Consider the following 288,358-nt stretch of genomic DNA (forward strand, 5'->3'; position numbering starts at 1 on the left):
ACGGTTACTCTTAACAATATTTCGTCTCATACATAGCAAGCAACGATACCAAGCCTAGAAAGAATTGTCTCCCTATCGGCGTTCTGAGCCAAAAACAGTTCGTCACATATAGTAGCAACAAAAAGGTATGCGCTTTTAATTTCTTCAACGTTTAACTTTCGTAGCTCTCATATTCTCATGTCGCAAGATATCGCGTAATCGTAAACTGAAAGACCTCGTAAAAGTTTGAACTTATTTACTGCCCAACGAGTGGAGCGGCACATTTCGACCTCCAGCGGTCACAGCACACTGCTTGATCTCGGGGCCACTATTTTCGAAGTTTTTTTCTTAGGTTAACTGCGTTCGTTTTCAGTAAGCGCATCATTTGCACTAAGAAGCGTTGGTACAATTCCATTAGAGAGTGTCTTGATGATGATGGTGATTATGATTATGATATATGTTTTGTGGCGCAAGGGCCAGTTGTAGCCAAAGACAGCCAAGACGTGGTGTACTGAGTCTGCACTAGTGTAATCAATGACAGTGAGTAGGTGTAGGGTGGCTGTAAAGGTGCCAAATCCTGCGTACTAGAGGTGCGCAAACGGAAAAATTAAATCCTGAGAATAACGGGATGTGTGCGGAACGATTATAATTATGTAACAAGAAGGCTAGCACCTCCCACGACCTGTGGGAACCGATTTTATGCGAAGCTGGGTGCGGGGAGGCGACTAAGTTAACGAAACGACCAAGAGAGCACCAAGACGTAGGCGGCTCTTTCACGACGTGCATGATACGCATGTCCCGACATACATGCCATGACCTATCATTTATGTTCTTCGTGCACTCATGTCATACTATAGCATTTTCAGTTCATACAAAGTTAACAGAACGACCATGATAGCGCCAAGACGTAGGTGGCTCTTTCGAGAACTTCATGACATGCATGTCACGACCTATCATTTATGTTCGTCATACGCTCTTGTCATATTATGCTAATTTTGGCATATACCACGTTAACAAAACCACCATGAGAGCACCAAGACATAAGCGGTTGTTTATTAACCCACATGAAACATATGACGGTATTCATATCATGGCCCATGATGTGTGTTCGTCATACACACTTGTCATTTTGGGTACATACCAAGTTAACGAAAGACCATGAAAGCACCAAGACATAGGCGGCACTTTAATGACCTACCTGAACCATATGATATTCACATCATGGGCCAAGATTCATGTTTGTCTTGTGATACTATGCTCTTGTCATACTATGCCAATTGTGGTACATACCAAGTTAACGAAGCAACCATGAAAGCACCAGGGCGTAGGCGCTTGTTTTAAGGCCTACATGACACACACGTCATGATATCTATGTCATGACCAATGGTTTATGTTCGTGATACACTTTGGTCATATGGTCATATGTGCTTGGGGAGTACACGGTATATCTTCCGAAACGCGCAATATTTCTTTTTGCTAATTTATTGCTCATTGTACGTGAAAAATATAGCAAAGTGAACAGAAGGACGAAACATTATATGGCCAGCTAGGGCGATGCAACAACGAATCATTTTATTATATAATAAATATGCAACAGTATAATAAAAATTAATCCCCAAAATACCCCGTGTCTTGCTGCTTCAGGCAAGAGCTGCATGTTTTCACTTCTCAGAGCAGAAACCGCAACTACCTCGGTGGGGGGTCAAGTAATATTCAACGTCCTCTTCACCACTCGGATACGCCAAAACGGGTCGGCCCTCAGCGGGTCGTCATTGCCGCATGCGTTCACGGAGTAGTCGCCGAGGTGAACGTTCAACAGGAGTATCGCCATGTTTGGCCGCAGGTAGGTAGACAGTCTTGCTAAGTCATTGCACTGCGCAGGCAGACGCAAACGCAATTTTTAAAACAATTTCATGCACCCTACAAGCCATTACGTCGTGCGTGCAGTACGGGATCCCTTGATTGTGGTTATTATTGTTGATTTTCAAGAAAAGATGCGCACATTAATAAGATATACTTCGCATGACGTCGACCATCACAGAGTGGAATGGCTCGTGAATTTTTTCGCTTCCCTTTTATGTTTGCAGCATTGGGACGATGGTTTTTAAGAGGGCGCCATTAACACGAATACTTCTTTATGTTTATCGGGTGACCACTTTTCAACGGCTAACAAATGTGAAGCTTTATCGCTCGACGCGATAAACGCCTGTATCATTTGGAACTTACGCGTATGTTACCAATCCTTCGCATTTTCGCGTATGCATGCACGACACGGAATGAAAAGTGGTTTCTCTAAACCATACGGGCACCAGTGATTACACTTGAAGCTTGGACGGTTGATGTATAACAACCAACGCGCTTGACCCGCTCACACATCCCGACGATTCTCGACCCTGCTACTGTGTTCCTCCGCTTCACTACTACGTGAAAGTATTTGAAACATGCATGGCAAGCGCCAGGCATTTCTTTTATTATCGCATCTATGTGAACAGACCAATCTAGTTCAGACGTGAAACACAATAACAAATACTTTAAACTATAAAATTTTGTTGCTGATTTACCGCTTACATAGCATTATTCTTGAAGTATTTGCTTCTTTTTTTGTGAACAGAATGTAGTAACATTTAGCGGTGCCTAAATACTATGCGTACGTGTGACATCAGCTGCAAGTATGAATTATTCTCCATTTTATCAAATCTCCTAATTCAGAAAGTACAGATGTCATTTCATTAGCAGGTAGTTGGCGTGAAAACATATTAGGCACGTGTTTTATCAACAGCATTTATAGCTGTTGTCACAGCTAAACACTCTGCATAGGTAACGCAAACACTAAAGGCGAAGAGCGACCGTTAATGCACAGTAAAAGATAAAGGGATGGGGACGCAAATTGATATACGGGTACGTAACGATACATCCTACTTTCTGTCAGCGATCCGTCTTTGTGCCGAATCATCCACTGTGTCGACAAACAAGCTTTTATGCGGGAAGCTTGCACAAAAAATATTTAAATAGCGCTGTATGAACGCGTCTTACATGCTTACGCCAAGCGAATAACGAACCGTAATCGGCCATACGCATGCACTTGTTGAGCTATCTCTGGATGGCAACAAACTCTGTAGCTCTGACCCCTGCCATCAGTGTTCAACATCACGTCTGATACCCCTTCTGATAGGAAAGAAAACAAACCCTGATAAACGATCTCAGAACTTATCAGACAGACAAAGTGAATGTAAATTAGGTGCGCTTCAAAAAACACAATACTTCAGCAAATCAAGCAAAAGAAAAGAAAGCAACAGAAAAAAGTCACTTCGCGGCAAGGGCGTACTCTTCCAATCGGCCTGGTGGCTTTCTCTCGCGCCTAGACCTGCGAAGAAGTACTGCCATGTCCGTCTCATAATTTCCAGGCTATGGCTCCCTTCGCTCTTGCATTGAAGCATGGTCAAGTTAAAGAAGTGGTTAGGTGTTGCCAACAAAAACTAGTTGTTTTTATTCGCCAGAAGGCAACTCTGTAGTCACACCACAGGCTGCTGCGAGGCCGTCTTACCATGCCTCACTTCGAACAGCAGAGAGTTTAGAGGCATTCAATATTCGCCAATATTCCAAGCAACGCGACGATGATCTTCAGAGGCTGGCCAAGGGTATGTGTACCTTCGGACTTGGATTAGGTTTGTTCACTCTTGCGGAGCGTCCGACTTGAAATTTTGTCCCTCGGATGCTCTGCGGCAGTCGTTTTTCAAAGTGTTTTTTTTTCTTCGCTCTTTTGTACACGAATCCTAGTCGCTGCGTTTGAGTTAACAGATCAATCCAGCCGCTTGTTAGTTCCTTTACTACTCCGATCCTGGAGAGAACACTACCAAACAATGGTCATGAGGGGTGCTGGCAAACCAATTCGAGACGAATCGTAAGGAGGCTTTATGTTGGTAGAAGGCTGTGTCGACGAACAACACGTCATCATAGAACGCGCGAGTCAGTTTACTTCAGCGTACGCATGCAAGTAACGTTTCATCCCTTGATTTGCACTCGCAGAGCTCTCAACGCGTCCAAACCAAATCTTGGGGTAGCATAGCTGGTCGCCCCATGCTGTGCATGGGTCGTAAATCACTGCAGCACAGAATGAGCCAATCGCTCGAATATTGTGCCTAGAAAAATTAAGTAGCGTGATATGTGCATTGCTGAGCTGCGCTCTGCCAGGCAAAATGTTTCGGGGGAGTATTTTGAGCCCGAAGGCCACCCGTTCTGTCGTCTTGCGTTCAGTTTCGACGTCTTACGTTTCTGAGGAGCGTTCGAAATATGCAAGAACGACCTTAAAGTCTCGAAGCTCCGCATGCTCTGGCACCCAAAAGTACAGCAAACATGTCACCGATCCATTGTGCCCGTGAGTTCTTCTCCCCTGACTGCAGCAACGGAAATCGGAGAATGCCTGCGTTCTCGAGCATCTAGGGTTGGATATCGGGCTGACTACCGAGGTGCACTTGCGGGGAGAAAAAGAAAACACGCATAGCGTGGGCCTTGGCCACGACGAACACCGTCCATTTTTTCACTGTTTAGCGTTGACAGGCGTAACTATCGTTAACTGCAATGCAAAATGGAAATGCAAATTTTCCGTCCCGCCGAACGCGCCTAGGTTCAGCGAGCTTGCCATAAAACGCGGATGTTTTACCATGCAGAAAATAAATTTAGCACGAAATTTAGGGTGTCAAGGTCACGCTAAGCAAATAAATTTAGCTATACAATGTTTATTACTCTTTCACCGTAATTTAATGCTATGAGCTAAGACTTTGTGGCACTCAGACTTACACATATGCTTAAGCTGTCGGCTGTCCTTAACAAGGTATTTGCTTCAGATGTCTGAGTAATGGAGAATAAACTAAAAGGGGAGATTGCGTTTTGCAACCAGAAAGGAACTCTCCATGAAGCAAAATCGCTCGGTTTATGAAATTGTGGCGTGTTACGGTGCCGAATCCCAAATAAATGCGGTATTATTATTACTGTCCTATTATTTTAACCACTTGGTGTTCGTTAAACTTAATCCAAAGCTGTCTCCTCCGGGTGTCGGCCCAGTGCGTGAACTCTGACACTCAAATATTGGCCTAGATTAAGTGTGGTTATGAGTGCTTTTTCATGGACGCAGCGCTGCTTTGACTGCCATAACTTAGCTCCGGCTGCCTGAGCGGGCTTGAAAAAAACCTACCGTGTGCTCTGACGCGACCATCTCGTGATTACCCGAGTTTTGTGGCTTCAATAGAGGGGTGATTACGTAAAGCTATTCCAAACTTTTCTATTCTAATTCTGCAATCAGCCCACCGCGATTGGTCAAAAACTTTTTTGGACCACCCACACTTCACCTGTCTGTCACGCGACGTCACAAAAACCGTGATAGCTACCCATCTGATATGACGTTTACACACTGACTATGCGTGATTTGACCGAACAAAAGAAAAATACTTATTTCTGGTTCGACCCCTACTCGCCATTAGCCCTCGGCTATTGGTCAAAAGTTTTCGGGCTACGCCCACTTCACGTTCCTGTCACGCGACGTCACCAAGCCAAAAAAATTCACCGCGTCAAAGTGACGTGTACGCGTTAAAGATGCATTAATATGCCGAAAAAAACTGAACTTTCTTCTGGATAGTTTCAGGCTGCCCCGTTCCGAAAGGAATAGACGATGGCCGCCGCCGACAGCTCAGGAACTGGCGACTTGCACCTGCCGGAAAGCATGGGTTTATTTGCGTGTTATAAAACTTTTTTGCGTGGCCGTGTAACCCTTTCGAGCACTTTCGGCACGTTTACGCTCTCGTTCAGCCAACTCTGTTGAGGATCCGTTTCAGCGTCATTCTTAAGCTTTGCTTGCATGCCACCGCGATTTTCGACCATCCACCACAAGCCAAGTAAGGGATAGCGGACCAATCACAGACGCCGGCCCCACCCTCTTGATCCGCTTACAGATTTTGAGTGTGCAGTTGCTCGGTTCCATTGAATCCCTCTCCACTTGATCGTGCTCCTCGCCTCTTGTCAGCCAATTAGATAAAGCAATATGCTCAATGTAGGCAATGTTATTCGTTTTTCAAGCAAACAAAAGTGACGTCCTATGAACGAGGAGAGCGTTTCATTGGTCTGTTCAGACAACCTTGGGGGTGACCGCTCGATGTTTGCGTCAGAGGTTACGCAAATTTGACGTCAGCAGAAAGGAATAAAATCATATTGGAATAGTTTTACGTTCTAGGGCCCCCATTACGCAATGCTCCCTTCCACCTCTGTTCTTCCTGCATGGACTAAAATATTTAGCAACGTGAAGCGTTGCGGTAAGTGTAACCAGCTAAACTATTCGATCGACAATCATAGATTCCAGTAAACAGGCGATACGAATGTCGAAATACTCACCTTTTTCTCTAGAGTATCTTCGTCTTCAAAGATGAAAATCAGAGATGGCTGAAGTTCCGCAGATGCGATGTCGACGTCCGGGTGCACTAGGCTACGAGTTAAGCGTGAAACATTTTTACATGGCTGCAAGAAAAAAAGAAAAAAAGGCGTAAATGTATTCGTATAGCTCCCTCCAATAGTATCTACAATCTAAACAGTACTCTAATTGTTGCGGGCTTTCGAATGGCACAGGAGTTGCCTTTGAGATGTTGTCATTCAGTCGTCAAGTACACGGGCATAGTTTGGACGTCGCTTGGAGCAGTCACTAAGCGAGACACCAAAGACACCAAAACGACAGCGAGACTTAAGAGACATCAGAAGTGTGTAAAAGAAAAGAGCAAAGCACGGCCGCCAAATGGATAGGATAGGATAGGAATAAACTTCATTTATTTAACGGTTATTGATGTTGGTGCCCGGGGCTAGGCCGCCAAATGCTAAATATCTTTAAGCCGTTACAAAAATACTAATGCAATGAAAGCAGGTAAATAACTGTATCAGTAAGGATTCCAGATATTTAAAAAAATAAATTATGGCGTTTAACGTGCCAAAACCGCTTTCTGATTATAAGGAACGCCGTACCGGATCACTCCGGAAATTTCGACCACCTGGGGTTCTTTAACGCGCACCTAAATCTAAGTACACGGGTGTTTTCGCATTTCGCCCCCATGGAAATGCGGCCGCCGCGGCCGAGAATCGATTCCACGACCTCGTGCTCAGCAGCCCAACACAATAGCCACTGAGCAACCACGGCCGGTGGATATTAAAAAAAAACACACTTGAACCCAATAAGGGAAAAATCACTGAAGTGACCATTAACTTTCCCGTATATTTCAGATCAATGTACGCATTGTGAACAGATGAATATGATTATATTTTCCCGTGGGTATTGGAACTCAAAGCACCAGGGCCGAATCCAACTTGTAAAGCTCACTGCAAGTATGAATTGGCCAGACAGAAATATTTAGGCGCCTGCTCTATGATAAACAACTGAAGGGAACAGTTCAAATCACGGCTGTTGAACATATATAAGGCTAAAAGATAGCGAATAAAGTGGGCGAGATTGCCAGTGCGGGAAGGAAAGCTTCAGCGCGGGGACAACGTCTTGACAAGGAAACTTTTCTTTAGTAATGGAAACAACTGCTTTTCTCGGCAGAGTCTATGCAAACAGACAATTTCACTACCATAAGCGAGGATTAGAAAAGCGTGCGAAGGAGTAAAGTAGGCTGACGAAATGTAAATATTCAAAAAGTGCTAAGATTGAGTGAGATCTCAGAGTTCCCAAGGAGGGCAGTTTGTATTGTGCCAAACAGTGTGGTGGGGAATGAGGCGCGTTTCACCTTCACTCTCCTAACATGCCAATCATTTACTTTACGACGCTTTCAGTCCTTTACCCTCCGCTCTCTCTTCTCTACATTTAGAGCCGCAGGCGAGAGTTCTGGATCGTACTTCGAGTTTGTTTACGAGGAATTGAGTTTTGCGTAATTCTTAGCTCAGTCACCTAGAACGATAGATCAAAGGAAATACTGGTTTGAGAAACAGACAAACTTGCCACGACGTCATAGTTCGTCGTAAAGAAGAGGTTGCACTCGCTGTATAACAATGCAACATCCAGAGCGTCTTGGTCCTGATAGCTTTGTGTCCTATTGTACACCAGTGTGGCCAACTCGAAAGGCAGGCCCGTTTTAACCTTCAAGCTGTAGCGGTGGCGTTTCGACATCAGCGCTGCATGCCTCCTCTGTGGACAAAACACACACAACAATGTGAGAGATGTTTTCGAAAAAGAAGTTGAATTCTTAAATTATGCTTCCCGAAACCACAATCCCATTATGGCGCACGTTGTAATGCAGGAGTCATCATTAATTTTTACCCTCACAGCTTCATTACCGGGCACTTAAATCGAAGTAAACAAGTGCTCTTGCACTTTGCCTTCATCTAAAAGGAGCTACTGTGATGTGGTTTAAACTTGAAAGAGCGTAAGTTTAGGCATGTCGGTACTCCCTAACCGCTTCTCTCGTCCCTTTTCGTGCGATAAAAACGTAAAAGGTATGGTTTCAATCCACCACCTTGAGCTCAACAGCTTAACACCAAAGCTACTAAGCTGGAATGGCCGGTTAAGCAGGTTTCCAGGAGTCCTCGGCTGGCTAAGGACCAAATCGATTCTGTGACTAATTTTCGTGAGCCTATCTTTAGACTAGAGAAGCGGCTCGGTATGTGTTTTAAGTAAACGGCACAAGGCACCTACTTCAGGAATAAAACCAAGGGCACTTTAACGTAAAACTATTCCGAACTTTTCTATTCCAATTCTGTAATCAGCCCTCCGCGACTGGTCAAAACTTGTTTGGTACCCCCCCCCCCCCTTCATTTGTCCGTCACGCGACGTCACGAAAACCGGGATAGCTCCCCAGCTGATATGACGTGTACACACTGTGTATGTATAATTCGACCGAAAAAACAAAAATGTTTCTTTTCTGACTTGACGCGTTTTCGCCATTTGCCCTTAGCTATTGGGCAAAAATTTTCGGGCCGCACCCACTTCACCTGCCTCTCACGCGATGTCACAAAACCGCAAAAACTTACCGCATCAAGGTGGCGCTACGCATTAAAGATGCATTAACATGCCAAACAAAACTGAATTTTCTTCTAAATAGCCGCAAAGCTGGGGCCGTATAACGTAAAACTATTCTAATATGTTTCTATTCCAATCTCCTAACGTCAAATTTGCGTAACCACCGACGCAAGCATTGGGCGGTAACCCGCAGGGTTGTCTGAACAAACCAATTAAATGCTCCCCTCGTTCATCGGAGGTCACTTTTGTTTGCTTGAAAAACTAATAACAATACCTGCACTGAGCGGCTTGTCTTGTCTAATTAGCTCATAAGAGGCAAGGAGCATGCTCAAGTGGAGAGGAATTCGATGAGTCCTAGCCACTGCACTGAATATCGATAACCGGATGAAGAGGGTGGTGCCGGCGTCTGCGGTTGGTCCGGTTTCTATTACTTAGCTTGCGATGACTCGTCGACAATCGCGGCGGCATGCAACGGAAGCTTAAGGAAGACACTAAAACGCATTTTCAGCAAAGAAGAGTTGAGAGAACGAGGTCGTAAACGTGCCAAAAGTTCTCGAAAACGTTACACGGCCACAAAAAATGTTTTATTACACGCAAATAAACCCATTCTCTCCGGCAGGGGCGAGTAGCTAGTGCCAGAGCGATCGGTGGCAGCCATCTCTTATTCCTTTAGGAACGGGGCAGCCTGCGGCTATTCAGAAGAAAATTCAGTTTTGTTCAGCATAATATTGCATCTTTAACGCGTACACGTCACTTTGACGCGGTAAGTTTTTGCGGTTTTGGGACGTCGCGCGAGAGGCAAGTGAGGTGGGTGCAGCCCGAAAACATTTGACCAATAGCCGAGGGCTAATGGCAAAATGGCGTCGAATCAGAAATAATTATTTTTGTTTTGTTCGGTCAAGTTATGTATAATCAGTGTGTACACGTCATATCAGGTGGGGAGCTATTGCGGTATTCTTGACGTCGTGTGACAGGTGAAGAGGGTGTGGCCTAAAAGAGTTTTTCGCGAGTCGCGGTGGGCTGATTGCAGAATTGGAATAGAAAAATTTGGAATAGTTTTACGTTATAGCGGCCCTGCCATGGTCCCAAAGGAATAAAAGATGGCTGCTGCCAATCGCTCCGGCACTGGCTGCTCACCACTGCCAACGAGCATGAGTTTATTTCCGTGTAATAAAATATTTTGCTTGGCCCTGTGAAGTTTTCAAGAACTTTTGGCATGTTTACGACCTCGTCCTGCCAACTCTTCTTTGCTGAGCATCTGTTTTAGGGTCATTCAAGCTTCCGTTGAATGCTGCCACGATTGTCGGCGAGCCACAGCAAGCTAACTGAGAGAAAGCGGACCATCCGCATACACCGGCACCACCCTGTTTATCACGTTATCAAAATTAAGTCCAGTGGCTCGGCCCATCCAATCCCTCTCCACTTGAGGATGCTCCTCGCCTCTTTTAAGTCAATTAGATAAGACAAGTTGTTCAGTGTAGAGAATGTTATTCGTGTTTCAAGCAAACAAAAGTGACCTCATATGAACGAGGAGAGCATTTGATTGGTTTGTTCAGACAACCCTGCGGGTGGCAGCCCGATGCTCGCGTCGGCGGTTACGCAAATTTGACATCAAGAGACCGGAATAAAAAACATATTGGAATACTTTTACGTTATACGGCCCCAAGTCACTGTCTCCACTTCAAATCATTAAGCCCCTCGTGGAGACAGAATTGTTAGCTTTATTAACTGAAACGCAGAAATTACGTTTCCTGGTGCCCGTTAATTGCACTGCAATAAATGCTGTTCAGTAATGTCTCAACAACCCACACAGTCTGCGACTGAGAACACTGCTAAGCATTAGAGATATTAGTGGTGTTGTTTTAACACATCAAAACACAGGATAAGTTTTCACAGAATCAACGATTACTACTCCGGCAACTTAGGCCAATTTAGCACGATGCACACTGGAGAGAGTTCGAATGTTGAAACTCCTCTACCAGGCTCCCAATCATTATGCTTCCGATGGGAGCATAAAATATGACGAGGACATGAAAGCACCCTCTCACCTGGTCAAATCATTAATGCATCTGACATAATGCATACAAAAAATAACTGTGCCTTAAAGAGCGTGTAGATGCACCCCCGCTGTGTTTACTTTGTCATTGTCTTGCTTTCACACAATTTCCTGGATTTTGTCTATCGAGCTCGTAACGACTGCAGTGCGCAGCGCACAACAGCCCATATAATGCAAAACTCTTCCAATCATTTATTCCGATATGCAGACATAAAACTTAAGTAGGCAGAGACGGAAGCATCGGGCAGTGATTCGCAGCATCGTTCGAACAGCCCAATCAAACAGTCTCCGATGTAATAGGAGGTCACCTCGATTTGTTTAAAAGCAAATAACAGTGCTTCTATGACTGTTTTTCGGATCTTATTGGCTGACGAGAGTGAAAGGGAGCACATAAAAAGGGAGAATGTCACTGGGACTGAGTTAGCCCAGTGAAAGTAGAGAACCAGATGAGGCAGGTAGTGCCAACACCTGTGATTGGACCGCTTGCCATTCATCAGTAACATTGGCTGGTCAAAAATAGCGGTGGCGTGCAAAGGAAGTTCAAAATACTACTAATGTCTGTTCTCAGCGAAGAACAGTTGGCAGGGTTATGTCGCACACGTGCTCAATCGGCTCGACAACATTATACTCTAACTCAAACATTTTTAGTATACGTCTAAAAAACCATTAGGCCCGGAAGCTCGGAGTAGCCAGCTACAGAGTCGTTGGGCGGCACCGAACATTTATTGCTTTCAGAAAGGGGTTAGTCTCTGGCTATCCAGAACAAAATTGGGCTTTAATATACACGTTAATACTTCTTTAGTGCGCAAACGCACCTTTAGAGGACGAGTGCTGTCGGATTTGTGACGTTGCGTGATAGCAGGCGAAGTGGGTACAGATCAAAAAAATGACCAAAAGCGGTTGACTAATGGAAGAAAAAAGCGTAAATTCCGAAAGAAACATTTTCTTTTGTTTCACGTAATATTTCCAAATCTGTGCGGACACGTCGTATCCGATGGAAAGTTTGCGCACTTTTCGTGACGTCGCGTGACAAATATGAAATATCTGTAAGTTATAGTGATTACCGTTTCAGTGAAAAATGACAATTTTGGGGTTGCTTCGGAGTTCTTTCAATTTGTATATTGAGGTTATACGGGCAGCATTCGAGCATTTCACCCTTCTTGTTGTGAGAATGGGTTACCTATCCGTTCTCCCCAAAAGGGCGCGTGTAGCGCACAAAACTAAGTACACACACTGTATAGGCACACCGCCATGGAAATGTCGCGGTTTTGACAAAATCACGTATCTTTTTGTATCAATTTCCCCTGTTTTCGTGCTAGTCGGCGGTGAGACTCACCCGCCAATGGAACAGCACGCCCAGCCACGCAAACAAATTTCGGGGTGCCTTCGTCGCAAGAACGCCGATTAGATTTGAGACACACGTGCTCTAGCGCGAGATCTATGAGACGACTGAAGATATGGATGTTTGTCGGTGGTGGTGGTGCTGCCGTCCTTTCCCGGCCACTTGGTCTGACGTTAGCCAAGCGCGTTCGTCACCGAAGTATGCTGCACTTCTGTTATTAAGATGCGACTTCTCGTACTATCAGCTCACCGCAGTTTGCTTACCCTGACTGCGACACAGTGTGGTAGGGGCCCAATTTAAAAGTGAATTGTTGGAGTATTAGTAACAGGCCTCCGTAAAGTTAACCTGCAAAATGCTTTCTCGGCACCCACAGCAACAATTTTCATGAGGATTGTTTCATTTTAAGGAAAAAAACCCTTCCCCTGCGAGAAAATAGGGATAAGTGAAGCTTGTCCTGCATGCACCTGACTTTCTTCACGGTTGCATAACCGACAGGTAACGGTGCCGGATCGCTTAGGCCTCCAGCTCCCTAAGCTCTGGATCTTCTCGTTGCGGTCGAGTTGCCTCGGCTCAGACGGTTCTAACGGCTGGATCGATGGACCGACAGAAAGCCCCTTCGTGGGCGAGCCGCTCGTCGAAGGCTGCTAGTTCCTGAGTGGAACGCACAATGCGTGGCCATCTCAACCGTTTTTCGCAAAAGAAGTGAATGGAAACGAAGCCGGCGCAGCGCGCGTGAAACCCTTTCCTGCCCTTTAGTTTCTCGCCAGATGCAAAACGGCTGTGATTGGTTACACGCGTGGCGTGAGCGCGCACCTATGCGGCTGGAATCCTTTCTAATGACTCATGAGCAGGCGCCGTCGCAGGTGTCTACTCATCAAACTGCCCTTTCCAGCAGCTGCTCTGCTCCGGGAGCAATTGGGTTTTTTGCGTGACCATATTGCCACCGAAACTTGTGAGCCAATACAAGCTTTGCTTGAAAAAGGACAGGCACGCCGCCGTTGTCATGCGAACATATCCGTGCTGCCATTATTCCCTTATTGTAACGTTCCCGACCTAATCCAGAGCTGTCGTGACCCTGATGTCATGTCGTCTTGGCACGCTGCCATCACAGCGGCACTGTCAAGAGCTCAATTGTAACGGCACCATCGTCATGATCACGCTACCACACAATCTACCAAGACTTGTCGATATTAATTTGTGCCACCTTCATAAAATATCACGATCGACGTCAGGAGTACACTTTGAAAGTATTGTTCCATTTGTTTTGTAAGGTTCCTATAAGCTATTTGCATAATTTTACAATACCTTCCGCTGTTTCTTGCAACAATTTTGTAGGAGCGATAACAAGTAGGCGGAACCCTTGCTACTGTTCACTTGAATTTCTCTAACATCGAAACAATTCTAAACAAAAAGCCATTCCACTATGTAAAGGTGGTCGAGCTGCGAGGCTGTTTAGTACATGACACGGAGGTGACACATAATTTTGAACAAAGGTACGAACTCATTTATTGTCTTGATGGGTGGTCATCAGGACGAGAGGCACGCACACCGATTTAGTGTCTTGAACGGATGTAATTATTTCACTTACAACTGTAATCATGTTTGATGTCAAATCGATGCCCGGTTGCCACTGGGTGGGCAGTTGGGCCGGATCGGTGAGGCATCGCAAGGGATATGTCTCCAACACTGAATGCGTAAAACGTTCATTTTTCAATAACGACAGATTCACACTGAAATCACTGACAACAACAACAGGGAGTGTCATCGCAGCCAATTCACGCGAAGTGAGTAGCCATGAACCTTACGGGACTATGAGTGCGTGCTTACGGGGGTTTGAGCCATTGCTCACGGGGGTATGAGCTATTAATCATGACAGCTCTCAACATGCTGTTTTGTAGGTTGCACGCGTGATTACAATGAATTTAAACACTGTTAGCTTCACTTTGCTGAGTGCCTCTAGCCTCTGCCTTACGGGGCTATGAGCCAACGCATTTTTCGTTTGCTTACGGCAGCATGTGCGCTTACGGCGTTATGAGCCATTGATGATGATGGTTCTTGATCAGGCAGAACAAAATTGCAAGGAACCCTAGACATATACAGATTTGCTGTGAAATGCATGGAACCCTAGCTATATACAGCTTCGCTGTAGTAAGCCTCCAAATTATCCTGCCAATTAAGAATAACTTTTCAGAAAGATGAGTGTCAGGTGCTCTACGACACCAGAGCTGTTTTGTGCGAGTGGCGGTTAGCATATTATGTACACCGGGGCACGGTGCTCCGGCACTCAAAAGCACATTCATGCTGCTGCATATAAAACGAAACGAGTAACGCAATGGCTGAGTGTGTATGCGCCAATGTACATGCGATACATATTAAAAACTGTTGCTGCGTCACGGAATGACAGCTATCTTCACATCGTAATGCGCTTTCACCACATTGTAGGCGAGGTACGGGCTATGGTAAGTGTATGTAGACGCAATGATCAGAAGAACTGGGGGCACTCGTCCTATATTGCAAGGATTCGTCGTTCACTGCCAAAGACAAAGGCTCGTCTTCAGAAGTGAGTAGTCTCATGGAATGCAGAAAATGTTTATTCCTTGTAAGCATCGTCGGTATTAGGTCTCCGTAAACAGAGATCGGATCAATCTGAAAACGTACGCAATTTCCAATAATGGCGTTGATTTAAGTGAATAATTGTCAACATGGACGAAGCATTGGAGCACTGAGTTTCAGCTGGCAAATACTCATATGTATACATATAACAATCCTTCTTGTTCAACTGGATTGTCCAGTAAAAGATAAGTTAGTTTAATGCGACCACAACTGCCAAAGAACGCATTCGCCATGCTGGCCCTTTCATTTCCTAATCATCACTACTCACCAGGTCAGGATACTTCCTTCCCAAAGTCCTGGGCAAGCCGGGTAATGCCTCCGTGTCCCAGACGGAGGGAGGAGTGCATTCGCACCGACTCCTGTGGTATAACCAACCTACAGAGCTGATGGCGATGACCGTGTCCGCGATCGACTGCCTGTATTGAGTAGTGCATATCGTCACAAATAAATTGTCTTTGCAGAAAGGCTAATAAAACTAAAAAAAACGCTTTGCAGGCGTTTAAATGCGTAAGGAAACTTGTGTCTGAGCTAGTTGGTTCATCACTGACGGACCACGTTTACAGCGCCAAGCACAAGAGGATGGAGCGACACACAAACGGCATATACAGGAGCGAACTTCTAACTGTTTATTAACCAGAAAAACAAGCACCTTTACACACTGATCCTATGTGCAAAATAATAACAACACCAAGAAACTAACAAGTTTGATAGGAGTTAAGAACCACACGTAAAGTGGGGACAAACTTAGAAGATAACAGTGTATTTGACCAAAACTGATTTATAGAGAAGGCACATTAAAACGTGCGTGCATTACAAGCGTAAACAGGGCATCAAACTAAATGGGGCAGCTTCACGCTCTAATCTTGGAGACGATCAGAGGCTCTCTTTATGAAAAACATGTCATTGTCACCTAATTATTGCTTGTGACCGGCTCGTTGCCTGTTCTTTTTTTGTTGAAATTGCCTGGATTATTTCCCTTTCAGCGTGGTTTCTTGCTTTCTTTAGAAAAGTCGTTTGGCCCAGGAGTGGTGCCCAACCACAACATTTCAGTGGTCTGTCAAGCGCCCGCCCATGCTGCTAGTTGCCTGCCTAACCGCACCATGTTTGAGCATCGTCATGCTTGTCCAATATACACCCTGAAACAGCTTAGGGGAATACTGTGAGCCACATCGGTAAGAGCATAGATGAAGCGTGTGGCGTGCTCCTTGGACCACGTAGCCGGCAGCATATTCACTATCGAAGAGCAAATATTGGCCAGATTACGTGGAGCGGAAAAAACAATCGCCACATTCTATGTAGTTGCGAGCTTCTTCATATTGTAATGCGAAGGACGAGTCAGTAAGACGGGCAACTATTTACAGCTTATATTTACAACAGCGCTTGCAGCGCTGACCGGTTAGATTAACAGCGTGAGCCCTGTTTGTTCTTCCTCCTCTTTTCTAGAGTGATGGCACACGCTCGCTTCGTTCAAACAAGCAAATATCGGACGCGTGCCGCATAATCCCCCGGCGGCAAAAGCGACGTCCCGGAGCGTCTAAATGTTATCACTGGGAAGGTGATACTGCTACAGTCGTGTAGCGTGCACGATATCACTGGACTGGGGCGATATCACTGGGGCGATCTCGTAGGTGACACGACTCACGACATGAAGCACTCGGTAGGGGCCTGTGTAACGAGACAGCAGTTTTTTTTTGGCGGGCCGACCTGACGCGCCGGAGTCCATAGAAACACCAAAAAACTAGGCGGGAAGTGTCGCTGATCGTACAAACGCCTTTGAATGTCTTGGGTTTTCGGAAGGCGGTCACGGCCAATTTCCCTTGCCTGGACACAGCGGGCGATGGCGTCAAGTGCATATTCACTGGTCGGTGCCGCGTGAACAGGGAAGGTTGTGTCGAGGGGCAGCGCTGGATCTCAGCCGAACAGAGTGAAAAATGGGGAATAACCAGCGGTGTCGTGGCGCGAGGAATTATAAGCAAATATGACAAACGGTAGAGCGAGGTCCCAGTCAGTGTGATCTGAAGAGACATATTTCGAGAGCATGTCTGTGAGAGTGCGATAGAGGCGCTCCGTGAGGCCACTTGTTTGCGGATGGTATGACGTGGATAGCTTTTGTCTCATGGCACAGGACTGCAGGATGTCCGCGACGACTTTTCATAGGAATGTCCGGCCATGGTAAGTAAGAAGTTGTCGCGGAGTTCCATGCAATAAAATCACGTCGAGTATAAAGAAATTGGCCACATCTGTGGCGTAGCTTGAAGGAAGCGCTCGGATGATGGCGTAGCGCGTGGCGTAATCCATGGCCACAGCGATCCACCTGTTCCCTGAGGTAGAAAAAGGAAAAGGGTCAAGTAAGTCCAAACCAACCCGAAATAATTTTTCCCCATGAATGTCGAGTGGTTGAAGGCACCCAGCAGGGAGCTACGTATCTCACACGCAGCTTTCTCTTACGCAGTTACGTCTCTTCGAACGGAGAGAGCAAGCCCTGGCCAAAAGCAGTGTCGGCTAACTGATCCTAGGTACGTGACACACACAGGTGACCAGGCAGTGGAGAGGTCGTGAAGTTCGTGGAGAACAGCCGAGCGAAGGTTCTTGGGATCAGAATCAGTAATGCAGGGCCGTCGGGGTGAACATTGTGGTGATAGAGTATGCCATCTTGAAGAGTGAACAAGCGAACTGTCGGCGAGTGACGATTGCAGGCGGTCAATGATGACACGTAATGACGGTCACGGCGCTGCTCGTCGGCGACATGGATCAGTGGAAAAGCAGAGAGAACACAGGCGCCGGTGTCAGTATCAGACGTAGAGGTCACGTCTTCGACTGGGTAGCGAGAAAGGCAATCTGCGTCCTCGTGTTGGCGTCCCGATTTGTACGTCACTGTGTAGGGATATTCTTCTAGTAGGAGGGCACAACGATCGAACCGGCCAGTAGGATCCTTGAGCGACGAAAGCCAAAAGAGCGCAGGGTGGTCCTGTGATTACTCAGAAGGGCTCGCTATATAAATATGGGTGGAACTTTGAAACAGCCCAGACGAGAGCAAGACATTCGCGCTCGGTAATGGAATAGTTCAGCTCTGCAGTTGTCAGAAGCCGACTAGCATAGGCTATAACGCGGTAGTGTCCGTTTTGGCGTTGCGATAAGACGATGCCATCCCATAACCACTGGCATCGATTCAGACCTCTGATGGTGCGGACGGGTCAAAGTGGGCCAAGACCGGTGGATTGGCGAGAATCGTGATAAGGCGTTAAAATGCGGAAGCCTGAGGGGAACCTCACGTAAAAGGCACGGCTTTCTTCAGAGGTTCAGTGAGTGGCCGAGCGATTGCTGCGAAATCTTTCGCGAACCGTCGGAAATAAGAACAGAGCCTCACAAAACTCCGGACGTCTTTGACAGTATGAGGTACAGGAAAATCCGTTACCGCTAGAACCTTTTCTGGGTTGGGTTGTACTGCGGAAGCATCGACGAGATGGCCTAGCACTAGAATCTGTCCGCACCCGAAGTGACAGTTCGATGAGTGTAATTCGAGTCCAGCCTTGCGGAAGACGTCAAGCATAGCGGTGTCACGCTCAAGGCGCGTCTTAAATGTAGGAGAGAACACAAGGACGTCGTCGAGGTAACAAAGGCAAGTTGACCATTGGAACCTTGAAGCAGAGTCGACCATCCATTGGAAAGTGCTGGGGGCACTGCGTAAACCGAACGGCATAACCTTGAATTGGTAGAGACCATCTGGAGTGATGAAAGCGATGTTTTCTTGGTTTTGCTCATTGAAGGAAATCTTCCAATAACCAGATCGAAGGTCGATGGACGAAAAGTATTTGGCACCGTGAAGACAATCAAGAGCCTCGTCGATTCGTGGTAAAAGGGTAAACGTCCTTTTTAGTAATTCGGTTTAGGCGGCGGTAATTAATGCAAAAACGCCACTAGTCATCTTACTTTTTGACGAGCACCACAGGCGACGCCCAAGGACTCGATGAGGGCTCAACCATGCCTTTGGCGAGCATCTTGTTTACTTCCTGCTGAATAACTTGCCGCTCGGAGGTGGACACGTGATACGGTTAGCGGTGAATGGGAACTGCATCACCAATGTATCTCCGATGTTTAACAAGGGGTGTCTGACCAAGTGGTCCATTGTCAGTGTCAAATATGTCACGGTAGGAAAGCGAAAGGCGATAGAGGGCGGCTGCTTGATCAGGTGCGAGCTCCGGAGTGACCATGGGACGTAATGGGCGGTCGAGGTTCAAGGCATCCTGCGGGTAATCAGGAAGATCTGAAGACGCATCGGCTGCATAAGCAGTGACGTGGTCGCCTGTGACTGACTTTGAGCGTGGCCACCGCTATGCGTTCAGGTAACACTTGCTTCGTCAAGCCAAAATTGATAACGGAGAGACACATCCGATTAGGGGCCAGGGTCACGACGGAGCGTGGCACACAGATGTCGCGCGCCAGGAGGACATCACGAATAGGTGCGACGACATAGTCGCAATCAGGCATGGTTGCCGTTGAGGCGAGTTCGACGAAGGTTAGAGCTTTTGGAGGTAAGCGAACAAACGTTTTAGTGCAGTGGGTGTTCAGTTGTTCCGGGCGAATGTCTGAAAGAAGAACTAGCTCTAGGCACAGCGTAGCGGTATCAATGTTGATGAGGGCAGAATGCGTCGTCAGAAAGTCGAGCCCGAAGATTAGGTCATGCGGGAAACTGGTCAGCACGGTGAACAGGACTACAACTTGGTGGCCAGAAATTTCTATGCGAGCAGTGCACATAACCCTGACGGCAAGAGTGGCGCCATTGGGCACGCGTACAGCTCGAGTTATGGCAGTCGCAAGAACTTGTTTGAGGCATAGGTTAGTGCTCATTGTGGCCACTTGTGCTCCAGTATAAATTGATGCCGTCAACGTAAAACCATCTACGTCTACTTCAATGAGGTTCGTGCTGGTGAGGATCGTCAACGGAGGATTTGGACAAGACGAACGTGATGCAGCACTGCCTCCAAGAACTCCATGGCCTAGTTTTTCGTCCGTCAGTTTGGCGAAGAAAAGCGGCTAAGCTGGGGTGACGGGGAGCGGCGGCTTTGAGGTGATGGCAATCGCACGGAGGAGCGCATGTCAGGGCATCAGAAGTAGGGCACAGACGACGAGGTGAATAACGGCGAGCGTCGGCGTACGGGCGAGGAGCCGGGAATGAGCTTCAGTACGGCGGGATCCAGGTGGTGCGGCAGTGGCGGGATACATGACCAAGGTGGCGGCAGCGGAAGCAGACCGGTTTGTCGTCTGGGGTTCGCCATTCGGCAGGATTGCGTTGTCTCGGAGCGAAATACTGGTCATTCCAGGTTGTGAACATAGGAATGGGTGCCCAATCAGGTCGGCAGACAGATCAGGCGGTAAGGATGCCAAGGTGTGCAATCTCTTACCGAATAACGGAAATAGTGGGGCCCGCTTGGTCAAAGGTACCTTCAGGAGGTCGTGGATGAAGGGGGGCTGGACTCGCCGCTTCATTCTCACGGCGAACGATAGGGGTGACGTTCCTTTGAAATGGTCGTGTGGCGGTAAGAGCGGAGCAGGAGGACGTGGCAGGGGTGTTTGGGAGCCGGGAAAAGTGTGGGATGACGTGGAGACTTTTGCCTACCTCGAAGCGGCGGCATCCTTTGACGCTGGCGTCGACGGTAGAAACGTCGTTATAGGCGAGCAAATTGAAGCCGTCGTCCGCGATGCCTTTTAGGACATGGCCCAGCGTGTCAACGTTTATTATGTGCTCGTCGACGTTCCGGCAAAACGTGAGCATTTCCTGTTGCCAGGAGACATACAATTCGGTCGACGACTGGACACGGGTGACAAGCTCTTTTCACCCAGCCTGTTAGCGGAACTAATGGGTTGACGGATAGGTATCGAAGCCCCTCTTTGAATATGTCCCAGCTGGAGAGCTCAAATTCATGGGTGTTAAACCAGACACGCGGTGCCCCATCCAGATAAAAGAACACATTGGCAAGCATGATGGTAGAGTCCCTGTGGTGGCTTTCACTAACACGATCATACATGCTGATCCACGTGTCGACGTCAACGTCATTTGGGGTGGATAAAGTCCCAGTATCACGGAGACTAGGAACCGTAACGTACGTTGTGGTAGGCGCCGTAGGTGTACGTGGCGACGGGGTGGTTCCATCGGAAGCCATGCCTGAGAAGACAGTGCTGCAGCCGATTCGGAGCTCCGTGGCGAGGGCGGCTAACGTTCTACCTCCACCACAATGTTACGCGAAGGACGAGTTAGTAAGACGAGCAACTATTTACAGGTTATATTTACAACAGCGGTTGCAGCGCTGACCGGTTAGACTCCTATCGCGAGCCGAGTTTGTTCTTCCGCCTGTTTTCTTGGATGATGGCGCCGACGCGCCTTGTTCAAACAAGCAAATATCACACCCGTGCGCCAATATTGTGTGACAACTTATGTATACGAAAAGTATTACGTGCTCGTTATTTTTTTTCTTGACTCCTGCAATTCTTCCCCATCTTTCCTGCTGTTCAGGAGGCTCTTGTACACATCCGTAATAACGGAGGGAGGAAATCAAGCGTCTTCCAAGCGGTAAATCTCATACGGGAACGTGTAACAAGGTGGCGCTCGTATAACTTCATTATTTGCGAGTTGACGCAAGTGTTAGCTATTTCTCTCTTTATCAGATTAGAATGTGTGCTGGTAGAATGCTGGTGTTGTGATGTTTTAAATGGCAGAAGACTTTTCTTAGTCATTAGGCTATACATCCAGCACACCTGGGCCTTCTGGAAACTAAGTTTAAGGTCCAGATACTGAACTGTGTTATCCTGTGGCATATGCCAGGTGAAATCGAGCCCGCCGTTTTCTTTCCAATAGGTGTTGGTTAATTTTGGTTACAGCAACATCAAGGCTAGCCACAAGCTTCAAACCACGATGTAGTGATCGAAACATCTATAAGTATTCCCTACATTACAATTACCCATATTGACAATTGCTGCACTTGACAATAGATGAAAGTTAAATGTGGCACAAATAATGACTATAGAAAAATATTTCACATTACGTGCACAAAATTGCGTGATTTTTGGTGAATAAACTTGTGTAACCTGGTGCCGTATATGTCCTTTGTGTCACCCTGTGTTCTCGGAAATATCATTGCTAATATGGATGACATAGTTCAAGTGGCTGAGGTGTTCTATGGCGATGAGCAAAACGAGAACAAAGTTTTGTTCATTATCTTGAATTTCCATTTCCCACCTCCCAGTGTTTTCTCTGAGGAGTTCTATAGTCATTTATACAGTACCAGTGGCACCCACCAGGATAATGGGAGAGAGAATAGTGTAGAGGAATTTGACATCCCACATGTAACGCCGGAAGAAGTAAAGAAGGCCTTCAGAGCTATGCAATGGGGGAAGGCAGCTGGGGAGGATGAGGTAAGAGCAGATTTGTTGAAGGATGGTGGGCAGATTGTTCTAGGGAAACTGGCCACACTGTATACGCAATGCCTCATGACTTCGAGCGCACCGGAATCTTGGAAAAATGCTAACATAATCCTAATCCGTAAGAAAGGGGATGCCAGAGACTTGAAAATTATAGACCAATCAGCTTACAGTCCGTCGCCTACAAAATATTTACTAAGGTCATTGCAAATAGAATCAGGACCACCTTAGAATTCTGTTAACCAAAGCACCAGGCAGGATTTCGTAAAGGCTACTCAATAATAGACCATATTTACACCATCAATCAGGTGATAGTGAAATGTGCGTTATGTAACCAACCCTTATATAGAGCTTTCATTGATTACAAGAAAAGGTTTGATTCAGTCTAAACCTCAGCAGTCATGGAGGCATTACGGAATGTGGGTGTAGACGAGCCGTATGTAAAAATACTTAAAGCTATCTAAGGCCGCTACACAGACACCGTAGTCCTCCATAGAGAAAGCAACAAAATCCCAATAAAGAAAGGCGTCAGGCAGGGAGATACGATCTCTTCAAATCTATTGGCAGAGTGTCTACAAGCGATATTCAGAGACCTGGATTGGGAAGAATTAGGGATAAGAGTTAATAGAGAATACCTTAGTAACTTGCGATTCGCTAACGATATTGCCTTGCTTTGTAACTCATGAGACCAATTGCAATGCATGTTCACTGACCTGGAAAGGCAAAGCAGAAGGGTGGGTCTAAAAATTAATCTGCAGAAAACTAAAGTAATGCTTAACAGTCTCGGAAGAGAACAGCAGTTTACGATAGGTAGCGAGACACTGGAAGTGGTAAGCGAATACATCTACTTAGGGCAGGTAGTGACCGCGGATACGGATCAAGAGACGAAAATAATCGGACGAATAAGAATGGGCTGGGGTACGTTTGACAAGCATTCTCAGATCATGAACAGCAGGTTGCCATTATCACTCAAGAGAAAAGCGTATAACAGCTGTGTCTTACCAGTAGCAGAAACCTGGAGGCTTACGAAAAGGGTTCTACTTAAATTGAGGGCGACGAAACGCGCTATGGAAAGAAGAATGATGGATGCAACGTTAAGGAATAAGAAAAGAGCAGACTGGGTGAGGGAACAAACATGAGTTAATGACATCTCAGTTGAAATCACGAAAAAGAAATGGGGCATGGGCAGGACATGCAATGAGGAGGCAAGATAATCTATGGTAATTAAGGGTTACGCAGTGGATGTCAAGAGAAGGGAAGCGTAGAAGGGTGGCGGCAGAACGTGAGGTGGGCGGATGAGAGTAAGACGATTTCAGGGCCAACATGGCCACAATCAGCACATGACCGGTGTAGTTGGAGAAGTATGGGAGAGGCCTTTGCTCTGCAGTGGGCGTAGCCAGGCTGATGCTGTTGCTGCTACTGCTGCTGCTGCTGCTGATGATGATGATGATGTCCTCGTCTTCCGCGCACCGTACCCATTGTCCCCAATTCGATGGTAATTGAATAACATTAGGATCATCCGGTAGAAATGAATTAGGCTGCAAATGAACTATCGCTTTAATTTATGTACCAACCTATCGAGTTTCAAATCACGGGTGAAATATGGGCACAATGATATGGTTTTTTTCGTTCTATTGCACAAACGTCGTCGCGTTGCAGTTTCCTGCGAAAAGATATCAAGACGCTCGAATGCGCTCTTGCGAGGCCTGCAACACAACTTTGACGTTCATGAAAGTATGGATCTTTTCTAATATTCAGACATCCTGGAGATCTTGGACATTATTTCGCTTTCAAGACAGCTGGTCATTCAGCAAAACGAACACAATATTTAGAAACCTAAAGATCCATCTCTGCGGAAGGGACTATTATTTGTATAGTATGACTCGATGGAACACTATCGAAATGATTCTGTAGCCCTTAAATTGATATTAGGCTTTATTCTAAGAGCTAATATCATAGTAGGCATGTAGGAACGTCCTACTGTTGCCAATAAAAGGAAACGATGCGTCTCCCAGCCTTGAGACGCGTTAGGCGGGTATGCCTCACCGCCTTCACAATCATACGAGTTTTAGGCGCATATCTGGTCACTCTCTGTTTTTTCATTCACCGTTGGAGCCTCCTGCTACCCCCCTTGCAATGGTCCGCTGGGCGAAGTTAGTGCACAAGCCCACTGGGGCAGTGTTTCGCATTTAATTTACCGAGGCCGTGTTTTATAAAGCCAATTATGATTCCGTTTTCTTATATTTGACATTCTTTTTTCACTTAGTGCTTGTAGCACAATTTTATTTCTTGACCTATGTTAGTCTCACAAGTGGACATTCTTTGCACAAACAATCATATTTCTATTAAAAATTTACCAAGTTTTATAATTACCTTTAAGCTAGTTACATTGCAGCACACGTCGCACTTCACATATTGCAGCGATTGACTTAGAAATTTAGGTCCACTTCAAAATAGTCTTAATGTTAAATATGTTTCATGATGTGCCTCCCAAATTTGGGGCAGGATGCCAGCTTGGTGAGTAATTTTTCAGGTTTGGTATACCAAAAGAGGCGTTTTGGCAAAAGCGTAAGTACAACAAGAGTGAAATTTTACCATAAGTTTGGCAGCGCTTATCTCAAAACTAGTTATCGCTTCAAAATTATTTTCAAATCCATGTGCCTTCTGAAATAGTTCACTCCTCGACGACTGAATAAAAGATGTGATAATTGAATAAATACCCATGACTGAATAAAAATCCAGGACACAAATCCCCCGCACATTTAAACGACGTCAAAAAAAAAAAGAACGTGTAGTGATGTGAAGCCGTGGTTTGGTTAAAGTGCTCTGTCGTTAACGGACGTTGTAGCGCTGTGTGCAAAAACACCCATGCATTTCTTCTAAAGCCTCTATATATTGTTGTTATGGTTGGCGATTCCTACACCTACCACATGTGCGTATTTCCCTGCGTGTAAAAGCCGCAAGAGTTCCAATATTGTATTCTCGGTCTAATATCGCTTAGTATTTCACACACCGCTTCTGTGCGGGCATTGAGATAAACAAGAGTTGCCCCGCCAGACGTTGAGCAGTGTCCCGCAATCATAAAAAAAGTTTGCAGCCTATTGGGCTTATCTTGTCTCGCAACACTAATCGCTTTCTATCTTGCCCGGGTTTCCTTTCCTTAACTCTGCGAGCCCAATACTTCCAAGTGACGAACGGCATGCGCGTTTTCAGCGCGGCATAGCATGCTCGAAAGGAAAGTAGCAAGCGCAGAGTTTTTACAGAAAGGAAACGCAAGCCAGGCAGATGAGGATTATTATTGTGGTGCGAGATAAGGCCGCAAAGGGTGTAAATTTTTCAAGTGTGCGTTATTCTCCATCTTAGCCGAATTACTTGCGACTCAGATGCTTTATACTCATATGCTCAATAGTGACTCAAATGCTTTATACGCCCAATGTATAATGGTACCACACAAATGGGCCGGCCATACGCTCCGGCACACACGTATTTTGCCTATAGAATAATGTTTCCTATTCATTGAACAGCTTCTTTAATCCTCTCAGCGGTTAAGGTTAGTTTCTCACAGTAACTGCAGCGTCCGTCTTGCGTGTACGTCGGATGCCTATATTAATAACCTAGATTAACTGTATTCCTTCAGACAGAAACAGAGAAACGCGTCTGAAGTCTTGCGCAAATATTCGATACTCTGTGAATATAGGAAGCATATCTCCATACAATAACACAAACTTCAGCTTGAAGCCGCCGGAGTAAATAAAGCTGGAGCAGAATATGCACACGCTTATGGCAAGGAATGTTGGCTACGCACAACTATCGCCACTGGCAGTAAAATGACCGTACGGGACATCAACTTGCTCGCTAGCAGTTAAGTGTCCGTTGATTCTGATGCGTCCATCCAGAGCGTGTTCAAACTAGGAGCGAAAATCATAACGTGGTACAGACCACTTGACACTAAAGTGGTAGCAGTTCTGAGGGGAACGTGACATGATCGACTACAGAAAAAGTATGGCACGCGCTTGACACGTTAATCTTTCTGCAGCGAAGTTGACGCCCGCAGTGGCAAAGCAACAAAATCTGGTCATCCCTTTATTGACGAATATTTCCTTCAGGCAACATTTCGGAAGAAACTTTTTTTTTGCGAAGTACGAAGTTTCTAGCTATACATTGGGCCAAGACTGGATGACAGGTAGCCAACACCATTATTTGCTTAGAGCAGGAACGCAAGAGGAGAAAGATGTCTGGCGGCCATGTGAATCGCACTCTTTCGAAAGCTCGGCCACAGTAGATAGACTGATGCACACAGTAGATAGACTGATGCAAGATTTCGGGCAGCTGTCGTGTCCCTACACGGAATTTGGGGAAAATCAAATGTATACGTATGGCTCGCACATCACGAGAGCTCTCCTTATGCATTCCAAGGGAAGCCATAACTAAATTCGGGCGAAGCCCACTTCCACTTTCTTGTTTGGTGTGTCCCCTTATTGCTGAAAAAGTCCCCACAAAATATTTTCTTCCTTTTGTTGATAATGCTTATTGTCGGGGCGTTTTGCACATTAGAAAATCATTATATTTTTGCGTATATTTATATGCGTCGCAATAAAAGGGTCAACTAGAGAATTACAACAGAAATGTATAATATTTATCAAAGACAGCAAGAGAAGAAACGTAAATCATTCACGCAGTAAACAATAACGCGTCAGCAATAGTTGTCTTTGGGGTGAATGTATGTGACACCGCAGTATTAGGTTTAGTAGTTATGCGCATATGATTACGGACATCTATGTCCCAGTGCAGACATCCGCGGCGTTATTCTTCAAACTATAGAGTACACTACATGAAAGCGTGACAAGCCGTCATGTTATTGTGCAGAGTAGGCGCCAGCTGTCCAAGTACCTCGGGCATTGTGAATATTGTTCTTGTTCTTATGAAAAAGCCTATGGCATGAACAGTCTAGTTTATCATTTATCCGTTAGTTTTGACTGCAACCACTACACAACACTAAGCAACAGAGCACTCTGAGAACCGTACTGAATAGAGGATAAGACATCGATTTAAAAGATTATCAACATTACATGTTTTAGATAGCCTTCATATTGTATATAGTACAGGGAACACTAAATATTTTTAACAGATATCCCTGAATAAACCAAAATATAGCTTGGCAGAAATGGTCATCACTAGGTATTACATTTTTTTTAATGATATGCTGAAAGAAACAAATATTAGCGAACTTGAAACGTTGTTGACGGTTGTTGTGGCCAATACTGGAAACGGATATTCTTGTGCTGGTTGCATTATCTTCGGTCCAGCAACTCGCTCGACTAATCTCTTGAGGTAGCTCTGTGAAGATGAAAAGCTCCAGCACCTCCGTAGGGGAGTCCCTGTGTTGGGTACTCACTCGATTGCTTCTCTGAATAGAATCGTGAAGTCGCCGTAATATTCTCCCTGCGAACCATAATCGTATAGGCCCATCGCCAGTATAATCCTTTTATTGGTGTCGTTTCCTTGTATAGTCTTCAGTTCCTGCGGTGGTGCATCGTGGAGCAAAAAATTGACACGTTTAGTTCTTATGTCAGAGAAAGTGCCAAGAAAGAAAAGAAAGTGACAGTCGAGAAACTAAGAGAATCACGGTCGCTGCTTTTCTATTTGGCACGTGTTTAGCGGCCAGTGTGAAACCACTCTCGACATAAAGTTTTGTTCCAGATCTGCATTTTGCGTCACCAACAACGAAATGGTCTCGCAATCCCGGCCCTGCGAAAGCGGATGGCTAGCAAGGCTGTTGAAAACCGCGAGTACAGCTGAGGGAGTACGCAATGCTTTATTGCCCTAGGGTAATGGTTCTAGCGGAACTTTATAGTAATGGTAGTCATTTTAATTTCGACCGCATGTCTTTGTGCATAGCGGCGTTGCAATAACATTCTATTCAATTGCAAGATTGCTTATTTTCCATAGATAAGGCTAGTGACGTCGCTTTCCACGCCGGAAGCTGCCCTCGCCGATGCAGGTTCTGGAACAGTAATCTCGACTGGGAAACTTATGGGGGGAGCACTTGATCAGGAGCGACTTATCATCAATTATGGGGTTCGGATGCTTCTTTTGCGCTTGTTCTTTTGTGCAACCTATTCCCTGCTGTATGCAGTACTCGTTGTTCAAAAGAATGTGCGCATTGTTCGCTTCACTTTCAGGAGTGCTTCGTGCCTCTTTCCTTACGGCGGCACGAGACACTGCTCCTGAGCCTGCACTGCCCTCGGGATCAGCCCACATTTTTGCTAACGGACGGTGAAACGAAAAATGCCGCCCAACGAGAGGCAAATATCGTGAGTGAATGTGTTCATTCGGTCAAAATAATCATAGGCTTAGGTGATCACTTTCCTATTTACGGGATATGCAAAAATAATGTATTTCTTAAACAAAAGGTACGCCGGACCAAGTCCTATGCTGTCAGAGAAATAAATTCCAGGGACCCTGAAGCATTTCACAGCCAAACACGCAAACTAAGCTGGAGCCACGTATTTGAGGGCACTAGTACTCAACTAGCGCATGAAAATTTTCTGTCCATTTTTAGGTCATATTATTACACCTGTTTTAGGTTAAAGACTGCAAAGAAATAAAAAAGTTACGTGAGTCCTCGATAACTGATGAATGCTTCAAAATGATTAATATATAGGAATACTTATACACAAATTTCATGAAAACAAAAAACTTGGATGATCTCTCTGCTTTCAAACGGCATCAAAATTTTCTAACGGCCTCTGCATAAAATTTAAAAAAAATCACACTTTGAGATCTTGCTCAATAGTGAGACAGATGTTTTGTGGCGCGAACATAACAAATGAATAAACTCTGGTACTCGGAACAGTGAAATACTTCAACTAACCGTAAATTAAAAAAACACCAGAAGACAAGGACCATGCAGACCAGTTTAACAAATACTTCACTACTCTTACCTCAAGAGTTGCTATCTTCGACAGTGGTGAAACTAGAAAAAAAGTTTGGTGCACCTAACTTTTGAGCTGTATATTGTTGAACCGATAACTTCTCATGAAATTTACTCTAGTTTTTCTCATTAGAAAGAGAGTTAAAAACCGTATTCCCGCCATTGTTACCTAGAGGCTATGGTGGATCGAATCCCGGTCAGCACCGCCACGTTTTTACGTGGCGAAATGCGAAATCCCCCATATGCTTACATTCAGGTGTGCCTTAAATATCTGTAGGTGGCCCAGAATTTACGAAGTCCCCCACTACGGCACGCATCATAATTAGATCGCGGTTCTAACACGTAAAACCCCATTATTTATTTATTTATTTATTTATTTATTGAAAAAAAGAAAACAGTACAGTCCGGGACATCAATCTTGAAGTGAAAGCCATTAATTTTTTTCTAGATTTACTGACCCGAGCTTTTTGTCACTTTTTCAATTATTGATTACTCATTGGTATGTTTCCAGAGACTAGGCATTGTGCTGCAGTAGGAATTATATGTAAATCACTCAATAGAAACGATTTTTCAAATTACGGACCCATCTCTTTGTCAAGCGATTTTTACAAGGGATACGAGAAGGTTATATGCGAGCGAAACCATTGCCTTCACACGCTGGGCCACCATGTGCCTGATTACATGTATTTCCTACAATGACAAAGCCATAACGTAAACAAACTTTAAGAAAATGAAAGTACGTTATCCAAGAAAACACATGCCTTGGACATTGCCCGTAATCTGACACGAATGGTTTCGCACCAATAATGAGCTATAATGTTTCTATGTGGTTAATTTTGCTGTGATTTCCAGCCCATGCCCTGCTTGCATTGTTCATGTAATTATATTACTGCTCTTTGCCCCTCTGACAGTTTGCAATTACCTTCTTTGTTGTCGCTGTTGTCGGCATGGTCGCTACTAGAGCTGCATACTTTATTTCTTTAGCTATGCCTATGTACTTTAGCTTATGTTTTCTGTGTTTGAGTAGGAAATATATGTATGCTTGCATAAGAGCACCTACACGAACGTAAACAGTGACTGTAAATTGTGTTCAACTAAAAACCCCTGTATGTATTTGGTATGTAGGATTATTTTTAACTTCTAGCATGGCTGTTCTTCCATATTCCAAACAGATTACCGAATGTCGTTAGACTACTGTGTTAGTAACCTTTTGTTCTTCCACCGGCATTGTTTCACATCTGTCGTGCTGTCATAAAAAAAACTTCTCAATAAAGTTGGACTAGATTACGAGCGTCGCTGTTAAACAAACAAGCAAACAAAAGGGCAATTGGAAACTAAATAAATATATTGACGGATCGTCATTTATGTTTTGCACGTATACATTTTATAGATTCTGTATATTACAACGAACTCAGGAGGAACATTCGGCAACACAATTATTTGCCGGTGAAGAAAAAAAGGTCCATTGAGTATTTAGGCAAGGATAACCAAGGACTGTAATGGTGATGTGGCAACCTGATGACAAGTTGCCTTCGACAACGTCTACGCTCCGCAAGCCATGAGACTCGAAGAATTGTTTAACCTTATCTTTGGGTGCGACTCTAATGTGCTAGATGACGTGGAAATTAAGTGCCATCTAATAAAACACAGCGAAGAAAGATATTCTGGTTTTCTTTCTTGTGCGGAATATATATATATATATATATATATATATATATATATATATATATATATATATATATATATATATATATATATATATATATTGTCACGTGGTAGTGACGGTGAAGAAAGAAGCAATACGGTGGAATACAAAACTAGCTTTTATTGGGCGAACCTGTGCCCACAAAAACAGGCTACACTTACAGCACAACGATAGCGGCGAACACGGTCGGCGATCGTCGGAAAACTGATCAGCGGGTCAAGCGCGTCGGCTTTTATAGATCAGTCGTCGAATGTTCCAGATTAACTGATGGGACCCGCGTGTCTTCCACAAAGTTCTACACCATTCGTGTCACGCGATGAAATCTGATAACACAAGGTTCGGCGACAACAGACACGCGGATAGAAGCGTCGATAACTTTCCAGAAACGTCGGATACATGCAGGCGCGTCCCTCGCTGTGGGATTACAGTTGTTAAGCGGCGAAACGTAGTTGCCCGATAAAGATAAGTACACGTGTCATTACCCCCCTCTTAAAGAGCATCGACCCGATGCTGTAAACAAACGAAAGTAACAAAGAAAAGCACTCGTAGCAAAGAAAACAAACTAAAGGAAGTTCATCAGCGTCCGTAAAATGGTTTAAGGCGCACCACGTGGACCACTTCAGATCGTGCGCGGCGCCGCTGTGAGTGCGAAATGCCGTCTGGCATGACCTCATAGTCTAGTGCGCCAATACGTCGGATGACCTTGTAGGGTCCGAAATAGCGTCGCAGCAGCTTCTCACTGAGTCCTCGCCGGCGTATCGGGGTCCATACCCAAACACGGTCGCCGGGCTGGTACTCGACGAAGCGTCGTCGGAGGTTGTAGTGTCGGCTGTCGGTACGCTGCTGGGTCTTGATCCGTAGGCGGGCGAGCTGTCGGGCTTCTTCGGCGCGCTGGAGATAGGTAGCGACGTCAAGATTCTCCTCGTCAGTGACGTGCGGCAGCATGGCGTCGAGCGTCGTCGTCGGGTGCCTGCCGTAAACCAATTTGAATGGCGTGATCTGTGTTGTTTCTTGCACCGCCGTGTTGTAGGCGAAGGTGACATACGGCAGGACCGCGTCCCACGTCTTGTGCTCCACGTCGAGGTACATTGCTAGCATGTCGGCGAGGGTCTTGTTGAGGCGCTCCGTGAGACCATTCGTCTGCGGAGGGTAGGCAGTTGTCCTCCTGTGGCTCGTCTGGCTGTACTGCAGAATGGCTTGGGTGAGCTCTGCTGTAAAAGCCGTTCCTCTGTCGGTGATGAGGACTTCTGGCGCACCATATCGCAGCAGGATGTTCTCGACGAAAAATTTCGCCACTTCGGCTGCGCTGCCTTTTGGTAGAGCTTTGGTTTCAGCAAAGCGGGTGAGATAGTCCGTCGCCACGATGATCCACTTATTCCTGGATGTTGACATTGGAAACGGCCCCAACAAATCCATCCCAATCTGCTGGAATGGTCGACGAGGAGGTTCGATCGGCTGTAGTAATCCTGCTGGCCTTGTCGGTGGTGTCTTGCGTCGTTGACAGTCTCTGCATGTCTTGACGTAACGGGCGACGTCGGCGGTCAGACGCGGCCAGTAATACTTTTCCTGTATCCTCGACAGCGTCCGGGAGAATCCGAGGTGCCCAGCGGTTGGATCGTCGTGTAGGGCATGCAGTATTTCTGGACGGAGCACTGACGGCACCACAAGAAGGTAGCTGGCGTGGACTGGTGAGAAGTTCTTCTTCACGAGCAGGTTGTTTCGTAGCGTGAACAAAGACAACACGCGCTTAAATGCCCTAGGGACAACGTCGGTGTTCCCTTTCAAATACTCGACGAGGCCTTTTAGCTCTGGGTCTGCTCGTTGCTGTTTAGTGAAGTCTTCCGCGCTTATTATCCCAAGGCAGGCGTCGTCGTCCACGTCGTCTTGCGGCGGGGGATCGATTGGGGCGCGTGATAAGCAGTCGGCGTCGGAGTGTTTTCTTCCGGACTTGTATATTACCGTTACGTCATATTCTTGTAGTCTGAGGCTCCACCGCGCCAGCCGTCCTGAAGGGTCCTTTAAGTTAGCTAGCCAACACAACGCGTGGTGGTCGCTGACGACTTTGAATGGCCTGCCATAGAGGTAAGGGCGGAATTTAGCTGTAGCCCAAATGATGGCGAGGCATTCCTTTTCAGTCGTAGAATAATTGCTTTCCGCTTTTGACAGCGACCGGCTAGCATACGATATCACCCGTTCAAGTCCTTCTTTCCTCTGGACTAGGACGGCACCGAGGCCTAGGCTACTGGCGTCAGTGTGAATTTCTGTATCGGCGTCCTCGTCGAAGTGTGCAAGTACCGGCGGCGACTGCATGCGTCGTTTGAGTTCTTGAAATGCGTCGGCCTGCGGCGTTTCCCAATTGAACTCGACATCAGATTTCGTTAGATGTATTAGCGGCTCCGCGATGCGCGAAAAGTCCTTGACAAAGCGCCTATAGTAGGCACACATGCCAAGGAATCTGCGCACTGCCTTCTTGTCGATTGGCTGCGGGAACTTTGCGATGGCAGCTGTCTTCTGCGGGTCGGGGCGCACTCCAGATTTGATGATGACATGGCCTAGGAATAGAAGCTCATCGTAAGCAAAGCGACACTTTTCCGGCTTCAGGGTGAGCCCTGATGACTTGATGGCCTCTAATACTGTCGCAAGCCGCTTAAGGTGATCGTGGAAATTTCCGGCGAAGACGACGACGTCATCCAAGTAAACAAGACAGGTCTGCCACTTCAATCCTGCTAAAACCGTGTCCATCACGCGCTGGAACGTTGCAGGCGCCGAGCACAGTCCAAATGGCATAACCTTGAATTCATAGAGGCCGTCTGGCGTGATGAAGGCGGTCTTTTCGCGATCCCTTTCGTCGACTTCTATTTGCCAGTAGCCAGACTTGAGGTCCATCGATGAGAAGTATTTAGCATTGCAGAGCCGATCTAATGCGTCGTCTATCCGTGGGAGGGGGTATACGTCTTTCTTCGTGATTTTGTTCAGTCGACGATAATCGACGCAGAAACGTAGGGTTCCGTCCTTTTTCTTCACTAAAACAACTGGAGACGCCCACGGGCTTTTCGACGGCTGGATGATGTCGTCGCGCAGCATTTCGTCGACTTGTTGTCTTATAGCTTTGCGTTCTCGCGTCGAAACTCGGTAAGGGCTCTGGCGTAGTGGTCGAGCACTCTCTTCGGTGATTATGCGATGCTTTGCGACTGGTGTTTGTCGAATCCTTGATGACGTCGAAAAGCAGTCTTTGTATCGTCGAAGCAGACTTCTGAGCTGTTGCTGCTTAATCATGGGGAGACTTGGATTTATGTTGAAGTCTGGCTCGGGAACTACGGTCGTCGGGGTAGATGCAACAGAATCCGAGAGGACAAAGGCATCGCTGGTTTCCTGTATTTCCTCGATGAATGCGATCGTCGTGCCCTTGTTGATGTGCTTGAACTCCTGGCTGAAGTTTGTCAGCAACACTCTCGTGTTTCCTCCGTGCAGTCGAGCGATCCCTCTTGCGACGCAAATTTCACGGTCGAGTAGTAGACTTTGGTCGCCTTCGATGACGCCTTCTACGTCAGCGGGTGTTTCGGTGCCGACCGAAATAACGGTGCTTGAGCGAGGCGGGATGCTCACTTGATCTTCGAGCACACTCAAGGCGTGGTGACTACAAGGGCTCTCCGATGGTATCGCTTGATCTTCCGACAGCGTTATTGACTGCGACTTCAGGTCGATGATTGCGCCGTGTCGGTTCAGGAAGTCCATGCCGAGAATGACGTCTCGTGAACACTGTTGCAGGATAACGAAAGTGGCAGGGTAACTCCGGTGATGAATGGTAATTCTTGCCGTGCAGATTCCAGTCGGCGTAATGAGGTGCCCTCCAGCGGTCCGAATTTGGGGGCCCTCCCATGCAGTCTTAACCTTCTTTAACTGGGCAGCGATGTGTCCACTCATTACGGAATAATCAGTCCCTGTGTCGACTAGGGCAGTGACTGCGTGGCCGTCGAGAAGCACGTCAAGGTCGGTGGTTCTTTGTCTGGCGTTGCAGTTAGGTCGTGGCGTCGGATCACGGCTGCGTCGTGTTGAATTGAAGCTGGAACGTCGCTTCTTCAAGTCGTCTTTCGTCGGTGTAGTCTTGGCTTCCTGACTTCGTCGGGACGGCGGGGTGTCGTCATTAGGTCGTCGAGATGGTTTCTTCGTTGTCTTCGTCGGCGGCGGAGGATCTTCGTCAGTTCGACGAACAGCAACCGCACCTCCATCGGTTGCTGCTTTTAGTTTTCCGGATATGGGCTCGCAGAGCGGCCCCGGGCTGAGCCGGTGTATGGTCGGTGCTGCGGCGACAGGTAGCGGCCTGGTGACGGCGAACGGGACGGTCGTCGAGGGCTCCACTGAGTAGCGGCGAGGTAGTCGGCGATGTCACGGGGGCGTTCACCTTCCCTCGGGCGCTGTGCGTTCACGGTGAAGCCTCGCAATCCCAGGTCGCGGTATGGGCATCGGCGGTACACGTGGCCGGCTTCGCCGCAGTGGTAGCAGAGCGGGCGGTGGTCGGGGGCGCGCCAAATGTCCGTCTTCCTCGCGTAGGTGCGCTGGGCGACGGGTGGGCGTGCTGGCGGCGGCGGCGGTGGACGACGGAATTGCGGCGTTACAGGGCCCTGGCGTTGTCGCGGAGGGGGCGCTTGACGGCTTGCGACGGCGGCGTAAGTCATCGCTTCTGGCTGGGGCTGCGGTAATTGTGGTTGCACCTCAGGAACTCTTAGCGATCAGTGCACCTCTTCTTTCACGATGTCGGCGATCGACGCCACTTGAGGCTGCGACGATGGCAAGACCTTGCGCAGTTCTTCGCGCACGATGGCCCTGATGGTCTCGCATAAATCGTCCGTGGCGAGTGATTGAATTCCGGAGTAGCTTGTTGGCTTGGTGCGTCGGTCAAATTGCCGGTTCCGCAATTCCAGTGTCTTCTCGATGCTCGTCGCCTCACGAAGAAACTCGTCGACGGTCTTCGGTGGGCTTCTTACCATGCCGGCGAAAAGTTCCTCCTTGACACCACGCATCAGTAGACGTACTTTCTTCTCCTCGGACATTTCTGGGTCGGCGTGGCGGAACAGACGGCTCATTTCCTCAGTGAAAATCGTGATGGTCTCATTCGGAAGCTGCGCTCTTGTCTCCAGTAGAGCTTGGGCTCGCTCTTTTCGCAGGACGCTTTGAAATGTTTGCAGGAAGCCGCTTCGGAAGAGGTCCCACGTCGTCAAGGTGGCTTCTCGATTCTCGAACCACGTCTTGGCGCCGTCCTCCAGTGCGAAATAGACATGGCGTAGCTTGTCGTCGCTTGCCCAGTTGTTAAACGTAGCGACCCTCTCATACGTTTCCAGCCAGGTTTCTGGGTCCTCAAATGTGGAACCGCGGAACGTCGGTGGTTCCCTCGGCTGCTGCAGCACGATGGGGGACGCTGGGGCTGCCATTGCGGTTGCCTTGGCCACAATCTTCTTGGTCTTCTCAGGTAAAAGTCCGTGCTCCGGGGGCAGCTGTTGAAGACGGCGGCTTGCTCGGTGGTCCGGGACTACGTTGGTGTTCTGTTTGCGGTCTGGGCTGGGATCACGGCTTGTCGGGGGCGTCCTGTACATGGAAGAAAAGCACCTCCACCAGATGTCACGTGGTAGTGACGGTGAAGAAAGAAGCAATACGGTGGAATACAAAACTAGCTTTTATTGGGCGAACCTGTGCCCACAAAAACAGGCTACACTTATAGCACAACGATAGCGGCGAACACGGTCGGCGATCGTCGGAAAACTGATCAGCGCGTCAAGCGCATCGGCTTTTATAGATCAGTCGTCGAATGTTCCAGATTAACTGATTGGACCCGCCTGTCTTCCACAAAGTTCTACACCATTCGTGTCACGCGATGAAATCTGATAACACAAGGTTCGGCGACAACAGACACGCGGATAGAAGCGTCGATAACTTTCCAGAAAAGTCGGATACATGCAGGCGCATCCCTCGCTGTGGGATTACAGTTGTTAAGCGGCGAAACGTAGTTGCCCGATAAAGATAAGTACACGTGTCATTATATATATATATATATATATATATATATATATATATATATATATATATATATATATATATATATATATATATATATATGATAAGAAGGGAAAACGAGGGTCTCGATTTTGTTAATTATGCCCATAAACAACTAACAGACAATCATGCACCGGGGCATCTGCGATAGCATCGGAGCAATTCGCTATGTTGGAAACGTAAATGTAGAGAATAATAAAGAAAAGGGAAATGAAACGATAGCACATCTCCACTGGGAGACGAGCCCACAACCTCCGCATTACGCACGCGTTGCTCTACAAATTACCCTACGGGGACGGCCAGGAATCCCTTAACTAACTTGGGTATTGATGTTTGCTAGATATAGCCCTTGTTTTGTTAATCAGGGGTAACTGATAAGCCACCACACTTATATTAAAAAAACACACGAGGGCTACGAAAAATATGCCGTTCATTGACATCGGTTAGACCCACAGATTTATCGAAAGTATGGCTCAAGCACCTAACACCTGGTATACAGAACTGTAGGCTCATTCTGTAAAGCTGATTTCCACACATGCCTCACAGAGTTTAAGTTTACCAATTCTCTTACCGGATGTTGTGAAACCTGTCATTTGAGACGACTGGTTTTCAGTGTTTTCTGAGATAAAGCAGGCTATTTTATACAAAGTAATTCATGTCTATGAGGCTCTTCCCGTAAATTTCGAGATCGGCGATGAGCATCTCAGTTTCTAACTTATTATAATGTGAGCTTAATGTTTCAAATGAGCATGCATTCCTGGCTAAAGAGTACACCTCATATCAGCATTTACCGTCTATGTACAAATTGAGCAATAAATTAAATTCGGACAAATCTCTGTATTGGCTTTGCGCAACCTCCCCAAATATCAGTATATTTCAAGGTAAAATCAACGCTATTTGGTTATGCCTAGTATTCACGGTAAATTTACTCCAACATAATTATCAAGTTGTGTTTGCATAAAAAGAAACTGTTTCTATTGCGCTTTCGTTAATAGGAATTTTTAAGCAATGAAAGCTATACACAAATTTTATCTCGCCTGTGGTAATCGTTTCCCAAGTTATTTGCATTGCGTGTGCTAGTAACATGAAATGCATAAGAAAATTTTGCAGCTTCCTTTTTTTCAACGCCAATGCAGGAAAAAATCAATGACTATTTTACATGAGCACATATCCTGCCGAAAGTTGATAAAATAATTGATAAAAATTTTAGATTAATGCCACTCATGCTTGGATTGCCAGAAACAAGGCTCGCCCATTGATGGAAATACTACTACATTGTCCACCACACGCCTATCTGCCACTCTCCGAGCTCGATTCATGGAACAGGAATTTTTTCTTTTCCAAATGCAAAGTTTGCCTTTTCCAACATAGAGCAGGATTCTTCGTTGGTGAGGTGCACCACAACTTTTGCGTTGTGCCAAAGAACCTTGCAAGACCTACACCTCCATCAAACGATTTAAGAAGCACTGAAGTGCGTGTCATCGCAATCACTTACTTTAAGAATCTCTTTGGTCCGCTGCCACAAGTCGTGCGCTTTCGCTGCAGTGGCCAACATATTGAGAACACCGTAGTGCATGATGTTTCTCGTGGTCAGATCATTCAGCTCCTTCTCTACTGAGCGGATACTAGCAGCGGTCACGTACCTGAGTGGAAATGAACGCCGTTTGAAGGAAACTGCGATCATACAATGGTTGGCTATCGTTAATATGTGTGTAAATCGGTGGGCTTCCGGCAGGCAATAAAGCCATACAATGTGCAGGAATCGTTTCGCGTGTTTACTTATGTATTCAGTGCAACTTAAGGAAGCAACGTTCTATTGTGGCTGTTTATGTCGGCCATGCTGAAGCAGTAGTGACAACAGGGAAGGGACAAAGCCCACACGCGTCTCAAATATAGCCACCGTTCCAATTTACTCTATCGATATTGTGCCCGCAGGCCTCAAAGAAGAGGGGGACATTCTTGGCCACGTGAAGGTGGCCAGGGATACAGTTTGAGCAATTTTGAACGACCAAGTCGAAAGTCAATCAATCAATGAAAGTAATTAAGAAACAGTGAAAAATGATTGACTGAACGGACACAAAGGGTGGCCACAAAATGGCCACAAAGGTCGTGCGCTATCCTTTTCTAATAACCGTCGTTTGGCGGGCTGGTTTCATGTATGCAGTCTGAAAAGAAGCATCGAATATTGCGCAACACGCTCATGTATAAGTGCCATGTGAAGAGCACGTTTCTGAAATATCTGAACGAACAGGGAACGTTACGGCGACAAAGCCGGTAAATGTGAATAATTAGATTGTTCAGTCACGAAAGACCAAGAGTCCTCCCCCCATAATGTAACCTCGATAGATATATGGTAGTTATTAGGAACAATGACTGAAGACTCATAGAAATTTCATAAGCACGGTTTTTTCAATGTAGTAATAAAATGGTCATGCTGAATAAAGTTGTGCGTAAAGTATGTAGCGGTTTTAATAATCGTCGTTGTTTGGAACAAATGCATCTCAGAAAGTTATTGTCTTACGTATTTCTGTGCTAGCCAATGCATCGCGTTATAAATAACAGGGTCTTCGGTTGGAGAGAGTTAGGATGATGAATATGTTAAGTAAGATGAAAACTTTGGTACTGTGTGGCTAGAATGATGGTATAAATGTTTAGCTGTAGATTCGATTGTCTTCGCCGATAATTGGACCAAATTATACTAGTATAGCAGTCGTGCCCGTCTTTCCGTTGACTTATTTAGTAAAGATTATTTAGTCCTCTAATGCCAGCCCCTATTCTGGTCGTAAAGCGACTTAGGCTGTGTGCGCCAGGTGTTATAAATAAATTAAGAGTTGAAATAAGTAGCTCCTCAAGAACGGTGGCGTGGGCTAGTCTTGGTTAACAAAGTTAGTATGGGGTGTCCAAAAAGCTTATTAATACATAAAATAGAAAGATACGGCTATGATAAACCTAATTCAAGTGGAGCATTACTTAACAAATCATGAGGACAAGCCGATGGCTTTGGTTTCATACGTATTGTTCTGCGTTAGACATTAGATTCACATGCCTCGCCTAGCAGCAGTTATCTACGTTGTCTACTTGTCTGGAAAGAGACAGCACTGTTAAGTTCGCACGCCTGCAGAAAAAAAATGTAGACATATGAAGAAAGACTCATTTCGAATGATATGTTAGCTGGGAATAATCGCTCGAAATGAGAATTAAATCACAAATCACGTAACCTTGCCGCATGCCAGAATGATCCAAGAGAAAGCCATGCAGTTAATGAGCCAATGCACTGACAGGATTAAAACTGCGCATGGTTAGTGGGAGAACACTATCGCTCACGCAGCATCGCTTTCGATGCCACTGATGGTGAATAGCTGATCTCGAAGAGGGCAGAGTTAGCTGAGCAATCAAGGTTTCTGCACATTCTGGCTACTACGAGGAGCTGCTGTTGTCATGCAGGGCACTGTTTTTCGTGGAATTGCAACAACGTTAGAGAATTAGGAAAGGAAAGGTGTGTGCTAGGAAAGCTGTTTACAACTTGCGAGCAATTTGCTGCTGGAGTGATTTCAATTGCTAGATATTTCAGTTCAATGAGTGCATCGAATATTTTTCGTTAAAGAATTAGTAGCAATGGCCTGAATATTTTGAATTTAATTTACTTGGGCTGGAAACTAAGAAACCACATAACTTGGGGTGTTGTGTGTGAATACATCCGAGTACATTATGCGACCAGACGCGTCTTGTGCGGAAGCAGAAATGAAACAGCAGATGAGAAGACCTCCACACAACAAACTCCCGTGCATCGCACGGCACAAACCAGTTGCGTCAAGAAGTGAGAGCGCAAGCGGGAAAGTCTAGAACGGCAAGTACTCGCGTGCTTCGACACGCTGCATTGGTGTAGTACGTTACAATTTTCGTAACATCCGTTTCACAACACACCTAAATCAATGTAGACGTATGACTTCATTTTATTCTCCGAATGCGGCTACTCGTTCGACTAGAATCTAATACCTATCGCAGAAGGGCATAGATGCTATGTCACGGTGGACGCCTAGACATTCCAGGTGACCGCGCGCTTGAAATGTTGCAGTTTATGTGATAAATGCCCTTGCTTTATTGTAAAATACATGTAAAAGCAATTCCTCTGAACTAAATGCTGCTCACTTTAAGTCTCAGTTTGATTGTGGCTGTCAAGCAACTTGCACATGAATGACCTTAGCGAACGAGCACGTCCAAACCGGTTTCTTGCTTTCGTGAGAAGGTGGGATTATTCATCAAGCGCTCACCGCCGAACGCGATTGTGACAAGTTTGCCGGACCACGAGTAACGGAAAACACACTTTCGTAGACGATGACTATGGTATCCTGCTCCTGTTGAGCGACATGACGTTGGTTCATTTTCGGGCGCCGCAGGTCGCATTCGAAAGACCGTAAAGGAGAAAAACCGAAATCACTACTGTGCATTACTTCGCCCAAAGGTTATATGGTCGCATGTGGTTTATCTTGAACCACAACCCAACATCACGATCCCTATCATAGGTGGGTAGGTGGGGTGGAATGAAGGCGCCATGAACTTTTAGACTGGTTATGCGCGCGTGGTAGAAATGGCGGTATAAAATAATAAACATGAAACAGTATTGCTAGGTGTCGTGAGGATCGACCGTGCAGTCGAGGGTCTTGGTGCAAAATAGGTGTAGCTGCGCACCGCAGCAAGACCGGGACCGCATATCGAAATTACCCTAGTACTGTTTAAAACTGGTAAAGTGGGTATACTTAATTTAATTGGCATGGTAAGTCTAAGTAACTTACCGGGAGTCAAAACTGATGCCTCCGGAAGTATTCTTGCGCTTTATCATTTCTTTCTTAAAGACGTCCCATGAAGTCGACACCTCTACGCCCCGCATGGCGCCGCCGCTCACGACCACATTCCAGTAGAACAGGTAGTGACACAAGCCGTCCGGCGGGTACATGGTGCTGAAGACCGCGAAACCGGAAACCGTGCAGATGATTTCTGTGACTAAGGAGAGGAAACAGTGTTCACAAGGAAGGTGCTTTGGCACAGCAACGATTGTGTATAAGCTGCAGCAACGACACAGGTGGTCATCATTGACATGCAATAGACATTTCATGAAAATGCTTATGTAAGGTTTCGTACTGCGATATGACAAAAATTTCCTTGGACAAATGGAAGCTCTTAAATGAGATTTTTTAGTCTGCATAGGTAGCCAGCTCTGAGGAATATTAACAGAGCAAGTAATGTGAAATAGCTCATAGACCAAGATTATGAAGCTCAAAATAATTTGAACACTGCAGTTCGGGTCATATGAAGTCAAATTTGTAAGAGCGCTGAATATGTACAATTGCCAAGAGAGAGTAACATGTTGAATACTATGACTGGCACTTAGGTATCTATATCTCATCTCGAAATTGTCCCACGCTAGTACATATAACATGCATATAACGTCCGAATATACGTGGCTTAAGTTGTACGTTACCAACTGCAGGTAACCACTTTTCTCGAACCGATGTACCAGCTATTTTGCCGCTATTTTGAAAGTTACGCTTTGTGTGAAAAATACTGCTTTTCGTTCGTCACCAGGATGCTACGAGGGCTACACGACGCTCAGACTCCGCGAAGAAGAGTGTGAGCAGTGCAGTTCGTCATGATGTATGTCTGAAGCTGGAGATGTGTAGCGATGCGAGGAAAGGAAACGCCCTACTGAGCGTTGCAAGCTACCTATGCAGTGTTCGCCTAGTAAGGCGTAGTGCGAGCGTGTATGTACCATAAGCTTACTGGTGCTCACAGTTCAATAATTTGCGATATCTCAGTAATCGGTAACGCACTCCTTATGTCCGATTATGCCGTACAAGTGTACGATTATTCCATACGCCTAGCAGGAGAAACAACCCACTCCGGAGCCACGAGTGGCCTTGAACGTGTAGCATAGTGGGCCTTAACTTTTGAAAACGATAGCTTTATTTTCGTTTTTCAAACAAAGTAAAATTTTTGTGGTGGTAACTGTATACGTAAACGTCTCACTCGGCCACAAACGTGCATTGGACACAGCAAAAGTACCTGCCAAAGTGTGAAGCTTAAATTTTGTGAAATATTGCTAGCACAAACACGGACGTGGGTAAGAGCTTAACACGAATTCGTAAGAACGTTGCGGAGACGACACACCTTTTTTGACATACGAACGCGCTTCAAAGCTTCATACGCTGGGAACAAGAAGCAGATAACACAGACTGACAAGCAAACACGCATATACACAATACACAAGAAAGTAACTGATTACAATTACAATTACTCCTTTCCAATAAGTAATTGATTTTAGTGACAAAATACTGCCTCAGGAAAGTAAATGAGTAACTATTATTTAGTAACCGATTAAATTTATGTTACGATACTCCAGAGATTTATTACCTTTTTATGCAAATGCAGCAGGTACATGTTGGCATCACAAATTTAGTGGACCTCTGTAGGCATTTGCACTGTTTATGTTCACTAGGAATTGTTTTTCGAATTTTCGTTTAGTTGTCTTCTCTAGTTTTCCTGTCCAGGGATCTGCAGTGACAGTGAGAACTACAGCACGATGCTCGCACTGCAGAGAAGCGCGCTTTCAGAACGTACGAGCACCTTGGGCACAAGACTGCGTTTACTCAATGACGCCATGGTTGGGTCTAGATCCCCCGTGAAACCCAGAGCTTCTTCGTGGCTGGAGCTCGGGTAGAGCTAATAAAAGCAGGAAAATAGTCCGTAGGCGAATTCCTAGCATCAAACATCTGAGGGGGACATTGCTAACGAGCCGTGGCACCTCCGGTTCAATTCATCGGCCAACCTTTCGTGAAGCGTTAAGCTGAGCAAACAAATGCAAAGTTTCCCCGACCTGCCTATCTTAGTACACGGGGCCTAGAGGCTGCTGCGTGGCTCGAACGCATGTAGTTCCCCACCTACGACTGTAGTTCTCGTTCAGTTCATGTGGTCGAAGCTGGTTCGCATGGTACAGCTTGCATCTTCCACGCAGTAACTGATTACGTGTAACTTGCTACCGAACAAGAATTCTAGTTATGTAGTGAGTGAAAAAATAACCTATCAATAAAAAATATATAATAAATTTATTTAGTGATATGTTATTTAAAATAATTTGTTACCTACAAGTCTGCCAGCAATACGTTGTGGATACATCGCACTGACTTTTTCAGTTACATTGGTGCTGTCAATTTCACCTGCTTCAGAAACTATAATAGGGAACCACTAAGAAAGTGCACCACTAATTTTTGAATGTATGTTTTTTCAGTCATTCGTCGCCCCCTTCATGAACATAACTAAGGATTTTTATTTTGAAAACCGAGTTTACCTTTCGTAAAACGTGAGGCAACATTCGGAAATACGTAGAACGACCTGGATTTTGCGAACGTTTATAAACTTCGGGAGGTATGCAGAATGTGATGAATGTGTCCAATTGTACTGCGCTGCTATGCTGCTTTTAAATGGAAAAAAGGAGTGCCGTGGAATTGCATAGAAAATACAGAATGTTGTCTCTAAATTTGGTAATCATCAATTACTTCTACGACAATGTATTTAAACCTTTGAAAGTGCAGCTGCTTGCTTTCTTTTTAAATGTCAAACTGGTGCTACCGTCTTATCTATAGAGCTTAATGGTGAGCCCTTAGAGTGTAGGAATTAGAACTCGGGCAATTCATTGGCTGCGAGATATAACCGATGTGGCACTTCCCTGTGGTTCTGGGGCCGAATTCACAAATGTGCTCATTCGTAAGCGCCCTTTGGCTGACTGGCTTCGCACGTAATATGTCCAGCATAAGCACTAGCTTGAATTTGTTTTCATAAATAATTATAGCTCAGAACGTTTGTTAACACCGGTCAAGATTTTTCAATACCGAATAAACGACGTCTTTTATTTACACAACTTGTGCATCATCCTGAAGGCAGAAGAAAGTGCATGATTCCAATGGTCGAATGAGGTATAATGTATTTCTTGAATAAGAAAGCAATTTCTTGGCTAGTGACCGGATTGATGGGGGTTTCAGGGCAACGCTTGCATCATCGCTGCCAGTACGTAAGCACAGCGCTCTAGCACAGTCAGCACACACTATTCTATTCTACCAATCACGAAAAGCCTGCGATTTTTCACGTTGTGACAAGCTTTTGGGCAAAAGAACGTTCCCGCATCAGAACCGGTGTCGATTGCACACCAAGCTTCGACCTCGAGCTGCAAGGCAATTATAATAGATTAACGTGAAAAATATGTTATATCACGTCGATATCTTGTGGAATGCAACGGTGTACCTGGTATACAACTACAGGGTAGCGGCAAACTGCCTGTACAAATTTTTTTGCGAGATTGAGCTCAGGGATGAAGCTTTCAGAAAATCTCAACGTAAAGTTCTGCCTTTAGAGGGATAAGTGCAGGCGTTAGAGGCCTGCTTTGGCGCTGCACTGATCAAAGTCGACTTATTGTTCTAATATACGCCTCGTTGAGCCGTATTACCAGAAGACCTGATCACCACAAGTGCTTCTTAATTTAATGCAGGCCGCCATGAATACACGTCTTTGGTCCTACAGCTGGCTGTGCTCTCCCGGCATGATTTAATGTGGCCGGCTTGCCGTCTTTTCTCGGCAGATGCTGCCGAGTGCAGCTATTGTGTCGCTCCGCCAGGTATCACGCATTAGAAAGATACAGTACGAGCGAATCAGTTCATGACTGAGAGAGCACCAGGTGCGCAGTTATGATAGATTGAAAGAAATACAGAGAGAAAATATGGCCACGCAACGAACCTATGTATCGTGAAGCCGTTTTTTTAGTCCTCTCATGCTTTCAGTAGTGTCTCTAGACGTCCGCTGATCCCGTGACCAACCATGTTGGTGCTCTCGTTAGTCCATACTGGCAGACTTCAAGTGCACATCTTTAGAAGAAGAAGAAAGGTGCGAAGAAAAAACACTCGTCCTGTGTATGGATCCTTAGTCCTAGTCTTGAGGAGTGCGCTCGTCAGAAACTGCAACTCTTAAAGGCTACCCTGGGCGCGCCCTACTGATTACGTTTAATTTCCGGCAGGTTTTAATCAATGTGTATTTGATCAGGCGCTATGAGAACCGCTTTGTGCCCATTTTTTTCCAGACATGCCTGTACTTCATCAGTCGTTTTGCTACGCACATACTTATCTTCTTGCATGAAACCCGTGAACGCGAAAACCACGTGTTGCTGCCGCGTCCAGGCTATTTCTTTTGTGAAGTCCGCGCTTTGTGCGCGGGCGACTGGAAATATCAAAACTCCCTAGACACCATCCGCTGGCGGTGTGCGTTCTGGTGGTTTTCAAATTTATTAAGTCACTCTCCTCCTCGTTTCTGTCTTCTTGCGCTTATGAAACACATGCCATGGTACACGCTACGCAGCCTATGAAATGTGCGAACTCACAGTCCCGATAACACCGAAGGCCCCGATCTATTAACCAACGGGAAAATACAGAACGAAAGCAGCACAACACACACTAAATGAGACTCACCGAGAGCGGGACCCGAACGCCACCTCAAGGAAAATTAACCATGGCTCTGTAGGGTAAGTTACCCACGGAGGGCACAGCACGGTATGGTGTTATTTAGTGGTGTTAACAAAAGCGCAATTCTGTTTTGACACTAAGATATTAGGTTCGGTGTCAGTGATCACAGGCGATGACTTCATGACGCCATTGGTCTCGTAGTTACTGAATTCCCACTTGGCGTTTAACGTGGCAAAAACGTTCTCACTGTCGCATACTGCACAAATAGATAAGCTGCTCGACTCTGACTCACATGTTGCAAACGTCGTCGTGGTCGTTGTCGTGGTCTTGGTAGTCGTCGTGGTTGTTCTCGTGGTCGTTGTCGTGGTTGTCGGGGTTGTCGTGGTCGTCGAAGTTGTTTTCAGTCGTGGAGTAGCAGGACGCTGTGGTGTTGGCATTCCCAATGGAGGCAAGGGTAAGGCAGACGGTGGCACGACTGATGTCGCTCCGGTTGGTGGCGCACCCGATGATGGCACATTTGATGGCACCATTGCGGACGGCAACACACCTGACGGCTTCACTGGGTTTAAGTACACTGGGTTAAGGCAATGTGTGCAGTTTTGCCCCTTGCTTATCGAATTGCTGTCAAGCATACTTGTATATGTCATTTATTTTTTATTCTTGCTGAATAGAAATACGATAGATCCTAGAATAGAAATTAGGTAATGCAAACAAAGCATTCGTGAAAGCTTTATTTAGGTGCTTTTAGCACAAGAAAAACAAAAATGAGCTTATACGTGAGTTGCGAAGATGTTCTTTGTAGACGCCCTTGGCATAGATCGTTCATGATTTGTAAGACAGGAATCAGGAAGAGTAAGAATAATATTGTGTGAAATATTGCAAGCGCCGAAAATATGCAGATAATTAAAAATATATAGCAGCTCTTGTATCTGGTGCCAAAGAAATGATGTCTCATAATGGGCACCAAGAACTAAAAAGAAAAGAATTATATCCTCCTGAGTTCCGGCTATGTGGCATTTGTCCAATATATTCGACATCACATACTCCACCACTTCCCAGGCCGCAGCATGTTTTAGCCTGTAAAACCGAATTGTCTAATATTTTAGACATCTACTAGCGCCATCTATGAAGTTTTGTTGAAAATTCATTAGTAGTTTGGCAACCAGGGGTGTTTGCAATGGCGGCATTCAGCAGCGCGGCTTTCTACGGCGACCGCCGAATAAGTAAGTTCTATGTCTGACACTTTATCGCTCGTTTCTTCATAATAGCTGTTTCAAAACGAAATTTATGCTTGAGAGAACACGCAGAACCATAAATTCTACTTTTGTCCTCGCTTGCTGGTTTCAGCTGTTTGTTTGATTTAGGATGTCCAACATGTTGGACGCTGGCATTCAAAGCGGTCTTTTCGAACGTACTGATGCTATCGTAGTCAGAACGAGCGCAACGCACGTTCTTTCGTCAACGCGTCCTTTCCATTTTTCTGTTGCGCTTCATTGCTCGTTTTGGTGAGTTTTCTGTTATTGGGCACAAAACATTCTTTTTTTTGCCAGGCAACAGGCCTCGTATTTCAGATGGCATGGCGGAGAAGATTCTACAACAAATAGCTGCAGGAAACTCATCGAACATCAACGTCTCCGATAGTGATGACGCCACCATAGTTGACCCGAGCTTTTCTGAACCTCTGGGAGGTATCAGCTCTGAAGAGGACAGCAGTGACGACGATGGCCCGGCCACTTCTGACAGCAAAACGCCTGGGGCGCGCAGGAAACGCCACAAAGGGTAAGTAACGTGGCACGTATGGCTTCGCTGTGATTGTTGTGACAAATCTGCCAGGAGCCAAATATGTTTTTACATTACTTTTTTTAATTTGTATGCAGGCCCATTCCAACGTGGCTGCCAGCTTTCCTCATCAGCAATGCAGATGACAGTGGACGGCGGATCTCTTGGACCGTCTAAGACTGTTTCCGTCAGTATGTACCTAAAGAACTCTATGAAAAAAGGGCATACGCAATGAACAGGAGCCATGTGGAAAATACTGGACGTTCTTTGAATGTATCAGCTGAGGAACTGAAGAGATTTGTTGGGACTTTATTGACGATGTCATGCTTAGGCTACCCGCAGATTCAGATGTATTGGAGAAGGAAGGCAAAAGTTCCTCTGGTAGCCGATAACATGACTCGGAAGAGATATTTTAAACTATGACACCATCTTCAGATTGTTAGTGAGCTTGATGTCACAGACGAAGAGAAGAAAGACGACCTGCTCTGGAGAATACAACCCCTTGTCTCTTTCATTCTGCAAGGCTGTCGCAAACTCCCTCGCCCCGAAAATGTTTGCATTGATAAGCAGATGATACCATTTACTGGGCGAACACAGCTCAAGCAGTTTGTACCGCGCAAGCCGAACCCTGAGGGATTGAAGGACTTTGCGCTTGCTACACCAAATGGAGTCATTCTTGACCTTGAGATTTACCAAGGTAAAAAATCGAAGTTGTCTCTAGAAAGCTAAGGAATAGCAGAATCTGCGGTGCTGCGTCTGACAGAAACGCGCAGCCTGTGGACGAAGTTGTATATTGATAGGTATTTCACATCAGGGCCACTTCTAGACAAACTTGTGCAAAAGGGCATTGCTGCAACTGGCCCAGTGATGAACAACCGACTGCCAAATGAGTAAAGTTATCCAATGAAAAAGAGCTTAAGAACTTAGGACGAGGAACTTCAGAAGCACAGATAAGGAAAGACCATCGCCAGGTTGCTGTACGGTGGTATGATAATAAACCTATCTGCTCCCGTCAGTACATGACCAAGTCCAAGAAGACAGCGGTCGCAGATGGTCAAGGCAGGACAAGACGTACCTTGATCTACCCCAGCCACATGTTGCAAAATGTATAACTTCAAAATGGGTGGGGTTCACTTAGCCGATCGAATGATTAGCTATTACTGAATGAAGCCCCGGGTCAACAAATGGACCATTAGAAGCATATTTCATTTGTTTGAAATGGCGCTGAGAAACTCATGGGTCCAGTACAGTCAGAACATGCGGACACAGACAAAACAGCAGAAATTAATTATGGAATTCTTGGAGTTTCCGCTTTCAGTAGCTGAATGTCTTGTCGCCCAAGGCCGCAAACACGACTGCACTGACAACGACAAGGATTGTGAGTGGGCTACGCCAGCTAAGCATCCCAATCATTCAACAGATGCCACCAAAGGTAACACCATTGATCACTTTCCCAGAATTACTAATGCTGCGAACGCGGCCCGCTGCAGGTTACAAGGGCGCAGCATGAAGACAAAGTTCTTTTGCACTAAGTGCAACATGTTCTTCTGTGTAACAAAGGACAGGCAATAATTTGAAATGGCTCACAAGAAGTGACCATAAGAGTGGACACTTCACTCTTCGTTCACAATGGAGTGAAGCCTTACCGTTCTTTTTCTGTGAAGAAATGTTGATTAATAAACAGGCTTTGCACTTTTGAAGCCATTTTTAATATTAAATTTGCCCTTTGCTACTGCACACCCGCTACCCCAAAAAAGACCGGGTAGAGTTCCAGTGTCCAATAGATTGGACATCATGCTGTGCTCAAAGAGCTGATGATTGTGAAATACTAAAATTCACTTTTCGTCTCTGTAACGTAAACATCATTTTCTGAGAAGCTCAAAAAAATCTCTGAACCTTAATACACCTCGGAACTCAGGAGGATATTACAGCTAGCATGATTGCGGTGGTACATATTGTTCAGCGGAGAAGGTAACTCGTTGTTTTATATGATAACTATATTTTTTCAGGGATTTTTAGGCGTTCGAACTACGGTATGATTATTCCAGACGCTGTAGTGAAGGACTCCGGATTGATTTTGACCACCTGGGGTTCTTTAACGTGCAACTAATCCGTGGCCACACGGCTGTTGTCGCATTTCGCCCTTATCCAAATGTGGCCATCGCAGCCGGGATTTCATCCCGCAAGCTCGGGCTTAGGAGCGCAACAACAAATTCATTATGCCACCACGGCGTGCATAAATTTTAACTGTGCTTCAAAGAATGATATTAAAGCTAGTACGACTGCCGAGGATCATATCGTTGAGCACCGATATAAAGTCGTTGTCAAAAATCTTTCTTTAATTTCTGTCCACAATGACTTTTTTAGGGTATTTGACCCAGTTTAGTTCAACTCACACGTACAGGTTGTCTGTGGTGGTTTTCCTGCTGGAGACGATTTTGGAGAAGAAGCACTGTCACCCACACCTCCGCTTCCGCTACTACCATCGCCACCGCTGCGACCACCACCACCGCCACCACCGTCACCAAGGTCGTCGAGGTCGTCGTCGGCTGCGCACACGAAGTAAAGAAAAATGCGGAGAGACGCGTGAGAAAGGGATTTCCAGTTTACATTCATTACTGTCGGGCTAGCTAGTAATAGAATTTCGTGACGAAAATCATGGTGTGCATGTGTTCCACATGGACAACCAAACAACATGGATGTAATCATAGAAGGGGCTTCCAACATTTGAGCTGCGTGAGTAGGGTATCGGTAGTGTCAATATTGCTAATTTGAAAAGTCCCAGTGCTAATTTGACGTCGTAGTTATAAGCATAGAGGCACGGGGCATTTAAGCTGCTTCAGTTTTGGCTTCTTTTGCGTTAATGGACACTCATGTATTTAAATGTCACGTTCGGTTGGAAACCAGCAATGTGAGACTGCGAATCTGTAGCATTCAGGGTGCAGAGCTCATCCCTACTAAAGACAACAAATATGCTACACAACCACCACTTCCAATATTCATATGAAATTACTGGATTTGGAGCTTTGGGGCATACAGGTTTTGTTTTCAATAATGCATGCATTTCACAGGAGTTGGTATGAGTATGTGAGGGTGACTAATGTCAGGCGTGCTTAATTACGACCATGAGCTGGTTCCAGTGAGTACAAGTACACGTGACAGTGAACTTCAGTGACAGTGAATATCAGTAGGTGCGAGCATGATCGCCAGCAGCCGGTGCTACGGTACCCTTATTCCACAAGGGTGGAAACGAGGGTGAATACCAGGGATGGCGAGAGGTGGTACCATATGAGCGTGAGTTGGTAACGGTGGTTGTCACAATAAATACTGAGTGATAACCATCGATTGCAGGTGATGCTGATGACACCTGGTGTTTAATGGCGCAAACCCGAGATATGACCATAACACACGATGCGTTCTCAGTGAATTCTGCATGAAATGAAAAAAAATGGAGTGCTAATGGTTTATGTAACATTTGTGTATAATTCCTGAATATCTGTCACTGTAACTGGCATAAAATGCCTGCCTCTTAAAGTAATGTCAATGAATGCTGTGGCTATGACAAAGAAAATTTCGATAAGACTAGGTTATGTAATAAAATATATCAGTGACAATGTCAACAGTGCTCCAAGAGCGCCCTTAACGGCCAAGCACTGTTAGACATGTGTTAAAAATAGAGTGGCCAAATGATTTACATGTTGTTTGAGTCAGCTAAAGTGTTCAAAACAGTTTTCCAGTTAGAAAGGGGTTCATTACGCAAAGAACATTCTTGGTATAGAGGGATGTGTTCATGATATCAGGAAATGCTCATCAGGAATGATACCAGGAATGAGTACAAGGAGTTTGTACGATTCTCAATCTAAAAGGAATCGCATCCTTGTATCGTGTTGTTTTGTCCGATATCCAGTGCCACAGATTATGTTTATGAGCACAGTGTATTGAGTACCTGGGTATGCCACTGTTTCTGCCAGTCCTTCTTCAACCTATGCCTTAAGTATGCTTTAATGGCTGTGTCTGGAATGGCTATTTTCTTACTGGTGTCACTAAAACCTACTGAGGTAGCGTTGGCGTCAGCAGCGCCATTTTCTTTTATGTAGCTGTTCTGAAGTACACAGCAAAGTACGATGACTTGTTTATCCATATAAGCTGAGCACAGCAGTGCATATATTTCGGTAAAGCCAGCGTTTTATGTTTTCGTACATTCAATAGAGCTTGGACTACACTCACTAATTTCGTGATAACAATAGCCGTAGTGAGATTGGCTTGCTTCATTTACTTAACTGCAGAGAGTATTATGGGTGCTTCGTCCGCAAAAATACATGTATGCGGATTTAATACGTCGGATAATAAAAACGATGGTCCTAGAGCTTCGTAAGCAGCGCCAGCAGGAGACTTCATAACATAGGTTTTAAACTCGTCACCGGAATAGTTCTCCTGAAGTTCAAGAAAATGTGAATCTACATGTGCCTCAGGTGCTCGTTTTCATATCTCTATGAGGAAGACACCACACTGGATAGTCTGCCATGACCAAGGGGGTAGAAGCTGCATAAGAGCCATTAGGGCATTCTGTAGAAGAGAGGCGACTGTTTCTGTTGGCCGTGCATGCAACCTAAGGGCTCGAGAAGGCCTAATGTCTGGGCGGTTACGGAGAGCCTGGCCGTAGACAAGTCGCGAATAATTGGATGACATGGATGAGGTACGTCTTATTTCCCCTTAATGGCTTAGGAGTAGCGTAAATATGTCCTTTGGGGAAGTAGAGACCATTCGTTGGATTCAACGTAAAGGCTTTCTAGATGAATAGTCCTGAACGCACCTCTAGCAAGACCGATACCCAAGTGGTGGACAAAATGCAGCATCTTGAAAGTGCGAGGTGTAGCAGAGTTAGAGACAATAACTCCATACTGAAGGCGTGACCGAATGAGACTTTGTACAAGCTGAAGAGGCAGCTTCTGTCATTTTTCCGGGTATGCAGGACACCAGCTTCAGTACATTCATTGTCTACAGACACTTTAGATTCAAATATTTCAAGTGTTGGATAAAAGTTAATTGTGAGTACAAATCGGGCCTAAAAGTTTATGTTCATGGCTCACAGATAGCCGCTCTACTGTAAAATCCGTATCGTGATCCTTTGTTACACATCTATGTTCGAGGAGAGGATGCACGTTTTTTAACGGTTTAGCTTAACTATTTCGTTACCACGCCTATTCAGATCGATTACCGCTGATCTATGCTTTACATCGCCGATTTCGGCATGTTGTAGCTATTTCTTAGCCACTTAAGTCCATCCAGTAGCTAGTACGGGCAGTGCACTTTCAGAATCAGTTGAAATTTTTCCTCCCTGACAATGTGATTTTCGGCGGACATTTTTGCAAACTAATGTGCGTATGTCTAAGCGAAAATGGGCGCGGCTGTCACCCTCTGCCACGCTAGAGAAATGAGCATGCAACTCACAATTATGCCGCTCACAATTACGCCGCAGCAGCATAAATATTTTGTACAGAAATGACTCCCAGTAAGTCAAGGATTAAATTGCACTGCCGACTTTGCGGTCCGACAGTGTTGAGTGGTGATAATCACCCGAAAATGACGCCAGCTGTTCACTAGTGACCTATGGTTATGAGTCCGAGTTGTTTTATTGCAACAAAGTGTATTTCTGTAGGTCCGCCGCATGTTCAACATGTGGACTTGGAATTTTTTTACCCGTTTCAAAGACTTTCGATTTCGCTCCTTTCGTAAAATCGCGGCAAGGGATGCTGCCGGTGTCACTGTGCAGTTATCGAAGGTTGCTCTTAATGCGCCCTCCCGCGTGGCTGCGTCGAGAGAAAAGCGTCGCGCTCGAAATTATGCTGCGCCCGTACTTCAATTTAGTGATGAGGACTATAGTTATGATTGCGAAGGTGACGGCAAACCAGATTCAAGCTCTGACGGCGACGACGTTTTCAGTCAGCATGGGACAACCGCAGCTGCTCACTGGCGAGTTTCCTTTAGGGACTTAAGCGGTCTCCTTCCTTGTGCGCGCTTATGATAACTTTAGAGGACCTGATAGCTCTTCTGATTATCTGCAGGGTGCATACTTCGCATGGTCATGATGTGCGGCCATTGGCAGCAAAGAAACTTCCGTTTACGCAAAGAATCCCGCCCGCAGCACATCTCAACCCAGCACTACGGAGCAGCGCAAGACCGTTTACGACGCGTGGGATTTCCTTCTACTCTTCTTCTCTGTGTTAAAGAAAATCAGCAAAAATGCAAACAGATATGCTTGGATGCAGAATTTTGTAGTTGCCCAGCTACGCTGAGAGCGATTGGTCCTGGAAAGCGGCGCCTGACTCCAGACGAACTGGTGAAGTATGTTCCTTATACTTCTCATCGAACCATCCTCATAATATGCCGAAAAGGTGGACATGCAAAATGTGTTACGAGGAGGGCGACGTTGAACGAAAACCAGACGTCCTGTGGGAAAAGTGGGAAGTGCGCCTATGCTTCACAAAATCCAGGAAATGCTTTACCGCATGTCGTGCCCGAAGAAATGGCCTCCGTTTGTTTTTTGTACCTAAAAAACGATGGTGTACTGAACCTATATTTTTCACACGCTATTCCTGCATTATTCATCTTTAAAAAATATATTGATATTGTTTTTCTAGATATTACGTTTTTATGCTTGTTTTATAAACTGGCAGCAAAACATGGGCGCTTTCTAGAATTTTTCTGTTTCACCAAATAAATTTTTTGATTGTCAACGCATGCCCTTGGAATAAGCATTCCGTTATGTACAATATGCTCTGCTGCAATGTATGCTGGAATATTATTTGTAGAGGTGAGTAATTTTTTGGAAAGACCAATAAAAACGACCATTTTCTCGCAGAAATGATGTAGTTAACACCACTTTCCTCCGCCCATTTGGACAATTTATTGAAGCCAAGCTGTACGTGTCGCTCGCAGATACTAAGATTAGATTATTTGTGACCTGTCTGGAACTCGGCAACTTGCAGGGTGTTTCCGCGAACACTTTCAATTATGTTTAAAGGTTGCCTGTGGCAGACATCAAAATTCTAGTTCATAAGCTTGTCAATTCGAAGCGGCGCAGAATACTTCCACAAAAATTCAGATGCGAAATCGACTAATAAATAAAAATTCCTTAATTCAGTTTTTAACTAATCACATTATGGCCCATTTGCAATTTACAAATTCCAGCCGTGGAGTTGGCCAGGTGGATCCACTTGAAACGAATTTTCGAGATGACACCAGTTTCGAGATATGAATTGCCTAACTTTGCGCAGAAATGCATTTTTCCTCCAGTTAGTTTGTTAACAAACCTCGTTTGATGCACTGAAGCACAGAGTTAACTGGAGCGCCAGTGCATTCCTCCGCAAAGTTCAAGAATATATATCTCAAAGCTGGTGGCCTGAGAACTCGTTCCAAGTGGATCCGCCTTGCGAAATCCACTGCTAGAATTTGTAAATTGCAACATGAGTCTTAAGGTAATTAGCTAAAAAGTTAATTAGTGAATTCTTGTTAACCATACCATTTTGCATTTCAATTTTTTCTGCAAGTAGTGCCCGCAGTTTCGAGTAGACCGGCTCATAAACTAACATTGATCTATCTGCCAAAGGCAACCTATAAAAAATTTTGAATGTGTACGCTCAAAGACCCTGTATAAAAAATAAAACATCGTAAGTAGTATGAGTGTTTAGAGGTACGGAGCGAGTTCTTTTTCATAACGAGTAAACTACACCTTTGCACACCACCCTGTGATACACCAATCTATCGTGCATATGACAAAACAGGGCGTTACTAATTTGAACACGAAATGTACTTGGAATCACGTTCAGCAACTTGCCTCGGTCAGACGCTCATTCCAGCGAAATCACGAATGATTCCGAAAAGCAAATTGGTGTCATATGCTTTCCCCGTATCTAGAGATACCGATAAGAAAAACTGTTTGGGCACAAAGGCAGGATGGATGTAGTAGTTGATGCATACTTCTTGATCTGTTGGGGATCTACGCTCCGGGAAACCTCACTGTAAGGAATCTAGTGTTTTGCTGCTTACAAGAAAATTGTTCAGGCGCCGGTCAGTCAGTTTTCAAGAAAGCTTGCATAGGCGATTTGCTGCAGCGGTAGGCCTGTAATTGCTGGGCCAACTCAGGCCCTTGCTCTTTTTGAGAATAGAAATCATTATTGCCTCTTTTCGGGCAGTCGGGATGTAGCCACTACAAAATATGGAGTTAAACAGAGACATAAATGTATAATAGGTTTCAGGGTTAAGTGTTTTATTATGTCGTAAGCTATTCTATGTCTTCCTTGGACCGACTTGTTACCACAACTCTGTAAGGCCCCGAACTCCGCCATGGTAAATGGGCGGGTGTATACGAATTGTTTGGTAATGTCCGATAATTCAGACAATTTTGTTGATGGCTCGTCTTCCAGATCGGAAGCGGTCTTCACTATCGAGCCATAGCAGCGCAGGATCAAACCGCAGGGTGACATGCGGTGGTACATTATGATGAGAAAAAACTTATTATCACCGTTCGCGTTGGCGAGGCTGTTGCCTGGCCCGATTGTGGCCAATGTACTCTAATTCGTGCAAACTTTGAGGGCTACAGACTGCGTCACCTGCTAGGGCTTGTGTTGTTCCTGAAGGAAATGACGAAATGCAATTGCTTAAGCGAAAAATAATTGAATTACAACGAGCGTTACAGAGGATATAAGCTATTAATCAATTACTAAGTGCTAATAACCGTAATTCATAAAAAATGGGTAACTGCATGTAATTTCTTACGTGCAAGTCTGGTGCAGCTAAGTTCATGTAGTAACGCTTCATTTACACGAGAAGTGGCACCCAGGAAGGATATACGTAGGCTATTTGACCGTGAGCGTAGGAAACGAGAGATTATTGTTTCTCTTACCATCTCTTGTTATTACGAACATCATCAATGTTATCAAACAGATGAGGCCAACGAATGTCAAACATGCGGTGATGGAGTAAACATATTGTTGATCGCTGTGGTCAAAGCTGCAAGGAATAATTGAGAAGTGCAGTGTTAGGCCGCCAACACAGAGAATTAGTGCGAATAACATCGCTTTGACGTGCTAGTTCATAAATCTGTAAGGAGGTATCAGCCATTCAGTAGTGTATTTAGAGTTGAAAAGGTTTTGTGCAAAATACATTCACATAACTATCTACAACATTGTTGACATCAAGAAAGATTAACATCAAAAAAGAAAGAAAAATTTAACTTCAGAGCTTGATGACCGTTTTATGAAGCAGTGTAGAGGAAGTGTAATTCCAAATATAATTTCGTACTTATCCAGAGGTGTGAAAATAAGATCGCGTAAAAATACATATAGCTTTAGGAAAGATTGAAGCAGTCACATGTCATCCTAAGCGCTCCTACAGTGGATAACAGTAAAGCGAGGTTATGGCTACGCCATGTACCGCACAGGTCCCGGCGCGCACCATAAAACATTCGTTTCAGCACTTTACAGCAACTATGACCCCCATGAGTTCGACACAAAAGACCTGTCACAACTTATTTACTTTTAGAATGCTGCAATGAGCGCGTCTTAGGTACCGCACTGAGGTAGGTTATTGACGACAATTTTCACGTCATGAGCCATTAATAAAGAACAAGGGAATTGATTTGTTATTTAACTTCTGCCTGTCAATTTCGCTCTGTGGTGAAAAAGATGGACGCCTTTGACAAAGTGTTTACTCTCACCTCTACATCGCCACATGCATCCTTCCCTTGCAATCCCGTTCCGTTTACAATGTGTTAGTACAGCAGCGATGTCCGCTTAGAGAGAAACAAACGCGCGGCGTCTTTTCTGGGAACTCTTGACTGACATTGAATTAAGTGAACGTCCTCTGATAATGTCCAACCAATTATTTGATCTCAAACGCGGACGCTGAAGCTTATCTGCTGCAACTAGTAACTGCGGCACAAATATAATGTAAGCATGTCTCGTTCTTTTTTTCTTTAAACATGGATACACATGGGACCATGTACGTTAAATATGAAGCTTCTAAAGCGCTAGGCTTTTTAGCGAGACAGCACAAGTAGTGGTAAAACGCCCTTTGTACAAGGCCCTTAAAATAATGTGGCGCTGACTGTTCTAGCGCAGGGCACTTTAACCCGTCTCTATCTAGAATATACCAATACGTCTGGCAACGTAGGTCAAAGAAACAGTACAGAAGCACGAAAAATATTGAAAAACGCTGGTAATAACCCGACAGCCTGAGGGGCAGTTGGTATTACAGTAAGTGAGGTCTAGCGCAAGCATCGTGCGCAACACAACAGAAAAAACAAAGATTCGTCGCACCTGTTCGGCGCCCTGTATTCGTAGTCTGTGTCGTCTCCCGTGCCCAATTCGCGCTACACCACACGCAACATTTATTAAAGCAAAAACTGTCAGTACGTTTTGAGATGAATATGTAGTGTGTGTTGTAGTATATGTAGCATGGCAACGTCCAACCAGGAATTTCTTTTTTGGTCAATACCTTCAATTAAGTGGATACGATATCCATATATACTCCCAACGTGAGACATCAATCATTTAAAGAGGTAAACATAAGACGAAGAAATACTCAGGTGCTGGTGAGTTCACTTACTTCACAACTGCAAAGTGAAGAAAAGCAATGCCGTTCGAAATTAAACACATTTATTCGGCGCGCTTGTCTTATTCGAGACAACATAAGTCCATTTTGAGCGCAAAAGGGCAATTACAGAAACATGACACATCGTGTGGCCTGAAGGCGAAAAAAGCTAGTTTACGTAAAAATATTAAGTTCTTTATAACAGTCAAGACTCAGTAGAAGCGACAAAAAGGATTTCGAAGAAAGCGAAAACAAACATCTACGCCGCCGCTACTGATTTCAACTGCGAATGTTTATCTTTAATTCCTGCAACAATAAAGTACAGGTACAGCAGCCGGTGCTTTTGCAGAACATTTGCACATTTACACATCTTGCACATTTACATCTTGCACATACATATCTTGCGTATTCGCGGCATGTTCTTTCTCCCGATACACGGCTGAAACATCGCTGTTGCTTTAAAATTTCTTTCATTTGAGCGTTGATAAGGTGTTTGAAGTTCAATATCATGCGTTACCATAAAACCTTCCGAAGCGCAAGAACTTATGGATTTAAAGCAAACAATGCGACCCCTAGCTTTATTAATAGTTTGCTTAATAATATAATAATAAATAATTAATAGTTTTCTTAGCTTACTTAGGCAGGCTAGGTACATTGGGATGCGAGAAATGTTAGGTGTGTAACCTCGACTACAATTCAAGCACACTGCTCGCGAAGTCTACCGCTGACCCATGTGATACATAAAATCGCCAACATATGCGGCGCAAACCACTCCTGTGCGCCGGGGCACGCACTTATGTCCTCTGCATTTTCATGCCCTAATTCTGGGACTTGCATGCAATATTTTTGCTACAGATTAGCTCTTCCGAACGACATTCCTATTTGACATGAACACAGTGACGTGATTTGTATGCGTAAGAAATTCAGCGTGATTTACCGGAACTCCTACGGGCGATGGTTAGAGCAAAAAAAAATCATGCACAAAGACAGCGTGAAAATGGTGCAATTTTGATACTGGAACGTCAGTGCCAATTGCATTTGAAAATTATTGCGCTTAAGTTATCGGGAACATACGGCTAGTACACTTCGCTATCCTTAAGTGATGTGTCAGAATTAACATGCCACGTTTCTTTGCTGTTCTTACTAAAACGCTGTAGTTTCATCTCCGGGCAGCCACTCATTGTTTAACGTCATGATCATTTAACGGGAGAAAATGTCCGAAAGAATGTTTCAACATTGTTGTTCCCAACGGATACATTCAAGTGAGTATTGCGTGCGAAAACCTCGCCTCGCTTCGAACCTCGCCACAGTTTGAAACAAAGAATTCCACCGTTAGCTGAGCACGCCGCTAAGAATCTCAAGAAAACGAATGCCTCGACAGTATGCATTGGCGGCTGATAACTGTTGCAGTACCTTTCACGCACGCAAAGCACTTTCTGCCATGGCAAGCGCAATCTAGCAATCATAGAAAAGTATGCTTCCTGGCATTGAAATCTACAAGGGTACAAAACTACTGTGATTCAAATAGCACTCTATCTTTTGTTTACTTTTGCGATCTCTGACGATGTCGTCTTTATGCACTACATTGATCGCTGAGGTCACGGCTACTTGTATAAGTGTGTGGGGAGAAAGCCACATAATGAGAATACTGTGAGTGAATGCAGGCGTATAAGGTGTTTAGCGAACACGCGGATCCATACGTAAAATGTATACCTCGCAAACATTACAATCATCATTATTAACGTGATATGCAGCTGCCGCAAATTGTACCGGCCGTGTCTTTCCTGCAGGAAGATAGCTTGACTTGGATAATATGGAGCGGGTGCCGATAACAGAGTGGCATGGGTTAACGAGGAGACAATTGTTCGGTGAACGGAATTCGGAAATAAGTTAGCACTTCGCCGTTATCACAATGTAGTGCTACTTTATTCTACAGCGTGATTTCTTCGTGGCGTGATGACAGAAAACTATTATCAGCAATGGCTCACATCTCCAAATGCAATGGCTCATACCCCCGTTCAAGCAGAGGCTACAGGCACTGAAGAAAGTGAAGCGAACAATGCACGCATCCTTTGCGATCACGCATACAACATACAGAACATCATACGTTTCAATAAAGAATATGCTCAAAACAATAATCTGAACCAAATAATTTATGAAAAGGCACTCCTACAGCTACACGAAATGCGAACCACGTAGCGCTTGCCGCATACGTTCCCCGGTAAAGATTACTGTTGCATAAGCTGACGCAGCAACGGCTTGCTTGTGATATAATGAGTGAGGTACCTAGCCTTTCGTATATAATATAACCAGCCTATCAAATGATCTAAAGGTAGTTGCAGCACCGCTAATAAATGCGGCGTGCTGTCAAAATTATCGTTGTTTCCAATACTGCCATTACTCTAAAATAGAAATACTACCATCACTCTAAATCCATAAACTATTGCACACCCGCCTCTGGAGTTGTAGTGGTGGTTTTCAACAGCTTCGATAGACAAACTTTCGTAGGGCCGGGATGGTGAGTCATTTTTTTACCTTTGTAACTAGTAATGAAAACTTAGAGCACTAAAATTCACCAAAACCTACGAGTACAATCACAAGCTGTGGTAAAGCTAGCTAGGTAAGAAGTTTTCTTCACATCTAGACTTTGACTAAGAAAACAGGTATCACGCTGCATATATAGCGTAACACTTGCCAAGGCCCGAGACAAATAATAGAAATATGCAAAATTTTTCAATTTCTCAAGCCTACTACTAGTTCTTACCAGCGGATTCAGTCCTCAGGAGTCCAGCTGGAAACGTGCAATATTTCAAATATCAAGTGGTGCATTTTACAACAATGAAGCCCAAATTTTTAGCTAGACATCGCGATTTTTATGCTCACCTCATGATTAAACATGGCGGCCTTGTTGAGCACAAACATCATATGAATGGACAGTAAAGCAATTATCGAATAAAGCGCCATCAATACCAGCGAGTCGGTAACTTCTTTATTTTCAACACTAGCTAAATAACGCGTATTTGCATCTACAAGTTGCATATGTCTTCCCTCATATTCAGTATTTTTGTCAAACCTATATTTGTTGCAAATTAGTTCCGTGGAAGCCTGCAAAGTGAAGTGGGCAATTCCTGTGAGGTAAAAAGGGGCGGCGGTCAATTTCGTGATGTCATCCCATTTGTTGTTCAGACTGAGGCGTTCGTATGATGAGAGCCAGTCGTCAACGTCGTGGTCATCAGTACCGCTGAATATAGGAGTGTCCCGCTGACGGAGTGTGCCGGGGCATACGGAGGACTGGGGAATAGGTGGTGGTAAGCTCATGGCGCTTACGGTGGTCAGGATGGTAGGGAGAGTATGGCTCCGCAATTCCAGGATTACAGGAGACCCAGCAAAGCTCCACCAATTATGGCAAAGAAGTCCGACATGGCTGTGGACAACACGAAGGACGCGGACAAGAAGACGCAACAGCGTAGGCTTAGCCAGTCACACCAGGCACAGCGTCTAGCACGAGCCCCACTTCAGTAGCATTGGCGATCCGGCTGCGGAGCTCTGCATGGCGCACTTCTTCCTTACAGATTATTCAATAAACGCAAAATTATCCTAAGCTTGCTGGCTTTTGCAGAGATGATTTGTCGTATTGGTGTTCTCGGTCCTGCGAACCGTCGATCTATTCAGCCTAGTTATGAGACCTGCTAGCATTTTAGTTAGCTGAGCCCGTTGAGCGACCACTCTGGAAAGGCATTGATCTCGTGTTCGACTTCTCAGGGTGAACTTTTATTAGATGTGAAGCTTTGACAAGCCCGTTGGGTTTTTTTTCACGCAATTAGTTCATTTCCTGGACTTCACAAAGCTGCTGGGGCCCATCCATGTATCTATCTACCTGCCTGTATACATCTAGAAAATCTTCCTATATATTTGTCTATATCTATTTATCTATTTGCCTATCGATCTATTCATCACCATTATCGCGCTTAGTTGAGACACTAGATAAGTATACCATAGTCTAATGGTTAGCTCACAGGGCTGGTGTGATCATGAAGCAGGATTCGAAACTAACCACCGGAAAATCTTGAAAATGCAGCGCAATATGACGTAGACAGAAGACAGGAACACGCGCGGTCCTGTGTGTTCCTGCCTTCTCACTTCCTCATATTGCGCTGCCCCTTCAAGATGTTCAACCTGTACCAACTTGACCAAATGTCCATTCTTCTAACCATCAGACCAGCTTGGGTCACCGGTAATGGCCACTGGATACGCATGACCGGATACATGGCAGAGGGTCTGTGTCACTGTTCAATGAACCTTATGGATGCCAACTTGGGTAACTAGGCATGTGCCACTGTTCACGTGTCGCTTTTCAGTGACAAATGCAATGCTTTATAAGTTATACCCTAGAGCCACGCGCGGCCTTTGCGTCGGTGTCGCTAGATGGCATAGCATGTGCACTAGGAAACGCAAGGAGTTCGGCAGCAAACACATATAGACTTTGCCAATCTGGCCGTATGGCTGTATTCTCTCAATGCTAGTCGCCTTAACGTTGACTTTCTGGCAGGTTTTCATCTTAGCAAGCGCATTACTGGTTCTTACCAGGCGATTCCGCATTCGGGTGTCCATCTGAAAACGTGAAGGTTTCTAAATGTCAAGCAGAGAAATTTAACTGCAAACAAAGCACGCATATTTTGCTCAACTATGTGCCTCCTTAGCTGATGTCTTCAACTAGAAGGGCAATATTGTACAGCAAAAAGTGATATAACTCGATTGTAAAGAAATGCAGCCATTAAAACTAGCAATCTGACCAATCTGAAAACACGTATGTCGAGAACTGCTAGCAAATCCCCACTTAATTCAATAATCAAACTGCATAAATTACCTAGACGTTTGCCATTTCTGTCAAGCTTATACTTGTGGCAGATTAGGTCTCTAGAATCCTGCAAGGTGAAGGACGATAAAAGAAACACACAGTTTTCATCCCCTTACGTGGTTTAGCTGAACTAATTTGCCGTATTTGGAGCCTCTGGTTTTGGAATTTCCAATTCATTCAGCGTAGTTCTCAGATTCCCTAGCATTTTGGTTAGCTTAGATGGTTGAGTGTTTTATGCCATTATCGTTTTTGAGTACTTAACGAACTTTCCGGTGACCATCTGTCTGTCTGTCTGTCACAAACCATTCTCCCTCCATGTTGGGTCAATGCGTAGGTAGTCTGTGCTTTAATGGGCAGCTCATCGGGCTGATATGCTCATTAACAGAATTCGAAGCTAAACATCGGACCAACTTGGGTCGCTGAGTATGAGCATTGCATATGTGACACGGAATGCATGGCATTGGACCCGTGCCGCAGTTCAATGAACTTCTTTGATGCCAACTTGAGTAACTGGGTATCTATTACTGTTTATGCGTCACGTTTCAGAGATAAAATGCTTTACAAGTTCTGCCCTAGCACAATGCAGTCGAACCCGCGCCACGCGCGCAATTTACAAAGCTGCCACTAGATGACGCATAGTGCGCAGTGGGAATCACTAGAGAAGGTGCCCGGCGTCCTACACATTTCGACTGTGCCACTGTGGTGCAACGCTGCGTTCCTTCAATGCTAATCTCATTAACGTTGGCATCCATCGTAAGTTTTGAATTTGTGAAACTTAATACTTGTTCTTACCCGGCAATTCGGTACTCGGGGATCCATCTGAAAACGTCAAAGTTTTCAAATATCAAGAGCTCTAATGTGACGCCAAACGATGGCCGAGCATTTACATCATATTGGAGACTTCTCAGAATATGTGCTGAATTAACAAGGCCATCTTGTACACAAAAAAACAACAAGAATTTCTGATAAATTATGTGACTTAATTCTGTAGCAACCTCAGTGAGTGTAAAACTGTTCATTTGGAAACTCCTAGCTAGCTGTCGATTTATACCAAGAACAAATAACGTAAATGTTCCTCCACGATCAACATTCTTGAACCTATATCTGTACCAATAAGCGTTGCCGAACTCTGTAAGGTGAAGCACGATCCAAGAAACACAAAGCAGTCATCTCATTGCGGCAATTCATAGAAGTGTTTTGGCATATTGAGAGTTTCTGGTCTCCGAACTGTAAATTTATTCGGCACAATTCTTAGACTATGTAGCCTCTTGGTTAGCTCAGATGTTTGGCCTCCACTCTTAAATGCCGTTACTCACATAATCGTTCGCCATCCCCATGCGAATTTTTCACTAGATGCAAAGCTTGTTGTGATAAACCCCTCAGATTTTTTTAGATTTGGGCTACATTCGTCTGGTATAAATTCTAGGCCTTCAAGAATGAGGGTGTGTGAAGTAAAGAACTGAGCTCCCAGGAAAATGAACGACAGAAACCAAGCTATCCTTTCTGATGTTTAGATACAGACACCATGGAGAATAAATGTTCTTACAAACAGTTTCTGCTGGCCCCCTTTATTTATAGAGCAGCCTTCACTGCACAAAGATAACACCGTCTAATACAATATCTCTCAAGGTGACCAGATTCCCATCAATATTTATTTGGTGCCTAGGTAGGGACGGACCACAAGGATAGCTTACTCTTTTTGTCTTCACTAAAATAGCATACCCAGAAGCGAAATGAAGAAAGCAGCTAAAACAGGGACACAATATTATATTTTCTCTCGAAGTACTTCGATAAACAGTGTATTTTCATTTTACCGAAGAAACAAAAAGAAGACAATAATTAGGGCAACTATAATTATGAAAATTCCTGGCGAAATGTTAATTATGCTTGGCGAAATGTTCAATGATGAGTGTGTCAAGAGGGACTACTTAGGAAAGGCGCGCTGTCACAGCGCTTAGAGTGAACAGGTTAAATATGTCCGGTAACTACTCAGTGGACATCACGTGCTCGGACTTACCTGTGTTTACGCCGAATGCCAATGGATCTGTGGAGGGAGATTCAGTTCTTAGCCAAATTGAAATCTCTCCCATAAGCCAAATAACAGAGTGCCACAATGCTACCAATACTTACTCATGGCGATGCTGAGCCAGGGTTTGTAGACATAGAGCTGTCCAGAAAGATCGCCCGCCGAGCTTCAAAAAAAGAAGATCGTTGCGCGCGCATGATGAAAGAAGAAGCGTCAAATAATACGTGCATACTATCGACATTATATTTCTAATAACAAAATGATGACTGAGTATACAAGAACAGCACGCTCAACAAGTGCGCAAGGAGAAAACACAAGTGCTGCATAAAAGAGCTAACCAGCCTCGCAGAGTTGCTTAACTATCTGCTAAATTATGTAATAATACGGAACAATCACTTCTTAAAGGAGGCACCGGATAATGCTATTTCTGAAAAGATTATTTAGCGATGACGCCGGATGGCAGGAATAGTGCTCCCGTGAATAGCCTTGATTTCTTCCTTTTTTGACGCGTCAGATTTTGGAAGAACCGTATACAATGAAAATATGTTATAGCGGTATCTCTAATATCTTTACAAAAATAATATCCACGCTTCATACTGTGATATTGTTGTGTACAGCAAAAACCAATCAGTCGATGAGGTATATTTCACGCGCACAGCTGGCGCCATTGTTGGCATCACGCATGACGAAACCAGACTAAAATTTAGCCTCTTGCATATCGTTGTTAGAGGCACAGCTCAGAAGTACCTTTGTCGATCCGTGCGGCAGTGGTCATCTTTGATATTGTTCACCGCAGCCGTGGAACCTGTATTTCACCGAAGTCAACCGCGTGCTCCTGAGGACTTTTAAAGTGTAAAAGTGCGCAATATCTTGCAAAAGTTTCATACTCGCTTGGACATGGCAACCCAAATTTGATACGCAGTGTTCGGTAATAGTGATAAGAGACTCGGGTAGCAAGACAAAGGGAGGCTAGTGGCACCCACAGCCTCTTAATATGTCGGGTTGACCACACCTACATAGCCAGCACGACTGCGAGATTAGACAATGAGATCCCAACTGATTCTAAGATATGTTAAGCATTAAGTCTTCTAATGCGTGATTAAGGCAACGTGATTTACTGTGAGATTGTTATGTAGAGGAAAGTGCCCATTACGCGATAATGCACCTGTCGCGTGCGCAGACTGGCGCCGTTGTCGTGCTACGCATTACGAAATCGGGGCTAAATTTAGCCTCACACGGGGCGTTCAGAGACACATAGCTAGGCAGCACGCTTTTCTATCGGAGCACGAATGGTCCAATTTGAGAGAGCTGATATAGTAGGTATAAGTTCAATTAGACATTGGTTCTCAGCAGGAGTTATAAGGACTACAACTTTTCAATTTCTTGCAGAAATGCCGTGCTTGAGCGGGACACATACGCTGCAAAGAAGGCTTGATGAGTCTGCGCGCAGCCAGACAGTGTTATTTCCTGAATTGTTTTAAAAGCCGTTTGGCTACTGCCGAAAGTACCCGTCTTCGTTGGGAGAGCACGCGCAGGAGATTGAAGCAACGACAGGAGCCCTTACAATCTACTACTGCATCGGGCTCGACAGGTACAAGGCAATCTCGGGCGCTACTAGTATGCCGGTCATTTCTTTACCAAAGTGCCCAAACACCCTCACAAAAACAAATGGGTCTAATATGAATAATGAACTAAGATGACTATCAGTGACAGAAAGGCATACACAGAAATAAGGTTTAAGCAGGACGGGGCTGTACTGCTTGTTTGTTGTGCATGCGTTTCTTTCGCTCTTTTTTATATTAGTTGACCATGTACGAACTGCCTTACCACTTGCGATTTCAGGAAGCGAGCATGACTCAACATTTAGACACTTAGGCACCCACTAGCTGTAACATACGTTAGACTGGTAACCTGATTTAAAGCATGAATAAATGTAACTCCTACATTTTGTTGCGTGATTTCATATCGTATTGGCCATAAATTGTGTGCCCCACTCACGAGATTTATTACTTATCATGTTGCAGCTTCGTCCCTGATAGAGCCTACCCGATTTTTTAATTGGTAATTGCTAGTATTATGAATTTATTACTTGCTACTCTTGCTGCAGACCCTATGACATTAATACAACAAATTGTACGCATCGTACGCCCTCTTGGGATTAATCGTCGGCGAAGCGGATTTCAGGCAGCTTCTTATTTACTATAGTTATAGGCACCTCAAAGAGTTAGCACATGACGCGACACGTCCTTGTGAGACGACCAATTGCGTGTGAAACAAGCAAGAGCATGACAACAACGGCAAGACCTCGGCACGCATGACAACGATGTCATGAGTTACTCGTGTCATGAAAACTCACAAGGAGTTGTGTAGGGACATGAGTCAATTCCGAGATGAGGTTCAATATGCGGTATAATCTGAAAGTCCTCTCTGGCACAAGAGAAGAGTGAGGAAGACTGGCTCCATGAAGTTTTGTTAGCAACGTTAGTAGGCAACCTGTAGAACGCAAAGAGCGATTGTACGATTGGCAATTATGTGTGATATTGCTACGCTTGTAGTTTGAGAAAACATGTGTCGCCAACATAGTTTAGCTTTTTTACAAATATTCTTCCTGCACGGCGTGACAGGCACGCCTATCGTCTCAACTGCTTCAAGACACGAGCGCATACATCTGCAACCTGTAGGGCAACCACTGGTCACCTGATCGATAGGGCCCTGGTTCAAATGCTGTCCGTACAAAGAATATTTGTTGTAATAAATATACAACAAATGATTCCTGACAGAGCACTTACGGCAAAGTGCCAGGTACGAAAGAAACAATGCTTCGCATTGAAGAAATAACTCACTTTCATCTGAAGTCGTATCCTTGTTTTCCCCATAAAAAACGCATTTCAAAGAATGATAGTATTCCGACTGCCCATCAAGTTGTATATAACAGTGCAACGAGGCATCAGTGGATAAGGAAACGCAAGGAAGGTGAAAGTGCCTGGAATGCTCGCGAAACGGAAATTCTCATATCCTGCCGCGACACCCTCTCTGGAAAATTCTTGAGCGATGATCACACGTTCCATTATGCTGCTTTGATATTACCGCGAAATAAAGGACGTGTGCCGAAGCGCTATCCGTCGATGTGGGCTCTGTGTAGTTCTCGTCGCAATAACTACTGATATGCACGCCATCACGGAGTTTTAGGTACAGTGCATCCAATCGGCTTTCCCTACGCAACAACCCGTACGGCAGCCTCTGCTTTTCGTGTTAAGCCTGGTGGTACGGGTAGCTGAGTTTTGGGTGTGCGAAATTAAACACTCCGTATTTAGTGTAATGGGTGCTCAAAAAGCGTACCTTGCTCGTCAAAGTCACCAGAAGCTCCCAGGTGCCGAGGACTACTGGAGGCTAAAGAGCGAAGGTGCTGCTCACAACACGTGAGACCGCTGTAACAGCTCCTCACGGACACGACAGTGAGAGGGTTTGGGGATGAAACGCAGCAGCGGTGATGGCTTCAGGTCAACGAGGTGCGAGGAAAGGCTGAAATGCAATGGTCGCTTGGTATGTTATGGTATTCCTTATGCGATGGCGCTCACCCACTGCTTAGATAAAGCTCTTCTTCTTCTTCTTACTCGTGCTAGGCTACACCACCCGCTTCGTGAGACTTTCCCCCCTTTATTTTTTCGAAGAAATGACGCTTACCCACTACAGAGAGGAACGAACCGGATATGAAATTCGTTTTCACTGAAGAGCACAATGAAGTGAGACGGTCACTTGGCTGGGATTATTTGCGGGATTCCTCTTCCTGTCGTCAAAAGGAAGCGGAAGTACCGAAGATGTTAGCGCAGAGAAAGTCAATTTAATTAAAACTTAGTGATGATTATCATCATCAGCCTGGCTACGCCCAATGCAGGACAAAAGGTCTCTCCCATACTTGTCCAACTACCCCGGTGATGTGGTATTTGTGGCCATATTGTCCATGCAAACTTCTTAATCTCATCCGCTCACCTAACTTTCTGCTGCCCCCTGCTCTGCTTCTGTTCCCTTGGAATCGAGTCCGTAACCCTTAATGACCATCGGTTATCTTCCCTTCTCATAACCTATCCTGCCAATGCCCAATTCTTTTTCTTGATTTCAACTAAGATGTCATTAACTCACGTTTGTTCCCTCACACAATCTGCTCTTTTCTTATCTCTTAACGTTACACCCACCATTGTTCTTTCCATAGCTCGTTGCGTCGTTCGAGTTCAATTTAAGTAGAACCCTATTAGTAAGCCTCCAGGTTCCGTCGCCGTAGGTGGTTGCTGGTAAGACACAGCTGTTATACACTTTTCTCGTGAGGGATAATGGCAACCTGCTGTTCATGATCTCAGAATGTTTGCCAAACGCACCCCAGCCCCTTCTTATTCTTCTTATTATTTCAGTCTCATGATCAGTATTCACGGTCACTACCTGCCCTAAGAAGCTGTATTTACTTACCACTTCCAGTGCCTCGCAACCTATCGTAAACTGCTGTTCCCTTCCGAGACTGCTAAACATCACCTTAGCTTTCTGTAGATTCATTTTTAGACCCACCCTTCTGCTTTGCCTTTCCGGTCAGTGAGTAGGTATTACAATTGGTCCCCTGAGTTAATAATCCAGGCAATATCATGAGCGAATCGCAAGTTACTGAGGTATTCTTCATTAACTCTTATGCCTTATTCTTCCCAATCTAGGTGTCTCAATACCTCCTGTAAACACGCTGTGAATAGCATGGGAGAGATCGTATCTCCCTGCCTGACGCCTTTCTTCATTGGGATTTTGTTGCTTTCGTTATAAAAGACTACGGTGGCTGTGGATCCGCTATAGATATCGTTCACTATTTTTACATACGGCTCGTCTACAACCTGATTCCGTAATGCCTCCATGACTGCTTAGGTTTAGACTGAATCAAACGCTTTCTCGTAATCAATGATGATGATGTACGCGGTTATATGGCGCAAGGGCAAATGATGGGCAACGAGTGCCAGTCAGTAGTGTACTGTAGTCGCGGTTCACCTAAACAAAAATAGATCATTGAATACATTATATTTTTTGCTTTCGCATAGGCGTGAAAACTTCGACAACACTTAGTGAGTCTGCCTTTTACTTCGCTTTGTTTCGTTTTTTTTTTGTTTATATCATGTGCTTTACAGCCAACCATGGTGCGTAGGCCTCAGCGGTAAAGATATGTGTTTCTGTATTCACGAAATCAGAATCCGAGAAGGATAGACCTACGACTGCTGTAGATACGCTGGCCTGAGATACGTATTGCCTGTTAACAATGAGAAAGTGATGCCTAAAGGCAAAGTCTGCATATTGTCACGAAAAAAAGTCCGCATACATTGCCACTATGAGTTGGCGCTACAATCGCGCAGTTGCCATTTTGGGTGACAGTAAACAAATGCTGCGATACATATCCGGGTCCATGTGTCTTCTTGCGCTTTGTGCAGCAAGAGCGTTAGTGTCGATGAACAGTCGTATAGCATCGATATATTTATTTTACGTTTTTTATGAAACAGTGCAAACAATACATCCTGGCACATATAGGCATATTTCCTTAAAAAAACATTGAAACACTGCAAACACCATGTGTCACACCGTGTACAGAACCTCATTTGCGCCTGTGTGTGTCTGTTTCACATAGGATTACGCACGTCCTTGTACTTATTCTCAACCAAATTGCGTATCCACTAATGTTTTGATTGATATTGACCTAAGCACGTACGCGTTGTGAATCCAGTTTAGCGCCAATATTTTACGTTCGATCCATGTTTTTCTCCGTGTTGCACGTATAGACGCTATGACAGGGTACTAAGAAGTGCATGTATTTATACTTGGTATAGTCATACTTGGACGCTAGATATGTAACAGCCGTGTCAGCCGAGAAATGCACCGAAATGTCTTGTTTTAGACATATACAAAAACAGATTAGCATATACATCTTCCATATCTTTAGCTAAGACATTTTCAAGCCGTCTTCTGACGACGTTTTAAAGAAGTCATATCAAGATGTTAGCAGAACACGTCTTGACAAGGCGTATCCTAGTGGTTCTTTGCAGAGCGTCTTCCAGACATGCCAACACAGACGTCTTGTTGCCCTCCTAAATAGTTGTAGATGTTTTAGTTCATTTAGGCTGCTGCAAGACGTCTCCAAAACGTATTGTGTTCAATAGCCACCCACTGTATTCACTCACTCCTTTTCTGTTTCGATTTGCCCTTTTCCTGACCACAATGGCAGTGTAGAAAACGTGACGGTTGTATAACATTTCTCCCTTTCTTGTCCTTGCCTCCCTCTCACTGTACTCAGTATAAAATTTTATAACGTTCTGACATGTTTTTTAGCTGTCCTGTAACTCAACTACTTTATGAGATATTCTCAAACTATGTAATAACTTCATTGATTATCATATTTGATGCGCAATACCCTGGCTTACACTTTGGTAGCGGTTCATTTCTCTAGAATAATAAAGAATGTTAGGGCATATGTGGCCGAAAAACATATTGGCCAATTTTAATAGAGAATTCTAGGTGAGCCCTTTCAGATTTTGCTGACAGTGACTGCTGCCCATAATGAATTAGACACAGGGCATCACTTATATACTCTTAAGCAAAATTAGTGCCTTTGGGTCCTGTCTTGCCATAGAACAATAATCGTCATCTGTCTTGTCGACATTTCCTGTATTTAAGGCTGGGAGTCAGGTACTTCCAAGTCACGAACATCGTGCACGTTATTAACATGACGGAAATTCTCCAGAGAAAAGTAGCGAGTACAGCGCGTTGAAGAAAGGAAACGCAAGCAAGACAGATGAGAATTATTGCTGTATGACGAATATACACCCCAAAAGGTGTACATTTGTTTAAGTGGGTATAACAAATATCAATTTCCCTGACCCGATATGTACTACCGCTACACATAGCATTGCCAGTAGTCTGCTATGTTCTCATCTGAATGAGGCAGTCAAGCAAATCAAGTAATCTGTACATCCTCACCGAAGCATATACGCGCATTCAGATATGTACTTTGATAATTAGATCGATACTGTCTATGGTTCACTAAGCGAGGTTCAGCGCTTCAGCTCCGTCAGCTAGTTATCGAGTAGGGAAGGCTGATGGGGGAAATAGTGTAACAGTAAAGGTGGCGGCTCCTAGGGACGGTGTGATGAATACTGCAGTGATCCAGGAGGTAGTGTTATGCATGGTAGCGGGGATAACTTGAGTCGCGCGGTTGTTTGCGCATTTATGCCACGTAATTGCTCTAATTGAAAACGCATTGCAGGAGATTCTGGGTTTTATAGCACTCAGGTAATTACGCCAATAAATTATCACGCCACACGAACTCATACGTGCGCATTCAAATTGCATGATGTTTTACAACAATATAACGTGAAAGAGCTCGCGGGGTTAAACAGCAATCAGGCGAATTTATTACGAATTTAATATATCTTAAAGGACGTACACGCTAAAAGGGTCGATGCTGCATTAAAAGAAACAGCTCGTGACTATCACACTTCTGTTATAAATGGTCACAGAATACTAACAAATCACATATGGCAGTTCATACTCTTCTTACGACGCCATAGGAAACCCCTTCCGATTGTTCAAATTGAGTCACGAAAAAATTTGTTTCCATGACTAAAGAATACCTCAATAGGCAATTACAGTACCTCAATACGAAAAGCTTGTCAATGCAGAACAAATGAACTTAGGGTTAGTTTTACAGAAGCGTTATCAAGACTTGAATAATGTGCTTAATGTTTTGATTTAAATAAAGGCGCAAGTGGGCTAAGCCACAAAGGAGCAATGGTGGAAGGCTCGACAGTCTTTCGCTTTTGTCATATTCGGGCTTGGCGTATTTAGTAAGCTAGCAGGTATCCAAACTAGCTAAAGCACTTCAGTTATTCAGGCGCCCCAAGAGATGAGCGATAGGTTGATAACAATTTCGACATTGGCATCACAAAGGAGATGGACGAAACAATAAAGCAATCTGAAAGCGTCTGTGCGTACCTTGGCTACCAAGAAGAAAGCGAGACCTGCTTTCCTGAGCAGCTCAGTCACATGTGTGCCTCCACATTAGGTGGGAGATAAAGAGTACTTTTATGGCCTGTGTTAAGATGCATAAATGTGGCAGAAATAACCATACTAAGATTAAGGGAACAAGAGCTTAAGATCGCAAGTCACACTCTAGAGTCTCTGGAGGAGTACGTTTACATAGGTCAACTAATCACAAGGAACCCGGACCAGGAGAGGGATATGCACAGAAGAATAAAAATGGGTAGGATCGCATACGCCAGACATCGTGAGCTCCTGAATGGGAGCTTACGTTCATCATTGAAAAGAAACGTATACAATCAGTGCATTTTACCGGTGCTGACATTTTACGCAGAGACTTGGAGGCCGACAAAGAAGCCTGAGAACAAGTTAAGGACCACGCAAAGAGCGATGGAACGAAGAATGCTAGGCATAACTTTAAGAGACTGAAAGAGAGCAGTTTGGATCATAGAGCAAACGAGCTTTGGCGATATTCTAATAGAGATTAGGAGAAAAAAATGGCGCTGGGCAGGTCATGTAATGCGCAGACTAGATAACCGTTGGACCATTAGGGTAACAGAATGGGTACCAAGAGCAGGGAAGCGCAGTAGAGGGCGGCAGAGGACAAGATGGAGTGACTAAATTAGGAAATTTGCGGGTGCTATTTGAAATCGGTTGGCGCAGGACAGCGGTAATTGGAGATCGCAGGGAGATGCCTTCGTCCTGCAGTGGAGATGAATACGCTGATGATGATGATGATAAAAATTAAGCTAAGAGCGTGTGTGCCACCCACTGTTAGCAATATGCCACCGCAACGCGGGTACCAACAGTTGCTAAGTACTAAGACTGCTAAAATGATCAGAGTTTACCCGAATACATGGGTGATTACATTGTAACATGTTGTACATCGAAGTTTCTTTGCGGTGGCAATATTTGACTTCAAAATATTATGCAGGTGTTAAAACAAATCAGAACACTGAAAAGCTGATAAAAATTAAGCGACCTTATGGTATAAATCTTAACGTTTTGCAACCAAAGGGAAAGCTCAGTATTAAGTATTTCAAAAGTGTATTTACCTCTAGTACGTTGTAGAAATTTGGTGCCCTGTAGTTACACTTAGGCTTACACTTGTAGTTACACTTCCAGCTGCAAGGGTAAAAACAACAGTTAGAGAAAGTAAGAACATTGTTCCTCTGCCCTCTTGTCTGATAGACATCCTTAGGGAACGACCGCACCTTCCACTCAGCAAACCGTCGATAGCATATTTCTAATCCACAACGCACCTCGTGATGATAGTAATCTTGTAATTCATTCCTAAATCTGCTATCAGCCCTACGCCGGAAAATACGTTAGTTGTGGCATTAAGCCTGTGATATTAGCCAGTACAGAGCAAAGTACTAGTGCTCCTGCTAAACTGTGACATTTGGTGCACTTTCCAGATCTCACCATTAATCCTCTAACTTATACGAATAGGCCATGGCTCTATTTCTACATACGCAGAGTGTATATGTGAACTTACATGTATTACAAAAAGTATGGGAAACTGATCTTGTTGGTATGCGTTTCTGTTTCAAATTCAGCGTACATTAAAAACAAACGCAAAGGCAGACGTTGACCTTAAAGGAGCTAAGACGTCACGGGGAGCAGTGCGTTTATATTCTTTTTCTTTGTATAAATCCGAAAATAATTTATGATAGTGTACTAATGTAGAAAGAACTCATTTATGCACATTAACAATCTCTCTGGGAACCATGATATTCTCAAATAGAGTGGTATAATGTGTACGCAAAACAACCGTTTGTGAAGATGAAAGTTAAAATTTTAGACACGAAGTAGACTGATTATATTTTTTTGGTTACTGCGTTTTTCCCGCTAACTGCTTTAGCAGAGCTGGCGCTGGGTGCTAGGTGCATACATAGATAATGTAGAATGTTGTTGCTAATTCGATAGCGAAACAATCTTGTCTAATCCAATTGCGTGAGCGACTTGATTAGTGGAATACACGCATTGAAGGAGGATATGCCAGCACAAGCGATTTTGCTGCGACGTACGAAAAGTCATGCATAAATATATAGCCGGCACACTTCATCCGTAGGTAAGATTTTGACGGCTCACAATATGGCTCGGTACTATCGTTGTGCTTTGAGTGCTACCAGTTCTTTTCCTCGGCAAAAGGTTCGCCATGGAAAAAATAAGAAGTTAGGATCGTGAATACCAATTTTGGCACTCACTGGTTCTTCAACCTCACCACAACGTGACATCTGATGTAGGTACTTCATTGTGTGTCGAAGATCAAGACCCGCTAACAACGTCACCTAAGATCAGCCAGCCAAGAGTCGCCTGCAACACTTCAGCAGTCAATGTTTCAAGAAACCGAAGTCTTACGCGAGGCTTACCACGTTAAACAACTAGAGCTTAGGCGACAAGCTCCGCCATGTGTATACCTCTTTAGGGTATGCCGACGAAATGATGTTTCAAAACTGAGAGCCAAGCACAACAACGTGGGCCATATTTCGTAGCGCTTTCGTAGACACCGCACCACATCTAGAAGCCCAGGGACAGCTTCCAAATGAGAACATCACGATGTTCACGGAGATGATTTACCCCTTTTGACACGCCGACGCCGGCATGTCATAGAGAAGTCTGGTTTATGAGGCCATGTGTGAAACAACAGCTGTTCACATATTTAACTCACACCACGCCCCAGAAAACCAAGGAGTCACTATTGAAAGTCATGGCCAAGGAGAAAACGCTAAGTACTCAAGTGCACGTGGGAAGTACAAGCACAATGCTCCAGCGACCTCCAAGAGACCATCAGGGGTGTAGTGCTCGAAGAAATTAGTAAAATATTTTCTGCGATTCAGCCCTAAGTGGTTGCAATGAATGAGATCGTCACTCGAAAGGTCAAGCAGTTCCCTGGTTGTTGAACTGCAGCCTGAGTACGGCACCCTCAACCACAAGTGATGACATAGGCAACTGCCGGCTTCCCCGCTCACATTTCCCATGCGGGCCCACTCAAAGTCTCCGTAAACTGAAATTTGTTTGCTAGACGCCACCGACAGCATGTCTGCCATTCGTCACACGCAACTGCATAAGGAACAAGACGTATTTCACATCCTTGACCACTGCCCCTTTGGCTCTCACTGTAGAGGAGCCGAGCGCGTCGCGCCTGGTGTCGGTGTGTAAAAGGCGAATAGGAACTACAATGTTTGACCGTCAACGAGCCGCGTTTTCCAGCAGTGTGAACAACCTCGTGACATCGCAGCCCTACTTTCAGCCACACAATGAGAACTCCGACAACCTTCCCGTACACAGTCGCCAAGGTATTAACTCAAGTAGTGCAAGAGAAACCAGTGTCTGCAAAATAATGTTAAGCACTGGTTTTTGTTGATGTACTTGACTGTTATTGTTTATATTAGATTATGTTTGAAATTATTAGTATAGTTTCTGGCATACAATTATTAAAATGCAGAGCAGAGTCAGACTACGATTTAACTTCAGTCTACGGTGTTTCGCGGCTAAAAGGGCACATAACGACTTGCCATAAAATTCTTCTAGCAGGTTTCTGCAAGTAAAATTACTTCAAGGAAATTAATATGTCTGCAGCTAAATAGGATGATATCTCGATTATAAAGTTAAATCTTGCCTTATATTATTAACCAAGAAGTTTCAATTTTGTAGTCTAGCTGTGGCCATTTTTTTACTCAAACATAGCACATTACCGAGTAAGCAGGTATCAAAACTGATGATAAAGAATGACAAAGCAATGCTTCTGGGGCTGAGTCTATCACTTCTGTTGATGTATTTTCATCTTACCTAATTGGCTTTGGGCAATAATTCACATCATTAACGCGTCACCTTGCATGATACGCTATACAACATTGGAAGTATTGTGGTATGATCCAATAAACACGTTGCCGCCTGTCTTGTAAAAGTTAACATGCTGGTGCGCCAGAAAGTGCATTGTCATTTTTATATTCTTCGAGTTCGTCAGTGTATCTATACTCGCAAGTAATTCGGAATGTCTACATTGACTAGTACAAAATTAGGAACCCAGTGCACACAAAAACACTTTATTCGAGTATTGGTCCATGCTGGATAATTACACATAGAGAAAAGTCAAGCGTGGCAGTGTAATCAGAGCACCAAAGCAAATAAGTTGCTAAGTTCTGATAACACCTCTAATTGACAACGAAATAGGTTAGAGTAAAGAACACAGGTAATGTTAGAGTTATGGCGAAACTTTGCAAAGCACCTGTGCATACTGCTAGAAGCTGCAGCAACATGCCTGTTGTAGATCCACATGTGATACAACAGAAGCTCTGCCTCATGCTCTTATGCTTCCAAACATATATGTGCGGTTTCCTCGCAATAATGTTAAACATGATTGTACGAATTTCATTTACCAGTACTCGATACATGAGCAAAAATTTGGTACACCTATCTACGTTGCATTTCGCATACTGGCTTGAATACATTTGTGCATCAGGGAAACAGTGAAGTCTGCATTTCAAAATTTCTCTGGGACTTACTTTCTTCACAGCAATATACTACACAGCATATACAATAGTCTAATCTCTGATCTTTGTGTATGCCACTAAGGTGTACTTTGCTAATACGATTGATGAAACATAGGCCGGGCTTCCATACAAGTACGAACCTCAATTTGGCTCTATCACCATCAGAACTTGGCAGGCACCTGCCGAATAAAAAGTGCCTCGAGTGGCCAGATGCGCGGCGATATTGCACGTATTCGCGGGCTTTTTTCACGCTCGGAGAAGCGCTTTCATGTGGCAGGTATGAAGAAATACAAAGTTGTATTGGGAGTTTTTGAAGTTGCTCCACATTTTTTCTCATTGACACTCTGCATCTAATTAAAACATTTGAGAAATGGTTTAATTAGGGCAAATAAATAATCAGGCGGGAATAAAGATATTATTGCCGCTATCACCACGCGACAGCAAACACTACCTATGGTATGTTTATACTTTATGGTACGGCATTATAGTTTACACCATGTATAAGTATCAAAATACCCACACACACTTACGAATTGACCCATCAGCATAAAAGTTTCGCAACGAGGAACTAATAGTACACGATGTTTATAAGCACTACTGCCAGTCCAGGGCTCTTGCAGTAGAGCGCTGATAAGCACGTGCTGTGAAAACATATGCCACTGCGGCTACAGCCCCTAAAGTGAGGCTACGCTACACGTGATCCGGGCAATTTATTTCTCAGTCTCTACCTTCATGAGAGGGTGTGCCCTCTCATGAGCGATAACATTTGTTACATGGCGAAAGCGCTCACCTGAAAAAAGATAAACTACTTTAAATGTCAAATCTTCTTCTACGCCTCTGCTGGGCACCGTAACAATATATACACGTATAGTAGACTGGTTATCTTTTTCTAGTGACGTAATTTTACCCGCTAACAACTTTACCAGAGCTGGTGGTTGGTGCAGGTTGCTACTTTATGCATAAATGTTAGGCTAACTAGTTTTTTTTGCACTCGCCGGGGATTAATCATCACCACAAGGTAACATGTGATGGATTTTATCGTGAAGCAATCTTTTCTAATTACGTTGCCTGTGTGACGCGCATAGTGGAATGGACGCATTTCCAAAACGTATGCCAGCACTAGTGAATATGGTGGAACGTACGATGGGTCATGTATAAATAGCCGACTCATTTCATCCATAAATAGGTTTTCGACGGCTCAAGATGTTGCTCGCCATTATGGTTGTTCTTTATATGGTACTAGTTTTTTTCGGCTAATGTATCCCGCACTAAAAATGAATGTTAGGCTCATGAGCAAAATTTTGGTGTTGACTGGTTCTCCGTCATAACCGCAACGTGACATCTGGTGGAGGTGCTTTGTTGTGTGTACAAGACCATGTCAGGCAAACCACGTCCCCTGAGATCGACCAGCTACGCGCTGGCTGCAAGGATTGCTGCCGAAGTATGTGCTATTCCCTGAGAAAACCAGGAAGGTGATGGCCAAATCAACATCAACAGACACAATGAGAGCCCCGGTTTCACCTTTTTGACTGTAACAATCCAGGGGTCGTTGTTTACATAATTGGAAAGCTGACTGAAGAAAATGCGAAGCTTGCCGCGTTCAACAGCTGGAGCTCAGACGAAAGCAGCGCCATCTGCTTTTCTCTTTGGATAGCGCCGAAAGAACTACGTTATAGAGTTAAGAGCAGAGTCCAGCAACGTGGAACATGTTTTGTAGCATCACCTAGAAACTGAAGCAAATCTGGAAGGCAGGGGCGTTTCCAAATGAGAACATCACGAAGTTCACGGAAGAGGTGGTTTCCACATTTTGCCACTCCGATAACGACATTTCGTGGAGAAGTTATCTCTCTGAGGCGGTATATGAAACGAAACCTCTTCACTTGATTAACTTATACCGCACCCCAGACCCTGAAGGAGTCCTTGTAAGAAGTGATATGCCCAACTAGAAAAAGTAGGGCGTGCACCCTAGGCCAAACAACACCAAAATACTTAGAAGCAAGTGTGAAGCACAAATACTAGGCTCCAAACACATAGTAGAGACCATCCGGGGTGTGGTGCGAGAAGAGTTGAGTAAAATATTCCGTTCGTCACAGCCTCGAGTGGCTGCATTGGATGAGATCGTCCCCCCAAAAGGTCAAGCAGTTTCCTAGGTGTTCAAGAACAGCAGAACTCAGCCCAGCAGCCTACTCTACAGCCGGAATTTGCGCCTAATGTCCCATCCCTGCCCTTAAAATGTATCCGTAACACTGTAATTTGTTTGCTAGACGCCACCGCCCGCAGGCCCGCCGTTAGTCCCATACATTCTATTAAGTAAGAAATCGCATGGCTCATCTTTGACCAGTGCTCATTCGCCTCTCACTACAGAGAGAGCGAATTAGAGTAACCTGAAAATATATCAACAAAAGTGATTGACCCAGCCCGAGAAACATTGAATGGTTATACTTTACCAGTCTTTGGCACGCTATCTGCTTACCCTGTAATATGCCATGTATAAGTATGAAAACAGGCGTCAGTTAAACTACAAAATGTCTAAAGGCTTTTCATTTAACATTATCACGCCGAGAGCGCGGCCAGTTCGCGTCTACTGCCGCAGCGTGAACGCCGAGTAGAGGTTGCCATTGTTCATTGTCAATGCGCCGCGTTCGCAGCAGGGTGAACAACCTAGTGACATCGCAGCCAACCTTTAAGCAACACAGTTTGAACTCGGAGGACCTTGCTGTACACCGTCGCCCAGCTATTAACTCATGTACGTCAGGGGAAACCAGCACTTAGAGATGAATTTAAGCACCAGTTTCTCCTGAAGTACTTGATTGTTAAGGCATATATGAGCTGAGGTTTAAAGCAGTTAGTGTAGCTCCTAGATATTCAAATGCAGAGCAAAGTAACACGGAGAAGCACCTTTATGTATGTGGTGTTTCACGGCTAAAAACACAGTTATCGACTTGCCAAACAAGTATTTCATAAGGTCTCTGCAAATATTATCACTTTAAGATAATTAGCCTTTTTGGAGATAGCCAGTGTGATTTCTTGGTTAGAAAGTTAAATCCTGCATTGAATAGTTAAATGAAAAGCCTTTAGACATTCTGTAGTTTAACTGTCGCCTGTTTTCATACTTATACATGGCATATTACATGGTAAGCAGGTAGCGTGACAAAAACTGGTAAGGTATAACAATGCAATGCTTCTCGGGCAGGGTCATTCATTTTCTTGATATATTTCCAGGTTACTCTAATTGGCTTAGGGCAATATTTCCACTAGTAACGCGGCGCCTTCGATGATATGCTATAAAAATCGGAAGCATCTCATGACGTGATCAAATCAGAACGTTGGTGGCTGTCTCAGAAAAGTTAACCTGCTGGTTGCCCAAGAAAGCGCAGAATAATTTGTACAGGCTTCAATTCATCAGTGTGTCTGTTACCTCAAGTAATTTTGAACATCTACATTGACTAACGCCAAATTGAGAAGCCACTACACACAAAAACTGTATTCAAGTAATGATCCATGCTGAATAATTCCACACAGATAAAAGACAAACGTGGCCGCCTAATCAGAGGGTCAATGAAAAAGTTACTAAGTTCATTTCCCAGTATTCCATACTTGAGCGAAAATTTTCTATACACGTGGACGTTACATTTCGCATAATGGCTTGAATAAACTTGTGCATTAGGGAAATCCCGTGGCCGAAATGGTATCCCGGTCATGGCGGCCGCATTTCGCCTCCATCTAAATGCGAAAACAACCTTAGTAGGTGCCCGCTAAAGAATCTCAGGTGGTCCGAATTTGTGCAGTTTCTCGCTACGGCGTGCCTCATATTCAGATAGCGGTGCTGGCACGTAAAACAACACAAATTAGTTTGAATTTGAACAGCACAAGAAAGAGTCTAATCACAGATCTTTTTCTGTGCTGCTGAGGTATACTTTGCTGCTGCAGTTGATTGGGCATAGGCCGAGGCTTCTATGCAAGAACGCACTTCAATTTGGAACTACCACCATCAGCACTTGGCTTAGCACCTGCCGAATAAAAAGTACCTCGAGTGGCCACTTGTACCGCAATGCAGCGTTTATTCGCTGCTTCCTTTCACAGTCAAAAACACTTTTATGTAGCACGTATTGAGCGACAAAAAGCTGTATCTGGAGTTTTTCATGTTGCTCTACCATTTCTTCATTGCCACTTTTAACCTAAATATAATATTTAGGAAGTTGAATTAGGGCTAATTATGTAACGAGGTCGAATGCAAGAATAGTCATAATATATCTAAGCACTGGCAAAGAACATTACTTTGGTTCTCTCCAGCTACGGGGCATATACAAAGTTTTAAATCTTGGTGCATGATAGTGGGACACCCTCTATATGTATCAAAATAATGCCAATGTTAAATGATCAAAGCAATGAGCCTAAACGTTTTGCAAAGAATTGATATAGTAAGATGTATACAAGCACTACGGTCTCCACATGGCTCTTGAGTGAAAGGGCTCAGAAGCACGTGCTCTAAAAGCTGTCGTCGCTGTGGCTGCAGCCCTGAAGGCGAGGCTCTGCTACATATGACCTAGCCAAACTGTTTAAATCTAAACATTTCGGAAATCAAAAAAGTTAAAAACTGTTTGCAAGTTAAAAAGTGGTTTGTGGGTAGCAAAACACGCTGGATGAAGTTTAATATTCATACGATACAAAGAACGAAACTCACGGATTCCTTGAGTGTAGCACGAGTCCTAATATGTTTACCAAAACATAACTCCGCTTTCTCTACCGAACATTGTACATTGCTAGGCTCAGCCTAAATCACTAAACAAGTCGTCCTCCTATGCTGGGTGCCGGTACTCAATTTTAAAGAAGCTGCTGACGAGAACGCTACCTTACGGCTTTGAGCGGCAGCGACATAAACACAGCTATTTCAGCCACCGACTTTCAACCATACTTACACCATATATAAGCTTAAGAAGCACGGACAGAAACAGTGGAATACCGAGGAACGCAATAAACAACATTCAATCGTACTTAAATAAGGACACTCAATATCAAAGAAAACAGCTCGATACAAGTGCTTGGGCACCTACCTTGGGCACCCACTCTAGTGACTATCTAGTGACTGGAGGTGATCCTCCGTCATGTCGAAGGTTTCGCAACAAGCTTACAGATTTCATTGTCCGCGCTCAGTGCTTCTAAACAGAAACCTAGCGTACAAAACGCAAAGAATGTTAACCTACCAACTCGCGCAATTCACTGTGTTGCTTTCATGATTGTTCTGACTATGCATGTCTAGAACATTGGGCTCAAAACCGAGTAAATACTAGCAGATACGAGTTGCCAGCTTTACCGTGTTTTTCTCTCCTCTGTTGTTTATTTTTTTTGCAACCGTTCTGATTTTTCATGCAAGGTGGAGTGATGTGCTAGTGTTCATTGTCTGGTAATAAGCGAAAACCTCGCGTGATCCTGCTTGTGAGACAGATATGATACCCTCAGAATTTACTGCCCTCATTATCCTGCTTCTTGGATCAGCCTTAGTTTAAATTAGAAATGCAAAATTCTGACTGCATGTTTAATAAGCGTTTTCTTGTAGTAAATTGTCCTAATGCCCTGCATCCTCATATTGGGATGGAGGGTCATGTATATACACACACAGACGGTTGTCATTTGGATTACTTCGGTTCTATATTTGCAAAAGTCGCGGCCTTCACTATGACATCAGACAAATCACAGCTGTTGAAGATTGCGCATATATGTACGGTTGTGTTTACTTACCACTGAAACTCCATTTATGTAGGACCACTTGAGCAACGCCTGCAAAAATGCCTGTTTGGCCAAAGCCTGCAGTAATAATTTTATTGACTTGACAAAGTTTCTTCAACTACTGGTTCTTCCCCACTCCTAAATTACAACAAGCTATCAGTCTGTTGGCCATGCGGAAATCTGGCATATCGGCTTGTCGGCCTGTTGGCTTATCGGCCTGTTGGCATATCGTCCGTTTGGCGTATCGGCCTGTTGGTTTATCGGCCTGCTGGCTTTTCGGCCTGTTGGAGCTCACGGCCTAAGCCTATTTTGCCTGCACATCACAGCCTTGTGTTATTTGGCAGAAAATAAGTATTTCTCTGAATACCTGAAATCATTTTTATTTACCGAAAGCACCACAGTCGGCAAAAAATTTGCGGCACAAACAATCACTTTCGTGAAACGTCACCCCGTTCTTGCGCAAGGTGTTTTCGAACATTCTTCATCCTTTATTTTTCTTTTCTTCGACGCGCACATCACTGCCCATGTATATATACCCAAGAGAGCTGCAAATAAAAAGCAAGGAACAAATTCAAACAAATGTAATAAATGCCATTAGAATGTATATGTATACAGTGAAGCGTTTCGTAAATACGCATAATTAAGGCTCGAGTGCTATAATACGTGTTTGTAGCGTTTTAGTCAATGTGAGTGAAAAGTGAATTTAGATGGCATGTTGGGAAAGAATGCAATGCACCTGTGAGTAAAACCAGCGTTACAGGGGTTGAAATAGGCAAGCTGGCTGTCTGCACTATTTGTTTGGGGGCACCCAACCAGCCCTTAGAGGCATAGATGTAATCGTTCACATGTATGGGCTGTCACAGAGACGAGTATGAACTATTCAACGAGAAGGCACAAGCAGCAGCCACCGTCGACAAGAGAGGTGCAGGCATGTAATAGTGCACATCTCGTAGTACACATCTGTGGGAGTCGATGTAACTGTTCATTAGTGTTAAATAGCAACACTCTCTTCACTATTTTCTTTTTATGTGGTTACAATCAGTGATCAAGCAGCTTTAAATGGTGCGGACTCTACCTTTAGTGTCTGCACTGGAGCACGAAAAGTGGCAGGCAATGACTCTTGCAAACTAACCCATGGTAACTGAAGTGTTTGGGAGAAGTCTATCTCTGTTGATGTTGCCAGAAAATGTAGATTTTGTTCATGCATTTATCTGTAGCGATGCTTTGACATGGACAAAATACCGATTGGCCAGGTAGCATGCAAGTGTATGTGCATGCAACAACCTAGTGACAAGCCTTTTTGACTAATTCTGGAATATATGTTTTCGTGGCAAATTCACTATTTTCGATTCATGATTATTGGGACGATTAGACAGCGGCCACCGTGAACCCCCAACTCTATGCTCCACAGCAGAAACTATCGTAACTGAGCCATGCACTGTGGTTTTACTTGAGTGATAAACAGCACAGCTAAAGACTAAACACACAGAAAGTTCATTTCATTCACAAAGCACAGCCAACATAGCGGCCTGTTAAAAGGCGAGAGGTTTCATCGTCCAATACTTCAGCACACTGAATTCCTATGATTTATGAACATTGCAAGCTTCCAAAATCTGAATAAGTGAACTACGCAGTGGTCGTCAACCTCAGTTTAAACAATAGTTCACTTAATTGAAAGATTTCACTGCATGCCACAGTATAAGGTCTAAATGCACTATGTTGCAATCGTTTTAGTGAGGCCACTTTCTCGGTGGTGAAAGCGGGCCTCGGCTCCATGTGCCCCTTTGCTGGGCACTTATTATAGTGTTCCTGTCCGTTGCGGCTCCTCCGTTGATCTGGCGTCTAATAGACAATGGTTGCCATGCGGCAAAACTGGGAATCCAATGAGCCCAAAACATGGTGTCTCAGGCTCTTTCTCGAGCCACCGGTTGTCCCCAGCATAGGTCTTTATTATAGAGAATTGCATTAGGTATTATATTTCAACACGCAAGATAAAAACCATTTAGAATATCCTGAAACAGCATGAGCTGCATCGAATTAAATTAAATTATGGGGTTTTACGTGCCAAAACCACTTTCTGATTATGAGGCACGCCGTAGTGGGAGACTCAGGTAATTTCGACCACCAGGGGTTCTGTAACGGGTACCTAAATCTAAGTACTGGGGTGTTTTAGCATTTCGCCCCCATCAAAATGCAACCCCCGTGGCCGGGATTCGATCCCGCGACCTCGTGCTTAGCAGCGCAACACCATAGCCACTAAGCAACCATGGCGGGTGACATGAGCTGCATATGCCTGTGTTTGTGGACATTATACCTTGCATATGAGAGTTTTGGCAATACACCCTTCTGCATTTTCTTAAATGAAAGCCCACCGCGGAAAGAGCAAAAACAATGAATTCTGATACAAAATTATCTGCATAACTTTAAGGCCCAGAGAAAAAAAAGTTCGACTGCAAAAAGCCCAGTTTAAGCAACATAGCCAGGCAAAATTTGACATTTGAAATACAAGCGTAAAAAAGCTAAGAAAAAAATAAGGTAGATCGCTCTTTCATGTGAATTGGTGGAACACACAAATAAAACATGTCGTCACAGAAACTGTTGCATGTGTATTGTATATAAACAATTAGGTTGCAATTAGTCATCAACGGCACCCTGCCACTGCACAGGGATCCTCGACAATTGCCACGAACAAATTTAGTGGAACGACTCGTGACCGCGAAACATCCCTTAAAGACCCTGAATTGCACGCGCTGGAGCACTGTGCACATCCGACATAAACCACAGGCGTTCCCAAGCTGTACAAGGGGAACCAAACGTGTTTTTATTAACTCGCTTCGTGAACTGGCGCTCTGCTGCAGTGTCCTGTTGGCAATGGGCGTCCTGCTGCCGAGTTGCTTCAGCGAAGGTACGAGTATTTTGGTCTGGCTCCGCAGTGTCTTGGGCAGCCGCTTGACTTGTGATGCGCTCAGCTTCAGGAATGCGAGTGGCAGAGTTCCCAGCATCAACCGCAAACGTTCAAAGGTGTTCTGCTTCACACTGGTGTGTCCCTCGCCGGAACAAAGCGAGATTCGCCCATTGACGTTGTTGCTTTTTGCGCAGCTTAAAGCCAAAATTTTCTTACTTGGTGCCATCACAAGCGAAGCAGCAGGCAGCATGTAAGTACTGCTGATGCATGTTAAAGCTGCACTCCGTAGGTGGCTAGACGTCACAGGCTAATTGGACACAAAAGACAAAGAATGTGTGGGAAATGTTTTTGAAACGAAAGGGTTTTATGCCGGAGTACACCACCAACTTTGTGTAACTGATGTGACATCGGCGTGAAGACGCCAAATGTGCTCTGTAATGACGGGGATGGCTCTGCCATGTAGGAGCGGTGAAGCGAAATACTGCACCATGACACTAACGAGTACCGAGAGGGAGCGTTTCAGTAATCTCAGTGCAGCGGAGGCTTCAACACCGTGTAGCCTGATGTAGGCAGCGTGCGCCTTTGGCTGAGGTGACTACGCAGCTTCCGCACATGGTTTCTGTTTCCCATCCGATTAGTCTGTGACACCTTGTCACCTGCGGAGTGCAGCTTCAACATGCATCATCAGTTCTTACACACCGCCTACTGCTTTGCTCATGACGGCGTCAACTAGGAAAGCTGCTGCACTAAGCGACTCAGAAAGGCAACGACGTTGACGGGTGAATCTCGCTTTATTCCGGCTAGAGACACGCCAGCATAAAAAGAACGCCTTCGCGCGTTTGCGGTGCAAGTGGCAAACTCTGCCACTCGCATTCCTGAAGCTGAGTTCATTGCAACTGGCTGCCCAAGACACTGCAGAGTCGGACCAAAGTGCTCATGGCTTCGCCAAAGCGATTCGGCAGCAGGACTCGGCTCACCAATAGGACGCACTTGCCAAGCGAGCCTGCAACATGGTCGCCAACCTGCAAATTGTGCGCCTTTCACTGCAGTGGACCAGGAGACCACAAGGCAAACATGGAACAGCTGCTGTGAAGAGAAACTCAACTTTTGTGTTGTACAGATTCCTACGAAAGGGGGATGAACAATATTTTTTATACTAAAACCGAAAATGCTGCCATTACCACTTGTCCAGCATGACCCCCCAGTTTAGGCAGTGCCTGCGATACGGTACATTATCTTGAAGGACAGGTGCAAGGACTTGTGTCGTAGTTGTCAACCCCCAGGTGCGTGCATCATCTGCTTAGGGGCTGCTTAGAGGCTGCTAATACAAAAATTCTCGAATCACTAAAGCTGTTGTATTGTGAAGTGAGCAGACAGACACAAGAGATGACTGTAAAGGGACGCTTTCAAAAATGTAAGCGTACCTCTAAATACCAGGATGCATGGCATAGTACACAAATTCAGCTTTGCATGCACCAAAACTTTTCTTGCCATGAAGGAAAAAGCGAACCCCAAGACATAATGAAATCACCTTTCCATCATCTCTCTCACTGTCGATCAGTCTGGAGGCCCTCTGGCAGTTCGCTCATGAGAGCGTCGTCTAGCTCCTGTGAGGTCCAGGGTTCTCTTACAATGCCAAGCAGTTAATAGAGTTGAGTATTCTCAATAACTTTTTACAACCTGTAAAGTGTTGCTGATGTGTGGCAATTCATTCTACAGCACTACTTTAACTAACAAAAGAACTTATAACCAGGCTGCCGTCAAAGAATTCATTATAATGCAGAACAACACAACTCCAGTCAAGAAAGGCAGTGGGGGGAAGCTAACTCCTAATGGTGCTCTGCAACACGAGACGCACCTGCAAAATCTATTGCACATGTGACTAGGAAGACATTTCAAATAAAAAAGGATGGGTGCGTGATCAATAATTTATCGCTTGTACAAATTACAAGCCACGCTTCAAGTGCAGATTACACTCCAAAGCTACCTATCATGTAGCAGGGAATAAAATTATCCACATGAGACGTGAAACGAGCCCAGCAATACTTCCGAAAAAGCTTGTTGAGCGGAACCAACAGCACCATCATGACACCGTGACTTTGTGCCCTTCATGTGATGGAAATGGCATCGAATAGAGGCATTATGATCATTGGTTAAAATGCCATGTGCAATATATGATCACACAATATTGTGAGTACTGTGAAAAAACAGATACATAAGAAGAGCATGCCTAAGAAAACATTTCCTACCAAGCTCATCTGGAACAATCTGCTGACCGCTGCTGCGTGGCAGTACATATTCAGGCAAAAGAAAAAAATTCAATTACATTTGCTGCTAATTTCCTATTGATTAGTTCTCTTTAAACAAGTGCTTACACGCAATCCCACTAATCATTCAAGGAATGCATCAACTAAGTTATAAGAAATGTTATGAGTCTCACTTGTCCAAAGGCTTTCTTTAATTCAGAGTGCCACAAATGAGTGGCACTCATTTTATCATATACTGGGTGAATGCTGCACTCTAGATGGCATCAGTTTCGCCTCCAAAAGCTTTTGTGGCTGCAGTTTGCAGAAATTAATTGCAAATCTGACTCCCCAGGGTTTTAGAGAATATATTGTCGGGTACAAGTTTAGAAAAAAGGGGGCGTTCACTCCTCCGAGGCGGATGCACACGAGCAGCCACCAATGGGCGCGCACTCTCGAGTGACGTCATTAGCCGGACAGCCGGCCTACCTGCCGACAGCGAAGATGGCCACGCGCTCTTCGAACTGGGCCAAGTAGCGTCAGCTGTGTGCGTAAGCCTCTTCTCAGAGTGAATTCCCGAACTGTTTGTGATGGTCTTTGATGCCAGAAATAATACTGCGAGCTTATGATGTCCTATTTGTGCCGCATGCGTTTATTCTGAGCCTTGATCCTGCGAAAAATATTGCAGTGAGCATCGCTGACGCTGTGCTACGCTTGGCCTGAAAACAGGATCCCGCGGCACCACACGGCTACAAACACACATCCTTCGTGTTTGTTCTATGTTCTTTTATTTCGCTTCCGAGTGAAGTTACGACGAGGACAGTTTACCAACGTCTGGTGCCTACTGTCGGCGGCGGGTGTGTTCCTGCGGGATCACCCAGGACCACTGCGGCAGGCGGCTAGCAGATGGCATCTGCTAGCCGCCTGGTTGGATGATATGGTAGGGCGATTGCCCCGGAAAGGCGGTGGTCCTCGGTTCGAGTCCAACACCAGGACGAATTTTTCTTCAACTGCGAGCCTTTTTCTTTCGAGGAACTCATATGGGTTTCATTTGTAGCAATTGCTGCAAACGGGTGGACATCTGATTTTCCCTTTATTAATTACTTCTCTCCACCTGTGGGTTTCCGCAGAACTATTACGTTATACTTGGGATCCTCAGCCAATAAATAAGAAATTGGGTAATTAACCTCAATAATTAGCGAGTAATGGGGAAAACAACAAAAAACTGTCTAAGTTACTTTAGGCTGTTACGAATAGTATGTGTTTAGCTCAGTTCGCTTCAGACGCGCCTTTCATTTTTGAATTCTTAGCTGAAGTTATGTGGGATACCCTGTATATGTGTGCTGTGGCAGTGAATGAAAGTAGGCGATGGGAGCGCGTCTGCGTGTGTCCCTATCATTTTGTGGTCGTCCTGGTTTTGGCTATTCTCTTTTACTGGACATGTACAAACTCACCCCTACAGAAGTTTTACTGAAGTTTGACCTTGTTGTGATGCAATACATTTAAACTCCGGTAAATATTTCCATGAAAGTGGCTCCAGATGCAAACTTTCCAAAGCAAGTGACAAGTGGTCTATAAATAGAACTATGCAAGCAGTGGCATAAAGAAAATCTTTAATCAACCTGCTGTGACACACCACTCCACAGCATCATCTGAAGCCATAGCTGAAGGGGTTCCTGAATACCATACATAAATGATGCCAATGTGTATGAAGTACACTAGCACTGATACAGTAGTAAATGTTATATTAATTTCAATGTGCTAGCAAATTTTAAACCACATATGCGCACAAAATATTTCCTCACCCACAAACTCTGGGTTCTCTCAGAGATCGTGTGAGAATATTGTCTGCTGCTAGAGGGCAGGCCTGAGTCGGCAATGTTATTGTGCCAACAACAGCGTTTCTACTACCTTCAACATGATATCAAGCAAATAGACATTAAATATAGTACCCTGCAAGTAACATGACGAATAAATTGCTTTTTGGCTGTCAAAGTGACTATAAAGCAGATTCAAATTCTGCACGTGTTGTAGACTGTTCACTCCCGGACAAGTTTCTGTGGCAATGAAGGGAAAGCTACGGGCGCGAGGCTGCTGCACATGTGTTACGGCGACAAATAGTCCGCCAGCGTTTGACAGTGTTTCTGGTTGCTCGGAACAGACGCTGAATCGACGCAGCTTCACGTGCGACTCTTTCCCTCTTGCCCACATGCAGAAGGGAAAAGCCGCAACATAAGTAAACTTTTACATTGAGTGGCGTGTTTTATCGTATTTAACTGTTGCTCATAATGTGTTTACGTTTTCTTCTCCCCACCTTATACTAGTGTGGCTGAAAACACGGGACTCGTTTCACAAGTGATCTCACTTGTGCGTACTTTGCTTCAGTAGCTTTCCCTTCATTGCCACAGAAAGTTGTCCATGAGTATAGCACATAGAACTCTACAGCATAATTCTGGGTTCCTGAGTTCTTAATTATAAAATGTAGAAAGAACAGAAATAGCTTCTGACGACAATGAAGGGGGGATTATCTCCTCCGATGCAGGTCCCTGAGCTATCGTTTCTCTGAAAGAGAGAATAAAAGAAGCTTCTCTTATTCTCCCTTTCAGAGATACAATAGCTCACTTACCTCCAGCGGAGCAGTTAATCCTCCCCCCTGCCATGCCGTCCAGGCCCCTACCACAGAAAAACGCACGGTCGGCTGACAAACGGTGCTGCCGCGTATTCCCTCACCAACGTTGAATAGCATCCCTTTATTTTCAATTCTGCACCGTCGCCGTTAACACACCCTTAGTCATTCCCTCGCCCACCCACCTTAATTTCTTTCTCATTCAGAAGGACCCTACATTTCTATATTGTGCCAATTAAGGAAAGCATATGTCGCCTTGGAAAAGACAAGTCCACTTGTAGAAATGCTGCCACCCGCTTTTACATTGTTATCGCTTTGCTCATAATTTTAAATTTCCATCTCCCATCTTCCCTGTGTTTTTTTGTAATTAGACACTCTGATCAGTAAGCTTTCCGTTGCACTACAGAAACTAGGTACCATGAAAATTGGTTGTCAGTCCTTTAACAGGCCTTAAATGTTTTGTGATATTGTAATTGGAGCTCACATACTTTTATCGAGACTGAAAGTCGGTAACTTGGCTTTTTGTTTTTCTTGACTAGCTTCTAACATGGCATCGAACTTTTCAATTTAACATGATAATAATAACCCAAAGCTAGCATTCATACTGTTCCCAGAAGATTGGAGCGGAAAGTGCAAAATAAAAGTTGACACAGGCCGGCAATAATTCGCTCATCACTCTGTAAGCTATATGCAAACAAAACGGCTATGCTCAAATGAAGAGTTATTGTAGCTCTGATCCTGCACTTCACTCTCTCAACCATGCTTTTCTGTACAGCACATTGCATTACATGTGCTATGAAACTTGGCAAGTCATGATAGTCAGATATGTTGACTGCACAGACTCAATTGGCAGAAGCTATGGGCTTTCATCGAGCAGACCAAGCAGTATGTGTCCCAGTGTAGTCCGATACATAAGAGCCAAAAGGAAGTGATGGGTAATCATACCTTCCCTTTTGTGCTCTTCTTCCCTTTCCCCTCATTGAGGTTCATTGTTTTTCCAGGCCTTTTGGTTAGAAACATTTTCATTTGCTTCTATATTACTGCACGGCAACAGAAAGCAGTGATATTCGAGGACAGAAATAAAATAATCTTGATTAATTCATACACAACACCGAGAGAACAGATTACAGCTTTTATTCTTTTTGGTATCTTGCAACACAAGCGTAACATTACAATAATGCATGCACTTAAGTCTTTACCATTCTTGTTAGGAATGACATTCATATATTGACAAGCATTGAAATCATATACAATGGCAAAATTTCCAGGCGATTCAATTTTTCTCTGCTAGAACTGTCTAAGAAAAATGTTAACTTAACTAGCACTGTGGATATGTCTAAGACAGACTCGTGTAATGGCATACCATCTTTAAATAAATGTCTGCCAAGTTACACGAGGTGTCGTCCTCCCCTAAGGTACCGCTTTTTTGCTTTTTTTTCACTCTAGTGGGAATGCCAGATTGTAAATGCATTTATGTAAATCACAACAGTTCCTCTGAGAGTTCCGCATCAACATTCGCACTCTCAGAGCCCATGCAAGGACATTTGCGCGATTCTAACTAGTCAAAAAGTAAATAATAATTATGATTTAAAATGGGGCCAGTTGTATAGTTTTTTTCTTTAACACAACTGCATTTATTAGATCGATCAATTGATTTCGCATTGGGCTTGTTGTGACGAATATGAAAGAAAAAAAGCTCTAAATGGGCGTTTACTTTGAAGGTACACATGCAAATCCGTTCGAAAAGGTTAGTCATGCGCATGGACACGCAATGACAATTTTCCTCGATGACATATCCACCATTCACTGGTTCACTATGCCAGATGCTATGCATGTAAGCAAAATTTGGTTGACCAAGTGATGCCAGTTATTGAAAGAAGAGGGTAAAGTTCCAAGGCAGATTTTTAACTGCCCAAAAGGCTAACTGCTTCTCTCCAAATTCTAAAGCTCACAATATACTTATGCTTTTACGATTATCAAATTTTGTTGTTTCGCGGGATTGCTCATCCAGTGACTTCAAATTCGGTCCAATTGACATTTTAAGCCCCAATGATGTCCAATTGTACGAACTTCCACCTGCAGTGATCTCCAACTGCGAGCAATTTGTTCCCATTGAAAACTCCAACTGGACTCAATGTTTTCTTTTATTTAACCTTTTCGGCAACACAATATCCCTATACACCGACACAGTACTGTTTCTGTAACAGCTTACCTGCCATGCAGAATAACTTCGCTTTATTAGAAACTTGTCGCCGGTTCACAATGCTTTGTAAGATATGGCGCCGTCAAAATCGGGAAATCTTGTCAGATTAGTAAAGACTCTTACGGCACCGGGTTGATAAACCTCTGTTGTCGAGTCGACCTCGTACTGCACGCGCCCAGCGTTTTGTTGGGGAACGTACATTACATGGTCTTCACCAATGCGCTTTGTAGAAGTTCGTGCAGAGCTGGGCAATTCAAAGAAAACACAAATGCACACGATGGACACCGCGCAAAACCACCGTAAACAAACACAGCATGGAGCTATAGATACGAGCTCAGGCAGCGATCAAATCCGAACCATTACAATAGCGTTCCTAGTGGTCGCTCATCTGTATAAACGAAACTTAATACACAAAAAAGGCTTAGCATTTTTAAAGCAATAATCATACACCAATGCAAGCCATATACCACTCTATTTTTGTCAATTATACGCTGCATTTAGTTCTCTGGATCGGAGAGGCCGCACAGGCAGAGTTTTGCAGTAAGGCAGAATGCTGGTCTTGCTGCACTAAATGGAACAGATTACAAAGCACTGTAAATTATATAGTGTGTTTTCGTGCGAGATTGGAGGTATCCACCACAACCCCCGCCCTCCATTGATTCAACATGTTAAGAGAAAAGTATTTCACCTCTGAAGTAAATGCCCGCGAGTTGGTATGGATTCATGTCACTGAAAGGCAGGTGGGCAAACACAGGCATGAGTAACGAAAAGGGCAAGACAGACGCGGGAGTTTATTTGTCTCATCGTTTTCATCCTTCTGGCCCTTTTTAACCTTTTTTTCTTGTTTGCATGTCTGTCCTACGTTGTCACAAAACTTTTTTCTTTCCTCCATGGAACTAGTCCGCCAACACATCCTCTTATAACGAGGGCAGCAGCTTGCATTTAATGGCGCTACTTCTTTTACTCGTGGCTTGTATCCCGGCCATAATAGCATCAGCATACCCAAAAATAGATAATCCAGAGTCTGGCGTTCAGCAGCTTAGCCCAAAAGCTTGCAGCTTGCGCGGTCATGTAGGAATGTATATGATATTTATTGCAAGAAGTTTGCTTCAGTGCGATTCAAGTGTATGGATGCGTATTTAAATAAACGACTAGAGGCAAAGGTGTGCCTATGGCTTGTGTAAGAACCTACTGCTCCGAGTAAAATTGTGAGGCGATGTTTCTTTTAATAATGCATATTAATTCCTAACGTAGTCAATACTTGACACACGCGCGCGCGTGTATCCAAAGTTACGATAACCTAAAGGACACAAGCAATATCAGGATGTACATGAAGAAACTTTGCTGATGTGTATCGTGCACAGATGGCACAGAAACTATCAGTGATATTTTGTGTCTATATTCATGCGTCATCGAGGATTTATGCCATTCATTCTAGAATACCAATAAAATGTGTTCACTGCAACGAGCATATCAATGCCCTTTGTAGCAAACATATTTACATCAAGAACGAAGCCCGCATTTCATTGAAGGCTTTCGTTCATCTGCTGCATACGAGGGCGCTTGCCTGTTCTTTCCTTTAAACTTTCCTTCCGCCTCTTGAAGCGCTTGGGTTCAGCGAGAGCCATAGGAAATTAAACATGTCCGCAATAGAGATTAGTAAGAGTTGATTCGAAGATCGGTGGAAGAAGATTGGGCAAGCGACAAGCAACGGCAGTGCATTATAACGAAGCTCTCAACAGGAATTCACATAGGTTGGCACAAAGCTTAGTGGCGCTACTCAGTACCCCGTTCCAAAGGAAACGCTCATAGCATTCATCCACCTATCCTTCCTCGAAGTAGGAAACCTAGGAAACCGTGTCATCTATCTGCGCGTCAAGCGAGAAACGACCCTTCCTGCGGCGTGACTGACGCACGTTCGGCAGCTAGACCGAAATATAGTAGTATATGAAGTGTCGCAAACAATGTCAAAGCGTTACCGGCAGTATCTGCAGTCTAGATCGAGCAGCCAAGACCCAAGGCAAACTCGAAAGTACGCGTCAAAAAGAACCACAATTGTCGCTGCTACTACTAAGGTACATATGTATGCATTGGAAGCTTCATCAACTTTATTAGAATTCATTGGAGTTAAACACCAAATGAAGAGTGGATAACAAGCAGCATGGCTATGAGATATGTTACGAAAATGACACACCAAGCACCGTCTTTACAGCCGACGTGACTATCGGAAAAATTACGCGTGACTCACGTAAGATTTTCAGTGTTGTGCCACTGCTGCCATCAATTATTCAAAGCCCGTTTATTTGCCTGTGAAGCACGCAAAAGCGCGGCACCAGCACACGCAGCGGTAGGGAATGGCGTTGCACTGCTCAGCTCGAGGTTGGATCCCGGCCACGGCGGCCGTGTTTAGATGTAAGCGGAACGCAGAAATTATCGTGTACCTAAGTTTCAGTGCACGTTACTCGCCCACTGTGGCGTACCTCATAATCAGATCTTAGATTTTGCACGTAAACCACCAGGATTTATTTAGTTTAACGTTGCCGGAACGCGTTGAGCCGGTACGCTGAAGGTGCGGGAGGTATTCACCATTACCCATGGGACATCCTGGAGCTGAAGACTTGCATTCCTTTAAATACGCAGCTAATTACTGCCGGTTTCCGCAATCGTATATAAGTAAGAATTTAAAAAAATTGGACGCAGCCGACTTCGCATGTTATTCATTGTGAAATGCATAAGCTTTACCATGCAGAATTTAGTTAGTGTGTGTCAACATTCCTCAAAGCTTCATCGCAAGCAGCATTTCCAGATAAAACACTTGTTTCAAATGATGTCAGTGTGACAATATTCCATTTTTCATTTGCTCCATGTTTCAGAACATTTCAGAACATTTGCTCCATGGTTCAGAACACGCCAGCCAACCTGCACAGCCCTCTGATGGATGCCGCTTGTGGCATTTGTACTCAACACCACTTTGACGATTCAAGGCGAAAGATCTCCAGCCTTGCAGGAATATGTGCTGGTGCGAATACGAGTGCAACTGCCAGCTCTGTGTAAGAAGACACTAGCGAATTTACAAGTGAAACAGATGTTCTTTGTGATGAAGGTGCAACAAGCTTCAGTAGCAGTCAACTCAATTTTGCTTTTGAGTTGAGCTACGATAATAATCCTATTCAAGGATCAAACGAAATAGGCAGTGATGAAGGAAGTGCACAGATGCGTGATGCCGAAGGAAGTGGAAGTGAAGCTGCAGGAGATGATTTCGTTAAGTATTTTGGAAAACGCGGTCAGGAAACCCTACCTTATCAGGCAACAACAAAAGCAGAAGCTTTTCTGCTTATGCTTACACACATTGCCACTGCAAAACTGAAATGGGCACAAGTTCACGAACTTCTACTTTACTGAATGCCCTGTTTGGGGAGAAAGTTGTGCCATGCACTACCTACTTCCCGAGAAAGCCGTGGAAGAGCAAGAAAGAAGCATTGAGGGTGCACTTACATTGTCAAGCATTCCATAAATACCATGGACTATCTCGCAATGCCAAAAACAAGCCCAATGTCACCTGTGATTCATGATGTGCAGAAAAAAGGCTTCAAGAGTTAATGAGTTCTGGGAGTTTCTTTTTGATGTTTACCTTAAAACAATGGTTGCTTGTACTCTTCAAACAAGTTGGCGGACCTCTCCACACTAACTTACAGAAGGTGCATCAGGGTCTCTAGCGCCAGGCGCTCTTTCTGGCATCACCGATGGAAATTTGTACCGTGATCTATAAAGCAGGAAAAGATGGCATGGAGTGACATCACATTGACCTTTAACAGTGATGGGGAAGCTGTGTTTGATTCCAGCAAGAGCACAATTTGGCCAGTTCAAGTAATGATAAATGAGCCGCCAGCTTTGATGTGGTGGCAAAATGTGCTCATCTGAGGGCTGTGGTTCTCAAGGACTCACCCACCCATGCACCTCTTCATGGCACAGTTTGTTGAAGAATTCACAAATGTTGGAACTCTAGTATGGTCTATTGCTGAGGTGGTATGAACATGCTGCATCAGCATGTCCACGCTGCTGCATAACGGCTGTTGTGACAATATCGCAACTTTCACAGATGGTGGCGCAGTGGTGCAGTGGCGGCCGGAAACAATCTAAAGATTACACTCGCCTCTGGCTGCCGCCCATTCGCGTAGTTTATTGGTGTTGCATACGCTTCTCCTTCATTTCTGGCTGATGTTTTAACGCGTTCAAAGCTCCCGTGGAATCCTGAAGGACAATTAACGCGCTCAGAATGAGCAAACATAGAAGTAACCGCATTTTCTGTGCGCCGTAATGACGAAGTTTTGCGGTAGGGGATGTGAGCCGTCACTCAATCCCTAGGGCCGCGTCCATCAGAAAGACATGGATTATTAAACTGCGGATCGGCGAAGCTGTTACAGAAGAGATGACGGTTTGCAGTGCACACTTCATGCCGGAGAACGTTTTTCGGAATGCGACAGATGAGTGACGATTCCGAGCATTTAAAGTCGCGAATAGACGCACCTCCATCAAACGCAGGTATATCACTATATTATATGCAGGGAAAGAAATAATGCACAGTGTTTACCCAAATGTGTTGTAGGATGATTTATGCTTGCATTCTTGCCACTGATCCCTTTGCGGCGACATTGCAGCATAAGCTTTTTCAGTGAAGCCTTGCACCTGCTCCAAAATTTCTTGTTCTAATTCATGAGTTCGTGATCTGCAACGCCGGCTTGACATTCCACCATTTTTGAACAGATAGATGAGTTTCTCATTTGTGCATCGAAGCAAAGTGACGCAGGCGTAGAGGGACCTGAAACTGGTTCTTGTCGTCGACTGCCATTTATGCGCGGCTGCAACGCGTGCACAGGCGCGCATCACTGCACTTGCAAGATAACAAATCTTAGTCCAACAAACGTTAAACCACATTGCAGTGTTCGCGTAGCGACCCCTCACATGATTTTCGCGTTTATTATTTTATAAAGATAACTGAAAGAATTAAGCGAGCATTGCCGCAGACCGGTAAATATCGGTTATGTGTCGCTTGATCTGTCCATAGGCCATACGCTGTAGGACTGGCGCAGCCTGTAAAACTACCGCAAGACTGCAGCTTGCACAGGACGCATGAAGCGCAATAACTAAATTACAAGGGTGAACGGTTATCGTATTAGCTTGCAAAGGCGGCAAGATATTGGTTTCTCTTTACTTCTCGTGTTCAACCTCCACCTTTGTGAACACAGGTAGGGATAACTAGACAATAAATTTTCGCTCACAAAACGCTGCTTTAAGGCTGCTTGTGTAACACGTTCTTGGTAAAACTGAAATCACAGCTGGTGTGGTTTGTTTGGAAACCGCAAAGTTTGTAGGCAAAGGCCTTCAACTGTCACGGACGTCGACCTGAACGCTTTTATGCCGCAGCACACAAGATGACCAGCGTTTATGAGTTCATCGTCTTCAAGCAGGCTTCGAAACTTGCGTCCAGTCCCCCAATGTGAGCCATTACGAAGGATAACAACAGCGGACGTGAAAACAGAAGAGACATTTTAACATCAAAACGCGAAATGTGCCACTGAGCAAGATGACCGCAGCACTGCCGCGACTGCTCTAGTTCTTAATCTCTCAGACAGCCATGTTGAATTTCAGGTGGCGCCCCCAATAGGCTGTGAAACTTGCGATAAAGTGTAGTGTTAGTGCACACGTGAGTTGCAATTAAAGCACACTTTAGCTCGCGTGGGAATGATTGCTTATGTGGGTTTGTATAAACAATATTTTTTTTCGCTTTACACATTATCGTCACTTTGCATTTTATATTATTTACTCCTTTATTAGAAATATCATTAAATATATATAAAATTTTCCGCTTGCCAGATGTGATCAGAGGACCTCGAGCCCAGTAGTAGGATGTTTAAACCACTACGCCACTGATACGTCATTCGACAAACCCCATAGAACCACACCCTTGGGGATTTCTCTTGACCATGCAAGCGCGCTGAGACACTTGACGCACTTAGATTTGGTAGTCTTTCTCTGGGTCAACAGAGTGACAACTTTGTAAAGTTCTCGACCGCGGACTCGGCTAGTAGCCGCACATTTGGTTAAAAATCTAGCCCTCGTCAATAGCGGCCAGCAAATGTGCCACTATGGACCTGAAACACGCGATACAAAGTAAGGCACAAGCGCACACTCACCCCAAGCGGCCCCCAATCAAAAAGGGCGCCTCGCGAACTTAGGGGAGCAGACAGACACACAACCTTTCTCTTTGAAACGCAATTTTACTCTTTGCACGACACAGGCTACTTTACGCTGCCGGGGTCGTAAGACGCGGGGCTCAAGGCTGAAGGGAGATGTCTGCGGTCAGCGAAGGGGGTCGAACCAGAGGTGGCGGCGAGGCTGCTGGTATGTCAGCCCTCCGCTTGTGGGACTGTCTCCTCGATGTCTTCGAGACACCTCGGTTCCCAGAAAAATGGGGCCTGGTAGTGACGGTGCCGTGTTCTTTGCATACAATTGATTACATATACAGTAGACTTCGGATAATTGAAACTCGATTGGGCCCCAGAATTTTGTTTTAATTGTCAGATGCAGGTGTGAATATGTCGTGCGGCAACACATCACTTTATACTGTAAGGAAATAGCCATTTAATTATATATTTAAAATAAATTGCAAATTCGTGACTGCTCTATTGCAGCAAGCGACTTCAAAACAAAAGTTTTCTTTCCAACAAGGACAGTTTTCTTGGTTGTGGTTTTTACCGCTTTGAGAAGTGTAGGCAGGTGGTTGTTTTCATTTTCTTATGAACGCAAATGTTCAGCTAGAAGTGACTAAAGCAGCTCATACTTCTGGTATGGCCAAGCAAGAAGTATGAATGAACAGATTTAACCGAATTGTGCAGTTTGAACTATTTAGCTTTGAAACACATTGGCAACATAGTGGGCCAACCAAATTATAGATTTCTTTGAATGAACTGAAAGTATGAAATATCAGTTTGAATTATCATGAGTTTACTGTACTTTCAACAGATGTATGCCCGGCTGTAGTTTCGTCTCGATACAAGCTCGTTCTGAGTCATCACGTTAGAGGTCACACGTGCTGCTTGCTTCCGTGTTTGTGTTTTCTGATGATGGCAGAGTACTGCTTGCGTAGTTGCTTGCAGCAGTAGGTGGGCATGTAAAATTGGAGGACCACTAGAAACACAGAGCATATCATAAAATCACGTGGCAGTGCATGCGACCTTGTGACTAGGGCATGCCCGTGACTCCCTCGCAACGGCTACCTTACACTAGTGTCACTTGGCAGGGTTGGGGATTTATGGCTTCGATAGAAACCGATATGGCACTGCCACTTGGCTGTGTGATGTGTGCAGTGTGCCAGAAGCAGTATTCCAGAATTGCTAGTCTTGAGAGTGAATTATTCACTTGAATCTTGATATTATTAATTGAACTTTCGCACGAAGTGCCAGGATTGATGTAGAAGAAAATTTGCTCTTCTGACGTCAGTGTTTAGTATGTTTCCCTACACACAAGTGTTATAACTTCTTTCGCAAACATATATTTCTGCTGAACTGATTTGCCACTTTTTGCTTATTTATTTGAAAACAATTGTTTCGGAAATGGCGATTTTGCAGTAATATTTTATTATATTTTAGATGCAATCAGTGCATAATTATGTTCCTCAGCATTGCTGCGGTAATAGGTGGGCTGTGAAGCTTGTTCATGTGTAATATTGATTTTCTCGTATCATTCTTGGAATTAGTCTCGCATGAAGGTCTTCTGCAACAGACTTCACTGCGGCTGTGCTAAGTGCATAGCTGTGTGATTCCTACATGTGCTGTGATGCTGGTGGTTTTCAATGCCTAAGTTGCCTCAGCGGTCATGGCGTAGGTGCCGCCTTAGCGCAGTGTCGCGTGGCAAGGACCGCGTTATTGCTTATGCGAGCCGCGTCCTAGCATCATCGGAGCGCAATTATTTCATTACGGAACGTGAATGCCTTGCTGTTGTCTGGGCGGTTGCGAAGTTCCGTCCTTACCTTTACCGTCACCCTTTTTCGCGTACTGACTGACCATCATGCTTTCTGCTGGCTCTCATCGCTAAAAGATCATACAGGCCGGCTTGGTCGATGGGCTTTGAGGCTACAAGAATTTTCATATACCGTCGTCTACAAGTCTGGCCGCCTGCACCAAGACGCTGACAGCTTGTCGCATTACCCTGTTGACGACCCTGATCCCTCCAATATTACCAGTGCTATTTGCGTATTCTCTGTATCACAGCTGCTTCATTTCGCCGACGGGCAACGTCGTGACGCCTATATCGGAGCACTCATCGACCGTGTTGAACACTCTCCGGCCGATGCCACTCTACGGCTCTTAGTCCTCTGCGACGGTACTCTGTACAGTAGTAACCTTCATCTGGACGGCTCTGAGTTACTTCTTGTCATGCCCAGCACCTCCACCAGAATGTTACGTCTAGAAAGACACAGATGGAAGAGGCTACTTACAGGCTACTTACACTGGACTGGAGCCAGAACACCAGGCCGGCATGCGCTCGCGCCAAGGGCACAGACCCACTTCGTCGTCGTTCTCGCGGTAGGTCGACTCTTGATTATCGTGATATGTATATAAATAAATATATATATATATATATATATATATATATATATATATATATATATATATATATATATATATATATATATATATATATATATATATATATATATATATATATATATATATATATATATATATATATACCAGGAAGCACCAGTTCTGGGTCCGGGTAAATGTCCACAGTAGTCCACAGTAAGTAGACGTTTTATTGACGTTTCGGCCGGGGTCCGGCCTTCATCAGATTCTGATGAAGGCCGGACCCCGGCCGGAATCTCAATAAACCGCTTCATACGTGCGGCTACTTCACTGTGAACACATACATACATACATACATACATACATACATACATACATACATACATACATACATACATACATACATACATACATACATACATACATACATACATATATATATACAATGATTAGCGGCCGCTGAGTGTAAGAATTAATGTCTTGTAATTGTGTAATTAATTGGTGTTAACGCAATCACACCCAGGTGAGGTGATTAGTTTAGTGAATTATAGCTATGATAGCTACATAAGCTATCAGGCTTGGTCTTGATGTCTGGCACTAGTTTTACTAAAAGTGGTGGTATTGTTTCAACGGAAATGTTATTAGTATTGGATAAAACTGGGGTGAAGTAGTCGTTAAGGGCTGACGTGCATTTCTTAGAGTTAACCAGATTCTTATATCTCGATTTATAGGGGCATGTTCTAAGGCATCAGGAGCTGGCTTCGAAAAGTAATGAGCTTCTCTTATAGTAATCAAATTGTTCCTTTCCTCATTTCGTTTGGTTCCTCTGAAGTAGTTAGTTATAGCTGGTTTATTTTCCATTGCTGCATCCATGAGAATATTTCACCCTCCCTTACTTTCCTCTTGGCATTTCGTTGCTGTGTTGCTCACCATACAGGCCGCGTACTTGCTGGTAAGCTTCCGAGTTCTTTTCCTCAACTGTGCATCAATGTTTTTCCTGTACAGATACCTCAACACTCTCCCAGCCCATTTACTTTCTTCCATATTCCTCAGTCATTCTGAATAATCAATTTTACTGTGAGCTTCCCTCACTTCGAAACTAGACCAGTCCTCATAACCTTGTACAGCTTCATTTGCAGTCTTCCCGTGAGTGCCCTATGCGAAGCGTCCCGCTGACCTTTGGTTCCCTTAGAGTCCTGATTGTAAACCTGATTTCAAGCAAACAACCGCATTTCCAGAAGTAAGTCATGGAGCCATCACACCTTTCCACATACCCCGGAGCACCTCGTCCTTATTGTATCCCCATAGCGCTCTGTGGTTCATTATGGCTGCATTTCTCTTCCCCTTTACTCTTTTTGTTTTTCCTATGTTTCCATATATATATTGCCTTGGTTTATCTATATACCAAGATAGCTGTGTTCTTTTAACCGAGATATTTCGTGGCCCTGTATTGTCACTGTCTGTTCTCTGTTTTCATTGAATACCATAACATCTGATTTTCTAACGCTAAATTTCAAACCTAAATTCTTGCCTTCCAGTCCACAGATACTAGCCAGACGTTGCAAATCACTGTGCTTGTTAGGTAGCAACACAATTTCGTCCGTATAAAGTAAACCTGGAAGCTGGTGCTCTACTACTGCACCCACCTGTTTATATGGCAGTATAAACCCGATATTACTGCTTTCTAGCACCCTCTCCATCCTCGTCATATCTTGGCTCGGTGCCGCCATCCGTCGGGCGCTGCTTTACTACATGACAGCAGCAAAGGGTAGTGATGGCGTATGCAACGTCACCATTTCCCCGGTCGGGTGGAGGCTGCTTTGAATATCGAAAAAGGCATTCGGGCTCTTCAGATGCAATTTTCTCGTGAACTAAGTTTTTTCTTGGTGCAAAATGAGCTTTGCGAGGTTTCTCGAATGTATTTAAAAAGTCCACGTCGATTTAGTATTTGCTTTAGTGGCCTTTTAAACCACATTATAATACCTTTTATTTGTTGTAAGTAAACTGAGATTCTAACAAGTTTGTTTCGTTTCGTCCTGCCAAGTGTGCTCAATGGAAGCTTTAACGAAAAATTTACTTTTTTAAGAATGCCTAATGGTAGCGCTTTAGCGTACACGGATCGAAAGAATGACAAACCGAAGGAATAAACGCTGACGTTATAATTACAAGTTTCGTTATAGCGTCAGGATCTTTGGGTAATACACACACTTTGCAGAGACCTTTGTATCTATCTATGTTTTTGTCTAAGCCTCCTCCGTCTACTTGAGTCACTACTTAGTCAGTGGTACAGCGGATAGCGCATCGGAATTCTGTGCTAAGGTAACACGTTTCGACAAGAGCCAGCGGAACAACTTGGTTCCGAGTATGTCGCAATGTTAGTCAACCTATCGCGGCGCTTCTTTGAAGGCGGTGCGTAGTGGGAACGAAATACGCGTTTCCTTAGACCCTGTCTAGCCGGTACCAGGGCATGTTAGCACGAATGGCCACAGCGCCTACATGGGTCACTGGGTGGTTCGTGGTCAAGGGGGTAGCGCAATGGGCTGCTGGGCTGGGGAAACAGAGTTCGAAACCAACCATAGGACTAACTTGGGTCACAGGGTGTGTGGCAATGTTTCATGAGTGCCGCTCTACAAAGAACCTCTTTCACACAGACATGGGACACTGTAGCCGCGGCACTCGCCAGATACCGCTGTTAGCAGGAACTCTTTGAGGCCGACTTGGAGCCCTGGGTATGTGCCACTCGGTCTGTGCTGGTCTTCAATAAACCTCTTTATTGCCCGCTCGTAAAAATCTTGCTTTAGGTTCCTTTCTTCTGGTGGCTAAAACAAACATTGAAAGCGCTTTGAAATCCGGCCTCTAGTGACAATCAGTACACAAGAAAAGCAACGTTTTATAAAGGACATTCATTAAGCATGACGAAAATTACTAGACATGCACGTGATACTTGTATAGCGTTCTCTTGTACACAAGCTGCTTCCAACAATGTTGTAGGCCGTCATGATGACACAGAAGCCGAAATCTAGATGATGCAGTGCGTTCCTTAAAGAAAATGTCATGTATGGATACCAGAACATATGTATCCCGCTGTTCCTTTTCCCCGCAAGATGCAGAGATATAGTTTTCTCAGGGAAGGAGCGCTTCAAGAATGAACTCTATGCTTCAAACACAAAACGATCTGATTTGGTGTTTTGTCGATCAAATGGTAAGCGCTCACGAATATGAAAAAAAGCGATGAAGCTGTTGTCGATGATCTTGGGGGATAATTCTTGCTTCTCCCTCTTCATGTAATAAGTGCTCTCTGACTAATTCATGTTGTGATTACTGCAATTTATTTTTGTGCCTCCCTTGCAATCAACAATTGCTCGGTAGCCCGATACAAATATCTACTCTTCTATAACAGCTTTGCTTGAAAACCGGCAGCGTGCGTGGGCCACACATATCACTGTACGCGTTGTCACAAGAAGGGCGCGGACTCTTAATCTTGGAGTTCCAGGTGTGCTGCTCGCATTCGTCACCTGCAAGAAGAAATCATCCTTTAATCTTTATTATTGATTAGGTTTTGGCACATAAAGCCCCCGATTTCTTCCCCCCATTGTTACCAGCGTCCTCCATATCAAATACTTATTTGAAAGCACACGAAGAGCACCGGTTGCCTTGAAATTAAAAGCAGAATAAAAGTTTATGGCATATAATAAAGGTACAGTTAGGTATGAAATATTACTGAATGAAGTCTCACATATTTATAAAATCTAAAGTCGAGACCACCTGTTAATGCTTAGAAACTGATGAATAAGAATTACCAGCTCCTGTGCCATAGTGGCTCTGAGGTTGCATTGCTAAGCACCAGTTCGTCGGATCAAATTCAGTCCGCGGGAAGCCGCACATCAATATGGGCGAAATGAAAAAAAAAGCCCCAGTGCCGTGAATTGGGTCCACGCTAAAGAAGCCCAGGTGGTCAAAATTAATCGTAAATCCCTTGATACAGCGTGCCTCATAAACAAATGGTGCTTTTGGGGCATTAATTATTAAATATTAACTTTTAATATGTTTGCGTTTCGCATCACTTGAAAACACACTGTCGATGGGAGACCGGAATAATTGCCAAATATATAAATCTGCTTCGCACTGCTACGCTTATATTTACTGGAAGTTCATGACGTTTAGGCATTGACGCAAACTATTCGTGAATGTTTCGTGTTTACGGCCAGCAGAAATGTGGCAATATTTAGGTCAGCTGAACGGGAGCTGGTCGAAACAGGTATCGTGATAACCGAGCTATACGTGACCCCGTTTACATAAACTCGTTTCTGAAGAGTTTTGAAAAAGACGGAACGCAGAGTTGAGGTCAGACCTGAACGCGTTTGAACTTAGCTTCCGATTAGCCACCCATGTGCAACAGCTCTATTTCTTGGGTGTTATGATTACAATGAGGTTGTACAGTGCTTGCTTTGCATCGTCCTGACGTCATTTCGGTGGCTGGAGCAAAAATCCCGATGTCTCAATAATTCCACGGAAGCCTGACCGCTGGCTGGCCCAACCGGCCTTCTTCTACGTACTAGGTCCTGACTTGTCGGGCTGAATCAACCTGGGCTATGCATACAGTCTAACTCCCGTGCACTGAGCCTGATCGGATAGCGTTTAGGTAAACTCAAAGGATGATTCTCCCGACAATTCACGATCAGTGTTATTTGCCCACTACTGGGAACGAGGACTGAAGGACGACAGACACGTTGTCGACAGACACACTGGGGCAAGCCTTGGTGCATTCTAGGGCCCCGATCATTTCTTGTAATAATTTCGTAATTTTTGGGGACACTTTTGAGGCACGATCAACACGCCTGGCATTGTGATGCAGTTAGTGAAAAGCAGCTCGGCCGTGTGACGCAGTTTCGCGTGTACTGAACCTTGCTCGGACACGTTGGTGACTCATTATCTGACGTGCACAATTATCGCAGTTTTGCTACTTACTGTTTGGGATACTTTTGAAGCACGCTCGCAGCACCTAGCATTGTCACGCAGATAGCGAAAAGCAGCTCTGCCGTGTGACGCTGTTTTCCGTGTACTGAACGTTGCTGGGACCCGTTGTTGACGCATTCTTTTACTTGCGAAATAATTGCAATTTCGTTACTTACTGTTTGGGATACTTTTGCGGCACGCTCGCAGCACCTGGCATAATGACGCAGTTAGCCAAAAGCAGTTCGGGGTTGTGGCGATGTTTTGAGTGTACTGAACGTTGCAGGGACACCTCGTTGACTCTTTCTGTTACTTGCAAAATTATTGCAATTTCCTTACTTTTTGGGATACTTTTGCGGCACGCTTGCAGCACCTGGCATTGTGACGCAGTTAGCAAAAATCAGCTCGGCCCTGTGACGCTGTTTCGCGTGCAATGAACGCTGCAGGGACACGTTGTTGACAAATTCTCTTATGTGCAAAATTATTAAAAAATACCGCACATTTGCTACTTACTGCTTGGGATTCTTTTTAAGCACGCTCGCCGCACTTGGTATTGTGACGCAGTTAGCGAAAAGCAGCTTGGGGTTTTGACGATGTTTTGAGTGTACTGAACATTGCAGGGACACCTCGTTGACTCTTTCTGTTACTTGCAAAATTATTGCAATTTTGTTACTTACTGTTTGGGATACTTTTGCGGCACGCTTGCAGCACCTGGCATTGTGACGCAGTTAGCAAAAATCAGCTCGGCCCTGTGAAGCTATTTCGCGTGCAATGAACGCTGCAGGGACATGTTGTTGACACATTCTCTTATTTGCAAAATTATAAAAAATACCGCACATTTGCTACTTACTGCTTGGGATACCTTTTAAGCACGCTCGCCGCACCTGGTATTGTGACGCAGTTAGCGAAAAGCAGCTCGGGGGTGTGACGATGTTTTGAGTGTACTGAATGTTGCAGGGACACCTCGTTGACGCTTTCTGTTACTTGCAAAATTATTGCAATTACGTTGCTTACTGTTTGGCGTAATTTTGCGGCACGCTCGCAGCACCTGGCATAATGACGCAGTTAGCGAGAACCAGCTCGGCCGTGTGATGCTGGTTCTCGTGTACCGAACGTTGCTGGGACACGTTGTTGACGCATTCTCTTACTTTCAAAATTATCGTACTTTGTGACTTTTGCGGCACGTTCAGCCGTACAAAAATGACTGTTGATTAACCATTGATATATTGTTGGGGAACTGTTGAAACAACGGACTTCAATAAATTTTCAGAAGCAATTGAGTTCGCTCAACACTTGAACGTTGCTGGTACCCGTTGTGGACGCATTCTTTTATTTGCAAAATTATTGCAATTTCGTTACTTACTGTTTGGGATTCTAGCCGTTGAGTGTTCTCAATAAACAATTTAATGGGTAATTTGTGTTGATTTTTGTAGTTGTTTTTTTGTTGTGTAGCACTTGAGTCCAGTATACAATAACTAGGACTCGCATATGAAGACATCCAAAAATTTAATGGGAAGCGTTCCAACCTCATTCCTGTCACTTTGCGGCGGGTAGGTTCCCCCCCCCCCTTCTTTCGCCTCGTTTTCAGAAAAAGAAAATAATGTGTGACCGATGGGATGGCATTGAACGTTGGCCGTCGATGCTCCTCTCGTTCGAAAGCCAGTAAGTTTTGAAATGCTTGGCGCGTGCGCAGCGTGTCACTTCCTCGTGCTGTCGCTACAGCTGGCGCATTCAAGCGCCTATCTCCGGGACCGCCCCACTTTCGTAGCCGTTTTCGCTCTGTAAAAACTGCAGCGTTAGACTAGCTTCATGACCGCCCAAGTTCATAACGATTTATTCTTCGCCGGTGTACAAATGCCATCGTAGTTTTAACATACACTAGATGACATAGCAATTGGTACGAAACAAAATGAGCACGTTTCGTAACGCAGAAAAATGCGAAGTTCACTCGCAAACACGGTGACTACGTGCATGTGGAGTTCCCCAAAAGTAGACACGGCGGCAGCGCGGCCGCGAATAAGACAGGCGCCGACCCGCGACGACGCTACCTTCGAGCATCCGATGCGCTGTGGGAACCGTAGGATGCAAGCGGCGCACACGCTGCAAACATACACGTGAGAGATCTTCGAATTTTCTGCGATGCACCCTCTATCCGGAAAGTAAATATCGCTTTTTTTATCCAACGGCCATGGTACTAGATCAAACAACGAACACGCTTTGAGATCGCAGCGCGCAGCCGCTATAACCATTGACTTCAAAGAGCTTCTGATTCAGAAACAGCCGCAACAGTATCGCAGCTAATAGCTGTATCCGCGGCTGCTCCCGACTCTAGCCTTGCAAGAAGCATACGATTTATTTGAGCTTCGCCGAAGTCGTCCTCTCGTCTCCCAAGCCTGCACGACAGGTTCATCTGTTCAGTTAAGTAGAAGAACACCAAAGGGAAATGAAAGAAATACAGGTAACGGACTCTTATCATACCTTACTTGTCACCTCGTCATCTGCAAATGTGCCGTAAAGTATTCTAGCAGCGTTACTTTTGTAAAAATAACAAAATTAGTAGTACTTTGTATTTCTAGGTGGCGTTACAAACGTCAAGGTAGCGTTCGGGTGTGTGTGTGTGTGTGTGCGTGTGTGTGTGCGCGCGCACGCGGTTGCAAGCGTTGTTGCTTCGTTTTGAGTACGCTTTTGTACAGTACCCATCGTTACCGCTAGTTTCGTAGTCGCATATTTTGGTTGTAGTGTTTGTTGCTCACGCTAGAAATTATGTTGTTCTTAAAACTTTATGAAAGTTAGTGGATAACAAATTATTACTAATTAATTAGTGGTTTTTCTGTGCGGTTATATTGTGTTTGAAAGCTTTTTATAACTCCATACGATAGTGAAGCTGTGAACGGCTTTCGGACTCAGTTAGTTGGTTGCCGTTGTGCCTCGTGCCTCGTGCTTTTTGATGAAAGTATTTTTTTCTTTTCGGACATCATGACGCACACTTTAGTGAAATGCTTTAACAACGATAAGTGACACGTTTATCTGTTGAAGTCGTTGGCTGACCCAGCTAATAGTCTTCGACTGATGTGCGAGCCTGGCTGTTTCGATGAGCTGCGCGGCAGAGGTCATGATGCCTTTTGGAGAGAAGGCACACCGAAACAGTCGCTGCCGAACTTCTGCAGATAGGTAAGTAATCTCGTTTTCTTGGGCACGTAGCCTTTTCTTTCTATTTTGACATTGACAAGCGTGAGATGTTACGCACACCGTTCACTTTCTTCAAGCAAACCGTATGCCCCAGAGCGAAAGCGCGCGATAGTAACGCTCGCTGCCGCCGTCACTTCGTTTGAAACAATAGTAGGCTAAGAGGCAGCAGCGCCCCACGTGGGTAAAATTGCAGTGCTTCGTTTGTGCCTCTCTAATGACATTTCCTTAATTTGTATGAGGGAACACAATTGGAATATAAAGGTCAGCTTCGCTGAGCAGTGATAATTTTGTCCAGTGGCCACGCCATCTTTCATAGGGGCTCACGTGGGCCGTCTAAACGCTTGTTATCGCGTTCCGATACGTGAGAGGCGCGCTGCCTTTCAAGGCGTTTAGGCAGGCACTACGAGCTTAGGAGAACCGCGACAAATAAGTCTCAGCAGGTGTGCAGCTGTGCTACGCTTGTACCACACTCGTACCGGAAGGCGGTGTTGCACATCACGCTTACGCATTTCGTAACTATGGCGGCCGCCGTGGCAATTTGGGGCTCGAGGTCGTGGATACGATCCCTGCAGCGGCCGCAATCTCAAAGAAACGGAATGCAAAAACGCTCGTGCATTGTGCATTGTATGCACGTGAAAATTTCCAGGAAGTCGAAATTAATACGGAGTCCCCAACTACGACGTGCATCATAATCCGATGGTTGGTTTGGCACGTGGAAGATCAGAATTTTTTTTTCGTAGTTTTCGTATACCATACGGTTAGTGTGATCACCTTTTGTGCCGTAGTGGTTAAGCGCGCCTCGATTTAGGTTGCGGCTAATGATGGGGCGCACCGCGAAATACATTTCGCCTCTTTGGGATTTGCCGAGAACGGCCAACCGATTCGATTAGTCACAGCTTCCGTGCGGTGACTGTGCACGGATACACAGCGCAAATGAACAGATGTGTGGTGACGACGTCGGCAAAAACACAGCCGCCGACGGGCTCACCTTATCGCCTATCATCGCCGAAACTACCGCAGTAAGCATCTCTATCTAGCGCGGCGGGTTGCCGTTGAAGGCGTACTGTACAATTTTAATAGGCGATAACCGAAACATGCCACCGTTCTCTGCTGCCTCTTTGAGTTGGACAGATCCGAATGTGCATTGCTTCCAGAAGCGAAAGGAACGCCACTCGACGCGTTGTCGCCTCGAGCACCGTTTGCGCGGTGAAGAATAACGCGTGCATGAAGCTAGCTGACTGCGCGGACGCTACCGCGCAAAACGCGCAAGGGGGTGTACGCCACGTTCTGCACACAAATCGCGCGGGATGATCGGAGCCTCGCCGGAGCGGCTAGCTTTAAAGAAGCGGTACATGTTCTCACTGGTACAGGCACGCTCAGGCTCGCATCGCTCTCGACGTATCTTTAGGTTATTCCTGCTGCTGGACTTCTACCCAATGATTCGATATCTGCTTGGTATCGGCTATGCACTGTCGCGTGGTCTTTGGTTCTGCGAGAGAGCCGGGAATATTTCTCACCGCTGTGAAACATCGCTGTGCGTGTCTCAGCTAACATTTACCGTAGCAACCCATTTATTCCTTTTCTAGACAGCACTCGAAAAGAGTCGCACATTCTTACTTGCCAGTATAGTGTGTACTTCTATTTTGTGCGTAGTTATGAACAGTGTGTGGCAGATTCTGAATCCGCGCAATCTTATTTTCTGTCCGCATTCCCTTCTTGCAGGTTACGCATGCAGCACATGCCCAGATGCTAAATTGTTCTACTTCAAGAGCAGCTTGGCGTCGTGCAAGAGACACCCGTGGATATGTGGCTGATTCACTAGCAAGCTCGCATGTGTGTGGCCCCTCTCCATCAAGTGGGATCTTTAACTATTTTTCGTGCTGCTCTGTGGTGTACTAGCTGCCGCATGGACGCTGTGAAGGCTGACTTTCGATTAGCTCTGGCTTTTAGTAGTGAAGGATGGGCTACCTTTTGAGAGGAGGTACTTCCTTTTGCTTGCGAGAATGTTTACGAGCCTAACCAAGTGATACGTGCGTACTGGAAACAGCAGCGTGAACAGAGGCGGACGACGGACGACGAAAGAGGTAGGAGCACACACGAGCGCAAGTTTATTTTTGAAGACAGAGGTATTAAACACGCTGGTCAACTTGACAAAGGTAAAGAGCCGTGCATGCATGGCAGAAACAGCCGCGAGCGGCAAGTAAAAAATATGAAAGAGCCATGTCATGTAGAATAAACGTGCGTGAAGTACGAGAACTATCGGACAAACCTTTCGAAAAAGCGAAATATTTGTCCGATGAGGGATACTACCCAACGAGAAATACTCTTGAGAACTGCAAGTCTTTCCCACTAAGTGCAACAGATAACTTGTTTATGCATTTGTTTTGTTAGCGATAAATAAATATTGCTTCTGGAACTCCTCTGGTGTTGAGGTATAGAGCAGAAAGAACGCTTGTTTCATCACAAAAACCAGAACACGAGGACTTATGGAAGAATTATTTATTGATCACGAAGAAAAATTCATAAGCAGGATTTCTGTGACCCTTATTGGGAAAGAGTTGCTGCAGTATTTCTCGTTAATATCACTTACGGGACAAACCTTTCAGTTTTCATGTTTTTTGTTTGTTTTTGATGCACATGTTTGTTCTGCACGACATGTATTTCGGTCCTTTTTTATTGTGTCGGCCTGTTTCTGCTCCACATCCATGGCTTTTTCTTTGTTAAGTTGGCCAATGTGTTTAAAATATTTGTCTTCAGGAATAAACTTCTAGTTGAGTCAGCGTTCATGTGTGTTCCTACCTTAATTCATCCTTCTCGTCTCTGCTTGGGTGGTTCTCAAATATTAATGTACACCGAATTGGCGAAGTGTCCATAGAATTGATACATGAAGTTATTTTCGCTGTTTATTTCAGGAAGAACGCTATAGGGTCTAATCTTCTCTTGGTTTTTAACTAAGATGTACATTTTTCTAGTTCAACTTCAAGGAGTCCCCTGAGGAAGCCAATAAGGGTGATGGTAACTTCCTTTATGTGTAAGATTTATGAATTTCATCCATTCAAGGCATGATATGTCACATGGCTGTTTGTGGGTATGCAAGCATTTGTAGTTTTTAACCATACTAAGCTCTACTTTTTGGTTCTCATGACGCTGCTTTGTACTGTGCTGCATTATCCAGGCGAAGGGACCTTTTTTATGCCGTCATTGCATGTTTTCTTTTTTTGTATATTGGAGGAAAAGTTGTCTTGAGCTTAATTATGCATGTATATCACTTGTAATTTTTTTTTCAACATGGGTGCTGTATCTCCCTTCGTCTTTTTTACTGCTTTGTCCCAATTTTTTTACAACTTTTATGAATATTAAGCGATAAAATTCTGGTAGCATTTTAATAACATTTTACCTTCGCAATTGAGGTCATTGGTTTTTCGTATACGCATTTATTTGCGTTTTTCACTGTCTCACCAATCTGGCTGTCCAGTCATTGGAACATTTTCTAATCCTTTATGACTATTTCTGGGGTACTTGATACTGCAAGTGCAGGTGGCCATCTATTTGGCTCTTTGGAATTGTGTTAGCCGTGTGTTACTACCAAATTTCTGTGCTAAATATTTTTTCTGTTATCGTTCAAGGTTTTAGCCTTGCCTTATCTCTTTATTGACTGAAGTACCACTTAGTTGCCGGGTATAGTGAAAAAGGCCCCAAAAAGTGCTTTAATTAGCATTGCGCAAGTCCAGAAAAATTAACTGAAAATGAGCTCACTGAGTTGAGGAAATACCACTAACAAACTCTTCTGTACTTCAATTTACCATATACAAATGGTGTACTGTTCTTGCAAACCTGGCTTGTCAGAATCATGATTCAGATGTTCACCATGCCCGACAACTTTCTAAATCGTGTCTCATCAATTAATAGCTAAGTTTAGTGATGTTATTTTATAAAGTAATTGGGCAACCTGAAAGTATATACATAACGAAGACAAAAAGCTCAGACAAGTCTACTTTGGTACGTTAATAAATTTTAATCGCGGTGAAAGACGTGCCCTAAAACTTGTATATATTTTTGTGAAGTCATTTGTTTTAAGTCTGTTATTTTGCCGTCTCACAGTGAGCCGTAACTGTTCCTGTGATGGGTTAGTGTGCGAAACATTTTAATGTAACATATTCAGATGTCTTTTCTGTATTCACATGCAAGCAGCTTGAAGTGTTCATGTGTTCAAAGTTGGTTGTTGCAAGGGTATGCTTAAGCCCTGCCTTTTGAGTCGCCTTGCCTTCTAGTCATAAACTTAAGTCGCAAGTGAAGACCACAATGATCATTTTGATTGAATTCATATGTATAGGTTTTTTCAGATGTATTCACACTGTTAAGAGTGCTGCAGGTACTAGCCTATGTCTCCAGGTACAATGTAGTGGTGCCTTATATACTGTAATAATGTTTCATGGGCATGCATTTTTAGTGTTAATAAAGGTGCTTCAAATTGATCAGTCTCTCCGTTGCTTTTGTTTGTGTTTGTGAAAGATATGAGCAGGCACCGCGGTATGCAAGTGTGAATAGCAAAGCAATTTCAATATATGAATAAAAAATGCACTAGCCCAACAAAACGTCAATCATATTTCCATGGCGACTTCTGAAATCTCAATGCCATCTCAACTGGGCCACAATGTACTTTTCAGTGCTGTGACGACATTAACTCAACAACAGGTCAACAGAACTATCACAAGGTCAGTTCAATGCAGCATCAATGGTAACTCAAAAACCATTCAGCAAAATGAACACAACGAGCCGTCTAAGCCCAATGGAATTTCAATGGTAACTTAACAATTATTCAATACTGAGACACCCAATGGTGTTTCAATTAAATTTCAGTGGCCATAATTCAAGACCACTCAGCAGTCAGCCCAACAATTCTCCAACAAAATTTCCACAATTCCTCAATAAAAAACTCAACATTGATCAATTATAATTCAATGCCTTCTCAAGAATTTTTTGTACGGGTGCACTGCGCCTCGCATTGTGACGCAGGTAGCAAAAACCTGCTCGCCCATATGACGCTGTTTCCAGTGTACCAAACCTTGCTCGGACACGTTCGTGACTCATTCTCTGACGTGCAAAATTATCGCAGTTTTGCTACTTACTGTTTGGGAGACTTCTCCGGCGCGCTCACTGCGCCTCGCATTGTGTCGCAGTTAGCGAAAAGCAGCTCGGCCGAGCGATGCTGATTCGCCTGTACTGAACGTTGCAGGGACACGCTGATGACGTATTCTCTTACTTGCCTAATTATTGAAATTTCGTGGCTTACTGTTTGGGATACTTTTGCGGCACGCTCGCAGTACCCGGCATTGTGACGCATTTAGCGAAAAGCAGCTCAGCCGTGTGATGCTGTTTCGCGTGTACCGAACGTTGCTGAGACACGTTGTTGACGCATTCTCTCACTTTCAAAATTATCGTACTTTTGCTACTTACTGTTTGGGATACTTTTGAAGCACGCTCGCAGCACCTGCCGCTGTGACGCCGTTAGCGCGAAGCAGCTTGGTCATGGTGAGAACGTAAGCTTGGCGTGTGCTGAATATCAGCATGGGACAAGCTTGTGACTCTTCTTGTGCTCCCCACCAACCTAAATCTTCTCCGGCAGTCACATTTACGAAAATGTGACGAGCGACTGCTAGGATTACTAACACGAGGGTGTTTTGCTTGGGCAGGCACAACGCGCAAATGTTAACAATGGGCAGCACAAAAACCAAGAACTTGAAAAGTGTGTCTTCCGAACGACTCAAAACAAGATTTGCATCCACGTAGTTGCCTTGATTGCGAGCAGAAGAAATTCTGACAGCTTCTAGCATGGTATGGGTGCGAGCCTCTCTATTGGACACTTCTGTCTATGTAGCTAACCATCGCGTAGGCTCAAGTTGTTTTAGAAGCGCGTCTATTTGTGCTCTTAGAATGGAGGAACTAAAGACTGGTAATGGGACATGCTTGCAAATGAGATGTTTTCATATTTTGTGGTATTTTTTGGGATGAGTCGGGTATTTTCTACTGCATGTGCACGTAGAAGCGAATTGCTTTGGTTTGTAATTCTCACTATTCAAGACTTTCGCCCGCTTCGCCTCTACACGAAGTATTGCTGAAAGTTATAAACACCAAAATGACACATGCTTGAAATTTTTTCAGCTGATTGTGTCCGGTGGAGCTTTGTACGAGAACTACTGCTGCTTAGCTGGTGCCATAACGTTGGATGAACGCACAAAAAGTCCGAAAAGAGCGTTTATATTGAGCAAAATAAACATTTCCTCATTTACAAGGCGTCTTGCATCTGCTTTGTGAAATTACACGTGGCGCTGATTCGATGGACGCTTGTAAATAAAAGTATTCCGTACTAAAACACACGCAGTTGAGCAGCAGAAGCAAAAAAAGAATGCCGCGCCGATTAGCCCAGCCGGTGCAACGCGTGCTAACTGGCGTCCAAAACGCGCACGCCCAAACCGAAACCGGAAGACGTTAATCCCGTTAGCTTGCTGCGCTACAGTCAATTCGGCAGATAAGCCCTATGGGAGTTTCCGCTCTTGTTGAATATTTTTTTCTATGAGTCCATACTCGCGTGGTACTGTTAAAGAATCGTAGACTGTACTTGTGATAAAGCCAACTGTAACCTGTTCAGGCCGCATTATTTTGTTGTTATTGGCGTGTCTAAATAGCAAATTTTGTACGGTATACTTACGTTGTGCTTAAGATTTTTATCTAAAACGTGCCAAACGCAAACAACCACTTTATGGTTCTTTAGAGAAGCGACTCCTCAGTCGCTTTGACACTGATTGTCATCGAAGTGAGCTACGGCACGTATTGACCCTTTTCCCGGCAGTCGCCAAGGCACCGCCGTGTTTTATCCCCTTGTAGCGCATCTGTTGATTGTCTTAGCTGCAGCTGCTGCCTTCTCGTGTACGATTGACGTGCATGACGCCTTGTGCTGCTCAGCAAACCTCTGTTTCAGCGGATATTGTAGACGGCAATACGCTGGGCGACGCGAAGGTTTGGTAACAGTTTAAGAGGACATGTTACCACTTTCAGTTCACATTAAGCCTTCTCCGAACAGCGCTAGCAATGTATACAGTGCCTGTAATAAACGCGGTACCAGGAGTGTATTCCAAGCTGTCAAAACTTTCCGCTTATAAATTAAATCAGGACCAGTATGTTTTGATCTTCGTTCTTTATTTGACAATTCGTTTGAGTCAGCGGCTTGTCATGTTTTTCAATCAGAAAAGTTCCTCGGTGTTATCCATATGTAATGGTTAATTTTCTGCCTAACGATTCGTGGGTGTGCTCATCTGCGATAGATTTGTTCTTGCTGCACACAAGGCTTGGAATGTAGATGATCTGTACTTTATAATAAATTGTAGCAACGACCTATTATCGCTAGTCACTCACTTATTCTGTGGACTGCCGCAAATAGTTCAGTTTCAAACATTCATGTGTAATAGGCTTAGCCGCGGCCATCCATGCTTCCGCGAATTGAGTGAAAAGTGACTCCATTAAATTATTCTTGATACGTGGGGGATATAGTGGGCGCGCGTTTATGTGTTAGTTGGGGTGGATTTGTGTATATAACGCACGGCCGAGAAATTTGCTTTTCCATGAAGCGGTGCTACTCCCTTTGCAACTGTGTAAGAAGCGGCACTCACTCTTGCGATTTTACGGAGTGAGAAGTCCTCTCTTTGGAATTTAAAGACAAACGCTGGGGTAGGAGCGATATTTTTTTGTCTCGAAGTAAGCTGTGCGTCGTGATGGGCCGACAACGCAGGCAAGTTCAGTCATTATGTAGCAGCGATCCGTGAACTTGTTCACACATGTTCATTCCACTGCTCCATATGCAAGTCACCGTTTTTCATAGCTGCCTAAGTCTTCCCTCTACTGTCCCACGTTCTGCAGCATGACTGAAACACGGACAGTCCTTTAGCGAACACCAAGTTGCTTTTGCGACAGCTGATTGCCCAGAAGGAGGGTAGACGGAGTAGTTATTTCATATTCGCGCGCTTTTGCTGAGGCAACGCTCGGCGCTCCACCGAAGGCGCGATTACGTTCCTCTAGAGGAAGCCGTTCCAAGAAAAGTATCTATACTGTACACCTTCTAATATAATATCGCGCCTGTTCTATCTTGCTATCACATAGCGCTCATGTATATCTGTTACAGACGGTTGCCGCGTTGTTTCATTGCGATAGGAATTATGTGAACACTGAAGGCGCACTTCCACCATGGTCAACAGCGCCGGCGTTGGCGTTGCCATAATATTCTACATAATGTGCAAGTACCATAACACCGTTGCAGAGCGCCGTGTTCTAGCTGTAGGTGTGATTAAAAGATTACGAGCGTGAGCCTACATTGGTTGCTTATCTCGCGCGAGCAAAAGAGGAAGCGGAGAGGAAGCGCGCTTTATAGAACCAACGACGACCGCGTGGGCCCTATCTTAAAAGCGATTTGCCGTGAGTCCAAAGTCTAGGTGCACTGAGGGCTGATAGCTACGTGCGCGCTGTGTTCCCGACACTTAGTTCGCTTTGAAACGAGAGTCAGCACGAAAAATAATTTGCTTGATGCTGCTGCCCGTCTTCAAAAACGCGCGTGCCCAAAACCGAAACCGGAAGATGTTAATCCCGTCAGCTTGGTGTGCTACAGTCAATTCGGCCACTAAGCTCTATGGCAGTGTCAGCGGGTGTCCGCACTCGTCAAGCGGGATTTGTTTATTTTTGCATGTCCTCGCGTGGCGCTATGGTTTTAATTTAGTTAGTAGCGGGATGTCGAGTTGATACGGTTGATTAAACTCCTATCCTTACTTTGTAAAACTGTCTGATAATTTCCAACCTCAATCAATGCTTCGGCTTTTGAGAGAAACTGCGGCTTCACAGCCTAAGCTGTGATTGCAGCTTAGGCATTGACGTTGGCGATGTCTGCCGCCGCCAGTGGTGTCCGTCCCAGCTATCGCGAGGCTCCTGCCCATTATAGGGGATTGTCCAAATAATGGTTGGATTGTCTTGCGGAAGAAAATTTACAGGCCTGCGCATGCATACATGAAAAACGTGTATGACAAACCTCATTAAATCAAGCAGGCAAAGTTACCCTTTGCAACCTGCCCGTTTCAAAGAGGATTCCAATAAATTCTCATAATCAACATCATCAGGTTCGAATTGTGCCATTTTTCATGCGATGGGACATGCACGCCACGTATCGCCGATACGTGAAACATTGCATTACAGTTGCGTTTTTGCTACATGTTGCTTCTAGCTGGACCTGGTTAACTCAAGCAGGCTAGGTGACTTACGCGGCCCCGTATCAAAGCGATGTCAATACATCATCATTGGAAACATGGTATCATGCCATGGTAAAAGGGTTGTGACATGTGAGCCGCGTGGTCTCCATACTTGCATTTACTCTTCAGTACACTTTATGGCGCCTTCTCGGAAGGTACCACTGATGAAGCAGTGAAGCGCAATACTACGCGCGCGCCTCCAACCAAGCAAGTCGGGCTAAACAGACCGCTGTGCAGAGAGCAGCACAAGTCGTAACTCGCCGTCAACGCAGGGCGGTGAGTTAATGTATTTCTAGTGAAAACGAGGCAAAGAAACTTCGGCGCTAGGACCCTCTTGTGCATGCTGCGGAAAATACTGGAGCACCTGCAACTGAGGCTTTCCCTGTGCTGGGTGTGCCGCGCAGGCCTGTAATGTTTTTTGATGTTTGCGCAGTGAAAAATACATATTGTTTATCTTTGCTCGTACCAGCACTCTATTTCATTCGCAATGACTTCGTCCTATTTCTAACGACGGTATACTTCTGAATAAGTAAGTAAATAAATAAATAATTGTCAATGGTGCCCGAGTTAGAGATACAGGCACTTCCTTCGAAAGTGCGAATATTTGACAGAAGTTGTAGAAAAAAACACGCATACTTAGGAAAGAAAGAAAATTGAATGGCTCATACCTCGCGACTTCATAATGAAGCACGTCTCGTTCGAGTTCCAATACTCGAGCGTGTATTGTATCGCTCGTGTTTCTGTAAAAGAGACCATACGTCGAGAGACTTGTACAATTTCACACAGGAAACAAGAAAAAAGAAATAGGATTATTTGCGACGAAATTAGAGGCAGTAGCAGTGCTGCAGAAGCATAACGAGAAACATCGATTATATACTATATCCTAGCATTCCCAAGTGAGGAGAATTGAGATTGATGTGCATTCTCTGCAATTCAAGATTCCCACTACCTTGAAGGAGTAAATCCAGAAGGCGTAAATGAGACACAAGCAGAGTTTATTGGAATGAAAGCCGAGAGATCGGCCTCACCTAGCACGGCTGCTACGCTGCACACAAGGCGACGGGACGGGGATGTAAAGGCTGGATGAGGAGTGATAATGACACAGAAAAAGAACGCACAATTCTGAATCGAAGTTCAACATTTGAATCATTATCAACAAAGTCCAACAAAGTCATTCAGAAGTGTCATCCGTATTCCAGAGCGTGATCTGAGTCGCGAATAAAATTGGAACTTCGCAAAAGAAGAGGGCCGGAAAAGCTTGTGCGCGGTCTTCTTTTGTGTGAGCATCACAGGTGACAAGACGTGTCTTGAAATTATGTAAACAGCAGGGATAAGCGCTTCAGTACGGCAAACACGTGCACGGCGCTTTTAGTGGCCGGAGACTTGAAGCCACGTTCTTGGATTCTAGCAGGGGCTCCAGCCCAGTTTCCTGGCACATCTTTACGGTTCCTTGCTTGCCTATAGGGTCGGCGACATTACTAGCCTTAGCATCCACTTCTTGATGTAGAGGGAAATAACCATACAACGTCGTGCCAATTGGTCTACAGGGCAGAAAAGGACACTCCGTGTCTGTCCTACCTAAGGCGACGAATGTCCGACCTGTACTTTCAGCGACCCGGAATTTGCAGTAGGCATGGCTACCGTTCTTGGTGCCGGCACATGCAGAGGTTTTCAAGGCACAGCAGCCTTACATGTCAGCGAGACATAGGTCAAAAATATGAGAATTCTGCTGTTAGCTTTCCAAGGGAAACATGGTGAGAGGACTTCAAAAAGTTGTTAGACACTTGGAGAACAAATTGAGGACATTTGGAGAATTGGGAATGTCCTGTGCGGTCATTTTGCAATAACAGTCAAGACTGTTTATTTTTGTACCGCTCCTACTCTTTGTTCACACGAACACATTCTCGCCAACGCGATACCAGTCAGTGACTTCCAATTCCATCGTTATGCAGACATTCCAAATGCGAAGCTCTCCCATTAGGAGAAATATGGTTAGGGTAAGGGAGAGATGGGCAGCTTAGCTGAAGCGTCTTAGTTCAAAAATAGCTGCAGTTTTAATCATACTTCTTTTGGTGTTGAGGTGGCATGTTCTACAGTGTCAAACCTCAGTAGCTTTTTAGCCACCGCAGTTCGAACGGTTTCTACATTTACATATGTACGAAACTGGAGTATTAGATTTTATTATTGCTCCTCGCTGAAAATAACGGTAAGATAACGACTTAAATTGGCAGTTGTATTCCATTAATAAAGTTGTTGCAGCGGAACTTGAAAAAAATATTACTTTTTACTGGTGTCCTTTCAAAGGAATAAATACTTCAGACTTGTCATGGCCTTTATAATGTGGAACTGAAGATATGAAGTTTATTTCGTCAATTTGCTAAAATTTACACTGCGAGTCAATATTCTGGAATTCCTAAGGGGCGAAATAATAATTGAAGAAACTATTTGTCGTATACTATGGATTGTCTAAGCCAGAGAAAACAAGAGAAAAACGTACATTTTTTTGGAGAAGCTTTTTTTAGAAACCTCTGTGGCTTTCCCTGCAATATCTGGTGAGTTACAATGTATTGTTCTCACAGCATCTAACAAAATTTAACCTCACCTTTAAATGTTCCAATACAATCTCGTGAACACTTTTAAAAGGAAGATATCACAAATATGAAAGCATGAAAATGATATTTACGCAAAAACGCATACCACAATAATTGAGAGTGCTCTAGCAAATTCCCTACGGTTTCTTGTTTTTTCCATCATCCCGAAAGCTTCCCTGATGCATTATTTTGTTCTTCAGTATTTTTGTAGCAAACGCATGCAAAACATTGCTTAGTCAGCCGTCTTCTTATCAGGGTAGGGGATGCTCATTTATTTTATTTATACATACTGCCAGCCTGGATCTCATGCTTTAGGCAGGAGTGGGTACATAATACAGTATATAGGAATACAATGTATATTTGGTCGAGCAAGTATGGCATGAGAAGAACCCACATAATCTATACAAAGCGGAGTACAAACAATATGCCACGGCAATGTGAAGTATCGTTGGCTATTGTGGAATGCACTTAAAGAAGAAGACACCGTCGAACACTCAACCACATTGGCAGGTAGGTTATTCGATGTGCGAATTGTGCTCGGGCAAAATGAGACTTTGAACATATTTGTTCTGCACAAGAAATCGCTCACCTTCTTTGAATGGAAAGAACAGGTTTGTCTCTGGGTAATTGATTGAAAATATGCATTTTTGTTTATTCCAAGTTGGTTATGGTAAATTAAGTAGAACATTTTTCGTTTGTTGTGGTGTCGTCTTACCTCTAGGGTCTCTAAATTGGCTGTTTGCAAAAGGGCTGATGGGGATTTTTTCTAATTATAACAATTACATATGAACCTGACGCATTTGCGTTGGACATTTTCAAGTTTGGTAATATTCCACTTTGTGTATAGGTCGCAAACAATTGCTGCATATTCCAGAATTGATATAATGAAAATTTTGTACGCGAGTAGTCTAATTTCTGTAGGTGATTTACTAAGGGTCCTTTTTAAATATCCAAGTTGTTTCATTGCCTTATTTACAGTGTACGTTATGTGGTCATTCCATTTCAAATCTGTTGTAATTATGACTCCTAAGTTTTTGTATTTTGCAACCTGAGACAAGGTGTTGTTATTTATGGTGTAGTGGAACTTCAAAGGTTTAGCTTTACGTGTCACAGTCATAGCTACTTTTTCTATAATTAATGCACATTTGCCAAGTTGAGTACCAGGCTTGAATTTTACGTAGAGACAGATTTAATAATTCCTGATCGTCGTGGCACAAAATCTCATGGTAAAGTATACGATCATCTGCAAACAGACGTAATTTAACTGATATATTGGCTGCAAAATCATTTATAAATACCAAGAACAGTAATTTTTTCCTTTTTTTAATTAATTAGTACCTCAAAGGCCCCATTGAAGGGGTATTACATGAGGGGGTGGAGTTTGAGCAGTACATTTCTTCTATGGATGATCTGAATGACGATGAGTCGATCTGATCAACGATGGCGTTGGGCAGGCCATTCCAGTTCCTTGCTGTATGAACGAAAAATGATGACAGATGAGCAGAAGTGCGAGCAGGGGGCGGGTAGACGGCCTTCCCGTGGTTCGTGCGATTTGAAATGCGATGGCCGGAGCTGATAATGGAGTTAAGAGATGGATGATAAAAGAATTTATGAAACAGACACAATCTGGAAATTTTACGGCGGTTCGCTAAAGTTCTGAGATGAGCATTACGTTTTAGTTCTGTTACACTTATATGATAGGAATAGGCGCAGAAGATGAAATGAGCTGAGCGATTTTGTACAGATTCAAGAGTAATGGAAATTTTATTTTGATAAGGGTCCCAGATCGCGCATGCATATTCTAATTTGGGACGGATAAGTGTTAAGTAAGCAATGGATTTCACTGATGGGGGTGCTAGTCGCAGAGTTCGTCGAAAGTAACCAAGGACGCGATTTGCCTCGTTAGTAACCTGTGAAATATGAAAAGACCAATTTAGATCAGATGTTAAATGGATGCCTAAATACTTGTAAGTTGATACTGAAGCGATTTCTGCATTCCCGATTAGGTATTTTGAAGATAGTTGTGAGTGACGTCGGTGGAATGATAGCAGAGATGTTTTTTTCACATTTAAGGACATTAGCCATGAATTACACCAGGTTAGTACGTGATGAATGTCAGACTGGAGAAACAAAATGTCATCGGTGTTAGTAATAGGCCGGTAGATAACGCAGTCATCAGCGAATATGCGGATGTTAGAACATATATTAGCAGGCAAATCATTATTATATAGGAGAAAAAGAAGGGGGCCCAAGACGGTGCCCTGAGGTACCCCAGATATAACAGAGTAATAAGAAGATGAACATTTATTAGCAAAGACAAACTGCTGCCGATTAGTGAGAAAGCTGCATATCCATTTAAAAACATGTTCGTTAAGATTGAGACGAGAAAGTTTTAGGAATAGTCGTTTGTGAGGAACTTTGTCAAAAGCTTTTTCAAAATCGAGGAAGAGGGCGTCAATAGGAATGTTAAGGTCAATGCTAGAGCTAAGGTCGTTAATAAAGAGGGCTAACTGTGTTTCGCAAGACAAACCTTTTAAAAAGCCATGTTCGTTAGGGTGGAAGAAGTTGACGAATACTAGAAATTTTATAATTTGAGAGAAAATTATATGTTCCATTAGTTTAGAAGTGATACATGTGATAGATATTGGTCGATAATTATGGCGAGAAGATGAAGGCCCTTTTTTGGGGACTGGGATGACTTTGGCTATTTTCCAGTCATGGGGTATAATGGCTGATGAAAGGGATTGCTGAAATATATGAGACAATATGGTGCTAGTTGCATGTTTTCTATTTTTTAACACTTTATTATTAATTTTGCCGACACCAGTTGAGACGGTTAATGTCAAAAAGTCGATTATTTTGACAATGCCATCAGGTTCGAAGCTGAAGCCCGGCGAAGCTGGAATGGTAAAGGAAGGGAAATCGGGTAACTCATTATCCGGTTCGTGGGTGAAAACTGAGTTGAATGATAAATTCAAAACTGACGCAACGTCATGATCTTCAATTGAATTATTATCATCGTCACACAGTGTTATGTTTCTGATGGGGTTAGGATTGATGCATTTCCTGAATTGACGTAGGTTTGTACGAATCATGTCGGGTAGAGTAGAAGAAAAAAATGAGTGTCTAGTTTTATATACTTGTAGGTTATAGGATTTTTCTGCTTCGTATTAATTTTGCCACGTGGTGGGGTTATTGGTTCTTTTGGCGGTTCGGAAAAGTCTTTTCGTTTTGTTATTCATGCATTTTAGCACGGAATTGAACCAAGATGATTCATGGCGCTCAGTTACGGTGATGGTAGGTGAATTTTTCAATTAGAGCGTACATTTTGTTTTTGAACAGTAGCGAATTAGTTTCAGGAGTGCGATCATGGAAATCGGTTAGAAACCAGGTTTGGGACGCACCAAGTTCACCGTTGATGCTTTCATAGTCCCCTTTCTCATAAAGTGTGATAGTTTTATTTATTTTTTTGGGGTGCGGTAAGTGATTGAAAAACGGCGTGTATTACTGAGTGGTCACTGATTCCCAGCAGATTCAAGAGCGCTATCAAGTTTTCTGCATGTGATGTTAGTATTAGGTCTAATATGTTCGATGATTGAGCATTCTGCCTTGTTGGGCTGGTGACCAGTTGGGTCAGACCAAAAGTGTGACAAGTATTCAAGAAATCGCGCGCACAAGAATTAGTCGTGTCAGATGGGTTCTGCCAATTAATTTCGGGAAAGTTGAAGTCACCTAGGACAAAGAGACAAGCGTGTGGAAGTTCCGAAGTTATCATATGAAGGGCGTTGTGGAAGGAAGGTATAAACGAAGCATCACTGTCTGGAGCACGGTAGCAAGTGCAGATTACTGTCGGCGGAAATTAGGCTTTGGAACAGATGAATAATATTTCGATGGGAGAGTCAATCGGCATAACATGAAATTTCAGGCTGTGGTGCGTTGCTATTAATACGCCACCGCCTCGTTTACCCATGCGGAATGCGGTCTGTACTTGTACAGTTGTACAGTCGTACAGTCTGTACAGTTGCGGAATACGGTCTATACTTCGCTATCCGTTATGTTCTCGTTCAACCATGTCTCTGTTAGTACGACCACATTGCTTTCTGTGGCGTTGATTAGGCTAGATAGAGCATCGCGTTTAGGCAGGAGGCTTCTAATGTTAGTGTAAAGGACCGATAGCGAGTTGGGAATGTTTTTGGGGTCTGTTTGTATGATACCTCCCAGGACGGAGCCCTGAGGAACACCGGGCTCTACAGGGGCAGGGTCCGAACTGATTCCATTAATATTTACTGTTTGATGCCTGAATGATAAGCATGCCGCTAGCCATGCGAGCAATGTATAATTTTTCAGAGTAGGTTTACGTTTCGAAAGCACTTTTTGGTGGCACACTCTATCAAAAGCTTTCTCGAAATCTAGAAATATGATGTCTCTTTGACTGCCCCTATCTAATGCTGCTGCGAGGTCATGGACAATCTCTAATAACTGCGTTACCGTGGAATGCTTGCGACGGAAACCATGCTGTCGGATATCAATAATGCAGTTTTCCTCAGCAAAAGTGGAAATATGTGTGATCACAATGTGATCGAGTACCTTCGCACAGGTACATAATAAGGAAATAGGCCTGTAGGAAGAGACAAGAGACCGGTCGCCGAGTTTGGCTATCGGTGCGATTTTAGCATATTTCCAATTTCGCAGAATACGTGTGGTGTGATGTCAGGTAAATGAAAAACCACTTTGTACTCTGTTTTGTGTAATATCCATCTGACATGCGCTTTTGATAGAGGTACATGACAACGTGGAGAAATATCCGTGCAAATGTTTAGAAACATCCACAAAACAATCGCGAGTACGCAATGTGTTAGAGCTTACCATGTGCACAGAATATGTACAAAAATTAAATTCTGCTGTTGCATCTAATACACACTTCAAAAACTGCATATAATTTCAATATCAAGCAACATTTTGAAATGACCCATCGATACTTCGGCGAGCAGAGTGCCCCACTCACGTAAGAAGAAGATGAAGGTTGAGAAGTTCGAGCTTCTTGCGCTGTTTCCTGCCTTTGTCGGTTCACTGACTACGACAGTGGCTGTTGTATAAAAGCAGTCAGTTCCAAACGCCCCCATTATACACGGTTCAATTTCCTGGTTCCCTACAAGTCTGGATCTGCACAGCCGTACCCTGCCTCATCTTTTCGTGATGACCAGGGACGAAGAGCAGCCGGTTTCTTTCCAGCCTTCGACTGGGGTCTGTTACAGCACCGTTAGGCAACGCGGCCCTGTTTTCTTCAGTGGAGCCGATGAGCAGGACGGGGAGGATTGATTTGAATCATACGACCGGCTAAGCAAGCACAAGAAATGGGACGGCACGCGTCAGCTCACCAATATCAGATTTTAGTTTATTGACATAGCCAATCTGTGGTTCCGCAACCAAGAGACAGACCTTGCTGCCTGGTTGTCCTTCAGAGCGATATTCGGGGAACTATTCGGTCGTCCAACCGTTAGCAAATTGCGTGCCGAACAGCGCTTGAGCGGCCGAGCTCAACAATGTGGCGTGACCTACACAAGCTAGATTGAAGATGTGGTCGGCCATTGCAAGCGTGTCAACACATCAATGACAGAGGCTAGCAAGATCACACACATTATGAAAGGTGGCAATTACGATGCATTTCAGATGCTTGTCGCTAAGAACCCGCAAGCGGTAGCCAACCTCCTAAAACTGTGTTCGGGCTACTACGAGCTCCGGAAGCAACGCAACTCCACTGGCGGTTCCTGCTTGCCCGAAGAAGCCATTTCGGCTTGAACACCTGCTCACGTTGCGGGAGACTACTTCGTGTTGCTCAACGAAATTAAGCAGTTCCTGCGCGAGGCGGTTGGGTGCAGCTGTCCCTTGTGCCTTGTACCATTGGTACTATCCCATCTACGCAGCCGTCCTCAATACAGCGCGTTGTTCATGAGCAAGATTCTGAGGTTCCACCCGCAGCCCCTGCACTACCGGTGACGAATCCGCTAAACAACGCGGGGTCCTTCGTAAGGCCTCGGCCTCCGCGCACGAATGGCGAAGACGCAGTCACACCACGACCTGCACCATAGCGAACTCCATCGTGCTAACAGGCACCTTTTCCTGCGTCGCCTCCACCTGCGCACCAGACTGTACGTCCTATCTCACCACCAGCGCCTCGTTTTCAAAACCCGTTGCGTAACCCTGAGAACCGCTCCATATGCTACTCATGCCTCATCTCAGGCCACGTAGCGTGGTTTTGCCGCCCGGAATGGATTTCTTTCTCGTGAATACTACCGATCAAATAACTATAGCTTTGCATCGACGCCTCAGAATCTTCGATGTGGTGCTCCTACTGACTCGTTCTCTTCGACTTACCAAAGCTTCAATGTACGCCGGTCGCTTTCACCACGTCGCAGTTCCTTTTCACCAATGCTGCGACATCGTCCTCAGCCTGTTCCTAAGGAAAACTAGAAGCCACAGTTGCGGGGGCAAGAACTGCACAGCTTTCGAACTCTTCAAGACCACGTTTGTACCCTTACAATGTTGTCGCCATCTGCGTCGAAGGTGTGCCTGTTCAAGCCCTTGTTGACCCTGGAACCGCAGTGTCTGTAATGATTGAAAAACTTCACCGTGAACTCCGAAAAGTAACGACACCGCTTTTTGACATTACACGGACCACTTCTAATATGTAAGAGGCATACGGCGCAGAGAGAAAGGAAGAGGACGATGTGCACGTATCGGTACGAATGACACGACCCCTCGATGTGCGTGACCCGAGTTGTAATCGAGAGAGAAGCGGCGCTGAGATTGGATTATCGAAGTGGCTCAGGGCCAAGAAGGCTGTAGCGTCAGCATCGCACTGGCGACGGGATCCATGGAGGTTCGGTCAAGTCCGGGATGCTGGTGACCCAAGGTGTGGCCGTCGACGTCAGCGACATTCGAGCGAGGCTCCATGGACCTGCTGCAGCGTCTCACGGCAGTGCCGGGCACTCCCGGCTAGGGCTTGTTGGGCCGACAGTGCTTGGCAGCCGAGAAGGGCCGCCTCCAACTCCTGTCGGGAAGGGGCGATGGGGGAGAGAAGGATTTCGCCTGCATGCCCAAACCATGAGCCGCGGCCGTAAAAACAAGGATCAAAGCGCTTCATAACCGCTCGGCACAGCATCGTGCTTGTGAAGAGCCTGAGTTCGTTACCCAATCCATTCATATGAACTGGTTAACGGCGGTGTTCGGCACAATAGTGCTCAGTAGTGTCTTTAATAGGAAGAACAGGGCTGTGATCTTCGTCAAGGTCCTCCCAAGTGATGCCTGGTGCCCGGTAAGTGAGTGCGCGGGCCACCTCATGGGCGGCTTCGTTACCTGGCATGCCTTGGTGGCCGGGGACCCATATTATTGAGCGATGAGTTGGATCGCAGTCGCGAATACAGCGGCGAAGAATTTTGTCGGCAAGAGGAGTGATCCATCGGAATTGAGAGTTACGAAAGGCTCCACGGGAGTCTGTAAGGATGAATTTAGAGTCGGGATGGGAGGCTGCGAGGGTGATCGCCACCTCGTCCGCATGTGCTGAGCTCGGTGCTTTGAACGAGAGGCCGTCCACTTGTGTTTCCTTGTGTATGATTGCAGCCGTGTACCATGCCCCCCTGGAGTGGTTGGGGCCTGCAATATCGACGTAGAAGACGTGTTTCGTAAAGCCATAGTGGCGGTGCAGGGCATCCGCCCGCGCTTGGCGCCGGCCATTATGGTCCTCCTTGTTCATCTTAGTTGGAAGGGGTCGAAGGTAGAGGGCGCGCCTCCACAGTTCGGGCACTCGAACCATTTCCATCGTATAGTGGTAATGTTTAATATGTAACCAGTCTAATAGGTGGCGAACGGACACGGTCTGGGCGAGACCCGTTTATTGGTTAACGAGATTCGCCTCGCGAAGTTACTGATAGGTGTTCACCTTCCCTAAGGCGAGAAGACGCGCTTTGAAAGTCGAGATCAGGAGGTCGAGGGTTCTCTTGAGCAGTTTGCGGAGTACTACCTCCAAGCAATTTTAGTCATGTCTCCGTAAGCGTGGGTATGGGGCCGAGTACAGTACTCTACTAGTTACGAAGGCGTGTGCGAGCCGCACCGCATCCTTACTTCGCAACCCTCCTCACTTGTTGGAAATGCGGTGAACCATCCGGCCCACATGGTTGCCGACCTTGCGGAGTTTGGCAAGAGTTGTGTCTGCCTTGCGATGTTGATTAATGAAGGGACCGAGTTTTCGAATCTCCTCAGCTTCTAGCATGGGGCCACTGATGGAGAGAAAGCTGAACTGAGATTTCGCATTTCGGGGAAGGTCGAATATGCACACATTGAGACTTAGGCGGGGTGCAGTGGAGGCCGCAGTAGGTGGCATACTGGTCTATTATGCTCGCCGCAGCTTGCAGGCATTCCTCCATCTGTCCTATGTTTCCCGTAGTGGCCCAGATGGTGATTTCGCCGACGTACAGCGGACGCTCAACACCATCGACACCCGCCAGCTGTGCCGGGAGGTGTGTCATGTCAATGTTAAAGAGAAGCAGGGACAACACAGCACCTTGTAGCATGCCCCGTGTTCCCATCTCAAAGAGGCCGTACTCGGTATGTTGTAGGCGTATATAGGGCAAGCGGTCCGTTAAAAAATGTTTGATGTAGTTTAATGTACGAGCGTCGCGGTTGGTCTCGCTAAGATGCTAAGATGTGCGACGGCGATCTTAACATTATCAAAGGCACCCTTGATGTCGAGTGCCAGGACTATCTTCTCGTTAAGTGGGTGTTCTATAGGTTCGAGGATCTTGTGATTAAGCTGCAAAAGGATGTCTTGTGCCCACTTATGAGGTCGGAAGCCAAACATGCTTTCGGCAAAGGTGTCCTTGCGCTCAAGATATTCCGAAAGGCGGTCACGGACCATCGTTTCCACGAGTTTCCCTACACATGAAGTGACGGAGATGGGCCGGAGGTTGTCTGTGTTAACCGAGTTATGTGTTTCTTGGTTTCAGATCGTGTTTGTGTAGGGTCTGTGAGATGCCTGAAGAACCGCCAAGTTTTGGGGCTGAACGTCTGTCCTGCTGCGCTGTTACATCTATATACCCAGTTAATGTCGGTGATCTGGGCAGCGTGCTCGGCTGCTTGCTGAGTAAGGTCAGAGATGCGAGTGCGGAGTTTACGATTGTGTTGCTGCTGCCGCCATCGTCTGGTTAGGCTGCCGCGTGCTTCCCAGAGGTGCATCACGCAGTGGCGTAGCATGAGGGGGGGGGGCTTATGGGGCTTCAAGCCCCCTTCCCCCCCGAATTTTTTTCGTGCGGTCCATGCACCGCCGGCCAAAGCAACCCCAGGCGCCGGAAATTATTCTGGATTTTGTCTACAACATCTTTTTCACGCTCGAAAAGCCATTTCACCGCGAAAATTGAGAACTCGGGCTGGATTTCGTGGAAACGCCCATGCACCGGGAGTCATATAACGCAAGCAGCCCCATCAGAGCACAAAGTTTCAAGGACGCCGCGGCATCTCGCGGAGGCCGCGGAATCCACACTCTATCATGGAATCCACGCAGCGCGTGGATGTCAATTCCGAAACTTTATGGGTATAAAGTTCTCATAAACTTTTGATGTGAAAAGTGCATTGACATTTCCAAACGAGTGCTTTAGATTTTCAATTGCGGAACTTTGTAAGTTTAATGCTCCCATAAATATTTGACGCCAAAGATTCATACCGTTTTCCGAAGTCGTACATCGGGCCATACAACGAGACAAGCCAAATCAACACACTCTCAGACAAGTTGACAAAGCCCGCAGCGAGGCCCGATGAGACGAAGCGTTGTGGTGGTTCATTCGTGCCGTGACGTCACATAAAAATAACATTTTTTTTACTTGCGCCATAGCATCCAGTGAAGACACTAAAGCCAGCGTAGGTGACTACGTTATTATTTATTTTTTCTAGTTTGACTTTTAATCGCGAGAACACATTCAGCCTTTTCCATTTTTTTGTTCGCGCTCCCCTACCCGCGGGCTGCCAGAGCCAACCAGAGCGCATGCGTTTATCTCGTGTTGCCCCGACCGCCGCGCGGTGCACTTCGATGCGCGTTCGGTTTTCTCTGGCCGAGTGCATTTTCGCCTGGCAGAGTTTTGGACGCTTTCTATCTAGCAGGTGAGAAAAAGAAACAATGGTCGCTCGCCCTCCAGAAATGACCCCTCCAGAAAGTCTTGTCTCGCTGTTGTCGGATACCGAGCAGTAAGCGCATGGTTCTTGGTTGTTCAAGCGGCTGGTGTTTTCTTCGATATTCTTTAATAGCCACATTAGTTGCCCAAAGTAGGCATTCGATTGTGACCAACATAATTTTCTTCTCGTTTTTTTTATTACGGTGCCCCCACCACAAAACAGAAAAAAATACGTTGTTGTGGCACAGGGTAACGTCGCATGGTGAAAGTTCTATTTTGTTACTTTTCTGCGCGAAGTAATGGGCCATGGGTGCTTCAGCTGCCAGATACTCTTATTATATTATTGCGATAGCAATTATATCGACACTCTAGGCGCATTCCTGCCATCTCCGTTGCCCTCATGTTCTGTATAAAGTCCAAGGGCGATAACATCGTGACCGCGCGCCGCATGCTGTATGTGCGAGTGAAAGCGTGGCGGGAGGGGGGGAATGGGTGAGCCGACGATGGTGGCTGTCTTGTGTGCGCAAGGGAGAAAAGTCAGGAGCAAGCGCGCCGCTTTCCGTCGCGCGCAATACATTGGGGGGGGGAGGAAGGAATGGGGGAGGGATCTAGGATTCTGTGAATCTGTGATTGCGCAACATGCTTACTTGCCTTGTTTGACCCATTATATACCTTGAATTTTTCTTACATACGTAGATTTACTGGGGACTTATACGTATGTTTAGATACCTTTTGCGAGGTTTTGTGCATACGTGCAGTGAACTTTGTTTCCAGTGTCACTTTTTTGCCCTTATACAACTTGTATCTTCGCATCTGTATATTCCATTGTCTCTTCGCATTTCTAATGTACGAGGGCGAGTCAAATGAAAATGAGCCTACCCACCCTGAACAATTATGGTTCTGTTATTTATCTGCAAAGCCTGTGCTTAGAAGACAGTCATCTCTCAATTACAAAAGTAACACGCAGGTGTGAAGATAAATGTTTTAATGCGCTCATACACTGGGTTGAACATGGTTACGTAACGTAATGGACGCTCCAGAAGTTGACCAGCGTGGTGCTGTGATGTTTGTGACAGCTGAAGGTGTTTCCCAAAAAGAAATTAGTCACCGTATGGCTGCCGTGTACATTGAACATCGCATTTCATTGGCCACTGTGAAGCGTTAGAACGAATAGTTCAAAGATGGACGTGAAAGATGCAAAGACGATTCCAGACCGGACCACTAACAAAATTGCATAGGTTGATGAGCTGATGACACAAGAACGGAGGATAAGCATCGATGAACTGGGAGAGCATGTGAACATCAGTCATTGTTCTGTTCACCGTCTCCATTCACGCCACAATTCATGAACATCTTGGTTATCGGCTCTTGTGTGCGCAATAGATGCCCAAGTGAACCACCACCAGGATACAGAGAAGGTCGGCGCTGCCTTTAGTCATCTAAGCCGGTATCACAATAAGGGTGACGATTTCTCGTCTGCAATTGTGATCGGAGACGAACCATCATGCCACTACTACGAGCCTGAAACACGACGGCAAAGCTTACAATGGAAACATTCGAATGCACCACCCCCAAAGAAAGCAAAGGCCGTCATTTCCGCCGGAAAGGTGTTGTTTAATTTATTTTTCGATCGTGAAGGGCCATTACTAACAGAATTTGCTAAATCTTGAGAGACTGTGAATTGTTTCCGATATTGTGAGACGCCGGATAGGCTGCGTGTCCCAATCAAGGACAAACTACGTGAATAATTGACGAATTGGGTCATCTTGTTCCACGACAATGCCCGTCCTCACGTCGCTGATGTGGTGTATACAAGACTGGCAAAGCTCAAGCGGGAAGCGCTGCAACATCGGCCATGCAGCTCAGCCCTGTCGCCTTGCGACTTCCACATATTGGGGCAACAGAAAAAACAGCTCAAGGGAACCAGATTCGTCTCGGACGATGACGGGAAAGTCAGTTGCCGAAGTTTTGAAGAAAGAACCCATGGAGCTTTATGAGACGGGGATTACGCGACTCGTTAGTCAATGGGACAAATGCATAAATGCTCATGGAGGCTACTTTTAAATAAAGTACCCCGTTTGTCATATATTCGCATTGGCTCACTTTCATTTGACTCGCCCTCGCATATTCTGCAGAACTTCTGCTTTTGATACATTCTCTCTGTTGCAACTATAATTTCGGCGCAATTGTTCACGATACACGACCGGTGACAGCTGCTGCTGCTTAATGCATTGGAACAAATGACAGCGTCATTGAGATTTTTCACTGGACGTTACATATGTACAAGAATGTGAACAAGGATCGTGAATGACAAAGTTTCATTAACATATTTGGCCTCGACTTGTTCATTTCATGGCCTTTACATTTTTCATATCAGCGACATGCACTGCTTTTCTGGTTTCGAACTGATGTAGTTCTAAAGTGCGTCTGATATTTTCTTTCATACTAAATAGGCAAGAAACATGGAAGCATTGACATCAGTTTGTTGGGCACAATATTTGGGCACAATATATTGTACATACCAGTACAATATTTTTTGAAAAAATACACATTTTACTTGTATTGACAGTGCGTAGCGTTCAAGAATTCGTTTGCAGCATCTTTGGTAATGGCAATGCAGTTATTATTCATGTATTTGATCCCTAGACAAATTGTTTAAGAGGAAGTTTTAGCTCGGGCCCAACTCCGACGCGGTCTATTCAGACACATGTGAAACGCAGAAACGCTTTTCTGAGATAATGCCTGAATCGATTTTAATAAACTTTGTTGCATTTGAGAGAGTAAGTAAAATTTTAGTGTGTGTCGGAAGCGGAATATCTATGTAGGGCCCGCTCTTTGTTTAAAATATTTTGAAATATTCGAAACTTCGTAAAAGAATAGAAGCACGAAGTTTACAAATTAACAGCTCTGCATCAAGAACAGATATCGTGGTTGTGTAAACGGCGTCCATTACACCATTCAAAGCGGACAAATTCGATATATTTATTTGTAATTTATGTCAATTGGTCATGTTATGTACAAGGGTTCTGCAAAAGCCGTATTTCCATAATACTTAATTTCTTGAGACTCATGTGTGACATCAATTTTGTACTTTGTACATGTATTATTATGTGCAATTCAAAGAAATGATATCAATTTTCATTGCTGATTTACAGAGTTGTAAACATCACTGTTTCATTTTCTAAAAATTTTCGATTTTTGGCACTTTTAAGTAAGCTATTGACGACCTAAATTGAAAATTCGAAACAAACAATCACTAGAATTTAATTTTTTCTTTTAAATTCAACAAACCTCATCAAAGTTGGTGAAGTAGTTTCCGAAAAAAAACGAATTCTCCTTCTACATGTATTTAGATAGGCGCATCCGCGTGAACGGAGTGTTTGCATGAGTCCGTGCGCCCAGGCGGAGTAGCCTTGTTCCAAGAGGGAAGTTACTGGGAGGGCCTGACGTAAAGTATTCAAGTCGGGAAGTTTGGCTTGTGGAAAAGGGCTATGTAAGGGTCGAGTGTAAATGACAGTGTTCAGTATGCAGTGGGCGCTACCCAGGGTGTCCACGGTGTTGATCCACTCTGTGTGTCGGATGTGTTTCCTGAGGGTTAGGTCGGGGCAGGTGTCCCAAGTGACGGAATTCCCTGCACGTGTTGGGTGAACCGGGTCGGTTAGAAGAGTGATGCGCAGCGTAGATAGAACCCGCCACCTTACGACCACGCCGCTCTTCCTTGCGATAGCCCCACATGGGACAGGGGGCGTTAAAATTGCCCACTTTCATCAAGGGATCGTGACCTGCGATCCTTACCGCTGCGCTAAAGATGTTAGAAAAAGTGACGTTTTTTTTTTTAGTTTCGGAGGGCAGTACATATTATGTACGTGTACGGGGCTATCTGTTCGCTCCAGGGGGAGCGCGGAGACCACCACGTACGAATATTCCAGATTTAGGTCAAGATCAATCTCCTGCGACGTGTAACCTTTATTCACTAGGATACAGGTGAACGGGTCTCGCTGAAAAGCGTTATAGCCCGAGAGCTTAACCGCAGCCCCGGTTTCTTGCAGCGCAAGGACTGCGGCGGGGTATTCGAGATTGTCAATGTATGCCCTTACGTGGGCATGTTTCATCCTGTCTTTGAAACCCAGACAGTTCCACTGTACGAGAGAGCTGGTTCTCTTTGCGGGGGGCGCCGCCCTTTAGGGGGTTGATTGAGAGGGGACGCAGCCATGTTGATTTGAAAGGAGATCGCCTTGGAGAATCGGTCCAGGTTCCATCGCCTGCAGCGGGAGCGATTCCGGCTCCTCCAAGAGTTCAGTTAGATCGATGGGTCGGGTAATTTTGATAGGCGATTCGCGTCTTTGAGGAGTCGCGTTCGGCGGAGAAGCCGGGGTTTGACTCTAGCCACGTCTTAATGTTGGCCGTCACGGCAGCCTTCACCCGTCGTGACGGCCAACATTATTTTGGCAAAACATTAACCGCCGTGACGGCCAACATTAAATTTAGCAAAATATTGATATCTGAGTCATTAATTATACGACCAAATTAATTAATTTATTAAGTAATTAATGGAGGGCGGTGAAATGCACGTCAGAGCTAGAGGGTGTCAGGTCCGCCGGCACCACTTGCATCGGTTCCGGAGCTACCTAAGCAGGGGGCGGGGAGGGCCGAGCCGTTTCTTGCGCTTGAATTGTGACGTTAACTTGAGCATTTTGTGCCCGGAGAGTCTCGAGCTCGTGGCGGAAGTCCGCGACCTCAGAAGTAAGGGGGGGATGAGGAGAAAGCTTTGGTGGGGGCGAAGGTAGGGGAGTGCAGCGAGGCGGAGGAGGCCCGTCGCGGCTACCTACCTCGGGCTGAGGCGTATTCTTTGGAGCGCCAGACGCAGGGACCTGAAGAGCCAGGAAAGACGCCAGACGCGATCCAGACGCCCCTACTTTCCCCGCCTTGGAATGTAGGGGCGTCTGGATCCCGTGATGCTTTCCCTTTAGTTGACCGAGGAGACTTGGAGCACGTCCAGGCAAAGTGCCCACCGGTGGCGTAGGTCCGATTGAGCCTTTCGTCATCTTGTTGCTAGGCATGGCAGCTTTTGGAATGGTGTCAGGAGCCGAGGGCACTGAAGTCCGAGGTTGGCTTTGTTGACCGGTCGGGTTGCCTGGTTGTTGCAGCCGTCGGAATTTAACTCTGCAGTCTTACGAGCCTGTAAGATGACCGCCACCGCACACGATGCAGGAAGGAGTGCACTCGTGCGGCGCCACGTTGCCGCCTTCGAGAACTGCGACGGTTTCGCCACAGCGTCCACAACGATTGCCTTGAGGATTCGAGCATAAATCCGGAAGGTGACCGATAGTGCCGCACCGGAAACACGCGGGAATAGTCCGCTTATATTCGCGCACCACAGTCACCACACTGTTAAAGTGCGCGTAACGCGGTACTTTGTGTCCCACGAAGGTGATTAGGGCAATCGTCGACTTCCCCAGATAGCGCATGAAGGCTATCTCTCCTCCGCGCCACTCAACTTTAGATTTCAGGGTGGTAGAAGTTTCCTGCTCATGGACCGTATTAATCATCCTGCAGACTTCGCCGTTCCCTTTGGCGTGTCCGACCACCGGGATGGTGCCTTTGGAAGCATTGAGCGTAAGTTCACGAGCGAGCGCGTTCGCCGCAATGACGTCTCGAGTCGTGGCAATGACTACACTCTGGTCCCAGATGGGCCAGACACTAAAAATGTCCACCAAATGTGGATTTACACAGACAGAGAGCAAAGCACCAAGCTCACTGTTCTGCAGGGCTGTCTTCAGGGAGATCGTCACTCTGGGCTTGGTGACAATGGTGAAAGCTTCTTTGCGGAGTCAAGGCATAGCGGTGGGCCGCCATTTCTTCCATCCCACTGCTTGCGAGAGCTGAGGGTTGGACTTTGCAGGATTCGGAAGCACACAAACACCGGCACTCATGGAGAGTCCGTGGACCGCCGAGGTGTTCGAGCGTTGTGGCGTTAACGAAGTGCCACCAACGAGAAAAGGCCTCAATCCACTATCTCCTCAGTTGGGGTGCAAGTTTCAAGCGAAGACGGGGCTTCTGCGACGATTTCTGACCACGTCATTTTCTCGGGATCGTACCCGCGCCAAGTAGAGGCCGCCATGGTGGCCGCGGAGAACGGTGGAGATCGAGTCCGGGGCGTTAGGCTGAGTTGGGTGAAGTGGCGGAGACAAAAATGGGCCTAAAAAGCCCAAAAAGCGGCTCACCTGGTCGAGTTGCGGTATCTTCAGGCGCCGGGTTATGTGATCGGCCTAGTAGAAGCAACATTTCAGGGGGTCTCTTGAAATTTTTGGTAAACCAGAGGAAAATTGCCTGAGCCGATGTTAGGTGCGTCGGCTCGCTCTGCGCTCGCAGCGTTCGCACGAAAGAGTAGCGGCCCAATCCGGAATTAGGCCTAACTGGTGAGGCCAGGGTGCCACATCACCGACGGAGTTCGGTTTTCCGGCATCAGAGACGGACGAATTGACAGGCGAACACCAAGGCAACAACGCCTGCGGCGTCGGCGAGGACACCGACTATGGTGGAGATCCAACACCCATTGTACTCGGAAGATACGTGCGATGACGAAACGTATGTAATAAATATCAACTTAATATCAACTTCGCTTTTTTATATCTATGCAGGTACCAGACATCCTGAATGGAAATTATCTTTCAACATTATTTGAGGTCTTTGTAATGGTGTTTAAGCTGAACGTAAAGATATTTAATTTCTTTTACTTGAGCAAAAAGATTATTTCACAAATTGCGCCAAGTGCTAGACAGGCGCCTTTTGCCGCGTGCATTCTTTACAAGTGACCGCAAGAAGTTTCCGGCTTCGTAGCCTCGTGTCGGAAACTGGGAAGACATGAGTAAGGAAGAGTGAAGTAGAAAAGTGTTAGTTATACAATTATACACCATAATTGTAGTTTTGAAGTTTATTAAATGTCATATGGGTGTGATCGCGATTGATAGTGTTTCGAACCGGATGAGTAAGGTGTTAAAGAGTGATCGGGACTTATAGAAATTAGAGGAATTCGGATAGGGTTCATAGGGACTGATAACCTTTTATAAGAATTGGGTCGAATCTGACAAGGTTAATAATGACAGATAAGGATTAATAAGGGGCAGATCATGCCTCATAGGTTTGATAAGGATAGCTAAGGCTTTATAAGGGTCAGATCGATTCGGATGAGCTAATTCCGACTGATAAGAGTTGATAATATTGCTGTCAACTGTGATAAGGTTGATAACGCCCGATAAGTGTCTTATTATGTGCGATAGTGTTGATAAGACACATAATGGTTCATAAAGTTCAGAGCAATTCTGATCCAGTTTATAAGAACAGATAAGGGTCGACAATGGTTATTAAGGGACGAATATAGTCCGATAAGGCTGATAACAGCCTATAAAATCAGATAACAGATCGAGGAGAGTTTTATCGAGTCCCATCAGGTTTATGGGGACCGATAAAGTTTGATAAAGACCAAAATATGCTGGTCAGATCAAAAGCCAAAGGATGTTACAAGGAAAATAAAGAGCATATTTAATGAACTGTCACCGGCCTTACAACAACATTCACAACAGTTACAACATTCGTTACATCGTATGCCCAGAAATGAGCAAGTGTCAGAATGCTTCGACTTACTTATACAACTCTAGTGGCGCTTGCTCATAATTTTTTTCCTTTATAAAGCGAACAAATACTCTGCTTAAAAGAACCTAGATCGAATGTAGAGACAAACGAAACAGGAATCTGCCCCACACCTGCGTTGTCTTTAAATGCTTTGTACAGGTCTCGAATATTATCCATTGCACTGTTATGTTCCTCTCTGGGTATAATCTTTTGGACGGTCAAACGTAAAGAGGACTTTTTGCCTTTTTACATTATCATTAACATGTTGGGAATTTATGGAACAGCTACTACCGCAGCTTCTCAAAATTATGTCCGATAGTAGAAAATGAAAAAAAGAACACACTCACATATGACGTTTCAGATTGTTATACGAGAGAACCCTGACAATTATTTATAGAATTAGGTAGCTCTAAATTTGAGGGTGTATTGGCAATTTATTTTTTATTCAGCGGTCTTCTTTTATTCTTTTATTCAGCGGTTTATTCAGCTACTAAGATTTAAGCTCATGATTCGGGAATGCCTGCCAAACGCACTCCAGCCCATTCTTATTCTTCTGATTATTTCCGTCTCATGATCCGGATCCGCCGTCACTACCTTCCCTAAGTAGATGTATTCCCTTACGACTTCCAGTCATTCCCAAATCATGAACAGCAGGTTGCCGTTATCCCTCAAGAGAAAAGTATATAATAGCTGTGTCTTACCAGTACTCACCTACGGGGCAGAAACCTGGAGGCTTACGAAAAGGGTTCTACTCAAATTGAGGACGACACAACGAGCTATGGAAAGAAGAATGATAGGTGTAACGTTAAGGGATAAGAAAAGAGCAGATTGGGTGAGGGAACAAACGCGAGTTAATGACATCTTAGTTGAAATCAAGAAAAAGAAATGGGCATGGGCAGGACATGTAATGAGGAGGGAAGATAACCGATGGTCATTAAGGGTTACGGACTGGATCCCAAGGGAAGGGAAGCGTAGCAGGGGGCGGCAGAAAGTTAGGTGGGCGGATGAGATTAAGAAGTTTGCAGGGACGGCATGGCCACAATTAGTACATGACCGGGGTTGTTGGAGAAGTATGGGAGAGGCCTTTGCCCTGCAGTGGGCGTAACCAGGCTGATGATGATGATGATGATGATGATGATGAAACTTACATTGGTGATGCCAGAAAAAGCTTTGGCACTAGAGGTCCTGATTAAGGTAAAAGAAAACAACCTGCGCAAAGGTTCACTGTCGAAGAGATTAAGAGTATGATGAAGCTCGCGTTTCATCAAGACAAGGAGGCAAAGCTGATCTGCGATGAGCTATAAGAAAGTTTATGGGACTGCCTTCATGCGCTATTGCTAAGCGCTGGTTTGTCAATTTGAACCTGCCATTTCGCAACTGAAATTGTGATCCCTTGTGGAACGTCTGCTTCTGTCTCTGTGCTTGCAAATGTTAAAGCCAACCATGGGACATGAGGGAGTTCCTGCGAATGTGAGTGAGCTTAGAAGACCGGTGGCTAAGCAACAGGTGTTGAAATTATTTTGTTTCCTTGTAGAGATTCTTGTGCTGTAATCGATATGATCGTCTCTGTCACCAGACGCACTAGTCACCATCGTAGCGTCAGCTTCCGCGATCTTGGTCCTACCTATTACAAACAGTTTTCGTTACTGACAAAAGATAAGTCACCATTCACGAGTGTCCCCAATTGAGTGGCACTGGGAACCTCATGAGTCCCCACAAAATATTTAAATGCGTCGTCATATTACATGTCAATGGCATTTCATGCACTGCAGGTAAGGAAATGGCAAATTGGACTTCCTTGACAAGACATCTGTCCTTTGTAATGTCACGTTTTGTTTTGCCTAAGAAAGATCAATTAGAACATCAATTAGGGAGGGCTGTGTATGCAACTATTGTTGCAAACAGGCGGTTACTCCAAGCGTGCAAATATCTTTTCTTCCGCAGGGAATTAAGAAGTAGCAGGACAAGCGCCTGACTGAGGAAATTAGGAGGGTAGACGCAGAATTGTCGGGCACTTAGCATTTCCTAGCTGGAATTTTTCAATGTAATACTCAATACTTATCAGCCTACCCCCCGTATGCCCATGCTTAAGATTACTTCTACGAGACACTTTAGGCCATGAGAAGAAAGTACCTGATCAGTGTTATAAGATTTCCTTCTGCATTTATAGTTATTTGACTATTGACTGTATTTTCCACTTTCAGGTCTTTACTACTTGGACCCGTTTTTGTATCTTCCAGCTAAACCTTGTTCCATTCCAGCAGATATCTTCTGCTTCTTAGGCTCGACTAAGTAGTTTTCCCACAAACACAACGGAAGGAATTCTAGGGGCCTTCCTTTACACAGTGTTGGCTCATTATTTCGTACATAGAGAATAGGGGGAGCAAGTGAGGAAAGAGAAAAGCAGAAGCAGGGAGGTTAACCAGAATAAGTACATAGAGAACAATGTTTCAAAGCAACCCATAGTCCAGGAAAGACGCACAGAAAGACGTGCTATACACAAGCACTGCGTGTAGAGGTACACAGGTCAGTTGTACACGTCTTTCTGAGTACTCGCCTTTTTGTGCGCTATGAACTTCGTCATGTCTTACCTACAAGCCAAAAACATTACGTTCCTTGTTACTACTAATAATGCTTCCTTTTTCTTATATACGTTCTCCGAAACTGAATTTGATTAGGTCAATGCATTCCGCTACTTGGAGCTTACTGCAGTGTGGCTGATAACGAAAGCCGCAACAGCCATTTCATGAGCAGACTGACATAGACACTTTTGGTTACTTTCAAGGGACATTTGACGAAGTGGATCGCTGCAAAAATCCAGATATATCAAAAGTATGGATGGGATTGGGCTCACTAGTTTTCTGAGATTGGTTGTGTCTGCCACACTATGCAGACAAAGAAATGATTATGTAATGAAGTCCGACAGGCCATTACCTGTGCACAACGACAGAATACATTGCTCGCCATTTGGTAGCCAATGTATCTGCAACAGTTTTTTTACATGATATGCAGCTTGGCACATCATTCATTAGAAACCCAACCACCAGGCTACATAGGCGGTCAATATTTAAATTATATATACAATTTCTGTCATATACATCACAGCGGGCCATAGTTCCTATGTAGCAATTGGTAGTGTTGTCTAATGGTCTGATTACGTTGTGTGGAATACTTCAAAACATACGGTTCACTCAACAACTTGGCCTAATATAAATCAGGAGTGCTCGATAACTTTCCTCCCTATGTAGTGCATTTGCACTGAAGCGCTTGCTAACAAAATAGTTTCTTACTTGGGTCATCCCTGTGACGAATATTCATTGCAGGCTTCGTTCCGTTTATTAACTCGGCCACAAAAGGCATTTTTTTCCTAAAGGAGACATGTACAGCCTTAGGTTAATGAGCATGAATTACATGTTTGCTTATGAAACGCCCTCTACCAATGCGATTTATTGATTTCATGCAATGACATGAAGCGTAGCACACCGTGATTATAATACATGCGCACTGCAGGATAACTTTGCTCAATTCGTAAAATCTGATTTCGTCCTTCATCAAAGAGCACAAAATATGTCCGCCTGGGCTGGTATATTGTAAACCTTAAACTACGACTCGCAGAAAACATACAGACATGATAGCTCTAGGACTGCAATTTTACTATACGGGAAAACATAACTCTGTTACGGGAAAACTCAAAAAACAAATTATGGGGTTTTACGTGAAAAAAACCACTTTCTGATAATGAGGCACGCCGTACTGGAGGACTCCAGAAATTTCGAACACCTGGAGTTCTTTAACGTGCAGTAAATATAAGTACACGGGTATTTTGGCATTTTGCCCCCATCGAAATGCGGCCGCCGTGGCCGGGATCCGGTCCTGCGACCTTTTGCTCAGCAGCCCAAAAACAAAGCCACTGAGCAACCATGACGAGTACGCGAGAGCAGAAAGAAACCCATTCACACATACAAACCGGCCGCGGCATTCAGAGACCGGCCACGGTATCTGCCATTTTGCGCGCGCCGGCGCGATGAGCTGGCGCTCACCTCCGCCGCATCACTGCCCACGCAAGATGCCGTGGTTCTACCACAAAGATCGCCTTCGTGCATAGCATTCACGGCAAGCATTTCAAGGTAAACATTACGGTTACATATGCTCCAGTTGCCGGGAAGCGTGAGAAGCAGTCGGGGATCTTTGAATGCTATCGCGTTCCACTCTTAAATGCGAAGCTTAAAAGTCCTCCAAATTTTTTCCATGTTCTTGCCTTTTCGCACTTCTCGCTGTCGTGAGTGCCCATGCAAGCCGTAAATAATTACATTGCCTGGGGTACGAAAATTTCTGGCCATTCCCATCGGCCGTTGAAAAATTGAGCACATTTTTACGATCAGACTAGTTGGATATGAAACTGGTAAAATTAACCCGAAAAATAATGTTTACCTGTTGTACTGCGGGCTGAATATAGTGGAAAATGTACAAGCTCCAAAATTGACGGCAAAATTTCTGGTCTTCAACAGTCGTTGCTAGGTCAATTACGCTGTCGATTGACGACCTACCTTTTTGCAAACCTGTTATTATGTATTGGGATGACAGGATAAGCCAGTGAGCCAGTCGATCATGTTGCAGCTGTATGTGTGTGTGCGTTAGGGAGAGGCGAGGTCCCCTGATGAACTAATGTCTACCGAGATCACGAACCGCACCCGAGTAAGAACCATCGTCTGGGTCGATTGGGTTCGTGGTGCCGAACAAATGGCATGTGCAACCTGGGTATTTGGGGACAGTGGTCAGCGAGACAAAATGGCAGCGTCTTGGTGTTGCCTGCCAGACCTATACGTTAGAGCGTAGTCATACTCCTATACACACAGCACCCAAAGGACTAGCCGTCTGGAGAAATTCTTCAGAGAGGATAAATAACAGAACATGACGGTCAGTGATCATTGCGAAAAGGGCGGCCTTATAAATACGAGAGAAACTTTTGTAGGGACGATACGATGGCATGACATTCTTGTTCAGTGATGGTATAATTTCGCTTAGCAGGAATGAGAGTGCGGTTCGAGTAGGCCACGACTTGCTCTTCAGATGCACGGTTCCGCTGCATCAAGAAAGCGCCGATGCCATGCCCACTTGCGTCAGTGGGTAGGATAGAGGAAGCTGTGGGATCAAATTCAAGAAGCACTGGTCCTGATGTGAGACATCGTTGGACGGTGCAAAAGGCGGTTTCGCCATCATCCCTCCAGGTAAATGGTTTGGTATTGATCAGAAGTTTGTGAAAAGAAGCTGCGATCGTAGCGAAGTCGCGGACAAAGCGGCGCTAGTAGGACGCTAATCTGAGAAAGGCGCGAAGGTCTTTAGATGTGGTTGGTTTATGGAAATGCAGTATAGCAGCTACTTTGTTGTCATCGGGTAAGCACTCTTAAGCACTCTTAAGGGTAAGCACCTAGTGCTTTTTGGCTGCGGCTCGCAAATCGATACCTTATAGTACAGAACTCCAGACCGGCCTTGGATACACGCGTGAGAACGTCGTCTAATGTTCTAGGCGACGAAAGAAGCTGGACAAGATGACAATGTCATCCAGGTAACAAGAACACGTTTTTCAGTTAAGGCCGGGCAATACGGTATCGATGATTAGTTCAAATGTGGCTGGCACATGGCACATTCCAAAGGGCATCACATTGAATTCGATATGACCATCACGTATGGCAAAGGCAGTCTTGGTCAGGCTCATGCATCGGGATCTCTCAATAGCCGGAGCGCAAGTCGAGCCTCCAAAATTTTTACGCACTTTGTAAGGTATCCAAAGCACATTCAATGTGAAGCACAATATAGGCATCCTTAGGGGTAATTTTGTTTGGTGCCGCATAATCGACGCAAAAGCGTACCGAGCCTTCCGCGCCAGCATGTCGTCGACTTGGTCTTCGATAACCTTATGTTCAGAAGCAATATACGGTAAGGATGGCGGCCAATTGCGCGAGATCCGTGGGTCTCGATGCGATGAGCGGCCACTGTTATTTGAGCCAATCCATCTGAACAAACGTCAACGCACGTTTTATGTTTCCTTGCCTTGAGATGATCAGCAAGGCATAAGTATCTGTTAAGCTGAGATCTATACTCATAGTGGCCTTTAAAGCACTGCGTGAACGTTCCCTGGGCTGGGGCGAAGCAGGTGAAGCAGTGACGACACATACTGGGGCCGTATAACCTAAAGCTATTCAAATATGTTCTTAATACAATCGCCTGACATCAAACTTGCGTAACCGCCGACGCAAGCATAGGGCATTCACCCGCAAGGTTGTCTGAAGAGAACAATAAAAAGCTCTCCTCGTTCATAAAAGGTCCCTTTTGTTTGCTTGAAAAACGAATAACATCGCCTGCACTGAGCGGCTTGCCTTATCTAATTGGCTGACAAGAGGCGACAGAGCACGTTTAAGTGGAGAGAGATTCGATGAGGCCGAGCCACCACATTGGAAATCGAGAACCGGATGAAGAGGGAGGTGCCGGCGTCTTTGACTGGTCCGCTTTCGTTTAATTAGCTTGCGGTGACTGGTCCGAAATTACGCCGGCATGCAACATAAGGTTAAGAATGCCGCTGAAACGGGTCCTCGTGCTCGAAAACTGTACACGGCTTCGAACAAAGTTTTAATATACGCAAATAAACCCATGCTCTCTGGCAGGTGCGAGTAGGCATTGCCTGAGCGATCGGTGGCTGCTATCTTTTCTTCCTTTGAACGGGGCAGCCAGCGGCTATTCAGAAGAAAATTCAGTTTTCTTCGGCATATGAAAGCATCTTTAACGCGTACACGTCCCTTTGACGCAGTGAGGTTTGGAGGTTTTGTGACGTCGCGTGGCAGGCAGGTGGAGTGGGTGCAACCCGAAATCATATGACCAATAGCCGAGGGCTAATGACGGAAACGCGTCGAATCAGAAATAACTATTTTTCTTTTGTTCGGTCAAATCATGCATAATCAGTGGGTACACGTCATATCAGAGGGGGAGCTATCGTGGTTTTCGTGACGTCGCGTGACAGAAAGTTGAAGTAGACGTGGTCCAAAAAGTTTTTTACCAATCGCGGGAGACTGATTGCAAAATTTGAATAGAAAAAATTGGGATAGTTTTCCGTTGTAGCATCCCTGGTGCGGCGTCGACAAGGCTGGCCAGAGTGGACCCCTTTGGCAGTAGAAGTTGCTCTGGCCTTGTCTTCAATGTGGTCAGACTGGCGCAGCCGCGTGAAAAACGCACAAGAGGTGATTTCGATTCCCCAGAAAAGGCAGCGTTGATAAGGAGAAACGACAGCGTCACCGCCTATATCGTCTCTTGAGTGAACCGTAACAATACCTGCATGGCTGGGTGAAAAGACAAAATCTGCCGCTGTGACTATGCTTGGCGGCGAGGAATCAGCCATGTGAGAGAGCTCAGTGTTCGTAATATGCATAAGTGGTTGTCCACAGGAAATGACAGCAGACGCAGCATACAAGAAATCACGAGCGGTGCACTGTTCGGTAGGCTAAATCGGACTGTCATTGGCACCACATAAGACCGGGCCAACATACTGTGTTTGCACTTTGCGGAGTCGGAAGCGTAGGTCGCGATGTATCAGAGAGAGGGCGGCACCAGGGGCTATAAGCGCGTCGACAGAAACACCTGCCACACAAACAGTGAGTAAATTTGCCGGGTGAGGAGGAGGAATTGTGACAGTGCGCGAACACGAAGTTTCTCCTTCAAAAACTGCATTTGCTAGCTTTCCCAATGGTAGGCGAGAAAATTGGAGGCAGGATGCAGGCTCTACCAAGCACCGTGAGGTTTGGGCTGGACGCAGGAAGAGTTGAGTCGTACGGAAACGGTTTAATGCGGGTTAACACTACATATACATTATAACACAACGACTGAGCACTCCGGCGGACATGGCTTGACTAACTCGCCCATCGCGGGCAAACAGCAAAAATGAGGCGAGGCTCCCGGAAACCAAAGTAGGAAAAGTAGGTGACGATATCGGCGCGGCTACGCGCGGTGCAGGACACGTTGCGTCATCTGTAGCAGCCCACACCAACAGGGCCGAGCACATCATATCGCCCACATTCCACCCCTGTCTGTATGACCAAGTTCCTTGGTCTAACTTCGGGTCCATACTCACTCAAGCATGAAGTCTCGCAAGTGACGGGAAAGGTGGCGCACACGCTGTCGGCGCTGAGGCTGCGTCTGGTCGATGGCCGTTTCATCATCAGGCACTGTAGTGGAGGATGTCTCCCCTTCAAAGCTGGATGAAAGGTGTGCCGCAGAAGATGACGGAGACACATACAACTTAATTTTCGAAACATGCACAGTTCTTGGCTGCTTAAGCAGGCGAGCTGGCATTCCTGACACACCCAAAGTCTTGCATGGGAAGGCAGTAAACTGCTCAGCGAGACGGCAGAGCCCTCTGTTGGGTGGTGCCATTTTGTCGCGGGGCGCTAACGCTTAACATTTGATCCACACTATGTCACGTACTGTGAAGCTATGAGAGCGATCAGCACTATCATAGTGGCGTTTGCGGGAGGATTGACCTGCTTCTGAAATGGCAGATTCATCTGTACCTTGCACTGTTACGTCGAAGACGCGCTGAACAAGGTCGGTTTGTTGGAGCGACCGTTGTTGGTGGAGAGAAACCTTAGACACGTAGCTGAAGAGTAAGTGGAATGGGGAAAAGCTTCTGCTAGAATTCACTGAACTGTTGACCGCAAAGGCTTCTTCTTGGAGCTTTGCAGGCCATGATAAATGTTCCAAAAGCACATATTTTCCGTAATGTTGTAAATAATGTGCCATTGATACGTTCAACAAGGCCGTTCCCTTCAGGTCGGTAGGCTTATGAAAAAGTGCAGCTCAAGGTTATGTAGACGCATGAGCCCCTTGATCTCTGTGGACTCAAAGGCCGACCCATAGTCTTGGAGGCAGTGGTTAGGTGCACCAAAGCAGTAAAGCACTTTATGCAAAGTCTGAATAGCTTCGCGTGCCGAGATTGACGAAACAGCGGCTGGAGCAATGAAGCGAGTCGCGTAATCAATCACGTTCAGTTTGTACAGTGACGATTTGCCGGGAGGCGTAGTTATGTGATCGATAGCAATGCTTGAGAATGGAACAACTAAAGTGGGCATTTTGCCAAGAAAACCAAGACTTCTTGAGGTTGGACGGTTATACTTCTGGCAGTACTGGCACGAAGACACGTAGGTCTTGACTAATTTTTCCATATCTGGCCACCAGTAGCAGTCTTGCACTTTGTGTAAAGTCCGCTTAACGTCGAAGTGACCTGTACCATCATCTAGTGGCGAGAAAATGGCGGGGCGCCATGACGATGGCGCTACTACAGCACAGGTTCGTGAATGTGTCCGATGCTATAGAATGTAGTCGATTAGGTTGAACTCGGCAAGAGCATCATCCACTTGCAAGGTTTTGAGAATTGCACTGCATTCACGGTATTCTTATTGCGTGGTAGCCAGCATTTGGGTAGAGTGTGTGACTGCACACAAACGTAGAGACAAATTGTAAGCTACAGCATTCTGCCGGCCAGGCAAATGTCTTACAGAGAAGTCAAATTGAAACAAGTCTTGGAGCATGGGCCTAAATCTGGAAGATTGTTGCGCACGCTTGGTCAAGCAAGCAACAGTCCAGTTATCTGTAACTGGGACGAACTTCATTCTGATTAGAGGCTGACGAAATTTCACTGCTATTGCCCAATGTACTGCAATGCCTTTCCACACGTTACTGTGGGGCTTGCGTTCGTCTAGTGTCAGAGGTCGGCTAGCTTAGGTAATACCACGTTCTTTGCCATTCTTAAATTGTGACAACACTGCTCCTATGGCTTCACCAGAAGCATCAGTTGCTGCAGAGTGATTGAAATGAGCAAGTAGTGGTGGCTTTGTGAGGGCTGAGCGAATAGTCTGGAAGGCACTTTCGCATTCTGGGTACCATAGAAATGTGGACGACTTGACGAGGGCTTGAAGAGGGGCTACAACTTTAGCGAAGCTCCTCAAGAATTGATGGTAAAAGCTGGCTGTTTGTATCCAAACAACGACTTCCTTTTGCTTTCGGGGAGTTGCGATACGTTACACGGCAGCTCCTCTTTCTAGATCCGGGCGTTGGTCTTCACTTGATATGATGTACCCGAGAAATTTGCTGTTAGCGAGACCGAAGGAACATTTTTTCTAGTGAGGCCTTAAGTCCACTGGTATGCATCAACTGAATGGCCTCTTCCATGAAATCTGAGAATGTAGTGAAAGACTCTCCGTAGGCAAGGATGTCATCGAAGTATACTGGTATGCCGCATTTGTCCGGGCGAGGCTGAACGTCTTGTAATACCAGTTGCGTGGCTCGCTGAAATGTGGACGATGCACTCTTTAATCCGAATGGCATTCGGGCCCGCATGTAAGTTCCATGGTGGGTGATGAATGCTTCTTTCTCATAGTCCTGTGGTCTCAGGCTGACTGGCTTTATCGCCCTGTTGCTATTCTTTCTTTCTGCAGCAATGTTATCAAAAATGTAGTGAAATGCGCTTAACCAGATAATTCTAAAAATTTAACATCGTTTCGCCAAATAAATTTGGCTTCAAGGTAGGATCCTCGACTGACTGTGCTACACTTCCTTTCACGGATAAAATAAAAAGCGCTATAGATACCTGTTTCTACGCAGGATCAGTTTTTGTTGCTCTATCGATCAATTGATATAAATGACTCACCCGGTTGTTTAACAGATACCGAGGCCTTTCTTTACGCTGACGACACTGCATTACTTGCAACGAATCGTTCCCTAACTTCTCTGTCTACTAAGCTAAACACTGATTTGAAAAATATTTTAACGTGGTGCCAGCTTAACTCGCTAAGAATCAATCCTACCAAAACGTCTTTTATGCTCCTTCACTCGAATTGTAGGACACAAGAATTCATTCCCACTGTCAACCTAAACTTTCTTGACATCAGTGCAGTTAATGAATGCTCATTTCTTGGAATAATTCTTGACAGAAACTTTAAATTTACGATGCATATAACCTATTGGAAGCGCAACATTTCTCCCGGAATTAGAATTTTACTTAAATCTAGATATTAATTGAGGAAACCAATATTGCCAACCTTGTATTATTCTTTTATTCACAGCCATGTCAGTTATTGAATTACAGCATGGGGTAGCACATATCCAAATCATATAGCACCACTCAACACTTGCATCATCAAGCCATCCGAATATTGTCGTTCAGCTCATTCTACTGCAATGCTTCTGATATGCTTCTAAACTACGATACACTTTCAGTAAAAGATCTTGTTAAATATAACTTAACCGTAATATTATTTTAGGTAACATGTAATCCTCCCCAGTAAATATATTTTCTGAGGCTACTTTGGCTAACTTGAATCGCACAAGATTTGCAGCTAAAAATTTCTTATTGCCACTAATACATACAATTTTGTAAAACAATCCGGATATTGCGCAGCATTACCTACTTGCAACATCCTCCCACTAGATGTCAAGCGCTCTTCAACTTTAGGCTCCTTCAAGAAAACGTTATTCACTATTCTACTAGATAGGCAAAATAATCAACATACCTAAGCTATTCAGTTCACTCCTGCTTATTTCCTTACCGTTCTTCCTTTTTGCTTAGTGTTTTTTCTCATTTGAAGCCTTTATAAGTATTTTTGGTTTCTGTTTGTACTACATTTACTTTGTATAATCTTACACTTAGTGGTGATTGTATTGTTTTATGCTGTGTATTTGCTCTAATGTACATATTTTCTGACAGGAGGTCCCCTTTCAGCCAAATGATCTGGGACCTCCTTCTCTATACTTGTGTAAGCATGTATAACTGCTTGTTAAAGAAATAAACTGAAACGTATGATGACACCAGTGGTGGGGGGTACGCAACCTTGATCGTACATTCATTAAGTGGAATGTAATTCACACAGAAGCACTTCTATCCACGGCGAGGCACCACAAGGACTGGGAATATCCACGGGCCAGATACACGGAGGATGATATTTTGAGCAAGGAGTTTTTTTATTCGCCTTTCAAGGAAATGCCTGTCTTCTAGTGTGTATGTGTAAGGGCTGCGGCTCTACGGGCACCAAATCAATTCGATTTTGAATTTCGGTAAAATGACCAATATCATCTTCATGGCTAGAAAAGACCGCATTGTTCTTGGCCAGTGTGTCAGCAATGACAGACTGCTGTACAGGGGAGAGCTGGCTGCCTAGACTTGCTGGTGGAAGTTTGGGGTGGATGGTTACAGGCACCGTAGTGCAGAGTTGTGCGGCAGTGCTGCTGTCCAACGGAATTATCTTCGCCGCCAAAGCTTGCCAACGAGGCTCTTCTAACGAAGGTAAGGGTTCTCGTTGCAGACAGTCTTGTTTTGAGCGGGCTAAAATGACGGCATTGACCACTCTCGGAACCAAACGCTGAGCGGCCAGAAGCGTTATACTCGTGGCTGGATTTTCTGGCTGAGTGGGCTCTGGTAAATGGAAGATCAAGCGAGCGCGCGCTGCCAAAAGCCGGTCTTCACCCAAAATAAGGGGTAGGATGTCATTCTCCAAAACTGCTGCCTCAACCACACCAGTGATAGGGCAAATAGGAGGGCGGACCCCACTGGTAGTTCTTTACCACCTCCAACGACGGTAAGAGGGAAATTAATCCTTGGCAAGATCACTGCGGAAGGTAGGACGGCTTTAGAAATCAATGTCACGCTCGAGCCAGAGTCCGGAAATGTTTCCTGTTATCCGAGTCCTGCAACGGCTGCCGCGAAAAATGGACATTGACGTTGGGAGCCTTCAAGTTTTTCAGGCGTACTGTGAAAGGCCCGTGGCTGTTGGGCATCAGGGATGGTTGACGGTGGGGTCCGTGGTGCCCTGCTGCTACGCGAGGGACATGCCGACGCCAAATTCCCTATCGCTTTAGAGTTGTAAAAGATTATTTGGGCCATGCCTTGGCTGCTCCGAAATGCTGGGGCCCCATACAGTGCAGTAACGGCTTCGTATCTTCGTTCCCAATGTTCCTTGCGCGACTCGCAAATGCGCTGTCTTGGATCTGCTTTTGTAGTTGTTGGCGGAGCTGGTGGCTGGAAGTTATACTCCTGACGTCCTGAATTGTCACTTTCAAATGAACGAGGCGGTGGCTTCTGAGCAATAACCAGTGGCTTTACGCTTGCCCTGTCGTGGGCATGTTGAGTGCAGTTGTCAAGGCTTGTACACGTGGACATGAAGTCACGCACTGTTGATGGTCCATTAGCCGCGATGGCTGCAACAACATGTGGTTCCTGAAAGCTTGTAGTAGGGGATCAATCTTCTGGGTGTCAGTAACGGTGACGGGGTAGCTTTCTAACACCGGCAGCTTTGCGTAAGTGTGCTCTTGTAGGCTCTAGCCTGGGCACTGTCTGATCTTTATGACGCATTGCTGCCACTCGTTGAGAATCAGCTGCCATGAAAATGTTACCTTCAGGACGCCACTCCACGTTTCCCAGGTTGAATGGTGATTTCTAAAAGCGAGGTGCCAATTCCAAACTGTGCCTTTCAGTTTACTTGCGGCCATGAGACGGATGGTGACGTCATCCCATGAAACAAGCTGTTGTACCCGTCGGACGCCACGGAGCCAGACTCTAATATTTTGGGCTGGAGACTGATCAAACTAGGCAATCGAGGACGACAGGTTTGGCAGTGTGATAACTGTAGTTGAGGGGCGAGGTAGCTGTTGAAACAGAAGTGCCATACTTTCGAGCGTCGCTGACTGAAGGGTCAAAACTCAGTTGCCGGTGGTTCACGCCCTCTTCACGCTTGACCGTGGTGTTGCCTCACGACGTTGGTGAATTTCGGCTTCGAGGTGCTCAACTCGCTATTCCTTAGAGCCGGTGCTCTCTGACTCGGCTCCGAGCCGCGACGTGGTCGTTGAGTCAAGCTCCTCCCAACTAATTTCTGGTATGATGCATCGCGAAATGAGGCTGGGCTCACGGGAGACCAGGCGAGTGAGCTCTAAGGGACAGGTTATGCCCGGGATTCAAGTTAGTTCTGGGCTACTACTTGCGAACATTCACGGCGCTCTTCATCTGACGGCCGTGCTTATCTTTTGATGTGGAGTGAACACAGACGAGCGGTAAAATGGCAGAAGTATCTTCAGGCATGAGTATTCGATGGCGTGAGGGGGCGAGTACAATGAGGGATGCTGTTGAAGAGGCCTACTGACCGTCGTTCTTGCGCTGCCGCGGCTAAGTGGCTTGGCAGAGGTTCGGAGTCGACAGCGCCAGATGTGGCGCTTGGGCTGGACGCAGGAAAACTCACATTATAGGGTAATGGTTTAATTCGGGTTCAGGTTACGTCTACATTATAACACACCGACTGAGCACTCCGGCGGCTATGGCTTGACTGACTGGCCCGTCGTGGGCCAACAGCAAAAAGAAGGCGAGGCTCCTGGATGCGCAAGCACGAAGGGTAGGTGACGACGTCGGTGCTGCTACCTGCGGCAACCTGCGCAGAACACGTTGCGCGTACTGTAGCAGCCCACACCAACTGGGCCAAGCTCATCACATCACTCACAGCACAGCGGCACGGTGGCGAAGAACGATAACGGGCGGTGCCAGAAGACCGAGACTTGTCTCAGGCAGCTGAGCGAGATTGATTGACGTGACGATAATCTATAGGGTTCCGGAAAGTAGGCGACGGATCTGGGAACATAGTCTCTCTCATACGCGGAATAACAATGGCGTTTATCTTGCTGGCGCACTCAACAGAAACGCAATATATGACCATGACTGCCACAGTAGAAACATGCTGGGCAGCAGGACACCAGATAGAGTAGCATAATGCGCAGGGGCCGGCGCTGCCTCCAAGGCGAGGTGGCGGCAGATATCAGCAGGTGCAGGTGGTAGCCATACCGGAGACTGCGTAATAACCTCTGCATAAGAAGGCGCACACACAAGCGCCGATTGGCTTGGTGTGGCACTTGTCATGGACGCCATTTTTTTGTAATAGTCTCATGCAAATTGGGAGAAGGTGCGGACAACGACGAAATAGCTGTGTCGGCGGGAGCATGTCCGTGATGCTCCTCTCTCACTATAATGCGGATGAGAGCCCGCAATTCGTTACTTTCTATAAGGCGAGCGGCACTGGAGGCGCGTTAAAAAGAAAAGAGGAGAGCCTGGCAGGTCGTTGCCATGTCGCGATATCGCGAACTGCAATAGGGTACTGAATGACGAGAGTGTAACAGGCAACGGAGATGGTGTCCTTAAGGAGATGGCTAACCCGGTCCTTTCTGACATTTCACTCTAAGCGCAACAGCAGAGTCACGACGTGTTCAATGCAGGAGGTGTAAGACTTGTCAGCTTCTTGAATGTGAATAGCGAACTTCTGTTTGGCTACTTCGGTGCGCCCAGAAGACGTGCCGAATATCTGACGCAGCTGCTCAGTAAATATTGACCAATCAGGAATGTCTAGCTCATGGTTGTAAAACCACGTTTTAGCGACCTCACTAATGTAAAAAGCAATAACATGGATCTTGCGTGGCTCATTCCAATGGTTGTAAGCGCTCATCCGTTCGTAATGGTCAAACTAGCCTCCAACGTTTTGGCCGCACAGACCAAAAAAGAAGCCCGAGGGTCGCGGTGGGCTGCGTTGACGAAAAAAGTTGGCCGAGGTGGTTGAGCCGAGGTGGGTGAAAGAGTGGAAGCGTCCGTTAGTGCCGTGGCTCTTGGTGGCGACCAGAACTGGCAGCCAGAGTGCAGCTCGAGGGGGGACCAGTATAGCACGAGGAAGGTGGTATGAACGGACGCTCCACCAATTGCAACACGACGCCTGGCACGATGAGAGAGCCCTTGTTTTGTAACGCGACCGGACGAGTCTTTCAGTCGGTCCCCACTTGACAAAACAATGGTGATTATCAGGGTGGGTATATACAGATGAAGACTATGATTAACTACACAGTTTGCGGTAAAAATATGTATGTAGGTATCCACCTATCCACCTATCTATTTGCCTATATACCTAACTGTTTTTCCGCCTGCCTGAGTCACTGGGTAGGCGAGTTCTCAGAAAAACCATTCGACTGTGGTAGTCCTTAGTCGAATAAATAACGCTATGGGCTGCGGTGCAGGGATAACAGGGTCCGAAACCGACCTCGGACCCAATTGGGTCACTGAGTATGTGCCAGTGTGTAGTACACAGGCGACTCCATTCAGCGAAGCTCTTTCACGTCAAAATGGGTCACTTTAGATAGGGATCTGGGTAGGCATCGTTGCTTGAAGAAACTTGTTGGCTTGGACTTGGAGCCCTGTGTGATTTGAGTAATGCGTGGCTATCAGCGCTGGTCTTCAATGAACCTCCTTTCCACCAACATGCGTAACCAGTTATGTACCGCTCGGTATGTGTTGCTCCACAATGAAGAACAAGCTCTCTCAAATTCGTACGATGCTGAGCAGTATTAAGTGCATGTCAGAACAGTTCCTCAAGGACAGCAACCCGACGGAAAACGATGCTGCACCACAAATACACTTAGTTTGTGGCGCTTTTAAGTGAATGCGCCTTTCACGCCAACACTCAATTAGCTACGCCATAAATGCACTCGGTATGCGCCGTTTTTCAATGAGTGCTTCGCCAACTTGAGCCAGGCGGCGTTACTATGGCACACATAGCGGGCATATGTGCCGCCTGAGCCTCATATAACTGTCACTTTGTGTGCGACCAGGTGTTCCAGAGCCCCAAGTCTGGCATGAAAGGTCTCAGCATTTGTTCAAGTCTCTTTCTGACTGCCCCGGGCCCTCCGACGAAACGACGTCTTTAAAGGTTCTCTGCGGAAGACCATTCTTTTGCAGGTGTTCGAACACCGCTTTTCTTTTGTGTCGAAGTGAGGGCACAGCCAACTGAAATGTTCGATGTTGCGGGTATCACCACAGAAGGCACGTAGCGGGAAAGCGCTTCGTTTAATCTTGAATATCGGATCCATAGCTCAGACTGGGGGCCAACTGGTCGACTTTGCGGGTGAGCAGCTGGTTAGCGTCGAGGCGGTCCAAGTGATCGCTGCAACCATATGAACCAAATGAAAAAGCCGCACGTAGCCTCTTGATGGTAATGAATATGCGGGCACCATTGTCCATGGTCTTGCCGGCCATTTGTGTAACGGGTCGAGGGATTCCGAGAACGAGACATTAATAATAATGCGCACCTGCTGCGGGAATAACTGCAGGAAGAGTTACCTAATGATCGATGTATCCTGTGAAGCGGTGCGGTATCCCGTTAAATGCATCATGCGACGCTGGAGATAGGCGGGTTTGCGGTCAACATGTGCTCCCGCGGTGAGCAGCTGCTTCAACCAACGCGGTTCCCACTCCGTTGTGTGGCGTATTAGTTTCACCTTGAAAAGGTCATACGGGTTATGAGCAGGTGGGGAGCGCAGAATATTCCTGACGGTGGCAACAGCAGCAGACAACAGCAGGCAGCAGCGAGCCGATTGCGTAGTCGGATTTGGCGTTTTGTAATGTAAGTCAGGAGCGGTTACTACAGGGTGGTGTACCATGTGGTTCAACGTCGCAGCTTTGATGGGGTCGGCTTCCAGGTCCTGCAGGAGCGTTTAGGGCTTCGAGGCTTGATAAGATGGCCCCCCACGAGAAATTCTGTGGCTTTCGTGTGCGAGCGTCGGGAGGAACGAGGACCTGGCGCTTTGCCGTCCGCGAGTCAACCCTTCTGGGTTGCTTTCATCGGAAACGCGTGCGTCTAAAAGCGCCTGAGCTCACGACTTGCGGGAAAGCGTGACGAAATCTCTTTCCCACATCTTAATTTGGTTTGGGTTGTTGTCCGAACGCAGTTGACCAGGACAGCTTATGTCAAGAAGCCCGGGTGCTCTCCTCGCATGCCACGTGGCTCGTAAGCGGGGAGCATGGGGAGGCGCTGCCGCGTCTTCCCCAATCTGCCGGCGCCGGCTCACAATAATATATTGATCCAGTGCTAACAAACTACAACCGACAGTCATCGACGGATTCGTCCTGCCGAACCTTGTATGATACAACGCGGGCAGGTTTCTTAGGGAACCAACCTAGATTTTTATTTCTGAGTACACGTTCTCATGGGCGGGTTCAGAAGATCGTGCAGTCAAAGAAAGCAGTAAAAGCATCAGGATAGAAGGGGGCCACTATTGGGGATGTCGGTGGTACGCTGCGATACAGTGGAGAAGCACGGTGCTAATGGCAGCGTTCTCGCATTTCTCCCTTATGGCACCTATCGCCTCGATACACTGTCGTTGGGCGCTGAGCTTCTTGTCGAAGACGCAATTTCTGTGGTTTGAGACGCTTTGCCTCTGGTGTCTATTACCAGAGGTATTCGTAGAAGCTGGACAAAGTTTCCAGCTCATCCATGAAGTGGCACTTATTATATCGGTAGTACACGTGCACTGGCAAGCCACGGTGGTAAGCGCAATGCCACGTATAACACATAGCGCAACCTGATGCCACTAATGATGACCTGCTAAAAAGAGATGCGAAATTTTAAGCGGGGGAATAAAGACATTCCTTGGTTTCTCAGCCAATTTTTGAACTTTTAGGGAAATTGAAACTACGTACTCCATCTCACCAGTACCTTCCATCACTGCCGACGGTATCAGGTGTACAATGGCAATATCCTTCCGCAGCGCAATATAGTTCCAGGCGTAAATGGCTCTTTATTAACTGTACCAGAGGGTTATATTTTTGCTCGGTACCAGGTACCATGCAGTGATACATGACATGTAAGAATCTGTGTGCCTGCACGTCGTATACTGATAATTGCTGTGGAAGTTACCGCCGGTAAACGGAATACGAACTCGAATCTTCATTATCTAGGAAAATGGCAGCGCCCAGAAAGCGCGAACCACCCACTTCGATACGAATTGTGGCTTGTTACTCGCTCTCTGCTCTTTGAGCAAAAACAATTTTCAAAATCTGTCATCGGTAAGCTCCAAACAATGGAGCGTTCCTTTGCTTCGACCGCTTCCTTATTTTACGTAAGGCCTCTTAACCGTATATATGGGGGCAGGACCCACAAAGCGCCGACGAATTTCGATGCGAATTGTGGCTTGCTAATGGCTCTCTGCTCTTTCAGAAAAAAATAATTAGCGAAATTTGTCATTGCTAGAGCACAAACAATGAAACGTTCCTTTCCTTCGACCGCTTCCCTACTTTCCTTAAGGCCTCTTTACAGTTAAGAACTCATGGGGGAAGCAAAAGTACTCTGAAAACGGCCTTCTTCCGTCCTCCCGTAAGGAACGGCTGCCGCACGCCTAGGTTTGAGAGAATCTCCTAATATCATTACGCAAACGCCATTACTCAATGAAAAGAAATTGTATGGCCACACAATTTTTAAATTGAAGTGCTAACATGGAGACCCATGGATGCTTCCTTCTAACTTGATTTTATAAACGTAAAAAAAGTAGCGAAGTCCAGTACAAAACTTGGTGTGTTCCCGCAACACTGACACGTCGGTGCCATGCAACGCCTAGCAACGCCATTCATGCCCAACGTGCGACTGAAACGAACAGGTCTAGCAAGACATAACGCGTTCACGCTTCTCCCTAGGTAGCCGCTAGCACGCATGCGCAAGCGAGCGTGACGTGGCCAAGCAGCGAGGTGAATGGCCCTTGAGGGTCAGGAGAGACGTAAGAAACCATGAAGCTACCTAACGCTGTGGAAGCACCAAGGAAGCCTTCACTGAGGGTCCCTCATAAAGGAAGATTTCAGAGTGACACAGGGACACAAGGCGACCTCACCTCAGTGAAGGCTTTCTTAGTGAGGAAAGGAAGATTTCATATTTTGGCCCTTGATCTCATCTCAAGGCGAGGCCCAAGCATTACGTACATTTTCTCGTAATGCTTAAGACCGGCTGTTTCTTTTCACACTGTTCTGACTACAGACATTACGCCGAGCTGTAAAACTGGTTTGGTTACTAGTTAGTAGATGGCATCACAACATTAGCACTGGTGGTGCGTTGACGATGCAGAACGCTTTAAAAGAATAATTGTTTACTGCATCGTTATTTACTACCTGGTCTAGCAATATACGGGATGACGTAGCGAGCAAATTTCAAGTAAACGCCAAGCAGAGGCTGCGGGTCAGAGAGAGAAAGAAGAAGGCTTTATTTAGTCGAATAGTTGTGTAGGGCCGCATTACATTGCACTGTTTGACGGTTAGCAGGTCAAGACTACTGGTCACCTCATAGGAGCCTTTCAATATCTGGTCTTGGAAGCCCGGGTCTGAGATGTACAGCAGGGTCACCCAGTCTTGTGAGAGTAGGATTTCCCCAAATTCTGAAGGTTGGGGCCTTCTTTGGATGCCCAGACTATATGGTGAAGGATAGCTGTCTTTTCGCATAATAAGCAATCGCAAAAAATGTGATGGAAATATTTGGGAAAGGTTTACCGGGTTTGGGGAGGAGTTTGCTTTTAGTCTCCTCCAGCTGATGTTCAGCCCTTTATTGAGCTTCTTATAGGTGGGCAAGAACCTCTTTCATTCAAGGCGGAAGTGGCGGGTCACATCATGACTTGAAATTAGGCTATCCTTGGCTGCCGCCAGAGCGGAGGTGCTCACCGCCCGGCCGCCTAAACCTAGGGCTATATGGTGAACCACTTCGTTTTTAGGTTTGCCAGAATGTACCGGTCACCAAATGAATTTCATATTTGGATCAAATTAGGCGAGATTACTAAGAATGAACTTGATAGAGCAATTATGTCCTGGGCAAAATTGTGTTTGGCAGTCTTGGATAATAGCGAATAATAGCGAAAGCGATGGCCGCCTCCTTAGTCATTGGGGTTGTGCGTACACGGATGGAGGCGGAAAAGGACTGTGGCATCTGCATATCACACTGACGGCAAATAAAGACGGGGACAGCAGAAGAGAACACATAAAAGAGTTGTTTATGTGTTCTGTTCCGCTATCCACGTCTTTATTCGCGGTCAATATTTTATGCAGTAAACACCACCTAGGCCGAACTGAAGTTCTTCTGAAGACTGTGGCATCTGAACCAGTAATCCCTGCCAATGCGAATGCTGTATTTGGAGCTGAATATTCAGTCGCATCGACGTAGGTGACACCCGGTTGCTCCTATTATGCCTTAGGAATTGTCAGAGCAATGGCAATCCTCAATGGCAATAGGGGCGCTGTGTCGTGATTGGTGTGGCTAGGTTTCGGGGTTCAGTTATATTTCGTTATACGTTTTCATCTAGTTTAGCGAGGATAGTTCAGCCTGTTGTTGTTTTCGACAGCCGCGCCATCTGATAGGATGTGGGCAGCTCAGAGTTATCGTAGTCTGTTATGAATACCCAGTTGGAAAACTTTTGCTGCATATGTATAGTTAGGTATTCCTAATTCCGCTTTTCTTGCCCGTCTGATTAGGCACTCAAACTTTGTCTTTCCGCGGCATAGAGCTGTAGGTAGGGCACTGAGTAGCTGAAGCGACTAATAACGAATGCCTGCACAGATCCTTCTCTTTCATGCGTTTTCTCTTACTTACAATCCATTTGATTAAACGTATTGGCTGATGGGTCACGGCAAAAAGCCTGTTGTTGGTTTCGGCGTCATTGCCATTGCTGTGGGTGAATAGAATTAATACCCTTAGTCTCTGGACTTACGGTATGGGATGGCCGCTAACGTTAACTGTGATGGGTATGGCATGTTGGTGTACCAGCCTACCTCTGACCTTACCTCCTATGACGAGAAGTTGAGACAAGCTGCGAGCAGGTGATCAGGGCTTGCGCGGCGTAACTTTCTACTTGATCATGTGCCAATTGGAGAAATGCCTCAATTTCCCTCTAGTGGCCTTTATCGCTTCAGAAAGTGATATTCTTGCACGAAGAACTACTCAATAAAACGAGGCACAATTTACAGGTTATATTTACAACACCGGTTGCAGCGCTGACCCGTTAGATTTGCAGCGAGAGTCCAGTTTGTTCTTCATCCTCTTTTCTCGAGTGATGGCGCCCGCGCGGCTCGTACAAACAACCAAATACCACACGCGTATAGCATAACGCCCGGTGACAGAAGCGACGTCACGGAGCATCTAAATATCATCACTGCGAGGGTGATACGGCTTCAGTCATGTAACGTGCACGATATCACTCGATTGGAAATCATATGGGGCTTCAGGGGCGATATCGTAGGTGACGAGAGTCATGGCACGAAGCACTTGACATGGGGCTGTCAACGAGACAGGGGTTTTTCGGACAGGCCAACCTGACATGACAGAAACGATAGAAACACCAAAGAACCAGGCCGGCAATGCACGTCTTGGTGTCGCTGGTCGTACAAACGCCTTTGACTCTCTTGGGATTGCAGAAGGCGGTCACCGGCAGTTTACCTTGCGTGGATAGAACGGGCGAGGGCGTCAAGTGCATATTCGCTGGTCGGTGACGCGTGAACAGAGAGGGTTGCGTGGAGGCCAGTGCTGGTTCTAAGCGGAAAAGAAGGAAAAATGTTGAATAACCGACAGTGTCATGGCGCGCGGAATTATAAGCAAAGGTGACAAACGGTAGAGCGAGGTCCCAGTCCGTGTGGTCCGAAGAGACATATTGTGCGAGCATGTCTGTGACAGCGCGATTGAGACGCTTCATGAGGCCATTTGTGTGCGGATGGCACGACGTTGATAGCTTGTGCGTCATGGCACAGGACTGCAGAATGTCGGCGATAATTTTGATAGGAATGGCCGGCCACAGTCTGCGAGAAGTTGTCGCGGAGCTCCATGTAATAAAATCACGTCGCGTAGAAGAAAATTGGCAACACTTGTGGAACAGCTTATAGGAAGCGCTCGGTTGTTGGCGTAGCGCGTGGCGTAATCCGTGGCCAAAGCGATCCATCTGTTTGCAGAGGTACAAAGAGGAAAAAGGCCGAGTGAGTCCAAACCAACCAGAAAGAATGATTCCGCGGGAATCTCGAGTGGTTGAAGGTACCCAGCAGGAAACCTTGATGGTGTCTTGCGACGCTGGCATATCTCACACGCAGTTACGTATCTTCGAACGGAGCGAGCAAGCCCTGGCCAAAAGAAGCGTCGGTGGATCCGGTCGTAGGTACTGGACGCACCCAGGTAACCGACCGTGGGGAGGTCGTGAAGTTCGTGGAGAACAGCCGAGCTAAGGTGTTTAGGAATCACAAACAGTAATACAGGACCGTCAGGACTCTATCATTGTCGTGATAGAGTACGCCATCTTTAAGCGTGAATAAGCGAAGGGAACTGACGGCAAGTGACGATTCCAGGCGGTCAGTGATGATACGGAAGGACGGGTCACGGCACTGCTCGTCGGCAACATGGAGCAGTGGAAAAACAGAGAGAACACAAGCGTCGATGTCAGTATCAGACGTAGAAGTCGAGTCTTCGACTGGGTAGCGAAATAGGCAATGTGCGTCCTGGTTTTGGGGTCCTGACTTCTAAGTCACTGTTTCAGGATATTCTTGTAGTCGGAAAGCCCAACGACCCAGCCGGCGAGTAGGATCCTTGAGCGACGAAAGCCAACAGAGCGCATGATGGTCTGTGATTAATGAGGAGGGCTTGCTATATAAATATGGGCGGAACTTTGAAACAGACCAGACGAGTGGAATACATTCGCTGTCGCTAATTGGATAGTTTCGCTCTGCTGTTGTCAGGAGCCGGCTAGCGCAGGCTATAACGCAGTCGTGTCCGTGTTAGCGTTGCGATAAGACGGCGCCGATCACACAACTGGCATCGGTTCGAACCTCTGCAGGTCCGGACGCGTCAAAGTGAACAAAGACCAGTGGATTGGTGAGAATCGTGGTAAGGCATGAAAATGCGGCAGCTGAGGGGAACTCCACGAAACAGGCACATCTTTATTCATGAGTTCTGTGAGGGGTCGAGCGATTGCTGCGAAATCTTTCACGAACCTTCAAAAATAAGGACAGAGCCCCACAAAACTCCGGACGTCTTTAACAGACTGAGGTACAGGAAAAGCCTTTACTGCTCGAACCTTCTCCGGGTCGTCTTGTACTCCGGAAGCATCGACGAGATGGCCTAACACTGTAATCTGTCGGCCCCCAAAGTGGCATTTTGATGAGTTTTCTTGGAGCCCAGTCTGGCGGAAGACGTCAAGAGTAGCTACGACGCGCTCAAGGTGCGTCTCAAATGTAGGAGAAAACAGAAGGACGTCGGTGAAGTTACAAATGCAAGTTGACCATTTGAAACATTGAAGCAGAGAGTCAATCATCTGGTCGAACTTGGCGGAGGCATTGCCTAAATCTAACGGCATAACCTTGAATTCGTACAGGCCACCTAAAGTGGCGAAAGCGGTAACGCCCAAAGGCTCAACGAGGGCTCAACAATACCTCTAGCGAGCATCGTGTTTACTTCCTGCTGAATAACTTGCCGCTCTGTCTGCCGTGGACACGCGATATATTCGGTAGTGAAAGGGAACAGCAACACCCGTGTTTATCGGATTATCTGATGCTTAAAAATCGACGCCTGACCAAGTGCTCTATTGTCAGTGTCAAATATGTCGCTGTAGGAATGCAAAATGCCATATAGGGCGGCTTCTGGGTCAGATGCGAGGTGCGGAGCGACCATGGGACGTAAGGGGCCGTGGAGGTCCAACGCATCCTGCGTCGCTTGCAAAATCAGTGTCGTGGTCGTCTGTCACTGAGCGGAGCGTGGCCACCGCTGTGCCTTCAGGTAACACTTGCTTCGACAAGCCAAAAATGATAACGGGGAGACACATCTGATTAGCGTCAAGGGTTACGACAGAGTGTGGCACAAAGTTGTAGCGCGCCAGGAGGACATCACGAATAGGTGGGACGACATAGTCGCCATCATACACGATTGTCATTGAGGCCAGTTCGACGAATGTTAGGGCTTTTGGAGGCAAGCGAACAAACGCTGTAGTGCTGACTGTGTTTGGTTGTTCGGGGCGAACGTCTGAAAGAAGATGAAGCTCGAGGCGCAGCGTACCGGGTGGAACGGTCGATGAAGGCAGAATGTGTAGTCAGAACGTCGAGCTCGATGAGGCCAACTGGTCAGCACGGTGAACAGGACTTTAACTTGGCGGCCAGCAATTCCTATGCGAGCATTGCACATACCGCTGACGGCAACAGTGGTGCCATTGGCGATGCGTAGACTCGAGTGGTGGCAGGTGTAAGAATTGTTTTGAGGCGACGACACAGGTTAGCGCGCATTATGGACACTTGGGCTCCATTATAAATAATTGCCGTCAACGGAACACTCTCGATGTCTACTTCAATTAGGTTCGTGTTGGTGAAGAGCGTCAACGGAGGATTTGGACAGGACGAACGAGATGCAGGAATACCTTCAAGAGATGCATGGCCTAGTTTTACGTCCGTGAATTTCGCGAGGACAAGTGGCGAAATTGGGGTGACGGGAGCCGACGGCGCTTAGGCGACGGCGATCGCAAGAAGGATCGGCGGTCAGGGGTATCGGAAGTAGGGTGCAGACGGCGAGGTGAGTCACCGCGAGCGTCGGCGAGTGGGTGAGGAGCTTTGAATATGCTCCAGTATGGCGGCATCCACTTAGTGCCGCAGTGGCGGGATACATGACCAACACGGTGGCAGCGAAAGCAGATCGGTTTGTCGTCTGGGGTTTGACATTCAGCAAGATTGCGTGGTCTGGAGTCGAAATACTGGTCATTACAGGTTGTGGACATGGGAATGATGCGAATGAGGTCGGGAGACAGAGCAGGCTGTAGGGATACCAAGGTTTGTAATTTCTTGGCGCAAACTGCTTCAATAACGCAAATAGTAGCGGCGGCTTGGTCAATCTACTGGTTAAACCTACTTCAAGCTACTTCAATCTCACCGCGAACGATACGTGTGACGTTCTCTTGACATTGTCGTGTTGCGGCAAGAGTGGAGCAAGAGGACGTGGCAGGGTTGTTTGGGAGCCGGTATAACTGTGGGACGACGCGGCGGCTTATAGCTACCTCGAAGCGACGGCATTCTTTGACGATGGCGTCGAAGGTAGAAACGTCTTTACAGGCGAGCAAATTGAAGGAGTCGTGCGCCATGCCTTTTAGGATATGGTCCACCTTGTCATCCTCAGTCATGTGCTTTGCGACTTCCTGCAAAGCGCGACCACTTCCTTTATGTAGGAGGCATACAATTCGGTCGACGACTGGAAACGTGTGGCAAGCTCTTTTCGCGCAGCCTGTTCGCGACCTGACGGGTTGCCAAATAGGTGGCGAAGCTGCTCTTTGAAAAGTCCTAGTTGGACAGCTCGATGTCATGTGTGCAAAACCAGACACGCGGTGCGCCGTCCAGATACAAGATCACATTGGCAAGCATGGTGGTAGGGTCGCAGTAGTAGCTTTGGCTAACGCGCGCATACATGCTGAACCAGTCATCGATGTCAACGTCATTTTGGGCGGAGAATGTCCCAGGATCACGAAGACTAGGAACCGTAACGTACGTTGTAGCTGGCGCCACAGGTGTAGGTGGCGACTGGGTGGTTCCCTCGAAAGCCATGACTGAGAAGACGATGGTGCGGCAGCTTCAGAGCTCCGTGGCGAGGACGGGGGACTTTCCACCTCCTCCACAATGTTACGCCAAGGGCGAGGCAGTAAAAAGAGCAATTATTTACAGGCTACGTTTACAACAGCGGTCGCAGTGCTGGCTGGTTAGATTCAAAGCACGAGTCCTGTTCGTTTTTCCTCCTCTTTTCTCGAGCGATGGTGCCCCCACGCCTCGACCAAGCAACCAAAGACCACACGCGTGTAGCAATATCATTGGCGTAGAACGCGAAGTATATCAGCTTCTGATATATTTATATCATCGCCAAGGAGTTGGGCAAGTATAATAGAAAATGGAGGAACAGAAAAGGTGACAGGACCGATGTTTGTGGAGTGCCTTGTGTGCCTAACGTTACTAAGGCGGATGTTATGTTTCCTATTGTCATGACGGCTGTGCGTGAATTTTTTTATTTCATTTTATTACTATCAGGGCCGGTCGCGCGTTATAGAGAGGAGTGTAAGAAATACAATAAAAAAAACAAGAACAGGAAATGTTACAGCAAAGAACTGTGAACAGCATCCCTAAATTTCGCAGGATTGTTGATGGTGACGACGAAGGAGCAGTTTTTTGGACGAAGGAATTCAAATACTGGTATGTCCAGCAATGTGGAACAAGTACCTTTAGTGGTGATCTCTGCGAGATGACATGTAATACACAAGGATAAACAGGGATTGCGTTAGGGTGGTGTTGTCTAATATACTTAATAAATGAGCGCAGACGAGATATGCGACACCGTATGGAAAGATCTGGAAAATTAAGTGTGTTTTCTATTCCTGAAACACTAGCATGACGGGAGTAATTAGTCATTATGTATCTAGCAGAACAATGCTCAACTGATTCGAGCGCTACAATGAGAGAGTTAGTGTATGGGCGCATACTGATGCAGCGAACTCAAACTTAGAACGCAGTAGTGTTTTGTAGAGCAGCAGTTTTAAAGAGATAGGGGCAAGAAAAGTGTTTCCACGAATGAAACTAAGCATGCGGTTGGCATCTTTTTTAATACATGCAATATGCGCCTTGCAGGAGAGATCATCTGTTATTTGAACACCGAGGTACTTATGCTTGCTAAAGTGGGTGAATGGGGTGTCAATAAGGGAGTTTAAGCGTGGTGTGATTTGCTTATTCATGCCTGTAATTCTCATTTGTTTTCATTTCTGAATGTTTATAAAGCAAGTATTACACCAAGTTGCAGTGTTGTTCAGATTACCTTAAAGAGCGCACGCATAACTTAGGCTAGTAACTTCTCTGTATAAAACACAATCATCCGCAAGAAATCTTATTTTGCAAGTAATTCAGGGAAGATCATCATAATAAATAAAAAAATGAGGTCCTAGTACTGATTCTTGCGGAACACCAGATGTTACGGAGAAAAAGCGGAGTCATGATGGCTAGAATATACATATTCGTGCCGATTACCTAAGAAACAGACTATTCACTTTAGCACAACACTGTCAATATTTAGTTTACTTAACCAATAAGGTAACAGTTGATGTAACACAGTGTTGAAGGCCTTTGCGAAGTCGACAAATATACTGTAACAAAGAAGGGTAGCCTGCGCCTAAGCAGCATCGCCGCCAGTATGAGTTCGGGGTGGCTGTGCTTGGCAGAACGCTTGTGACTGCAACCCATTCACCTGCGTTCGTTGCTAATAAATCTCTTTGGAAGTGGTGGATGTGCTGGCTTTCCACCACCCTGGAAATTCGGAGTCGCTCTCTACCCCCATCATACGCGACGACGCATGCACTCCTCCAACGCCCCCCCCCCCCTCGTTTGTGCCGGTGTCGTGCGTGAGCGAGATCACCCTATATTCTCCGGCCCAGATGACACAGACGTTGACGATTGGATCTACTCTTATGAGCGACTGAGTGTCCATAAGCAGTGGGACGATGCTACCAAGTTGAGAAATGTCGCATTCCTTGTTACTGACTTTGCGAAACTATCGGTTCTAATTATGAAGCTGACCTCACTTCATGGTTGGTCTTCAAGACCAGCTTTGCGCAAGTTTCTGGTCGGCCAGCATTACGAAAGCTTCGTGTAGAACAACGTTTGCGTACACAATCCTAAAAGGGCGAAGAGAATTTCACGAGCTATATTGAGCACATTGTTGACCTTTGCAAACTGGTGAACGCGTCGATGTGAGAAAAGGAAAAGATCAAACATATAATGAAGGGTGTTGAGGACGACGCGTTTGAATTGTATTATCAAAGAGTCCTCACACTATCATCGAAGCGATTGAATTGTGTGAGAATTACGATGAGCTGCGCAGGCAACGACTAGGCACCCGACGTCCCACTACGCCAGCCTACTCTCCGTCAAGCCTTGGAGTCGACGACAACCATGCTGCTCTGTTCCTGAGAATACGGGTGCTCATTTTCGCCAGCTATCTTTGATGTTTTTGTCCCGGAACCACCACTTGCTTTGCCACATACGATCCGCGACTTCCTTCAAGAGCAAATCTCTTAAGCCGTTCCTCCAGCCATCAGCCGGCACCAGTCACGGCACCTCTGACGTACGCTGAAGCACTTTTCGATCTCCTCCACAAACACTCTTGTCGCCGGCTATATATCGACCACCGACATTTTTGCCACCACCTGTGCCGCTTCAAGACCAACAGCATTTTCCGACTCCTCAACCACTTTTCGGACCTTACCCTCACCTGTAGGGCACCTTCGATGACCGTCCAATATGTTTTGCTTAGGGTGGTGCTGTTCACGTGTCACGCGATTGTCGTCGTTGCGTGCTTGCTTTTCCGAACACCTGGCGAACGCCCCCGTTTCCCGCTCAGTATTCCTCTTCGCCGTCCAGCCTTCCTACCTCTTCTTTTTCCCCTGACCGCCCACCCACGTCTACCTGCCGCTCACCAGCTCCACGTCGTCGCTTGCTTTCTCCGATGCTGCGCCGTACCGTGTCCACCGAGCAGGAAAACGGATTGCCGCAGTTCCCGAGGCAGGAGCTGCATCCAAGTCAGAATGCCCAAATCCTCGGCCCTCTCTAGCCCACGTCGTGAAGTGTCTGTCGTAGGATTCGCCATCCTGGCACTTGTAGATACAGGAGCTGCCATATTCATAATTTCTGCCAAACTCTGCCGCACACAAGAAGTGGTTTTGACGCCTCTTTCCGCCGTCTTCCTTCGAACCGCAAAATCTCAATATATTACGCCTCTTGCTGTCTCTACTGCTCGCGTCTTTATTCAACGAGTACAGTACGCCGCCGAGTTCATCGTGCTGCCCTGGTGTTTTCACGACATCATATAAGGCTGGGACTCTCTTGCAAATAATACCGCTATTATTGACTGTTGTCACGCCGAACTCAAGCTTTCTGCACTTCTCAACCTTGAGACAATCAAAAACAGCCCTTCTAGTGATAAACTGCTTGTGTCCGAAGACAAGACCGTCCCTTCGTGTACTTCCCTGCTTGTGCCTGTGCCATGCACCCCTATTCCTGATGGCGCTGTTTTCCTTACGCCCTCTGAAGTGTTCATTCGCTGCAAATGCTTTCCGCTGTCCTTTTCTCTCCTTACTCTTTGCAATGGCGTCACGAAAATGGTCGTCGACAATCGCATGGCGTGCCCTCTATCTTTATTTCATGGTGAATGCCTAGGCATCGTCCAACCGGTCGACATCTTTTGCATCTTTGACGCTACTGCCGATCATTGTTTGCGCATAGCTTAAATTTTGCGCCTTCTAAATATGAGGGAAGCTGCGGATGGCTTTTAAAACGGCGAGAGCTTCTTTTTTTGTTCCGGTATAGTTCAATCAGGTTTTGTGGAACGTGTAGCTGTATTATCCAACAACACGATGCTGTTGATTTAGTGGCCCTCATGAATGTATCTGATACAAGACTGCTCCCGTGCCATAGTGAGATGCATCGGTATTGAATTCGAAGGGCAGAGCAGAGTCAGGTAAGCACAGCACGGGATCAGAAGAAATTATTCGGATCAATTCTCGGTTGACGTCATCATGTTCTTCTGTCCAACAAAGAGAGTATCCTTCTGAGTCAGTCTTGTCAGACAGCGAGTTTTAGGAGCATAACCTTGAATGAATGTTCTCAATTGCGCGGCGCAGCCAAGAAACCCACCAAATGAGTGTATATCGTATGGATTTACTAGTTTTGCTATGCAAGCTACAGATCCTTCTTTCGTATTCGTCGTTGTTCTGCCCAAAAGACTGCCAAGAAATGTCACCTTGCTTTTGAAGAACTCACTTTTCTTGAAATCAACATTTAGCAAAAGATCAGATAACGCTGCCAGAATATTAACTAGGTGTTCTTCATATAACTTTTCACTTTTATAGTAGATGATAATGTCGTGCAGAGACTGCAGAAACATCCAATGTAGGGATTGAAAACAGTGTTCATACTCTTTAGAAACTAACTTGGTGAGTTTTTACAGTCATAAAGAAGGCGGTTATATTCGTACATGCCAACTGAAGTCATAAATACGTTGTACTGCTTGGTGTCTTCTTGCAGTGGCACCTGCCAGAAGCCCCTGCACAAGATTATGCGGGAAAAGCAGGTACAGCCTCCGGGTTCATCAATGATGGTGTCAATCATTGGCATTGCAAAAGGAATGAAAATGGTTTTGTCATTTACGGCTCTGAAATCGGTACATAGCCGCCAGCTGCCGGCTTGCTTTGGAGCAATGGGAATAGATGAAGCGAAGAGACACGCAGACGGGCGAATTACATTAGCATCAAACATTTTTTATAGGTTTTTGTTTAGCCACGCCTTCTTTTCTCTCCTAAAGTTCTATGGCGTTTTTCTCACACCTGTCTTTTTAAGACAGGTGAAATGTGATTGGAACTTTGTTGCCAGTGGTGGATATCCTCCCAAGCATACAAGTTTGGGGCGGAGTTGAGGCATTACACTGTCGTTCGTGAGCATTCGTAGGTTGCCTTCTTATTGTGCCGACTTTGTTTGGTCAACCACTTGATCAATAGAGGACGTATTGCCCCAGTTTAAATTCATTCTGAACAACTTCATGTCAGGATGAGATAGGCGGAATTCATGCTCCACTGTGACTGAAACTAATCCAACCACTTCTGGCTCTATAGACTGGTACATTGCTTTCAGGCGTGAAAACTAATAATACCCTCTCTTACCTCCAACATACCTACGCAGGAGAACTTATCTGCCTCGGAATATACCTTGTGTGTTTGCGTTGCTTTTCTTAAGAATGGATACAAAAGCTCTTCTGTGTATAAGTGCTCTTATACGTTGTACATTCTCTTTTATTTGTGTAGTTAACAAATTCACAGAAATCAAACAGTATCGCTTTTTTGTCATAGGGTCAGACTGAGAACACTCATTCATTAGTTTTTTTTCTAATCTGTGCAAATGGCGTTACTCAGGGCTCTCATTCCTCTTTACTTTCTTTCCGCGGTATGCAACGACCTAGGGTGACTTCCCTCTCGGAAGCCATTGTTTGGTAACTGTTCATGAAACTCTCTGTTTCTCGTTGCAGGTATTCCTCGATGGAGGAATGCCTGCAAGCAGCGGCGAGCATAGTAGACCACTATGCCACGTACTGCGGCCTCCAATGCTCCCCGTCCAAGTCTCAATTTGCACATATTCGAACTTCCCCGAAATGCAAAATCTCAGTTCAGCGTTCTCTCGCCAGTGGCCCCATCCGAGAAGTGGAGGAGATTCGAATAGTCGGTCTCTTCATTAATCAACACCGCAAGGCAGGCACAACTCTTGCCAAACTCCGCAAGGTCGGCGACCAGATGGGCCGAATGGTTCGCCGCATTTCCAACAAGCGAGGAGAATTGCGAAGTAAGGATGCGTAGCGGCTCGCACATGCCTTCGTAACTAGTAGAGTACTGTACTCGACCCCATACCTACGCTTACGGAAACATGATGAAGATTGCTTGGAGGTAGTACTCCGCAAAATCTTCAAGAGAGCCCTCGACCTCCCGATCTCCACTTCCAACGCACGTCTTCTCGCGTTGGGGATGGTAAACACCTATCGGGAACTTCGCGAGGCGCATCTCGTTAACCAATACACGCGTCTCGCCCAGACCGTGTCCGGTCGCCGCCTCTTGGACCGATTACATATTAAACATTACCACCATATGATGGAAAGGGTTCGAGTGCCCGAACTGCAGAGAAGCGCCCTCTACATTCGACCCCTTCCAACTAAGATGAAAAAGGAGGACCGTAATGGCCGGTGCCAGGCGCGGGCGGATGCCCTGCACTGCCACTATGGCGCTAAGAAACACGTCTTCTACGTCAATATTGCAGGCTCCAACCACTCCAGGGGGGGCATGGTACACGGCTGCAATCATACAAGAGGAAAGATAAGTGGACTCTTGTTCAAAACACCCAGCTCAACGCATGCAGAGGAGGTGGCGATCGCCCTCGCAGCCTCCCATCCCGACTCTAAATTCATCCTCACAGATTCCCGTGGAGCCTGTCGCAACTTTCAATTGGGATGGATCACTCCTCTTGCCGACAAAATTCTTCGCCGCTGTATTCGCGAATAATATGGGTCCCCGGCCACCAAGGCATGGCAGGTAACGAAGCCGCCCATGAGGCAGCCCGCGCCCTCACTTACCGGGCACCATCGTCACTAGGGAGAATCTTGACCCAGATCACAGCCCTCTTCTTTCTTTTAAAGACATTACTGAGCGCTATCGTGCCGAACACCGCCGTTACCGGGTTCCTATGGAGGGACTGGGTAAAGCTGGCGAACGAACTCTCCTTAGACTCTTTACAAACACCCTGCTGTGCCCGGCGGTTCCCAAGCACTTTGACCCTTCTTCTGACGGCCGCTGCTCTTTCTGTGGGGAGGTGGCCGACACCTTCCACATGGTTTGGGCATGCAGGCAAAATCCTTCTCTCCCCCCCATCTTCCCTTCCCCTTCCCGAGAAATCTGGGAGGCAGCCCTACCCTGCTGCCAGGAACTATCGGCCCAACAAGCCCTAGTTCGGCGGACCTGCGTAGCAGTCAAGACCAACGGGGTCCCGGAATGAGAGACTCCGCCTAGTATTGCAAGGGGCGCGACCAACTAGAGGTCTCACGCCGAGCACCTCTCTGTATATATATATAGCCCAATAAATGCTTTTCACCACCACCACCCTTGGACATACCAACGCGGGTTTGTCGTCCTCTCCATCCAATGGCAGGCGATCTCTTGAAGTGACTACAGAGAAACCTCCATAGTTTTCGGTGCTGCAGCTTGAATTTGTCGTTGCAATTCCCGAGGTAGACCATGTATTATAAGTGTTAAAGCAGATTTCAGTGGAAGTTCCAGCTCTGCAAGTTGAAGTAGTCAACGTTTTTCTAAGAAACGCACGAGTACTACTCCAGACCAGTAGAGAGAAGCCATAGCTTCTTCGCATCGCTCAAGTGGGCTGCCACGCAATGACAACGTGAACCTCTCCTTCCATGGGCTCCATGCATGAAATTCATTTCCCATCATACGCAGCTCGTACCATTTTCTTGCAATGCCATTTAGAAAGGGGACGTATGCGTCACTTTTCTTTCATCTGTGTCCCATTCATTTCGTCGACAGGCGTACTCAAAGAAAGCAATACAAGCTTTTGCATTCCCCGACAAATCCTCAAAGGGTTCAGGTTCCATAAATGCTACAGGAAACCTGGATAGATGGACGGATGGATGGATGTTATGAGCGTCCCTTTTGGAACGGGGTTGTAGGTTGCGCCACCAAGCTCTTGCTATTATACTTCCTAATGTCCTATCTGGGTTAAACAATAAAAAAGAAAAAAAGAACACTGTGAGCTACCACACCCAAATTTTTTGATCCCCTATTGCAAACTGTGCTTTTGTACGTATCCGTCTTTGTCATTTCCCTGCTCTTCTTCCACCAATCCTCCAATAGCCTCTTACTAATGCCTATTGCGGACATGTTTATTTGAACCCAAGGGCTTCAAGGAGGCCAGTGGTGCGTAAATCGACCGCTCGTTAGACGTCTTCACATTCTAATGAAGTATGCTCCGTAGTTTCCCTAGCTTTACCGGAGCAAGCACATGCTTCTTCTTGCTTCTTATATCTCGCTTTGTAGGTGCGTGTTCTAAGGCATCCCGATCTCGCTTCGAAAAGTAATGAGCTTCCTTTGAGTTATCATAAGTGGTTTCTTCCCTGATTTCGTTTTCTCCTCTTGAGTAGTTACTCAGGGCAGGTTTCTTTTCCATTGCAGCTACCCATGAGATTAATTCAGCCACTCTGTCTTTCTGCTTGACCGTCTTTGTTGCTGTGTTGCCCACCCTAATGGCCGCATACTTGCTGGTGAGCTTCATAGTGCTTTTCCTCCACTGTGAATCAATGTTTTTCCAGTACAGATACCTGAACACTCTCCCAGCCCATTTACTTTCTTCCATATTCCTCCGCCGTTCTTCATACTCAATTTTACTGCGAGCTTCCCTTGCTTGAAAACTAGTCCAGCCCTTATCAACCTGCACAGCTTCATTTGTAGTCGTCCCGTGAGCGCCCAATGCGAGGCGACCCACTGACCTTTGGTTCCTCTCGAGTTCTGATTGTACCCCTGATTTAAAGCAAACAACCGCATTTACAAAAGCAAGTCCTGGAATCATTACACCTTTCCGCATACCTCGGAGGACCTCGTACCTATTGTATCCCCATAGCGTTCTGTGCTTCATTATGGCTGCATTTCTCTTCCCACTTACTGTTATGGTTTTTCCTGTGTTTCCATATATCCATTGCCTTCGTTTATCCATATACCAAGTTATTTATATTTTGTTACCCGAAGTATTTCTTCGCCCTGTATCTCCACTGTCTGTTCACTGTTTTCATTGAATACAATAACACCTTATTTTCTCACACTAAATTTCAAACCTCAATTGTGGCCTTCCTGTCCACAGATTTTAGCGAGACGTTGCAAATCACATTGCTTGTTAGCTAGCAACATAATGTCGTCCGCATAAAATAAACCTGGGAGTTGCTGTTCTATTACTGTACCCGCCTGTTTGCATGAGAGATTAAACCCGATATTACTTTCTTCTAGCGCCCTCTCCGTCCTCACCATGTACATCGTAAACAGCAGCGGGGATGAAGGGCACCCCTGCCTCAGTCCCTTGATGATATGAACTTTCTCCTCGCTTCTCATCTCTTCCCATTCAACGCAAACGGTATTTTCTAGGTAAATCTCTCTTAAAAGCTGTAGACGATCGCTACCTAAGCCTTCCCCTTCCAGAATATCCCACAAAATCTTGTGGTCTACGTTGTTGTAGGCTCCTGTAATATCTAAAAAGGCCACATACAACGGTCTACTTTCTGCTTTTGCTATTTCAATACACCGAGTAAGAAACAAGTGATCATCCAAACGCCTACCTGTTCTGAAGCCATTCTGAAGCTCTCCCAAAATGCCATTATTCTCTATCCATGCTAGAAGCTTTAATTTGATTGCCTGCATTGCTAGCCTGTATATTACCGATGTAATGCTCAACGGTCTATACGAGTGAATTCTTTTCTTTCTCCCCCTTACCTTTATAAATTAAATTCAGTCTACTTTGTTGCCAACTGTCTGGTATTCGTCTATTTTTAAAGTTTTTTCCACTGCTTTCACAAGAGCTTCCTTACTTTTTGGTCCTAGTTCATTTATCAGCCTAACGGGAACCTCGTCTAGCCCTGTGGCTGTGCGGGTAGAAATTTTCTCTTTTCCTTTTTTCCAGTTTAAATTCGTCAGCACGAGCACCTTCCTTTGAGGCTCAGTGCCAAAACAAGAGTCTGAATTATTTCATTTTGCTGCGAAACTTGATTTTGGTTAAGTAGAATCGCCTGAAGCATAACGAAGAGATCCGTATCGTAAGTTTACTCCGATGCGACTGACTTCTCTACTTGCGATAGCGCAAGATGGCTGAAAAGGGAGACTTCTAGATTTATCTTCCCGGAGCCTTTTCCCAAGAGTTGGTCGAAAGACACAGATGGCTTCTGCAGAACGATAGACTTCAGCTCAGCTTTTGTCACGTTCGTGAGAAATTAGACTGGTGGGTCTCCTTGGAAGACGTACATCGTGAAGACGAGGCTATCGTTGGCTGGCTGAACGAAGAAGGTTACCCACATCATGGATCGTGTAAAGCCCACTGGGCCAATATACGTAATAAAACTGCACTTACCAGCTTCGCAACAAAGACTCCATTTTGTTCAATCACACTTCTTCTTTATTCTCGTTTCTCGCCTGCCCCTTGTCTTGTTTCAACTTCTAGTTGCAGGTCGTCATAGGATTGCGTGAACTTTCATCAAGAACAGCCTTGATTAAGCTTTTCACGTCAGTCCTATCGAGAAATGCTGTAGAACCGCTCGTCTTCGCTTCGACAGCTGCCAGTCGTTCTAATGCATCTGACACCGTTTCTTCGAGCTGCTTTTGACCAGCCTTTAGCAGCTTTTTCCCCGTTTCAATTTGGTTGTGTCCGGGCTCACGCTCTCTCTCGCTGGCCTTTACCTCGCTCAAGCTTACCATAACCTCCACTAGACGCGATTCCATGGTCCTCTTAGGATCATTTATTGCAGCTAATATATCCTCATTAGTCGCACCTGCCTTATTATTAGGGCCAGGGTGCACTTCTAGATCCCCTGACAACAAAAACAATTTCACAACGTAAATACACTTGGCTGGTGCACATCCCGAAGTGTGTGGGCATGGGACGAGCAGTAAACAGCTATTGATAGTACGCATAAAATAGAGCGAATGCGGATAACGAACCTGTGTAAGGAAGCAGAACGGCTTTAGCAACGTCATCGCTGCTGTTCCATGCACACTGGCGAGTGGGTGAGTTGGCTGGTTATTTTTATAATGCAGGCTTGTTGATGATGGTGGCGATCAACGATCAACAGTTGAACTGAAGGAACCGGATAAAATTGTAAGTTCTGATGCCTGGGTTAATATTAAATTATGGGATTTCACGTGCAAAAACCACTTTCTGATTATGAGGCACGCCGTATTGGAGGAATCCACAAATTTTGACCACCTGGTGCTCCTTACCGCGCACCTACATCAAAATACACGGGTGTTTTCGCATTTCGCCCTGTGCTCATTTTACATATATTTCCGAGAAATATTCCGTGTTAGACGGTGTGGAAGGCCTCATTTAAGTCGAGGCCCAAAAGAGCTCCGTTATGTTTGTTTCTTTCTTTGTTGATGATGTCCCGTTTCAGACGGATCATGACAGCACTGATGGATAAGTTTGCTCCAAACTAATCATTATGTCTGGGATGAGTGACATGCCCTCCGCTTAGTTCTGAAGCCTATTAAGGATATTATGCTCCATTAGCTTTCCCAGACAGGAGCTTAGGGAGATGGGCCTCAAATTTCTTAGCACTAGCTTTTTGCTCTTTTTGCTAGGCTTACGGATGAAAGTAATTTTGGCATGTTGCCAGATTTGTGGGAGAATGCCAGATTACCCCCTTATGGCTGAGGAAGCCCGTTAGTGCGAGGATCAGTTTGGAACAAATTGCGGATAAGCTTATTAGTTGCTCCGTCCGCTCCAGGTGGTGAGTCTGTATGGAGTTGACCAATCGCATTCCACACTTTCACCTACTACTTGTCCCTGTCTAAGTGCGCGTTGTCTAACCCAGTGTAGCCTGACAGAGATCATTTGTTTTGGTGTTTACATATCGCCGCTGAAGTGGATAATTGGGTCCGTCCTGTATATGTGGGTACTGGGGTGTAAATTAAGCAATTGATTGTTTTAGACCAATTTAATGGTACTATGGTCCACGACATGCCTGCGTAGGTGCCCGGTCATCTTGGTTCGCAATTGCACAGCAATGTTAACGCAATACTGGCCTTACTGTAGCTTTCCAATTCAAGGCTATATCCTTACATCTCCCTTTGACCAAGTGAGCAATTTTCACACTGCCTGTCCTATTGATGCGCTGTTTTCCAGTGTTTAAGAAGGCTTGCGCGCGTTCCCACACGAGACGGAATTTACTGCCCGTGGTGTGGTGCTCATCAGATACAGGTGCCTTCGAGGTGTCACGTTCTACAACCGGGTGAGTTTAGCGATTCAATGTTTCAGGTTATATGGGTCGGTTGGAGCAGTTTGCTCTCGAATTTTGTGGAAGTTATTCCAATCCATGATTTTAGAGCATGTGTTAGGAAGATTTTTGGCTTGTATTTGGAAATTGGTTGAGAATGATTGCTACCATGTGAGACACCTGCGTTGGAACATCAAATATCCCCTCTGTTTCATCACAGCGTGAGGTCTGGACATGTATCGACACTGACACTATTGCGTATTCTGGTGGCAATTTGGCACAATTGAAAACAAAGTCAATATTCTGTGATGCTATCAAAATTTTGGTTCCTTTGGTATTGCATTTTCCGTAGCCCCATGCGGTAGGCTGGGCCTTAAAATCTCCAACTATAAGAAGTTGGGCTCTTCCTACTGTTCTACCAACCCTTTCACGGGGACTGGGAGTTCAGTGCCATTGTTCACAGGAGAGCTGTGTATATTGAGCACAAAGCAGCTGATGTTTTCCTTACGCTGTGGAATGATTTCCATGAGTGTATGAGGTACTTTTGTTCCTTCTACTTTGTGTTGAATTGCTACCATATTTCTGTGAATAAGAATTGCAGTGGCTGGCTCAGTTGGAGATTAGGGGACCTTATAGTCTGGTAATATTACGATTGTTACTTTCTTGAATGACTATACCTTCAGGATGTTTTCGAAGAGTTTGAATCTGGGAATTCATGTTGGGATACTTGTTTCGATATGCCCTACAGTTCCACTGCCATACCTCTATAGGCAGGGTTCGCGCAGCCATGTTGGCATCGAGGTAGGTGTACCGAGCTGGGGTGTTTAATTACTTGTGCTGGAAGCGAAGTTTGAAGTGGATAAAAAGATTCGAACCGTTGTATGATGTGCGAGTGAAAGTTGTGAAAGATGTTTTCTGTTTTCGTCTCAAGCTTTTTGACGTAACTGACCCATTTGGCATCTGATTTTGACAAGGCTACAGATTTATATGATGGTTCCTTATCTAAAGGGACTTCAGCCACCTTTCTTTTAGCTTGGGGTTGACTATCCGAGCTTGCAGGGCGTTTGAGTTCCTAATTTAGTTGTCCAAGATCCAAGGGCATGGGTGACCAGCAAATAATTTTGTCAGATTGGTGAAGAGATTGCTAATTATAGCGTGATTAGGTGCTATCCGCTGATGTATAGAGTTTCGGCGATTACTTGTGGCTTGAATGGTCGAAAGAATTTCCTGAAAAGGGCAGTCAACCTTGTCGTTGCCCTGCTTGCGGGATGGGTCCTGGGGGACCCTGGCTGCGCAGCTCACCTGTTTGTCGGGCTTGCTTGTTTCTTCCTGTCCCTTGCTCTTACTTATTTTTGCGGCAGGAGACCGTGACCTTCCGCGTAGAGGCGTAAATGAGCTGAAGTTGTCACCAGCGGCGTACTGCTTTTCTTGTTCACTCGTCTTGTATTGACGTTGCTCAATTCTTGATTCGCGCCATGGTCCGGCCTTGTAATTCGCGCTCTTCGACGCACGGGCTCCAGTTGATCCACGAAGCAGTACTTGCCGTGTCTGCTCCCTGTTGCCCTTGCGCCTCCACAAGGAAAGCATGTAGAACTTCAGTGGGGTGGCTCGTCATGGCGTGGTGATGGATGTTCGCTACAGCTATAACACTCTGCGGCTGCTGCTTGCTGCAGACATCAGCGCGGTGGCGTACCATGCAGCCATAAAGTATCTTTCGGCTTTTTTCTCAGAATTGATAGACTGGAACAATGCCAACTCATAGTAAAATGTGATTGGCAGATGTTTGCCGGCAAATATGACCAAAACTGAACGAGCTTTGCAAATCCTCGGTGCCGAAATTATTGGTAATTCCAGGTTGTGACTTACACAAATGTCGAGTACTTCGGTGGGCGTTGCTCCACTGTGATAGGCTCCATAGATAATAGCACTGGATGACTCGTCCGGTGATGGAACTTAGGCGATGGTCGGAAAATTCTTGCCTTCCAGATTGACGGATTGCGAACGGCCCTAACTTCTCTAGCGGTCGGGATTCTTAGCGCCGATAGCAATCGGGTTCTTTGGGTTTACTCAAACACAAACTTCCTTTATTAGCAGTACGGGCTTAAAATTTATTGAGACGGCGATTGCTTGATGAACGGCTCTCGGGCTCTAAACCTGAAGCTGAAAGCCTCTTGGTCGCACAAATTCTGTACGGTAGTCGGCGGAGACAATTTCGGAAGCGCCTTTGATGATGTTGACTCCTGTGGCGTTCATTTAGAAATTCACCGATCTATATGGAAGTACTCGAGATGTCCCCGCAAAGTTTCAAATGAGATTTCAATATTTTTTGCGTTACACGAATACACATTCACAACCCTTAGGCGGCGCGGTTCGAGTCCCATCTCAGTGGTCTTTTTGAGATTCTTTCTCGATATCGGAGCATAAAGGCCTAGCTTGTGACAACGCACACGCAGCTCACAAGTGTCACTGGCTTAAATTTACGTTGCATGCGAAGACATACGCTCTTTGTTCGGGGTAGCTCCTACTTCAAACAATATAAAGGCTCACTAAAAAACGCAGAGGCCCGAAATCATCAAAACGCCTAATTTTAATAAAATCAGTGGTGCAAAATTATTCAGCATCATTCGATGTGGTATAACTACATCTACTAAGAAACTGAAACATCTAACTGCGAAGACATAACACTCATGAACGTTTGCGATTATTCTCGTTTGCTCACGGAAGCTTGAGTCTGCAGATGAGGGTGTTGAACAAAACCGTTATTGAACTGAAAATGGGAACTGAAACTTTATTTTCAGCTAAACCCAACGAAATTGATATCTTTTCTCGCGACACGATACTAACGCAAACAAGAACTTTTTAGAAGACGCGTTTCAAACCAGTTCAGCCACAAATTCATTGGGGTTGTTGCTCAAAGCCCACAATGTCTTGCATCAGGTGGGCGCAGAACACAGAGTGTTGACTCGAGAAGCGTTATGTGGCTAGCCGCAGCAATCTCATTGGCTAATTCAACTCTACAGTGTGGTCGTAGTCAGCGCGCGCCACGCACACTGCATCACCAGCGTTGCGCCATCGTCGAACGAAATGTTTCTGCTCAGGTCATCTCTGGTGTTAGGGTACAGTAGTACTCTAGCTGCGCAGTCCTGTACACGTGTTCCAGTTTGTACTGCACAACTGTTACTTTTTTTAGCATTATGGGATTTCGATTAAATTGTGTACGGTAAACGCAAACGGTGACAGCTAAACTAACCTAGAGGCAAAAATTAAATTAAATTATGGGGTTTTACGTGCCAAAACCACTTTCTGATTATGACGCACGCCGTAGTGCAAGACTCCGGAAATATTGACCACCTGGGGTTCTTTGACGTGCACCTAAATCTAAGTACACGGGTGTTTTTGCATTTTCGTCCTCATCGAAATGCGGCTGCCATGGCTGGGATTTTATCCCGTGACCTCGTGCTGAGCAGTACAACACCATAGCCACTGAGTAACCACGATGGATAAACTTAGAGGGAGAGCGGGCTTTCGTTCAAGGTTCTGAATATTTTATTGGAGAATATCGAGTATTTATGTTTTCATTTATTTGCAAATACCTTACACACCTCTAGAGGCATTGCATAATAGAGCAGGGTATGTGTGGAGGAAGTGTCATGGCACTGATTTACAAAAATAAGAACATCAGTTGTTGCGGCACTCCGATATGTATGAATAATACAATAAAATAAAAAGGAAAACTGAATAATGCAAATATTTTAATGCAGAATAATACAAAGCTATTTATGCCCGAATGTGAACAGCCAGCGTATTCTAGGTAGGTGTGGCCCTGCGCTGATAGCCTCGCGCTGTTAAGGAGCTGTAGTTGGTTGTCAGGATTTGGGCTTGTCACCTGTGCCTCCCACTGGTCTCTTGTTGCTGCTTAGGTTGGCGTTGTCGGCAGGTTCCTTCTGCATTCACAGACCATGTGGTCAGTGTTGTTTGGTGTATAGCAGAATTGGCAATCTCTTGTAAATATTGCGTGTAGTAGGGTGCCAGGGTGGTAACTGCTCACCTGAAGTCGGCGTAGTATGGCGCCTTCTTCTGCGTTAAGCTTGATGTCTGATGGCGGATATTCCCTCTTGTTGTTCTTGTAATGCTCTATCATGTTGTAGCATTTCCGTTGTATCATTTCCTCTCGGACTGATGATAGACGATGTCCTGTCGGGGCCGCCCGGTAACATGTTCTCGGGCGGTGGCGTGAGCGGCTTGGTTTACTACCAAGCATTCGTGTACCGAGGTCCAGACACTGGTGGTTAGTACATTCTTGCAAATCGTTCCTTCGCGAAAATGGCGACAGGCTGCCTGCGAGTCTGTGAGGACAATGACGGGCACGTCACATCGGCAGGTCTATGTGGCCATTGCTATGGTTACCTGTTGGGCTACCTCAATGCGCCTAGCAACTACTGATGCAGCTGCTATCTGTTCGTTCTGCTTGCTGGTTATTCAGGCAACGTACCTCCCTGCCTTGTATCTCGCAGCGGCCGTGTACATTATTTCGACCTTGTTGCTTTGTTTGTTTGGCATTTTTCTTGCCAAGTGGTTCTCGCCTGTTTTCTTTCTGTGTTGTATTATGGGTGCTCGCTTCTTGGTATGAGTGCTGCGTATATATTTGCTGTCAGGCTCGTGAGTACACGTTTATGACTGTTGTGTGCTTCTGCGACAGAGTACAGAAGTCTTCTGAGCAGAGCCCTACCGGCAGTGGTAAGTTTTAATAATTTCATTTAGGTTGTCTTGTAAGCATACGCCAATTCTTCACAGGTATTACGTACTCTTTGTATCATATTGCAACACGCGTGTGGTATATGCTTGTTTAAACGAGGCGTGTGGACGCCATCACTCCAGAAAAGAGGAGGAACAACTAATTGGGCTCGCACTGTGAATCTAACCGGTCAGCCCTATATCCGTTATTGTAAATATAACCTGTAAATAGTTGCTCGTCTTACTGACTCGTCCTTCGCGTAACATTGTGGTGGAGGTGGAACGTTCCTCGTCCTGGCCACGGAGCTCCGAAGCGGCCGCACCGTCTTCTCAGCCATGGCTTCTGATGGACCCACCCCGGCGCCACCTACACCTGTGGCGCCATCCAAAACGTGCGTTACGATTCCTAGTCTTCATGATCCTGGGTCATTCTACGCACAAAATGGCGTTGGTATCGACGATTGGCTCAACATTTATGAGCATGTTAGCCAAAGCCTCCACTGGGACCCCACGATCATGCTTGCCAATGTGATTTTTTATCTGGGCGCGACACCGCGTGTCGGGTTTCACACCCATGAGATCGAGCTCTCCAGCTCGGACTTTTCAGAGAGAGGCTTCGCGACCTATACGGCAACCCATCATGTCGCGCGAAAAGAGCTTTCAACCCATGTCCAGTCGTCAACTGAATCGTATGTCTCCTACATACAGGATGTGCTCGCGGTTTACCGGAAAGTCGACGAGCACATGACCGAGGTTGACAAGGTGGGCCATATCCTAAAAGGCATCGCGGTCGACGTCTTCAATTCGCTCGTCTATAACGACGCCTCTACCGTCAATGCCATCGTCGAAGAATGCCGCCACTACGAGGTAACCAAAAGCCGCCGCGTCTTCTCACAGTTCTTACGGTTCCCAAACGTCCTTGCCACGTCATCTTGCTCCGCTCTTACCGCCCCATGACCATTTCGAGAGAGCGTCACACGGATTGTTCACCTTCAGATTGAAGCGGCGAGTCCGGCCCCCCTTCATCCACGACCCCTTGACGGTACCTTTCACCAAGCAGCCCCCGTTATTCCGTTATTCAAGCAGTTGTGCGGCAAGAAACTGCAAACCTTGGCATCCCTACCGCCTGCTCTGTTTCCCGGCCTTATTCAGCAATCATTCACATGGCCACAACCTCTAATGACCAGTATTTTGATCTAAGACCACGCGATCCTGCTGAATGGCGAACCCCAGAGGACAAACCGATCTGCTTCCGTTGCCACCGTGTTGGTCATGTGTCCCGCCACTGCCGCACTACCTGGATCTCGCCGTCGTGGAGCTTATTCCCGGCTCCTCACCCATGCGCCGATGCTCGCCATTATTCACCTCGCCGTCTGTACCCTACTTCCGATGCCGTTGGCAGCCGCTCCTCCTTGCGATCGCCGTCGCCTCAGCGCCGTCGCTCCCCATCACCCAGATTTCACCGCTTTTCCTCGCCAAACCGACGGACTGAAAACTAGGCTATGCAGCTCTTGGAGGTACTGCTGCATCACGTTAGTTCTGTCCCAATCCTCCGTTGACGCTCCTCACCAACATAAACCTAATTGAAATAGACGCCGATGGTGTTCCGTTGACGGCATTAATTGATACCGGAGCCCAAGTGCCCATAATGAGTGCTAACCTATGTAGTCGCCTCAGAAAAGTTCTTACGACTGCCATCACTCGAGCCTTACGCGTCGCCAATGGCACCACTGTTGCTGTGATGGGTATGTGCACTGCTCGCCTAGGAAGTGCTCGCCTACAAGTTCCAGTCCTGTCCACGGTGCTGACCAGTTGCCCGCATGACCTAACCTTCGGGCTGGACTTTATGATGACGCATACTGCGCTCATCGACTGTTCCACCGGTACGCCGTGCCTCGAGCTTCCTCTTCTTCTTCTTCTTCGTGATTTGAGGAGAGGGAAAATACGCTCAGTTCTGCAGCCCATATGGGAGCACGGCGCAGCGTAATGGGGAATGGGGGCGGGGAAAGAAAGATGAGAGGGTAGAGGGGGAGAGGGAGAGTAGGCTTCAGGCAGCAGACGTCAGCATCATCGAGGGCGATGGCCTCTTTCAGACGTTCGCCCCGAACAACCGAACACCCTCTGTACTACAGCGTGTGTTCGCTTATCTCCAAAAGCTCTAACCTTCGTCAAATTGGCCTCAACGGCAACCGTTCCTGATGGGGAATATGTCGTCGCGCCTATTCGTGACGTCCTCCTGGCGTGCGACATCTCTGCACCACACTCCGTCGTAAGCCATGCCGCTAATCGGATGTGTCTCCCCGTTATCAATTTTGGCTTGACGAAGCAACTGTTACCTGAAGGCATAGTGGTGGCCACGCTCCGGTCAGTGGCAGACGACCACGTCTCTGCTTTTGCAGCCGATGCGTCTCCAGATCCTCCTGATCACCCGCAGGATGCCTTGAACCTCGACGGCCCATTTCATCGCATGGTCCCTCTGGACCTCGCACCTGACCGAGCATCCGCTCTAAATCGCCTTTTGCTTTCCTACCGTGACATCTTTCACACTGTCAATCGACCACTTGGTCAGACATCCCTTGTTAAGCATCGGATCAACACTGGTGATGCTGTTCCCGTTCAGTGCCTTCCGTATCACGCGTCCACAGCAGAACGGCAATTTATTCAGCAGGAAGTAGACAAGATGCTGGCTAGAGGCATTGTTGTGCCCTCGTCGAGTCCTTCGGCGCCGCCGGTCATGCTCTTCAAGAAGAGAGATGGCTCGTGGCGTTTCTGCGTTGATTACCGCCACCTAAACCGAATCACTAAAAAGAACGTTTACCCTTTACCACAAATCGACGATGCTCTTGATAGTCTTTATGGTACCAAACAGTTTTCGTTCATTGACTTTTGATTAGGTTATTGGCAGATTTCCGCCAATGAACAAGACCAAGAAAAGATCGCTTTCGACCCTCCAGGTGACCTTTACCAATTCATGGTATGTCATTGGGTTTATGCAATGCCACCGCTAAGTGGGAACAGATGATCGACTGTCTGCTTCAAGGTTTCAAATGGTGAACTTGTCTTTGTTACCTCAACGACGTCCGTCTCGACGAAGCATCTCGTCTATGCTTCCGGAGTAAAACCGGACCGGGAGAAGGTTCAACCAGTAACGGCCTTTTCTGTACCTTAGTCTGTCAAAGACGTTCGGAGTTTTATGGGGCTCTGTTCTTTTTTTTTACGGTTCGTGAAAAATTTCTTAGGAATCGCTCGACCACTCACTGAACTCATGAATAAAGACGTGCCTGTTACGTGGGGTTCCCCTCAGCTGCCGCATTTTCATGCCCTATCAGAATTCTGACCAATCCACCGGTCTTTGATAACTTTGACCCGTCCGGACCTACAGAGGCTCGAACAGGTGCCAATGGTGTTGGGATCAGCGCCGTCTTATCCCAACGCCAACACGGACACGACCACGTTATAGCCTACGCTGCCGGCTCCTGACAACAGCAGAGCGCGACTATTCTTTTACCGAGAGCGAATGTATTGCGGATGTCTGGGCTGTTTCAATGTTCCGCCCGTATTTAAATGGCAAGCCCTTCTCAGTAATCACAGACCATCATGCGCTCTGTTGGCTTTCGTCGCTCAAGGATCCTACTGGCCGGCTCAGTCGTTGGGCCCTCCGACTACAAGGATATCCCTACACAGTGAATTACAAGTCGGGACCCCAAAACCAGGACGCACATTGCCTATTTCGCTACCCAGTCGAAGACTCGACTTCTACGTCTGATACTGACACCGACCCATGTGTTCTCTCCGTTTTTCCACTGATCTATGTCGCCGACGAGCAGCGCCGTAACCCGTCCTTCCGTATAATCATTGACAGCTTGGAAACGTCACTAGCCAAGAGTTCCCTTCGCTCATTCACACTTCTAGATGGCGTACTCTACCGCCACAACGTTCACCGCGACGGCCCTGCATTACACCTTGTGATCCCTAAACACCTTCGTTCGGCTGTTCTTCAAGAACTTCACGACCTCCCCAGTGCCGGTCACCTGGTTGTGTCACGTACCTACGACCGGATCCGCCGACGCTTCTTTTGGCCAGGGCTTGCTCGCTCCGTTCGAAGATACGTAACTGCGTGTGGGAAATGGCAGTGGTGCAAGACACCATCGACGCTCCCTGTTGGGTACCTTCAACCGCTCGACATTACCGTGGAACCATTTTTTCGGGTTGGTTTGAATTTACATTGTCCTATTCCTCTTTCTACCTCTGGGGAATAGCTAGATCGCTGTGGCCAGGGATTATGCCACGCTCTACCTCCTCACCTGAGCGCTTCCTATAACCTGCGCCGCAAATGTTGCCAATTTTCTTCTATCCGACGTGATTTTATTAATCGGAGCTCCACGACAACTTCTCACAGACCGTGGCCCGATATTCCTATCAAAATTATCGCTGACATTCTGCAGTCCTGTGCCACGAGGCACAAGCTGTACACGGTGTACCATCCGCAAAGGAATGGCCTCATGGAGCATCCTAATCACACTCTCACAGACATGCTCGCGAAATATGTCTCTTCCGACCACACTGACTGGGGCCTCGCTCTACCATTTGTCACATTTGCTTATACTTCCTCGCGCCACGACACAGCCGATTATTCCCGATTTTTCGTTGTGTTCGGCCGAAAACCAGCATTGCCCATCAACACAACCCTCCCTGTTCACTCGGCACCAACCAGTGAATATGGACTTGAGGCCATCGCCTGCAGTGCCCACGTAATATAAGTTGCTCATGACCGCCTTCCTAAACCCAAGAGAGTCAAAGGCGTTTGTAACAAGCGACACCGAGACGTGTATTTCCGGCCTGGTTCTTTGGTGCTTCTTTGGTCTCCGTCGCGTCAGGTCGGCCTGTCCGAAAAACTGGTGTGTCGTTACGAAGGCCCATATTGAGTGCTTTGTGCCGTTATTCCCGTCACCTGCGAGATCGCCCCGGACGCGCCATCTGCTTGCCAGTCCAGTGATATCGTGCATATTAGACGACTGAAGCAGTATCACCCTCCCAGTGATGACATTTAGACGCTCCGGGGCGTCGCTTCTGCCGCCGGGGGATTAGGCTACACGCGTGTGGTTTATATTTGTTTGAACGAGGCGCGTGGGCGCGATCACTCCAGAAAAGAGGAGGAAGGACGAACTGGGCTCGCACTGCGAATCTAACCGGTCAGCGCTGCAACCGTTGTTATTGATATAACCTGTAAATACTTTCTCGTCCTACTGACTCGTCCTCCGATAACAATATTATTTACCGGAGTCTACTGATCTTGAAAATTTTGCCGATTGATAACTACTCTACTGAAAATGCATATCAAAGTGATGAGACATATCAGGTTTTGAAAAGCATGAAGCTTTTTTGCGTCAATTTGGGTAGCTGAGTTCTTGCACACGCATACTTGTTGAGGGGTCGCGAAAACCCACGGAAGCTTAACCATAAGCAGTTTCGCTGTAAAAAAATCACAGTCACTCGAGCACACAATAAATAGGATAAACGCGAAAGCCTCCGGGCTCACTGGACTTTCAATAGATTACTTGACATTTTCATCCGAATGCATTGTTAATTCCTATTGGTTGTTTTTACCAACCAAAGGTTGTGGGTTCATCTTTACCTCAATTAATTGCACCTTAAAGAACTCCCTAAATAAAATCTAAGATAGTTAGTTCGACTCTCGAAATTCACGATGTCATTTGCGATCCAACTTGTAGTTATGGCCGGCTCGTCCATATATACATCTTCGGTGTGTGTTCCAGTGCCTTAATATTGCCTTAATTAACAATAAGGGTCGTGCCTTCGATTCCCACCAACGTCGAGGGTTCGACTCCTTCACGATATCAATTGGAATTCAACTTGGAGATGAGGCAGGTTGGCCCACATCTCCAAGTGGGTTTGACTCCAACCAGCGGTCGTTGATTCGACCCTCGTCGTTCGCGATGGCATTTGAAATCCAACTTGGAGATTTAGCTGGTCCACCCGTATTCGCAAGTGGGTTCGACGCCCACCAAAGGTCGTCGGCTCGAGCGCCCTAATTACCTGTGCCTTAATTTGTTCCGCCTTAATTATTAGCAAAGGCAGTGGTTTCGACTCTCGGCCTTCACAATGGAAACCGGAATTGAAGTGGGAGGTATGACCAGTACGATGAAACCTTTAGTTGGTTCGTCTCCGACCAGATGTCTTTGGTGCGAGTGCCCTAAGCAACGCTTTCTATATTAACTGTGCCTTAATTTCTCTTGTCGTATTCGAGTGCTGATTGCCGTGTTATAGTTTGTTAACGAAGCTTCCCCTCAAGTCTAAATATTTTAAGGCAGTTTTCCTAGTCTCTAAAGCCGCTCAAGTTTGCTCTTCTCCTCGGGCGGCAATTTCTCCAAGAAAGTATACCTTCCAACCACTCGGAATGCCGGTGACAACTTCACGTTTGATCAATTCTGGATATTGTAAATAGTAAACAGCTACTTTTGCTTACATGATCGGCCATGACATTGAAATTGCTGATACAACGGAAAGCATTGCACCGGATGCACGTATATAGAACTGTGTATGTTGAGCGAGATAAGAGCTGCACTATAGGCATCGCAAGCAGTTTTAATTGGAGGCAAACTTGGCAAGTGCGCCTCGAATGATAAATTGTTTTGCCTAAACCGAAACAGTGCGAATTGGTAGGCTGCATGAAAGAGAGACATTCTTATTGAATGACAGGAAGTTATTCGGCATATATCTGGCGATCACTCAGGAAATGGTTGTTGTGGAACGACGAGTCGGTTCTGATGTGCTTCGCTATAAAAACGCGCGAGATAGTGTCGAGCAGCCTATATTGGCTTTGGTGTGTGTATATATATATCAATTCTAAATATTGTAAGGCAGTTTGTCGTGTGCGTATCATGGACACGCATGCTTATATCGCCTTCCGTTTCCCTACCACGGTTGCGCTTTAAAACCAACAGCGCGCGCATGCGATCCCATAGATTAGATGAATACATATATATAGAAAAGTATCAGTCATAGCTCTCGTAGTATAGCCTTCTGAGCAGTTTCCCTTTTCTTTTTCTTCTCTTTTTTTTCTTTGAAAGAAGTCTTATTAGGGTTATTATAATTACACGAAGGTATTTCGCCCTCGCCAGCAGCAGTACTTGAGATAGCTATTCCGGCGGCCAGCTTCCCACGCTATGCGTGCCGCCCCCGCACCTGTTTAAGCTTTTTCCTAGACGCTAGAGCTATACAATAGCCGCGCAACCTTGAGCGATCGGAAAGCGCGTTTTCCACCCTTGGCCGGTGGAGAGGGGAGATTTCGTTCCGGCCGCGAAGCTCTCTACATCTCTGTAAGGTGCCTCGCGGTGGTCTCGTGCTGAAGATGCCCTCTTGGTGAGCGCATATTTCGCCCCTCATCTTTTAAGAGATTCAATACATACAAGCATTTGTCTCGCAAACCAGATTTATTTCAAGGGAATTTTCCACGTCTCAATAATTTCTCTTGTCGTATTCGAGTGCTGATTGCCGTGTTATAGTTTGTTAACGAAGCTTCCCCTCAAGTCTAAATATTTTAAGGCAGTTTTCCTAGTCTCTAAAGCCGCTCAAGTCCGCTCTTCTCCTCGGGCGGCAATTTCTCCAAGAAAGTATACCTTCCAACCACTCGGAATGCCGGTGACAACTTCACGTTTGATCAATTCTGGATATTGTAAATAGTAAACAGCTACTTTTGCTTACATGATCGGCCATGACATTGAAATTGCTGATACAACGGAAAGCATTGCACCGGATGCACGTATATAGAACTGTGTATGTTGAGCGAGATAAGAGCTGCACTATAGGCATCGCAAGCAGTTTTAAATGGAGGCAAACTTGGCAAGTGCGCCTCGAATGATAAATTGTTTTGCCTAAACCGAAACAGTGCGAATTGGTAGGCTGCATGAAAGAGAGACATTCTTATTGAATGACAGGAAGTTATGCGGCATATATTAGGCGATCACTCAGGAAATGGTTGTTGTGGAACGACGAGTCGGTTCTGATGTACTTCGCTATAAAAACGCGCGAGATAGTGTCGAGCAGCCTATATTGCCTTTTGTGTGTGTATATATATATCAATTCTAAATATTGTAAGGCAGTTTGTCGTGTGCGTATCATGGACACGCATGCTTATATCGCCTTCCGTTTCCCTACCACGGTTGCGCTTTAAAACCAACAGCGCGCGCATGCGATCCCATAGATGAGATGAATACATATATATAGAAAAGTATCAGTCATAGCTCTCGTAGTATAGCCTTCTGAGCAGTTTCCCTTTTCTTTTTCTTCTCTTTTTTTTCTTTGAAAGAAGTCTTATTAGGGTTATTATAATTACACGAAGGTATTTCGCCCTCGCCAGCAGCAGTACTTGAGATAGCTATTCCGGCGGCTAGCTTCCCACGCTATGCGTGCCGCCCCCGCACCTGTTTAAGCTTTTTCCTAGACGCTAGAGCTATACAATAGCCGCGCAACCTTGAGCGATCGGAAAGCGCGTTTTCCACCCTGGGCCGGCGGAGAGGGGAGATTTCGTTCCGGCCGCGAAGCTCTCTACATCTCTGTAAGGTGCCTCGCGGTGGTCTCGTGCTGAAGATGCCCTCTCGGTGAGCGCATATTTCGCCCCTCATCTTTTAAGACATTCAATACATACAAGCATTTGTCTCGCAAACCAGATTTATTTCAAGGGAATTTTCCACGTCTCAATAATTTCTCTTGTCGTATTCGAGTGCTGATTGCCGTGTTATAGTTTGTTAACGAAGCTTCCCCTCAAGTCTAAATATTTTAAGGCAGTTTTCCTAGTCTCTAAAGCCGCTCAAGTCCGCTCTTCTCCTCGGGCGGCAATTTCTCCAAGAAAGTATACCTTCCAACCACTCGGAATGCCGGTGACAACTTCACGTTTGATCAATTCTGGATATTGTAAATAGTAAACAGCTACTTTTGCTTACATGATCGGCCATGACATTGAAATTGCTGATACAACGGAAAGCATTGCACCGGATGCACGTATATAGAACTGTGTATGTTGAGCGAGATAAGAGCTGCACTATAGGCATCGCAAGCAGTTTTAATTGGAGGCAAACTTGGCAAGTGCGCCTCGAATGATAAATTGTTTTGCCTAAACCGAAACAGTGCGAATTGGTAGGCTGCATGAAAGAGAGACAGTCTTATTGAATGACAGGAAGTTATTCGGCATATATCTGGCGATCACTCAGGAAATGGTTGTTGCGGAACGACGAGTCGGTTCTGATGTACTTCGCTATAAAAACGCGCGAGATAGTGTCGAGCAGCCTATATTGGCTTTTGTGTGTGTATATATATATCAATTCTAAATATTGTAAGGCAGTTTGTCGTGTGCGTATCATGGACACGCATGCTTATATCGCCTTCCGTTTCCCTACCACGGTTGCGCTTTAAAACCAACAGCGCGCGCATGCGATCCCATAGATGAGATGAATACATATATATAGAAAAGTATCAGTCATAGCTCTCGTAGTATAGCCTTCTGAGCAGTTTCCCTTTTCTTTTTCTTCTCTTTTTTTTCTTTGAAAGAAGTCTTATTAGGGTTATTATAATTACACGAAGGTATTTCGCCCTCGCCAGCAGCAGTACTTGAGATAGCTATTCCGGCGGCTAGCTTCCCACGCTATGCGTGCCGCCCCCGCACCTGTTTAAGCTTTTTCCTAGACGCTAGAGCTATACAATAGCCGCGCAACCTTGAGCGATCGGAAACCGCGTTTTCCACCCTGGGCCGGCGGAGAGGGGAGATTTCGTTCCGGCCGCGAAGCTCTCTACATCTCTGTAAGGTGCCTCGCGGTGGTCTCGTGCTGAAGATGCCCTCTCGGTGAGCGCATATTTCGCCCCTCATCTTTTAAGAGATTCAATACATACAAGCATTTGTCTCGCAAACCAGATTTATTTCAAGGGAATTTTCCACGTCTCAATAATTTCTCTTGTCGTATTCGAGTGCTGATTGCCGTGTTATAGTTTGTTAACGAAGCTTCCCCTCAAGTCTAAATATTTTAAGGCAGTTTTCCTAGTCTCTAAAGCCGCTCAAGTCCGCTCTTCTCCTCGGGCGGCAATTTCTCCAAGAAAGTATACCTTCCAACCACTCGGAATGCCGGTGACAACTTCACGTTTGATCAATTCTGGATATTGTAAATAGTAAACAGCTACTTTTGCTTACATGATCGGCCATGACATTGAAATTGCTGATACAACGGAAAGCATTGCACCGGATGCACGTATATAGAACTGTGTATGTTGAGCGAGATAAGAGCTGCACTATAGGCATCGCAAGCAGTTTTAATTGGAGGCAAACTTGGCAAGTGCGCCTCGAATGATAAATTGTTTTGCCTAAACCGAAACAGTGCGAATTGGTAGGCTGCATGAAAGAGAGACAGTCTTATTGAATGACAGGAAGTTATTCGGCATATATCTGGCGATCACTCAGGAAATGGTTGTTGCGGAACGACGAGTCGGTTCTGATGTACTTCGCTATAAAAACGCGCGAGATAGTGTCGAGCAGCCTATATTGGCTTTTGTGTGTGTATATATATATCAATTCTAAATATTGTAAGGCAGTTTGTCGTGTGCGTATCATGGACACGCATGCTTATATCGCCTTCCGTTTCCCTACCACGGTTGCGCTTTAAAACCAACAGCGCGCGCATGCGATCCCATAGATGAGATGAATACATATATATAGAAAAGTATCAGTCATAGCTCTCGTAGTATAGCCTGCTGAGCAGTTTCCCTTTTCTTTTTCTTCTCTTTTTTTTCTTTGAAAGAAGTCTTATTAGGGTTATTATAATTACACGAAGGTATTTCGCCCTCGCCAGCAGCAGTACTTGAGATAGCTATTCCGGCGGCTAGCTTCCCACGCTATGCGTGCCGCCCCCGCACCTGTTTAAGCTTTTTCCTAGACGCTAGAGCTATACAATAGCCGCGCAACCTTGAGCGATCGGAAAGCGCGTTTTCCACCCTGGGCCGGCGGAGAGGGGAGATTTCGTTCCGGCCGCGAAGCTCTCTACATCTCTGTAAGGTGCCTCGCGGTGGTCTCGTGCTGAAGATGCCCTCTCGGTGAGCGCATATTTCGCCCTCATCTTTTAAGAGATTCAATACATACAAGCATTTTCTCGCAAACCAGATTTATTTCAAGGGAATTTTCCACGTCTCAATAATTTCTCTTGTCGTATTCGAGTGCTGATTGCCGTGTTATAGTTTGTTAACGAAGCTGCCGCGGACAACACTGCCGCGGACAATCGACTGCCGCGGACAACACCAGCGCCTTTCCACATAAGTATGAGGCTCGGAGCAGGAGCTTTGGCGCTTGAAAGTAACCGTTGGCTTGACGAACCAACCGACTGAGCTACCTTTCCGGGCAACATTGAAGGATCACGAGTTCAAATCACATGTTATGTTCCTTTTTTTTCCTTTTTTTTCTTTTATTGTATTTTCCTTCCTTTTATCACTGTACGGAAACCCTCCTAAAAAAAAATTATATATCCTCAATTATGTGTGGCCACACATGTGCAGGTCATAAATACCAGGTTCTCTAGCCGAGTGCCATCCATGCGGTATAACCGAGCTCAGATTGGTCCACCTTGACTGATCAAATAGGGCACCACTGTAGGTTAAATGAGGCGTACAACTCCTGCGGGACCCGCCGTGGTTGCTCAGTGGTCATGGTGTTAGACTGCTGAGCACGAGGTCGCGGGATCGGACCCCGGCCACGGCGGCCGCATTTCGATGGGGGCGAAATGCGAAAACACCCGTGTACTTAGAATTAGGTGCACGTTAAAGAACCCCAGGTGGTCGAAATTTTCGGAGTCCTCCACTACGGCGTGCCTCATAATCAGAAAGTGGTTTTGGCACGCAAAACACCATAATTCAATTTTTAATTTAACTCCTGCGGGGACGGTAGAGTATCCGTCTCCAGTGCAAGAGGACCGTGATTCAAATCCCGGTGCCGCGCAATTCTCCACCGGGAAATACAAAAAAAAACCGTGTGTTGAGAAAATTGCACAAACAGGCCTGGAGTGCGGCCTGATCCCGGTGACCAGAACCGGTAACGCACTCTCTCACCAGAGCAGAATTGGCCACCCTGGTGCAGTACTTGGCCACAACCTCCTATATGAATACAACAATCAAACCCCGGCCCTCAGTCCCCAGCAGCCGCGAAGCAACTGACCACGGCGGCGGTCAGATCTGTAACGCTGCAGAGGGTGCTAAGAATACCTGGCTCCGGACAGGCCGCCATTGGAATCTGAACCTGGCAACGTTTAACGTTAGAACGCTATCTAGTGAGGCGAGTCTAGCAGTGTTATTGGAGGAATTAGAGGGTAGTAAATGGGATATAATAGGGCTCAGTGAGGTTAGGAGGACAAAAGAAGCATATACAGTGCTAAAAAGCGGGCATGTACTGTGTTACCGGGGCTTAGCGGAGAGACGAGAACTAGGAGTCGGATTCCTGATTAATAAGGAAATAGCTGGTAACATACAGGAATTCTATAGCATTAACGAGAGGGTGGCAGGTCTTGTTGTGAAACTTAATAAGAGGTACAAATTGAAGGTGGTACAAGTCTATGCCCCTACATGCAGTCATGATGACCAGGAAGTCGAAAGCTTTTATGAAGACGTGGAATCGGCGATGGGTAAAGTCAAAACAAAATACACTATACTGATGGGCGACTTCAACGCCAGGGTAGGCAAGAAGCAGGCTGGAGACAAGTCAGTGGGGGAATATGGCATAGGCTCTAGGAATAGCAGAGGAGAATTATTAGTAGAGTTTGCAGAACAGAATAATATGCGGATAATGAACACCTTTTTCCGCAAGCGGGTTAGCCGAAAGTGGACGTGGAGGAGCCCGAATGGAGAGACTAGAAATGAAATCGACTTCATACTCTGCGCGAACCCTGGCATCATACAAGATGTAGACGTACTCGGCAAGGTACGCTGCAGTGACCATAGGATGGTAAGAACTCGAATTAGCCTAGACTTGAGGAGGGAACGGAAGAAACTGGTACACAAGAAGCCAATCAATGAGCTAGCGGTAAGAGGGAAACTAGAGGAATTCCGGATCAAGCTACAGAACAGGTATTCGGCTTTAACTCAGGAAGAGGACCTTAGTGTTGAAGCAATGAACGACTATCTCATGGGAACCATTAAGGAGTGCGCAATAGAAGTCGGTGGTAACTCCGTTAGACAGGAAACCAGTAAGCTATCGCAGGAGACGAAAGATCTGATCAAGAAACGCCAATGTATGAAAGCCTCTAACCCTACGGCTAGAATAGAACTGGCAGAACTTTCGAAGTTAATCAACAAGCGTAAGACAGCGGACATCAGGAACTATAATATGGATAGAATTGAACAGGCTCTCAGGAACGGAGGAAGCCTAAAAACAGTGAAGAAGAAACTAGGAATAGGCAAGAATCAGATGTGTGCGTTAAGAGACAAAGCCGGCAATATCGTTACTAATATGGATGAGATAGTTCAAGTGGCTGAGGAGTTCTATAGAGATTTATACAGTACCAGTGGCACCCACGACGATAGTGGAAGAGAGAATAGCCTAGAGGAATTCGAAATCCCACAGGTAACGCCAGAAGAAGTAAAGAAAGCCTTAGGAGCTATGCAAAGGGGGAAGGCAGCTGGGGAGGATCAGGTAACAGCAGATTTGTTGAAGGATGGTGGTCAGATTGTTCTAGAGAAACTGGCCACCCTGTATACGCAATGCCTCATAACCTCGAGCGTACCGGAATCTTGGAAGAACGCTAACATAATCCTCATCCATAAGAAAGGGGACGCCAAAGACTTGAAAAATTATAGACCGATCAGCTTACTGTCCGTTGCCTACAAAGTATTTACTAAGGTAATCGCAAATAGAATCAGGAACACCTTAGACTTCTGTCAACCAAAGGACCAGGCAGGATTCCGTAAAGGCTACTCAACAATAGACCATATCCACACTATCAATCAAGTGATAGAGAAATGTGCAGAATATAACCAACCGTTATATATAGCTTTCATTGATTACGAGAAAGCGTTTGATTCAGTCGAAACCTCAGCAGTCATGGAGGCATTACGGAATCAGGGTGTAGATGAGCCATATGTAAAGATACTGGAAGATATCTATAGCGGCTCCACAGCCACCGTAGTCCTCCACAAAGAAAGCAACAAAATCACTATAAAGAAAGGCGTCAGACAGGGAGATACGATATCTCCAATGCTATTCACAGCATGTTTACAGGAGGTATTCAGAGGCCTGGAGTGGGAAGAATTGGGGATAAAAGTTGATGGAGAATACCTTAGCAACTTGCGATTCGCTGATGATATTGCCTTGCTTAGTAACTCAGGAGACCAATTGCAATGCATGCTCACTGACCTGGAGAGGCAAAGCAGAAGGGTGGGTCTGAAAATTAATCTGCAGAAAACTAAAGTAATGTTTACCAGGCTCGGAAGAGAACAGCAGTTTACGATAGGTAGCGAAGCACTGGAGGGGGTAAGGGACTACATCTACTTAGGGCAGGTAGTGACCACGGATCCGGATCATGAGACTGAAATAACCAGAAGAATAAGAATGGGCTGGGGTGCGTTTGGCAGGCATTCTCAAATCATGAACAGCAGGATGCCACTATCCCTCAAAAGGAAAGTGTATAACAGCTGTGTGTTACCAGTACTCAGATATGGGGCAGAAACCTGGAGACTTACGAAAAGGGTTCTGCTGAAATTGAGGACGACGCAACGAGCTATGGAAAGAAGAATGATGGGTGTGACATTAAGGGATAAGAAAAGAGCAGATTGGGTGAGGCAACAAACGCGGGTAAACGACATCTTAGTTGAAATCAAGAAAAAGAAATGGGCATGGGCCGGACATGTAATGAGGAGGGAAGATAACCGATGGTCACTAAGGGTTACGGACTGGATTCCAAGGGAAGGGATGCGTAGCAGGGGGCGGCAGAAAGTTAGGTGGGCGGATGACATTAGGACGTTTGCAGGGACAACATGGCCACAATTAGTACATGACCGGGGTAGTTGGAGAAGTATGGGAGAGGCCTTTGCCCTGCAGTGGGCGTAACTAGGCTGATGATGATGATGATGATGATGAATTGCCAAAGGCAGTGTGTTCGACTCTCGACCATAACAATTCCAACTGGTATTGAAATTCAAGACATGGTCAGCTCGCCCATATCTCCAAGTCGGTTCGACTCCCAGCAATGGTCGTGCGTTCAACTCTCGACGTAAGCCATGGCAAATGGAATGCAACTTGGAGATATGGCCGATTCGCCCATACCTCCTAGTGGGCTCGACGCCCACCAAAGGCCGTGGGTTCCAGTGCCTTAGTTACCTCCATCCTAAATAACGGTGCCTTCATTAATTTTACCTTATTTACCATCACAGGTCGTTCTGACGCTTTTTGCCTCAGTTTCATGCTTTCTTATCAAGAAATTGACGGCCCAATTCGGCCTAATAAACACCAAATATGGACGGTTCAGCTCCCACCTACCCTCTGGTCTTAATAATGTCGCACAAGTCCTAGCCTGAATACTCAAGGAGGACCCTCAGGACATTACCACCCAAACCATCATCTGGATACCGGGCCGCGTTGGCATCACGGGCATCCTGCCAGCCGCTAGAGCAGCTCGAGGATCCGTACATAACCGAGCACTCATCACGCCGGCTGCAAAAGACCCGGACCTTGTCAAGATCGAGTATTCAGCCATCGTGAACTACGACAGAGGGCCTCGCTTGTGATATCCACCACCCCATAGAAATCTAAAGACAGAGGATGCCACTGCCTGGCGTAGTCTCAAGACAGGCAGTTGCACGAACCTACGCATATGACACCGGATACACACCACAGCTTAGAGGGACGAATGCCCGTGGTGTGGGGACACACCAACCCTATACCACATGACGTGAGAGTGGACACTACACAACATAGAACACATAGACACGAACACAATGAGGGAGCAATGTGAGGCACTGCTGTCCAGCTCGACGCTCGACGACCAGCTCAAGCTGGAGCCATGATGTCCTGCGCTAGGGGCCCCGATCATCAGCGAATTTTACGATTATTCTTTCATTAAAGTTTATCTATCTATATATAATATACTCCTATTAATAAAAACCTGAAGTAGTAGGTTGGACTATGTGATGAGTTAGGATCTTCACGTTGCAAAGCGTGTGACGCGGTGAAGCTGGAGATGACGGTGCATGATTAGCAAACACACGACAATTATATTTGACGGCACATAATCACGAAGAATACCTTCAACTAAAACCATGCATGTCAGGCTGTTCGTAAACAGGACAAAAAAATGTAGTCTCACGAGGTTGCGATTGAAGTCCGGAGCGTAGTGAGATTCCAAGAGTTTTTCAGGGGGAACACTCGCTGGTAGGATGAGGACCGGCGTGGAACAGCAGACGCAGCAGCAAGGGGCAGAAAAAGGAGGACGGCCCATGACGCTAGTTTCGATGACGGACGCCCGGTCACCCGAACCTCGAGCCTAGATGCGGGTTTGAGGCTGCAGCAGGCTGCTCCGATGTCTCGTGTCGTGTAACGACCAGAGGCGTTCCCTCTCCCGAAGACGGACGCCCGGTCAAGTGAACCTCACCGGTAGATGTGGGTTCCGTAGGCCCGGTGGCCCTTGTCGTGCAGTTGTTCCAACGATCTCCGTTGCGCGGGCCCCTTCTCATACGCTGCACGAGCCCCCCTTGTCTTTCTTTCCCTCCTGTTGAGGATGGCTGCAATGTCGTCTGCGTTCGCGCTCGGTACTTTGATCGCACTTTTTCAGAATCACCCGCTAATAAAGAAAGTTCTTTCGTTCAAAGAACTTGAGGGTACTTCATATCCGTTGGTCCACCATAGCACACACGCACCCCAAGAGCATTAACACTGCACCACAGTTCCGAGCACCGCACACACAGCACGTTTGAGTACACATAAAAAATACCACAGTGCTACAGTTCCGAGCGACGCACACTCGGCATAACGACAACATTTACAAGACACAACACCACGATAGAGGGTGAAAAAAAATCCACAAAACTAACATGCCAGCAAATGTTGCCCGACATTAGAGTTACACCGGCTTGAAGTTCATGCTTTTGAAGCACCATGTTTCCGCAGACACACTCTATGTGCATGGTAACCGGCTCATATAGTCTGCGCCCACATTCTCGCTGCCTTTAATATACTCAAACGAGCAGTTATACTCCATAAGTATGAGGCTCCAACGTGAAACACGATTGTTGATGTGCTTGGTCGACTTGATGTAAACAAGGGGCTTATGGTCGCTGTGTAATATTAACGTGCGTCCAAATAAGTAGATGTGGAACTTTTGAACGGCCCGCGTAAGAGCTAGGGCTTCTCGCTCAACTGTTGAATATGCAACTTCTCGTGGTTGGAGTCGGCGGCTTGCATATGGCACCGGGTGCAGAATTCCTTCGTGACGCTGCATAAGTATGGCACCTATACTTGCTGATGATACGTCGGTGCATAGTACGAAAGGTTTGGAAAAATCTGATGCTGTCAATATAGGTGGTGTAGACACGAGAATCTTGAGTCCATGAAAGGCTTTCTGTTCACGTTCTCCCCAAATTACTTTATTAGGGCCTCTGGTCATTTCAGCAATTGGGTAAGTTACTTCGGAATAATTGTCGGCGAAGTCTCAGTAATACCCTGTAAGTCCAAGAAACGAGCGTACTTCTTTTTTCGTCTGTGGACGCTTCGCAGCCTCCATTTTGTCTAGTGTTTCGACCTGTGGTTGCATGACACCGTTTCCAACAAGGTGGCTGAGGAATTTCACCGATGTTTGACGAATTTCACGTTTTGTTGGACGAATGGTCAACCCACATTCTCTCACTCGTTGTAGAAATGACTAAAGTGTACCCATGTGTTCGTCCCACGTTTCAGTGGCAATGAGCACGTCATCGAAATAGTAGTATGTGGTATGTATGCTACCACTTTTCTCATGAGGTGGTTGAAAACAGCTGGTGTGGTTTTAATGCCAAACGGCATCAAGCGAACTGATATAGGCCTGATGCCGTAGCAAAAGCTGTCATTGGTTTCGACTCTTCATCCATGGGCACCTGCCAGTAACCCTTAGAAAAGTCAAACATTTAAAAATCTTGTGCGTTCCCCAGTCTCAGTCTCGCAAAGATAATATCCACCCGAGGTATAGGTTCGCTGTCTTTGACCAGTATCTTGTTCAGTTGCCTGAAATCAATGCATAGACGCATTGGCCCGCATCTTTTCTTCACCATAACTACAGGTGATTGGTAGGCGGACTCTGTGATGACCCTAATATGGGGCAACAGTTCGTGTACTCAAAAGGTTTTAACGGTTCTCTTAGGCGGAGCCTCCGAGAACCCAATTGAGGACGAAGCCGTTCGTTTCGAACACACACACAAACGTTTAATGGAACTAAAGAAGGCTTAAAAATAAATAGAAGAAAATAGCAAACATAAAAGAAACACTCAAATAGACATCATCGCAGAATGAAACACACTTGGGGCTAGTGTGGAGCTAACTAGTGCGCGAGTCCGGGCTTGCCACGACGGCAGGGACACACAACAGTCTCGGCGCGGCAACGCGGCGACAAGCTGACGAAAGGAGTGGCGCCGGTCTCACCAAAGGTCGTGGTGTAAGTTGGTTGACCGGGCGACCGGAGCTGGCCAGCTCTGGCTTGGAGAGGTAAAGGAGGCGGCTTGGTGGCACGAGTAGACGGCGGCGGCGTTCTGGCCGGGCAGCTGGATGTAGAGCTCGGGCCCGTAGCCCGACTGCTCTCGTCGTGCCCACGAGCACAGAAGCTCACCGGCCTTGAGCAGCTGGTGACACGCTCGGGTAGACGGGCGACGCACAGGAACAGGTTGGCAGGAGGCCCCGGTCGGGTGAAGTCCTGGTGGCTCGGGTGCGGAACCCGACGGCCCGTCTTCAACGCCCGCTCCGGTTGTTGACCTCCTCCTGCCGTCGCTTCCTGGAACTCTCCTGGCGTCTCTTTTGCGTCTCCTTTGTTCTGCCAGCGCACCACGCTTTTAGAGCGCAGCTCTTTGGCGTCCGTTCCTGGGTTTCGCGTCGTCGTCGTCGTCGGCGTCGTCGTCGGCGTCGTCGTCGGCCTCGTAACCAGCTCCGCCCCCCTTTCATCCCCCCAGCGCTAGCAGCGACCGACTGATACCGCTGGATGCCGCTGACGCCGCTAGAGAGTCAAGATAACGTGACTGCATAGAACACCGTCGCCGCCATGCAGACAGAGGAGGAAAGGGTCCCCCCCCCTGTTCTTGTGTGGCGGATAGCTGGGGTTGACTCACTATCGCCGTCAGCGGCATCAGTAAGTCGCTGCTATCTCTTCCCTCCTCCCTTTATCGTGTTGTCCGCTTGCTGCGCGCGCTTCTGCCCCCATCGTTTGCCGCTGGGTGTACACGCCGCCCCCTCCGCTTCCGCTTACTGCTGGTTGCTCTCGACGGCGGCGATGAGCCTCCGCTTCGGCGGCGCGAACTGCAGGGTCTTCTCGGCGGCGGCGATGAGCTTCTGCTTCAGCCTCGCTTACTGCTGGTTGCTCTCGACGGCGGCGATGAGCCTCCGCTTCGGCGGCGCGAACGGCAGGGTCTTCTCGGCGGCGGCGCTTAGCCTCTGCTTCCCCCACGGCTGTGACAACCTCGCGAGGCACTTGTATAGATCTCGTCTTTGAGAATCAAGCATTGGTGTACCAAGTCGAACATATATCAGTCTATTTCTCCGACCACAAAGCTTCCTTCATGAATGTCAAGAACTGTTAGTGGAGTCTTTGTTAAAGGAATACGTCTGAAAAATAAAAAAAAAATTATGTGATAGCGCATACATGTGTTGCTCGATTTCTTTGCCTCAATCTATCCAAAAGGTGAAACAGCTTATTTGCTGCGCTCACATTTCGCATTAGGAAGTAACGTAATCGTCGGTAATTTTTTTCTTCTCTCTCTGGCCGATTAGGCATTCTCGGATTGGCTGCCTGACACCCCGGGGTCTTTTCTAATTGGTTCCCTTTTCTTCTTTTTGTTGTTTTGCTTGCGCCACGCGTTCTCGTGCCGGACGCTCTTCGGCGTCGTTGTTTTCCTTCTTCCAGCACGGCATCCGCCTCGGCACGCGCACTCCTTGTCGTCTGCTCTTGACCGTCCCGATCACCGCACCATGTCGCGCACCATACATCACAGACTCACATGTTTCTATGATGCTGTCAGGAGTGACAATCATAAAGAAAGAAAGAAGACGAGGAAGAAGGAGTGGAGCGCGAGCGCGTGGAGCCGCCATCTTGGAGAAGGGGCGCGCGCAGGAAAGGACGTGGTGGCCGGGCGCAGCGTTCCAGGAGAAGACGGCCGGAGATCGCCTCTCTGGGTCCTGCCCCAAGTCCTAGGCGACACATCGACGCCCCGCCCGAGTACCAGGCTCGGCGAGCAGATGTCCGACGTCGGAACTACCGCTGGCCCGGACCTACCCGCCAGGACACGTCAGCGTTTGTGCCGCTGACCGTGGACGCGCGGAGGCTGGCTACAGCCAGTCACTGTCCCGTCCGGAGAACTACGCTGGGCCGGCGAGCACCGGGAGCGCCAGCCGGCACGAGCCGCGCTCTGCCGGAGCGCGACAGACCCGCAGCGACCGTGCCTTCGTCACGTCGGCCGGGGCATCGGGGACGCCGGACACTAACAACGACTGACGACGACCAGATCGCATCGACGGACCACAGACCGGGGGGACGCCGATACTCGCGTCGAACAGAACCGGTAATGTAAGCGCCACTACTACAGCGAATAGACGATCGCCGCACAGACGTTTGTAAACGCGGTAGTGTGAGCGGATAGCTGAGCAAGGGTGGACGCATTCCGTGTGTGATAAGTGTTGAATCTGACCATCTGTTCCTGTTACTAAAATAGCCGATTGAATGAATGTTACGTGTGTATTGCATCTTGCGTTCGTGTGTTCCTTCCGCCCGCTGAAGCAAGCGTACCAGGCGTTAACGTACGCGTGACAACATTGGCGAGCCTGCCAGGATCGCTTTAACTTTGTCATGTGCCTCGGTGTGTCTTGAGCAGCGGAATGGACCTTGAACGTTTGATGACGGCAGGGAGTGCCGCGGGCATGTCGGCTGAGGCCATAATAGCACTGTATCACGAGGAACAGAAGCGATTAAGAGAAGAACGCGCAGAGGCGCGAGAGGCTGCGAAGGAAGATGAGGAGAGAGCCAAGGCCGCTGAGGAGAGAGCGAAAGATGCGGACGAGCGTGATATAGGAACTTGATGTTGGAAAAAGAGCTTACGGAAAAGAAATTACAGCTGCGCATGAGTAACAGTGGAGAAGAGGCAGGAAATAGGAGCTCGGACGTGGTACCTCAGAGAATAGCGACAGTGTGTCCCCAAAAGCTAATCGCCCCCTTTGACGAAAGCGAAATGACTTAGATGCCCATATACAGCGTTTCGAGCGAATAGCAACGGGACAAGGCTGGCTGAGGAGTGACTGGGCGACGGGGTTGAGTATGTGTCTCGTGGGGGAAGCGTTGGCCGTGTACAGTCGGATGGCAGCGACTGACGCACTAGATTATGACAAGGTGAAGAAGGCTCTCTTACAACGCTTCAGACTAACGGCTGAAGGTTTCAGGGATAAATTCCGAAGCTCCAAGCCACACGATAACGAGACAGGCCAGCAATTCGCCGCTCGAATCTCCAACTACTTTGATCGTTGGTTGGAGATGGCTAACATAGAGAAGACATTCGAAGACTTCAGGGACAACATGATTGCAGAACAGTTCCTAGCATCATGTCATCAGGGCGTGGCAATATTCCTGAAAGAGCGCAACTTGAGGACGGTGGCGGAACTATCTGAACATGCCGACCGCTATTTAGAAGCCCAAGGCCAAAAGAATTTGGGAAAGGGGAAGGAAGATAAAAAGACACCAGATGAGAGAGAACAGACTCGAAGCACAATCAAATGTTTTATGTGTGACAGGATAGGGCATCGGGCTGTGAATTGCCCCTTGGGTCGTACTCGCAGTTCGACGTTGAAGTGCGAGGGGTGCGGACGGCATGGACATACAATACGAACCTGCCGAGCTAAGTCAGAAAATAAGACTGCCTGCATTGCTGCGAGCGAAAATCCCATTGCTGTTGACAGTACGCGAATAGAACAGAAGGAGGCCAGCGACAAGGCAAGTGCTGTCACGACGGCTCCGAGGTCAGAAGACCCGGAAACCTCGGTGCCAGTAGTAGTGGGAATGCTGCAGGGACGAAAAGTGTCGGTACTAAGAGATACTGGGTCCAACATTGTTCTGGTAAGGCAATCCATGGTGTCCGACAGAGATATCACTGGTACAGAAACACCAGTTCGATTGGCGGATGGTACAGTACGGCGAATGCCTATGGCTCGTGTGTTGCTTTTGACGCCTTATTATTGCGGTTGGATTGAAGCCCGATGCGTCAAAGAACCGCTGTACGACGTCATTCTTGGGAATGTGCCAGGAGCCAGAAGAGTGGATGATCCAGATCCCCTCTGGAGTTTTCCCAATATCCAGATTACACGTAGGATGGAGCATGAATCCACCGAAGCCGGGGGCAGAGATAACGAAAGAAGTTCGGATCCGTATATCGGAGAAGCTAGCATGTTGTCAGTAGAGAAAAGCAGAAGGAACCAGGATAGAAAAGATGTCGGTATAAAGAACACTTCAGGCACCGCCATGGATATAACCGCGACGGAAATGAAGAAAAAGCAAGAAGCGGACAGTACTCTGCGACGGTATTTTGAAATTTTAGGGAAATGTGTTCCGAATAAGAAAAGCCGGGTCGTACATAAGTTTGAGAAGGTTGGAGAATTACTTTACCGAATAGCCAGAACTCGCGATGGAAGAGAAACACGACAGCTAGTAGTGCCAGTGAGTTTACGAAGAGCAGTGCTCGAGTTAGCGCATGACACTATAATGGCTGGCCATCAAGGAGTAAGAAAGACGACCAGCCGAGTATCAGAAGAATTCTTTTGGCCGTGCATGCAAAGTGACACGAAACAGTTTGTGAGATCTTGCGAGATATGTCAGAGAAACACACCAAAAAGGTTGATGTCAAAGGTACCTCTAGGGATTACGCCTATTATTGAGCAACCATTCCAAAAGGACGCCGGAATGGTCAGGACAGAGTTGGTTGCTGAAAGCCCCTACCAAGCAGACATCCCAGCAACAGAAATTACGCCTCCGAAGGCGAAGATAACAAGCATGATGGCTAAACCGAGCGTATGTGAGAAAAGACGGACTCAAGATTTGAAGAGCAATGGACGCATCATCGCTGTGTCCGACCACTTTGACAAGCCCAGGGCATGCAGGGCTGGGTCCCGCCCCAACTCCTGGTTTCATCTAAATCATCCTACTCGAGGCAATGTCGCGATGAGGCGCCAGCGTCGCGAGTCAGGACTAGTGCACAGCTTCCTGTCGGGCTGTATCGATGTCAGACAACCGGTAGGCAGGAGTACGCGGATTAAGTGAGTGAACGTGCCGCGAAGGACATCACTGACTTTGCAGTTCACGTGTTTACTTTGTGAATATGTTTGTATACTGGGGAACAGCTTACTGTGCATGCATATAGTGTTTAGAGCTTCTGAGGAGTCTTCCTCAAACACTCGCGGAATACAATGCCTTGTGAATGGTGCTGGCGTGGACATTGATGTATTGTTAAGATTGGGCAGAAACTTACGTGCTTACGTGATGTGCGCGCGGGTGCAGTGAAGTGCGGTGAAGTGTAGTGATGGTGTGAATTAAGAAAGGCCGAAGTGAAGTTATATGTGGTGGGTGCAGTGAAGTGCGGCGAAGTGCAGTGATGGGGGTGAACGAAGTAGTGGTGAAGTTATATGTGGTGTGGTGAAGTGGAAGTGCAGTGTCCGTGTACATCCAAGAGCTGACGAGCAGTGAGGAAAGTTTTCGCGGAGCGAAAACTTGGAAAACAGGAGGGCCATTGTCAGGAGTGACAATCATAAAGAAAGAAAGAAGACGAGGAAGAAGGAGTGGAGCGGGAGCGCGTGGAGCCGCCATCTTGGAGAAGGGGCGCGCGCAGGAAAGGACGTGGTGGCCGGGCGCAGCGTTCCAGGAGAAGACGGCCGGAGATCGCCTCTCTGGGTCCTGCCCCAAGTCCTAGGCGACACATCGACGCCCCGCCCGAGTACCAGGCTCGGCGAGCAGATGTCCGACGTCGGAACTACCGCTGGCCCGGACCTACCCGCCAGGACACGTCAGCGTTTGTGCCGCTGACCGTGGACGCGCGGAGGCTGGCTACAGCCAGTCACTGTCCCGTCCGGAGAACTACGCTGGGCCGGCGAGCACCGGGAGCGCCAGCCGGCACGAGCCGCGCTCTGCCGGAGCGCGACAGACCCGCAGCGACCGTGCCTTCGTCACGTCGGCCGGGGCATCGGGGACGCCGGACACTAACAACAACTGACGACGACCAGATCGCATCGACGGACCACAGACCGGGGGGACGCCGATACTCGCGTCGAACAGAACCGGTAATGTAAGCGCCACTACTACAGCGAATAGACGATCGCCGCACAGACGTTTGTAAACGCGGTAGTGTGAGCGGAAAGCTGAGCAAGGGTGGACGCATTCCGTGTGTGATAAGTGTTGAATCTGACCGTCTGTTCCTGTTACTAAAATAGCCGATTGAATGAATGTTACGTGTGTATTGCATCTTGCGTTCGTGTGTTCCTTCCGCCCGCTGAAGCAAGCGTACCAGGCGTTAACGTACGCGTGACAGATGCCTTGTCATAGCATTTCTCCAATTTCTTTTGTACCGCTTCGTGGTTAGCAAATGGCATTGAATAGGGCCGTATGTTTACGGGTGTTTTCGTTGTAAGTTTCAGCTTACACTGCACAAGGTGTGTCTTGCAGAGAACCTCGGTGAATACATTCTCGTATATGCTCAGGAGACTCATGACTTGAGCACGCTGGTCAGGAGAGAGCGAGTCCGATAGACTCACGTCGGCCACCAATTATTTTTCTTGAAACGGTACACAGGGTAGATCACTATTTTCAGTGTCATCAGTCTGACAAGCAGCTGACACTTCCGGTAATGGCGGTGATATAGGTGGCCGTTCCTCATATTTTTCAGTAGATCTATATGGAACAGTGTCGTCCTTGTCCCAAGTTCAATAGCGTAATCGACGTCATTTCTCCTCTCAAGTAGAGTGAATGGCCCTTCCCACGTATAAATCAATTTGTTGTTGTCCGAAGGCAGCAGTAGCAGAACCTTGTCTCCAACTCCTAAATGACGTGGTCTGGCCATCCAGTCGTAGTGGTTCTTCTGTAGAAGTTTTGCTTTTCGAAGCTCCTCCTTGGCTAAATGACAAGTGTCTTCAAGACGATTCAGTAGCTCAACTACATGCCCGTATCAGGTTTTTGTGTCATCATCAAGATGATCACCTGTCCATAATTCTTTCAATATCGCCATGGGTCCTCTGACATAACGGCCATACAACAAGTCAAAGGGTACAAAGCCTAGGCTTGACTGAGGGACTTCAAGATAAGCAAAAAGCAATGGTGCCAAGTACCGCTCCCATTTTTTCGGGCTCTCTTGACATATTCGTATTATCATTTGTTTAAGGGTGCCATTGAACCTTTCCACAAGGCCATTTGCCATCGGATGATATGGAGTTGTTGGCAACTGCGTAAAAGAGAGAAGCCGGCTTACCTCCTTCATCAGGCGTGACGAGAATGATGTGCCTTTGTCACTGATTATCTCCTGTGGGACTCCTACATGAGAGAACATCTCCAGGAGTGCCTTAACTATTTTTTTCTGTTTCAATGCTAGGCAGTGCCACAGCATCAGGGTACCCCGTTGCCATATCGACCACTGTAATAACGTACATATTCCCTTTCTCTGGCATGGGAGATAATGGTCCCACAATGTCAATGGCAACTCTCTTATACGGGGCATGAATGACAGGACTGTTTCCGAATGGTACTCGACCTATTAAATGTTTGGAAAAAGTCCTCTGGCACGTATCGCATGATTCAACAAACCGCGTGGTGTATGATTGGAGTCCAGGCCAGTAGAACTTTTCGCACACACGGTCTGTGGTTCGCTTTATCCCCTGATGTCCTGCAAGGATCCCTTCGTGAGTTATTGTCATCACACAATGACAAAGGCTTCTGGGCACGACCAGCTGTTCGCTTTGTTTCTTTGACTGCAGTGTGTATTTTCAGTAAAGAATTCCCTCCTTTACAAAGAATTGGACGTCGGCGAACCTAGTGTTCATCTCTTTGTCCACTGCTTCAAAGTATTTACATAGACAGCTGTCCTCCCTTTGTCTGGTTATCAAGTCGATTGGGCTGACGTCTACGGGGTTTATAGCTGGTACTGGTAACGAATGCGAACTTGATATTGCCTGTCTGGTTGTCGCTGCCACTTCCGACTTGTCCCTGGTTTCACTAGCAGCTGATGACAAGATGTCAGCAGAGATAGATTCATTGGTAGAACAGGTTCTCCCTTCTGTTCTAAATCAATCTTCCGCAGCGCTCGGTGTATAAAGATTTCTTTTCCATTCAACGTCAGGATTGGAGGAATTCTGTGCCCCTTTCACATTTCCCAGGACAATATGAAATAAAGGATTGTCCATGCATAAAACCCGAGTCTTGCCTGTGAAGAACGGTGACGCGATCTCCACGGTTGCTTCAGGTAGCTTCAGCAATCTTTCATCCAGAAGACAGACCGCGGAAAATTTTCCTGTCAGCTTACTGTCTGGTACGAGGGACCTTTTGACAATAATAGTCGCATCCTGTATCTCTCAAGACAGTAGCGCGATCTCCTTCAAGCACACCTTCGGCAGTAGGCATAGATTTTTCTTCTCGTTTACGCGTTTCCGTTCTCCCGCGTTCCGAACTTCCGGGAACTCGACGCAAGGTCTGCGTAGCTTCGTTACCAGCCTTGGACACGTCTACTTGCTGCATCGAGCACAAAGCCTTCTCAGTACTGTTGGGTTTTATTTTGGGGGAGTCGCCTGTCTTATGCCAGTGCGGCGGCACTTTCCACAGAAAGATGTATTTGTGTTTGGACCCATCGTATTGGTCCAGCAATCAGTATCTCTGTGACCGCGTTTTCCACAAAGAAAGCAGCGTGGTCTTTCCTTCACTTCTTGTCGCTCAGGAGTTGGAGCTTGACCTGGTGGCTTGCTAGGTTCTCTCTCGTTTGTACCTTTGCCAAGGTTAACTAACCCCTGCGCCTACAGTTAATGACCAGTAGCTTCCGCTCGCTTGTCAAATCCCCGACAATTCCTTTCTCTCAAAAAGACTGCCAGTTTGTCATGGCAAGTCCTCTGGAACTGATCTGAGACAATCTTGTCCCGCAGAATGTCGTATCTCCGGTCCGTATTGGCCATTTCTTGCCAGTGATCAAAATATCCCAACAGACGACCGGTAAACTGTCTACCAGTTTCGGAATGATCGGGTTTCGCCGACCGAAACTTGCTTCGGTAGCCTTCCTCCGTGAACCTGAAGCCTTGCGAAAGCGTCTTTTTTAGTGACGCATAGTCCATGGCAGGATCAGGTGCTATTCTGCCGACAACACTTAGATCTACGCCTGTCAAACAGAGGCTCAGCGATAGGACCAATTTGTCTTGTGGCCAGCAATGACTCGTTTCGACGCGCTCAAATCGTTGAATGTATGCATCCAACTCATCGCGTTCTTTGTGAAGCGCTGTGATTAATTTGTGCGGACTTTGTAGCTCTCGGTAGCACCTGCGTGTACACTCTCCGTAAGCTGCCCAGTAGTCATGCTACCCGCTGTCGCATCTAACTCCCTCAACTTCAACTTGAGCTTTAGCACTTCCCTTTCGGCCTTTAATCTAGCTAGCGTTTCGGCATCAGCTTCTTTTGCTGCATTGCGTTCAGCCAGACGTGCTTCACGCACTTTTCTTTGGCATGCGCGCTCTTCGTCTGCCCATTGTTGCAGTGGCGGGCCAGTCAACCCCAGTTCTTTTCCAATTGCCATAAGCTTGTCTGTCTCCATCCTCACCCATCAGACACAAATATGCAATGGGATGCTCTTCTCGATAGCGTAAGAGCGGTCCTGTCCCGGACGCCAGATATGTGATGAGTAAGGATCATCACGTTGCAAAGCGTGTGACGCGAGGAAGATGGAGGAGACGGTGCATGATTAGCAAATACACGACAATTGTATTTGACGGCACATGATCACGAAGGATACCTTCAACTAGAACCACGCATGTCAGGCTGTTCGTAAACAGTACAAGAATAATGTAGTCTGACGAGGTTGCGATTGAAGTCTGGAGCCTGGTGAGATTCCAAGAGTCTTTGAGGTGGAACACTCGCTGGTAGGATGAGGACCGGCGTGGAAGAGCAGACGCAGCAGCACGGGGCAGGAAAAGGGGGATGGCCCACAGCTCCGTAGACGTGAACAGGCCACTCCGAAGTCTCGAGAAAGAAGACGGACCAAGGCGCTCGTTTCGATGACCGACGCCCGGTCACCCGAACCTCGCGCGTAGATGCGGGTTCGGAGATGTCAGCAGGCCGACCAGAGGCCTTGTGCAAGGCGACAACCCGAGGCGTTCCTCGTCTCGATGACGGACGCTCGCTCACCTGAACCTCGCGCGTAGATGTGGGTTTGAGGCTGCAGCAGGCCACTCCGAGGTCTCGGGCCGTGTCCATCATCTGTTGGAATGTTGCCGGAGCAGAGCAACGAAATACTCGGAACTCGTAAAGTCCATCCTGAATGACGAAGTAAAGGGAGGAAAAATACTTGCTTCTCCGTAGCCGATCGAGAGAGTCATCTATGCAACGCAACGAATACACGTCTTCCATTTTGACGCTGTTGACGTTTCTGTAATCGACACAAAAGCGGAGAGTGCCGTCCTTCTTCTTTACCAGGAGAATTGGTGACGACCACGGACTGTTTGAATGTAGGATGACGCAATCCTTATTCATCTCCTAGACTTGTTGAATCACTTCTTGTTCTTTCTGCGAAACATGATATGGCTTGTATATAATCAGACTTGCATCGTTTTAATTACCCTGTGCTGCGTGATGACGTCTGGCTGACTTTAGACCATCCAGCGAAGCAGCACTTGAATTCACGCAACCGTCCTCACAGTGCCTCCTTATTGTCCTCCGACAGCCCGTTCCTGATGTGGATATTTGTAGCCATTCTCCATCGCCTGCCGATTTTCTCCACAAGCGCAACACTCAATGACGTCCTCCAAGGCTTCAGCGTAGGCGACGGCATTGCCACGGAAGAGGCGTCGGTGTTCATTCGGGAATGTCGATGATTCCTCGATGATTCCCTAATGTCGATGATTCCTCGAGCCACGCTAATTGCGAGGGTAAGTAGAAGAGAGACGTTGCACATTGCGAGTACTTTGTCTTTGCATGTGCCCTCGGACGTTACCGGAATTGTTGTAGTAGCACGGGGGGGTATTGTCACACTAGTTTTCCAGGCGAGGGCTAGGAGACCGTCCTTGCGGCATCCAACCCGTACCTCAGATAGGATGGTCGTGGTGACGACGATCGCGACAGGCGCCCTGATGACGGTGGCGCGCGTGGCCGGCCGATAACAATATTCAATCTGACGGGGCCGGTGTCCAGACCGCGTTCGGGGTGAATTAATCAGAAACCTCTGGAGCCAAAGGTGGCAGTACTGGCACTCGGTAGGCATGACCCGCCACACCACTGTGGTAACAGTACGGTCGTCGGTCGGCCATGCGCCAAATGTCCGATTTACGTACGGCTGTTCGAGCCTCTCCGAAATAAGGAACCGCCTCCGCTGACTGAAACATGGTATATGAAGTGACATAGGTAGCGGTGCTGGTGCGGGCGTAGGATCCCCAATGCGTCGGCATAAGTCGCATGCTGGTATTCGGTCACGGTAGGAGGTGTCGCCGGTTACGGGACGGTGCCTCTTAAAACGTCAGCGTAGATTGTGCGTCGAGGTTCACTTAAATTCATGAACGCCTGAAGTGATGGAGTGACCGAAAGTACTGCATCAAAATGTGGGGTACCGAGTGCATGCCGCACTTCGTCACGCATGACGGTAGCTATGAGGTAGGTTGAAGGCTCCTTCAGCTGATGCCACTGTCGCAGCTCGTTGCGGACTACCGATCGAATTATGTCTAGAAGCGACTCGACGTCAGTTGGTAGAGCTCCTAGGCCACTGGTAACAGAGGGGAGATTCACTTACCGATATTATTGGTACGAGCGCTGGTGCAGGGTCTTCTCTATGGCGACAGCTTCAGCGAGAAACTCTGCAAGCATTTGGGACAGACTACGAACAAGTCCACAAAAAGCTGCTCTTTCACGTCTCGCACCAATTGACGCAGCTTTTTTTCCTCAGACGTGGTAGAGTCAGCTCGCCTGAAGAGACGCACCATGTCTTCCATGTACATAGCCACACTCTCATTGGGGTTTCGAATGCGAAATTGTAGGGCCCATTATGCTCGCTCCCGGAGATCGCAGCTTGCGTAGGTGTCCAAGAGGCATCGATAGAACTCACGCGTTGATGTCAGAACATCTTCACCATTCGGGAACGATGTGGGAGCACCATCCAAAAGGCTGAAGTAGACGTTTCGAGGCTTGAATCCGTCGTCACACCTATTGAACTCTGGTACGCGCTCGTAGTCCTAGAGCCACTCTTCCACATCTTCAGGAAGGTTGCCATGGAAGAGACTTGGCACGCGCGGTTTTTGCAACGTGTAATGAGGAGTTAATGCCGCAGCCTTCGCAGGGCTAGCTGTGGTAGTATGGGATGTAGCATATACACCTGCCATTGTAGTCGTTGTCCTCGAGGTAAACCTCAAGCTCAGGGGCCAATCATTGGATTCACTGTCTGGCGCGGTGTACTTGCGTGAGCTCTGGTATCGGTCTAACGTCCTGCTGATAGGAAGGGTCTGTTGCATTGGTCGAGAATACTCCGCACCTCCACCACAAAAGTGCCGGATTTGATTTACAGGCGACTTCTAATAGAGGCCGTTAAAGTCTGAGCCGTCTAAGGGGCATCGCGTCCCCGACAAGTCCAAGGCACGAGCTCAGGAGCCAGCCCTTCCTCGTCTTCTGGGAGAGGTGGCCCAAGCGCGTACCAATATTAAGCCATGATACACGGCCACATAAACTACTGCATATCATCATGGGATCATACATACTCCGCTCATCTGTCCCTATTTAATAAAATCCGGAAACAAGCAGTTCATATTAAGCTCGTTCGAATGTTTTCATTTCCTTTCCCATATTTGTTTATCGTAATATTTTGCGTTTTTACTACCCTCTTTTTGTCTAACATAGGCTTTATATATATTTTCAATTTATAACCATCACCTCACTTTAGATATTTTCGCACAGAATGCAGTCGCTAATCCTAATTCTATTCGCTTCTCTACCCATCATAACTTCACCTTGACCAGTATCCGTGCTAATTAGGGTAGAACTACTTTGCTTCTTTCTTCAATAAAACTTTGGCATAGCTTGCACACATACAAAATCTGTATCATCCTCACATATGTTAAGAAAAACCTGAAACAATTGCTGTTTTTAAACTAATAATTTTCCATGTACCAAGAATGTTACCGGTGGACTTACGTGTGTATTTTTCGTTTGTAACATTTGGGCTCTTTCGTTTTGCTTTGCGTTTCTGCTTTGTATGTTTACATGTTTTATGTGCAGAGAAGGTCCCGCCTGCGGGGAATCAACCTTGAGACCTCTTTCTGTATATGTCCCATTATTTTCGCTTCCTAATGTGTGCAATAAACTTGAACTGAACTTATTGTTTGCTCTGAAACGGCACCTAAGCCAAACCTCATACCTTCAACGCGAACTCAAACAGAAACCGACAGAAATTTTTCTTCGACATGCTGCTTCAGATGATTTAAACGTTCATTCACAATACACAAGGAGTGAATACATGAGAACGCCTATGTATATGACTTTCACAGACAGTTTCAGACTCGGTGATGCGCTAGGATCACGTGGGCGCTGAGGAGACCTAGCAGTTTGTTTCTATTTCTGATTTATAGGTCAACGGAAGTGACTGCATACGAGTCCCTTATCGTGAGTCAAACAGGAGTCAACTGTTGCATTTGCTGCGTGAATTGCCGAGTGGAACAAGTTAGGTTTTAGCGACAGAGAAAGTCTCACGCCTTAATAAGTAGAAAATAACGCTGGGACCATGCCAGTAACATGGTTTCCCCGAACTCCGTGCTACTTTAATATATCTTTGGTTTAATTTAATATTCTTGCAGCTCTCGCAAGCCTCAAGTTCTCCGAACACCAAGTTTCATTCAGAGCCTCATTATTCATTTGTTTTCTGTTCTGTAGTGCAGTGGACACAGAAATAGGCTGATAACAATGTTGCTGCGGATGATGATGAATATGAGTTGCTGAGGAGCCTAGTGGGCTTCCGAAATAATACCACCACGGCGTCTTCAATGGGCAATCTCGTAAATTATTTGTTCGAGGTAATAGCAAAACCTAAAATACTTTGAAAAAAAAAGAAACACGCGTATCAAAGGCACTGCGCAGTGGTATTTCATGATAGTTTTAAAACTACAAGTTAACCTAATGTAAAAAAGCAAGCATGCCAACCGGCGATTATTGCAGTTTTATATATTGTTAAACGCCACAAATCAGGGGCTTAGCAGTTCATCAAAAGCGTTCACAAATGTTTCTAGATCTGCGAGAATTTCGACGTAATGATGACAGCTATCGAAAAACTAGGCGTCATACAAGCAAAGCTAAGGTATGTGTTATATTTACTATTGTGGGCCTTTGTAATTATAAATATGCCACCCTGGTCCATTTTTTTCTGCTAGTTTGAATAAATTTCTCAAGACACTTACGTTTGGGGTTGTTTTCGATACCAGTAAGAGAAATTATATCCTGTGTTGGATAGGTTCGTTTTTTCCCAGCGAATGCAATCAATCATGTTAACAGGTTCCTTGGTCTTTGTGAGCCAAATATATTGGTTTGTGTTCAAAGCCTAAAAATTGAAGAGAAACTGGCAGTTTTCTGTCACTCTAACTGTATGTTCAGGTAAGCGCAATAGCACAACTGCGTGCTCAGCTTAGCCAAGATTCTTGATAAAGGTAGGTCGGTCAATGATATAATAGCATGCTAGTGCGTATTATTAAGAAAACATGATGTGCACAAATTACCAAGCAATCTTGCAGCTGTGACCGCGCAGGCAAACACAATTTAAGTTAATTAAGCAACGTTTCTGATACAGATTCTCCATATAAGCGCATTGATTTCGAAAGTATCTCTATATCGCAGGCTGACAAGCGCACTAACTATCCTTTCGCGCGAAACAGCCTTTTTTTTACTTCTGCACTTCTGCACTTTCTGCATACATTTAGAAGCTTCTATTGAGGTGAATTCTACAGCCGGCGACACTTGTCCGGTTACAAAAACAGGCATCCGACCAGCCAGGCAGGCAACCAAGATAAAAATTGTAATCACAACCTTAGTAGGTGAAATTGTGCCCACGAATACGATACAGCTTTGTGGTCACAATATCAACAAGTGCGAAGGACACCACCGAGTAAAATGGCTGCCGCCAGCATCTGGCCGCTTTTACACACGCGTCTTAGAATTTTTCCAGGTGCTGTCGTGAAGAGCTAATTTCTATTACATGCCACAATAAGCTGATAACGTGCTTGTAAACTGACACGCCACTTGCCAGTCTTGCTATAAAAAATGAAATAGTATTATTTCTGGGGTAATACATGCCCCAACCTTGATGCAATTGTGAGACATGCCACTTTGGGGGACTCCAAACTTTCTGTGTATGCGGTTCGCTAACGTATACCTAAATTTATTACGCAAATGTTTATGTATATATCACTCTCTTTATATGCGGTGGCCATGGTGACTCCAAACTCATGAGAACGAGTTCAGCTGTGATAGCCCATGGCGGGTTTTCTGGAAACCACTACAGTGTTCACGAACTGTACGTTAAATGGTAACGCAAGCGCGTTTTATGCATCTGCAGTACCATGGCAACGGGGATGCGTAGCGAGTGTGCATGAAACTTGCGTGCAGAAATGAACCAGGTTCCCTTTTCTAGCAGTCTATTTAGGGCATTGAGAAGCAGAAACTGTTGATTAAATAGTTTTGCGGGCGTCGATTACATTACATTACATTACGAGGCGTCAATGTGCGCGAGTTTGGTAGTTGGAGACTGGGCTCTGTTTTATGTCTCAGTCATTTACTGCGAAGGGATTTTTGGCTGGTTCTTCAAACGTTGCGATGGGTAAGTAGGCAGGTAGGCGGCTGGGTAGGCATGTTCTTGCCTTGTGTCGCTTTAGTAAATTACAGAGTGTAACCGATGCTGGAATCGAACCTCTGCTATCGATCACAGCGGTGTTGTGCTCGAACAGTTAGGTCACCATCGCATGTTTTTTTCAAATATTTATTATTTTAATATTAAATTTTATTACGATTTTTCTATTTAATTTAGGCCTTAGACGGAAGATCCGACGTTCGATGGATGTAGCGCTGTGAGTTTAACAGCGGCTCTGCCTGTCAGCAAGCGGAAGCGTATTAGCATGGTTGGGAGTGGGGGCCAAACGCAAACTTCAAGAGTTGCTAGACATCCCATTGTCGAATTAAAATTAGGAAGTGTTAGAAAGATATTTTCATTGCCATCACGCTAAAGAGAGTGGAAACTAATTCATTGGAGCGAGAAGCACTACAAAATATTCACTAGACTGTCTTCAGATGTCCAAACTATCCTGCATATAGCAGCCACAAGAGGAATGAAAGAGAGATGTTTCCGTACAGCACGTTACATCTTTTTGAACAGGGAAGACGTTCCTAAAGGCAGAGTCGTCTGCAATATTTTGTTGCGGCACAAAAATATGCAGATTTTCTACAGCCGTCACTGTTGTGCCAATCTGCACTGCCTGTGCGTGATAACCTTTTTGGAAAAACAAATATTAACTATATTTTAACAAGTTTTTGGAGCAGCTATTTAACGAGAGCAAATAAATTCTAGAAAACTCATTTGCTACTTTTTTGTTTCTTAAGCCATAGAGCAACTCACTGCTAATTTGCATAATTTTTATTATTTTTCAAGCAAGTTCATTATTCTGCAGTGCATTATTCTTCTTCTCCAATTAGTCCAACTTATTAAATATAGATTTTAAGGAGCCTGTTGCTTTTAGGTAAATATTTTACGCCTTCGCAGATGCTGCAAGATTTCTCAACATAGGTGAGGGGAAGCGAAAAAGAAAACAGAACGCAAAAAATTGTCTCAGTGAATTTTTTATTGCTATTTTGACGCAATAAGTGGCTCAACTCTCGTGTTCGCAGCCTTTATTTGTTTTCCTAGCACTTGGTTTGTTCCCTGCAAATTTACATGAACAAGCAAGCATATCATATTCCGATCGAATGGCATAAAACCTACGTTGCCTACGTTGTACATGCACTGCACTGAGACAAAATTCGACAGAGTCCAAATTTGCGTATATTTTGAAAGAAGGATGGCTAAATTGTCGACCGAAAAACTGACCCTTTTTATAACGAAGAGAACAAAGAAATAAAAACTGCATGTTCCGTGCGAAAATATGACTGCACATGAGCGTTGGCTTCGCGGATCAGCTATTTTTGTTAAATGAAAAGAGCTTCTAGTGGCCGTGTATCATGGTATTCCTGAAAGGCAACAGGGCAGCGTATCTAAATTTACATTTGCACCAAATTTATTGGCTCGAGCTATATCGTTGCACATCTGAATGATAATATGAGATTCAAAAGTGAGTTAAAATGGCTGGTGGCGTGTACGGGAGTGTTCACTTATGCCTTCTCTATAGTAAAATACCGAAAAGCTATTTAAATTGTAGTACGGCTGTTCGTATCACACTTCGATGTACGAGCATGGTGATCAATGAATGTACAGTCGCAGACAGGTTAAAATTGAGCACGGCTTAGGCGGCCGGAGCAGCTGCGGGGTGTTGTGATTGGGGGTTAAATCTCATTGCTCGTGATCCGTTCTCAAGATTGGAGTCCGGCATGCATTCGAAGGTAGCTGGCCCATGCCGTCGTCCAACTTATCCACGCTGAGTACGTTGATGAAGGGAAGTACTGCTTCTCATCGAGAACGAGGAATATGGGTTTATTTACAGTATTTACATGCAGTTCATCAGTCTAGCATGACTGCGAGAGAAAGTGCGTCAATCCAACACGACTGCTTGAGAGAGTGTCTTAATCTAACATGACCGCGTAAGAAAGTCTATCGAGCATCCGCACAACAGCCGTTTGTAAACACTCGGTCCTCCCCCGATTCCAAGGTGGCGGAAACGTTTGTCCAATCATCGTAAACACGCCGCCTCTCCACGGGACGGTGAACACACACACATGCATACACACACACAAACAGGTTCTCGGTCCGAAACCGACCTCACATGAATTTCGAAGAACTCGGAGCGGACCCTAGCAGTGCGCCCGGGTAACCATTGTCTTGCGTCTTGGACGGCGCGTGGGAAGAGGTCTCCGACGATGTTCCTGCGGCAACTCCCCTACTCATAGCGGATCAGGTCCGCGTTGGTGAGTTCGGTAACAATAGTAGGCCCGCCGAACTCATTTAGTCACAACGGCGACGAGGCCAGAGCATAACGGTGGCGGTTTCAGCACAAAGCCTGCTTCGTCAAACACATCCTAGCTGTAGCGACGGAGAGTGGAGAACGCGCGTATTGTTCCCGACGCAAATTCGACTTAGTCACGCCGTGGCAAGAGGTTGGCGGTGACGCTCCAGGAAAGTTGCGGCCACTGTCGCAACTGGTTAGCAAAACTTGCACTGCAGCTGGCCGTTCTTATGAGGGGCCGCACCTTGACCCTGCTATCGCGCTTCGCACGCTCACGACGATAGTACGCAGACTGACACAAAATTTCGCCTCCGCACACTCGTTCTTGGGCTGGTGCTTTTCATGCTTGATAACTATCTAGTGAGGCGTTCGGCTGCTCTGCTCCTGACAGTTGGGACGAAGTGACGCGTGAATGCCAGTAGTTTCACCAGCAGTAGAACGCCAGTAGAATCGCCTTTGCGTAGAAAGCACTTTGCGCTGTCGCGCATTAGCGGCCGTCCGCAGGCCAACAAAAACGCCGCAGTGTGAAGGAACCAGAATCCGCTGTTTTTTTTTTGTCGGCGGTTTGCAGCAGCGGGCACAATGAAATGAAGCGTGGCTTCGGTTAAAAAATGCGGACCAGTCCCAACAATAAAAATGGCGCCTGGTGTTGAGACGTCTGCTTTCGCATGCGCGTCCTTTTTAGCTCGCAGGCTCTCCAAACCCTAAGCATCGACTAAGCGCTCTTTATTCGTAGGGAGCGGAGCGAGATGACGCCCCTGTAACCGCCACGTCTGATGCGCTGCCGGAATGGGCTGTCGTGGGCGCGATTGTTCCCCGCACCAAGCTCGCGCTGCAGCTGACAGCTTCCATCTTAAAGCCGCAGGCACTACACATTCGTGTTTTTTTCAGTTGCGTGACAACGATACAGTGTAGGCGGATTACGGCTGGGGTGTCTCCTCACCTAGACTACTAATTATCAGTACGCGATAGGCCGCTGGAATGACGGAGCGCGACCCACTCTATATTTGCCCATGCTATCTCGCACTGCTGCGTTTATTCCCAGTAGACGAAATGGCTTCGTAACCTTTCTCGTATAAGAACTGCTATCATCTCATCTTTGCGGGTTTCAAATCATGGAAACCCCCAAAGGGCGGACACGGATCTCTTAGCCATATAGGGCCCTCTGGGCCGTATTTTCGACGACAAAGTAGCCTAGCCACCTGCCGGATTATCTTACTGAGCTATGTCGAACGCTCGGTTGTGGTAGTCTGAAGTTCCAATACCCCCACCCCCCCAACCGTTTTCTTTTTAAATTTCATATTCACCAGTGCACCACATCTGCTGGCTTGGAGTGACGCCTGACAGCGGCGAAAGATGCCGAGAGCGAGTGGGGCTATACTAATCCAGGTATAACCAAATTAGGAAGGCCCACTACGCTTGAAAAAAGACACTCCCTCACCAGAACAGAAATTGGCCTCCCTGATGCAGTATTCGACCCCACCCTTCCTGAATATATCTACAAATAAATAATAGCGCTAAGTCCCCAGCAGCTGCGGAGCTCCGGACCAAGGCGGTGGTCAAACCTGTAACGCAGCAGAGGGTGCTAATAATCTCTGGGTCCGGATAGGCCGCCAATGAAAAGCGACTCTTGCAACGTTTAACAACCGAACCCTCTCGAGTGAGGCTAGTTTAGCAGGACTGTTTCAGAAACTATCAGACATTATTTGGGATATTATCTGCCTTAGTAAGATTAGATGAAATGGTGAGGGCTACATATTGCTAAATAACGGCCACGTACTCTGCTGCAGAGGTCTCCCTGATAAGAAACAATGCGGTGTAGGATTTCTAATCCATAATAACATAGCGGGCAACATTGACGAATTCTACAGCATTAACGAGAGGGTACCAGTATTCGTAATCGAACCTAATAAGAGGTATAGATTAAAGGTAGTACGAGCCTACGCTCGAACATCCAGTCACGACGATGAGGAAGTAGATCAGTTTTATGAAGACGTTGAATTAGCGATGATAAAAGTGCAAACATGGTATACAGCAGGAATGGATGGCTTCAATGCAAAATTGGGGAAAAATCACGCGGGTGAACAGGCAATTGGCAACTACGGCGTCGATTTTAGAAACGCTAGAGGAAAGATGCTGGTAGAATTCACAGAAAGGAATAAGCTACAAATAATGCCCACCTTTTTCGGGAAACTTAGCAACACAAAGTGGACCTGGAAAAGCCTTAACGGTGAAACAAGAAATCAAATTGATTTCATACTTTCTGCCTATCCCAGCATAGTGCAGGATGTAAAAGTGATAGGTAGGGTAAACTGCAGTGATCATAGGTTAGTGAGGGCTAGGATTAACCTCAATTTGAACAGATAAAGAGTAAAATTGGTCCTAAACGAACAGGTCAACTTAAAAGCATTAAAAATAAACGCAGACAAATTTAGGCTGGTACTTGCAAATAAATATGCAGCCTTAAAACAGAGAGATGATGATGATGACCTAGAGGAAATGAATGAAACCGTAACGAGGCTGGCTTCAGAGGCAGTCATTGAAGTGAGATGCAACGCACCAAGGCAGCCAGTAGGCAAGGTCTCCCGAGTAACGAAGGACCTAATAAAGAAAAGACAAAGAATGAATGTGTCCAACTGAAGAGAAAAGATAGCATTCGCGGAACTGTCAAAACTGATTAACAAAATGAAAATAAATGATATTCGAAATTATATTGTGTGAAAGACTGAAGAAGCCATAAAATATGGACGCAGCTTGAAATCAGTGAGTAGGAAACTGGGGATAGGACCAACCAAGTCGTATGCACTGAAAAATAAGCAGGGTAATATCATCATCAATCGCGAAGGTATAATAAAAGCAGCGGAAGAATTCTATGCTGACCTGTACAGTACGCAGAGGACTCAGAAGTATTGTATTAGAAACAATAATGAACATTATATAGAAACTCTTCCCATAACCAGAGATGACGTCAGGAGGGCCTTGCAAGGCACGAGACGGGGCAAAGTGGCAGGAGAGGATGGAATAAAAGTCGAATTAATCAAAGATGAACGAGACCTAATGCTATCAGAACTGGCGGCTGTCTATACGATGAGTCTATCGACTGCAATGGTCTCAGAAAACTGGAAGATTGCAAACATTATACTAATACACGAAAAGGTAGACGTTAAAGAACTGGAAAATTCTAGGCCCATTAGCTTACTCCCAATAATATATAAAAGAGTTACCAAAATAATTTCCAGTAGAATAAGGGCAACACTGGACTTTAGTTCACCGAGGGAAGAAGCTTGCTTCGGCAAGGGCAACTCTACAATGGATCACATCCATGTCATTAATCATGTTGTCGAGAAATCCGTGGAGCACAATACGCCTCTATATATGGCTTTCTTAGATTATGAAAAAGCATTTTACTCATTAGAAATACCAGCAGTCACAGAAGCATTGCGTAATCAAGGAGTGCAGACCGCTTACGTAAATACCCTGGAAAATATCTACAGAGGTTCCACAGCTACCTTAGCTCTACACAAGAAAAGCAGGACGATACCTATAAAGAAATTTGTCAGACAAAGAGACACAATCTCTCCAGTGCTATTCACTGCGTGCTTGAAAGAAGTATTCGAGCTATTAAAATGGGAAGGCTTGGAAGTTAAAGATCGACTGCGAATATCTCAGCAACCTTCGGTTTGCCGATGACATTGTTCTATTCAGCAACGATGCAGACGAGTTACAACAAATGAATGAGGACCTTAACGTTCATGTATGCCCATGTATGTGTATATATGTACATTTAGTCCTTTTCTTTATTTTCATTTTTGTTTTCAGATAGTTATGCTGCCCGCAGAGCATTATTCGTCACCGTGTTTTTTGTTATGTAACAATAATTACAACTGTTTAATATATGTATTTATCCCCCCCGCCCCTCTGTAATGCTCACTGAGCGAATGTGGGAGTGTATAATAAATAAATAATAAAAAAATAAAACAGAGAGTGTGTAAGTGTGGGAGTGAAGATTAATATGCAGAAGACAAAGATAATGATAAATAGCCGGGCAAAGGAACAAGAGTTCAGGATCGCCCAGTCGGCCTCTAAAGTGTGTGAAGGAGTACGTTTACCTCGGTCAATTAATCACAGGCAACTCTGATCGTGAGAAGGAAATTCACAGAAAAATAAAAATGGGTTAGATCGCACACAGTAGACATTGCCAGCTCCTGACTGGAACCTTACCATTATCATTGAAAAGGAAGCTGTAGAATAAGCGACTTTTAGTAGTGCTGACATATGGGGCAGAGACTTAGAGACTCAACAAGAAGCTTGAGAACAAGGTAGGAGCCGCGCAAACAGCAATGGAACGAAGAATGCTAGGCATAACCGAGAGACAGAAAGAGGGCGGTTTGCATCAGAGAGCAAATGGGTATATACGATATTGTGATAGACATTAAGAGAAATAAATGGTGCTGCGCAGGTCATGTATTGCGCAGAGTAGATAACCGTTGGATCATTAGGTTGACAGAATAGGTGCCAAGGGAAGCGAAGTGCAGTAGAGGACGGCAGAAGACTAGGTGGTGCGACGAAATTAGGTAATTTGCGGGTGCTTGTTGGAATTGGTTGGCGCAGGACAGGGGTAATTGGAGGTCGCAGGGAGAGCCCTTCGTCCTGCAGCCGACATAATATAGGCTGATGACAATGATGATGATTATGATGATCACAGCTAACCTCACCTGGCCAGCATAGATCGACATTAGTAACGATGAAAAAAATCAAACTTCGGGGTTCGGAATAATTTGAAAGATGGCTTGTATTATTTTGTTGCTCGCGAAAAATAACGCTCTCCACTAGAAAATACGCACATTTGCAGGGACGGCCGCTAGAGGCGCTGTTCGGTGAAGTCACCAATTCCTGGTCATGCACCACAAAGTGGGTACCATCAGTTACAACTAAGACAGCTAATATGGTCAAAGATTATCGACATACATGGGTGATTCTATTATAATCTCTCGTAGATTGCAGTTTTTATGCAGCTGCAATAGTTTACTAAGGATTATAAACATGTAAAGCGAATAAGAACGCTAAAAAAAGGAATAAAACTTGAGCGAACTTATGACATTCGTCATAACGATTTGCAGTAAAAATACAAAACGCAGTATTAAATGCTTTGAAAGTGTATTTACCTCCAGTAATTCCTTAAAAGTAGCTGTCGTGTAGTTACGCTTGGGGGTACTATGAGAGCTTCCAGCTGCAAGGGTAAAAACAACAGTTAGAGAAAGTAAGAACAAGGTTCCTCTACCATCCTCTCTGAGAGACATCCTTAGGGAACCACTGCGCCTTCCACTCGGCAAACCATCCATATCTTACTTATAATCCACAACATACGTCTTGATGATACTAGTCCTGTATTATATTCTCAAATCTGCCAACAGCCCTACGCAGGAAAATACATTAGCTGTGACATTAAGGCTGTGATATTAGCCAGTAGAGAGCAAAGTACTAGCGCTCCTGCTAAACCGTGACATTCCGCGCACATTCCAGATGTCACCGTTGATCCTCTAACCTATGCAAATAGGATCTGGCTCTAATGGTACATACGTATAGCGTAGATGTTAACCTACATGTACTCCAATCAGTAGGGTAAACTGATATACTTGTTACTTGTATTGTTGAAAATTCAGCGTGCATTAAAAATGAACGCAAATGCAGACGGTGACCTCAAAGCAGGTACGACGTCACCGTGTCCAAAGCGTTTCAAATTCTTTTTTGTGGCTAGTTGTGAAAATAATTTATGATCGCATACAAATGTACACAGGACTCATTTACACATATCAACAATCTCTCTGAGAACCAGGGTATCCCCGAATATAGTGATATGTTGTGTGCGCAAAACAGCCGTTTGCGATGATGAAAGTTAAAATGTACACGCGTAGTAGACTGATTAAATTTTTAGTTGCCGCTTTTTTATCGGCAAATAGCTTTAGCAGAGCTGGCGCTGGGTGCAAGGTGCACGTATATGGATAATGTAGAAGGTTGTTGCTCATTCGATAGATAAACAATCTTATGAAATGCAATTGCATGCGTGACGTAAATAGTGTAATAGACGCATTTGCGGAGCGTATGCCAGCATCAGCGATTATGCTGGAACGTACGAAAAGTCATGTATAAATATACAGCCGACACACTTCATCCGTAGATAAGTTTTCGACGGCTCACGATATTGCTCGGTACAATAGCTGTGGTTTGGGTGCATCTAGTTTTTTTTTTTCGGCTAAGGCTCGCCGCGAAAAAATAAGAAGTTAGAATCACGAATAGCATTTCTGGCGCTCACTGGTTCTTCACCTTCACCACAACGAGACGTCTGATGCAGATACTTCGCTGTGTGTCGAAGATCCCATCCCACAAGCGACGTCACCTAAGATCACAAGTCTAAGAGCCGCCTGCAAGGATTTCCGCCGAAGTGTGGGCTACTGCCTGAGAAAACCAGAAAGGTCATGGCCAAATGAGCAGACATAATGATATTCCCGGTTTCGCCTATTGTGCTGTAACACTACAGCGGTCATAGTTTCAATAATTGGAAAACTGACTGAAGAACTACGCGAGGCTGTCCACGTTCAACAATTCGAGCTTAGGCGATAAGTTCAGCGATGTCTATATCTCTTTAGATGACGCCGTAGAAATGAGGTTTAAAAACTGAGAGTCAAGCCCAACAACGTGGGACATATTTCACAGCGCTCTAGTAGACACCACAGAACATCTAGAAGCCCAGGGGCAGCTACCAGAGGAGAACATCACGATGTTCACAGAGATGATTTACCCCTTTTGACACGCGACACCGACATGTGACGCCATGTGTGAAACAAAATCTATTCGCATAATTAACTCACACCACATCCCATAACACCTAGCAGTCATTATCGAAAGTCATGGCCAACGACAAAACGCTGCACGTGCATCCTAGGCCATGCAACCGCGAAGTACTCATGTGCACGTGTGAAGTTCCAGCACAAGGCTCCAGCGACCTCCCAGAGACTAACCATCAGGGGTGGGGTGGTCGTTCAAATGAGTAAAATGTTCTCTGCGATTCAGCCCTAAATGATTGCAATGTTTAAGAACATCGTTCAAAAGGTTGAGCAGTTCCCTGGGTGTTGAACTACAACCTAAGAACGGCACCCCCAACCACAAGCGATGACATACGCCACTGCCTTTATCCCCGCCCACATTTCCCATGCATGCCCGCTCAAGGTCCCCGTAACACTTAAATTTGTTTGCTGGACGCCACTGACAGCATGCCTGCCATTCGTCCCACGCAAATACTTAAGGAAGAAGACGTATTTCATATCCTCTACCACTGCCCATTCGGCTCTCACTGTACAGGAGCCAACCTGGTCACGTCTGCTGTCGGTGCGCAAACGGCGAGTAGGAACTACGATGGTTGACCTTCAACGCGCCGCGTTCTCCAGCAGTGCGAACAACCTAGGGACGTCACAGCCTGACTTTCAGAAACACAATGAGAGCTCCGACAACCTTCCCGTACACAATCACCAAGCTATTAACTCAAGTAGTTCAAGAGAAACCAGTGCTTGAAAAATAAAGTTAAACATTGCTTTCTCTTGAAGTACTTACCTGTTAGGGTTTATATGAGATGAGGTTTGAAATTACTAGTGCAATTTTGACATATAATTATTAAAATGTTGAGCTAAGTGAGACCGGGATTGAACTTCAAGCATATGGTGTTTTGCGGCTATAAGTTGACTTAACGACTTTCCATAAAAGTCTTCTACTTCAAGGAAATCAAACTTTCTGGAGCTAAATGGTGCGCTATCTTGATTATAAAGGTAAATCGTGCCTTACACTATTAAACCCAGAACAAATCAGCCATTTTCTAGTCTAGCTGTCGCGATTTTTCTGCTCACACATAGCATCCCAGTTGAAAAAGACAACAGGAATTCCTGTCGCAACTACAGAAATTTCTGCCGCGAGTACAGAAATTTCTGTTGTACGACAGAAGTTCCTGATGTTTCTGCAGTGGCGACAGACATTTATGATGTTACGACAGAAATTTGGATGTCGCAACAGAAACATTCTGTCGCGAAGACCAAGAGTTCTCAAGTCGCAACAGAACCCTTCTGTCGCGTCAACAAGAGTTCTGAAGTCGTTACAACAGCTTTCTATTGTGACAGCAATTCTGACGTTACGACAGAAATTCTGTCGTCCCAATAGAAATATTCTGTCGCGACGACGAAGAGTTCTGAAGTCGCAACAGAAACTTTCGATCACGACAACAAGAGTTCTGTAGTCACAACAGCTTTCCATTGTAACAGCGATTCTGAAGTTACGACAGAAATTCTGTCGTCGCAACAGAAAGATTCTGTCGCGACGACAAAGAGTTCTGAAGTCGCAATAAAAACTTTCTGTCGTGACAAGAATTCTGTAGTCACAACAACAGCTTTCTGTCGTGACAGCGACTGACTTTACGACAGCGATTCTGATGTCGCAGCAGAGACACTCGCTCGCGACGGCCAAGAGTTCTGTAGTCGCAATAGAAACGTTCTGTCGCGACCCCAAGAGTGTATGAAGTCGCACCAACAACTTTTTATCGCAACAGCGATTCTGGCGTCGCAACAGGAACTCTCTGTCGGCACTACACAGAAATGTGCTACTTTTTGTCGCTGCGAGATAAGTTCTGACGCCTCCAAAGATGCGCGTTCCGTCGCGACGCTTTAAAATTGTACGTCAGTTTCGCATTGGTGGTGTACACTGTACTTTTTTCTTGCACGGTATTCAATCGTGCTTCTCTGAAGCCGGCAATGATGATAGCACCAGCACCGGTATTAAAGTCGACGTGGCCAATTGTTATAATTTTTGCCTTACGACGAGGCACTAGCAACGCCATACTGGCCTCATCAAAATTATACCATCTGCGGGAATGGCTGCGTATCCGTTTTACTTTATTTGGTAAGATGTGGCATACAAGCCTGTGGAATTACATGTGCCGTTACACTGACACATTATTTTACTTCCCAGAAATATTGCATAAGCTTTTGCGAAGCGAAAGGGAAGTCTTGGGTTGTTCCTCAATGTTGCGTGAAAAGCTGTTTTGCTCTGGTCTCATTATTCTGGTACAGCGCAGCCGTGAGAAACCAGTATGCTGTCAGAAAGAACACTCATCCAGGAATGTTTATGTAGCTATTTTGCATTCAACACACGAATTATGTGCGCGCTCAAAAGTGTAAAGAACGAGAGACAACTGTCGAAATTAGCAGTAAACAAGCCCAACAGTCACCGTTGTCTATTTCTGAACTTATTTACCATGGACATCGTACATGAATATTGATGTTCGAGCACTGCACGATGTACCTGTCCATGGTAACAACACTTTTGCTCTTCTAGAGATGCGGCAGTGGACGCGGTGGAGTGATAGCGGATCGTGGCGCTTAAAATGCAAATGCAAACATCAGCGCATCAAACTATTGACATGGCAAAAATGTACGCTTGAAAGACATGGACGTGTTGAAGTCGGCAATAAAGAAAAAAAAAAAAAGCGGAGTGGTGCAGTGGTAAGATGGCGAGCTCGGAATCGTGAGGTCGCAAGTTCGAGTCCTCGACAGGGACGCTTTTTTATTTTTTTTTTCAATATTGTACTAACAAATTTACATAGCCTTAAGGAGGTCTCTATCAATTTTTATTTAAATATTGATGAAGAACTACAGAACTTTCTACTACAGGACGTCACACTACAGACAACAGAACTAGAGACAGAACTACAGACAACAGAACTACCGGCAGAACTACAGAAACAACGTCCCAAAATACGACAGACTGAAATTTCCTGTTGTGTTTTTCAACTGGCATAGTACAGGGTAACCAGGTAACAAGACTGGTGATAAAGTATGAGAAAGGAATGCTTCTGGGGCTGGGTCTATCACTTCTGTTGGTGTATTTACATCTTACCTTAATTGAATTTGGGCAATATTTCACTTCATTAACGCGTCACCTTGCATGATACGTTTACAACATTGGTACTTTCATGGTATGATCCAATAAAAACGTTGCCGCCTGTCTTGGAAAAGTTAACATGCTGGTGCGCCGGAAAGTGCACTGTGATTTTTAAAGGCTTCGCTCGCATTCGTTAGTGTATTTATAGTCTCAAGTAATTCGGAATATCTACATTGACTGGCACCGAATTAAGAAGCCACTGCACACAAAACCACTGTATTCGAGTGATGATCCATGCTAGATAATTCCACATAGAGAAAAGTCAAACGCGGCAGCCTAATCAGAGGGCCAAGGCAAATAAGTTGGCAAGTTCTGATAACACCTCAGATGGACATTCAAATAGGTTACAGTAAACAACACAGGTAATATTAGAGTTATGGCGAAACTTTGCAAAGCACCTCTGCATACAGCTGGAAGCTGCAGCAACATGCCTGTTGTACACGCACATGTGATACAACAGAAACTCTATCTCATACTCTTGCTCTTCCAAACTTATATGTGAGATTCCCTCGCAATAATGTTAAACATGATTGTACAAATGTCATTTACCAGTATTCGATACATGAGGAAAAACTTGGCGCACCTATCTACGTTGCATTTTGCATACTGGCTTGAATACATTTGTGCATCAGGGAAACAATGTGGTCTGCATTTGAAAATTCATGTCAGACTTAGTTTCTGTACAGCAATATACTATACAGCATATACAAAGGCCTAGTCTCTGATCTTCGTGTATGCTGCTCAGGTGTAATTTGCTGATACGATTGATGAAACATAGGCCGATGCTTCCATGCAAGAACGAACCTCAATTTGGCTCTATCACCATCAGAACTTGGTTGGCACCTGCCAAATAAAAATGTGCCTCGAGTGACCAGATGCGCGGTGATATTGCATGTATTCGCCAGCCTCTTTCACGCTCGGAGAAGCACTTTTATGTGGCAGGTATCAAGCAATAGAAAGTTGTATCGGGAGTTTTTGATGTTGCTTCACAATTTTCTCATTGACACGTTGCATCTAATTAAAATAGTTGAGAAATGGTATAATTAAGGTTAAATAAATATTAAGGCGGAAAGAAAAAAATCTCCATATCACCACGCGACAGCAAACAACACTACCTTCGGTCTGTCCAGGTACGTGGCATTTGCATAATTTTAAATCTTGGTGCATTATAGTTTACACCATGTATAAGTATCAAAATAACGACAGACACTTATCGTGTGAGCCATGAGCACAAAGGTTTGGCAACGAAGAACTGATATAACACAAAATTTATAAGCACTACTGCCTGCCAGGGCTCTTGCAGTAAAGCTCTGATAGGCACGTGCTGTGAAAACATATGCCAATGCAGCTACAGCCCCGAAGGCGATGCTGTGGTACATGTGATCAGGCCAATTTATTTCTAAGTCTTTACTTCATCTGTAAAGTTAAAAACTGTCCGGCTAAAATGGGTTTGTGACTGAGGATAAATGCAGAGTGAAGGGGAATATGGTTACGATACGCAGCAATAAAGTATTTTTTACGCTAGGTTTCTATTTCCCTGAACTGGATGGTGACATAGAGAGCCATAAGGCTGTAGTCAAACCTTTCACATGACGGAGGATCACCTCCAGTTAAGAGGTAAGAGTGGAGCCGAAGGTATGTGCGATCCTTGATCGACAAAGGAGCATTTGTATTATGCTGCTTTCTCCGATATCCAGCGCCCCAATTTAGGTTTGATCGCGTGTAGTTTATAGAATACCTCGGTATTACACTACTTCTCGCTGTGCTTCTTCAGCTTATGCCGCAAGTATGGTTCAAAATCTGTGACTGGAATAGTTATGTTTGTGTCAGTGTCACTAAAACCTACTGAGTAAGCGTTCCCGTTTGCATCTTCATTCCATTTTAAGCCACTGTGGCCAGATACCGATCATAGGACGATGTCTTGTTCACCCGTATAGGCTGAGGTTGGCACTGTATATAGTCCAATACAGACAGCTTTCTTATGCTTGAGCAAACTTATCAGCGCTCGGACTACATTCAGAGAGTTAGCGAGCACAATGCCCCTGGTGAGATTCGTTTGCTTTATCGATCTAAAACATGGGTATGTATCGCTTGAGTAAAGGGACCGATTTAATCTTCACAGGATTGTTTTACTCTAGGAAAATGTCGAGTGGAGTGAAATTATTTGTTCACTCCGTCAGCGATGAAATAGTGAAAAAATATTTTCACTATGCCCTTCTGAAAGAGAGTAAAACGCTAGTTCGACTCTTGGGGCAATGGAGAACAAAAGCTACTGTAACAAAAGCTGTAGGAGGCTGGGCGCGAACGTGGCGACGTATCACTCATGCACGCTGAGCGAAGAACACACCGTTTTGCTTCTGCGAGAACTGGCAGTTACAGTGCAAAGCAGACCGGAGCCAGCGCTCCATATTTTTCACTCGGAGTTGCCCTGCCGCGCGCACGCACAACTGTGCCGAGCAGCACAGCACCGGAGAAAGGTGATTCATCCAGCGGGCACGAAAAAAGGTCATTCAAGGAAGATCGTTTGTCAGCCATCTTGTGCCGCCGCCTAAAAAAGGCAGCCGTTCGTCATTCGTTGGATATAAGAACAAATCATACAGACTAAGTGAATTCTAACTTACGTGCACTTTCTGCGTATATGACATGCTGTCTCCACGCAGTGGTCACGACGCTTAACCGACGTGATTGACAACGGACTAGGCAACGGCACTGCGTCTCTCGATGTCAATCGAAAAGCCAGTCGTCGAAAAAACTGGATGTGATTTTATCGACTGCCGCTATCCATACGAGCTTGGAAAATCGCAAACGCTGCCTGGACCGTGATATGCTCAATGAGACCTGAGGTGAGCGGACGCATAAAAAGGTATCTTTACCAGCCCATGGTTCCGAGCCTATGCAGCGCGGGCTTAGCGTGTGTTTTGGGCGTTAGGATTTCATCAATTTGGCAGTCTAGTGTGTGCAGCACACTGTTGTAATTAGGAGGCACATGGAAGAAGGCCTCATTGTGCTGGCGGCACGCTTTCGTTACATTAAGCCGCGCGCTTGACGAGGAATTCATATATTTTTTTATTGTACCCTCAAGACCGAAGTTTTACAATTTTAGGCTGAATAAGAATGAGCTGTATTTACTGATCTATTTAAATGTTGTGATTATATGTTTGGTTTTATGTATCGTGGTCGGGTTTCCGAGCACGGTGTGAATATAAATGGGTGCTTATGTCTATGGACTCAGTGACTTGACAAGCGGCCAGTTATGCACCGGAATTGAACATAACGGCCAACTGCGTGGAACTACAGTTGCAAGGGCGTTTTGCATACACCTACTGTTTTGGACATGCCTGGGCCTTTGCTAGTATGCATTTGCTAATTCCCCAGAAAGGAAAAGCACTGAGGGCAGAGTACCCCAAATTTAAGAAGTCATTATCGTTTACGTACGTGCTCACAGAACCTGTTCATTAGAACCGCTCGTGGCTCCCTAAACGGGAGCAAGGTCTTTAACAGCGCCGTAACCCGTGGTGCGCACCCTACGTCTAAATGAGAAGCAACAGAGTCGCTTGCAATTGAAAAATTAATTTGGAACAAGTAAAATTGTGGTTTCTCCTTATGTGAAATAGTCATATGTGTGCTTCTAGCAGGTATTTTAGATTTTGATCAGGGTGACTCAATTTACTTGGCAGCAAAGTATGCCTGTGGAGGCAGGGATGTGTTGAATACGAAAAACTGAGAGCATGTGCGTGGAGCACTTGTTCATCAAGTGACGGATGTGAAAATTTGGATTTAGTCAAAGGAATGCTCTTTTAATTGGTGGCTTCTGCAGAGAAAGTTTTTATAGGGCAAAATAAAATTAAAGCATTTTTGCATACAGTAAATTTTGGCACTTGAGAGTGAACAGTTGGGCACTGTATTAGTCGTCCCAGAAACCTACATACTTTTCTTGAGACGAAGAGAAGATTCTGTGAATCGCGATAATTTTTGTTACTTCAGTGTACCTTGACGACTTCCGTAGGAAAAAAGCTTTGTTTTCAGATAGTTGGTTCATTACGCAAGTGAATATCCATCATCATCATCATCATCATCGTCGTCGTCGTCGTCATCGCCGTCAGCCTATTTTAAGCCCGCTGCAGGATGAAGGCCTCTCCTGCGATCTCTAATTACCCCTGTGCTGCGCCAACCGATTCCAACTTGCGCCTGCGAATTTCCTAATTTCATCATTCCACCTAGTCCTTTGTCGTCCTCGACTGCATTTCCCTTCTCTTGGCACCTACTCTGTAACCCTAACCGTTCACGGGTTATCTAACGTACGCATTATATGACCTGCCCAGCTCGATTTCATTCGCTTAATGTCAATTAGAATATCCACTGCAGAGAATATGCATACCTGCATGCTAACTCTACGGGTATGGAATGAATATGTAAAACAGGATTGTGCCTTTCCCAATTTATGATGTGCTTCATTGTATTTTTCGTGCAGTGCCCTGCCTGCACTTATGCTTATGTCTCCTTTGGTGCATCATAGCCATCACATCTGATTTTTAGTTCACGTCTGAAGCCATGCTATAATTCAGTTAGGTTGCATTTTCAACTACTCACAATAATTGATCGCCTAACTACGCGAGCTGCTTCTGAGAAATATAGCGTTAATATCGTAATGCGGAATTAAAAGCTACCATATATGACAAGAAATTTCACGTGTAATATTTTAACATCAATACTCCTTGCAGTTGTATACTGATTTTGAAACACTAGAAAATGTGGCAAATTTAATTTTATTTATTTGTGAGAAAGTGCGATGGTGTAATCCCAACAGCACAAAAAAAACGAATTTGGTGAGGACGCCAACCGAATATTATATATGATACGCCTCTGACCGATTTCAGACCAGGCGTTACATTACTGCAGAACCAAGAAAAGTCACACACTAATAACCAATGGGGTGCAGCTCATATGGGACTAACTTTATGTGAACTGTCTATGACTAGAAATAGCCCTGCGGCCTCACATAAGAATATATGACAAATTTCTAAACGCACTGTACACTCAGTCAGGACACACGTACGTTGTAAAGTACGTTATCAAATGAACTGCTGTCTTATAATACGGCACAGAAAAAATTCTTGCACAGTTTATTTACGTTACCAGCCTCATGCTAAGGAGCTAAGCGGGCACCCATTGCCATATAAGTGCATGCGCTTTGTGCTAGAAATGCGTTCGCTGGCCGCTAATGTGGCGCACATTACATCTTCGACCGTAGTATGAATACTTTGTGAGTTTGGGCAGATTTCTTCTATGTTGGACTTTTCATTGTCGGCTTTATATTTGAAAAGACGAAGCCAATTGGAAATAAGGGATATTTCGACACTGCAATACTGACGAAACTTTACAGAATATACTTACCTTTTATTACAAGACATGTTGGAAAATTTATGGACGTCGTTATGATGTGGTTTTACGTGCGTCAGTATGTTTCTCGAAAATCAGTCTGTTTGTCTTGTGACTGATCAATAAAGATGCCTAATTTTAGGAGAAAAAAATGTTTCATTTGAATAACTCGGTGACTGCAGATTAGTACCAATTCACCAAGCATAAGTGCAGGAGCTGCTTATGAAGAAATCAAATATTACCCAAGTGTGTGTATTGTGAATCCGTTCTAACGTAACTATGGCTCTACGTCGTGAATACTTTCACACTATTGGGAAGAGTACTAGCACTCGTGTCTGAAAGAGATCAATTTTCCGTGGGGAGGAGTACAAGCACTCTGTATGGGGCAGTAGAACCACTCCGTTACGATGAGTAGAAGCACTCGGTCTCTGTGGGTGCAAATAGTTTCACGGAGTACGATTGCCCTTGTGTAGAGGGAGTAGTAGCACTCTGCGCAAGATTAATAGCATTCCGTTGTGGTGTAGTTATAAAATTCTGTCGGGGGGTTTATTCTGCTCTCTCTAAAAGGGGTTGGTCTACTCTGGAGAAGGGAGTTAAATATGGAGCAAGTAGATACTGCCTCAAAAAGACTTCCCGGAACTCTGTTTTTAGTGTGATGTGTTTAGCTGCAAAGAGAAACGCCTTTGCTTCGGCCGTGAAAATACACGTATCTCGACTCAATGTACCCAATATTAAAAACCATACTCTTAGAGCTACGCAAGCAACGCAAGCATGAGACTTAGAAGCGTGTGTAGAATATTCAGCGCAGGAATACATCTCAAGAAGTTTAACAAAATGAGGATGTATATGTGCCTGAGATGCTCGGTTTGATATTTCTACGATAGAGAGATCAAACTTGATAGTCTGCCACTCCCAAGGTGGGGGAAGCCGAGTATGAGCCATTAGGACATTCTCATTGGCATATCTGCCGTGTTTGCAGGGGCGGCGGCACCCCCGCTTTAAGAAGTCGGAGGCAAAGTAAGCCACTTGCCCCCCTCCGCCCCCCCCGCCTTTCATAGTGGCACTGTTGGGTGCACACCGGCAAATATAACAAAACAACAACTGACGTCAAGTCTAACCTAACCATCTCACAAAACCTGAAATCAACATTGGTTTTGATACTTTACCATTCAGTAATAATGAGTGTTGGCATTTTAGCAAATTTCTCGCTACCCTCAGGAACTTCTTTTTCTTTCTGTTCAGAGGCAAAGCTATCTATGTAGGGACCGGTGACGTTTCATCAACTTCAATGAAAATCGGCGACATGTTAGCGACTTCTAAAGTAGGAAAGTTGCTTTGAAAATATCCTTCTAAAACGCGCTCTATTATTCGAGAACTACATGTATGTGGCCATGACTTGTTACGTGGTGCATAGGCTCCGTCCATGATGAAGCAACGGTTTTGTTCACTGCGGTAGTCTTTACGTTTCGCTTCACAAAACAGTGGTCATCACATAATTAACATTGCACTCAAAAATTGATGTTGTTTCTATTCTTTACAAAACCCATTTGAGTGGGTTTGAATAATGCTGGTTCTGCGCAAATACTAAATGCAGTCGCTCGGTGGACGTTCGCAAAGCGTATGAGTAAGTTAACCGGAAAAAAACAATTGGAACAAATTGGTTCTTCGTATTTAAAACACAATAGGTATATATCACCAATAATCTACATTGGAGCTAATCGGAGCGGCTGAGCTCATGTAGGTAAATCTGAACAAATAGCTTCCATTTCTCACGGCTTTCAGACCAATGAATACTTCAAGACTGCTTTACGGTAGATCATGGGCAAAAGCGCAGTATTTCCCCTGTGGAAAGCTCGGGAAATTTTAATCGCTGTGTTAACAAGCAGCCACGCGCGTTCCGCATAATGTAGTTCATTCTTTAATGCTCATGAACCAGAAATATTTGGAGTAATGTCAACAAAGTGTTTTTCTTTTTTGGGCCTGAAAAAATTTAGTAAGTTGTGTTCTCTTGAAGCCTGTGATCTTTGGAACCTTATATTCTGAAGGAAAACATAGAATTTAAGCTGTCATAATCTATTATCAAAATCTATTACCCAGGTAAGTACTCTCCACACTTTCCTGTTAGATTCGCTGTTTTATCTTCATCTACGCACAGGCTAGACAGATATGAAGCTACTGCGTAAATGATTCAAGTCACGTTAGCCTCTAATGTAGCCCTAAAAACGCCTCCGCTTCTTAAAATTCACTTGACAGTCTTAGTAAGGATTTTAGCAACAATTTTCTTTCATTTATTTCTTCAGAATTTAGATTTTATTTTTGCACAGTCAGAATATTCAAGTGTCTAACCATATCCATAAGGCTAATAGGGTAACCATGGCTACATAGGTCTACAAAATAGCAAAGGAGCGGGGATGGGCATTACATCACCATCAAATATTTGGTTATCCAGTGAAGAAAACACAAACCCAGGCTTCGCATGAGCATTGAAATATTCAAGTATGACACTAAATAAGTCAAAAATTACAATTTTTGTTTCAATAAATATTTTAATAGTTTTCAGGCGTCTAATCAATAGCACTAACTTTATCGCTAAAAATCCGTACTTGGTGAAGATAGGAGTTTAGCGCAATGGTCTTACCTAACTTATATTATTGTAAATTATATGTAATATGAGAGGGGCGCAGAATTCTACTGGCCTTTGATTTTGGCTACTTCGGCATACAGGTAACTTAAACATTAACAGTTGCAGCCCTTTGTCGTTATGAGTGTCGGGAAGAAAGCATTCGATAGAGAGTACTTAAGCTCCTGTTCATGGGCAATGATACGAAGCAATGATTCTAGCTAATGCTAAAGGGGAGCGGGCACACCAGAACTTGCAGTGTAAACCAGAACTTGCACAACTTGCTTGCAGTGTCTAGACAGGTCTTATGGTGAAAAGGTGGGCGACTAAAACACAAATTTGCTCGCGTTGTGGACATCGGCGGTAGACTTGCCCGGCTTCCCCGCAGTACCAGCAAAGCGGTCGGTGGTCGGGTGCGCGCCAAGTATATGTCTTCCTCGGGTAGCTGCGCTGGGCAACGGGCGGGCGTTGTAGCGTTGGTCATCGCTTTCGACTGGGATTGCGGTGATGCCGGAAATTCTTCTACTTCTAGTGGCCGCTGAAGTTCTTCTTTAACTGTGTCCGCGATTGAGGCCACCTGGGGCGGCGACCCTGTGTACAACTTCTGCAGCCCTTCCTGTACGACCATTCTTATTCCCTTGCGCATATCATCGGTGTCTAGCGCTTGAGCTTCGGCGCAGTTTGTTGTCAACGAAGGCTCTTGTAGCGCCTGTTGCGCATTTCAAGCGTCTTCTCGATCACCGTGTCCTCCGAAATAAATTCAGCGACAGTCTTGGGCGGGTTGCGCATCAATCCGGCGAATAGTTTTCTTTCACACCATCATCAATAACTGAAATTTCTTGTCTTCAGACCTGTCCGGGTCGGCACGGCGGAGGAGTCGAGTCATTTCCTCCGAAAAGACTGCGATGTTCTAGTTCGGCAGCTGCATGCGCGTTTTCAGTAGAGCTTGGGCTCGCTCTTTGCGCAGGACGCTCGGAAAGGTCTGCAGGAAGCCGTTGCGGAACAGGTCCTATGTCGTCAGGATCGATTCCAGGTTCTCCAATCATCTCCTCGCAGCGTCTTCTAAGGTGAAGTACACATGCCGTACTTTGTCATGGGAGTTGCAGTTGTTGAAAGCAGCGACACTTTCTTATCTTTCCAGCCAGTGTTCCGGGTCCTCAAACGATAATCCGCGAAAGGACGGTGGCTCCCTAGGCTGTTCCAGAACTGTGGGTGACGCTGCAGCTGGCATTGGGGCTCTCTAGGACATCATCTAGGTACAAGTCCGTGCTGCGGGGCGCAGTTGTTCTAGCCGGCGGCTTGTCCGATGGTCCGGGCAGACGTTTATGCTGTCTTTGCCGTGCGTGTTTGGATCGCGACTTATCGAGGGGGGGGGGGGGGGGGGTCCGGGACATGACGGAAAAGCACCTTGCACCAGATGGTACGTGCTAGTGATGGTGAATTTGGCAGTGAAACTGTGGGTTGCGAAACTAGCCATTTATAGGTCGCACCTGTTCCCTCAAAACAGGCTACCCGCCGTGGTTGCTCAGTGGCTATGGTGTTGGGCTGCTGAGCACACAGGTCGCCGGATTGAATCCCGGCCACGGCGGCCGCGTGGGGCGAAATGCGAAAACACCGGTCTACGTATATTTAGGTGCTCGTTAAAGAACACCATGTGGTCGAAATTTCCGGAGTCCTTCAGTACGGCGTGCCTCATAATCAGAAAGTGGTTCTGGCACGTAAAACCGCATAATTATTTATTTAATTAATTGTTTTTAAACAAATAAAACAGGCTCCGCTCAAAAAACAACTAATGTGCCGAACACAGTCGGCGGCCGTCGAAAATTCCATCTGCCGATGAAGCGCGTCGGCATTTATAAACAAATCATCGAAAGTTCCTGAGTAGTCGGTGGCGCCCGCGTGTCTTCCAGAAAATTCTACACAATTCGCGTCACAAATACAATCAGTTTGGACAAGCTTCGGTGACAACAGTACCATCGATAACACTCGAGAACATGCGGCTGTGCGCTGCGCTGAGCGATAACGTTTGTTAAATTGTGAAAAGCGCTCACCTGGAAAAAGATAATCACTTCACTTGTCAAATCATCTTCTGCGCCTCTGCCGTGCTGCGTATCAATATATACACGTGTAATAGACTTATTATCTTTTCCTGGTGACCGATTTTTACCGGCTAACAACTTTACCAGAGCTGGCACTCTGTGCAAGTTGCTGCTTTATGCATAAATGTTACGCTCATGAGTCACATTTTTGGCACTGACCGGTTCTCCCTCATCACCGCAAGGTGACATCTGAGGGATTCGATTGCGAAGGAATCTTGTCTAATGCCATTGCGTGTGTGACGGGAATAGTGCAATAGAAGCATTTCGGGAATGTATGCCATCACCAGTGACTATAGTGGAACATACGATGAGTCATGTATAAATAGCCGACTCACTTCGTCCGTAGATAACTTTTCGACGGCTCTAGATGTTGTTCGCCATTATGGTTGTGTTTTGTGTGTTACTAGCTTTTTCTGGGGTAAAGGTAGCTGCATTAAAAATAAATGTTGGGTTCATGAGCACAATTTTGGTGCCGACTGCTTCTTCATCATCACCGCAACGTGACATCTGATGGAGGTTGGTTGCTGTCTGTGCAAGACTACGTCTGGCAAACAACGCTACCTGAGATTGACCAGCTGAGCGCTGGCTGCAAGGATTACTGCCGAAGTATGTACTACTGCGTGATAAAACCAGGAAGGCCATGGGATAATCAACAGATACAATCATAGCCACGGTTTAACCTGTTGCGCTGTAACAATCCAGGGGTCATTGTTTAAAGAACTGGAAAGCTGACTGTAGACATATGCGAGGCTTGCCACGTTCAACAACTGCAGCTCAGAGGACAAGCAGCACCATCTGCATTTCTCTTCGGGTGACGCCGCAAGAACTACGTTTGCGGATTGAGAGCCAACTCCAACAAAGTGGGACATGTTTTGTAGCATTTTCCTAGAAACTGAAGCACATCTGGAAGCCCGGGGGCTGCTACCAAAGGAGAACATGACGTTCATGGAGCAGGTGATCTACACATTTTGACACGCCGATAACACTTCATTGAGGAGTTTACTCTGACGCCGTGTATCCAACAAAACCTCTTCACATGATTAACTCTTAACGCACCCAAGACCATAAAGGAATCATTGTCGGAAACAAATGCCCAACAAGAAAATGCTGGACGTGCACCCTAGGTCATACAACGCCAAAGTACTTAAAGGGAAGCTGAAACGGTTTTCAATTTCCAGGAATTGCTGGGATTGGGAAGAACAGACTTAATAATTTACGGTTCCGAATTTTTTTTTCGTTTTGGTAATATAAGGGGCGGAAATCGCTTTCCAAATCACCCGTGCGGACACGCCCCCATCGCTTCACGGAGCGCCGGGTGAGATTGTTGCCAGAGGAGAGAACCGGCGAGAGCGACGTCATGGGCGGAGACCGAGCCAACCGAGCTGCGGACCGGCGTGCTGACATGTGCTGGCATGCCTCTTTCCGTCCTGCGCTTTACTGAACGACGCTACCAGACATCTGCCGCCGCCGCCGCCGCCGCCGCCGCCGCTCACGTTTGTTTTGCGATTTTCGTAAGCTGTTCTTTCCTTCTGTGCTGCGTGAGTGCCTACAGCCAAGGGCGTCCAACATGCCCTCGTTCTGTGCAGCATTCGGCTGCGCGAACACAGGCGGGCGAGACGATGTGGTGTTTCACAAATGCCCGAAGGAAAAGAAGCTTGCAGCGCAGTGTGTACCTGCGGTGAGGAGAGATAAGTTCGTGCCGACGAAATCAACTGTGCTGTGCTCGGACCATTGCAAGTTTGAAGCGCACACTTGGCTCCAGCAACCTCCCAGAGACCATGAGGGGTGTGGTGCTCGAAGCGCTGAGTAAAATATTCCCTTCGTGGCTGCCTCGAGTCGCTGCAAGGAAGGACGTAGTCCTCCCAAAAGTTCAAGCAGCTTCCCAGGTGTTCAAGAACTGCATCCTCAGCCTGGCAACCTATGCTACTGCCAACATACCCGCTCAAATTTTCCATCCCCGACCGCAAAAGGTCACCGTAACACTGAAATTTGTTTGCTAGACGCCACCGCCAGCAGCCCCATGTATTCACTTAAAGAACAAAACGTATGGCTCATCTTTGATCAGTGCTCATTCGGCTCTCACTGTAGAGGAGCCGGCCTGGTCGCACCCAAGGCCGGTGCGTAAACGCCGAGTAGAGACCACGATGGTTAATTTTCAACGCGCCGCGTTCCCAGCAGGGCAAACAACCTTTTGACGTCGCAGCCCACCTTTAAGAAATACAATTTGAACTCGGACGGCCTTCCTGTACAGCGTCGCCAAGCTATCAACTCAAGTATGTCAAAGGAAACCAGTGCTTAGAAATACATTTAAGCCCTAGTTTCTTCTGAACTACTTGATTGTCACGGTATGTACGAGATGAGGTTTAAAATTGTTAGCATACCTCCTAGCGTATAATTACTGAAATGGAGAGCGAAGTAAGACGGAGAAGTACCTTTGTGTATATTGTGTCCCACGGCTAAAAGGGCACTTATCGACTTGTCAAACAAGTCTTTCAGAAGGTATCTGCAAATATAATCATTTTAAGAGAACTAACCTTTTTGAAGTTAATCAGTGTTATTTCTTTGTTAGAAAGTTAAATCTCGCGTTATATTGTTAAAGGAAAAGCCAATTAGACATTTTGTTGTTTAGCTGTCACCTGTTTTTATACTTATACATGGCATATTACAGGGTAAGCAGGTTGCGTGCCAAATTTTTTTTGGCAAATAACAAATATATTTTTAGGTTACTTTAATTGGCTTAGGGCAATATTTCCCACCTATAATGTGTCACATTTTGCTGACACGTTATACAAAATTGGAAGCTTCTCATGATGTATCAAATAAGCACATTGGCGGCTGTCTTGGAAGGACGAACCTCCTCGTTGCCCCAGAAAGGGCAAGGTAACTTGTACAGGCTTCAATTTATCAGGGTGTCTATAGCCTCAAGTAATTCTGAACATCTACATTGACTAGCAGAAAATTGAGAAGTCGCTACACACAATAAACTGTTTTCAAGTACTGATCCATGTTGAACAATTCCACATTGAGAACAGTGTAGCATGGCAGCCTAATCACAGAGTCAAGGTAAAAAAGTTTAGTTCTGATAACACCTCCGTTGCACATTGAAACAAGTCATAATAAACAACACTAGCCTTATTACAGTTATGGGGAAACTTTGCAAAGCACATGTTCATACTGCTAGAACCCGCAGCATCATGCCTGTTGTACACGCACATGTGACACAACACGCACTCTATTGCAGAATCTTGTGCCTCCACACAATAAGGTTAGAAATGATTGTCGAAATGCCAATTATGAGTATTCCTACTTGAGGGAAAATTTCCTATACCCGTGTACGTTGCATTTTGCATAATGGCTTGAATGAACTTGTGCATCAGGGAAATCCCGTGGTCGAGATCAAATCCGGGCGCCGGTGGCCGCATTTCGATGGAGGCGAAATGTGAAAACACCCGTGTACTTAGACTTAGGCAGGTGCACGTTAAAGAAGCTGAGGTTGTCCGAATTCCCGCAGTTCCCCACTACGGCGTGCCATATAATCCGATCGTGGTTTTGGCACGTAAAACCTCATAATTTTATTTGAATTTGAACAGCATAAGGAAGAGTCTAATCACAAATATTTGGGTATGCTGCTAAGGTGTACTTTGCTGCTAGAATTGATTGAGCATAGGCTAATGCTCCTATGCAGCAACTAACTTTAATTTGGTTCTACCACCATCAGCACTTTGCTTGGTACCTGCCGAATAAAAAAGTACCTGGAGTTACCAATTGCGCGGAGATGCAGCGTGTATTTGTGGGCTTCTTTCACGGTCGATAACAGCACTTGTATGCTACGCACGCAGTTCTGCCGAGATTCGACTCCGCAGTCAGAATCAAAGTGAAACCGTGTCGTACAGCCTCAACTATTATCAACTACCTCTGGCTAATTGTGCGCTCCACGCACAGACGCCAAGCACAGCTGCCCGTAATCACCGTTCCACCGGTAGAGGGTGAACAGTGTGACATCAACCCCAATCCGTCTGGCCGCGACAGTTGGTCACCCAACTGTCAGTTTGGGCTGGGTTGAAGCTGAGCCATACTCGGCATTCTGCCAAGCACGTCTCTTTAGCGACAGTGCCCCTGGAACCCGGTCACTTACAAGGCCAGGTACGAGCACTTTTATGTAGCATGTCCTGAGCAGCAGAAAGCTGTATCCGGAGTTTCTCATGTTTCTCTACCATTTTCTCGCTGCCATTTTTCACCTAATTATAATATTGTATAAGTTGAATAATTAAGGCTAATTATCTAACGAGGCGGAATGCAACAAAATAGTCTTAATGTATCCAAGCACCGGCAAAGAAAATTGCATTGGGTCTGTCCAGCTGCGGGGCATATATACTTAGTTTAAAATTATGGTTCATGATAGTGAGACACCCTCTACAATAATGAAAATAATGACAATGACTCAAGATGTGAGCAATGAGCTTAAAGGTTTCGCAAAGAACTGACATAATAGTAAGTATGCAAGCACTATGGTCTTCAAATGGCTCGTGAAGTAAAGGGCTCAGAAGCACGTGCTCTAAAAACTTTCGTCACTGCGGCTCAACCCTGAAGGCGAGGCGCCGCTACATATGAATATGACCTGGCCAAATTGTTTAAATCTAAATATTTCCAAAATCAGAAACGTTAAAAAGGGTTTCCAGGTTAAAAAGTGGTTTGTGGGTAGCAAACAATGCTGGATGAAGTGAAATATGCTTACGACACGCAGAATGAAAGTATTGTATACGCTAGCTTTCTTTACAAGCACTGGACGAGGACATAGAAAGCTGTAAGGCGGTCGCTAAACCTTTGACATGACGGATGATCACCTGCAGTCACTAGGTAAGAGTGGGTGCCGAAGGTACGACCCATTCTTATTCGAAGATGGAGCACGTGCATCGTGCTGTTTTCTTTGATATCCAGTGTCCTTATTTAAGTTTGATCGAGTGTAGTTTATTGCATTCATAGGTATTCTATTGTTGCTGCCCGTAATTTTCACTTTATGTTTGGTGTAAGCATGGTTGCAAGTCAGTGGCTGGAATAGCCATAGAGTTTCTCACTATTACCTAGAGGGAAATCTGGCGCTGCTGCGCTGTGGCATGCATGGGAATGCCGGTATATTGTGACTTCGGATTGACATCGTTCTCGGAGAGACAGGACACCTTGAAGACGCGCCTGGCAAGTACTGTTCCGTCTGTCATAATGATTTATTTTCTACTAAAACAGCGCGTAAAAAGCTGTTTTAGCTTTATTATTACGCGAAAACATGTTTTGTTTAACTATGAAAACTTGCTATTGCGTGTACGGCTATATGTTACGTAAAAAATATCAGCGGGCCGCTAAAGTTGGAGGACAGACGACAAGGTTCGCGCTCGCTCTGAAATAGTTGGTCGTCTGTTCTTGCTTTTCTTCGCTTGATCATGCATTGTGGGTGAGTAAAGATGTAATATGCGTGAATGGAAACATTTCATTAGGATTTTACTTTGAGAGCGCGTTATTTATGTAGCCATATCCACGTTTTAGACGAAGCTTCTTACAACACCAGCCAACACGAGCCTCGCAGACACATATACCGTCATTCCCATGACGGCACGGTGCCCCCTTAAGAAACTCCCATAGACGGTGGCGCCAGATTTCCCTCTAGGTATTATAGTGAGAAACTCTATGGGAATAGCTATGTTTATGTCGATGTCGCTAGAAGATGCTGAGGCAGCGTTCTCGTCAGCAGCTTCATTGAAATTGAGGCCAGGTGCCGAGCATAGGACGATGACTTGTTTACTCGTTTAAGCTGAGCGAAGCAATCTGCAATAGTAGTGATATTCGTTCGCTTTATGTGTTTAACTACAAAGATTGTCGGAGAAGGGTTGACATCCGGGATAGTTGGTACATAGATGATGAATAACAACCAGACAAAAGCGACAAAGCACAACAAGAGATCTTCATACTACAACGCCTGGCGAATCAACCAAGCTTTATTAGAAACGGCATAATGCCAGCAAGGCCAGCAGACCTTGCGCAACAGCCGCATCACTAATCTCAGAGCATTGAAAAAACAAGACCTCACATCTATTGTGACATTCTGCAAAAAGCAAATTCTTGTTCAAGCGAACGAATAAGGTGGACTTCGGTATCGCCATTTGTTGTCGGTACGTCCACAGAAAGTCAATCTTTCCTTAACTTGTGCCTGAACATTAATCTTACGCAACTTGTTTCTACGCCAACTAGAGCTGGCACTACTTCATCTAACACTCTAGACTTGATCCTTGTCACTGAACCAAACTTAGTACATTCTTTAACTTGTTTCCCAGGACTAAGCGATCACTGTTTTTTGCATTTTTTTGTAACAGGCCCCGTTAGATGTGAGAAGAACAATGCAAAATTTATTAGAGATTATGCGAGCGGGGATTACACTGCAATTAATAATGAGCTTGCAGTATTCATTGATGGCTGTATACCAGAATTTTTCAGCCGTACCGTGGAAGAAAACTGGAACTTGTTTAAAAACAAAGCCACGTCCCTTGTCGCTAAATATGTGCCATTGCGCAGACTTTCCGGAAAGAAACGCTCTCCCTGGTTTTCCACGAAACTAACAGACTGTCAAACAAGAAAAAACGCCTTTTCCGTATTGCAAAACGCAGTAGAACATCTACTCGTTGGAGTGATTATTCTAGTGCGCTGCTTGCTTATCGTACCGCATTAAAAGAAGCGAAGGATGTTTTTTTTAATACCTATCTACCTTCACTCCTTTCTACAAATCCGTCAAAATTTTGGAGCACTGTTCAAATAAACAAGAAAAATATCATATCTCTTACAGATACGAATGGTAACACCATGAGCAATGCAGAATGTTGCAATGTCCTAAATGGCACTTTCGCGAAATCTTTTTCCATTTGCTGTGTTGATACAGTGCCGCACATGCGCAAAGAAGATTTTTTTCCCATGGATCCACTTGTTGTCAATTGTGCGGGGATTTCGAAGTTAATTGAAGATTTAAAACTATCGTCTTCCTGTGGTGCCGACGAAATTAATTCTAAATTTTTGAGGAATACTGCTGTCTACTCCTCTATATTTTTTATGTATCTTTTCACCCAATCTATCGAGTGCTCAACTTTGACCGCAGACTGGAAGGTGGGGAAGGTGGTCCCTCTGTTTAAATCAGGTAACCCGCATTCTCCTCTCAATTACAGACCCATTTCACTTACCAGCGTGCCTTGCAAAATCCTTGAACACGTAATATTTTCCAATCTTGTCTCATTTCTTGAATCCAACTCTTTCTTCACTTCATCTCAGCATGGCTTTCGCAAAAACTACTCCTGCGAAACACAACTAATATCATTTATACATAACATTTCTTCCTCTTTAGACAAAGGCCAAGTCATTGACTGTATCTTTCTAGATTTTGCGAAAGCGTTTGACAAGGTGTGTCATCACTTACTGCTTCTTAAACTTAGTACTCTTAATATTGACCCTAGTATTCTGAAATGAATAGAATGTTTTCTCAACAACCGTACCCAGTTTGTAACAGCTAACAATTCCAAATCCCGGCGCTGGCCGTGAAGTCAGGTGTTCCTCAAGGCTCCGTCTTGGGACCGTTATTATTCCTAATTTATATAAACGACTTACCTGCCGTAGTTAATAGTTCTATTAAACTTTTTGCCGACGATTGCGTTCTATACCGTGAAATAACTAATCAGCATGATAACTTTATGCTTCAGAAAGATCTAGATAACATTTCAAGGTGGTGCTCACAATGGCTAATGTTCTTAAATCCGACTAAATGCAAAATTATGTCTGTCTCACGTCGCTCGAACTCACCAACTCCTTTCGGCTATATTATCAATGAAACCAACCTTGAGCACGTGACTTCCTATAAATATCTTGGAATCCAGCTAAACAGTAATCTTTCATGGCATGCGCACATCGAACATATCACGAACAATGCAAACAGATCTCTTGGCTACATTCGCAGGAATTTCTCAAAAGCCCCACCCCATTTGAAGTTACTGCTCTATAAAACACTAATTAGACCGAAGCTAGAATACGCGTCATCTGTCTGGGACCCTGGTCAAAAAACATTAGCAGATACCATTGAGTCAGTTCAGAACAGGTCCGCACGATTCATCCCTTCTAATTATTCCCGCACATCTAGCGTTTCTTTAATGAAGTCGAACCTTGGCCTTATTAACTTGCACATTCGAAGAAAAATTTCCCGTCTCTGCCTTTTTCAAAAAATCTTTTACCAAAACAGCTTGCTTAAACAAGACTTAATTTCAGAGCCTTCGTACATGTCGTCGCGTCTTGATCATCGGTTTAAAGTGTTCATTCCTTTCTTTCGCACAAATGTTTTCTCTGACTCATTTCTGCCGAAAACCAGTGCCGAGTGGAACCGCCTTCCCCCCTCCATCGCCTGCATCGAGGAGGCATCATCTTTCAAGACTGCAATAACTGATTATCTTTTGAATTTATCACCTTAATACTAATAATTGTTTGAGCATGTATTTTTTATTATTATTGTACCCACCCCCTCTGTAACGCCCTTTTGGGCCCTGAGGGTACTGTAAATAAATAAATAAATAAATTAGTGCACCGAGGTTGTACTAATGTAGGAGTATCGCGTGTGGTTCCGGCATAAAAATACTTGTGTGTGGATTCAATGGACCGCGCACTAAAAACGATATTCCTAGAGCTGCGCAAGCAACACAAGCAAAAAACATCCATATAAAACTCAGCACAGGAATACTTATGTAGAAGTACAAGAAAAATGCGAATGTATATGTGCCTCAGGTTTGATATTTCAACGAAAGAGACGTCACGCAGCATATATAATAGTCTGTCACATCCAAGGTGGCAGAAGCCGAGTATAAGCCATTAGTACATTCTCACAGGCGTACCTACCCGTGGGCACGGGGGCGCTTTCGTCTCCCTTTATGCAGTTAGTGGGGGGGTGCAAAGTAGGCCATTAGCCCCCTCCCCCTTGAAAGCGGCACTTTTGGCTGCACACCAGTAAACACAACGAAATGACAGCTAGGACCATGTCTAGCTTAACCCTTCCACAAAACACAAATTAAGAGTTGGTTTTCATAATTCACTGGTATGTAATAACCAGCGCTGCACTTTCACCAATTTTGTCGCTAGATTTACCAACTTTCTTTCTATGTGTTTAGCGGCGAAGCTTTCTATTCAGTGAAGGGCAAACTTCAATTAAAATTGTCGAGATTTCAGCGGTTTCGAAGGCAGGAAACTTTCTTCAAAATTATCCTTCTAGAACGCACTTCATTATTCAAAAACTACTTGTAATCAGCCATGTCTTGCTGCTCGACGGATAAGCTTCGCGGATGATGAGACAACAGTTCACTTCACAGTGGTAGCCTTCAAGTTGTTGTTCTTTACAACATAGTGGTCATCACAGATTTCCCCTTGTCGTCAAAGAATTGATGTTTAATTTTTTTACAAAACCAATTTGATAGGGCGCAAACAGTGCGGGTTCTGGAGTATCACTAAATCAAGTCGATCGGTGGACGTTCGCAAAGTGCAGGAGGAATTATTGGCATAAACCAATAAGAAGAAATTTGATGGTCATATTTAGACCACAGCAGGTGAGTACCACTGATCGGCTGCATAGAAAGGCGCATATATCATAGCGGCTTAGTTCGCTTACGCAAATCTGATCAAATGGCTCCCGTTTCTCATGGCTTTCGGATGAATCAATACTTTAGGACGGTTTTCTCGTAGATCAAGAGCGGAAGCGCAGTATTTACCCGGTAGAAAGCTCGGGTAATTGTCATCGCCGTGTTGACAAACGGCCAAGCACGTCCCACAGAATTTCTTTCATCCACGAACGCTCATGGACCAGAAGTATTTAGGGATAATGTAGACTAAGTGTTTTATGTGTTGTTTACTTTGCTGGAAAAATTGGGTTATTTGTGTTCTCTAGAATAGTGGTGCATTTGCAACCTTACAATTTGAAGCAAAACGCAGAATTGAAGCTGTTCTCATCCATTATCAAAATATATTGGCGAGGTAAGAGCCTTCTACTTCCTACTGATAGATTCGCTGTTTTACCGTCAGCTACGCACGCAGTAGAAAAACATGAAATTACTTGGTAGGAGATTCAAGTGCCGTTGCCTTATAATATATTATTTGAAAACCTCTACGTTGCTGAAAATCCACTTGACATTCTGAGCGAGAATTCCCTCGCTCAGAATTTTCGATCGGTATCTTTCGAATTTTCTCTTCAGAATCTAGTATTTCTTAGGCTTGCGCAAAAACAAAAATTACAAGTGTGTAACCATATGAACAAAATTAGTAGGGGATCCATGGAGAAAATAGGCGTACAAAACAGCGATATGGCGGGAATAGACATCACATAAAAATCAAAGATTCGGTCATCCAGTGAGGAAAACGCACTCAGGCTTCGCGTGAGAACTTAAATATTCGGAATGTACGCCAAATAAGTCACAAGCTTTCTATAGTTAAACAATTTACTAGTTTACTTCAAGCATAACAACGACTAAATGTATGCTCAAAATCCTTTCTTAACTTGATAGTATTTTAAAGTTCATTCCATACGAGAGGGCCACAACAATTTAGTGGCCTTTCACATTAACTATTTGGGCATATAAGTAATATAGGTAATTTGGGCATATAGGCATATAGGTAATGCGTCATATTTCTAACAGCTTGTTTTTGTAGTTCATTAGGGTTGAAGATTGGGCGAGTTGGTATTGCATTCTAGAACGGGTACAGCGCAACATACAAAGGAAGGAAACAAGCAGAGCCGGACAGATAAAAGAAAACAGCGCGGAGTTGGAAGTCAGCGCTCTGTTCCTCTATCTGGCCGGCTCGGCTTGTTTCATCCTTTGTATGTTGCGCTGTACCAGTTCTAGTTTGTTTTGTAGTCTTACTAATAGCTGCGAATATGTCGGAAACGTATCGTTCCAGGAATTGGATACAGCGGTCAGCGACACGATTCACAAAAGTTTGGCAATATTGGTTGTAAAAGTTCACCTTACATGATTAGTAATGAGATCTCAATGACAAAGTTAAATCTTACTGCTACATTGAAAGCCTATTGTACTACAGAAGTAAAGCGCAAGAATATATATATATATATATATATATATATATATATATATATATATATATATATATATATATATATATATATATATATATATATATATATATATATATATATATATATATATATATATATATAAGGGAATTAGCCGTGGTCGGAATTGAAGTATAGGAGATAATGCCGGCCGGTGGGAGCCGAACCTACAAACCTCGTAGTATGCGTGCGTTGCACTACAGCGACGGCCATCAACCAGTCCATTAAACTTGGGTATACATGTTTACTAGATCTAGCCTTGGAATCTAGCCCATGCCATATATATATATATATATATATATATATATATATATATATATATATATATATATATATATATATATATATATATATATATATATATATATATATATATAAGGGAATTAGCCGTGGTCGGAATTGAAGTATAGGAGATAATGCCGGCCGGTGGGAGCCGAACCTACAAACCTCGTAGTATGCGTGCGTTGCACTACAGCGACGGCCATCAACCAGTCCATTAAACTTGGGTATACATGTTTACTAGATCTAGCCTTGGAATCTAGCCCATGCCACTCAACGCTATGGTGGGCGGACACCCAAGTTAGTGGACGGATTCCTGGCTCCCAAGATTGCGTATGCTGGCAGACTTTGCTGTAGCCGTGCCATTCAGCGCCTTCTCAGCAAATACGAAATTTAAAGCAAAGAAAGAATACGCCAGTAAAGAAGAAAGAAAAAGGAAACTAAAACAACACAACCACAAATAAACTCTGCCGCATAAGAAAAGTTATACGTTAGGAGGCAATGACTGGTGTGCGAACGCACGCCTGATTTTCTTGGAAAAAATAATTAAACATTAGTACAACATCAGTGGGCAACAATATGGAAAAGTGCCAAAAAAAAAAATAAACGCACTAGAGAACTACATGGTTGAGATGTCAAAATGTTTGAGGCAGAACTGAAAACACATGCCTAGAATATATCCTGTGAAAATCTTCCGCAACTCGTTAAAGAGAGCCAATGCGCACGTGGAGATGCCTGCGCAGACATTTCTGGAGCCAATCGCACTGCTATCAACGTAGCGCTATCACGCGGGGCAAAATGACGTCAAATGTTCAGCCGAGCCGCCGTGGAGGGAGCCAACTTTCGGAGCGCGACGCGGACTCGTTTCTTCCGCCAGTGCAATCTGCATTGCTATTACTGGACCATCGATCGTGCATTTCATACATTGACTCCGGGTTGCAGGTACGGCATTCGACAATATTGTTACGCAAGAAGACGCAGATGAAACGCTATATGCAAGTATATTTACAACGTAATACGTCGCATTTGGCCAAGAGGCAACACCTCGCGCTAGCCTCTAATCGTCGTCGTCGTCTTCTTACTGCTTGCCTTTTCGTCAGTGGTAATACTATTCCGTAGCAATGTTAAGTCAAGAACCTTGGGGAAGTTATCCTAAACACATCATATGGACACTTCTATGCATCTATAATGCGGTGCAGCGCACCAAACTGCACAAACATCATGGAAGGTGGCAAAGCTTTCCACGCGGTGCAGTGCGGACGAACAGACCTGCGCCGGTAAATGATATGGCTACAGCGTATGGGCCGAAACTTGCTGGCTCTGAAAGAGACCTATACATGCGAGGTGAGTTGCCATCTTTACTATTCTCGAGCAGCACTCATCTCGAGCAACGCCGCTGTAACGCTGAGATGCGCACGCCTGGCATGAGGTGTTGTTCATTTGCACAGTCTTTGGCGTACACATACCGCGCGACACAGACGTGGGACAAAAATGAACGACACGTCTGTGTCACTCTGCACATTTACGCCAAGAACGTTAACCTACCAACTCGCGCAATTCGCTGTTTTGCTTGCACGATGGTTCTGACTATGTGCGTCTGTCACATTGTGTTCAAAACAGAGTAAATACTAGCAGATACAATTTGCCCCCTTTACAGTGGTTTTTCTCTCCTCTTTTTAAAATTTTTTTTGTCGGCGTTTCGATTTTCCACGTAACGTCGATTGATGTGCTAATGTTCATTGTCTTGTAGTAAGCTAAAACCTCGCATGCTCCTGCTTGTGAGACAGCTCTCATAGCTTCAGGATTTACTGCCCACATTATTCTGCTTGTTCAATTGGTTTTAGTTTAAATTAGAAATGTAAAATTCGGACTGCATGTTTAATAAGCGTTTTGTTGTAAATTGGTCATAATGTCCTGCTGTCTTATGTTGGGATGGAGGGTCACGTATATACACATGCAGATGGTTGTCATTTACCCTACTTCGGTTGTTCTATATTAACAAAACTCGTGGGCTTCAGCTTGGCATCAAACAAAGCACAGCTGTTGAATATTGCACATGTTGCTATGGTTGTGTTTGCCTATAACTCAACCTGTTTTTATGCAGGACGACTTGAGCAACTCCTGCTAAAATGCCTGTTTGACCAAAGCCTGCTGCAACAATTTTATTGACTTGATAAAGTTTCTTCAACAACTGCGTCTTCTGCTCTGAGTAGCATGAAGAAATAAAAACGTGTTGCCATATTACATTCTGCAATTTGTCACTAATTACTTTGAATGTTTTCCATCTTAATTTGATTAGTGCAATAAAAAGAACCTGTTGATCCTTTTAATAGTTGTTGCATTTCCACTTGCTTTGAATTCTGTCCCCCCAGGCTCCACGGAGCAACAATTTCGCTCTGCTGTCAGCAGCCGTTGGTCATCTATTCCCTGGCACAAAATAAACTTGAAATAAAAGCTCCTGCTTCTTGAATAATTTTCGACTTGCAGATTTGCTGCTACAATGCAGGTGTTAAGTCTGTGGTATAAATGAAGCGTAAAAATAAGCTTTGCGTAAAAAGTGCGCCTGTGAACATTAGGAATGTGTTTGAAGAGGCGTCAGCACCGCATATATTGAAAACGTGCTGCTGCTCTGAACGACGGTTAGTAAAAAATGACGCTCTGTTAACGGTTACTGACATAAATCCAGGCACGATAGCTCTCTTGGCGGCGTTCATTAATCGGCTGGTTTCGGGAGTCGAAATATGCTCACTTAACTGTCCACCTTACGTGCCTGACGTTTTCTATGAACACCCTTTAAAACATTTCTTGCCTACGAGGCTCGACGAGAAAACTCCTTATGCATGCTGAAAAACGTTGCACCACTTTTCATTGCGAGCTACAGTGCCTTTGCAGGGCAAATTTTGAGCTGTTCGAGCCACGGATGTAGTCAGGATTTCATTTCGGGGGAAGGGGATCCTACCCCCCTATATGTACGTTCGTGCAGGTGGTTGTGTATGTGCGTGTATGTATGTATGTACAGATTAAACATTTTCGGGGGTTGGAGCCCTACCCCGCTCCGGCTGCGCCAATGGTTTGAGCGTAGCCTGTATTAAAAAGCGCCAACTTGCTCAGCATTTCCGAAAAATTGCCACATGTAGCTCGCGACCAGCAGAGCAAAAAGCAAACGGAACATCGCGTGGCACTTGCTCCCTGCGCGTACGAGAGATGGGTTAACTGCACAGCTGAAACATAATAGAGGGCCTATGAGCACCTCTGCTCACTGCGGGAGCACATACACGGACACTAGGAAACGAATGCTGGGGGCGCTGCGTGCTCTAAGTTATTGTAAGGAGCGCCTTATCTTCAATTATGTGGTTCAGTTGATTGTTTTGTTCTGGTTCTTTGTTGAAACGTATCCTGTTCTGAATGCTCTATGCGCGATTACAAAGAATGTATGAAAAATGTACACAAAATAAGAATTTACATGTGGTTACATTTGGACGCACGTTGTAAAACTCCAGGTCATCTAGCTTAATCCCGAGTAATCCCCCCCATGACATACTTAATAATCATATCGTGGCTTTGGCATGTGAAGCCTGAGAATTTATTGATATCATCAAGTATTGGGACTGCGGTGCATTTTCTAATCACTCCCATGAGAGAAATCTTGATTGGGGTTCTTTTAAAAGAAACATGGTTGTAGAATGGGAGCGCACAACTATAGGAAGAAACAATAAACTACCAAATTTGGAATATGTGCGCTCATTATGCTGTTTTCATTAAAGTCGTGCGACCAATGTCACTTTTACAAATTTCAAATACAAACATGTTATGCTTTTTTAAATTTTCCAATATAATGAAGATTTGCGGTAAAGTTTGGTTATGGTTGCCTCAGATAAATCAGTAGTTTATTTTTTGCCTCTTCTTGTACTCTATGGTATATTATCTCTTTACTATACAGCAACTGTCTCTATAAATGGGCGAAATATGGCAGTTAGTGGGTTACCTGAAATTATTGTGAAATAGAATCAAATAGAAATGAGGACAGCTTGCCAGGTGTCTAGTTGTCGTTTCGTAGACTGCGACGCTCGCCCAAAAATGATACTCCAGCAAAACATCGCTCATAGACTCGGCTATGAATACCTATAAGCTGTGCCGACAGCACATCGCGCACCTTTGGATACAAAGCAACGTGACGACGTCGCTGGGCACAACGGCTGAGCTTCCTTTTCAATGTAGCTGCATTACGCCGCGTACCCGGTCGTGCAAAGGGCACAACCATCGAGTGCCTGTGGAACTACAATCCATTGGAGACAGAAAGCAGCTGCGGGCACACTTTCATATAACAGCTGCGGAGCTGCAGACGAAAACATACATATCTCAGCCACTGACATATATTGCGAATTAGTCTTCGCCGCATTCCAGGCATTTTCAGGAGGTAGATGCTTGTCTTATATAATTTAGGGCATCATCAAAATATTTCGTGTCGGATGCATCGGAGAGGTCGCCAAAGTTGGGTACTTCAAATATTTTGTGCGTGCTGAAAACATGCATGAGCACTGAGATACAGAAATGGCGTCAATAAAAATATTGCAAAACCCATCCCCCGATGAATGTCGAGGCGCTTTTTGGCCTTCCGAGGCCTTTGCGCCATAAAACTTCGTTATCATCATTATGACTATCGACTGCAATGAGCTTAGCATTGAATTACCAGAGACAATGCTTTGTGCCCCTATATTAACTAACGCTCTCCATCGGAAGTTATTGAAGTTGGCTATGTCACACTTTTTTATGAAACATGGCGAATACCCTGTCGCCAAAGTTGGCGTCATAGCTTGGCTCACGGCCGAGCGCCAAGCACTTAGTGGCACACGCCCAGTAGGTCAATTTTAAATGAAAGAGGGTTTCTTGGAAAGGTAACATTTACCCAATGGCACATACCGAATGACACAAGTTGGCATCCAGCCTGAGTTGATACCCACTGAGGCCGAGTTGATACCCAGTGATCGAAGCAGTCGTGAAAGAGCTCCATCGCAGAGTTGCTAATAGGCAGTGGTACATATCCAGTGAACAAAGTTGACGCGAGAGCAAATTATTGAATATCACCACATATCCAGTGTTACGCACCAAGAGACCCGAGTTGATCCAGTGGTTGGTTTCGAACCCAGTGCCCCGAGCAAAGCAGCTCAATGCTCTGCCGATGGACTGCCGAGTGACCCAAGATGGTAGGAAAGCGTTTAGATTCCGACACACATATATAGAGACAGGCAACAAACAGGAGAGAATTCTCAAAGAATGATAATTGAAATAAAATTCTCGCGCATCTATCTCGCGAATAACTTGGCAATTATGAGATTATGAAACGTAGCGATAGACTGTGCTGTCATCAATGTCAACAAGAAATGTAGCGATACACTGTACTGTCATCGCCGCAACCCGTCTTGCGGGAGGCGAGTTTCGCGCCGCGTTCCTATCACTGCTCGTCACTGGAAATGCTGCGCTATCGGATAGTACGGCTTCGAAGTCCGTGTGCGGCACGTGCCTAAACATAAAATTTCATGAAATACATCACAGCATTATGTAAATATACCTCACACAGGTTCGATTCTAGCCAGCACTGGTGGAATCTTGAAAGATATTTTTTTTAAGTTAGGCATAAACAAAGTGGTGCCTTCCCAGTGACAAATTCGCGTGAAATGAGTTCATTGAACAGCGGGAGATGCTCACGGGCACAAACTTTGAGTAAAATAGGTTAACTCAAGAGCAGCATATAACCATGGTGTTTTTGTCAGTGACATAAGTTGGGTTTTTGAAACTGCTCCCTCAGCTCAGCAGCACAAATGCATGAATGAAATTACTTCATTTGCCACAATGCACGGCCCCAACTGATGTTAGGACTGTAGATAAAAGCTGGAATGTTGGAGCTTGATAGTTCATAGTTACTAATCATTACATTTGTCCATGAGCGTGATGCAGCGCACATAATTTTTACAAGATCACCTTACAAAAGCCGGGAAATAGTGTATAAACAAACAAAACCAATAGGAAGAGTAAACTATTTCTTATAACATTGGTAACATATATTAGTTAATATGGCATGCATTTTAGGTAGGTCGCGCAGCTTGCAAGCAAATATGTCAAATATGTCAACTCGTGGTTGCTAAAAATTAAAAAAAAACAGACACTGCTTGCCAGAACAGAGACTAGGTGTACATCAAACCCAATACTCACCATGTCTTGTTCGGTAAAGCAATATGTGTTGCACCATGTGTGCCAAACATTCCAGATTATGAACAATTGCTTCCGTTTCTTGCATAAAATTTTCATAGAACCGATATCTATAGAAGATGTCAATGCTAATTTTCTTGCACTCACGAAAAAGCTCAGTGCTTGATACCCATATGCTTCGCTTTATATGTGACTAACCCATCTTTTTGAATCAAGTGAATACAGTACAAATTCAAATATGTTGCTGCTCGGCATGAAACCTTGGAATTACGCAGATACAGGGATATCAATAGAACAATCAGTTATACACTTTCACGAAGCTTATTGCAGTAGTTGAACGGCAACCACAAACGCCGCGGCAGTAACGAGAGCTCAGCTACATGGGCGATACGGCAGAGTGACACTCGATGACGACGGCGCTTTCTACAGTCTTTTTATGAAATCAGGTGCGAAACTCGGTCACGAAAGAAAGAGAGAGAGAATTAAAGTTTTAGTTTCCGAAACGGTAAACCGAGTCAGAACCGGTTCACCCTAGGTGGCAGGATTCCTTATTCCAAGAACCCTCTGGCATGGGCTACCTCCTTGGCCTCGGAGATGAGACTGCGCTGGTCGTCGAGGTCATCAGAGGAAAGCTTGGCCTCCCACGTTTCAGTTGTATATATCTGCGGTGACTTGGGGCGCTCTTCTTGTGCTTCTATGGGGCGGCTTTCATTGGAATCGTCTTGTGGAGCTTGTGAAGTAGGGTCTGCGGATGTGTCAAGCAGTGGGCAATCCTGGACCATGTGTTGCAGGGTATCTGGAACGTCGCAATGTGGGTTTGTGTACGCGTACTGCGTAGGATACAGTCTCTGCATGACTATTCTGTGTACGTAGGTGTTGGCCTGTAGGCGGTGCAGGATGACGTCTTCCTCTTTGCTAAGATTCTTGTGTGGTGAAACGTACTCTCTTATGCTGAGGCGACGGTGTTGCAGAAGCTCCGAGTACTTTAGAGCGATGGCATCAACGTTGGTGGCCGGCCTAGTGTGGGATTGCAGGAAAGCCCGGCTGGTATGCTCGCGGGCAGCGGCGTGTGCCGCCTCATTTCCTGTTATGCCCCGATGGCCTGGAACCCAGTAGATGTGGGTGTCGGGGAGCGGGGAGCGTGCGATGTAATTTCTAAGTATTTGTAGCACGGTTTCGGATATGCGCTCTTTTTGAGAGTTACGAGCTGGTGCTTGGGAGTCTGTTAATATTACTGCTACTTCAGGGCAAGTTGTTATTGCCAGAGTGATTGCCGTTTCCTCTGCCGTCTCGGGGGCTCTTGCTCGGATGGGGACAGCTGCAAGTTCTTTGCCTTGGCGATCCGTGACGCTTAGGGCAAAGGCGTTTCTTTTAATATACCAGGCAGCATCGGCGTACCTCGTATCAGGGTCTCTCCCGTATTTCTTGCTGAGTGCGCGGATTCTGTTTTTCCGACGCTCCTTATGGTAAGTTGGGTGCATATTGCGCGGTATACTTGCAACGCTGATACAGTCCCGGACTGCAGGTGCGATTCTTGCTTTCTGGTCTGTGTCTGCAATAAAGCTTTCACTGTAGTTGAGGTAGCGCAAAACTGCACGTCCGGTGGGTATGAGCTTCAGCCGCTCTAGTTGGCTGATCTGATGAGCTTCGACAAGCTCTTCCCACGTATTGTGGACATCGAGCTTGAGGATTTTCTCCGTTTCCAGATTTTCCAGATTGCTTTCTGTTTGTCCAGTAGTAGGTTCTTTGGTCCAGAGCGTGACCTCGTCGGCGTAAAGAGCGTGGAAAATGTTTGGGATGGCGCTCAGTTGTTCGGTAGCTTGATCATTGCGATATTAAAAAGTAGGGGTGAAATAACTGATCCTTGTAAGGTTCCTTTGTGGGGCAGACGAAATTTATCGCTGCGGAGGTTGCAGACGCCTACTGTTGCTGTTCGGTGTGTCAAAAAGCTGCTGATGTAGTTATAGATCCGGGCTCCCCAGCCTGTATCTTCGAAGTTGCGGAGAATGGCTTCGTGGCTCACGCTGTCGAATGCGCCCTTTACGTCGATTGCCAAGATTGATGATTTGCGTCTGTGATCGAGATAGTCAAGCAAGTCTTGTTTGGGGAGCAGGAGTACGTCCTGCGTGGACAAATGCTGTCGGGATCCGAACATGGTGTGCGGCAAGTGTCCGTTGTCCTCGAGGTATGTTACTAACCGCTCGTGCACCGTGTGCTCGAGGAGTTTGCCCGCGCAAGATGTGAGGAAAATGGGACGGAGGCTTTCGATGCGCAGGGGTTTGTTGGGTTTGGGGATCATGGTGACCTCCGAATGCATCCAGGCTGCTGTTAGGTCCCCCTTTTTCCAGCAGTCGTTGTAGTACTGTAGCAGCGCTGTAGTGGCAGATCGCGGGAGGTTGCGTAGGAGCTTATTAGTTATTCTGACCTTGCCGCGACTGGTGTTTCTGGCGAGTTTGCCTTAGGCTGCGTGGAGCTCTGCCTGGGTGAATGGTTGATCGAGATCTGGGTTTGGTGCACCGTCGTACGTCTTTCCGTTTGCTGATGAAATTTTTGCGGAAGCTCACAAAGGAGATCATGCTCCGATCCAGTGTGATTGTGGATCAGTCTGCGCAGATCTTGCCTCTGTTGCGTTTTGGTGTTATCGGTAGCTAAGAGAGCGCGTAGGAGATACCAGGTTTTCTTGGTGCTGAGTGTCCCTTATATGCTGTCACAAAAGGTGTGCCAATTTCGCCTGCTAAGTTGCTCCGCTTAATCTTGGGCCTGTATGGTGAGAAGCGTGATTCGTTGCTTAAGTTTTCTATTGAGCTTTTGTCTCTTCCACCTTTTCAGGAGGGTTATTTTGGCCTACCAGAGATGAAGGAGATGCGGATCGACTGTGGGGGTGTTGGTGCTTAGCTGGATTCTCTTGGTGTGGTTTTCTGCGGTGATGAGAAGGCGCTTGAGCCAATGGTCGATGTCGCCGATCGTTGTGTTGCCGCTGAGGTTGTCTCTGAAGGATTTCCAGTCTTTTAGTCAAGCAACTCCAGTCTTGGTTGGTTTCCGGTTATGCGCGAGGTCAAGTTGGATAATGTGGTGGTCGCTTCCGAGCGTCTCCGAGAGTCGACTCCACTCGGCGCAGTGAACGTTCGCTGTGAACGTAAGTTCCGGGTTTGTCTCCCTAGAGACACTGTTCCCGACTCTCGTGACCTGCAATGCGTCGTTCCAGAGGGTCAGCCTGTGTTGTTGAGCAGTGTCGTGCACTCGCGCCCCCTTCTTGGTGGTGTTAGGATATGGCCATGCTGTATGCGGGGCGTTTAAATCTCCCATTATGACAACTTGATGGCCTTTCGTGCGTTTCTTGAGTTCAGGGACAAAGTGGTCGAATTACAGAAGTTCATCTCGAGGAGGGCTGTATATGCTGGCGATAAAGAGGCTTTGCTGCGTTTTTCTGTTTGGTATGATTTCCACTAGGGTGTGCTCGATGGGCATGTCTTCTATTTTGATGTTCCTTCTTTGTGAGAGTTTTCTTGGTAAGTATGGCTGTTCGTTGAACTTGTGTTTGAGTGGTGTATCCTTGAAGTCGCACGTTGTGGGTATTGGTTTCCTGCAAGGCAATTACATCAGGGTGGTCCAGTTTGACGAGTTCTTGTACCCTTGCATACCGGCGACGGAAGGATCGACAGATCCATTGCCAGATGCGCAGAGTATTTTACGAGCTCTTTCTTGTGGTTTTAGGTGTCGCCATCATGATGCTCTTCAGCTTCCCAGGGAGCTTCATGGTTGGGTGACATCTAGCGAGAGGCATCGCGACTGTTCGTGCGCGCCTTCTTTTACCCTGCTCGGTTGTGTTGAGAAGGCTGTCGAGGTAGGACTTGGTGACATAATTGTTCTTTGCGTGTGCTATGAAATTGTTGACCTGAGCTGTTAGGCCGGTAACCTGGCTTGTGACAGTGGCGACTTGATCTGCGAGGGTGGTTACTTGGGTGTTAAGGGTCGCAATCTTCGCGACGATAGGCTTGGTGATGTTTTCAATCAGGGCAAGGATGTTCTTTGTGTAGACGTCCTCAAAAGCCTGGAAGTGCTTTTGAACTCTAGCTTCGATCGTGGAATCAACTGGCTCCGTGGTTAGCGCTGTAAGTGGTTGCTTGCTTCCGTTTTCGTATTCCTTGCATCTTAGGAAGAGTCTGTCTACGAGACTTTGTTGATTTTGTAGCTTGCTCTCGAGGGCTCTTACGGCTACCGCTTCTTCCGATCCGACACTGGCACTGCCTGAGCTGCCGGCCACTTCAGCATAATTCACGCGTTTTCGGGAAGGCGATCGCGATTTTGATCGCGAACTTCACGTGGGTCTGTTACTTCTCGCGGTGCTACTGGAGCCGTTAACTGAGTTGGCGGCGGACCCACTGTCCACTTCAGCGTAATTCACGCGTTTTCGGGAACGCGACCGCAATCTTGATCGTGATCTCGAAGTGGTTCTGCTAGTTCTTGCGGTGCTACTGGAGGCGTCACTTGAGTTTGCGGCGCATCCCTTGGCAGCACCTAGTTCAGGGAACACATCGCCGTTGGAGCTCCATCGACTGTCTCGCTCTTGGATCCCGTTTTGCCATTGCTGTATTACTTGGTAAGGCGGTGGATTAGGCTTGAGCTTTTTCTTACACTCTTTCCCAGCCGTATCGTTTCATTCTCCGCAAATTTTGCACGTGGGATGGCAGTCATGTTTCGGGGGTTGGTTTGTTTTGCCACATTCGTAGCAGAAATTTGGGATTGGTTTTGGGCAAGCGTCTTGACAATGTCCGAGGTTGCCACAGGTTCGGCAACACTGAACTGATTTGTGGTAGGGCTTGCATCGGTAGTCGCCGCTCTGGTAAATGATATTGTAGGGGACGTGTGGGCCCTCAGAATAGATGACCGCCGCGATGGACTGTCCGAGCATGCGGGCGTTGAGGACTGTATAGCGTGCTGGCACTCGAATTCCATCCATTAGTTCCGCACGGCAAGTCCCAGGCGTGACACCATAGATAACGCCTTTGCTGACATCTTCGGGGACACGAGAGTTCGCTTTTACGTTGTAAATGTTGCCTCCAAGCTGTATGCTAGTGACCTTGGCTAAGTTTTGAGCGTAGTTCTTGTTTGCGGTACTTGCAATGATGAGGTTTTCTTCTTCTTGCATTTGCACTCGCACGTTGTCGTGGAATTCTTTTTGCAATATTCCGCTGGATCTTCCGACTACGTGAGTGACTGTGACGAGTGACCATTTGGCGAGTTCAAGGTCAGCTTGTGGGCAGTAGACAACCTTGACGTCATCCAAAGGTAGCGGTGGCATTCTAGATTTACGCGGCGGCGGCGGCATGGGTGGCTGTTGGCTGTTGGCTGGCTGGATTGGATCACTGCGGGGGCTTTGGTGCGCATGACTTCCTTCTTGCCTTTCCTTTCCCATGTAAGCCATTGGTCATTGAGGTCTATAGTTCTGCCGCTGTTTGTATGGTAGGTCCAAGATTGCGCAACGTCGGCTTTTTCCGCTGAGTCTCTATACTTTGCGCTTGTTTCTTCTTCTCGTTCGCTTGACGTCACGTCCGTCGTGGGTGTTTCTTGGCTCATCTCGAAGGCTGCTTGTCAGGCGCAGCGCCTGCGAGCGCCGAGCCTCCTCGTCGGCTCGCAGTGCACGTGCAACGCACGTGCGGCAGTGAGCGTTGTCGGCCTCCTCTCACGCGCACCGTGTGAATGTTGCACGTGCGACGGCGGTTTACCCCGGCGGGTCGGTGGAGTCTCGCGCGGCGTTAGGCTTAGCAAGGCGTGGATGGTCGGTCATGATGAAGCTCGAAATCTCGACCGAAACGCTTTCACATTTAAAGCAGGTGGTATCCTCTGGTTCCTTGGAGCTTGCCGATTCTGTCGGTGCAAAATAAAAGGGGTCAGTGGCCTTTCTGTAGAAATGAACGCAAAACGCTGGAGCCCATGCGAGGCACGTCAGTACTCCACGGCCCCCTAGCTGAGAGTCTCGGTCACGAAAAAAAAAGTTATTGCTCCGCGCGTTACGTCAATGCTGCAGTGCGTGCCAAAAGCGTTTGTTCGCCCGAGCATGCACGCCGTCGCGGACTGCACATAAAACAGGCAAAAAAAGAGCAGAAAGCTAAATGATTAAAACAACGCTTGACCAAACGTCTTCCACCGTAAGTTTAAGAATTATGGGGTTTCACGTGCCAGAACCACTTACTGATTATGAGGCACGCCGTAGTGGAGGACTCCGGAAATTTCGACCATCTGGGGATCTTTAACGTGCACCTAAAGCTAAGTACACGGTTGTCTTCGCCCCCATCGAAATGCGGCCGCCGTGGCCGGGATTCGATCCCGCGACCTCGTGCGCTGCAGCCAAACACCATAGCCACTGAGCAACCACAGCGGGTCACAGTAGGTTTGTTTCTACGAAATCATACTTTTTTTCGTTCAACACTGAGCATGCGCAAAATTTCGAACAATTGCGGTCAAAAAAAACATCAAACTATTTCTAAGTGCGAATGCAGCCACTACCAAAAGTCTCTCTATCATCTAAAACATAACACCTGATATTTGAAACGCAGTACAGCGTTCCCATTTTCATCCTCACCATCGACCCACGGCTGAAAAAGGAGCCACCCTGGGAACTACCTTGACGAGGTCCCGAGGGGCTCATAATGAGGCTTGACCTTGTCTACGCGAAAACCTGCACGTCCAAAATAACGATGGTCACTTGAGGGCGTCAGTGGCTCGACGAAGTACGTGGTTCACAGGCGCCATTTGAGCCGATGACCCGATCAGAACTGTCGAGTTGCACAAGAACTTTGTAACTTTGGGACTCAGAGCCTTAGTATGGATTCCGGCGGCAAGCTATGAGGGTGTGAGCAGGTTGGTTGGAGTCACCTTGAAAGATTTGGCGGGATTGATAAGTGACACAGCTAGCTTCTTACATGCTTAGCGTGCAGTTGAAAGCGGAGGACGCAATAAAGCATCAGAATGATATGCAAAAAGTATGTTGATGGTGCAGGAAAGTTCACAGTGACAGAGATGGAAAGAATTGAGAATCCGGTTGGGCCTTGTTCAGTCGTTTTGTAGGCATACGTTAAATATGCTATAATAAGCTTCTATTTCGAATCACCTGATGCGACAGACCATGAGCAGCATTTCACCCACAGTTTGGTTGAAACGTTCTGTAAGACCATTTCTTCGATGCTGATAGGCCTTGCAGCAGAGATGTAGAATCTAGTATTGATTTAGGAGAGGCTTGAATACTGCAGAGAGAAACGTGTGCCCTCGATGACTGAACCATGTAGTCATGAAGAATGAAAGAAGGAATGTCGAGCTCTGAGGCTGCTGGTAGGGCTGTGATTTCCGCATATCGCGTTAAGTGATCGATGGCAACTTTGTCCCAACGGTTTCCAGCAACCGTACATGGAAGTGAACGATATAAATAAATGCACGCGTAATAAAAGCGGGGACTATGCATTGAAGTGGCTGCAACGATGTGGTTAGTAGAGGGGGTCCTATTTGCGATGCTGGCAATCAGGGCACCGGTGGATGTACTTGCTGACGTAACTGCACATGCTCCGCCAATAATGTTGAAGTACAAGGGGTGTGCCGGTTCATGGCACGCCGCCATTGTCACACTGCGGGTCGGCGTGAAATGAAGCGCCGATATCGATATGAAGTAACCGTGGGAGCACTAGAAGCCACTGGCAATCATCGCAATGCCAACATCTAGTGTAGACGTGTCCATCACCAATTGCGCAATGTGGCCTCTGACTTCGCAGCGCACGAGACGGTGATATTACGACTGGATTGTTCAGAAAGCTAAGCGGAGCTTTTAAGAGCTCTGCAGTTGCTCTGCAGCCAAGTAGGGGCGCTATAACGTAAAACTATTCCAAAATTTTCTATTCCTATTCTGCTATCAGCCCTCCACGATTGGTCAAAAACTTTTTTCGACCACCCCCACTTCACCTGTCTGTCACGCGACACCACGAAAACCGCGATACCTCCCCATCTGATATGATGTGTACACACTGATTATGCATGATTCGACAGAAAAAAGAAAAACAGTTATTTCTGATTCGACCACTTTTCGCCATTAGCCCTCGTCTATTGGTAAAAAGTTTTCAGGCTGCGCCCACTTCACCTGCCTGTCACACGACGTCACAAAACCGCAAGAACTCACCGCCTCAAAGTGACGTGTATGCGATAAAGATGCATTATTATGCCGAACAAAACTGAATTTTCTTCGGAATAGCCGCAGGCTGCCCCGTTCCGAAAGGAATAAAAGATGGCTGCCACCGATCGCTCAGACGCTGGCTACTCGCACCTACCGGAGAGCATAGGTGTATTTGCGTATACTAAAGCTTCTTGCGTGGCCGTGTAACGTTTCCAACAACTTTCGGCACGTTTACCCCCTGATTCTGCCAACTCTTCTTTGCTGAGGGTCCGTTTTAGCGTCATTCTTCAGCTTCCGTTGCATGCCGCCGCGATTTTCGACCAGCCACCGCAAACTAAGTAGGGGAAAGTCGACCAATTGTACACGCCGGCACCACCCTCTTCATCCGGTTATCGACTTTCAGTGCAGTGGCTCGGCCCCATCGAATCCCTCTCCACTTGAGCGTTCTCCTTGCTTCTTGTCAGCCAATTAGATACGACAAGCCGCTCAGTGTAGGCAATGTTATTCGTTTTTCAAGCAAACGAAAATGACCTCCTATGAACGAGGGGAGCGTTTGATTGGTCTGTTCATAGAACTCTGCGGGTTACCGCCCGGTGCTTGCGTTGGTCGTTACGCAAATAGGACGTCAGGCGATTGGAATAGAAACATATTGGAATAGTTTTATGTTATAGGGCCCTAGGTGCTGTTCAAAGCAGACACAGCGGGTGTGAGGGGCGAAATACTGTCGATGCGAGACGCTATCGGTAAACGTGATAAAACATGGGCGTCAGAATGTTTCACTCGAAGAACAGTTTACACCCGTTGGCTTGCCCCTTCTGCCACACAAAAATAATCATCTGCCTTGATGCGTTTCCTTTCTTTATTGCTGCAAGCCCGGAACTTTCCAGTGACGAACGGCACGCGCGTTATCAGAAGGGGCACTCCAAAGGGTGTAAACTGTTCTATGCTGATAACGCGCGTGCCATTCGTTACTGGAAAGTTCTGGGCTCGCAGCGATAAAGAAAGGAAACGCATCAAGGCAGATGACGATTATTTTTGTGTGGCAGAAGGGGCAAGCCAAAGGGTGTAAACTGTTCTTAGAGTGTTGTGCCTGTAGTGATCGAAAACTCTGATAACCTGTTCCGTTAGCCACAGTGCCCATCGCACGAGGCATCCAGAAAGCTCCTTGAGGGTCATAAACAATCGGAATGCCGGGCGGTCAGTGACGATGTCAAAATGTCCATCGTAAAAGTAAGGCCGGAATTGAGCAGGAGCCCTCATAATAACTAGCTAAGTATACCTTTTAGGTCGCAGAGTAGTTTGCTGCGGCTTTGGTGAGAGTTCGACTTGAATATATTACGACCTACTCGCAAAAGCCAGGTTTTCCTTTCGCAAGCACTGCACTGGAATGGACGCCGCCTGCAATAGTTTGAATTTCTGTAATATGTAGCGTTCGAATCGCAGTGTCGTGAAGGTGATGCGATAGAAGAATAACAACGCAATTTGGTCAATTCATTGCCACAGTCTTCAAACAATCTTTCTCTTTTGTTTCTCTCTCTCCCACTCTCCTGACCAGGTAGCAATGTCACTGATGCCGGCATGAAGCTGTGTGAATGCTGCAATGATAGTCGTGAAATATTTCGCATGACACCTTGAAAAAGATAACAGGTCTATGAAGCTGCGCATTGCTATAAGTGTTGTTGGCTTAGGAAATTGGGCAATGGCTCGAAGCTAATATAGAACATGTAGTTAGTACAGAGCAATGTACTACCGCATCTGCGGAACTGTGACATTCGGCTCTCTTTCCTGAAGTCATTAATAATTATCTAGACTATTAACATAAGCTCTGGCTCATTTTACACGTACATATAGTGTATAGGTGAACTTATATGTTTTCCAATGGGTAGGGTGAACCGTCTACTTGGTATGTATTTCTATTGAAAATTCAATCTGCATTAAAAATGAACCCATCGGGGCCAGACGCTGACCTCAAAGCAGCTGAGATGTTAGCATGTCCAATGTGTTTCTGAGTTTTAATTTGGGGTTATTCTTAAAGACAATTATTTAAGATAGCAATCTAATGCATCAGGACCCCTTCATACACATCAACAATCTCTCTCTGGGAATCAGGGAACTCGTGACTGCAGTGATGTAGTGTATATAAAAGAATAGCCGTTAGTGGGGATGAAGGTTAAGATACATAGACGCGTAGTAGACTGATTATTATTTTGTTCTTGGGACCGGTTTTTACCGGCCAGTAATTTTAGCGCAGCTAGCGCTGAGTGCAAGGCGCACTTTTATGCATAATAACCTTTTCTGATGAGGTTGCTCATTTGATCGCGAAACAACCTTGTCTAATCCAACTTCATATGTAACGCGAATAGTGGAACAGGTGCATTTCGTGAACATATGCCGGCACCATAAACGCATGAAGAGTTATGTATAAATAGCCAACGCACTTCATCTATAGAGAAGTTTTCGACGTTTCATGTTATTGCTTGCCACTATCGTTTTGCATTCAGTCTTACTAGTCTTTTTCTCGGCTCAAGTTCACCACGCAAAAAATAAAACAGTTAGAATATCCAGTCAGACCTGAGGCAATGATTTCTTTTTCACCATCACTACAACATGACATCTGCTGGAGGTGGTTCATTGCATGTCTAAGACCACGTCGGGCAATCAATTTCTCCTAAAATCAGCGAGCTCAGAGCAGGCTGCAAGGATTGCTGCTAGAGTATGTGCTATTCCCTGAGAACACAGGGATGTCCCTGGCCATGTCAACCAACACAGTGTTAGCTCGCGCTTCGCCTTTCGTGCTACAATAAACCAGGGGTCACTGTTTAAAGAACCGAAAACATACCCGAGGCTGACTACGTTCAACAACTGGAGTTCAGACAACAAGCAGTGCCGTGTTTTTTTCTTTTCGATGGCACCGCAGAAACTAGGTTTGAGAAATAAGTGCCAAGCGCAACAGCTTGGGGTATGTCTTGCAGCACTCTCATAGACACCGAAGCACATCTCTAAGACCTGGGGCCGCTATCAATTGAGAACATCGCTATCTTCACGGTAGCGAAGATTTACGCCTTTTGACACGCCGACATGTAATATCGAGAAGTTTGCTTTCTCACGCCAGGTATGAAAAAAAAAAACCTCTTCACATGATTGAGTGATACCCCACCTAGGACCATGAATAAATCATTATCTGAAGACATGGCCAAAGAGAAAACGCTGGACGTGAACTCTAGGCCATACAACAGCGAAGTGTTTAAGAGGAAGCTTTAGCTCGGGTGCTCCTATCTAAATACATGTAAAATGATAATTCGTCTTTCTCAGCAACCACTGCACGAAATTCTACGAGGTTTATTGCATTTAAAAGAAAAACTTAAAATCTAGTGACTGTTTTTTGAGTTAGGTAGTAAAATTTTTATTAAAAATTGGCAGAAATTGAATATTTTCAAAAAAAAAAACAAAACTATCCAGTTTACAACCCTGTAACTCAAGAACGAAAAATGCTAATACAATTATGTAAGTTGCATCTAGTAGTACATCCAAAGCAGACAAAATTGATAAGTTCCACATGTATATAAAGAAATTTAGTAATATGAAAATACAGCTTTTGCAGAACCATTGTAACCAACGTAAGGAATTCAGGTAAAATGGAAAATGGCATATCAAATTTTGCCGCTTTAAATGGTTTTATGGATGCCGTTTATAGAACCGCGATATTTCTTGTTGATGCAGAGGTATAAATTTGTAAATTTCGGGCTTCTATATTTTCAAGCGGTCGAATATATGAAAATCCTTTTAACAACATTCAAGCCCTAAATCGACATTCCCCTTCCAACAGTCACTAGAACTTCACTTTCTCTCTCAAATGCAACAAATGTGATTAAAATTGGTGCAGGAGTTATCTCAGAAGAACGTTTCTGCGTTTTACATGTAGTTGAATAGGCCGCGTTGCAGTTGGGCCCGAGCTAAAGCTTCCTCTTAACTGCGACTGTGAAGTACAAGTGCTGGGCTCTAGCGACCTCCCACAGACCATTAAGGGTCTGGTGCGCGGAGACATGAGTAAAATATTCTCTGCATTGTGGCCTCGAATGGCTGCAATCTATGACGTTGTTGCCCTAAAGGTCAAGCCGTTTACTAGGTGTTCAAGAACTGCAGCCTGTACCCCGCAGCTTCAGCCCGAATCAATGACTTACGCCACTGCCGGAATCCCTGTTCACATTTCCCATCCGCGCGCGCGCCAGGGTGCGTAACACTCAAATGTGTTTACTAGACGCCACCTCCAGCATGCCCGCTCTTCGTGCCACGCAACTCCTTAAGAAAGAAGATGTATGGCGCACCCTTTACCATTACCCATTCGGATCTCACTGTAGAGGAGCAGACCGGGTCGCGTTTGGTGCCGGTGTTTAAACAGCTGCAGCGATCAATCACCGTCAACGCGCCGCGTTCGCTGCAGCGCGATCAGCTTCTTGACATCGCAGCCTACCCTTCAGCAACAATGCGGAATGTCCGCTGACCTCCCCGTGCAGCGTCGCCAAGCTAATAACTCGAGCACTTCAAAAGAAGCCAGTGCATAAAAACTAATTTAAGCATTTATATCTCGTGAAGTATTTGAATCTTAAGGTATGTATGACATGATGTTTGAAATGATTAGTATAGTTTCGAGCACATAATAATTAAAGCGCAGAGCAGAGCAAGACAGAAAAGTGCCTTCTAATACAGGGGTCATTTCCCGGCTAACGCACTTGTCGACTTGTCAAACAAGTCTTCGAGAAGGTACCTGCAAATCTAATCACTGTAGGACAGTTAACCTTTTTGTAGGTAAATGATCTCCTATCTTGATTAGAATGTTAAACCGCGCGTTATATATTGAAACCAAAAGCAAGTTAGATATTCTGGAGCCTACCTGTCGCTTTTTCGCAGCGTAAGCTGGTATGGGCTCATTCGAATAGCCGTTTCGATTAACGATAGTGTCGACTGCCGCTGCCGCCGCCACCACGACCGCCGGCGGTGTGCAGTGTCCCTAGCAGCTACCACCAGGAAGGAGAAAAAAACGCCCGGTCTCCACTGGGATCGAACTAGGTCCCGCTACGTGAGAGTCAGAAACTCTAGCATTGAGCCATAACAATGTTTTTTTTTTCTCTCGCGATATTTAATATAGCAGCATGCGATCGGATGAAACACGTTCACCAGTCGTGTACAGCCATAGATTAGGGGTCACAATGACGGTCACGCACAGAAAAGGCAGCGTTCATACCTTGGGTCCATACGTTGGTTCAACTTTAGAAGGGTGGTAAGGATAGGCCCCTAACATAAATGGGGTACCAGTCTAGTTGAATATTAAGTCCATTATATACACGGTTCATGTGCACAGTCATCTGAATGAAATTCAGCCAGGTACGTACAACTGTTATGGCGTTTCGGTCCATGACTCGCGTTTTCCACGAACTGTGCATTCTCGTGAGCAAAAACAAGCCGCAAGGTGCACTATAATAAGAGGTCGGCGGCAGGTATCGCACAGTATCAGCGTTGACTTCAAAGTTTCTTTAAGGTTCGTTGAAGGTCATCCAAAATTGGTAAGGCGTCGTTGCAGTCAATAAATCAATGCGCACTTGTCTCCTGTCGCCAAGTCCACAAAGGGGACAGTTAACAGATGAGACAAAGATACCCTTTTACTGCAGCCATGATTTGCCGGTATGGTTTCACTATGAAGTTTATAAAAGAATATTTTGCTGCAAGGGATATATACATTTTACGGACTTGCATTAGTACAACGTATACCCTGCCCATTTAATGTATAGTGATCGGTAAAACGGAGGCAGAAATAGCATGGGCAATAAATCTTTGTATAACGTTTTACGCGGTGCGGAGTACTAGCATTCAGTACAAAGCCTAACTGTCAGAAAACAAGCTATCAAGTAAAGATATTGCATTAACCCACCAAGTATAAACGTGAAGAAAAATTTGAGGAAATAAATATTGCAGGTAAAAAATTAACAAATGCGACTTTCATAAATACCCGAGATATAGGATACAAAATATCGCGAAAAAAGAAGAAAGGGAACACCCTTTGCCTCACATTAACGTGTACCAAGCCCAGCCCGCCTTCACTAATAGATATAAATAGTCTAGCTTCGCGGACACAAAAGCTAGAGACCATACCAAGGCCGCAAACCTTCGGTGGAAATGTTTGTTGTATAAGCTGGCGCAACGAATAACTGCCAGTGCGTAGTAAATTTTTGTTGCCAAAAACTTATAGCTGGCTTCGCTTTTTTCTAAAATAGTAAGTCGATGTGGAACAAATGTCTTGGCATAACTTCTCTGGGTGTAAACAGGTTATTTTTAATGGTGCGAACTTAATTTATACGGGTCTGGCATCACGCCTAAATATATTGGTGGAATATAAATCCACTTTATGCCTGCAAACAGTTTAGGTGTATAGCACCATGAGTCAAACCATAAGGCTAAATTTTCGAGGAATTCATTCGTCCTCTTGATACGCTGCCCAATTCCTCTATTGTCGATACTCCCTTTTCAACACTGGGCGTATCGATGCAGAACGCTAGATCATCTGCAGAAGCTAAGACGTTTACTCCATTACGCAGTATACTGAAGCCATGGATGTAACACGACTGAATTACATTTAAGCATAGTAGTATCAGGTGAAAGGCTAGTTGATTTAGGATGACATCGGGCATCCTTGTTTTATTGAGCAGCAAATAGAAACGTGTTCCGAGAGATGGCCGTTAATAAATAGACGAGTAGAACAACAGGTACAGCAAAGCCTCTATTGAAGCACAAGGGAGTCCATATTGACATGCTCCAGAAGCGAAAATAAATAGGAATGACTGAAACAATCAAAAGCATTAGCAAAGTATACTTGGACCATTTAAAGCTCGTCAGCGGAACCACAGGAGCAACACCGACGCTTGCTGTCTTACAGTGGGAGCATGCAATGTAAACGCGTAGCGCACTCAGGGACAAGCGATGAGGCATGCATGCAGTGTAGGATCAATACACGTACACTTTGCATTGCATTTCATATTTCACCAAGTGGCACACCGTGTAGTAGATGCAAAGGTATTGGTGCAAGGTAGTTTGAGAAGGATTGACGATGAAAAATGAGCTTAAGGAGATGTATACAAAATGCAAGAACAAATATATATTGGGTACCTGTTTAACTCAAACTAGCTAGGCGCTGTGTCCCCACCGCGTTACAAATTAATTCTCATCATCATTACTATCATCTTCATTGGCATAGTAGCATGCCATTTCTCACTACATGCTTCGTATTGCTTATGCATATAAATAAAGGAGTATTCACTGATTTATGCAAATCTCATAATTAATGTTAAAGCTCAACTTATCTCGTAACGGTCGGCTCTAACGCGATTAGCATTCCAAGCTGTAGCAACACACTGTATGTTTAAGCCAAATTTATTTCAGATATGTAGTTCGCATTCAAAAAATTCCGTCAGTTCGGTTATATGTGGCCTATTCCGGTATCCTCCTATGTTGGTATGACATTCACTTGCTAGAGTAAGGCTTTAGCATGGCGGCATGACGACGACTGTATAACGTCGGCGCACTAGCGATTATGTAATCACGGAAGGAATGACGTCGATAGAATGAAAACTGCGGTATATCGACAACGGGATGATTACAGTCACACGACCATTCCTAAATGAGAGGTTGGTGTAACAACGACAGCGTGGTGACTCCAGCGTGACGACAATCGGTTGACGATGAGTGCATGACGACGATCACGTGACGACGATGTTATGACGACAAGACGAGAACGACATGGCGACGACGATATGACAACGGATGCATGATAGCGACTGTCGAAGATGACGCAATGACAGCAATGGCAAGAGAATGGTGGCAAAATTATCATTCAATGATGACAGCATAATAATGGCAGAATACGGAAGACGGATTGAAGTCCATGGAACGATAAAGGCAATATGATGACGACGGCATGACTTCAATGGCATGACGAAGCTTGCGTGACAACGCAGCCTGACGACAGTTTGATGACGTTACAATAAAGGCGATAGAACCACCACGTCGTCATCACGACTACGGTGTGACGACGGATGCATGATGGTATCTGAATGACAAAAAAATTACCGACGATTACGTTACTTCCTAATGCGAAATTTGAGCGCAGCAAATAAGCTGTTTCACCTTTTGGATAGATTGAGGCAAAGAAATCGAGCAACACATGTATGCGCTATCACAGAATTTTTTTTTTATTTTTCACACGTATTCCTTTAACAAAGACTCCACTAACAGTTCTTGACAGTCATGAAGGAAGCTTTGTGGTCGGAGAAATAGACTGATATATGTTCGACTTGGTACACCAATGCTTGATTCTGAAAGACGAGATGTATACAAGTGCCTCGCGAGGTTGTCACAGCCGTGGGGGAAGCAGAGGCTAAGCGCCGCCGCCGAGAAGACCCTGCCGTTCGCGCCGCCGAAGCGGAGGCTCATTGCCGCCGTCGAGAGCAACCAGCAGTAAGCGAGGCTGAAGCAGAAGCTCATCGCCGCCGCCGAGAAGACCCTGCAGTTCGCGCCGCCGAAGCGGAGGCTCATCGCCGCCGTCGAGAGCAACCAGCAGTAAGCGGAAGCGGAGGGGGGCGGCGTGTACACCCAGCGGCAAACGATGGGGGCAGAAGCGCGCGCAGCAAGCGGACAACACGATAAAGGGAGGAGGGAAGAGATAGCAGCGACTGACTGATGCCTTTGACTGATACTCTTTCTGCATGGCGGCGACGGTGTTCTATGCAGTCACGTTATCTTGACTCTCTAGCGGCGTCAGCGGCATCCAGCGGTATCAGTCGGTCGCTGCTAGCGCTGGGGGGATGAAAGGGGGGCGGAGCTGGTTACGAGGCCGACGCCGACGACAACGCCGACGACAACGCCGACGACGACGCGAAACCCAGGAACGGACGCCAAAGAGCTGCGCTCTAAAACACAGCGACGACACTGGCATGAAAAGGTATATGGATGGTCGGATAACTACGAGAGTATGACAACAATGACCTAACAGTGACTGTATCCCGAGGCCTGGAAGACGATGATGACCTGGCGGCGGCTGCATCACGAAAGGCAGTTGACGAAGCTTGAATGACAATGTTGGAACGACCACGACGGCATCACCACCACGAGTATATACGTTTTGAACTAAGCTTTTAGACAACTTGGACCATTGTGTCGGCGTAAAAGGCATGACGACAACGGCGTGATAATAGTCAGATTATAAAGTTAAATGACGATAGATAGATTTTTTTATTTCCAGAATTACAAATGTTATGGTGGATCCCAAAGGCTAAACGCTGTTGCAAAAATAGCTTGATTGAGCCGATGGTCCGTTACAAGGCATACATGGTGGTTGCATCAAAAATGGTAACATTGCTAGACACCCAGATTAAATTATGTACATAAATGCACAATAACAAGAAAGGGTGAGCAATTGGTGATTGAACGACCATGACGGAAGGACGACCATGGTCACATACCTACTTGCGAAAGCTGCTAGACAACTTGGGCCATTGTGTTGGCGAAAGAATCCAGACATATAGGTACGGTAGTTAGGCAGGTTTGAAGCGTCTGACGTAGCCAAAGAATTCTAATCGCATTAAAAGATCCGTACTGGAAAGGCGCATCCCAAGTTTAAGTTGGTGTTCCTCACGAGAAGGAAGAAATGCAGGACTTAAGAATTTAGAACACTGCACGGGCCCAGGCTGGCCCAAAAGCCCTGGCGCAGCCCGGCCCACGGGCAGGGCAAGGTCTGGGTGAGGATGACGATGTTGCAACGACCACGACGGTATCACCACCACGAGTACGTACGTACTGAACGAAGCTTTTAGACAACTTGTCTGACTGTGTCGGCGGTAAAGGCGTGACGACGACTACATGACAATAGTCAGAAAACAAAGCTTAAATGACGATAGATACATGGATTTTTCCTCAAAATTTCTGGCGCGGATTAAGTTTGCTGACTCAGGCCCTGGTCGGCCTTGGACCCAGGAACTTCGTGCTCAGGTCGGGCCCGGATTAGAATTAGGAATGCTGACTCGAGCCCAGGCCGGACTCGGACTTATGAGTTTCGTGCTCAGGTCGGGCCCGGATTAGGCACAGCCATGCTAGTTACAACTCCACAAAAGTTTGTCTCTAAAGACTGCTAGCTGAAGTCTTAAGACTATAAAAACTGTGCGCTGCACAGATTACTGCACATTAGCGGTGCTATTCGGGCACGGTGAAAAGGGTACCGGTGATCAGGCGCGCCCACTGCACGCCCCGCTTTTTAATGTGGACGGCATTGTGGGCCTACTTCAGGCTCTCATCTATCTATCTATCTATCTATCTATCTATCTATCTATCTATCTATCTATCTATCTATCTATCTATCTATCTATCTATCTATCTATCTATCTATCTATCTATCTATCTATCTATCTATCTATCTATCTATCTATCTAATCTTACGCCATGTGACCAAGTTGCTTTCCACTGAATTTAGACACTACGCATGTCCTCGTGTTGATGGTAGTTCCATCGTCGTCATACGGTCATGATAATCTGGTTTTAATCACGTGGTTCTCGTTCTGCTGTTTTACGATAGTCATCATTTCAGGACGTCATCGAATTCTCATACCGTCATCTTTATACCAGCTTTACCGTTTCATCGCAATCATTCTTGTTAATCATGCTGTCGTCATTCAATTGTGATTATGTCCCAGTTTTCATGCCACCGTCGTCAGTGCATCGTCGACATACGCTCATCGTCGTGGATTTGCTGTAATAACGTGGTCGCGATACTGTCGTGGTAGCTTTAACATCGTCATTCCATCTTCGTCATCTGATTCTCGTCATACTGTCGGTGAACTGCCATTTTCTTCTTACAGTCATCGTCACAACATCATGATCAAACACTTGTGATTTCATTGTTACCAGGCCAACGTCTGCACGCTGTTGTCGCACGGTCGCCATCATTAGAGAAATGTCATCCAATTGTTGTCATGCCATGGTCGTTATAACGCTTTCGTCTTTCCATCAACATAATTTCTCCTTTCATTCTGTTATCACTGTGCAATATTCAATCAATCGTGATTATGCCCCTATGAGTCGTCATGGCATCGTAATTGCGTCATTGTTATTATTTGTCATCACTTCGGAATCGTCCCATGGTCGTCATGCCGTCGTTCTCGAAGTGCTTTCGTCATTCTGTCGATGTCATTCCTTATTCATAATTCCATCATAGTGCCGGCACACGGCCTCGGCATGCGGTCTTCGCGCTACCGTCATGAGCGATGAACAAAACGGGCCAATAACGGATACAGTGGATGTACAATATAGCCGAATCACTTGAAATCTCAGGAAGATTAATACAGATTCTTTATAAAGGCATCTTATTCAATTCGGTGTGTCGCCACGGGGTCGCTACATTGCGTCAATGCTAATTGCATTAACTTCGACACTCCTTTTGAGATGGGTTCTGCCGGAATTCTTTTGTCTTTGCGACATTGAAAAACTCCTGTCAACGTTGTTCGCAGGTCATTAAGACTTCGAACTCCTACAGGTAATCGGGCTCAGGTGGGACATGGCCGATCCGACGTAGGTTAGCGCTGTGAGTTGGAGAGCGACACTGCCTATCAACAAGGGGAAGCGTATCGGGGTGGTTGGGAGTGGCGGCGAAAGGCAAACTTCTAGAGTTGTGAGAGATGAAATTGTCCAATGAAAATTTCAAAGAGTTAGAAAGAGAATTGCAGTGAATTCGCGCGAAAGGGAGTCGAAACCATTTGATTGGTGCGAGAATCGCTACAAAAAAATCACTAGGCTGTCTTCAGGTATCCAACCCAATCTGCATATAGCAGCCACGAGAGGAATCAGAGAGAGGAGTGTCGGTAGAGCTAATCACATTTTTTCAAAAGCGGACGACATGCCTAAAGGCACATATGCTACGCAAGAATATGCAGCTTTTCGGCAGCGGTCACTGATGTGTCGCTTGGCCGTGCCTGTGCGGGATAATTTTATTGGAAAAACAAAAATTAAATATATTTTTGACTAGTGTTTAGCGCAGCTAGATAAAGGGCTAGCAAATGTGTTCCGGAAAGTTCATTTACAGCCTTTTTTGTTTCTTAAGTCACAGAACAACTGACTACTGGTTTCCATTAATTTTTTATTATTTTTCAAGCGAGTTCAATATTCTGCCGTAGCTTATTCGACAATTAGTCCAACTAATCGTATTTGGACTTTAAAGTGCCTATTGTTCTTAGGTTAATACGTTAAGCCTACGCGGATGCTACAAGATTTCTCGACTTTGGTAAGGGGATGTGAAAAAGAAAACAGAACGCAAGAACTTTATTTTCGCAATGAACTTGTTTTATTCCTATTTTGACGCATTAAGCTGCTCAACTCTCCTGTTCCCAGCCTTTATATGTTTTTCTAGCACAGGAATCATTCCCTGAGAAAACGAACACGAACACGCAACCATACAATATTCCAATCGGATGGCGTAAAACCTAGGTTGCCTCGAATCCGGCAACATTGATGCCTTCAGGTAGCATATGTGGGTTTATTGACCAGTTGGCTTCCCCCAAAAAGGTCACGTTCTCGTGACACCTGCGTCAAGAAGGACGTTCCACGTCCGCCGCCAAGGTCTGTGAGTGGTGGCGCTGGCTAACACACCCAGGGTTCTACTAGGACACATAAATACCCAAGAGAGTGGATGGGGAAACAGCGCCGTGGTAGCTCAATTGGTAGAGCATTGCACGCGAAATGCGAAGGTTGTGGGTTCGGTTCCCACCTGCGGCAAGTTGTCTTTTCATCCACTTTAATTTCCATTAATTTGTCGTTTCTTCATTTCATTGATTAAGCACAAGTAATTTCCCCTATGTTGTCCTTGGTGCCAGTGTTTGTTGGCTGCTTATGATATCATAATCAGAAAGTGGTTTTCGCACGTAAAACCCCATAATTTATTTTTTTTGGTTTTAAATGAGACGGGATCCACTTCCATTACAGGCTGGCAAGAGAAATGGGCTGGCGACTGGGTGGTCACGCTGCTGCTTCTTTAGGGGGCGCACGGGCGCTCAGGAGGCCAGAGTAGGTAGCAATGAAGAAGGTCCCCAAGGCGAACCTCAGGAGAGAATCGCCGTCGATAACCGAAAAAGGAAGAAAGCAGGAAAAAGAGCTCGCCATGCAATAGGCTACATAAACATGCGCTGCGGCAGGAGAAAGGAAAAGATTCAGGAGCAGTTAAATATAGAACAAATGGGGGTGTATGCGGTTACAAGAACGCGCTTTAGAGACTCGGAAGAGCCGCCAGTGATTAATAATTATGTTTGGGAAGGGTGCAATAGAACTAAGTCGGAAAGAAAGGGAGCGGGAGTCGGAATGCTCATCCATCAGAAAGCCAAATGAAAAAGAGTAAATTCAAAATGTCGAGGGTATCTGGTCATCAGGTACAATGAGTGGGAAAAAAACTTGGCTGGGAGTTACGTATTTTTGGACCGGAAATAATTGCACAGGGAAGAATAATCAGTTACTAGAATGCATAAGCGCTAATATTATGGGTTTCGGCAGTGGTACTGAAATTACCCTATTAGGTCACATGAATGCCCACATATATATGAAATATATGATTTAGATGGCTATACCGACAACACTGGAAGTCAATGCTGGATCTTTTTGAGCAACATAAACTCGTAATCTTGAATACAGGGCCTAAGTGTTAAGGGCAGATAACGTGGCAAGTGGGAAACCGGCAATCAACCAATGATTACTGTCTAATGGCAGAAGGAATTCATGATAAGTTGAGAGAAAGGATCAGCGATGAGGGATGGTATAGCAGAATAGAGAGTGACCTTAAACGCATCATTTTGAAAATGGGATGTGTAGTTTGGAAAGAGAGGAAGAAGTGCAAAATGGACAGTCCAAATTTGAACGCTGCACAAATAACAAATATGGTCACTAGGGTCGAGAAAGAACTTGGCAAATGGCGAAATAAAGAGTTGGAATATAGTGAGCTTCTAAGTGTAAGAACGACAGAAATACGGAAAAGAAACAACATATTCGTTGGAAAGGGAAAAAGAAACCGAAAAGCTGGTAGAACAGGGAGATACGAGAAGCGATCTCCGAATGACAGAAAGCATCCCGAGAGCACAGGCAAGCAAAGGAGGCGCAGTTGCCGCAGGATGAAGTAACCAGTAAATGGAAAATATGCCGGGACCAAAGGTTTATGGTTCAAGTACTGGTACAAGCAAAATTAAAAGGTGAAAGTAAACGTTGCTTGTGAGAAATGCGTGAGAAAAAGAAGGCCGCAGCTAGTATATTTTGAAACCGCATAAAATTATTTGGCAGAAGTCAACAACAATACATCATATCATCGATGAAGATGAAATGGCCTGGAAGGATAGGATAGGATAGGAATAAACTTTATTTGTCCAGCGGTTGTTGATGTTGGTGCCCGGGGGGCCTGGAAGGAGAAGCGGCAATAAATTACATCTGAAAAATAACAGCCGAATCTTTGTAAGTCAAATACGAGGTTGTATATGAAGAAAAAAAGAGCATGAAAGAGGCCCTGGTATAAAAAGAGCTAGCGCTGACAAATTTCAACTGGAAGAAAGCCGCAGAGAAAATTCGTAAGCGCACAGCCACAGGGCTAGACGAGGTTCCTGTAAGGCTGATTAATGAACTAGGACCAAAAACTAAGGAAGCTCTGGTCAAAGCCGTGGAATATACTTTAAACGATAGAAGAATACAAGACAGTTGGTGACAAAGTAGAATGAATTCAATTTATTAAGGTAAGAGGGAGAAATATAGAATTCTCTCGTATAGACCGTTGACCATTACATCACTGATATTCTTGCCAGCAATGCAGCCAAACAAATTAAAGCTTCAAGCATGAGCACAGAATAATGGCATTTGGAAGAACTTCAGAATGGTTCAGCATAGGTAGACGTTTAGATGATAACTTATTTCTCCTTAGTCAGTATATTGAAATATCAAAACTAGAAAGTGGACCATTATATGTGGCCTTTTTAGGCATCACATGAGCGTATGACACCGTAGACCGGAATATATTGTGGGATATTCTGGAAGGGGAAGGCTTTGGTGACGATTGTCGACAGCTTTGCGAGATATTTACCTAGAAAATACCGTTTGGGTTGAGTGGAAAGGGATCAGGAGCGAGAAGAAAGTTCTTTTCAACAAGGAACTGAGGCAGGGGTGCCCTTTATCCCCACTTCTGTTTCTAATGTACATGGTGACGACAAAGAGGAGCTAGAAGACACTAATATTGGGTTCAGTATCTCGTACAAACGGGTGGGTATAGTAGTAGAGCAGCAGCTTCCAGGTTTATTTTAAATGGACGATATTGTTTTGCTTGCTATCAAGCAAAGTGATTTGCAACGTCTGGCTAATATCTGTGGACACGAAGTGAAATATATTAGGTTTGAAATTTAGTGTTAGAAAATCAGGTGTTATGGTATTCAATGAAAACAGTGAACAGACAGTGGCGGTACAGGGCCAGGAGATACCTCGGGTAACAGAATATAAATTCATTGGTATATGGATAAACGAAGGCAATACATATATGGAAAAACCCGTGAGGGAGCATGGCGAAGCGTCGTCAGCGGAGAGGGTGTCCGGGCCGCGACGCGCCTCGCACCGGTCCCCGCACAGCCCCAATGCGCGCTTGGCGCGCCACCTGCCGGGGCAGCGCCGTACATTGAGAGGAGGGGGTCTTCTGTGTTTGCCGCAAGATGGCTCTTCGTGTGCGGAAAGCGCAGAAGAAATGTAGCGGAAACGCCCTACGCTACTCGTGCAACTGCGACTTCTGTAAGTTACATGGCCATAATTACCGATATACACCGCAGTATTACTTTCTACGGCTCGTTTCTAAGGCAAGACCGCATTCACCAGAGGCGCTTTTGTACCGCTTTGGGAATACATCTACTTAGGGCAGGTAAGAACGGCGGATCCGGATCATGAGACGGAAATAATAAGAATAAGAATGGGCTGGGGTGCGTTTGGCAGGCATTCTCAGATCATAAACAGCAGATTGCCATTATCCCTCAAGAGAAAAGTGTTTAATAGCTGTGTCTTACCAGTACTCACCTACGGGGCAGAAACCTGGAGGCTTACGAAAAGGTTTCTACTCAAATAGAGGACGACGCAACCAGCATTGGAAAGAAGAATGGTGGGTGTAACGTTAAAGAATAAGAAAAGAGCAGATTGGGTGAGGGAACAAACGCGAGTTAATGACATCTTAGTTGAAATCAAGAAAAAGAAATGGGGGGGGGGGCATGGGCAGGACATGTAATGGGGAGGGAGGATAGCCGATGGTCATTAGGAGTTACGGGCTGGATTCCAAGGGAAGGGAAGCGTAGCAGGGGGCGGCAGAAACTTAGGCGGGCGGATGAGATTAAGAAGTTTGCAGGGACGACATGGCTCCAATTAGTACGTGACCGGGGTTGTTGGAGAAGTATGGCAGAGGCCTTTGTCCTGCAGTGGGCGTAACCAGGCTGATGATGATGATGATAATGATGATGATGATGATGATGCATCGTACTCGTGGCTGAGTGGTAGCGTCTCCGTCTCACACTTTGGAGACCCTGGTTCGATTCCCACCCAGCCCATCTTGCAAGTTGTTTTTTTATTCACGAAGTGCCTCCCGGGATTTATCGCTCACGGCCAACGCCGCCGACGCCGACCCCGACGCCGACGACACCGGCTTTTCTGGGACACGAGCTTCTTAACACTGTCGCGTTAAAACAGGAAAAAACAATAACAGTGAAGGGGAAGAGAAATGCAGCCATAATGAAGCACAGAGCGCTATGGGAATAAAATAGGTACGAGGCGCTCCGAGGTATGGGGAAATGTGTGATGGCGCCAGGACTGACTTTTGGAAAGCGGTTGTTTCCTTTAAATCTGGGGTACAATCAGGACTCGATGGCAACCAAAGGTCAGTGGGTCGCCTCGCATTGGGTGCTCACGGGATGACTACAAATGAAGCTGTGCAAGGTGATATGAGCTGGACTAGATTTGAAGTGAGGGAAGCTCGCAGTAAAATTGAGTATGGAGAACGACTGAGGAATATGGAAGGAAATGGGCTGCGATATTGTTTACGTATGTGTAGAAGAAAAACATTCATTCACAGCGGAGGAAAAGAACTAGGAAGTTTACCAGCAAGTATGCGGCCGTTAGGGTAGGCAACACAGCAACAAAGGACGCCAAGCGAAAAGTCAGAGAGGCTGAAGTAATCTCAGGGGTGGCGGCATTGCAAAAGAAACCTGCCATGAGTGAATACTTAGGAGGCAAAAACGAAATCATAATAGAAACAATTTAGGATAACTCAAAGGGGAGCTAATTACTTTTCAAAGCCAGATCGGGATGCCTTAGAACACGCACCTATAAAGTGAGGCATAATAAGGAAGAAGAAGCATGTGCTTGATGCGGTAAAGCTAGGAGCATGCAGCATGCTTTATTAGAATGTGAAGGTGTCTACCCAGCGGTTGATTTAAGCACCACTGGCCTCCTTGAAGCCCTTGTGTTCAGCGAGAGCAGTGGAAAAGTAAACATGTCCGCAATAGGGATTAGTAAGAGGCGATTGGAGGATTGGTGGAAGAAAAGTAAGCAAACAAAAAAAACGGAGGCACACAAAAGCACAGTTCGCCATAAGGGATCAGAAAATTTGATTGTGAGAGTTCATATTGTTTTTTTTGTTTTTTTATTAATTGACATAGGTAGCACATTAGGCAGTATAATAGCAAGAGCTTGGTCGCGCAACTCACCGCCCCGTTCCAAAGGGGACGCTCTGAACATCCGTCTATTCATCCATCTGAGTTCCTGGTCATGCACTGCTAAGCGGGTACCAGCAGCTGCTACTAAGACTGCTAACAAGTCCAACGTTTACGTAAATAAGTGGGCGATGCTATTTAGGCTCTCGTACACTGCAGTTTTTATGCCGTGGCAATTACTTACTTCAAATGATTATAAATATGGAAAAGCGGAAAAGAAATCTGAAAAAAGGGGATAAAAATTGAGCAAACTTATGGCACGCATCACAATGCTTTGCAACAAAAATTGAAACGTAGCACTAAATGCTTTAAAAGTGTATTTACCTGCAGTACTTTCTGAAACTTAGGTGTCGGGTAGTCAGGCTTGGGGGTTTCATGAGAGCGGCCAGCAGCAAGGGCAAAAGCAGCGTTCAGAAAATATAAGAACATGGTTCCTCAGCCCTTTTGTCCCATGAGCAACCTTAGGGAAGCACCAGGCCGTCCTCTGTACAAACTGCGGGAACCATATTTAAAATTCAAAACGGTCGGTGTCATGATAGTAGTCCGGTATTTTATTCTCAAATCTGCTTTCAGCACTACGCTGAAAAATACATTAGCTCTGACACTCAGGTTGTGACATTAGCCAGTACAGAGGAATGTACTAACGCTGCTCCTAAACTGTGACATTTGGCGCACTTTCTGGGTGTCATTAATAGTACTCTAAGATATCCACATAAGCTCTCGCTCATTTTGTACTTACGTATGATGTACATACGAACTCATATGTATTCCAAGGAATAGGGCAAACTAATCTATTTGGTATGGGTTTCGGTCGAAAATACAACATGCATTAAAAAGGAACCCAAAGAAACGGAGAATTTGACCTAAAAGCACGTAAGATATGTTAGCGGGTGCAATGGTTTTCTAAATTTTATTTTGGGGGCCAATTGCGAAAATAACAATTTATGACACTATACTAATATAACAGGACTCCTTTATACACATGAGCAACCTCTCTGGTAAATAGGGAAGTCACGAATACAGTGATATAGTACGTACAAAAATAGACGCATGGCAAGATTAAAGTTAAGATATGTACACGTGTGGTAGACCAATTATCTTTTTCTGGTGACCGCATTTTGTTGGCTAACTTTCGCAGAGCTGGCGCTGGGTGCAAGCTGCACCTTTATGCATAGAACCTTCTCGAACGAGGTTGGTCCTTTGATCGCAAAACAACCTTGTCTAATACAATTTCATGCCTGCCCTAAATAGTGCAACAGGCGCATTTCGGGAATGTATGCCAGGACCAGAGGTTCGCCCTTGAACGTGCGAAGTCATGTATAAATAGTCATCGCACTTCAAGCATGAACAAGTTTTCGACGGTTCTTGATATTGCTGGCCACTATCGCTGTGCTTTGTGTCTTACTAGTTTTTTTCTGGGATTAAGCTTGCCGCACAAAAAAATAAGACGTTAGATTAACAGAAGTTAGTTAACAGTAGATCTAATCAAAGACCGAGGAGACATAATGCTTGAAACAACTGGCGGCTGTTTATAGGAAGTGTCTATCGACTCCAAGGGTCCCAGCAAACTGGAAGAGTGCAAACGTTATACTAATCCACAAAAATGGGACATGTTGAAGCATTGAAAAATCATAGGCTCATTAGCTTGCTCCCAGTTTTATATCACATACTTACCAAAATAATCTCCAATAGAATAAAGGCAACGCTGAACTTTGGTCAACCAAGGGAGCAGGCTGGCTTCAGGAAGGCATGCTCTACAACTGATCACATCCATGTCACCAATCACGTTATCTGTAATCCGCGCAGTACAATGCGCTTCTCAATATCGCTTTCATAGATTACGAAAAGGCATTTGATTTAGTAGAGATAGCATCAGTCATAGAGGCATTACGTAATCAAGGAGTACAGAACACTTACAGAAATTCCTTGGAAAATATCTACAGAGGTACTAAGGCTGCCTGAATTCTACACAAGAAAAGCAGCAAGATACATGTAAATTAAGGGTTGAGATAGGGAGACACAATCTCTCCAATGGTCTTCACTGTGTGGTTTAAAGAAGTATTCAAGCTATTAACCTGGGAAGGCTTAGGAGTAAAGATCGACGGTGAATATCTCACCAACCTTCGGTTTGCCGATGACACTGTTCTATTCAGCAACAGTGCAGACGAGTTACAACCGATTGAGCACCTTAACAGAGAGAGTGTAAGAGTGGCGTTGAAGATTAACTACCGAAGACAAAGATAGTGATAATTAGCTGGGCAAAGAAAGAAGAGTTCAAGATCGCCAGTCGGCCTCTAGAGTCTGTGAAAGAGTGCGTTTACCTAGGTCAGCTAATACCAAGGAACCCTGACCATAACAAGAAAATTTACAGAAGAGTAAAAATATGTTGGATCGCATATGGCAGACATTGCTAGCTCCTGACTACAAGCTAACCATTAACATTGAAAGAAAATGGTACAATCATTGCATTTTACCAGTGCTGACATATGGGGCAGAGACTTGCAGACTAACAAAGAAGCTTCAGAAGAAATTCAACACCACGCAAATAGCGATGGAACGAAGATTTCTAAGCATAACGTTAAGAGACAGAAAGAGAGCAGTTTGGGTCAAAGAGCAAACGGGCGTCGACGATATTCTAATTGACATCAAGGTAAAAGTGGAGCTGGAAAAATCATTTAGTGTGTCGGAAAACCGTTGGACCATTAGGGTTACTGTATGGGTAGCAAGAGAAGGGAACCGCCATCGAGGATGACAAAATACTAGCTGGAGCGATGAAATCAGGAAATTCTCAGGCGCTAGTTGGAATCGGTTGGCGCAGGACAGGTGTAATTGGCGGTCGCAGGGAGAGGTCTTCGTCCTGCAGTGGGCATGAAACAGGCTGGAGATCACGCGCATGGTGATGATAAAGATGATGATGATCATCATTATGATGATGATGATGATGATGATGATGATATTGCTGAGTGACATCTTATCCATGAGTAGTTTTTCACCATCACTAAACATCGCATCTACTGGAGGTGCTTCGTTGCGTGTCTAAGATCCCGTCGGGCAAACAATATCAACTAAGTTCAGCGAGCTGCGAACTGCATGCAAGGAATGTTGCCAAAGTATGGACTATTGTCTAAGAAAACCGGAAAGGCCATGGCCAAGTCAACAGACGCATTGATATCTCTGGTTTCTCCTATCGTGCTACAACAATCCAGCCTCGCCTAACTATTAACTCAAGTACTTCAAGAGAAACCAGTGGCTTAAAATAAATGTATGCACTTGTTTCTCTTGAAATATTTGAATCTTAAGGTATGTATAATATTGCTACGAAACATCCACCGCAGTGTGGCTGCACTGAACAGGAGGAAGACGACGTGGACCCGCCTGATATAGCGTCGCCATTGTGGCCTTCCGTTAGCTTCCTCTGAATAAATGTATATAGCATTGGGCTACAGCTACACGTAACATTAATTTGGTGAAGGTGGACGTTCCCCGTACCCGTCATGGAGCTTCGCAGCGGTCGCAACGGCGACAGTGCAACTTCAGCTCCTGCTGGCGGCACTTCATCTACACAACCGTCTCCGCCTGCAGCCCCGACTTACGTCGCCGTTTCCCCCCCCCCCCTCGGGATCCCGGTGTTTTCAACGGAGTCGGCAGTCCTGATGTTGACGACTGGCTCCACTTATACGAACGTCTCGGTACCAGTCACAGGTGGGATCCGACTATTATGCTTGCGAACGTTATTTTCTACCTCGACGCAGCTCCACTTGCATAGTTCCAGACTGACGAAGAGGAGATCTCGAGCTGGGATCTCTTCAAAGAAAAGCTCCGCGACTTTTTCGGCAATCCGTTCGGTCGCCCAGTCAATGCCAAAAAAAGCCCTTGCCAGACGTCTACAGACGTCGACCGAGTCCTACGTGTCATACATTCTCGATGACTTGGCCCATTGTGCCAAGGCTGACCCTACCATGTCTAGGACGAGAAGGTTAATCACGTCCTCAAAGGCATTGCTGATGACGCCTTCAATTTACTGGTGTTTCCGAACCTCACCAGCATCGATACGATCCTCAAGGAGTGCCGCCGTCTCGCGCAGGCTAAAAGCTACCGGGTATACCAGCACATCACGCGACTTCCCAACACAGCTGCTACGTAATCCTGCGACGACCTCTTCCACCAGCCGTCGCGATGTGACAACTTGACCCGCATCATTCGACGTTAGGTCGAAGCGGCACAACCGGCGGCCTCTTCATTCCCGTCACCAGATCATTCTCCACTGACAATGTCCTTGATACAGCCCGTCGTCCGTCAAGAGTTGTGCAACGTCAGCCTGCAATCCATTCTTTCCGTACGCTCAGAACCTCTCTCTCCACGCACGTCCCCACCGCGCTCTTCTTACTCTTATGGACAACGCAACCCCTACGAATGGCGAACCGCGGACGTCAAGAAGATCTGTTTCTGGTGACGACGCATTGGACATGCCGCTCGCCATTCCCG

At 45.6% G+C, this 288,358-nt stretch overlaps 1 protein-coding gene and 1 long non-coding RNA gene across 2 annotated transcripts; both read right to left on the reverse strand.

Moving 5' to 3' along the window:
* Positions 1–1,568: 1,568 nt before the first annotated feature.
* On the reverse strand, positions 1,569–42,074 carry LOC142559631 (uncharacterized). The gene is made up of 7 exons (XM_075671204.1): positions 41,873–42,074; positions 38,575–38,722; positions 27,788–27,912; positions 15,245–15,392; positions 7,949–8,134; positions 6,361–6,483; positions 1,569–1,852 (listed from the first exon to the last, which is right to left on the reverse strand). The coding sequence occupies exons 1-7, from the start codon at positions 42,031–42,033 to the stop codon at positions 1,682–1,684; spliced, it is 1,062 nt and encodes a 353-aa protein (XP_075527319.1). The 5' UTR covers positions 42,034–42,074; the 3' UTR covers positions 1,569–1,681.
* A 63,911-nt stretch (positions 42,075–105,985) lies between these two features.
* On the reverse strand, positions 105,986–225,584 carry LOC142559632 (uncharacterized). The gene is made up of 5 exons (XR_012823181.1): positions 225,396–225,584; positions 216,490–216,629; positions 143,778–143,854; positions 120,773–120,844; positions 105,986–106,190 (listed from the first exon to the last, which is right to left on the reverse strand). It is a non-coding gene; the product is annotated as an uncharacterized LOC142559632 (long non-coding RNA).
* Positions 225,585–288,358: the final 62,774 nt, after the last annotated feature.

This window comes from Dermacentor variabilis, chromosome 10, assembly GCF_050947875.1.
Source record: "Dermacentor variabilis isolate Ectoservices chromosome 10, ASM5094787v1, whole genome shotgun sequence".
NCBI classification, from domain to species: domain Eukaryota; kingdom Metazoa; phylum Arthropoda; class Arachnida; order Ixodida; family Ixodidae; genus Dermacentor; species Dermacentor variabilis.

Excerpts from the sequence above, each read along its gene's own strand:
- LOC142559631 (XM_075671204.1), bottom strand. The coding sequence starts at position 42,033 with ATGTACCCGCCGGACGGCTTGTGTCACTACCTGTTCTACTGGAATGTG. Across the intron at positions 27,913-38,574 it reads GGACCAAAGAGATTCTTAAA|GAACTGAAGACTATACAAGG; the intron begins GTAAGTGATTGC and ends GCACCACCGCAG. Across the intron at positions 6,484-7,948 it reads CGACGAACTATGACGTCGTG|CCATGTAAAAATGTTTCACG; the intron begins GCAAGTTTGTCT and ends TTTTTCTTGCAG.